Raw genomic sequence first — 288,358 nt, forward strand, 5'->3', positions numbered from 1 at the left:
ACGCTCCCTAACTATTTAAAGTAACTATGCATTTATTGGAAGGATTGCACAGTCTCCCAATGACCATGAAAATCTCTTGAATCCTTTAAATGGGCTCTGCAAACATATTTTGGATTGGAATTGAAGTTTTAATGAAATTGATCTTTTTCATAAAATTATCTTTTAATTCAGATTTTTCAAAATAAAATTGAAAAATCCATGAGATGTAGCATTGAAAAAGAAGCCATAAAATAAATAAATCATAAAAGTAGTGTTGGTTAACGGAAAATAATAGTCCCCGTTTGCAAAAAGACAGCAATAAAAAAGTGATTTTTAAATGGAAACTTAAGAATTCAATTAAGAAAAAAAATCGTTTAGTCCCGGAGTAAATTATGATCTCTAAAACCCTCCTCTATTTGGAGGCATTTTTTTATTTGAAAACTCTCGGTATAAAACAACACTTAACAACAATTCCAAATAAAAAAATGTAATAAGTCCCCTCCCTTGGGGCCTTATTTCATTTCTTCTTTTGGGGTCCTATTTCATAATGAAATAAGACCGACCGATATAGAAAAACCGACAAGGTATCTGAAAGTCCCCCCAAAACAAGAGTATAAATATAGCAATATAAATTTTGATTTGCGTTGCACGTTTAATAGTTAAAAACTATTTCACAAAATTAAGATATTAAGGATAGATATGCTGCTTAGCTGCCGATGAGCTTGGAGCAACTGGTTACGTCGTTAACGAAATTAGTGTAATAAGAGACAAGCGTGTTTGTTGCATTGGTCACACATGTGGTGGCATTAGGTCCGATCGTGGGAATTTTCTTACTCTGTCTGATAGCCCTCTTCACCTGAACGTAAAGGCGAATCACCTGTCTTAGAGTCCTCACAGTACAAAAGTTGGTGATGGAAGGCTTTTTGCCGTTTTCCGCAGTGGCGCAAACGTTGGTCTTGAGGTTGATGATGTTATTGGCAGTTTGAATGATTTTCACATTGGTATTGAGCAGAGCGGTTACTTCCTTACTGGCTTCGACGCCACAGGCAGTGATATCGTCGCTATATTGCGTAGCACTTGCCTTGATGCCCACTACCCATTTAAGAACGCAGTTGAATCCCTTGACACAGCGAAGTATCCTCTTCAAGATCCCCCAGATAAGAAACGTCTCTGGCTCCATGAAGTCGCCTTCGACATCGGCAAATTCATTTGACTCGTATTCCATGCCAACATCTGATGACATCACAAGTGGTTGCCATGTGCCAGCATTGACCTATGTAGAAAATCAACACAAATTAAACTTATCCGCTTCTTTTATCTCTATTTTCTGCTTTAGAATTTCTACTTACGCTGAGCACGCAAAATGCGGCAAGCAGAGCAAACAGTGTAAACTTCATCTTGCGATTTCCTAGAGCTTTCTCTGTAGACTGTCAAATGTCTTGGGCCTTTTATAGCGATTGCCATGAACTTCGTCTTTTTTCGATAGCCCAAAAATCCAATACAATATAGCTGATATAATCTATCTCAATCACATACCAGTATTTTTTTTATTTAAGACCCTATCTATTTGTCTATACCAATTCAGTTGAGCTTAGTAATGATTTTGGGGCCTACCTTGCTTTCGCTTATCAGTTGATGAATTGATAGAAGCACAATTGTATTAAGTTTGCCAAGATTTTAATTGCGACTTGGCCAACTTATCACTATGGTCGCTATTTAAATACAACATTTATATGATTAAGTTGCCAAAGTAGCAAGTTTATACTGAGCTATCTAATAGGTTGATCTTATCAATGTTATATCACATTTTTAGGCTGGAAGATATATTAGATGTAGCTTTACTAGCCTAAAAGTCAGACAATTTTTTTTTTTTAATTCAATATGTGAACCAAGTGAGCAAGTAAATATTTAAGATACTTATAGATTGAATGCCAAACAATCAACAAGTATTTATTACTCGTTTATATTTAGTATATTAAAATTTTGATAGTTTGTTTCCATAACTTTCTTTAAACAATAGCTTCAGGCAGAGGAATATTTATATTTTCACAGGGCTCGTCAACCTGATAATGCATATTGCAAAAATATATTTTCCTATATTAAATGTATATTTGCTTACGTGATGGGGGTATCATAACAATAAAATATAATACCCTTCATTAAGTTTATACCTGCTTTTTTATTGCGACTAAAACTGAAATCGAAAAGTATTTTGTTGGAATATGCGATTGCCATTGCAAATACAAAGTCAGATATAAGTTGAAATACCAAAAAAATGTTTATTTCTTTTACAATAGAGTGTCCGAAAATGTATTGATTAGCAACTTTGTTGATGATAGTACATATTTTTGTTTGCCAAATATTGTGTGAATTATTTTGTTTTTTTTTTTAGTTTGCTTTACATAGGAGACTAAAAGACGCTTAGGTAGAAAATTGAGTTAGCGTCTGGGCAATAAAATGGAACTTGAATTATTTGGTAGTTAAGCTTGTATATATTGAGTCTGATTAATGAATTCGTTTTGTAATTATTTTTTTGGTTTTTTTTTTGCAAGCTCTGTGTGTGAATGTGAGTGCGAATGTCAGTATGTGTGGGTGAGTGTGTGATTATAATCACATAATCAGATAATTATCTGATGAATCTGCCATTAATGCATCTTAATTTAAGCATAATACAATTCACGATAATATTTATATTGTGTGTGTGTGTGTGTGCGTGTGTGTGTGTGTGTGTATGTGTGTGTGAGTGCGTGTGTTTGTTTAGTGGGTGTGCCAGTTACTTGCTATTTGGCCTATCGATTTAGCCACATTCTGCATAACAAATTCAATTGGTATTACATACACACACACTATATAATTAGTGTGTGTGTGCGTGTTGACTCATTCAAAACTTGCCCATTTGCCATCTCAGTTGTTGTTGTCATTTTTGCTGGGGTTTTACATCGGTTTTTGGTTGTTCGAAAATTAATTTAAATTTAGTTTTTCTTTTGAAAGTTTAATTGTAATGCCATAATTTAAATTTTAAATGCTACTTCAATTTCTCTTTTCGTTTATCTTAAGTAAAATTGAATCAAATTCCTCAGTGCTTGCAGTGCATATCGTAATTAATTTTGTTTTATTTTGTTGTCTGTTTATGTTTATACCTAAGAGCTACCAAAAAATTGTAATCATATTTATATTTGCATTTATACACACACTTATATATATATTTAAATATAAATTAATATTTGTAGGTAGTACTATACAATCTCGCCATATAGCATTGTTATATATATTTAATTTTTATATAGCGCTAGTTGAAGTTTTTTAGTTATACACAATTTACAGTTAAGCAGTTTAGAACTCTTCGATAGAAATACTTTCAGACTTGCATAAGTTTCATCTTCTCTTTTTAAATATGTTTTTGTCTGTAAACAACAAAAATTTATAAATTCAGCTGTGCCTTGTTCGTTGCCGAGCTGGAAAATGCTTAAATAAAAATTTTAAAATTTATTCAAATAAGAAATGAAACAAAATGATAGTAAAATTATTTACACGCTAAAATTGAAATCATGCAGTTGTTTGGTGGAAAATAAATTATTTATTCTCTTAGTGTTTGGGTGTTGTGTGTTTTTTTTAAGCATAAATAAATAAATTACATTTAAAATAAGTTATTTACTAGATGCATAAATTATTGATGTATTCTAGTTAATTATTTTATCCACTTAAATAATTTTTATTTTATTCTCTGGTTCTTTGTTCTTCTGCTTTTTTTTGTTTTTACTACTGCATCCTTTACAATTTCAGTTGCCTTAGTTTCTAGGTTTTCATAAGACTTGCGTTTCATGTTGTTTTCCATTTTGTTCAACAATTCTCTTATATGCATAGAAAAAAATATATATGTATATATATATATATATATATATATTTATATATATATATATGTATAATATAAATATTTATTCATGTAGAGCTTTTATATAGTATATATGTATATATATGTACGATATACTATGTATGTATATATATACATATGCTTCAATGTACACACATATACATAACTATGCAGCTTTTCCTTAAAGAACATTCAACAGTTTGTATTTTATATTCTGTATCTATGTGTGAGTGTATGGGTATACATGTGTGTGTGTGAAAGTTTAAGGTGTTGTCAAGGCATTGGAAGTTGTCATAGTACAGGTAATTATGTTATATAATCTTATGTTGCATGTCATACACAAGTATGCAAGTATATTCGATCTTTCACAATTTACACAAAATACATGAAAATATATTCTTAGTTTGGCTTGGACCCGGTTGTTCTCCGAACAGGTGAATATAACCTCCATTTACAAACATTAGTTCTCTCTAGATAGTTAGCACCCGCACTTTGCAACACTGTCTTAGTACTAACACTGTCTTAGTAATGCAATACATTAATCATCAAACTTTTCCGCTCATTGCACTTGTTCACTTCAAATAATCCTCAAACTACAATTTCAAATTCAATAAAGATTTAGTTTTCAGTTATAGTGTAAGTTGATAGACAGTTAAGCGATTGCAAAGAAGGAATAGTTCTTATTTATTAATTATATTATTAAATATTATATTATTTATGCATTTCAAATTTTGCAGAGGCAATCAAAAAAAAATTTCGTTTAGTATTAGTTGTACTTTTTTTTATTTAGCAAACGTAATTTGTTCTTTGCTAAGTTCACTAGATTGTCATTTGCTAAATAAGATTTGCAGCTCCTTCTTCTTCTTGCGCTGACTCTGCTTCTTCGTCTTCTTCTGCTACTAATTTACTAAGGCGATCGCGTTGTTACAAATTGTGGCAGTTGCTTTGGGCGCACGTCTGCGGGGCATTTAGCTATGTGCCCCCAAAACTTTGCCACAAATCGTTCTCCCACCGAAATCGCCCCTTTATCTCTCGTCGTTACAATCGTTGCATACGTGAAATCCAAAACATAATTTTGTTTATACCTAACAATCTTTGAAAAACTGTCGGAAAAACTCAAATGACCATGGCTGGCCTACAAAGTGCTCGAGCCAAGAGCTCGGCCAGATAAAGTCAGTTGAGTTTTAGCAGTGTTCCTTAATTACATTAACAGTAATCGTTATCATTATTCATAGTTGTAATTTTGAGTTGTGTCTGTGTGTGGGTGTATACTAGGGATTACATAATTAATGAATTGTGCTCACTAATTAGGTAATTATGTTATGTCTTATCAATAAATAGTGAGATTTTTCGTCTATATCTAAAACCGAATATTGAAAAATTTCGAAACGTAATTGACTTTAGCGCATTTTACAATTGAACTTAGCTCTAGGGGAAAGATAAGGAAGGATGATGAACGGATCTAATGAAAAATGCAACTATATGCTACACATATACGTACAAACAAACACATACAAGTAAATAACACATATATGTATTTGTTGAAATATACGAGATTCATTAATTTATTACTTAATCAGCTAGAAGATTAATCTTTTTGATATTTTCGGTTTTTGTTCTTGCTGATAAAATATATGTATGTACTTGTAAATGTGTAGCTTGCTTTCTTAACTATAACTGTATATATGTATATCATTAGCTTTATCTATAAGTTTATCTTTAACTTTATGTGTATATATATATATATTCCTGTGGCTGTTGTTGTTGTTCTTGTTGTTGTAGTTGTTCTTGTGTTAAATAAAGTCGTTTAAAGTTCCCAATAGTCTTTATATATATGTAAGTCTACATAAAAGTACTATATATATATAGTGTTTTCTATTTATTTATTTTTTTCAGTTGTTCATGTTGTTGTTGTTTGCTTTGTTCGTAGACTAATTGGGGTGGGGGGGCTGGTAAAAGCCTGAGGGTCGGGCGGGTGAGGACGGGCGATTAAGTCTCTGTGTTAGTCTTTGATTCTATTTGAAACACATCGAGAGTCAGTGAGATATAGTGGGAGATAGTTGGTGATAGTTAGAGTTGTGGTTTTCCAGAGAACCGAAGAATTGGAAACACGGAACTGCTTCTGGGTTGTGCATAGCTTAGTTAAGAGTGTGCGCATGGGACTGTGTATGTGTGTGTGTGTGTGTGCTTGTGTACGACAATACATATACTATTTAATAAGTATATGCCATATTTTCTTTTACTTTTTTTGCTGCTGCTGCTGCGCTGCTTTTCTTTTGGCTTGTATTGCAATTTACAACAGATTTACATAAATCTCTTAATTCGATAAATTGAAATTTGCACAAAAAAAAAAAACAATATTTATTTATACGTATGTTTATGCATATGTATGTGCTACTATATAATTTATAAGTGTGTGAATATATATACTTGCTGTTATCGTTATTATTTATCAATATTTTTTTTCATATATACAGCAAACGTATTGGCTAATATCAATATCAATCATACGCCGCGTGGGCCAGTTTGCTCAAGTCCAATAAATTGATAAGTTTTCTGTTTTTTGATTTCCATTATTATGCATTATTATTTAGCTTTTGTTTTAGATTTTAGTACAATTAAATTTAGATATCACAATATAATCATCTTTTAATTTTGTTTGCCAAAGAATTCAAAACAATATTTCACACACACTTCTTACTGCTTTGTGTTTAGGTGAGTGATAAAAATTGCATTTTCTTTCATCTGTTTGTTCTTGTTGCTTAGATCTGTTATTGTTTTTATTTTTGCTTTTGAGTTGAGTAAATAAACTGTCACTTAGTTGCTAAAGACCAACGCCTAAATGTTGCGAATTCGTTGCTTAAGAATATAATTAATTTAAAGTTATTTTATTAATTTTCATTTTTATAATGCAACTCTGCATTTTCTCTTTAATTGCTACTGACACTAACAAAACAAAAAAAATTAAAACTAGATGAATTTATTAATTTGAAAAAAATATGTATATAAATATTCAAAAGCGAAATGGGACACGCCTTAAATTAGGTAAAGCTTTTTTTTAGATTTTTGTTTTTTTGCTTCGTTTAATTACATTTAAATTCTGGTTTGCACCTCCAAATGCATGAAACGCTCTTGACCTTGGGTAAGCAGCATTTGTTTCATTTGTTGCACATTTGTCGTTTGCATTGGAATGTTGATAATCGCATTGTTTTTTTATTTATTTGTTTTTTATCAGCATTTCAGTTGAGACAATTTCCATTTGGTTTGGCGAGGGAAAAAAGAAGGAAATTCGCTGATTAGTTGATGTAACCACATGGACTCTGGTCTGAAGCTTAGATGATTTTAATTCGGGCGCTGGTTATACTACGAGTACTTTGATGGATGTGCACAGCAAGCGAGTTCTCTACTTGGGATCAATTTAATTGGTTTCTTTAGGCTTTCTTTTTTGGGTTTTACATGGAGGTGGCCGACGGCGATGTGGAATTCGAGTTAGAATTGGAATTTGTGGTAATGACATTGGTCCAACCGACGCCCTCTAGATGATGTTGTTGTTGTTGTTGTTGTTCAACCAGCTTACTTTCCAAATATGTGGCAATCTCATTGGCATTCTTGTTAAATGCCACCATCATAGCCGTATTACCGCCTGCATCGCGAGCCTGCAAATTGGCGCCAGCTGCCACCAGCATTACGCAAATGTCACGGCGATTTTGTTCCGCGGCAATATGCAGGGCCGTCTGACCGCTAAAGCGAGAGAGATAAAGAGAGACATAGAAAGAGAGAGAGTATGAAACAAAGAGTGCGAGACTTATATGTGAGTGTGTGATTTCATTAGCAAAAATGCGACGATGATTGATTGTAAAAATACTAGACAATCCATGCCTTCTCTTTTATATCGATACAAATTTACTACAAAATATCGATAAGCCGTAGTAACGGTAGGACTATGGAAGCCTATCAGGTGCATTGCTAAAGTAATATTTAAATATAAGTTCTCTAATTTTAGCGATACTAATACTAATGATAATAGTCAAGACTGATATACATTTTGACAGCGTTTAGTTAAATTGCAAACCTGTTTTTTGAGTAAAATCATTATTAAGTTTTTGTGAAAAATTGAACCAAGGTTGAACCCAAATGCTTAAGTTCAGGGGCGAGTCAAGCCGTAAACTTTCTCTAAGACTTAAACAATTTAAACGAACATCTGCAACATTTTGGAATTTTGCAGCATTAATTCTATTATTTACTCTAAATAATATAATTAAATTTATAAATTTACTGGAGAAAATAATGAAAATAAGGTGTAAAGCAATAGATTCATTGCAATAGATCTTTTGCTTTTTAAAATGAAATAATATTTTCAGGTCACTTTGCGACAGAGAATTCAAGCAAAAGCTGCTGATGCAAAAAAAAAAACTTAAGCAGAATAACATACCCCTAAAAATACCAAATATGTCAAATATCGAATAAAATATATGCTATTCAATTTTACACTTTGTGTAACTTTACAGTACTTTTCCATAGACAGGGATTGGCATCCTAATTGGTAATCAATGCCCCCAGTGTTAACAAATGAGCTTTACATGAAATTCCCAAGGACTTTAAAGCATGTTACAGTTTAAAAAAAATATATGTATATATTTACCGCTCCTTGTCCGCCATATTGATGACGCGTCGCGTTGCACATGAAATGATGTATTTGACAATGTCCTTATGGTTGTATTTGCAAGCAAAGTGAAGCGCCGTTTGCCCGTTCTTGTTCACTGATTGTAATGAGTATCCTTGTTCATGTAGTGCACGTAACTGTAAAAGAGTTCACCGACATAGCGAAAGAGAGAGAAAGCAAAAAAAGAGTGTGTGAGTCGAAGACGCAACGAAATAGAGACAAGAGAGAAAACTAATTCTTATATCAATTATAAAACGCGTTGGATCAAAACAAAAAATGTACAAGACAAACAAGGAGTAAAAAAAATAAGTTAAAGCTACCATATTCAGATCGCCGCTCTGGGCTGCTAGTAGTACGGCATCGGAAGTTTGCTCCAGTATAGGGCTGTTATATGTAATTATATATATATATATATATATATATATATATTTATATGTATATATGTCGAATTTGTGTTTGTGTGTGTATTTGTGAGTGTGTCGAATGTGTGCGTGTGTGGTGTGCATAGAAAAATAGAGAAATAAAAAGAAAAAGTCAAGCATCAGTTTCGATTCGATAAGTTTCACATGATTTATAATATGATACGAATACGATCTGTATTAAGACACAGAGTAAGTGAGTGAGAAAGAGAGAGAATAGATAGATAAACAGATTGAGATGGAATGAAGATATATATATATTTTTGTTAATCGCTATAATACAGAGTACCTGAATCCACAACCAAAAACATCTTCGTTAAAACTGAATAAACGATCTTTGTTGCTGCATGCATTGAACAACAAAATAAAAATTAAATACGTTTCAAATGAAAAAGCCAAGTGAGAGAATAAGAAAGAAATACAGTGAGAGCGAGAGAAAGAGTGAGTGAATGAGTAAGATAGTGTGATGTTAGCAAATGGTCATGACAAAGCGCCAATCGTTAGAGAGGAATAACCAATTCATTTGAAAGCCAAATGAGCTTTTTTTAAAGCTTTCAATTAGTGATGTAAATAAGAAGCGATATATCGAAAAGTATCGTTATTACTTCCAATAGCTATCGCTTTTTTATTATGTAATTAATGTAATTGTTGATAAATTTTTTATATCCATTCTTTTATATTGTTTTTTTTTTTTTTGAATTCCAAGCACGAGGTTGTTCTTATTTCGTATAGAAAAAATTACAAATCTTTGCCCAAAGTTAACTAAAAATATAAAATATCGAATCGATATTGTTACCGATATACTGATCAGATTTTAAAATCAACATCGATGTGCTTTTGCAACATTATCGACACCGATTTAAATCAATACTTTAAATAAACAGAAAAAAGGGAGGAATACAGCGAGAGCGAGTGCTGCCAGACGGTTTTATATCCGTCTTGCTCATTTGGCTTAAATTAAGTCCGAGTTTCAGACTGAAAAATGACTGCAAATAATTTATTTCTTTTATTTCCGATTTTTTTTTTCTTTTGTAATGCGCGTGAAATATGAAGTTGTGATTTTTGTGGATTAAGTTGACGTATTGCAATTTTACCTCTTCCACTTCATCACTTTAATGGGCTTGGAGCCAATTTGCAAGTCCTCATCTTTGTATAAAATACGCGCGTGTTTAAGTGTGTATAGGTCAGGTGTGTGTGTGTGCGTGTGTTTTTGTGAGTGTACGTAAATATCAAATTAAAAAATAGATTTACAAATTGTTAGTACGCCATTTGCAATGATTATATACAATATGCAATAACGTAAAGAAAAAGGATTAAAAAAAAATAAAATTATAAACGATAAATTGGGTTAATCGATTAATCAGATAAGCTAACTGAGACAACCTACCCGTCGCATTCGATTGCGATTTAACTCTATTGTGGTTAGTGTGTTCTTGTAGTTTTTTTGTTTTGAGTTTTGGTTGATTGTTCGGTTAGTTGGTTGATCGATTGGTTGACTGATTGATTGAATAATTGATTGGTTGTTTGGTAAGTTGGTTTCTTGATTGGTGGGGGATTTGGACGAGAACGGAATACGGTTTAGTCCTTGTCACTGTTAACGTAAGCGGCGATTATAAACCATATACAAAATACTCATATTTATTAAGGCGTTACTTACATGTGGGCGTGGCAAGGACTAAGCTGTATTCGCTCCCACCACATCGTGAGCATTGTGTGGGTACGTGTGTGGGTGTTGTGTGTGTGTGTGTGTGTGTGTGTGTGTGTATGGGTTTTTGTGTTAGTGCCTAAACATGCAAAAAATAACGCAACGCAAAACGGAAACAAACAACGTAGATAACGAGTAGAATTAAGGACAGGCATAGAGAACTCTTGGGCAAGAGGATCGTGAAAAGAATTAAGAAGGGGATAGGGGTGGGGTTAGGGTACTTGGTTGTGGGTGGCGCCTAAGCACACACACACATACACACAGAAAAGTTCGCTCAAAGCTCGTAGCGCTTCTTGCGATAAAGCAGGTGACAAAACATGCGCCTATCTACATAGGGCAGCTGCTCGGCCACCTGCTGCTGGTAGAGTTGCAACCGCTGCTGCAGCGGCAACTCATTGCTGCGTTGCGCCGATCGGTGCCAACAGTCAGCTAACAGAAGCCTACCCGTACTGCCATTTCCGCGTCCCTGCGCCTGATCCATTTGCCGTCTTTCGTTCTGCGCCTGACGCTGTGAGAATGCCGCAAATGAACGCTCCTGATCCGGTGTTTGTGGCATTGTGGCTGCCTCATGGTCAAGAATATACAGTTCATCGATGGCAATGTCGCAGATATAATGCAAATGTTCTTGGGCACGATCGATCCGGAAATAATGCTCAGCGGTGCATGCTGCAAAATTTATATTTCAATTAAAATCTGTAAAAAAACAACATTATTTTCGGCACACCGAAAATTGTATACCCTTGTAGAGCCATATGTTTAATTTTTAACTGACGGTTTCCTTAGATTGTATACGACAATACCAAGTACACAAATTGCTAGATTATTTGAGATATCACAAAAAAACAGTATTGTTTTTCATACTTAAATTTGAACTTCGTCTGATTATTTCTATGACACCTATTTAATTTTATTTTACTTTTAGTTTTACTAAAACTTGGACCATCGACCCAGTTGATTGTTCGGATCAGGAATATATATTTTGTATAGGTGTGATACACCATTCGTGACAATATAATAATATCTTGACCCCAAATTTGACCCACTTGCGGGTCGAACTTTCCAAAAAGCCGTCTTAGTGCACGAAACTATGTGGACACTTAGTCCACAATGATCAGTTTTGAACAAACAGTTATATATATAAAAGATATGCAAGGGTATAAAACATACTATTACTAGGCATGACAGAAACAACTTACAATCAATGAAACACCAATCCTGAGAGACCTTTGGATAGGATATGGACTCCTCAAACTTGGCATTCAACAAATTGCGCACGTGCTCCAGATCGCATTGAGATTCAATTTCGATTTGGCCCAACTTGTTGGCCAATTTGCGTAGCATCTCTTTGTCATAGTGATACTGCTCATACTGCTGCATAGTTACTCTCAATATTCCCAGTTGCATCTTCTCCAATGGATTCACCCTGTACGAAACGAAAAAAGAAACAATTTTAGTTAAGTATGAGCAGAATAGTTGTAGTGACAATGAACGACTACGGGCTTAACACGGAGGAATGAAAGCGATACCAAGGCTTAATTTTTGTTTTAAGTTTGTTTGAAAGTAATCCCAACAATAGAATAGACTTGACAGAGAAAAAAAAATGATAGCCAATAAAAAATGAATTTTTAACTATACCTATAAACCTATACTAGTCAGGAAACCTTCCTATGCTAAGCAAAATTCTTTCAGTAGTGTTCTAAACTCTCAGATTGATATCATCACGTAATATTCTAAACAATTAAATTTGGCAATTTTCTTGAATTGGATTTCCATTAGGTAAACTAGTACTATTATTTAAATGTTTCTTTGTACGTCAAATGGTACAATTTAAAGTTAATTTCCTACTGACAGTATTTGCTAGTGAATAAAATTAAAATAGAATCAAAATCCCAAATAAAAATATAGTGGACACAAAAATCACAATTAATAATGTGCTGTTAAGAAAAATCTCAAACACATTTTTAATGGTAAGAAAAATCTCAAGTAAAATTGTACTGGTAGGGAAATAAATAAATAAATATAAAGTGGAAAATTTCAACTAAAATTTCAATTGATCCAAAAAGTAGTCTAAAAAGATTCAAAGCATATTTTAAGTAATTAACTGTAGACTCTAATACTCAACTAACTATATCAAATAATTATTTTTTGCTGGAAGATTCAACTAAGTACAAAAATTTAATCAAACTAAATTTAAATCAGTATTTCCAACCCTGTCGAGAACAGTTTTAAATATGCATACCATTAATTCCGAAATAACAAATTGATAGTTAAGAGGGAGCAAAGTGGGGCATACTCACTGGACATCACCGCGTCCATGCTTGCGCTTGGACAACATCAGGGCCTGATTGAGCAGCTCGATCTCAATGATTGAGGGCTTGACGCGACAGGCCTCACCATCGACCTGCATGGGAATGGTGCGTTTGGTGATGATGCGCGCCTTGCGGCACTGGCAGATGCAGGTGCCGTGCATGCCCGCTTGCAACATGGGTAGCTGATAGGTGGTAAGGCCAACCACCTCCATGAGGCCATCATCGATGGCTGGCTTTGTCTGGCCAAATGAGTCGTTCCAGGGATGCGTACCACCGCTATAGCTGCAAGTCAAACAGGAGATTAATTGAGACTCTTCCAGCTTCAGAATAAACACTTACCTGGGTATGTTGAGGAATAGGACGGCATGGCAGCCGGCGTCACGTAGTTTGCTAGTATAGTCTTGGCCATCGCACTCGAGTGTCATCCACTGTGTGAGATTGCGATATTGACGAAGGATCAGATCCTTGCCGCCCATCTGGCCGTAGTACATCTTGTTGCGAAGACGCGAATTGAAGCGCTCCGGATGCGCTTCACGTGCCTCATGAAACTCGAGTGCAATATGTGCATCGACGCCAAAGCTAAAATAATTGTTAATCACATTCAAGGGGACATTCGGCTTGCTTCGATCCACATGATCGTCGGTGACATCATCATTGGGCGTAACTCGTACACGCCAACGATCCATCAGCACGCACTGTGACATGCCAATCTCTCGAAGAATCTTCCCAATGGGTTCATCCGTATAGCCCTAATAAAAGTAAGAAATTCATATCAATTAGGCTGCATCGGAATACACGATTTTCTTCATATATTTAACTTGTACGATTATATTTGTAGCCTGTATAAATTTTGTTTAATATCAAACTCCCAAAATATTCTGGATCAATAAAAAAACAATTGAAATAAAACTGAGCACAATATTAAAATAAAACAATAGCAAATAACCATATTTGGTTAGGTTGTAACATATAAATAATACAAATACACATTCTGTGAAATTAAAAAAAATTACCAAAGCTTTTCAGATAACAGATTAATTTTCGTTCGATTATTTCTATAGCTTGATTTTAGCAAAAACTCCAATATGTTTTTAAAATCTTGCTGCAAGTCGGTACATATATCAGAACCGACCGCCTTATAGCTGTCAAATGAATCAGCCATTAGTAAGATGTTGATGTTTTTGGGATCACTCAACCCTGCTTACAAAATGTGTATTTATATCTTCAAAAAAAAAAAAACCTCTTCACAGTCTAGTGACGAAAGTCTAGATACCCCAAAATTTCTGATATCCAATTTTGTGACGAACAATAAAAAATAAAATATATAAATTATATAAATATTACAATTACATTTATAAATAAAAATAGTTTGGCATTCGGCACTGCGCAGAAAAGCTATTTTCGTCTAAAAGTAAAGTCGACTTTTTTGCGCAATGTGCCGAATGCCAAACTAGCTTTCTAACTATATATAGGACATATCTGTAGCTTATACGGTTTGTCGTAGAACAAACATTTCTAGTTTTTCGAAGAGGAATAAATCCCCATCATCAAATCTAAGTTTTTTTTTTTTTTTTTTTTTTAGCGATTTTATCCAATAAACAAACACACAAGCAAATTGACTTTTCATTTAATTTGAGAAGTGAACTAAAAATTTCAAATTTAATTATATTTTGAACCACTTATCGGATTCGGGTGATCTAGGTATCAATCGACGCGTATTTTTGATATTATTAATAAAAATTTAAAAAAAATAAAAGTCCAAAGGCCCCATTAGCTGTAATCATTTAAATTTCGCCCCTCCCACTTACACCCCCTTATCTCAAGAACCACGTGAGTTAGAAAATGTTTAAGTCTGTTTTAGTATGTAAGCTAGGACTGAACCATTCTATCGGTAGATTACTCGATCAGTCGTAGCAAATTTTCCATATTAACTGTATATATTGCTAGTCGACTTTCGCACCCTTCGTGCTGCTTTCGTCACTAGCGCGAGCTGCCATCTGCAGTGTCATCCTGCCCAAATCAGCGATCAGCTGATTTATTTTGTAAAAATGCAATTTGACATAAGGACTAAAATTAAATACGCTGTTATACACATCATGGCGAAAAGACACAACAAAAATAGACGAATATATTTGTAGAAAAAGGGATAAATTAGTATTTTACTTACACCGCCCCAGCCCAGAGATCTGGCGAGATCATTTCCAGTTCCCAGGGGAAGAACTCCCACAGCTGGTACCGGCTGAAGTGGCGGATGAATCTGGTCCAGCACAGATAGCACCCAACCAACGGTGCCATCGCCGCCACAGGCCAGCACCCGTAAATTGGGCGCCTTGCGGAACATTTCCAATCTGGCAGGGATAGTGAAAGAGATAGTGATAGAGAGGGGGAGATAATGCAAGCAAAAAAAGAAGGATTTTGCATTATATTCACTGTACTTCCTTATATTATTCCTTAGAAATGTTACTAATGCAATTACCTTACGATTTAATTATTTTTTCTGTTAATTAGCTTGATTCATAGCTTAAAGTAGCTCAACAGCTGCTTTTTTATTGTAATAACAATTCCTAGTCGTAATCAACACTATTCTAATAATTTTAAATTGTATTGCTGCAAATATATGTTTAAGTTATAAACTCATCAATAATACCTACAATTTACTACAATACTAGTTTGAAAGATATTAAAAAATTTAAAAAGATTAAGACAACTATAAACTCTAAAATCTGGATATGACGATTACTATATATTCGCGGTTAGGCCTTGGTAGAAAGTCGTTTAATGATCAAACACTAGAAAATTACTAAAGATAACTATGAACTATTTCATCTGTTTGTAGAAAGAGTTTTAATATTGTTTTAATGTGGGTTTCCTTAGCAAACGAGACATGAGTGATGTATTAGGGAGAATAATTTTGGGCTAGTTTAATAGTTTTTATTTTAAAGATTATTCAATCAGATTAAAATAATCATTGATCTATTTTGTGATTGTTGTGAATAATCTCTTTCTTTACTCGAAACACCTAAAGCATAACATATGTAAGAAATCTAGTTCATCTACTTTCAATTTAGTTTACAATGCACTTTGTGTAACTAGCTGGATACTTACCCCATTTTAGGACCACCTTGTGTCAGATCGAACACCTGACGGGGATTAAGCAAATGCTGGAACTTTCCTAACAGCTTGACGCCCTGATTTCCGCCGGATTTTGGATTAATAAAGACAATGACCGGTATTACCTCCGGCGATGGAATGGGCTTCACAATGAACGCGCGCGGTTCTTTTTTCTCCTCTTTGCCCTTTTGGCGTTTTTGAGCCTGCTTTTTGCTTTTGCCGCCACCGCCGCCACCAACACCACCGCCGAGAGCACCGACACCACCACCAGCACCGCCTGCAGCGCTATTCTTGTTGCTCACACGTATAGAGGATTTAAAGTTGCCTTTGTTGGGCAGCTTCACAATCCACGATGGTGGCACAATGATTGGTGCGTAGTTTCCTGTAAGCAAAAAGAGAGCGATAGAGACAAGCACAGAGTCAAAGAGGGAGAGAGAAATGTAGAGAGAGAGAGAGAGAAGCTGGTGACCAACTCGTTGTCTGTTTAGCTAACTGAGAGTGCGTAGGGTAACTGGAAATTGCCATCAAGCAGCAAAATTTCATTATTCCACCTTTAACCCGAATCGTCCTGGGCAACTTTCTGGTTGAAAAACTCCAGTCCTCATTGTTTTGTTTTCAAATGAATAACGGCCATTTTTAGCTTGTCAGGCGTAAAATGGTTGAACAATTCCATATTTTCAGTCCCCCGAGCTAAAAGCTAGCAGTGTTGTAAAATGAGAATTTCTTGATTCTGTGTAATCCGTTCCCCAAACACACCAGCTAAAACGCTTTCTAAATTTATCTTACTAATTTAGCAACAGTTTTTTTTATATGACATATAGGGCACAGCTTTTATTCGATGTCCATACCCAGCTTTAGTATGGAAAACTTTTTTGTTTTCTGAGATATATCAACCAAACTCATTTTATATGGATTTAAGTTGGTTTTATACATCCTGACCAAATTTGGTTTAAATCATATAGCTGCCATATGAACAAAACAATACCGAAATGCGAATAAATCGTATGAAAAATACCTGTACCCTGTACTTCCTAGCGTTACCCTATGGCAACAAGAAAAAGAAAAGCTTAAATTTACCGAGAAAAATGGTTTTTTATTCCGATTTTTTTTTCATAATTAAAAAGGGCACTCTTTTACCTTTCTAATGATGTGTGCATTGCATATAGTTCAGTACCAAAATTAGTTAAACGATTTAAATTTACTTGCGACGAATTGCCAAATGCGGTTTTTTGCACTGCAGAATATAGTGAGCAACTTCATGCGCATTTTTCGATAAGTTTACTTCAAGTGATTTTTTCAATCAACAGTTGATCGGTTAAAGACAACAAATTTCTCTTAAAATATCATATTAAAATAAATCTTATGTTAATATGTTGTCTAAAAATGAATTTTTAGTAAATGCCTATTGCTTGTTACCATAAGGTAACGCTGGAAATATTCGGGTTAAGATACAGTCAACGTCAGCAACGATACCAACAATAACAAACACCATGGCGGGGACAAGGACAAGTTAATATTCTAGAAAATATGCGAAAAGTCAGTTACGAGACCGCGGCAAACAAAAGAAATTGAGATGATACGGCATGCTACCACGCACAAAGTCGACATACCAAAACCATACGAGCCAGTGCCAAAGCGCAATTATGAATTTCACTAGAAGGGCCAGGAATAACTAAGAGAGAGGCAGCAACAAGGACAGACGACCGACAACAGGATGGCAGGCAGACAAGAGAGAGACAGAGAGAGAGAGAGAGAGGACACCGGCAAAACAAAAGCCATAAGCCAAGCTGGAAAAGTTTAGCGACGCATTTCAGTGGAGTACATTGAGTGTTGTCATTTTAGCTATTTTATAGCTTGACTTAGCTAATTTGTGACTGCAAAAGTTAAGTGGCACGTGGGTGGCGAAAGCATTGCATGTATTTTGTTTTTCTGAGCTCGGTGGCTGTACCCTCGAGCGCTTATGCGTCTCTCTGGCGCCACTTATTGTACAAAACCCATTAGGGAAAAGCTCTGTACTTTTTTGTACAAAATGGTTAAGAGTGTGGCCAGATTGTATGGGTAAAAAACCGATTAAATTTTTGAGTGTAAGCCGATGCGATTTATATGAATGACAAATTCACCGACAGTTACAAAAATTTCGAAAATATAGTGGTGTCTTATCTGAGGTTCTGAAATTTTAGCTTAATTATTAAATGTCTAGTTAAAGGGTTTTCTCAGAGGCGCTGCTGGCCATTTCGGGGCCCGGGGCAAAAAAATATTGGGGGCCCTTTTTTCTTAATTTGTTTATTCCTTTTCTTAAAATTATAACAAAATCTCAAAATAATGGACTTCTGACCTTTACGGCACTGAATTCTTTAAATATCTCCTCGTACCTAATTGTGCTGGCTTTCTCGTAATCTATAGAGATAGTCATTTAATTAAAGTTTAGCCTTTCTTCGCTCATCGTAGTGCTTTCCTTTAACGCTCAAATTAAGCTGGGCTTTAAAATATATTTCCGACATTAAAATATATGACAAAATTCAAAAATTAAGGAATTTTGGTGAGTTTTGTGCCTTATAATAATCGAGGCCCCGCTAAATAATAGTTGTAGGCATGAGTCCAAAAATCAATCGAATTGTAGTACTAGAATTTGAGCAAATTATTATTTAATGCTTTTTAAGTTAAAAAAATCCAAAATCAGACACCAACATTTTTTCTCCACAGCGCCCAGCGCAAATTAGACCTTTTTCCTCCCTTGCTGCGCGCCTGGGCTTTGTAATTTACAAACTATTAAAGGAGTTTTTTTGATCAATAAGAAAATATAATAAAATTTTAGCCATAAGGCTGTATATAAACACTACAATTTAACCGACATATAAATTGCATAGAATAAGATAAAAGACAACACATTATAAGGCTGTATATAAACACTACAATTTAACCGACATATAAATTGCATAGAATAAGATAAAAGACAACACATTATATACACGGCATATTAACTGCATTTTCCTATTATAAGCATACATTTATAATAATAAAAAATCTAATTTAAGCGTGTTGGATAATTTCTTAGCTATTTTAACCCAAAAAATTCTGTCAGCACTAAATAGAGGTGCCAGCAATCGGGGTAACCGGGGAGACAGAGAGCGGTGTCACTGAGTGGAAAGGGGGAGTAGAAGTGGAAGGGAAGGGAAGGGAAGGGAGATTGGTTCTAGGCCTTACGGATGCCCGCCTGTAATTGTGTTTTGCGCTTTATTTCATTGTCTTGTGGTTCTCATCATTGTCTCTCAGCCATTGTCTGCTGGTGCTTTGAGTGTGTAAGCATCTGTGTGTGTGCGTGTCGGTGTGTATGTGGGTAATGCGATGCTCTAGAGTGTGTTAACAAGACGCTCATTGAGACACTTTAGAAAAAGGACATAGAAGCACCATTTACCTAACATCAAGACAACAGGGAATAGGGTGACCATCGAGCAAAAGGGAAAGACACTGAGACACTTCATTCCACAATATTTTTGCTAATGTTATGAGAGTTAAAAGTTAAGGAAGAGCATAAATTTAATTTTTTTTTTTAAATATTTTCAGCAAACAAAGAAATAAATAACACGGAATAATATTATAAATAGTATTTAATAATTTTTTTTTTATAATTTTCACTTTGCTCCTGACAAGTTAAAGCCTAAAGCCCTCCAATTAAAATATGTCTATTTAAAAGAAGATATCAACAATTTTCGCGCTTCATCCTGAATGCAAATCAATTAGAATAAGCCTGCAACTTGATTTGACAATTGAATCTGTCTATTCATATTCAAATAAAATTTGGTAATATTTAGCACGATTGAGTCGGCATTAGGTCTCATTTGTAGCGCAATTTCTAACACAAACTTTTGTTTATAATTAAGTATTGTATTCCTAGTTTGGTGGATCAATAACAATCGTGTTTTTATTAATGCAATTCGATTTTTAATTTACAAATTTGGGACTGTATTTTTGGAATTTTATATTTGCTTAATTGTGCTATACAAGTTTATAATATGATACAAAAAAAAAACATCATTTGAGTTCATTTTATAGTATTGTTTTGCATGAATTATTTTGAAATTGAATTTTTTTTAAAGATTTTTTAATTGTGTAGCTGTATGCCTGTGTTAAAAATTTCTGTAATTATGAGAGTTATTTTTATATTTGGGATATACATGTTGCTGAACAGGTTAAGGAAATCTCACAACTGTATACAGCTTGCCTGGTAATCAAGCAGACTTTTGGTTGCACAATTACAGGGTGTCCCATCTAGCGGTTGCTATTTGAACTACCTATTTCGACTTAGACAACTCATATGACATTATATTTAGTAAAAGGTTTGCGGTTTACGATGGCATACGAATATGAATGAAGTGGTCTTCCACAAATAAAACGCAATGTTGGGGCTATTCAATAAAAAAAAATATTTGAAAAATATCCATCCGTTTTTTTTATAGCCATTTTGAAACGCAACTTTTTCGTGGGTCACCCTATAAATCAATTTTAAAGAGTACAAATTCCATCTACATTTGTGAATTGAGGGAAGTCACCTTCTTTAGACTATGACTGGACGTGTCAAACAGTCTCCGATTATTTTTGGCAAGCTTTTTGCATTGACTTGTAGGTGTATGTGTGTGGGTTGTACTGCATTTGAATTGTAAAAAGCCAAAATCAACAGACGGCAGCCAGTTGCTTAATTTCGTTCAATTGTGATGTCACAGAAAAGTTGTTAAAAAGTTCTTAAGCATTCAACAGACACGTATTACGCTCATCTATTGACTTAGTGCCGGGGCCAAAAAGTTGACAAATTGTCAATTCCGCGAAAATAAATTCTAACGAGAAAAAAATTGTTTAAACAAAAAAAGGGAAACAAAGGCCCTTAAAATGAGCAGCAAATCTGACTAAGTGTTTGTGAACAGTTGAGATACTCTTATATTAGAAGTAGTTGTGATTTAAGAAATCATTGCTTAAGATTATTCGAAGCAGTAGTATACGTCTGTATGTATGTAGGTGCAGAATTAGGTAAGAAACTAACGAAATTTTTTGTAAAGCAACTTGATTCAATTCTTGTTATTTTGAGTACAAAAGAAAGTTTCAAACTTAAAAACTTTTTCGTCAAGAAAAGGAAAATGTTATTGTAGTAAAATTTCTTGTGAAAGGTACTAGTAGTGAATTCAGGAATTTTACTATAGTAATCGAGCCGACTGACATGGTATCTGTTGTCGTATGGAAAGGGTATTCCAAAAATTCGCATAATATAAAAAATAAAGCAAATGAGCGAACGGCTGTGCAAATTAAGACAAGGAGACAATACGACTGTCAAAAAGAGGAAGAGATAGAATAGCAAAGGTAATAAGATAGGGTACAAAAGGTCGAGAGGTGTGTCACAATTTACCTGGCGAATAAATGGGATTCGGTCCGGGGTCAGACCGTATGCGAAAAGGGTTAAGCGGCTAAGGGGCAAGTGGGGCTTTGTTTTAATGCACAAATTTTAATTAAGTTAACGGGCCGCAATTTATTTGCATGCACGTCACGTAATTAATCAGAGGACAATGGTGAGTGGAGAATGGAGAATGGACAATGGGATGAAGTTGCTGTTGCTTTTGGAAATGTGATGAGTGTTGGCCATCGATAACGACAATGGCTGAAAATTGAGAACAGAGAACAGAGAGCTGAGAACTTACCCAGACGACACTCTTCACCAATCTTGGCCTGATTGAAGCACGACTCCTTGTTGTGGTAAATCTCGTGGCACCAGGCACAGGACAAGGCGACAATCTCCTTCGAGCCAAAAAGCTTACTCTGCACGGCCTATAAACGTGAACATTTCAGCGTTGATAAGTTAATAAGATGGATTATAATAGAGTGGAAATGAAAGGGACTTACCTTGCCGCATTGCTTGCACTTCCCCTTCTCCATCTTGCGATGCACCCAATGATGATGGGTGGTTGTCTGCTCTCGGTACTGCCTGATCCCGACATCCCGATAAGTTGGCTTACACGCTAGTTGAGTCTTTTCATTCACAATTGGAATGCAATTCTGATGTGCAATCAGCTGACACGCTGAGCACTTCATACGCTGCCCGCTCTTCTGCAAATTACAACGAAACAAAATAATATTCAGACATTACAATCGCAGACAGGCTGTTTGTCTCTTTCAATTGACCATTTGTATGCTCGGTGTCTTGGGCTACTGATTCATTGGTAAGTCAACTCATGTATTCTGTATATTATTTATTTAACCGCATTAATTATATTTCTGTTCGCTCAACAGATTATTCTGTCACTTGTAGAATTTCATCAATTTATTGTAGTCTGACTTCAAGCTTCAAGGAATTTTGAATTTTGTGAATTTTCCTAAAGCTCATTAAGTCTTAGCGTCATCAGTGTTATATTTAAAAATAATACATAATTGCAGTTAAGTTTGCTTTGCATATATGTTTTTATTTGCGTATTTAAAAAAAAACAGCTTTAAAGTTAATATAAAATTTACCTAATTGGGTACAATCATGTGCTGGAAAAATTTTATTGGTTTCAATGGAATGGTATTTTCGCATAATTTTTTTTTTTTTGACATAAATTAAGTTTTGATTCGGTATATTTTAATTTAATTATAAAATAAAAAGTTTAAATTTGTGGCAATAATCATCTTGAGGATGCAATACATCTTTAAATTCATATAAAACAAGTATTATGTGAACTTTACTGTTAAAGCAAGTTAAAAACTATATGAAAGCACTTTATCCCACAAAAAAAAAAAAACTCTACACGAGGTAAAAGTCTAGTGAGGAAAGCAATTTTTAGCCCCAATATTTCTGATATACAATTTTGTGACGAACAAAATTCAGTTTAATATCAAAATGCTAAATAAAAATATAAATTAACTAGGGGGCTCCGCCCCCAGCTCGTATCGCTCGCCAACCCCCGGCTTGCTTCGCTCGCGAAATTTAAGCGTGATAAAGAGGAGCACTTCTTATATTTTTCTTTAATAAACTTCTTTTACGCAAATATAAATTTCTGTTCTACTTCAATAATTGGGACACTTGTTAATTAGGACAACCTGGTACTTTGAACTTTAAATTTTTAGACCCCGTACTTAAAAAAAAGTACAGTTGACTCTATAAAGTATATATATATTATTGATCAGCATCAATAGCCGAGTCGATATAGCAATTTCCGTCTGTCTGTCCGTCTGTCTGTTCGTCTGTATGAGCGCCTAAATCTCAGAGCTAGAGACACCAAACTTGGTATGTAGGTTCCTCTATATTGCAAGCAGATCAAGTTTATTTCAAAGTTCGGCCACGCCCCTTTTATCGCCCAAAAATCGAAAAAAAACTTTCATATTCAAATTATAAGAACAATTTTAAAGCTAGTGACACCAAATTTGTTATGTAGATTCCTCTATATTGCAGGCAGATCAAGTGTGTTTCTTTTTTGAATCGGAACACTATCTCATATAGCGCCCATGGGAACAATCGGTCGAAAATCAAGTTTTAGTATGAACAACTGTTTTGTTTTATGAGATATCGTAACCAAACTAATACAATAAGCATATAACTTGGTTTTATATATCCTGTCCAAAGTTGGTTCAAATCAGACCACTATATCATTTAGCTGTCATAGGACCGATCGGGCGAAAATCAAGTCTTAGTATGAAAATCTTTTATGTTTTATGAGGCATCGTAACCAATCTGATAGAATATACATTTAAGTTAACTAAATAAAAAGTTTTTCATACTAAAGCTTAATTAGATCCCGATTGTTACTATGACAGCTATGTGATATAGTAACCCGATTTTGACCAAATTGTTAAATATCGTAAAATTTATAAAAATGTTAATAAAATTAAATTAAAAAATAAAAATAGAATCTTTCTCGGTCTGGGTTCGGTCTGAGTCTTCGACACCATCCTCTGCACTACCTAAATACTAAGCCCGCTGCAAACAACAACAAAAATGCGGAATGTAGCTAAATATTAGTTTTTATTTAAAAAAATACGAATAACAATAAATTAAAAAAAAATAAGTTATATTTGCATGGGCTGAACCGCCAGGTTTTGAACACGTGAAGACTTCCGCGTGAGTCTAACAGACCATCCTCTGCACTCAATGCCACTGAATGCTGCGCTTGACCAAACTCTACTACGTGTAAACTTCTAATACATGTAAACTTTGACCTCCGTTTGACGCACTTGAAGGTCGATTATGGTAAAACGGCGCCTTATCTCCCGATGAAATATCAGAAATTTTGGGGCTAGAAATCTCATAAAACCAATAAGTTTTTCGTACTAAAACTTTATTTTCGACCAATAGAAAAATGTGTATATTCAGTAAACAGGTAATATCTTCCAAGCCTTTCAGCCAAAATTTATGTGTCATATACCAAAGAACGCAAAATTGTACGTACTACAAGATAATTTAATTTAATAAAAACGTTCGAGCCGTTTTGTCAGAAATCGCCAAAATGTAAGCTAAAAACCTTATTATTTGGAAACTGTTGAGGTTTCAATTTTAGTTGTCGAATTTGGAAGATCAAGGTATCCATCTACGCGTATTTTTGAATTTTTAAAAATAAAAAATTTTACCAAAAGGCTCCAACGGCCCAATTAGCTGCGATCGCTTAAATTTTGACCCTCTCACTTACACCCCCTTATCTCATGAACCAGGTGAGTTAGAAGAAGTTTTAGTATGCCATTTTAAGTGAGTAAGGAAGTAAGTAAGGACTAAAGCTTTCGATCGGTATATAACTCGATCTGATCAGCCAGTCACAGCAAATTTTCCATATTAGCTGTATATATTGCTAGTCGCCTTTCGCACCCTTCGTGCTGCTTTCGTCACTAGCGCGAATTGCCGTCCTTAGCGATAATTAAAGTCCTGTTAGTATGAAAGCTCTTATAAGTGATCGCTCTTGTTTTAACCCACACCAAATCACTTGTCGCTTTTAATAACTGTCTTGGTACCTTAGAGTGACAATGGAATTTGAGTCTGTGACAGAGTTTAGCCTCTAGCTTAACAATGTAAACTGAAAGGACCTTAGATGTTGCTCATCACACGGCGATAGAACCAGGGCACTTGTTGAGCTTGGGGGCAGAGAAGCATAAGCTTTGTTTACTTTTACATATGTACATACATACAAATATAAAATGCGATATAACTTATAAAAACATTGTAGTGCCGTTAGCGTGACAGCTTGCCACACATGCAGATAAGCTACGTTCTCATTTAACGTGCAACAAACGTCACCTACGTCTCGCCCAATAACAAAAGTACTTTCAACTTTTGGACATAAACGTCGGAGCCAAAACTTTTAGTTTCTGGACACAACAACAAAAACAGAAAGAAAAAAAAAATACAAAAAAAAATAGAACAAAACAAAACACGTTCCTTCAACGTTCATGTCCACAGTGCGTGCGTGTTTGTACTCGCACACTACCCGTACCTATACTATACGAACATGTCAGACAAGCACGCAATAAATAAATTACACGATTACATGAAGTTTCATTTTCTTAGGGGCTTGTTGCTCATTCTTCTCGACGGCGGTAATTGAATTACATGTAACCCCAAAGCCCTGTCAAATGCCAAAAATGAAAAAAAGAAACGAAGAAAGAACCCCCACTCAACTAGCACATATCTGTTTATAGTTATACTTACAATGCACTCCTCGTTGAGGCAACAGAGATCGCCAGAGGCCGAGGTGGGCTTCCAGTAATGCTCACCCTGCACCGCATTCTCTGTCCAGTCCGGCACAATCCTTATCGGCCTACGTGCATTGCTCGACGAGGCCGTGCGTCTATATAATACAATTAAAATCAGAGGATAAACAAAACATTGTTAAGTTTTATTAACAGATACAAACAAAAATAATTCAGCAAAATTTTGTGTCAGCGAAATTAATTTAACTGTCTGTCATATTACTTAGAATATTATAGCATTATTCTGTAAAATAAAAGTCCAACTGTTCAAGTAAAGTGAAAAGTTCAAGATTTTCATTAACTTTTATTTATATTTTTTGAAAATACAATTTATAGTAATTTTTATTGCAAATGATAAAAATTGATATCAGAGTTGAACTATACACCAACGATGTATACCAGCGGTGGGCAAGCCCTTGCTCCTGCTGCTCCCAGTGCTCTGACTACAACAACAACTTTTGACGCCGCGCGCAACTCATTTATGACCCCCCAAAAAAACTTAACAACAAACACACAGCAAATGCTCGAGTTTCGGCTGCGACGCGTACGGTCATAAAAGTGTTCATTTTGCTATGATTTATGACTTCAGCAGCGTCTTGTACACTGTGTGAAAAAGAATAGTTGGTTTTGATGCGTTTTGATGCGTTTTGATGCGTTTTGATTTTTACCACATAATAAGCGTTCGACATGCAAATAAAATTAATTAGAACTTCTTTGAGTGTATAATTGTTTTGGTTTGTCAAAACCAACAACAACCACACAGATTTTCGTCGCGACGCAGAGAGTCATAAAAGTGTTCATTTTGCTTTGATTTATGACTTCAGAAGTTGTGTTTGTTGTGGATGTTGTTGTAGTGCTCCCGATTGCAAATTTCGTGCCCACCGCTGATGTATACAATCAATTAATAAAGTCGACAGTTAAACTGATTTCATCAAATATTGTTTTTTTTTTTCGTCAAAATGATTAACAATTGCTTAAGCTAACCTCGCCTATAGGACGAGTATTTTCAGAAATGACTTTTATTGTAGTATTCGATATTCAAGTTGCACTCGATAAGTACCCTAAAATGTTTGTCAACTGGAATGACTGATTTGTTTCTCAGGCGTTTGCTGGAGGGGTGTTAGTGCACTGTCGCCCCTCGCCACAACAAAACTAACATGACTTACCTCTTGCGACGCCACGCCCCCAGCGAGTCGAGTTTCCTTTGACGAAACGCGGATTTGCGTTGCATGCCAATCGATGAGCGTCGAAAGCGACGCACTGTACCCGTACCCGTACCCATCCCTGTGCCTGTGCCTGTGCCCGCATTTGTTGCAGGCACTGTGGCAATGAATTCGCTCTGCTGACTCGACGCTGACGTCAACGCCGAGCTACTACTGCTGCTGCTGCTGCTGCTGCTACTTCGACTGCGGTTGCGTCTGATGCTGGCTTTGGCGTTGGCTTTGCCGTTTGCTTCCTCTTCGTATTCATCTTCCGTTTGGAATTCCTCGCGCACCGCATGCAGCAGACGTTCCATGCTTAGCAGCGGCGATGACGTCGGCGTCGATGTCGGCGTCGCCACGCTAGCAGCGCTGCTGCTATTGCTACTACTGCTGATACTATTGTAGCTGTTGTTGTTGTTGTTATTGTTGTTAGTGTTGTTATTGCTGGTGCTGTTTTCGCTGTCACAGTTCAAATAAGATATGAACATAGCAACAACTCAACGACTCACAACTTTTGGTCCCGCGCGATATTGTAACTCACACCGTCAACGATTTCATTCCACTTCGTTTCACTTGACTTCATTACACATTTGATAATAATTAATTTACTTTTGATTTTGATTTTAAGTTTTTCTTTAGCTTTTGTCTTCTTGCCTCGCATTTTAGTATCACAACTAAAGATACATATATGTATCTATACATATGTATCTAGCCCGCCTCGACAGCAACTGCCACTGCGGTTCCAAAGTCTCTGCCTCTATTTATCATTATGGCGCCTAAAGATACAACCCAAAAGATACAGTTGCAGCTGGCTATATACATATATCTATTCAGATACACACGTATTGTCCTAGTTTTCGCTGTATATCAACTGTGGCAAGTAGCATGTAAATTAGCAACTGGGGAGGATCAAGAAACCTCAAGGAATTTCACAAAACAAAATCAATTCAGATTTTTGAAAATTATTTAACCGTCAAGCCTGAGTTCTAACCAAATCATATGTTTAAATTTGGAGATTAGTAGCATTGTAGTCAATTAAATTAATGAAATTCTGTTAAATGTTTTTAGCTTTTGTTTTTTGTTCTTCCGAATCCCGTCGTACTTATTTTTAAAATTACTCAGTTGAAAATATCATTTAATTATGTGTGTAGTCAATTAAATTAATGAAATTCTGTTAATTTTTTTTAGCTTTTGTTTTTTGTTCTTCCGAATCCCATCGTACTTATTTTTATAATTACTCAGTTGAAAATATCATTTAATTATGTGAAGAACGATGACATTGGATTAAGAAAATTCCAGCATTTCAGCAAGTGTTCTAAAATTCTGATTTTGCTAGATTATTCGAAAGGTTAACATAATTCTAGTTTGTTTCATTTAAACATATTCCAAACGAAAAAATACAATTTGAATGTACATATATATTAATGTTAAGAAATGTATTTTCAATTATTTGCAAAACAGAGCTGGTAAAGTAACTTGCAAACAAGACTCGAAAGATTTACTTTTAACAAATTGATGAGATTAATTTCCATTTTTTGTAAGCGTATTTGAAGATCGGTATGGCATTTGCTTTATATAACCCCACCACCTTTCACTTCCACTACCCCATACGTGTATGCTGAGTATTCAGATGCCGAGTGCTCAGGCGACTCTGTGCGTATTCAGTTCGGTGTCTGTTCCCCTCATGAGTGTGTACGAATGTGTGTGTCTGTGTGTGCGTGCTTAATACATATGTATACAGTTTGTACACTGTGTGCATTGTAATTAAATTCTTATCAGATTCAGATGAAAAACAAAACAACAATTGAAGCAGAAGCGAGAAAATAAAATATTAAATAAAAAAGTGACTCTCTCAAGGCAAGGCAGCTTAGTAAGTGACGCCGTAAGGTACACGGCGAGTGTTGTTGTTGCGTTTGATGTTGGCCAGGCAAATTGCAGGTTCTTGCTCGGATTTGCATGTCAATTGTCAACGTTTAGTCGCCATCTTCACGCCCTCGACAATGTTTCCCGTCCATTGAAATTTTTGTGGTCAGTTTACAGTCGTCCAGTGTGTGTGTGTGTGTGTGTGTGTTCGCGTTTGAGAGTTAGTCTGATGCGGTTAGTCAGACTTTAATTTAAATGTAAAACGCTACATTCTAAGAACACACTTAGTACATACTAAATTCTAATTATGTAAAAATATATTTTCAAAGTCGATTTTTTTAGATATCGATTTAAACTTGATTCACAGTTTGGATCTACATCACTACCAAATATTATACATGGCCGACAATATTCTTCTTTTTTTTTTTTTTTTTGAAATTACGGCCATGTTTGATTTTGCGTGCATCCTTCACGTCTTCAAGTGTATCTGCAGGAGTGTGTTTGCGTGAGCATATCTGCAATTGACGTCGTTTTTGCCCATGACCTGCCGCACCAGTCGCCTATCTATCAGCCACTTCACCGCCGAACCACTGCACCCCCAGAGCAAACAATTTTTAGATAAGCAGGCCAGCGCATTGAATTTGATTTTTTACATAGTTCTTTTTTATGGCAATTATTGTGTCGAGTTTCTGTTTTTAGCATATACACAATAATATCAAAAGTAAGCACACATACACACACACACACAGAGAGGCATACAGCTACACATACTTATAGTAACCGCCGACAATTAGTCAATCTGTGAGCCTCTAACTGTCAATTAAAATGAATAAAACGGGCACAAAAGGCGGAATAGAATCATTGTGCATAATTAGGAGTGGGTAAAGGAATATGGGTGAAAAAGCGGAAAGGGTGAATATGTGATTGGTAGGGGGTAGCTTAAGTTAGTTGCGGCAATTAAAAAAAAGTATGTTATGCATTTTTCAGAGGCAGAAAATATTAAAAATTTTGTTGATAATTCAACCGGTAGAGAAAAAAAGGAATACGCCATTTATAATAGTTTTTTTTCTTTTGCATAGCATTATAAAATTTCGTTTATAATTCAATAACAGTTAAAGTGTTAATCAACATATCGACTGTTATTTATAACAATTGAAAGTCAACATTTTGTTAAGCTAATCAGATAAAATAAAAATAAATAGAAAAAAAATTAACAATTGACAAATAATGGCCGACCAAATTAAGAATTTGAGCCGAAATCATTAGCCATTGGCCCCACAAATGGTCGGGCCGCAAAACTTGAAACGCAATTTCAATTCAAATGCGATTAATTTTAATGTCTGCCTTTGAAGCTGCCACAACGGACACAGAACCAAAATGCAAAATTGGAGACTGAGAATCCGAATCAGAATTACTCAATAGAAATAGCGAATAGGAAGTGGAGGGCCAACTGGGCAAAAGGAGGAGGAACATGGGGCATTGGGCAGGTGATTAGGTGGCGAGATGAGCCGCTAATGAATGGCAGAGTGCGAATCGCATTCAATGCCGCCGCTGCCAACGCTGTCAAATATTGGACACCTCCCAAAATCTCGAAATCAATAAAGACCCTGAAATATTTCTACAATTTCAGTAATGACACTTTGCAAATTACAAACTGTTTCGGTTTGGTTCGCTCGCAAATTTTCTCCACTGCGATTCAAACGCAATCGTAAAAATACAAGTTTTAAAAATGTCATATATAAGAACAACAAAAAATATAAATATATAAAAGAAATAAGAAAAAAAGGATTTGCGCTTGGGTTGTTCAGATTGCAGCCTACCACACGAATCATCATATCAGGAATAAGATAAAACACATTTTTGAACGCAGTTTGAAATGGTTTGCATTTGCTTTCTAACATTTTGCAAATAAACAAGTTACCCAAAAATAGAAATGGATATCAACAATTAAAATAATTAAAAATTTATCTAATAGAAAAAGCAACAAAAAAAATATATCTTTTTATTTGTATTGATGCCAGACAATGATTATTTTAAATAGACATCACTCGAATATCAAAATTCGGAGTAAAAATGTTATTTCATATGAATCGATTGAATAAATACTTTAAATACTTTCTCATTCTGTATTTATCATTAATAACGTAAAGTATACGCCGCGTTGCACAGTCGGCAGCATCAAATGAATTTTATAATTTCGAAAGTATTCATTTGCTTTAAGATACTTGCCACATTTTGGGTATTAAAATGATAACAGTGACTGCTATTAATAACTAACCAAAACTGAAGCCAATTTATATGCACATATAGTACTTATACATATACATATGTTTTTATATGGTTGTATACAACTTTCAATGGAGCATCCATTCAAACTGAGCAACATGAAAAATTATCTGCACGTCGTCTTGTTTGTGATTGCGATTAATGGTGCCTGGTATTCAATCGGCAGCATGGATACAGAGAGAGGGGGGTCACAGTTAGATGGCAACTTGAGCTCCAAGCTTTCTGGCAAATGGCAACAACTCGAGAAAGGATTTTGAGCTAATGAATATTAAAAATGGGAGCCCAACCTGGCCTTGCGTTGCATTTGCAATCCTAGAGAAATAAGCAAGCAAAGCAAAACATACAACAAGACGAAGATGAAGATGGAAATGCAGATGGAGAAGGTGAAAGTGAAGGGATGCCTCAGTGAGATTGGGGTATCCAACAATAAACGAGCATTGCTGCCAACGACATTAATATTCTTAATTGGCATTAAGCATTTTGGCTACCAGAGCGTTTGAAAATGAAACGTTGAGTGGCCAGTAGGACGCATCAAGGGCGGTGGTGCAAAGGCGGTGGGGAAGATGTGGAGGCAGGACGAACCCAAAGACAAGGAGGCAGCGTACGCAAAACGATTGCAAACATTTCAATAAGAAATACGGAAATTTGCGTTGGCGACTCGACTCTTTGCTGGAAATCAACTGGGGGCTGAAATGTGGGAGTAGAGTGTGGGTAGACGGTGGGAAGGAGGACAGAAGGGGGGTAGTGGTAGAGCTGGCAAGCGAATGCGCAGATACCATCAAAAAGTTTGCAGACAACGCAAAGAAGCAGAAGCAGCAAAGCAAATGATGAAGAACAGCTGTCGGTGGTGACGGTGACAGAACTGTTACTGAGAACTAAGAACTGCGATCTGACAGCCGAGAGCCGAGAGCTGAGAGCTAAGAGTTGAGAATTGGGGGAACTGTGGACCAAGTTCTGCTCAAGTCGAGGACGACGTTTTGATTTTGCATTCAGATGCTGGTGTACTCACTGGCTTTGTTGTTGTGCCAAAAACTTAAACAATAATTAGTCAAAAACAAGCAAAATTTGACAATGTCCAAGAATGCATGAGGGGATGAATACGAGTTACAAAGGGAGCGAGAGGTTCTAGCTGAGGTGACAGCTGGAAAGCGACAGTGAGTAGAAAAGTCTAAGGCAAACACATTGACAGAAAGTGAGGATAAAAAAGAATTAAATTTGTGTCTATCTTATTTCTCTTTAATGAAAGTGCACAGAGAGAAAAAACTATACCAAAATTGAGTTCGATGCATGGATTTATTCAAAATCCTTACTTGATTTAAGTGAGAGCTGTTAAAATTAAACATAAAAGTAAGATCTTAAATTTAGATCTTAAAATTATATATTATTTTAAAAATGATTTTGCATAAGCACGAAAATGTGGAACTGCGGCAGTTTTCCAGTATTACAAACGAAATCGATGGAAAGAACATGTTATAAAAAAGCTGCTTTAAAAAAGTCCTTTGCTTTTCTACTTTTCAGGATTTGATTTATTGATATCTTATTTAAATATTTTCCACACACACATCTCACTGCGATGATGATAAAAACTATCGTTGACTATTATGCTTAGTTTTATTTGCTTTAAAATGTGTTTGATAACATCAGACAATAATTATCACAACTAGCTTAAAAAAAGCGTTGTAATTTTTGTTGTTGCTGCTAATAATTATTGTTGTTTGTTTGTTTCAACGACTGTGTGTGTGTGTGTGTGTGTAGCAACAGTTTTCTAATCTATTGCACAATGAATTTTTATCGCTGACTGGGAAATTTATGAATGAATTTAAAGCACCAAGCAAACAAATCAGAGAACAACAACAACAGCAGTTTGTCTTGCGACTTGCGGCATAAAAAACAGGGAGATTGCGAGAGAGGGGAAAGAGAGAGAGAGAGATGGAAGGAAGCATGCTGAGATGCAAAGCTTGATTTTAACAATAAACTTCAAAAATATATATTAAACCAAAACCCTTCTTCGAATATAATGAGAGCGGTTTTTTTTTTCTTTCAATTTTTGCATTGACAACCACAACAACAAGAAACAACAAATATCATCTAAGTAAATTCCGTTGAACTTATATATGCACATATGTATATATATATTAAGTCTGCATATTTATATATATTTCTCATTTCTCTCTTTCCATGTTTTATTGCGCGTTTTGCTAATTTAGCTAGCAGAATAATGAAAAAAAAAATAATTTTTTTGTTGTATTTTAATTTACGTTTTTCGTATTTTAATTGAAATACTTTATGTGCCTTATTTGTTGTTGCAGTCATTGTCGACGTTGTGCCGCTGCCGCTTCTGCCACTGTTGTTGTTAATTTCTTTGCTAAAAATACTTAAGTTAATTATAAGAAACAGCAACAACAACAACAAGTTGAACATCTCAAATTTAAAACATATGTGTGACTTGATATTTATTTTTATCACATTTTTTTTTTGCTATTTTTTTTGTTTGTTTCAGCTTTTTAAAATAATTTTCTGGTAGTGTTTGTGGTTGTGATGGTGGTGTGGCAGGTGGGGCCTTGCCTTGTGCCTTAGACTGGGTTTTGATTAATATTAAAATTTGATGCAGTCAAAAATTGCCACTGGATCTAAGTTGGCCATAAATTGCACAATTACAATATTTGGCTCACTGGGCGTATGCGCGATGTGCGCCAGCAGGAGTCTTAGCGTGCCTCGTGCCTTGTGTGTAAAATTCGGGGGGCGTGTTCGACTTGGACGAATGCCCTGTGATGTTTTCTTGGCGCAGCTGCCATCATCGATATAAACAACAACAACAAAAAGCAAAAAGAACAACAAATCTGACGCTGGCAACAATCAGAGCCAAAAACACACAAAACCAAAAAAAAATTGTTCAATAAATCAAAGAAAATAGACGAAACGCGACGTTGTTGTGGTGGTTGTTGTTGCTTCTGCTGCTCTTGTTGTTGCTGCTGCTGTGCTCGTTTAAATGAGTGCGAAATTCTTTAAATGTCATGGCTGGCAGTTAGCCTTTTGGTTCACATGCCACGAAAAACTATTGCGACGCATGCAATATTTTGAAATAATTGTGTGCAACATGCTGCAGTGACAATGTTGCAATGCAGGGGCAACATCACAAGAGACAGACACAATTTACTCTCATCCAGTTTATTGAAATATTTTTAATTTGTTGTTTCAGCATGTAGTTCGATGATTTGTTAATGAATTGGACTAAATATGTTCGTAGAAGGAAGCAGCAGAATCAGAACGCTCTTTCCATTTATAAATACATTACTCAAACCATTTGAGAATTAATATAAGCGCTGTGTGAAAATTATACTAACTCTTCCCTCAAATGTTGTACTATAAGGAACCAATTCTCTATATCCTATATAATCATCATAGCAACGTCTAGAAGTGCTAGATATAAGTATATATAAACTTTGAGGCGACAATAGGATTTGAGATGTTCAAGCTAAGACATATGTTACTCAATACAATTTTTACGTATAAACACGTATGATAAATAACGATATTAATTTCATAAAAATGTTTTTAAATAAAGAGTATAAATAAATTATAAAAAAATATATATAATCAAAGATTATTGTTGTGCTATTGATGCCATGTAATTTTTTTTTTGGTTGTCAAACGTGTATTTAAATGATTAACTTTAAAATTAAATTTTTTGATTAGAGCTCGATTGATTCGCTTACTTTTCAACACTGTTACAGATCGTTACTAACAATTCTATCGATTGTGTGAACATTAATTGTATTCTATTATTATTCAGTTGTAGGTTATTCATTGATTGATTCAATTAGAACTTGATCGAATCAATTATAAATCGATTGAGTTGCTTATAACAGTGCCCCTAATTGCACTATTCAACACTGTTATCGGTGTTCACAGTACTGTCGATTGCTTGGCATCAATTTAGTTCTATTATTCAATTCCAGTTAATCATCGATTTTTGCAAATATTAATTAATTCATTCGATTAAATTCGAATCCATATTCTAGCACAACTTGCATCCATTTCCAAAACTGTGCGATCATCGTTTGTTTGTTTACCACTTACAATATTTTGTTGTGCTTGGGTGTGGGTGTGTGTGTAGTGTGTGCGGGTGTCTGGGAATCTTTTGTTTTCAAGTTCATTGATCAATTCAATTAAACATTGTCGATTAAATGAGCGAATGAATGAAGGAAAGTTCTGTGGTATATCAAATTCGAAATATGCCAATTAACCCACCCGCACCACTATTCGTAACCACATGGGGCGGCATCTTTGACATATTGTAGATGTTGCTTTGATTTGACATTTTCGCATTACGTATTGCACATTGTCTGACAACAACAACAACAACAACAGCAATAACAATAACAACCTCAATTGCATGCAATATTGTATTGCTGTTGTGTGTGTGTGTATATCTTTGATTTTCTTTTGCTTTTGTTTTGTCATCATCTCCTGTCTCCACTGCTTGCCACATTCACAGCCACAAATCACAGAACAGAAACACAGAAAAAAACAAATAGAAAATGAAATTAACATTTTTTCCAACAATATGCCCAAAAAACACATTTTTTACATTTCACACTCGTTGTATTTTCAATGCATTCTCCTCTATTTTTTTACTTTTTATATTATTTGTTTTGTTTTGGTTTTGTTGGGCGCTCAAAGTACTTTCATGGGGTCGAATGGCGACCGTAGGGGGGGACTTGTTATTTGTTTGATCGTACGCTGCGACTCTTTACGGTTCACGTTCACGTTCTTTTTGCTGGCTGGCGCGTTCAAACATACACGGCAACTGAAGCAGCGATTCGCTTCGGCCGAGCCACAGCAGCAGCAGCAGCACCAGCAGCATCAACCGAAGCAGCAGCAGCCGTATTAACGTCGCTGTCGCCGTCGCCGTCGGCGTCAGCCTAGACGTTAGCGTTGGCAGCAGCAGATCGCCAACTTGGCGCTTTGTCACCTCCGTTTTGTGGTGAGTTTTGTGTGACGTTGTGACGCTGCTCTTCTCGTTCATTCTTGCTGCTGCTGCTGCTGTTGTTGTTCTTGTTGTTGTTGTTGTTATTGCTGGTTGTGTGGGTGTGAGTGTGGGGGGTACGATCTCTTGCGCCCGCCTTTCATATTTCCATGGTGACATTTTTAGCCCACTGCCCGCTGTGACGTCGACAGCGCAGCAGCTTCATACGCAGCCTTTTTTTTTTGCTGCTTTGTCTCGCTTTGATTGCTCGCTGGCATTTTTCGCTTTGTGCCTTCAATTTGCATTTCAATTTTTCGTTGCCGCTGTTATTCTTTTCTTGTTGTTATTATTATTGTTGTTATTATCGTTGTCTTGATTGCTCTCTCTTCCCCGCTGATCTTTTGGACGAGTCGTTCACATATGACTGACAGAACGACGATTGACGATATACGATGACGTAGTTGTAAAGTGTAGTCTAACAATGAACTTGCACAGAGTACTCGACAAATGTGATACCCTGTAAATCAGTTTAAGATCGCTAAAATTAATGGCGATCAATCATATGGAGATGTGACTGAGTTATATTAAAAAGTGGAGACTGAATGTTTTTAATGTTTTTTTTATAACTTGTAAACTGGTATAAGGTAATGAAAATCTATTTAGAAATGACAATTAAAGATGTTACAGTTCCACCAACAATGACAAACTAACGACAAATTGTAAAAAAGTCTATTAAGATAAAACCCATTGGGGTTATACCCAGCAAATAAGTATAAAGTAGCGAAACATAATGCGGACTGACAATTTCAGATGTTACAGTTAAACCAACAAGCGGAGACTGACCATGACGAACTCAAATATACTCGAGATACCCTGTAAAATGTTATACTAATAAATTGTAGCAGCAAGCTATCACTGCGCTAGTGACGAAAGCAGCACGAAGGGTGCGAAAGGCGACTAGCAATATATACAGGAAGAATGAAAAATTTTGCTGCGACGATCAGATCAAGTTATAAACCAATCGAAATATATAGTTTTAACTAAAAAATTGCAAAGATTTTAAATTTTAAATTCTTATCAAAAAAACGCGTCAAATGACACCTCGTTCACCCCACTCGGACAACTGGCTCAAAAGATAAATAAATTTTTAATTCTTTTTTAAATTTTCCAAAATGAGTTGAAAAGTCAGTTTGTCTGTTTGCATTAAAGCGTTGGAAAGCTTCGATTTGATGATGAGGAAATATTCCTTATCGGAAATCTAAACATGTTTGTTCTTAGACTCTTTAAAAAACCGCTAGCTTAGCGGAAAAACGCTAAATCCCGCTAAAATTGACACCTCCACAGTTTACAAACCACATAAGCTATAGACATGCTCTATATATTGTTGGAAAGGTAATTTTAAGCGATTAGGTGTATCTTTAAACTGTTTTTTTTAAAGTACTCATAGGTGAAATAAGTTTTATTCGCTTACATTTGTGCGATTTAATAGAAAACTTAATATATACATTTTATGGTATTTTGTTTTGTTCTATAAAAGATACTCTTTATGTATTTTAATGAATACAGGGTATAATTGAAAGGAAAAAAAAACTGATTATTTCGTGGAGCCGCTTGTTGTTTTATCTGCCTCTTGTTGCGATACTTGAATGCTGCGTGCGTCAGCAAAGCGGAACTGGAACTCCTCAAGCAGCTGCCCCAAACGGACATGACAACAGAGACAGAAAATGAATGAAAGCTAAAGAGAGACATATACCCATTTATAGATATATATAGATAAAGATAACATTTAGATAGACGTTTTAATAATAGTGCGGCACAAAAATTGAGTGGCCATCATAAGTCAATCATAGTGCATCTCTGCACATTGGGATTTCTAGATCAGCAGTTGCACCATCACATCTATTTATAATGCAGATTTCATTTCATAGTGCAGATATACATAGATTTCATCTAATTTATGAGATTGAATTCAACTAATGGTTGATCGTTTAAAAAGGTTCTGTGAGCAAACTTTATGTTGATTATAGTCAGGAGGTCATGAATAGTGTGTTTGACAGAATAAGTCAGATGATTTTAATTGGAAAATGTTATTTGTATAAGTAGCCAAACTCATTACGAATTTTTTTTTGTGCAACAAAAAATGAGGGCAATGAAATATAGTCGTATAAAATTGGTTTATATTGAATCACATGATAGCAATCAAAACATTTGACGACTCATTAACTACTCCATAATATATAATGCAGAATATACAGAGACTTATTCAACTGAAACCAATTAAAATATAATTATTGTGGCATATATGACTTAAATAGGGTTGGTATTATAAGTGTCTAATAATATAACATTGAAACATTGATTGAATTTGAATAGTTTCATGATATTTAATTGACATGTCTTTAAACAAACTAATGCAAATAATCTGTTTCTTAAATTATCTACAGATTTGTACAATGCACATATGTACGAGTATTTATATTCAGTTTTTAGCTTATATTTTTCGATTATAATGATAAAAAATAATTTATATTAAAATTCATCTTATGTAATAACAAGTTCTCTTAACTAGCGCATTCTTATCAAGTTCTTCGAAGCCTTATCAGATTTCCTTTATTTTGGAGAAGAAGTTTTGTGTCACGCGGCGTATGATTAATGTGCATGTGACGCTGTTTAAGAAGGTTTTTTCCTTGGCTATATCAGCCAGGTTAGCATTAGCTGTCACAACCCCTAGTACTCCCACCCTCTTTAGTATTTATGGTAATTTAGAAGCGTTCAATTATTTTGCTTCTCTTGGGAGCACTTTCATAAAATTATTTTCGTCATTGTCATAAAAGTAGAGTTAACCTTGTGTTTGTTGTTATTACCGATTTCCAACAGTTATTGTTGTTCTTGTTGTTGTTACTCAAGGGAGTCAAGCAAAAACCGCAATAATGGCCGTACAAATCGCATGAATAAGTCGAATACCAAAGCGATGCAAAGGAAGTTGAATGGATGGTCGACTGGTTGGTTGAATGGCTGAATTGGCGGCATGCGACGCATGATTGAATGATTTTATAATATTTTCCATTTTATTGAGCAAAAGGTCAAAAAATTAAACATATCATTGGACGGTTTATGGTTTGGGGCATTAAAACCACCGATAGCACTGATAGAGCACTGCGGTATATACATATGTGTGGTGCTTGGCTGCCCCTTGGGTTGTACTGGGTTAATGCCGGGCTGGTCGATAGACAATAACATGTCACGCTTTAGCATCGTAAATCAAAAATCAACTTTATGATGGCCATTGCCATCCGCTTCGGGGCGCAAGCGAAATGCGAAGCCACTTGCTAATAGACCCAACAAAGGGAATCCTGATTTCCGAGAATCAAGTTGAATGAGAAAGAAAGGGGAATAAAATGCGATCATAAATGAACATCCAATTCCCCTCTATGGCTCCCCCGTTGTGAGCAAATGAATCGGAAATTAAAACGGAAATCTCTCGTGTGTTAATACAATTCCAAGTTGAGGTTTCTCTGTTGACCCTGGCTTAAAGCTATCAAACATATTTATTTGGTACTTATCTGTGCAAGTTGACTGAATTTAATGGGTTTAATAATATAGTTGACCAGTGTGTACATACCTGTGAAATAAAAAAGATAATAAATTTAGTAATTTTCGCAAATACTGAGAGAAAATTTTATAATCAATTAAAATAGAAATAATTCAAAATATAAAATAATTGAAAAATAAAGCTGTAAGCAAATATTTAGAAAGCGAGAAGCATTGGTTGCATTCACCAGGCAGGTTTGCTCCCTGATAATTTTTGTGATACACATGATACTTCTTGATCAGGGAGCATGTTTTCTAGTGAGTGCGACCATTGTCTCAAATGCCTTTACGGAGATTTATAATTATTTTAAGCTATAAAGTTTTTGACGTGATAAATTAGCTAATGATTTATATTATAACTTAAGCATTAATTCAATTCTGAAATTAAAGTACACGTAAAGCATTAGATCATAAAGATATAATTAAAATTAACATATTGTATAATTTAAAAATTCAAACAAACAAAAAGACACCACCTGAATAAAAGCATTTAAGTTGATAAGCTTTATCGTACTATATAAGGTCCACTATTGCAAAATTATTATTTCACTATTTAAATAAAATAACTTAGAAAAAAAGCTTTTAGTCAGGTGTGTTAGAAATCTCTAGTTTTTGAAAATAATTGCTTTTGAAAACAACCGCTCGAAATGTCGGTGTTCCTCAAATTTAGTTTTTTCAAACATATTTTCGAAGTCAAAAAAATTGTCTTTCTTCCAATTTCAACAACATTTTTAGGTTGAGAAATAATTTATATAATTTACAAAATTATAATAAATGTATTTTATGCATTTTTATTCAATTTAAAAATTAATTTAGTTTAATTCAATAATTATTTCATTTTGTGAAATCTCTTAACAGTTTTTAAGACATTGGAAGGCAATGCTTGCTTGTTTTCAGGAACCCCAACAATTGCTTTGGGTTGCTTTGGCGCTATTAGAGATTTGTAGAGCACACTCGAAAGCGCTTTTTAAAGCGAAAAGTTTTAAGGAAAGTATTAAATTTTAATGAAACTAAATTATTAGACACTAACAAGTCTAATTAATTTAATTTAACATTAACAACTACCCCCCTAACTATTTATAAAAAACAAAAATGAGATTTGAATATAAAATAGAGAATAAGTCAGACAAAAACACTAACAGAAATTGATACGAAACACAAATAAAAAGGCAAATATAAAAGTAAGCGCTTAACTTTGCTATCCATCAGGAAAGTTGTATCTTTTTCAGGCTGATTAACTTGCATGGCTGTCACAAAACTCATATTCATCCATCTATCTAAAGGAAGTTTGGACAACGGCTTAACCATATTTGGCCAAAAACAGTGTCAGTAACAGCCTCAAACAAATTGGGCACAGAGGCGACACTCAAGAGTGGAAGCCCGTGCACTGTCCATCTGGCCAAGAGTCTGACTGTCCAACTGTCTACCCCTGTTCGCATAGCTGTCATTTTGGGCAACAGGACACTTTGTTTGAATGTTATTTATGAGCTACTTTTGTTGTAATTCAAGGAAATCGTTTGGCTGAGCCTCTTTTTCAACAACGGGAGGCCATAATTTATGCATGTGCCTGCCAAACAGCCTCTCTGTATACTCTGAATACTGAATTGCCTAGATGGTCTGGATGGATGTCCACGTTCAGATTTGAAATTGCAGGATATTCTGACTAAATAACTGACATTGAATTGTCTCTTTCTTCAGTTCCAAGTCTGAAGCGTCTGAATTATAAAAATGTTACTTGTACTTTGTTATTCTATATCTATAGCTATTTCTACAACTGTATTTATTGCCGAACTTGTAATTGTTGTTGGCCGACTTTTTTTCTAACGCAAATAAAATTTATTTCAGGTGTTGAAATTAAATTCAACTCTTTTCGATCAAAGAAAAGAAAAACAAATTATGAATTCATAATTAAATTTCAACTTTTATTTGTAAATCATAATATAGCTCTTAATTTAAATTTATATTAAAAAAGTCAAAAATAAAAGTTATTTTTCAACGTTAAAATAAAAATGAAAAATAAATATTATGTTCATATATTTTTAATAAAATTAAAAATAATTTCAAAAATAAAAATTAAATGTATAAATATATCTTTTAAAGCAAGTGGTGTATTTCCAAAATTAAAAAACATTGTGATGTGTGGCACAATTCTTTCTTGTGATACATCCCATGTCCTTAAAAGTCACATATAAACATAATACAAATTAAATTTTTTTTTAAATTATAATTTTGAATATTAAATTTTCTATAATGAAAATTGGAAAATAAACTAATAAGTTTAAAAAAATCAAGAAAAAAGCAACAGCCTTGTCAATAAGCTTAAGTTGCACAATTTAATAAATATTTATTGCATTTCTTTCCTTCAACGATTTTTTAATGACTTTATATCCTTGCTGCCTATCGTTAACTTTAAATATTGACTGCCAGAAAATCCCTTTACTTGTTTTAATTCGTTAAACTTATCGATACGTTATCGATTAATCTGTTTCATATATTGAAATTAGTTAGTCGTTTAATTACTTAAGGTAAAATAGTTAATACACGAGTATAATCAGAGAAATGGATAGTTAATAAGTAAACAATTTAAAAGCCAATTAAATCTCATGTTAAGCTGCATTATTTGCCAAACGTTTCGGGCAACCCTCGTGCAGACTGAAGCAAAACAGAAGAAAATACAACATAAGACAAGGCAACAAAACAACAAAACACATTGTAAACGGAAATGAATAATAAGAGTAAGAAAGTGAGAGAGAGAGAGAGAGAGAAAGAAAAAAAAGAAAGAGAGAGTGAGAGAACATACCCATCGGCATAGAGGCCAGCGGTTGCACCACTACCACCACCACCACCACCGCTTCCGGTCATGGCGAGAGCCTTATAGCGAGCCTGCTCATCGGTGGGTAGAACAATGTCGACGGATCGGGAGCGTGTGGCATTGACGTTGGGTACGGTGAGAAAGCATCCATCGCCAGATGATTGCAACTCCTCGGTCTTATTACCAGATGAGAGTTTCGAAAAGCACGAATCCACCGAGGCGGCGCGATCACGCTTCAGATCCGGCACGGTCAAATAGATGTCGCGTACCACAAATGCAGCATGATGTGCCGCCGCGGTGGCAGCTGCCGCAGCATGAGCCGCCTGGGCGGCCGTCGGTGAGCCACAGGTCGCCATGGTGGATGCCTCGTCAAGGGAGTCGGCAGTGTCAACCGATGATTTGGTGTCCACCTCCTCGTGCGACACATTCTCCAGCGAATTGCCCGTGGGCTCCACAAAGATCGCCTCCTGTCGCGATATCGAGCGGCGTCTGGGACGCATCGGAATGCCCATAGCTGCCCCATCATCCGCATCGGCTGCGGCACATGTGGTGGCATTGATGTTGGCACCACCACCAACGCCGGTTGCAATCGCCGGTAGGGTCAATGCAGCAGCTGCTGCGGCTGCTGTGGCGCCCAATTGCTGATGTCCTGTTGCCGATGGCGGCAGCTCCAATACGGGACTGGCCCGGATGATGGACGTGGATGACGTGGGCGTGATCGGTGGCGAGGTGGGATCAATGGGGAAGCCATAGCTGGGCAATGGTGGATAATCGCCATTGGTTGGCGACAGCGTGAAGGTAATGCCACACGGCGTTGTCGGTTGTGGTGGCAACAAGGTGTTGCCAAAGTGCGGCGAGCCATGATCCGATCCCTCCAATCCCTCATCCTCGGATGTGGTCACCGAACTACCAATCGTGTGCCGACGCATCTGACGTGGCAAACGAGTCCGCGACTCCTCAATGCTGCTGCCCATGCTGATGCCCATGCTCAGATTGGACATTCGGATGTCCATCTCAACGGCAGCATCATCGTCCAACTCCGTGCCAGCGCTCGCATCCGCATCTACATCCGCATCTGCATCAGCGCAAGCATCCGCATCAGCATCGGCATCCGCATCATGATCAACATCATGATCCGCATCAGTTGGCACATCCGCCTCATCATCCTCGTCATCATCATCGTCCAATGCTTCCGTAATGTCCTCATCATCACTAACCTCCGAGCTTGTATTACTATAACTGAGCGTCGTCAATTCCCGATGATCGATAAAGTAACGCTGTTCGGCACTCATCTGCTTCTCGTACTGCTCCAAATAATAGCAATGGATACATGGCGGCGGTGTCTTTGTCGACGAACTGCGTCTAGCCTTCAGCCGACGAGGCACCTCCAAAAACGCCCCCGAATCGTCGCTTCCCACCGACGCAGCCGCCGAATCGAAGCTATGCGATCTTTGGGCATGCGCCGCCTGCGGCACTTGCAGATATCCTCCCTCCGAGGATCGCTCATCCGCTGACGAGGACGATTGTTGCTTCAGGAGGTGTGCCGACACGCGTTGCGCCTCCAATTGCATCTCATCGAACGAGGCGGAGCGCACCTGAGAACGACAGATAGACAGAGAGAGAAAGAGTTGGAGAAGTAGAGCGGATAACACACTATTCTTGTCACATACACAATAAACAAAGAGAGCAAACAAGAAACAGTGAGAGACGGAGAGAGGCATAAAGTGGCATGCAAGAGCAACACAAAGAATAGGGGTAGTAACAACAAAAAAAAAAAACAAAGGAAATAGATTAACTATCGAATAATATCGATAAATGCGTGATGTATCGAAAAATAATCATATTTATCGATAATATAACATTGAAAATATCGATAAGATATCAACACACATATCGATAAAGAATGCACTCATGGCTCATTGAAAAGCTCAGGTAGAGCGAAACTGAGACAGCGACTGAGGAGCAAAGAGAGGAAAAGGTCATGCAAGATAAATTCAAGAGAGAGAGAGAGAGAGAGAGATATCATAAGAAAAGCAAAACTTGTAGTATCGATAAGATATTGAGCCGAACTGATAAATGGGAAAGTAATAAACAATTTTGAACTAGTGCGAAACTTGATACTAAGAATCGATAAATGTAGTAGAATATATAGACAAAACAAAATATAACTAACAATATACAAAAATTATCGTTTGCTATCGATGCATGTGTAGTTTTTAAAGAAACAATTTGCAGCCAGAGCAAATATTATCTAACAATTTGCTATAAAAAGTATACATAAATGTTTTGGCAATATTGGAACACATACAAAACGAATAACGATAACACAACATAAAAAATATTAACATGCATATCGATGTTATAGAACACAACAATCCGACAATTAAATTATTGAAGTAATCGTTTAACTTAATTGATCAATAACAATCACGATTTTAAAAGTCGCAACATAAATTGTAAATTTTGTAGAAATGTGGGCAAACATGCACAACAAACAACACATATATGATATCGACAAAGTAATAACAAGCATATCGATAAATAGACTTAGTGAATAAAAAAAAATCAAAAACTTAAAAGGTTTCTGTGTGATCAGTTAAGTTGATTGATCGATAAAATGTAGATGGCTTATCGATATGAGTATAATAACTCGATAGTGTCGCTATACCTGTTTGGGCACCTCAAGACTATTCTGCATTTTCATTTCAGCACCTGTGGGAGTGCGCGAACGCGTGAATGTTGTACGTAGACGTTGCATGGTTGTTGCTACTTGATTATCAGTTGTTGGTTGTTGATAGTTAGTTGTTTTTGCTGCTACTGATATTAGTTTGTCACTATTGAAAACTGTTTGTTGTCTGGTTGTTGCTGGGTTGTTGCTGGGTTGTTGCTTAGTTGTTGCTTAGTTGTTGCTGTTGGTAATACTGCAGTTGTTGTTGTTGCTGCTGCTGTTGAATGGACTTGCAGCTGCTTTATGGACGGTTGCTCTAGCGTTGCAAGTTGCAATTGTTGCTTCACTTGCTGCAGTTGTTCTTGCTGTCAATATTGTTCTTGTTGACACTTTGTCGATTTGGTTAGTATTAATTGCTGTTGTTGCTACTGTTGGGGCTGTTATCGTTATCGTTGTGCTATTGTTGTTGTTGCTGTTGCTAGTTGTTTGTTGCTGTTTGTCGTTGTTTTTGGTGGAGCTGCTGTTGAACTGCTTTTTATAACAATTTGTTGCAGATTTGTAGTAGCTGTTGCTGTTGTTGTTGTTGTTGTTGTAGCTGGCTAAATGCTTGAATATTGCGATGCTCAATTCCATTTCGATGATTTGCTGCAAATGTTGTTATATTTTTTGTTTAGCTTTAGCTTTTTTTTAATTGTTTTGTTTTGCTTTCGAAATGATCTTGCCGAACAAAGCAAAAAGCACAAAAAAAGTTTACAAAGTTTTTCGCGCACTTTTTTCCAGCCAGCAGCTAAAGTCCCATTGTCGTTGTTGCTGTTGTTGCTATTGTTGCTGTGGTTGTTGTTGTTGTGGCCTTAAGCGTTGGCCGTGCGCTGCCAACGCTCGACGATAACTGGTTGCCTCTGCAATGGAGCCTGTTGTATTGTTGTTCTTATTGTGGCTCTCGTATTGTTTTTCCCTTTACTTTTAATTAATCAAAGTTTTTGCTAAACATTGTAATTTACCAAAGCGCACAAGAAACAAACAGGAGCGAGAGAAAAAAAAAACAGAGAGAGAGAGAGAGAGAGAAAGAGAGAGAGCAAGAAATAATTACGTTAGTTTTAAACACAATATAAAGCATATACTTTTTTTCATTTACGCAAACATCCCACAATTCCCCCATTTTTTCATCATCTATGCTATCAGTCCCTCCCTCCCACTCAAATTTGCTGAGCAATGCCCTACACACACACACTCACACACAGCATAAGGATATCATTTGTTAAAATTGGTCATTAAAAAGAGCAGTTCAATGTAAATAATAATTACATGAAAATACATTAACTTCAGTGAGTTTTCTTCAATTTCCTTAAAGTGCCTTAAGAATCAACAAATTGAGTAAACATTTACATGGAACTAACTAATTGGATCTATTTACTAGTTCTCTACAAATCCATTCAAAATGGCATCCAATCATTGTCTGGCCAACAGCTTACACCCTGTACACGACAATTGCAATAGGGTTGCTTCAAGTCATCGCAATTTATCATAACTACATTTTATATATACACTTTCTTTTTGTTTTGCTAGTATCAATAGTCTGACGTATTGGAAAATTATTCATGGTTTTATAGGGTTGCAAGAAATATAACGATAAAGTTAATAGTAGCTATAGCTACACAATTGTGTTATTTTTATGTTGTTTTAATCTTTCCTTTAATACTACTTTTGGACTTAAAATCTATATTCTTTTTAATATAACGCTCTTTATGAATCCGAGTTATCAGTTAAAGTTTAAACTTTCTACCATTATTGTGAAAATCATCGATGGACCCAAATTATTTCTTACAGGGCTTAACAATTTTGTCAAGCCCTCTTTAAAAACGTAGTGGCTTCGATAGCATTTTTTTTTCTATTAAAAAAAAAAGGAACAGGAAGAAAAAAGAAATGCGAACGGGGACAACGCAGAGACCGTTACGGTTTCATTTTACAGACAATAGGTGCAGAAATCTATTATGGTATACCTATGGCATGTTCGCGAGGTCAACTAGACACACACACAAACACACATACACATACATGCATATACCATATATGTACATGGAAGGGTAAAAAGGAAATGAGTGAACGCGTCAAAAAAGGATGCGGTGCTAGGACAATCCGTCTTCCCCTCACTCCCTGTATCCCTTTCTCTGTCTATAAGCTCGTCACGTTAGTGTTTAGTTGCGTGGGTTGTCGTCTTTGGGTTGGCAAATTGAATGCTTGAAATTAAATGAAAATGATATAGCTTTGAAATTGAATTCCACAAAAATGCCGAAAGTTCAGGCAACGCACACAGTACGTCGCACAAAAGTGGTTTGCACAAAGCGAGAGAGCGATATAGAGAGAGAGAGAAAGAGCAAAAGAGAGACGGATAGCGACGCGTAATTATCGCGTCGAACTGATTGAAGCAGACAATTGGATTGGATTCAGTTTCGTCAAGTTTGGACAACTAAAAAAAAGACATTTTACATGAGCTGTATTATTAAAAAGCATTGCATACTTTTAGGCTGACTTAAATTTCATGAGAAGCCTTTGTTAAAAGTACCCAGCAGTTCCAGACCTCGAGGAAAAGTTGTGGAATCCATGTGGATTTGTTCCTAATCGATAGGGAAACCTTGTGGACATTGTATAAAAAACGATGTGGACTTAAACATTGTGAGTTCCTAGGAACGAGGACAGAGGAAACCTCCCTAGGTATTCCTCACATAAAACATCAGGGACTCCTCGTGAAACTCTGACGAGAAATTCCTAAGCATTAAAGTAAAAAAAAATATTTAAAACTTTTTGCTTTCTTTTTTATATTGTTTTTTTCGGTTTTTTAATTTTTTATTTTAGAACTTAAAACTCTACATGTATGATACTTTGAGACGGGCGTATATTTATTTAATTTGTTTTTATTCAGACTGTTCAGAGCGGGACTCGAACCCGGAAACCCAAACTGAATAGGTCTGCTTGTGGCGAGTCGGCGACTCTAACCATTACGCCACTCGGCCTAAAATTTCTCGCCTAACAATAATGTACCAATTGACTCAAATTTTAAAGTGCGAACGAGCAGCGGACAGTTGACGCTGGCAGAAATATTACAAAACTAACAACAAAGCGTTAAGAAATTACAACAACATTATGGACAACGTTAGGGACAATCAAGCAAAGAGACATTTAGTTCTGCAGGGTATTGCATACTATCAATTTAACATCAGCATCTACAATTAAATTTAACTAGCATTAAATGACAATCTTTTACTCAAAATAGCATTTTAAAATTAGTGAATTAATTAAATTTCTGGTTGGTAAAATTAAATCAAAATTAAAGGCAGCACGTGCTCGACTCGACGCCTTTAATTTGAATTACGTTTTTTCCTTTTTGACTTAAAAAACAAAGTCTTATAGATACCTAAACATCAAGCCTTGCATTATATTTCAAATTTGGTTTATTTTATTTCTAGCAGGTTTGGCTTCCAGTGATTTTTACACTAATTTAATCATAGGCGGTTCTTTGACCTTCACTCCTTGATCTCAATCACAGACCATGTTTTGTTGTTGCTGTTGTTATATTTTATGCTCTGCTGCCTTAGTTCTTTCCCCTCGTTCAGCATCGCTTAAAAGCCAAATCAAATACTTAGCCTGCTGAACTCGCTTATTACAAACACATAATTTATTTGCAGTTACCACGACCTTTGACTTGTCCCCCATATTCCTCCCCCTTGTAGGCCCATTACCACGCTAACTGGCGCCACATTAGGCAACAGCCGCATTGGGCATTGAGCAGCCATGCAAATCGTTTCCCTCTTGCCCCTGCTAGGCCCTGAAGCTGTCCATACTCTTGCCAGTGAGCCTCACTGGCCTCGTAATTGTTCAGTGCCGCGCGCACTAAGTAAAAAGTTTTGTATAATTCTTCATAAAGGGCAGTAAAAACAAAAACAACAGAAGAAAAAAAAAAAAAACAAACGCAAGGCAAACAATAACACAAACTAAATAGCAACTACAAAGGCAACAGAGAGCTCCCTGCTTAAAGAACAACAAATGGAACAACTGGGGAGTCGGTGGCGTATAAGCAATGCCCCAAACCATATTATGTGCCTAGAGTCCTGCGTCCTGAGACCATTCCATCTCTTCTGCCTTTGTGCCTCCATCGATGTCGTACATCTGGCCAGTGAATTTCCAGGGAATTGAACGAAGCGAATCTTTGTTCAGTTTCAGATTCAGATTGAAGCGCGAACTCAATAGAATAAACGCCAGCACAGGCACAGATGACGAAAAAGGCATGTTAAAAGGAGAAAATAATCAAACGCTTCATTCAATGGAAAAATCACCATGACACTAGCTCAAAGTGATTGCATCCCACTCAGCAGGTATATAAACAAAAAAAAGTTAAAAATATTCTGCGAACTTTATCGAAGATCAAGCGTGTAATACGTTTTAGCAAACAGCATAAGCTTCACATATTTAAATTGGCATGGATTTTTATAACAACTAAAAAATGTTCAGTCAGTTGGTATTATGTGCTTAGTGTTGAGCCAAAACACAAAACTTTTTGAACAATAACAACTTGTAATAACACTTTTCCACAAGCTTACAAAAGAATGGTAGTTAAAAATTGAAAATTACTCGTGGCCAAAATATGCAGATTATTTTAGTTGGTGGAAATTAACTGAAACAAAATTAAATCATTTTTTTTTTTTTATGTTAAGAGAGTGATGAGAATGCTTGTTAAACCGATAAATTGAATTGATAACATTAAGCAACAGTTTTGAACTTTTTGGCTATTAAACGAACGAAACCCACTTTTTTGGATAGATTTGGGGCCCCATTTTTATTTTTTACTTTTTTAGAACTTGCTTTTATTTAATTTTTTTAGAGGTGCGCCCACATTTGTCATAGTTACTTGTGAATGCCAAAACCGATTTTCAAAAGCTTTCCTTTTTCTAAAAGCTTATGAATATACCCATAATTCTTTTATAAACTGTCTTACATTTTAACCTGTAGTTTTGGAGCCGTCAATTTTTGAATTAAGAATTATGATTTTTTGGTTAGCTTTTTTTTAGAGGTTAGTTTAACAAACTCGAGGTCTTGATTATTGTGTTAATTCAAAATATAAATAATATAAAACGACTGGTTTAAATCTTAGACTGTGTATAAACGAGTTATAGATATATTCATTAGCTTTCAGAAAAATTAAAACTTAAAAAAAATTGGTTTTGGCACTCTCGAGTAATTATGACAAATGTGGGCGCACCTCCAAAAAATAAGTAAGAAAAAAAAGCTAGATTTAAAAAAAAAATCTAAAAAATTTGCCATAGAAAGTGAGTTTGGTTCGTTTAATTTTTGGGCGGTTGCCTAGTGTAATTGATACATTTAAATTGATTACAAATTAATTGCCATTAAGAGCTGCGTTCAATATTGAAAGCGCACATATGAAGCTATCGATTGAAAAAGTAGCTTGACTGATAGGCGTGGCTGTTGCCACGCCCATTAAAACTTTTACCCTCAAGGGTTTGGTATGGCTGGTGACTTTGGGCTGGGGTTGTGGAAAGGGTTGGAAAGGAAGGGTGGGACAGGGAGAGGGAGCAGAATGACTGGCTTGGGTTGTGTGAAAAGTATGCCCAAAACTTGGGCAAAAAATGAAAACTTTTCGCTGTTGAGAATTTTCGGCATGGAAATCAACTTGACAGCCCGAGTTATGAGGCGCAAGCGACGGCATAGAAGGTTGGGAAGTAAGTGGACCGAAAAGGTTGGGTTAATATAAGTTGGGAAGCAGTTGAATCGACGCACAGTGGGGCCATTTCTCATTTTGCGTTGCAAAAATCATATCTTTTAAGCCAGTAAAGATATTATCAACATTTTAAAAACATTTGATAGCAAACTTCTTAAGTTTTAAAATGACAGCTTACATAGGGTGAGTGACCCAATGGGTAACTCAGGCATGACTGTCAAAGTTGAAAAAAATTGCTGTGCATATTTTGCATGAAAAATTAAAACAAAATATCAATTTTTTTTGTCCGAAATATACATTTAAATCTCTTTTTATATTTTAAACAGCATGGTTTAATATTTAAACATAACGAAAACATATGCAATTGCACTACGTTCTTCCTCTTTTATAACCAATTTATTGATAGGTTGCATCAGTTGTATTGACCTGATTGCCGCAAATTTAGATGAATGCAGACAAATCTATAAAGGTTTGATAGAGAATTGATAACCAAAACATCCTTTAGTAGTGGCATAATGGCGTGTTTAATTTTATAACTTTTTTGCTGATAAAAAAGTGAAGAAACTTATTTCTTCAGCATTTTATTAAAATTGAATATACTTTTCAGATGAAATCCAAAAAATAAAGATCGGTGGCATAACTTGTCTTCAATTCAGTTTTAAATTTTATATTTGTTGTTTGCCGACTTTGAGACTTTCATGTCACGCCCACAATTTCAATCTAATTTCAAAATCCATTGGGATTCGTAATTTTTTGAAGATTTCTCTGTTAAATGCATATATAACTTTTTACAATCGCTTTCATCGAAAAAAATGATTTTTGCCACGCTTTTTGGCCTTCGGCCCCAGTGTGCGAAGGCAGCTCGGCGGGTTGGATAGGGAAGGGGATGCCTGATAACTTGCCTTAAATAAAAGAAAAATATGTTAATTTCAATTAATTGTTGGCGGGGTGAATATCTAAAAAAAGAAATTGCCCCAAAGTTTTATTTGTTGGGGTTCACGGTTTATGGGCCGAGAGCAGAATAGAAAAGCTGAAAAGAGAGCTGGAACTTCATAATTTGCTGCCATTTGTCGCTGCCAAAAACGGTTTTGTTGCAGTTAATAGCTGTTGGGAAATTATTTAACACGAAACGTTTTGAGAGCATGGAATGAAATTAACAAAGAATATGAGAAGGAAAAACAACTGAAAATTTTGACAGCTCATTTGTGGACACTGAGAAACAGAGAGGGGGAGAGAGAGTAAAAAGTAAGTGGGTTTGGTTTAGCAAAAGCAAACTGACTGCTAATTCTATTGAAATTGGCAAAATATTTAAATGCAAAACATTGCGCCAGATATTTGGGTAAAGCTGAACTGAAACTCGGGTGAGGGACAAAGAGGTCCTAGTTCCAGAAAGTACGTTAAAGGCAAAACTTCAAGTGAAAATAAACTTGAAAATCAAAAATTTCGGCGAGCGGGCCCAAAAGCAGAAGGGAAAACTTTTCCTTTTTCGTCTTTTTCACATTTTTTTCTTTTTCCTGTTTCATGTTTTCTTATTTTTTTTTCTATTTCTTAAAGCACGTGGGCACGTGTCGCAGCCGCAGTCGCAGTCGGACGTGCAAAAGACAACAACAATAACAATTTGCTTTTATTTTTATAAATAAACACACAACAAGAACGTCTCACAAAAAGTGAAGAAGAAAAAGGAAAAGGAGCTCCAAGAAATGTCAACAAAACAAAAAATTACCTAAACATTTTTATTGTCTGCATTGTTGAAGCATATTGGAAAATTTAATGGTTACATACACGTATTCAAGTAGTTACAAGTCCATAAAAGGTGACAGTGTTGTTAACTGCCGAAAAGTATTTCACTTTTTCTTTTTTAAATTTCAATTACAGACAAACCCTTGAGGTCTCTGAGGTGAAAGTTTTCCATGGAAAAAATGCCATTTCTCTCCCAATTTATGTATAAGTTTGTGGGCCCATAGGGAATACGTGTGGAACAGAAGATACACTTTGAATTTTGGGTTAAGTTAAAATGACCATGGAGAAAAACTTTAAAGTTTTATTATTTTATATGCAGAAGCAACAGGATGTAATTCAAGGATTTCGAAAGTTTGCTAAGCAAAAATAAGGTCAGTAATAAAAGCGTATTTTAAATTGAAGCTCATTAAGGTAACCATAGGAAATTAGCTCACATATTTAGCCACAAAAAAATGAGAGCCAAACAACTTTTGAACTCAACAAAATTGTGACACATTTGGGATTAAACACACTAAAGTGACCATGGAGGAGAATAAAGTGAAAGTCCTTTCGCAAATTCAACAACAATTTATCGGAAATTCAGTGAGTTCAGTTTACTTAACAATGTAATGGGACCTGTTCTGGAACTTTTAACCGAAACTAAGCGTTACATGTTCATTATCGGAACCGGAAACATAACCGAAATACATTTTTTTTAAGACCCGAAACCCGAAATGCTTGTATCGCTAGGTTTTGGTTCATTTTTCCAAACAAAAAATTTTATATTCTGCTTTATATAAAAAAATAACAAAAGTGTTAACTTGCAAAGTCAATTAACCAATTTTAAAAATTTTTAAAATTGATGTGTTGTAACGAAACGTACTGATACTAGCACCGGAATCGAATGGAAAAAACCGAAATATAACTTTTTACCGAAATAGTTGTTTCGAGACATATTGTAACTGAGCCCGGATCCGATATTTGTTTCGTTTTGATTCCCTTATTTTAACACATTAATGTGAGCATTGAGGACAGCATACATGTCCATACATAAATGCATGTATGTATGTGTAGTTAGGGCTTTACAATCTGTTGACATCCGTACTTGACCAGATTTTTTTGTGGACTTAGCCCAATGCTCTTGTCCTTCTTGTGGCTGGTCAAAGGACACTGGACAAAGACAATATGCAATACTCAATGAATGTGAATCATGCCCAACCAGATTGAGGTTGCATCCACAAACAAAAGGAAACGAGCACCTAAGAGCTGACACTTCCGCAGGGGCATCCACACTTGAAGAAGAATCGCCCAAATGCTACAATCGAGAGAGAATCGATGCCAAGTTGTGGTTGTGGTTCTTGTGATTGTAGTTGTTGTTATTAGTGTTAGTGTTGCTGTTGGTGTTGCCTGCCTGACAAGCTACCTTGCTAGTGGAGCAGGTTAAGTGTGAAATTTTTGTGTCGCCATCGATTTGTGTATGCCACAAAAGTGCACCCAAGCGAAACGTTGCGTTTCATTTGCGTTTTACAATTATTGAAACTGACTGGTAAAATACACAGATACACACACACACACATACATACAGAGAGTGAGAATTAAAAGAGTTGAAATGCTGGTCGAAATGTTTTCATTATTTTTAAGCAAATTTTTTAATAAGCACTGCAATAAGTATTGAAAATAAATCTGACAGTTGATTTGACACATTTGACACTTCATTAATGACTATTTTAATTTGTATCATTGAGCGAGAAATTATTTCTGATTTATTAAAGGAGTAAAAATGAGTTAAGAGCAAGGCTGCAAAACTCCAAAATGTTGTTAAAGGTTCGGTTCGGCGGTTCGAACCATAGAGCAAGACATCGGTTCGTTTCGCTAATTGGTTTATACACCACCTGAACTCAAAGTTTCGAAACTTGGTTTAATCTCATAAAAAAAAATGTTTGTAATGTTATACATTTTTCTCTACATTTTGAACTATTTAAATTTTTCCTTTAAGAAATCAAATTTTGATGATAATTTAATTTTATTTGAAGATTTAAATATGACTTATTTTAATCCGAAGTCTCAAATAATGGCGTTATATTAGAAAACCATAAGATTTATGTAATTATTTTTTTTTTTGAGCCGAACCTTTTATTTTAGAAAGCGGTTCGGTTGATGTTCGGTTTCGCAAAGTAAATAATTTCAAGGATTCGGTTCATGATCCGGCTCAGGCTGCTTAAAAACCCGAACCGAACCGGTTCTACGATGTTCGGTTCAGAACCGGCTTGCAGCCTTGATCTAAATATATCAATTCATACCCTACAATGGAGAAATCTAATTGATTAAAGTAAGCTTAGACAGATGTGATTAAATATTCTGTACGAATATTGGCTATCATAAAGTTTTCAAATTTGTTGCCATATTATTATATACTAAAAGTGCTATATATTTAATTGCATATTTACAAATGAAGGTTAGGTTTTTATTATGCAATTGTCATCATGATAGAATAAAAAAAAATAGCATAACTATCAATCTATTTTTAAGTTGTATAGGGAATCTTCAAGCCAAACAATTTTCCACTTTATTTCATTCCATTAAATTCTCTATTTTGTTTTTCTTTCATTTCCTTATATTGCTATTTTTGTACATTTTACAGCTGTGCTTGGCCTGACAGCCTGAAAGTATGCAACTGGCATTGTCGTGGTGTCCCAGAGTTAACCCCAAGTAATATTCGCATCCTGAGTCAGGTCAGCAGCTGCTGACCGACATTTCATTTTGTTTGCCTTATGAATTTCGTGTTTGTTATTTCCTAAGCATCGACAAACACGCAGCACACAGAGCCCCGAACGGGGAATGGCAGGAACCTCGCTTAAGGGGAAAATTGTGGCAAGTAGGAATAGGGAGGGGAGGTGGTTTGGTTACAATGTACCTTTTAAATATTTAACAAGATTTTTATTGAAATAACATGAAACCTTTTTTCGTTCTATTTTTATGCTTGACTCTATTTTAATGCAGCTCAGACATCGTTTGACCCATGACATGATCGATTTTCCCAATCGACAGCATAATGAAAAAACGTAGGTCGCGGTATTTACCAATTATAGACAATTACCAATCCAAGTACCGCATTTTCCATGCTTCCCCAACTTTGCACTTTAAAGAGCACGAACTCCATTTTATAAGCGGATAAAATGTTGCCATATAAATATATATGTGTAAAAGCAGCTCACATATATATTTATATACTTTATGAGAGGGAGTGTGTGTGTACTCTGCTTAAAAAAAGAGACCGTTTTCTAAATTTGCAAATATTTATTCTTTAAAAAACACAACCATAATTGAAGATGTACATAAATTCATGGTCTTACCAATCGGTATTAACGCAATTTTTAGACGAAAAATCTATAATAATAATAACTTGGGAACTTATTTTTCTCAGTGTATGAGTGTACTTTTACTTATATTGTTGTTTATGTAGGATTGTACGTGTGTGTTTGTATTTGACATCCTTGTTGATTTACTCACATCAGGCACATCAACAGACAACTGTCTCCCTCGGTCTCTCTTTCTCTCTCCTTAACACTCTCGTCTTCGTTCTCTTTCTGGTACTATTAGTCTGCGTGTGGCAGCCTCTCAAGTGCCAAGGCATTAGGCATTAGCTATTGCATCAAATTGAACCTCATCTCTAGAGATAAACAAAGCAAGCACTTGCAATTATGACAGGCACAAGGCACGAAATGAATTTCATGGGCGTGAGTGGGCGTGGTAACAAGAGTGTAGCACATGGCATATAGTGTAGCATAAACGAGTTGGCAGTTGGCGACGAGGTGCTAAAGCATCTGCTGCTTTTACAGGGCTAAGAAGCTAGACAAAAAATTAGGCCATTTAACATGGGGCTGACAAAAAATACATCGAAACAACAACAACTAAAAGAGATTGTTAAGAAACTTGTCTAAAATATGTTAACTAGCTGCGGCAACAACTGGAAGCCGAAACATTCAAACGGCAACAGTGCGAGCCAAAAAGCATCAATTGAAATTCCTTAAGTAGTCTACAGATCTAATTCGCTATCTTTCCCACTCACTCTTCCTATCTCTCCCTGTTTCTGTTTTGAGCTGAGCTACCTGTTGCACAGGTGCTAAGTGCTTACACACATAACAACAGTAACAATAACAAATGGAAAACGTATCGTCAGTTAGACGCCGTTCGGTAATTTGAAACTTGTTATAAGCAAAGCGTTAATCAATTTTTAAGCAGCAGAAACAATAACAAAATCTCCAGGCACTTGTTGTTTATGTAAAATATAAAGAAAAATACAACAGCAAATGCAGCAACAACATACATGTTATAAAGAAAGAAACCAATTCACGAGGAAAAAAAGAAAAAGAAGAAGAAGCTAAACCAACAGAGTCTGAACTGAAATTTCCATTGATTCGACTGCAACTCGGTTCAGTTGTGCGGCAATTTTCAACTCGAGCGGTTCGAGGCAACACTACAATACACACAAACCCATATATATGTATATTTATATACCCAATCAACCTTTTTTAATTTTTTTAAGTGCATTTCCAAGTGTTGTTCAAAGTGGAAGAAAATCAAAAGTCCTTTTCAAAACAAATAATGTATTTGGCAAGATGTCGGAATAGCTGAGAGCACAAAATCATAAATTCCAGAATTTCTATTTTGTGTATTTTTTATGAGTATAGCGGCTATGCCTCATCTAGTCAATTGCATTAGTTTGACAATTACAACGCATCAATATAAATTGAAAAGAAATATAATGAACAGTTGTCTGTTCAAAGTGCTCAATGGTATTACTTTTTACGTTAAAAAACAAAAGAAAAATATCTTTAATTTACAATTTTAGAGTTGGGATTGATGTATTAAAATCATTAACAGTCACTAAGAAAAACGGAAATACAGTTGTGTGTTTCTTGTTAAAAGATAATAACTTCTATTTTTTAAAATTGCTGTTTATTATATTCATAACATTTGAAAAAGTTTTAAAAAGTCTCCTCTACTTAAATATCTTTTATCGTATTTATGGTCGGGGTTTCTATGTCTCCTTAAAATTCATCAAATAGATATCTTAAAATTTGACATTAATTTCTACACATATAACGTCAAAATATCTCTGATATAGTTATCAAGCCAGTTAAATAGATTTTGAAAAACAGGCCCTTAGAATATTAGAATTATATTTTTTTTTAAGTATTAAGCTTTTCTTTAAAAATAAATTTTTAGTATTAAGATAGAATTTACAAATAATATACAAAACCTAAAATTCCTGCGTATAAATCTTGCGTTTTTAAAGCATAAAATCACTACAAATTCAATAGAGGGCCGGTATTTCAATGTCTCCTTAAATTTTATGAAATAGATAAATTCAAATTTGACATTGATTTCTATACATTTTACGTCAAAATATCTGTTGTATAGTTATCAAAACCCTTGAATACACATTGAAAAACCGGCCCTTAATCTTGCAAAGTTTAATTTATTGATTTGTTTAAGTTTCAAAATAATATATTTTAAACTTCATAAATTAAGCTACAGAATAAGGACTTTTGCCGTCAAACTGTCGGCCGTCAGCTTAGTTACTTCATAAATATTTTCAATGCAATTCCTTTGTCGATTCTATCAAAGTATGCGCATATTCCGTTAGTTGGGTCTTTTAGCGAATTCAATATAATTTTACCAAACAAATTTTAGGCGGTTCTCTTTACTTAATTGTGTTGCAAGTTTTTCAGGTTGTTGAGCATGTTGCAGATGATGAAAAGCTCTTGGGAGGGATGCTGGAGGAGAACGAGATGTATTCAGAGAAGCAACGTTCAACTCGTTATCTACGGACCAAAAGCAACAATGAGCAGTAGTTTATTGTAGTATCTATTGGCCAAAGAGTCCAAGTTGTAATGCAATCAGCAACAGGCAGTGAAAAGCGGCAAAAACAGGCAGGCAACTTTTTCCATTAACACACAATAGAACCAAAGTCAACAATACAACACATATAACTCAAACACACACACACAAACACACACAGACTCCCACGCACCGAACTTACTAACCACTCATACACACATAAGTTAAACGTATATGTATGTATATGCTCATATGCTTGTGGGTAGAGTGAATTAATGAGCTCTCGACTTGAAGCTAAGTAATTTTGCATTTAATCTCATACTTTTGACTTTCCTTTACATATGCGCATTTCCACAGAAACGTCATCGTGTCCAAAAAGTGTAACTGGATAACAAGTGAAATTGTTTTCTAAAAGATATTCGATTTACTTAATTAAACAATATTCAAATGAATTGATTTATTAAGATGAGCATACGGACAGTAAATTTTGCACAAATTCGAAGAATTTTGCGATTTTGAGTTCAGGTCAAACCAACATTTATTTTTGGAACATATCGTCAACGTTTATTTAAGTCCATATTATCTAATCATAAAGGTTGATTGGCCTTGGGTTTGAGAAAGGCTTTAAAGCAAAGAAAGATAAAGTTTTTGATAAATGAATTCGAGGATAATTTAAGAGAATTTTTTTAAAAATAATTTCCTTTATGTCAAAGAATAGCGTCTCAGTTTTAAAAAGACGAAATCAAAGTTAAAATTTCAAAATGCTAAAAAATTGAAATACAAGAAAAAATAATTTTAAAATAAAAAAAATAGTACACATTATATAATTCATATTTAATAACTACAGTGTATTGGCTGACTGAAAGTTGATTTATTATTGTCAATATGTTAACAAGCAACAACACGAACAAAAATGGTAAAGAACAAAGGTTTGAAATTTATTATTAATATTAATTATTTTTTTTTTAGTTCATTAAATAGCATATATTTCCACTTGCTCTGTATGAAGTAGTTACATTTCGAAAGCTACTGCAAATATAGGCTTTTCCGCAGACACTCCGGACGTCTTTATGCCCTTACACAGCAGCAAGAGTACCGGCAGTCGCAATGCGAAAAAAGCAACGAAAATAAACAAATAAACAAAAACAAAAGTAGGCGGGTAAAGGCAACAAAGTCAAATCCAATAATTAAGCGCATAAAATGAGGATAATACGGCCGAAGGGGCAAGATAGTGTGTGTGCACTGTGTGACATGGAAGGACGAACGTGCAAATTCTATAATCATAAACAACACTTTGAGCGCATAACCAAGTGGAAGAATGTTCTGTGGCAGAACAGGCGGACCATAATTTAATTGCAAATTATGCGGCACAGTTTTGGCCAACTACAACCCAACGAGCCGTCAACGTCGCGACGGCTGTCAACACTAGTCGGCCACTTTGACGTCGCGGCTTATAAAAGTTTTTGCCTTGGTTTCTATTTCCATTTCATTCGCTGTTTTATTTTATTTACATTTCTTTTTTGGTTTGCATTGCAATAAAGTTTTTCGAGATTTATGCACATTTGAAATGGATCCATGCAGAACGAAGCAGGAGGAAAATGGGGTGGTTAGACAAGACAGCATTTTTGGGCGAAATATGCACTGAAGTAACACACTTCAATAAATTGGTACGAAAAAAACGATAGCGCCAAGTGGCAAAACTTTCAATTATAAATATAACTAAATTGTTTGCCACTTGTATCCGTTTCAGTTGCAATGCTCTGCTCTACAGTTGTTTTTACATCTTCTTTATTTTTATTTAGCGTAAAATTTGCGTTTTATTTCTATTTACCTTGCGATTTACAATCGCCGCTTAAAACTATGAACTGTTTTTCCACAGCTGCTGTCGGGCTTATTTAAGCTAATGAGAGTTTTTGAACTAAGTAATGGTCAAACCTGAGTGCTCACTAAATGCTAGTGAATGCATTTAAAACTGAAGAACATTTAGTTAACTGATAATACATACATTAATTTTTTTATATTTATATTTTGTACATTTTGCAACTAATTGCTCTTTGCCTTGCTATTAACAAGTGGCACTCAAAGTGCATGCTAGTCAAGCATAAAAATACCTCTATAAATTCAATCTGATCTGAAAGCAACTGTTATGAATAAAATGTATTTGTTTCTTTAATTTCGAGTACATTATGCTTCTAATTTAAGATTATCTTGTGATTTAGGTAATGAGCAGGTTTCATAACTGGTATAAAAACCAAGTTAAAATAAATCAGCTCAAATAGTTTTTTTTACTACTTTTATTGCATCCATCGTGTTTAAGAATTATTTGAGCTTTTTCAAAAATAAAAAAGCATTACAAAAAGTAATTCATATTAATATTGCTATAAAAATATGAATATCATTGATAATATTCATGATATACATTTTAATATTGCAACACCTATTAATAAGTATAAAAATAAAGTTATCATAATAAATATAACATGTCACTATCATGAGCATAAAATATTTAAATATTATTTGCAAACTAAGACTAACTGTTTAAGACAACTGGCTATCAAATGTAACGCCAATAAATACTTATGCACATTAAAATACTCTCACTCATATTTAAAAGGCTATTTATTAAATATTTGGAAATATAAATCTATCGAAAAGTGTGTTGTACTTTTAATTTATTAACATGCGCCTTCTAAAATGCATAACATCACTTTTTTGGGACACACACACTCGCACAGACACACAAGCATGTCATTAATGTACAACGCACAAAAGTATGCAATATTAATTTTTTTGCATTAAACGCTTGTTCCGCAGACTAACGTTACATTGAGTTTTGGAAGAGCATGCGAGTTATATGTGTGTGTGTGTGTGTCCGTGTGCGCAATAATTATAATGAATAAATAAACACACTCATTTCGCACACACTCGCACTACTAACTGAATTGTGGATGCACTCAAATCAGGGACTGGGGCTTCGACTTTGACACATTGATGCACTCCATGGCGTGACCTTCGCTTTGGAGCCTTATTTGCCACATGGCAATGTCGCAATGTGCAATGTGTTGTCAGCTGCATTTCGTGCATTTTAATTATTCATTCAGATTGAAACAAATCTCACATGAGTGATCATCATTATGATGATTACAGCTGGTGGTAAGCCGCAGCTCACAAAGCTAATAACGTTGTAAACATTTTGAACCGCCTGAACCGGTTCGCGAGTGTCAGAGCTGTCAAGTGGTCAGCGGTACGAAAGCGCTACAAACTCGAATTACTAATAACATGGCTTTCAATTAACAGAAGCGATAAATTGGTTATTGTTTCACAATTACAAATGATTTGCGTTGAGTTCAGTTAGGTTCGGTTCGCATTGAGGTATCAGATAATAATGAATTGTAAAATTCCTGTAACTAAAACTTAAATATACAAATTACATTTTGCAATCTAAAACATGATAACTAGTTGGTAAACTTATATTTGGTATTTGCTTGAATATCAGACAAGAGCAAAGTTTATAATTCCCGAAATCCAATCTGTTATCTTCGAATTTATCATACCATCTTTTCTGCAACTCACGAGGTAATAAAAAACACATTAACAAAAATTCATTAATTGTTTTTTTGAGACCTCAACCAAATCTGACAGATAATGCATTTAAGTTGGTCTAACACATCCTGACCAAAATTGGTTCAAATCGGTCCACTATAATAAATAGCTGCCATAAGAACGGTCGGTTAAAAATCACATTTTAGACAGAAAAAAATTTTATTTTGAGATATCTCAACCAATCTGACAGATAGTGCATTTAAATTGTTCTTTAACATCCTGACAAAATTTGGTTCAAATCTTATTAAAATATCATACAGTTGCCATAGGAACGATAGCTTAAAAATCACGTTTTAGTTTGAAAAACTATTTGGTTTTTTTTTAGATATCGCAATCACTCTTAACGATAATGCATTTGAGTCAGTTGTATACATCATGAGCAAGCTTTGGTCAAAACGGTTCACAATATCTTATAGCTGACATGGTAACGATCGGTCGAAAATCAAGTTTTAGAACGAAAAAATCTTTTCTTTGTAGATATCTCAATATGACAGAATGTGAATTAAAGTTGGTCTTATGCATTTCGACCAAACATTATGCAAATCGGTTGACTATATCATATAGCTGTCATTGGAACAACCACTCAAATCCGTCAATGCCTCAAATCGTCGGCGTGCCCACCGGCTTTTAACTGCCTGAGCACAGGGTAACCTGCTTTGATGTAATTGTGAATTAATTTTTAAATTTGGAGTATGCTTATTAATAACCTTCTTTCAAAGTATCAATATCTGAAGCATATGAAATTCAAAAATTTCTGATATCTTCCAAAAAAAAAAATCTCTTTACGAGGTAAAAGTCTAGTGACGAAAGTCTTTCCATTCCCCAAAATTTCTGATATCCAATTTTGTTACGAACAACATGCAATTTAATATATAAATTAAAAAAAATATATATAACTTGAAAATAAAAATTACATTCGGGACTGCGTAAAAAATAATTTTTATATAATTAAATTCGTAAAGTCGCCGAACCGTAAAATAAACACAAAGCGAAATAAAAAGAGGAAACTATAAAATTGAAAATTGAATACTACAAAACACATACAGTTCGGCTTATGACGGATTTTAGAGGGTTTCAGGGCATTGGACTTGTTGACGTTTGTGGCTAATTAAAGTTTGCTGGCTGCAGTCCCATTTTGCAATGACTGTTGTAATTAATCTCAACATAAATTTGCACTCGCACTCGCACCAGCAACAGGCAACAGTTAGCTGGAGCAAGGAAGTAAACCGGGTCCACGACCGACCATCCATAAACAGAATTGACCTTGCCCGGACGCCGTCTCTCGCTCTCCCTTTCAATTGTGCTGTGGCTTTCTCTTCATATCTGATAGGGCAGAGGCTCAACTGTTGCAATGTTGCCAATGCTGACCCAATTTTTCACCTGGCTCATGGGCAACGCCAATAAATTGTGCGTCTCTTATGGACAAGGGCCAAGCCATTTAATGGCCATGTCCGACAGTTTGGACTTTAATATTTGTACGTAGTACATCAAAGTCGGAAGGTTCGAGTGATTAAATGAAATTTACGAGTGCCCGCCCCATTCGTTGTCCCCCATTGGGATCTGCGAGGCGCCATACACAGACAGTTTTGCATAGGCGCTGTCAGAGATTGATGGGCCATGTTTTGTCTTGACGGCGGCGCGGGAATTTAACAGGAGAAACACCAACAACGGGAACAACAGTGACAGCAGTGACAAAAACAACTACAGAGAAACAGCAGCCATAACAATAACAAGCTGATGTAATGAAGTAGCGTACGTGGCGAATGCGTAACATTTATATACTTGTATATGAACCCCCGACAATGAGCGCTACGAGATGGGATAATAACTGGCCATCCAGGACATTCTGTGGATCATATAGGTGCTGTCCCAGACTTGGGACATGTTTTATGAGAACATGAGCAATTATATGCGTTGCATATATATGCAATTAAATGGTTAGATGAGGAAATCGCGACGAAAAACGACGACGATGACGATGACAATAACTATCTAGCTTATAATTATACAGGCAATTGCATAATGTTCCATCAAACATTTTCAACTTAAACCGAAATTAAACACTAATCGCATAAAAGTACTTTGATTTAACAGCCAACAAACGAGACTGATTACGAAACCCAAATTAAATTAAAATGCAAAGGAAGAAATTTCTTTAAAACAAAGCCGAACAAGTTTTATACAAAAGATTGTTTTGTTACATTGTAAGAAGTCAGAGCAGCATGCATTTTTGAAAAGAAAAAATTTGAAAATTTAATGAAATACAAAAGTGAATACAAAGTAACCATGCAAATTTTAGAAATAATGTTTAGAGTAGCAGAAATGGGGGAAAAATCAGAACAACAAAACTATAAAACGTGTAATTAAGATATATAAACAAAAATATAAAACAAAAACTAAACTTATGGAAGAAAATGGGTAAGCACAAATAAGGAAAGTCCGAAATTAAAAATATTTTATTAAAATCTTCTCATTTTGGCCATTGTTTGTTATTGCAGTTCAATAGTTTGGTTCAGTTTAAAAACTGTAACAACAACCAGCAAAATGATAAAAAAAATGTGTACTGTTCAATCAGAGTCCAGTATTGAAAGAACCTTTTTTCCCTAATACTGATAAGATAAATTTTTAGAATTTTTGTAAACTAAATGATTTTTTTAATTGAATTGGATAGTTTTTATTTGCCTTGTATCCTTATTTTTTTTTTTTTCTTTGAATTATATTCGTAGTTTTTCTTTGTCATTGTTATACTTACAAGGTAACAAAGTAAACTGTTTTATTTAGAAATTAAGTTTACTAAGTCAAGTTAATGTCTTTATCAACTTCAATAGTTTTTCTTTCTCAACTTTATAGTCATGCAACGGAACTGAATGCGAGAACGCAGCCAATAGACTGTAACAATTATGCAGGCAATAACAGAGCACACATTGGTATGACTCGGAAATAAATATAACGCGATGATGGTCCAAACAGCACATGACAGGTCTACCCAGAGAGCACATCATGGCAGCGTTGACAAACCGAGTGGATCTGCCACCGTGATGTGGCAGTTGAGTTGGATCTGGGCACCAAGGGGATGGTATAGACGACCCTCATGTTTATGAGCTGCATTGGCGACGCGATGACAGCTGACAGTGGCATCGCACACTCTCGCATCACTGCCCCCCGAGACTCGCTCAACTGGGCATTGCTTCTTCTTATACTCTAACCGAATGACAGGGTTTTATACAATTCTCAATATATGCTGTAAATATTAATGGAAATGCCTCTCTATCATTGAAATTGATAAGGGTAAAGAGTTTACAAATTATCACACTGTAAGTTATGTTGATCTATCGCAATCAGGGAATAGTACCGGAACCGATACTGCAACCGTTAACCCAAATAAATTCAATTTCAAGAACCGAAAACCAAAACGTTTGTCCCAGTACGGTTTCGGTAAAATTTTTCAAAAATAATTTGTTATTTTCTATACGTATGTAAATCCTTGCCACAAGGTCTGTCTCCAGTAGGCCCGGATATAAAAATTCCCGTCAAACTTCAAATACAAAAAAACAAAAAAATTCCTGCAGCTGTTTTTTTTCGAACCTTTATACTAAAAAATAGCTTATAAATTTTGTTAGGTTTTTCTAGATTTTACTGCAATGGGATCAGATCTACTTTTGATTTTATTGAAGTAAAAATATTAGGGCAACTGCAACTGCTTCTGAGCCTTATAGAAAAAAAAAATGGCAATCATATAAAAGGGTATTCATAATTCGCACAATTTTGGATACGTATAATTTTTTGTTATTCTTTTTTATATGATGCATATACAACATATCTTATAAGACTGTATGAAGATGCAATAACCGTTTTCGCTTTAATTCAAGGATATTCGTTGGTGTATTGGTGTGGTATTATGTATGTGTGTATTTGTAGGTTAGTTTTTATGAGCCAACAGACATTTTATTGCATGTGCCGGGCAGCGCACTGTCTGAGGTTATTAAAGTTTCAACATTGGTGTCAAGTCTCATTGCCTGCGGCTGCTGCTGATGATGCCAACGAGATGTGAGTGTGTGGATGTGGATGGGGATGTGAATGTGCATGTGTGGATGTGTGTAGTGTGAGTGTGTGGGTGTAAGTGTATGCTTTATTTTATTGCTGAAAAGTGCAATCATAAAACGTTCAAGGCCCCCCATGCAGTGCAGCGATAAGAAATGGCAACAACGATGGTTGCCCGGCAATCGGCGCAATCGGCCAAACGGCCATCAACTGTGGCGGCAACAGGGAGAGAGGAGTGTGCATTAGAGTTGGCACTTATGTGGCATACTTTTAGGCGCTTGACACTCAAATGGAAAAACTGAATATTGGCATTTTTGTCGATGTTCTCTGTATTCCTCCTGTGGGACAAGGAAGAATAAGGCAAATCAACAATAAATAAAAACAGCAACAAGAAAAACGACTGTTAAATCGTCTCGCAGGCAGGCAAAACAATTTGAGCCATCAATCGACCAACTAAAAGCCCATAAAAGCTTATTGAAACAAATCACGAACAACAACAATGACAACAAGCACTCAAAATGTGAAATAAAAGCAATCCAAATAGATCAATTTTACACTGGAAAATGAATGAAGGCGTTTCGGGCAGCAGAGACACTTGTAGACCATCAAATACGAGTAATAGACAAAAACATTATAACGAAGGCGGTGAAAACAAGGACTCAGCCTCAAGGAACAAAAAAAAAAAGCGACTTCCAACAATCCACGCAGACAGTAAATGCTAAATATAGTATGGGCCAAAGGTCACAGCTGAAATACTCTTGAACCCCAAAAACAAAGCGAATAAATGCAATTGCTTTTCGTGAGAGACTCGCAAATTTCGGCAAATATTTGGTACAATTTCGTATATTAATCGAACAAATGTATGAATTTTTAGAGCAAATAAAGCTGAAGCTCATCGTTTATTTAGTTTGATAAATTTGTAAGCATTTGGAATTAAGTAACTTTTGGATAATAAACATTAATTTTATTTGCGGGGACAATAAATACCTACTTGACTACTCTGTTTTTTCTTTTTTTTAATACAAAAAATCACTTTTTATAGATACTCTAAAGGAGCGTGAAATATATGTTAATGTTTATTTTTTAACCAAATATATCATGACTTTGTAAGGAAAAATAACACTCAACGAATTTTCATTATTTTCATACAATATTTTATATTTAAGTAACTCTAAGCCAAAAAAAAACATTGTTTTTAATTTACTCATTTAAACATTAAAACATATGCAAATTATTTTACAACTGAGTAGATCAACTAAAAAAAACAATTGTCTACCAATTGTCCACAAATTAGCATAGTTAAAATTTAAATAATAACGTTTCAGATTACATGAATATTTAGATGATCTTAAACTTTCATGGACTGATTGCAGATTGAGTTGAAGCTTGGTATGTGGCCCTAACAAGTCGTAGAACCCTTTTCCCTTAATTTGGTACACAAAACCAGCAAAGTAAATGGATAAAGTAGCAGAATCAAAAAACCAAAAAATCTTCCAAAAATACGAAGCAAAGAAATAAAACAGTCGCAACAGCCACAACAATCACAAAAGCAAGAGCAGATACAAAAACAGAAACAGAAGCTCCGTCCAATCAGACAGACGGAGAGACAACTTGACGGCCATTTGCATTGCTTCTTATTGCTCTGGGGTTATAACTGTACATGTGTGAATGTCGGTGTGTGTGTATGTGTGTGTGTATTTGTGTGTTAAATTGAATTGAAAATTGAGTGAAGCAGTTTTATGATGTTGCTTTGTATTATAAATCAACAGAGAAAGACACGCGTAATTTGTGTAGTTATTGTTGTTGGTTTTGGGCGTCTGATAAAGACATAATAATAATAACAACAACAAGATAAATCAACCGCCTAGTATGCTATGCTGCAAATTGAAGGGGAAAATGTGAAATGAATGCGAAAAGCCAAGTCAATGTCATAGAGACTGTTGCTGCTGCTGATGTTGGTAAGCCAATGCAAATATTTGCTGGAAAATAACTCGTAAGTAAATATGAAAATTGAAGCGACAACAGCAACAACAACAGACTGAATGGCCAAATGTCTGTGTGTGTGTGTGTGTGAGTGTGTGTGTTCATGTAAGAGACAGGGAATGTGTGTATGTCAACAAAGGACATTTCATAGAAGATGGCAGCTGGTGACAAAAGTGGTCATTGTTGCTACTTGTGTATTTGCTGTTGTTGTTGTTGATTTGGTGTCACAGCAGCCGCCACTTTGCATGTTGAATGCGAACGCAATATGAAGACGGCAACACAAACAGAACCGGAAACCGGATAAGGGATAACGGAAATGTATCCTAGATGTAACTGTAACGGAAATCTGTTATAGATGTGTCCAAAGCCTGACTAAGCGAATTCTAATTAGCTATATAAACAAATAAAAGTTTAACAATTACCAAACTACAAATACAGATATCACTCTCTCTCTCTCTCTTTTCCTCTCCCTTTATTTTGTTTTTATTTTTTTTTTTTGTCTGTTATTGGCAACTCATGATGACGACGTCGATAATTTTGATGATAATGCTTACTGAAGAGTTGGGTAAAGTGAAGCTGAGTTTTGTAACTTATTGTTGTTGTTTTGTTAACTGTAGCCTAAGTAAATAAGCCCCACCCAGCTTCTCTCTCGTCCCGATTTCCTAAATCCACACTGTGTTTATTTAACTTTTTTGTTTCGTCTTTGTGTTTAAAAAGCTGACGATTTTGGTTTTCGGGATTTGTGTGAGAGGTCAAGCGTTGTGATTACAATTTACAGTGTTTTATTGATGCTCTAATATGCTGTACTCAAACAAATGTGAATTACAGACTTGTGTTTATATCTGTAACAATTATTTTTAAATTATTTGCATTGCTAATCAAAACAAATTTTATATATCTTTCAAATATAAAGACTTTATAATTTAAAAGAATATGTATAAGGGTAGCATGTTGATATTTTGACTATTTTGGATTATTTCATTGCTCCACAACAAGTCAGTCTACGGGGTATCTATTAGTCGCGTTTAATGATATGGCTGTCATATTTGTTCGCCGCTGTATTTGAATGTGGCAATTAAGTAATGACAGCGCCAATGACAGCTCCAATAACTAAGACATTTAAATCCATATTATATTTTAACAAAATTAATGGCATTAAAAATCACTTAAATAATCATTAGAGCCCAATGGCATGGCTCTAATTGAATACTGAATCAATAATTAACTAACAATTTCTCATTTGCTAATACATTATGAAAGAAAAAAGACGTGTGCTTCAAGCGCTGATGTTTCTCGCAATTCTACAGCTTGGCAAGCAGGTGAGTTCTTATGACAATTGGTGATTATTTAAAGAATTTAAAGTACAAGCTTACGAATTAATAGTGTTGCTTGGTATGAACTCTTTTCAAAAGTCCAAAATACAATTAAAATCGGTTCCATGATATTTATGATTTCCTTGAAACACAAGAAATTCTCAATAAACTCAGAGGATGAATTGAAAAATCGGGGTGACGACTGCAATTCTATTTACTTGCATGCCATTAATTCTCATATCCTCAATGCTTTTACAGTACTGTTATTTAATGAAGCCATTGAACTTTTCGCTCTGGGATACGCCCAACTATGGGCTAGTGATGAAAATGCACGTGAGAAACAATTCGCTGTCGTCGGTGACAACGGTGCGTAAGGAAGTTGCGATACCGATGTGGCATTTAGTTCTCTTGCAACATTCAACTAGACGTCGCAGTAATACACGTGTGGAACAACCTCGTACACTCTACAATTCGTCAGTAAGAACTTGCGAGTTCTGGAAGTATATTAAACGTGTTAATGCTTGGAATAATGCAGCCAAATTGATGCTCTCGGGTGCTGGAAGCAACATGAGTCTCGCCTGTCCACTCAAGCCAGGCATCTATACGATGAATGTGATTCAAATACCACCCGATACGGCCATATTGAAGTTTATGTATCAACCAAATACCATTTACACTGTCCTAGGGACCGTTTACTCCGTCAATCCCAAAGATGGCGTCACACGACATCCCATCTGTCATTACGAGGTGAATACAACCATTCACAAGACGTGTTGATGTGTTGTCACAATGCAACAGGCAATCGGATGGAAGATTTCAAATATTCTAAAGCTATCCTAAAGCAGTAGAGATTCTGTCTGTTTCCTTAACTTTTCACGTATTTAAGGACAATCCATATTTTTTTCTCATCTTAATTCATTGCGTTATATTATACTTTATTCTATAAACATTATAGTTTCTTTTGGAATTTTATTCCAGGGTATTTAACCTCTTCTCGGCGACCCCGAAGATAATTGCACATTTTCTATTTTTTTTTTCTTGATTTTTTTTTTCTATTTTCTAAAGCTGCAATTAAAACGGACAGCGTACAAATAAAATGCAATGTCTAATTGTCAGTGTGATAAAGTGGGGGATACATTGGGGTGCTTAATTGTTGGGATGAGGGAGGGGGAAGAGCAGACAGCAGGTGCGGCCGCATGTGCGTGTCACACGTCAGCAAAAGATTTTTTAATTAAGTGCGAAAGAAAGCGCAAAAACTGCGACTGAAACAAAAACGGACAGAAATAAAATTAAAAATCTCAAGTGGGCAGCGATTTGGAAAAAACGTGTTTTATTCTAAAACGTTAAGCCCCATGGAAGACACTGTAAACATATAATTTGAAGTTCTTTACAAAAACTATTTGTATTTAATGTTCTGGTTTTTATGGAATTCAAAGCTGATATATCTAAATATATGCATATGTATATACCAAATATAAATGTTGATAATTTTTTTTTAAATGATAACGATTATTAAAAAAAAAAAACAGTTTTTCGTTTTCTTGTGAAACTATTTTCTAGAAATAATTGTTTTAAAGTTATCTCTTCAGTATCCATATTACTATTAACATAAGAATTAATATATCCCCCATTTTCCGCCCACTGCAGTAAAATAATAATGATCAGTTTTGTTAGTGTCATAAATATTATTTATAAAAAATATATTTAAAAATTGTAGATGATGTTAATTTCAAATATTTTTCGAACGAGGAAGTCTACCGAACATGTAAATTTGTATGTTCTACTCTGAAAATACGACTGGCTTTCACATGTTGTGAAAATTTGTTCAATGTTAATAAAAAACAATAAAGAACAAATATTCAAAGCTGAGTTTTCAACTGATCGAACGAAATACGAAAATGTTAGTTTAGTTCAGTGTCCAAATAAGGCTAAAATATACTTTTTCTATCACATGTCCTACGAAACAATATTTTGAAAGCCTACTTTATCCTACTTTTGGACATTACTGGCTTAGTTTCTTCAAGTTAAACAGGAGTCTGTCAAGCAATGAATTTATGAAAAATCTAAAACGATTACTCAAATTTTAATGATATGGTAGTTGGCCTCGCTGCTGCCAAAGCGCAACTGTTGGGACTTACAACATCGTCATCGTCATCGTCAGTGTGGCAATCTGAGTGCCTGGACACGCCTAATTGCAGCAATCATATTTAATGCAGCATTTGCATATGCATTTTTATTTACATTTGCATTTGCATTTGCTGTTGCCGTTGCAGTTGCAAGTCGCATGAGGCACGCACAGAAGACTGACGCACGATTTGCGTGATCTATTTACCTGGAAGGCACACTCTATACAAATTTATACAAAATTTAAATTTTTCAAAAAAAGAAATGAAAACTAAAAGTTATGTACTGGACATGGGGCAGTTGCAACAAGGCGAGGCAATAAAACTCAATTAGCTGCAGCTGACACAAATAATTCAATGCATATTTCGAAGTGGTGGGTGAGTTAAGTAAAAGGAGAGTCTAGTAAAAATGAGCGTGACTGATTTAGCAGATAAATGTACAGTGGCAGAGAACGCTGAGTTAAAGTTAAAATAAAAATAAAGCAGCTTTGCAACATGGCGCACGCACAGACAAACGGTGAAAGGCCCAAAGCTAACGTCAAATCCAAATCGAGAGACAAAGACAAAGTGAATTCCCTAAGGCTATCCGAAAGGTTGCCACGCTGGCCGAAGGGTGTGCGGGGATGCAGGAGTGCAGGGGTGCGGGGGTGTGTTAGTTGGACTTTAAAGGATGTGGCAGGGTTTGGCATGAAGCGTGGCACAGGCAATTGGCATAAAATATGCGCCGCTTGCATGCCACAGACTTGTTATTAAAACATAAAATTTGCATGCAGGGCGCAAAGCTAAACGACTCAACCAGTCCCCACGACCACGCCCATTTGAGGCACGTCAAGGCATAAATACGTGCCCACAATACATGCATGTACATAACATATGTACATAAGTATCTATCCAAGTATATAGACTAAATACATATTTAGTCAGGTGTATCAATGTAAGTATATTTTTTTAATGTGACAGCAACAATTTTTGACTGCTGAATTATGCAAGCCACAACAACAACAGAAGTGGTAACATCGAAAAAAATAAATAAAGAAAAACAAAGGAATAATCTTAAATTTCGTGCGTTATTTACGGATAGCAGTTAAGATTTTTGCCACCAGATATGGCAAGCATCGTTTTCTAAGTTGTTGTTAACTTACGGATGCTAAGCTGTGTCTTACAGTTATTATAGTATATACTGTACTTTTGGCCAATTTTCAGTGCTGGTTAGCACAGTGAGAAATTCAAATTTCCAAGAGAGAAATGAAAATATAGAACGCGAAATTTCTGAGACCAAAATACTATAGCTAATTTGATATCAAGATTTTTGTCTAAAGACTTAGAATTTACGTCAAGAATCATAAATTCTTCAAATAATGAAAACATTTTGATTGCATTAGAAGTATTTTTTGTGTGTTTTATCTTTAAGTTGTCCTATTTAAAAAATGAAATATTTAAGACAAATTCTCTTGATTTTACAAATCAATTTTTAAAAATTGTCAGTCTTCTTGCTATTATTGTTTGTTAAAAATTCTATAGTTTTTGCAATTACAACTAAGTTAATGTAAGTTATGAATTAGATAAAATTGCATCATTGCGACAGAGAAGTGTTCTGTTGCCTAATGGTCGTTGTTCACCTTTTGGCCAGCAGCGGACACGTTAACCAACATTTTACAGTTTCTATCGACTGCCATGGCAACAAACTTTGGCCTGCAGATCGAATAGCCGCAACCAGCAAAGTGCAACCACTAACTGACAACTGGCAACTGTTCAATGCAGATGCAAGGACAAAGGGTAAGGTCAACAGTGTCCTCCATGCTGCAGGATACTTGACTAGGACTAGAGTGTAGCAGCTGCTGCAACATGTCTCCCGTTTGAGGCATGTACATACAGATTGCAACAGTGTAATTTAAATTTTTCAATTTTTGAAATTCGGGTAATCTCAACTCAATCTCAATCGTATTAGCTTCTTAAGATCGTTTAAACCAGCTTATCAGAGTGTTTTTTAATGCAAATACTTTAATATTGATCTAAATTTCTGCTTTATTTGTTTTATTTGCTTTAATTTAAGCTTTCTACAAATTTCACTAATGAGCTATAATTGCCAATTATTTCGCAGCTACCTTAAGAATCGAATGAAATTATCATAATAGTCAATTAGCATTCATCTGTACATTCACTCAGTTAAGCTGCATCATTTTAATTGACTAAAAATATCACCTAAGAAGCTTAATCCAATTAGTTGCTTTAAGAAGCTACCAATTAGTTTCTTTAAGAGCTACAACTACTCAATGCTTGCTATGGCAATTGCGTACATATAAGCAACTCAAAAGTATTAGCAAAAATAATTTAAAAATGCACAATAATGAACTTTAAATTGTTTAATTGACTGCATGTGTTTCCAAGCCTGCCCTCATTCAATGTTTATTCCATATCATGTAGTTTTTAAGGATATTTGCTAAAAATAGTCACTTAATGAGCTTTGCAGCATTCAAACGATTTCACAAATACTATTAGGGTGTTCACTTCACAGTAAGCATCTCTTTACATTTCAGTCCTGCCCAGGAATTTGTATTTCAGTTTTATAATTTGGTTTGAAAATGTTTGAGCTTCCAGGTACTCTAGATGCTAGAGTTGACGATCTACGTACAAAAGTTGCCGGTTCAAATTTGGAATCTCTTTCAATGTTTTTTATTTAGTTTTATCCGATGCGCGCTTTATGAACAATTTATATACATATGTATAAAATATGAAAACACCGTTAATTTTTTGTTGTTTCGACTTGCAAAATAATTTGTGGGTTGCATTGTAAAATTTTCATACAATATAACAAATGCTTTTGTGTCGTAACGTCACTAAACAACTGTTGTCAAAACTTTCACACTAAAATATGCCAAAAATACTAACTTTCGATTAAAAGTATCGACTTTTTTTTATCATCTTTAGATGGGCAGTTGTTGTTGTGACGTCTGTGCACATGTGCTCACTGCCATGCTGCCACTGTCAAGTGAAAAAACTATATATATTTTAATGTGGGACTTGCTTAAGGAATTATTATATGATGCATTGAAGACAGTCCAACTGATTCCACTGAATTTTTCAAATCAACTGTGAGAACCCGAGCGCTGGCCACGTGTGCAGTTTGTAGTCTTACCAAGAAATTCATCAGCGTCACTCACACAAGCTGCCGTTGCCCTGTTGCATTTCCCTTGCAGAGGATATTATGATATTGTCAGAAAGCTTGTAGCCCTTTAAAAGAGGACTGAATAAAAATATTTATAGATGTAGATTAAACTGAATCTATATACATGTATATTAGTTTTCTCTTTACCCACTTTTTTAGGGGCTCACTGCAAACATTTTTTTAAATAACTTTTAAAGACACGATCAATTAAATATCAAAGTTTAGTATGAAAAACTTTCATGTTTTTTGAAGTATCTCAACTATTCTCACTAATTGTGTATTTGTGTAATTACTATAGTAACGAAACGTCGAAAACATTAACATTAATTAATTAACATTAACAACATTAAGTATAATAAACTGTGTTGTTTCTTGAAGTAACTCAACTTATCTTACGGCTTGTTTATTTGATATTGTCTTAGTCATTCTGAACGATTTTGAACTGTTATAGCATAAAGGAATGATCACTAAAAAACTAAGTACTAGGCTCTGTAAGCGTACAAAATGTTCGGCGTGCCAAAGATGCCTTTTTTCCTTGTTGTTTTTATTGTTTCTTTATTTTTGCTGAGGGAAGTCAGCGCTTTAATCCGCTTGAGCTGATTAAATTGGCTGGCAATCGCTAGCAAGCGCTGACTCTGCATGCTGCACAATTTAACGATGATGCAAATGCGAAAAGTGCATGGCAAAGACTGTTTAGCATACGCCTTTGCATCCGCCTTCGCCTAAAAGTATGCAGCATATTTTTTACACTCCCATGCGCTTATTTTTAATTATCCTGGCGCATTCCATGAACAGGAATTCAAACCGCAGTAAAAACCGAGGATAAAAACGAAAAATATGATATGAAATGAAAGAAAAACAAAATAAAAATATCAAAAAATAAAATGAAACAAAATAATATTCATAAAAATAAACCGCAGCTCGAGTAAAATGCAATCTAGAAGGAATAACAAAAACGGCTGACCTGCAAAATAAACACATAAATCAGGACAATTTGACCCGTGGCAACACCCACACACACACGCACGCACACACATGAGTAGAGACAAAGAATGGATGGGGTAAAGGACACAACAAGTCGCATTAATGACCCTCGTTGTCCAGGACACTGCGCAATTCAAAGCCAGCGACTTAGGAGAAGCTTGTTCTTCGTATGACGCAGTTGATACCCTTAAAAAGGAATAATTATGATTGCAATATTGCACAATAATTCGCAGAAATAATAAATATTAAACGTAATTAGAAGACAATGGATAATGCTTGTAAATCACATAGTAAACATTGTGCGATGAATTGATTTTCGCTGGAAAAATGCAAAGGTTGCAAATAAACATAATCAGTGCATTATTATTACTGTTGAAATTGTTTCAGTTCTTGGCATTATTTTTTGTTTTTATTACATTTAACATATTTAAATTAAAAAATGAACATGACGGTGCATGTCGTTAAATGTGACACTTGAATATTGGTTTATAATGCGGAATTTGATAACAAAATAAAGTTACAGCTAAAGTTCACTATCTACAGTCTCGAATACAGTTACAGTTAAATATGACAGCAAGTAAAAGACGTTAACAATTCGTAATTGCATTCAACCTTAAGTGGGCCTAATTGAAGCAAACATATTTTATAGGCATAACATAGTAGTGGAAATAGATTTCAGATTACAATTGTTTCCGTTTTATGCCAATTGGATGGCAATTTGTAATTTCCTAACCATGGCATCCCATTATCATGAACCGACGTAAAATGAAAATGAATAGTTTAATTTCTTGCCATTTATTAATGTTTATTTTTTAATTTAAATGTGAACATGACAGTGCTTGTCATTGAATGTGACATTCGAATATTGGCTTATCCATGCGGAACCAAATGAAAATTAGAGCTGAGAGCAGTTGAAGCATGTGCGTCACACATGCTCATAAAAATAAGTATATAAAAATCTCTACACTTCCAGACAGAGCTTAAGATGAGCCTAGTCAAAAGTTGAAGGTGATTTCAAGCAAATTTTTTGCGATATAAATAGTATAAAGAACGTTCAGTTTAAAAGGGCCATAGATAAAAGCTTAAGCTGCTTACAAAACATTTCGAAGCAAAAGTATTGCGGCTTATGGTGAGTCTAGTTATACTATTGCTTTTCTTAATTCAATGTTTAAGAAAATTAAAGAAAGTATTTACTGTCAATTTCTGCATAGCAACTTTAAAAGTTTTCAAATGCTTAAGAGTTATACTATTTAGTTTTGAAGACTATCTTAATCTCGATTAAAGCGTGTCACTAACAACTCCATAAAATCAAAATGCTCAAAAATTGTACTCTATGCTTTTATGATGGGTCTTTATGATGGGTTTCAAGCCAACTTGGCCAACTGGCTGGCATATGAAAAATGTGCAACAACTGTCATTAAAAGGTAACAAACGGCACTAATATCTAACGTCTGTAATTTGCTATACACTCATACATGAAGAGAGGGAGAAAGAGGGACGGAAAGGCGACGCCCATGACAAATACGCCCAAAGGCAGCCATTACATTTAATTTCCCTATGGCATATTTTATACCAGACATTCGCTGCTTAACCCTTTGGCAACCGCTTTCATTTCGTCGCTGTCCAGAACAGTTACACTAACACACGGTCACAAACACACACACACACACTCACACACACACACACACACATTGGCAAACACGCGCATACACTCTTGCTCATACATGCAATTTGAATGTCATTTAGAGCTGGTGGATATTAAATGTATATTCAACATTTACTAGTATTATAATGCAGCTGACGTTGTGACTGTATGTATGAATAGCTAAATGATATCCTGCCAACGATCTGGCCAAGATTTTTATTCAGCTCCCCAAAGACTCTGCAGCCCAACATTAGTCCAAATTATAATGACAACGAAATGTGGGCAGATAATTGAACGAACGTTCCATTTCGTCTTCAGCTTTTACTTATCTCGGCTCACACTTTTGGCCCACTTTACATAATGACGACCCCACGTGCTTAGTTTTCTCAAATCCTCTCCAGGTGTGTGTGTGTGTGTGAGCTATGGTATGCTTCCTTGTTTTATTTTGTTGGATTTTTTTTTATTTATTTACTTTATTTTGTTGTTGTGCTTTTTGTGTTTCTCTTTTTGGTAGCCTGTTTTCCTGGTAATTAGAGTTTCATGTTTCGCAGCCAAACAACAAACGGAAGTCGCTCGCAGGCGTTAGCAACAACAATAACAACAATAACGGGAACAGCAAGTAGGCAGGAAGAGGAATGTGCTGCTTAATTACAGGCCATTACCAAATATCACACATACGCCATGTGGCCAGCGGCAGCAACGCTAACGAAATCCCAGCAAAGCTAAATCACAATAAAGCACACACAAACACACACACACACAAAGAATAAAAGGTGGACAAACCGCAGCTTATACACACTTTGCCACATTCCAAAATTAAAGAAATGTTCAAGAGTATATAAACTAAGCCAAAATGTTTTCGATACAGTCTTACTGAGAAATAATCAGAAGAATCTACGGACATCCACTAAATTTATTTAAATATAAGCCCAACAATAAACTACGAAAGAAAAGAATATTAAATTTAAAAAGAATGCAATAGTTTTTTCTTATAGAAATTTTATTAAATGTCCATTTCCAATACAATTTTTTAATTTATTTATTTTAAGTTTTTAATACATTTTTTGTGCCCGAATTCGTTCTAAAAACATTTGAAAGATGTTGATGGAGTAAAACATGATTAAATATACAGTTAATCAAATATTTGCTTTGACAATAAAAGGTACATTTTTATCTAAAAATTTCGTATCTTTTTGTTTTGAAATTTTGTAAGAGCCATAAGCAACTTTAATAAACTAACAAAACAAGATATGTGGGAATCCATTACTTGACTGTATTTTCTCTCAAATATTCAGCAAATGCCCACGAGCATCACGAATAAAATGAGGAATTAAGTCTTTATTTGTTCTGCTTACTAAATTCATCTCAGTTTGTTTTCGATGAACAAACTTATACGTTTGTAGCTAGTTCACCTAGCATTTTTAGAGGCTTGACTTTATGGGCTTGGGATCAATGGCACAGGCAATAGAAATGGTAATAATAATACCTGCTTCTAGCACAAAACATACAAATTCAATATAGAGTTTAATATATATATTCAATATATATACATTTTTCTGACAGTTTTAGCTGTGTAAAATCGCCTGAGTTTAGTCGAGTCGCGTTGTGTCGTGTCGTGTCGATAACCCAAATAAGATCCTCAGGCAAATGCAATTTAATAGCGAGTAGCGGCCACTGCAACGAGTCACGGCAATATTCAGATTACACAACACTGGCTCAGCGCACACACTCACACACACACGTGTAGGAGTGTTAGCTGTGGCAGTCAACTCCCTTGAGACTCGTTTTAATGGCATGCCAGAAACCGGCACGAAATAATTGTTTTCCGTTGAGCAATAATTTTCTATAGCTTTTCACTCCGACAGCAACTCCCTTGGTATTTCATACCCCTCTCCTTTCAGCCGACTGTAAAGGTGCCAACTGAACGAAGCAAAGCTGCTGAAGCTACAGTTAACTAACGTAGAGTCTTCAATCCAATGGACAGTGGGCAGTGTTGTGTGTGGTACCGGCAAATTGAGTTAAGTGTAAAAAGTGCCAAGCCCAGGTTAACGATTGCCTCACTCTCTCTCTATCTCTCTCTCTCTCTCTCTCTCTGGATTAAGCACCTTAGTGCCTCAGAGGCGTATGTGTAATATTTTACGTTCCCCACTAATAGCTGATTAGCTTTTTAGCTGGCTGTGATATACGCTTTAACTGAGCCGAAGCACTGATTGCCAATCAGTTAGTTGGCTAACCACCTTCTAGCCACAAATTCATTAGCTCAGGCAATGTTGTTGTGGTTCTGCCTGCATCTTCTTGTTGATGGAATTGTTGTTGTGGCCCTTTTCGAGTTTTGCAATTGGTTTTGTTTCAATTCAATTGCGCATAAGTCTCGGGCAACCTAATGATATAATTTATAAACAAAAAATATTGATACTGTTGCGTTTAAATTAGCTTCACAAAATGATGATGATGATGATGATGATGATGATAATAATAATAATAATAATAATAATAATAATAATAATAATAATAATAATAATAATAATAATAATAATAATAATAATAATAATAATAATAATAATAATAATAATAATAATAATAATAATAATAATAATAATAATAATAATAATAATAATAATAATAATAATAATAATAATAATAATAATAATAATAATAATAATAATAATAATAATAATAATAATAATAATAATAATAATAATAATAATATTAATAATAATTTGCAAAATGTATATCACAACTGTTGTTGTCCTCTATAATAATTGGAAATGGCACAATTTATTTGCTAAATGATGATTTTGAGAACAACAATAAAAACCGTAACACAGCAAACAAAATTAACAAAGGCAGAGTAAATATACATTTACTATATGTGATGCTCATGCAGTGAAAGCGATATCCCGTTATTGTTGGCTTACATTTTGCTTCATTACAGTGGTCAGTACATTTGTTGCAAGGCAGAGAGAAAGAGAGAGAGAGAGAAAGATGATGAAGGGAAGGTGGCTTTAACCGTTTACATTGTTGCGTTGGTTGACTCATTTGTGATAATTTTATAGATCCTGTAAACTAAAGCACCAAATGATGGCCCGTTTTGTATGAGTAACAAATGGCAAGGAGCCAGAAAAAAACAACAACAACAATGAAAAGGAAAAGTGCAGAGTCCCGGCCAACATTCACATCATGCCGCTTTCCAACTTCCCACTGCCAAAGCCATTATTCTCATCAATCCCTCAAGCTGCCACAATGTATTGTAAGTACACAGAAAGAGGTATAGTGGGGGAAAAAGCAAAAAAGGAAAATCAGGGAAAAGTGGAAGGAAGAAAGAAAGTTGCTTTTTTTAAATTTGTTACCGCTTTTATGTGCGGCTCCCTTTCTGAATGTTGTTGTTGCTATTTACCTGCTTTATAACTGGTTTTCCTTACGCTGTTGCTCGCTTTAAATACTTTCTGCTACACAACCCCCCCACCCCCTTTCCACACACTTACAACACCGTTCACACCACGCCCTCTGCACTAAACCCTGCCCTTTGCATCTACCTTATTTGTCATTTGTGTATGCTACCCATTTCGACGATGAGCGCTTAAAAACTGCAAGTGCAAACTTTGTAAGCTCTAACTATCTGGAAAGGCGAAATCAGAATGGGTACATAAATCAGATTGTCCTGAGGAAACCACCAATGCAACTCATATACAAGTACTATGTATGTCTATGCAAAGTGACTTAAAATTCACAAAGAGAGTCCTTTCACTCATTTGAGTAGATCTGCAAAATTTCATAGATATATATAAGATATAGTCATTAGTTTGAATTAAATTTAATTTAATAATTCAAAAATATATCTCTGAGATCGGATATTGTACAAAAATATTATTAAATAAAATTCGACACAACATACCAATTAGGTAATTATTTTGATTTTAAATTGATCTGTCAAAATGTTTTGTAAGCCCTAAGTTTTTCCCAGATCCTTAATTCACTACCAAATCTAATAAGAAACCTTATTCTTATACTTTTTGTGAAATTTGAAATTTAATTAATTTTAAAAACATTTTTATATATATCGAAAATATACTAAAATTATTAACTTTTACCCCATTCAATAATATTAATATTATCTTTTAAAGTCATTCTGCAAAGTTGCACCAGAAAATGATAAATAAACTAACTCAACTAAGCAGGAAAATAGTAGTTGCACTTTCGTTTATTTACATTAAGCTCATTCATTACTTATGCCTCTTTATCTGTATTTACTTGCACTTCAAGCCAAGTCCAAGTCCAAGTCCGAGACTTTCATTCCGAAGCAATTGTCTGATGCGCTGGCAGGGATCTTAGTGTCATCACAGGATAATGCAAACACACTGTCCTGATACTTGCTGAGACATTCTGTCTTCCTTCTCTCTCTCTCTCTCTCTTTTTCTACTGCGCCTTCTTTCACTTTCGTCATGATTGTGTTGAATGGAATAAGCGTTAAGGCCATGTCATAGTCTCCCGCATTACGCTTTCAGTGGCAAAATTTAATGCGAAATGCCGAAACGCGAAAAGACTTTGATGCCAGCCAATGAGCGAAGCTAAGCGACAACAAATTGTTGTTAATGACATTTTGAGCAGTCAAATGAGTCGACTATGAGGCAGGAATGCAGCACAGTCAGGATGTGGCAGGAGTAGCAGGAGGAACTGGAACTGGTACAGGATGAGCAGCTGCTCTAACTGTCAACATATTGAAAACTAAGCACAAAATGTAGCAAATATTTAAGATTCAAACGATTTGAGAGAAAAAGTCTTAAACAGATACAGAAACCGAGAGAGTGAAAGCAAGGGACAGAGGGCGAGAATGTGAGCAAACAGACAAATGATTTTAATTGTGCTTTGCTGCTGTTGATGTTGCTTTTGCCTATTGATAAAAAGCTGTAAGCCGTCACACACAAACAATGACTACCCTGCAGAACTAAAATTCCCTTTGCTTGATTGTCCCAAACTTTGTCCCTGATGTTGTTGTCATTTCTTGACGTTTTGTTGTTCAAAATTTGAGCGATTGGTACATTATTACTAAGCTAAAAATGTTAAGCCCAGTGCAAAATGGTCGATTTCATAGGCCAAAAAAAAGGTCTGAAAATTGCCGCTGTATATTTTAAAACTATTTCTTAAAAGAATAATAAAAAAAACGGTAAATTCATTTTTGCTCTATCCCATTTGTACGCGCGACAAATAGCGAAAGAAGAGAGACAATAAAAACAAGTTGACTGTGAAGTAAACGAAGTAATAAATTTATCTCTAAAAAAAATTAAATTTCTATATTAAATCGTGTTTCATCGCCGTAAATTATAATGACTGTTGAAAAACAAGGTAAAGACTATATAAAAATGCAATTTTTATGTAAAAAAATGTAGACCAATTGTTTTAAAATTATTGTTTTACCAGTGACCTGTTGAGTGGTATTTTTCTTAATATTTGTATTTTAATTATAGAAAAGTTAGTGATCCCCGTCTAGCCCTCAAATGAAACATGTTTGTTAATATAAGTTAATGTTTTTTTATCATATATCTTTAATATTTTTCTAGATTTTTGGTGAAAGTTTCATAGCGATAGCATATCTAGAAGTATTTACCACTGTGAAGTAGCTTAATGGTAGGAGTCGCCGTCTTGCCACAAACAGAACTTTTCAGTTCGGGTTCCCGGGTTCAAAATCCTCTCTGAACAGTCATGATTCAAAAAATATAAATAAAAAAAAAAAAAAAACCAATAAAAAATAAAATATATCAAATATATTTTTTTTACTTTAATGAAAAGGGTTCTTTTTGGCAGAGTTCCACGAGGAGTCCCTAACGTTTTATGTGAGTTTTTCATACAATGTCCTCAAGGTTTCCATATCGATTAGGGACAATTCCACAACTTTCCTTGAGGTCTGGAACTGTTAGATGGCTATATCCTTATCTGTATTTGTTAATGCGGGTCTTTCATGCCACGATTGTTTTCAAAACAGTTTTAGCTTAAAATTCAACAAAGTGTGGCCACCTGTCTCTAATTTATTTATGTAGATTATTTAGCTGCGCTAAATGATAAACTATTGGCAGACGCAACAAATTATATAATTGTTCAATAATAAAACATATTCTTTTAACCTCAAATTCCAATAAATAAATTCTAGTAAATTCTTATAAATTCTTCTACTTTGTAATATAATTTCAATCCATTAATTTCTTAATAGACTAAATAAATTATTCAAACTTTCCCCAAAAATATAATAACAATTCGAATTCTTAAGTGTTTATTGTCATATCTGTCTGTCAATATGTTTGTTAAATGACGCTAAAAACCATAATTTTTAGGTACCATCAATACATTATGTTTTTAAAATTATATACTTTTGTATATTTAAGTATTAAAAACATATTCAGCCGTTGTTAAAGTTTAATTTCTTAAAATATTTGAGCCTTTTTAATTCTTTTAAACTCTTTTATTGCCCTCCATTTCTCTGCTTTCTCATTCATTCATTTGTTTTTTTTTTTTTGCTCAATTGTCCTGTCAAAATATTAGTTCTATTTTCAGCTATCATGTTCCATTAGACCAACCCGTATGTTTGAGAGGCATATAAATAAATTAAAACCAAATAAAATAATGTTAAGTAACATTGAATAAAATAAAAGCTCTATATATATATATGTTTATTTTTTTGTAATCACAGCTAGAGGCGGATATAGTTCAAGTTAAATTTCGGAGAAGCGCAGAGTATAAGAAATGTACAGCAGGGGCAGCATACTTAAGTATATGTCTATTGACACGTTTAGCAGAACAAAGGAGAAACCGTTAAAGACAAAGTCAAAAAAAAAATAAAATAAGAAGAAAAAAAACAACAGAGAAACAATGTTGCCAATGACCCAAGGCATAGATGGCATGTAGCAGGTACTAAGGATTATATATACACGTACATATATAGTAGAGTCTGCAGTCAATCCCCTCTTTATAGAAGTAGAAGTGGAAAAGCGGGAATATGGTTTGCGATGCGCTATTAGGTTGAATAGCTAGAAAATCTATACAAATTGACATACTATACATCAATATGCGATGCTATAGAAATTGCCGTCAAATTATTGATGACAGAAGCTTAGCGGAACGCATTTTGGTGTCCCTGCTATCAAGAGTACTGCAGGAGAGGCTCGACTAAAAGCAGAACAACAATTCATTCATATATGTATGTATACACTGATAAAAAAAGTTCTAAACTCAAGATTTTGGTCTCAGAACTAAGATTTTTGGTCTAAAAAATGCGTCGAGAACTAAAAATTCTTAAATTAAGAGAACACATCTTGATTTTAAAAACATTTAAAATCAGACCAAGTTCGTAAAATTAAAATTAAAAAATAAAAGTAATTTTTTATATATATTTAATTATATTATTATATGTTATATAATTTTTTTTTTTTAATTTTGATTTATTTACATTTTATTCTATTTTAGAAATTTAATAAATGTTATTTTATTTTGTTGCGAGTGGGATTCGAACCGCCGCCTCTTAATATAAGATTTTTATTCTTATATTAAGATTTCAAGATTTTTTAGATTAATAATCTTAGTTTTAGTAATTTGATCTTAAAATAATCATATTTTAAAAACAAAATATTTAAAATAAATGTTCTTGATTTTAGAAGTTGGTCTTTTTTTTTCCGTGTATCTATGCTTAGAAGTTGAGGCATGTGTTAATCAGATTGCCAACTTGATGAAGCGAAAGCGTAACAATTTGTGTATCGACATTGAATTTGAAATTGTTGTTGTTACTGTATTTGTTTGTTGTTGTTGTTGCTTTAACAATCTGGCCACATATATATGCGTTTTTTTAAGTGTCGCCACGGCATCGTTTTGCACTTGTAATTGCATGATAAAGTGCTGCAAAGTGACGGTCGTGATTTGATGAACATGCCCACAAACACACACTTGCAACATGCTGCAACACTTACAACAACTGAAGAACAACAACAACAAAAACAGAAAAAAAGAAGAAGAGTAGGAGCATTGCTCGTTAAAACTCGTGTGAAGCTGCACCCATTTCTGTCTTAAGCCACCCCCTACACAAGTTCCTCTCTCTCTCTCACTCCCTCTCCCTCTCTTCTACCTCTCAGCCTTACACTCATCGAGCTTTTATTGTTTCCCATTTAAGCATCTCTTGAATGTTACGAGCGTTCCATAAAAAAAATGAGCGAAAAAATGAGGAAAAAAAGGAAAAACGACAACAACAACAGCGACGAGGATGACGGTGATAAAGCAGAAAGAGCCAAGCAGATCCTTTTTCAGCTTATGCATTGGTATAGGTGTTGGCATGTGTGTGTGTGTGTGTAGTTGTACTTTAGCAAAGCACGAGGCACCGTTTAACTGGCACTGCATGTTGGCTTTTTTTTATTGGGCCATATAAGTATGCCCGCATATAGAATCATGTAACATCTGAAACCTCGTATATGCATATGTATTTACTGCACACATATATACATGCATGAATGTATGTGTGTGGCTGTTGGTTATATCGCTTCCAGGCTTATTAACCCATTTGCCAAGCGGCTAATTTGAAAGTAGACCTTAAAACCACAGCTAAACTGCGGCCACAACTTTTTAAAGCGAACTACGAACTTTTATTTCATACATTTCAAAGTATTTTTCATTCACTCTAAGAATTTTATTACATTTAAAGCAAGTTCCATTTATTTGATATACTTTTTTGTTCGACTATTTATCTTTTCAGCAAATTTTTCTATAATAAGGCACATACTAAAATTAAGAATTTTAGCTATCAGGGTTTGAGAGATCAAATCCAGCTATATACTTTTCTATCTGTAAATTTCAGGGATTTTAACTGTTATAAGCTTAACAAAAAAATTTCAACTTAACAATTATTTCCAAACTTTTATTTAAAAGTTACGATATAACACTTACTTTTGATTTTTATTAAAAAAGTAAAAATAAAAATTAAATAAAAATTTGTATTTTTAGAGTTGAAAAATAACACTTATTCTTATTAAATTTTTATTCTTATTCTTATATTTTTAGAATATATTTACATTTTTTTAACACACCAATTGGTTCAAAAGACATTCAACTGAACTCATTTTATTTATTTTTACTTAATTTACTTAATTTAATCATTATTTTTTACTTGAAGTGTTATTTTTCAACTTTTAAATAAAAATTGTTATTTAATTATTATTTTTTACTTTCTTAACATAAATCAAAAGTAAGAATTAAAAATGATTTTTATCATTTTTTATCGGAAAATGATTTTTATCATTTTTTATCGGAAAATGATTTTTATCATTTTTTATCGGAAATAAAAGTTTTTAGCTTAGATCGCTAATTAAGACAAAAATAAGAAATTTTGGTGTATGGCATTCTATCATAATAATTTATTTAGTTAAAATAAGCTAACATAACACTTATTTACGGTCCCTGGTAAATTTGGGTGTAGCCCACATATCAAATGTGAAGCCTCTAGCTATTATACAGGGTGGGTCATTTAAAGCTGATCCATGTGAAAACGCCATAACTTTTGACTGCGCTGACCGATCGACAAATGTTATACCGCGTTGAGAGCGTTGTTCGAAGGCAATTTATGGCATGGAACATTTCACTCAAAAAGAACGCGCCGATATTATTCAGCTGTATATTCAAAAAAACCGCTTAACTTTGTTTTCTAGTGCTCTAGTTAAGAGCACAATCAAGGGTTTATACGCAAAAGTTGTGAGCACCGGTAGTCTTAGTAATGCCAGTCATGCATCTGGACAACGATCAAGACGCTCCGACAAAATCATTGCAACCGGAGGAGCCAGTATTGAGGAGACTCCAACGACATCCAGTTATCGCCACTCTCAGCAATTAGGCATAGCTCGCACCCCTCTCCGACGCAAAGGTCATAGCTATAATGACATGGATAACTTCTTGGATCAAGAGTACATGCCATTCAGCTAACGAAACAATAATTTTATTGAAACCATTGTTCCCGGGCGGTTGATATCAAAAAGTGGTGATTTTGACTGGCATTTCCAGATTTGACGTTCCCACACTTTTATTTGTGGGAATTTTTGAGATCCAAGGTATATGCTAGTAATCCAAAGACCTCTGCTTAACTGAAAGTCAACGTTCGATTTGAAATAGCCGCCATATCGTCTGAAATTTTGGCCAATGTCATTGAAAATACTGAAAAAGGGTGAATTTTGCTGTCAAAGCTAAGGGTGTTCATTTACGCGACATCCATCTTAAATATTACCTAGAACAAATCTCCTTGAACCATACTAAATAAATTTTCAAATGGAGAAAAACAAATTTTTTTTAACTGTTTTTTTTTTTTCAAAATCACATGGGTCAGCTTTAAATGGCCTACCCTGTAGTTCCCAAGTTGAGATAGTCTAGCACTTGACATAAGTACAATCAAAATTCATTTTAAAAAATTTCCACTCCATTTACTGTAAACATAAACCTAAGCGCAGAGGTCACATATAATATATATTCACTCTCTACCATGGTTCCTGAGTTCACATAGTCTTGAGATTAACATAAGAACAATCTATCGTTGCTTGAAAAATTTTCACATAATCAGCTCTAAGCACAAGCATTTCGATCAGTAACTAAGCGCAAAAGTTGTGATTAAAGTTTACACATTGTTTATTTGCCAATGGTTTATCACTAGACAGACAAAAGGGGCAACAGATCAGCAAGGGAAAAACAAACAAACCCTCGAGCCGGATCGGCACAGTGAACCTGCGGGAGCAGCTGTTGTGGTGGTCTGTTCAAAAGCAAAGAGCATTCAACTAGCGACACGTCATGACATACCGTCAACGATTTTGCTTGGAGTAGAGATTATATTTGATAGAGTAGAGCATTGCATCGTGTTTTCTCTCGTGACACGCGTGGTAAGATCATATTAAGATAATACAACTGTAAGGCCTGTTTTACATTCGAGTTGTGTTTTAACTGAGAGATATCTTTGAATAGTAAACGTTAAAAATATAGCCATTAAAAAAATCTAAGAATGTTTTATAAAAATATAAAACGTTTTCTTAAAATTTATTAAAATAACACTTATTGTTCTTGTACATTTTTATTACTTTATATCTTATAAAAAATATCAAAAGAATTCTTATTTTGCTAAAAAATTGCTCTACATTTTTCAGCAATTTTCAAAAGCTTACAAGAAAGAAACATGTGTTGGCATTGGATTTAAAATATCGTTAAACAGTAAACACTGAAGGCTCCCAAGAAATGTGAGCATGACTATTTATGATAACTCGAGGTTCATCAAGGACTTTTTTATTAGATTTTTAGTGATGAAATTGGATTATATTGGAAAATCGTATACCTTAAGTACTTATCAACCCACATATCGTGCGCGTTCATATTCACAACGCAATCATCTCTCATAAAATCAGCTATAAAGAGAGCTATAAAGAGATTGGGCGCAAGCTAGAGTGCTATAAACGACAGATAAGCATTTTCTATATAAACAGCTAGATAGAGTAGGCAGCTGACAGTTATTGTTTCTCTGTGGATTGTGAGGCGTGTGAATCATGGAACGTTGGCAAAATCGTGTGGCAGTTGTAACAGGTGCCAGTTCGGGCATTGGAGCTGCTTGTGCCAAGTTATTGGTGGCAGCAGGTCTACAAGTTGTTGGCCTGGCCCGTCGCACAGATCGCCTGGAGCAATTGCGTCAATCGCTGCCCGTCGATCAGCGAGAACGTTTCCATCAGCATGCCTGCGATGTTTCAGCAGAGTCGCAGGTGAACACCGCTTTTGAGTGGATCGAACAAAAGTTGGGCGGCATTGATGTGCTCATCAACAATGCGGGCATTGTCCGTGAGGGTCAATTGCTCGACATGCCCCTGAAAGATATCAATGATATTCTGCAAACCAATCTAATGGGCAGCATCTATTGCACCAAATTGGCCGCCAAAAGCATGAAGCGTCGCCAAGTGGCCGGACATTTGTTCTTCATCAACAGCACTGCTGGCCTGGCCGGTTACAATCCTGGCCATGTCGATCCCAGTCTTAATGCGTATACGCCCAGCAAGTTTGCTTTGACTGCAGTGAGTGAGATTTGCAGACAGGAGCTGATCACAGAGAAATCGAAGATCAAGACAACGGTGAGTAAACATCAGATCATAATCAAGGAATTTGTAAATTTAAAAACAAAGTAAACAAAAAAGATTAATGTTCCATTCACTATCAAAACTATTAATGATTACTTTAAAATGAAAACTTCCACTAATCACCTTTCGTAGATTAAATCTTATCATAGTTTTCGTATCAAAAACTTGAAGTAATGATAAGAAAATTTCTGAAAACTAAATAGTACAAGTAATAATCATGTAACTATCTGTAGTGAGAATAAATATTTATTATCTGCAAAAAAGGATAAATTAACAAGAGATCGAATGGTTAGATAAGTTATGAGAGGGACGTACCGGTAAAGACATATAAAATCTTAAAAAGATCAGTTTAGTGGATAAGCTTATGAGCTTGAGATGTTCTAGTTATAAGATAAGTCACGATAACGATCCAAAACAGATTTTAAAATAGGTGAATAAATATCTTTGTGAGACCGTTCAGAAACGTACAAGTAAAGTTTGTCAAGTAAAAAATAAAACGATGCAAATAATTCACACATTTTTAAAAATCTCATAAATTCTTTTTAATTAGCTTGTCCTAATAAAATATAATATAAAAACCCAATAAGAATTGAAATAAGATAATTATTTATTTAACAAAAACAATTGGAATTGTAAGGCTTCCCAAATTTAAAATTAATTATTCTTAATTCCCTTTTTCGTTTTCAATAGAGCATTAACCCCGGCTGGGTAGCCACAGAGATTGTGTCGGATGATATTAAAGCGCAGCTGGGCGATGTGATCCTACAAGCAGATGATGTGGCCCAAGCGGTGCTCTACGCTCTCTCCTCATCCCCCAATGCCCAGGTGCAGGAGATAACGCTACGAGCAGTGGGTGAATGGTACTGATAAGGACTGTGTGAAAATAAGCACGTGTTTGACGTTGTTTTTTTCATCTCGTTTTGTTGTTATTGTTGAAATGAAGCAATCAACACCAAATAACAATCAAATGAAGGCAACGACTCTCTCTCTCTCTCTCTCTGTCTTTCGCACACACACTCACACACACACAAATATCAAATGTATGTATTTGCTTGTGGCTTTTTGTGGGCCTCAATTCGTTTTTATTGTAACGGTTATGATTATTGTTGTTGTTATTGTTGCCAGTTACAGTTTAACAACAACTCTAAATAAATAATTCAGTTTTATAAATTAATAACTGACTGTGAAACAGTTATTGGGCACCGAGCCAACTGGGGAATGGGCTGCGCTACAATATTTGCTCAGGGTCAACAACTTATCGACAGGTCATCTATAATGCAGGTTAAATCGATTTTTCAATTCGCCTTGAACCGTCCAAAACTACAATGTCCTGAATATAATAATAATAATTAAGTCATAGCATACTTAAAAGCAGGGAATAACACCGGAACTGTTTACCGAACCTAACCGTTGTGTTTTACTACAGGAACCGTACCCAAAATAAATTCTTTTTTAAGAACCGAAAGCCCGAACCGGTACGGCTTCGGTACTTTTAAAAAAACAACATTTTTTCTTTTCTGCACATACGTATAATTTTTTTTTTTAAATACAAAATACAACATTTTTGACTTGTATAGTTGCTAGCTCAAAAGTCGGACTTATTTCATACGTTCGTAACTCTGTCAAAACTAAAAATATTTGCAAACGGAATACTATTTTGATCATTAAACTCATTCTGCATTCAAATTTAATTGATTTCGTTAAAAAAAAATTCCCTTCTAGATCTGAGTTTCGACTTTAATGCCAAAGACCCTTTGGAACTTTGAAAATTTTAAATCTCAAGTTGTCACTTCTAATCAACTCCTTATATCGTAACTAGTAAAAGACAACAATTTAAATTTGATTTTAAGACGAATAATTTCTTTGCAATTTTAATGTCAAATTGGACAAAAATTTGGAGTTTTAAGGTTGATAAGTCAAAGGCTTGAACAATTTCAAACATTAATAGCCTTGTCAAGCTTGACCGATTTTAAAGCGGTATATCGTTTTGATCATGGTTTGGCATATTAAATTATTCTTCTTTTAAATTTATACAGAGGGATCCCACTTGGGAATACGTAAGTCAAACTTTAAAATCCTGTCTCATTTGTTTTGTGGAGCTTTTGACCAAAGTATCAACATCAAAATATGTAAGGAGTTTTTTTTTAGCCACTTTGGCTTTTAAATCAGGTCTAAAACGCACAGAAAACTGCAAAAAGAAAACCAAAGTATCTCAGGCTCAGTCTCAACACGATTTGCTACTTAGGCCGCCATTGGGCCAGGTAATTGCACTCACTTTACGAGCGAGCACAATGCTTAATTAACAAATTTTCAACATTAGCTACATAAAGTTGGGAGAGAGCTTAATCCGAAATCCGAGCTTTACAATCAGTTTTCCTACCCTTTCTATCATATGCAATACACAAACATACATACAAACATACAAAAATGTGATTTTTTTTTCTTTTCTTCTTAATTTTGCGTTTTTGTTTCGTGTAAAACGCCGCCAGCGACAAGCTAGAAAATGCAGGGAAAAAAATCACCAGTTATTTATTTATTTTTTGCTCACCCGCTTTTATATTCCTCGGTTTCAGCGGAATACTAAACTTTTTCCGAATCCATTTAATGTCAGAGCTGAAGCTCTACATACGCTTTCCTTCAGTTTCCGTGCACCCATATCATACTATGAGGTAACCCTTTGAAAAGTTTTGTGATATGTGCAAGTCTGTCTACAACTTGGCTGCTGCTACGTTGTTTTAAAGCACATAAGGCATCTGCCTATCTGGGTGTTCCTATGTCCCATTCTGTTCCCCTCGGTTTGTCAGTCTGTGCTTGTCTGCTTGTCTGTCTGTCAACCTTCCAGCCAGTTAAACAAGTTTTGTCAGCCCCAACTCAGCATTTCACTCGTTTCCGGCATTTTGTTTTAATTAAATTTAAAACAAATGTCATATATACACACATACACATACATACTCATATGCCGCACACATACATGCACCTATGCATCTTTGATATTGGATAAACTTTTCTGCACGCACTCAACAAAAAAAAGAGTTACAACAACAAAGCCAAATTTGCATCCAACACTCAAACGGAGTGCAATGCCTATACAATTTTGAAGATGCTGAAAAATACACGTAGGGAACGCTTTTTCAAGGTCTAAAGGGTTCCGCATTGTTCCACAAGTATTTTGAGAATACGTACTTATAATTTGTTTGCAGACTATATACTTTGGGGCGCATTAACTAATAATGAACCATTTTCTAATCCGCAACTTTGACTTAGATCCTGACTCAATTTCGCCTAGCTGACGGAAAGGAACCTGTGTAAAATGGTTAATTATTAAAATTGGTGACTTTCTTTAGTAATAAATTCCCACTTATTATCGACTTAAGGGTACCCCGTAAATTGGCAATCTATATATTTAATAAGTAGTCCTACACTCGTCCCTTTTTTCATAAATAAAAACTAACTATTGCCAGCTGCTAGCCAAACACTCAGTTATCTATACAGTTATTGTTTCATCACATCTGCCTTTAAACAACTTCATTATACCCTTTAAAATTTTTATTCTGCCTACAGGCTATGACAATTTAAAGTTTCTTTTAAGATTAATTACAAACAAGATCTTTTGTAAATGATATTAATTAAAACTTTTCAAACAATTCTGCAAAGTCGTTAAAAAAAAAAACTTGCGGTTGAACATAAGTTGAACTCAAGAAACTTGTGTTCTGAGCTTTTAACACTTTCCTGAATCACACTGTTTATGGCATCATTTAGAGCTCGACTTGAATGTATTTCAAATCAGCACTTTTGGATTTGAGCCAAGGCAAAAAATCAATTTTTACCGTTTGTCAGTTTGTAAGGCGTTTTATAATATCTTTCTTCGGCCAATGGGTTTTTGCGATGACCTCAAAAAAAGTATGCTACAGTTGTGTTTGGCCCGTAAACATGTGGTCAAACGTTGTAAGCCAGTTGTGGCCCGGAGCAACGCACACATAAACAGAATGCATGTGTGTGTGTCTCTTAACAATTTGGCAGGCAGAACAGGCAATGCCTGGTCAGCACAGCTGAGTGCAATGAAGCATTTCAGTTACGTTCCATGACCATAATAGTTTCTCTTGTAGCTCCAATGGCAGTAGCTGTTATCGACATATAAGTACCGTATAACAACATTGCTTACACACACACACACATGCACACACACATATGCACACACATATGCACACACATATGCACACACTTATACATACACAGAAATAGCTGCAGGTTATGGCAGATACAGGGAACAGCGACCAACAACGACGCTGCTTGGCCATTTGCTACGGTTTAAGCAACAAAAAAATAAAATAAATAAATATATAAGAGAAAATCAAATTTCCTTGCCACTTGTGTATGCACTCAACAAACAGCCGAAAATTAAAGTTACCTACTAAAGAGTTTTTGAATGAAGGCTGAAACCTTTTATGATTCCCAACAGAAAACTAGTTGTGAAGCCTTTTAGCAACTTTCTTAATTGTTATAGTAAATGTTACTAATTATAGAAATTAGATTAGGTCCAGAAATAAAGTTGAGTAAATATATTGTTGAGTTTGGCGCTCAGTTTTCTAATTTTAAATATGATTATAATTTTTATAGAATTATAGTTCGGCACAAAATTGGATATCAGAAATTTTGGGGCATTTAGCTTTTCGTCACTAGACTTTTACCTCGTGAAGAGGTTTTATTGGAAGATATCAGACATTTTTTTTGTTTTAAATTTTACTGCTTGTTATTTCACTAACAGTAAAAAAACAGTTGTTGAAAGACCCCAACAGTTTAATTCTTTTAACTAATAACTGCCTGCAATGATACAAAAAAAAAAAATTTCTGGCAACACTGGTTATTATTGCAACTCAAAAGCTTTGCTATAAAAAAAGCAGTCTGCTACATAGGTTTGCAGCTATCTCAAGTTATTGCTGCTGTCATATTTCAACTCTACGTAATATGTATATATACACTTATTTGTTAATATCTTGAGAAAGCGAATTTTCACAGTCAAGTGTGATATGTCAAAAAACGACTATAACATATTAAAATTTGATAAAAATGTTGAATGTCATTTTTTCTAAAATCCCCAAAATGTAAGCCAAAAAACAATTTTTCACCTGTAAAATTTTACCTGAACACATTATAAAAATAGGTTAAAGGTACGCCTAAAAGCCCTCAAACACACCTTTTTAACGGGATTTAGAGTTTTCCCGCTAAACTGGCGGTTTTTTCAAAAAGTCGTTGAACAAACATTTCTAGATTTTCAAAATGGAATAGATCCCTATCATTACATCTAAGCTTCTTTAGCGCTTTTATACAAACAGACAAACTAACAAACTGACTTTTCATTTCATTTCGAGAAGTCCAATAAGAATTTCAAATTTAATTATCTTTTGAACCAGTTATCGAGTTTGGATGATCAAGGTATCAATCGACGCATTTTTTGATAGGAGCTTTAAAAAATATAAATATTAGTATACCCCAACGGCCCCATTAGCTGCAATCTTTTAAATTTTTTCCCTCCCACTTACACTCCCTTATCTCATGACCCAGATGAGTTAGAAAAAGTTAGTTTGCCGTTTTGTAAGTTAGGACAAAACCATTCGATCGGTATATAACTCGATCTGATCGGACAGTCATAGCAAATTTTTCATATTAGCTGTATATATTGCTAGTCGCCTTTCGTCACTAGCGCGAACTGCCGTCCGCAGTGATTGAAACCATCCAATAAATTTTATCAATATTGACTTATAAATAAATGTGATGTGCAGCTAAGACAAATCTGAATAGGGATTATCAAATTATATTATCATAACAAGTTTTATAGATACTATAGAACGGTTAATAAGAATTTTTTAAAAGTAAAAAAAGTTGTGCAGAAAAAAAATCTTTATATTATTATTAAAATCATATGCGTAGGGACGGGGTATCATATTGTTTTTCTAACTACTACTTCCTACATGTCTCCATTCGCCATTGGACTCTTTTAGGGGTTTAGCCAAATTACTTGAATACGTTTTAGGTTTGTCGATGGGCAATCAAATATTCCTTGTTTTTCAGTTTGCTTGCTTGTGTTTTGAGTCATTTTGCTGAAATTCTTTTGACCAGACAGACAGAAACAAATCCCATTACAGTTGCTGTCCCTGGTTGTTATAGATTTTCATGGCAATTTCATGGTCGTTAATGGTCGAAATACATTTCCCGGAATTCAAAATAAAATGTAGTCATTAAAAAAAAGTTTGTGCATACACTTTTACACGTTCTTTTAAATTGGACAAGGGAAGAGATTTACAATCAATAATTGATATGCTCTTTGACCTTTAATGATATCTTGATGGTCAGAGTTTATAAATACAAATGTCAATTTAGCGCAATCTCGAACTTGAAACATCAATTAACCAAATGTTCAGCTGACAAACAGTTTCATTTGGCGATCTATGGACTTAGTATGGAAAAATTTAATCATCTGCCTGCATCGATGTTTTCGTTGAGCTAAGAAATGCCAACAAAATGACCAAAAAATGGGCATATATATTTTAGTGAAAGAAAAATCTATAAGCTGCCAAGGTCATGTCATTGTCATTGTCATTGTCATTGCATCAGCAAAAAAACCGAGTGCATTAAATCATAATGAAGTTTTCTGCACATATTGCATATACATACACACATTCTTGGCACACACAGCCATACAAATATTATAAAAGACAATCAAATTGTATAAATATGCATACTACGTTTATGCATATATGTATGTTTGTCGTTGCCTTTAGGGAGTTCAGTTATATTAAAAACTCTTGAAAAAACATTGACAATTGCTAAATTGGCTGAAAAGTTTGCCTCACATTTGCATAATGAAGCAAACTAGATGTATCTGTGTGTGTATGTGTGTGCTTTTGATTGTCAAATTGTTTGACCTGATTTGTTAGCCAATAGATAATATTTAAGTACTCTAAGGGCATTTAATAATTGAGATAGTTCATTTTTGCACAATAAGCAAGTTATCTGCAGGAAATGAACTACTGTGCATGTTGCAGGAAGGGAAAACTTTGACAATCTAATGCAAATTAATAATTTAACATTAATAACGGTAAATTTTCCATCTATTTTATAAAGTTTTATTAATTATCTTATCTAACATTGTTAAAAAAATTTGTTGCTTTCCGTTTGAAAATTTATTAAGTATGATTCAAGGAGATTTGTTCTAGGTAATATTTAAGATGGATGTCGCGTAAATGAACACCCTTAGCTTTGATAGTAAAATTCACTCTTTTTCAGTATTTTCCATGACATTGGCCAAAATTTCAGACGATATGGCGGCTATTTCAAATCGAACGTTGACTTTCAGTTAAGCAGAGGTCTTTGGATTACTAGCATATACCTTGGATCTCAAATAATCGCACAAATAAAAGTGTGGTAACGTCAAATCTGGTAATGCCAGTCAAAATCACCACTTTTCGATATCAACCGCCCGGGAACAATGGTTTCAATAAAATTATTCATTCTTTAGCTGAATGGCATGTACTCTTGATCCAAGAAGTTATCCTTGTCATTTTAGCTATGACCTTTGCGTCGGAGAGGGGTGCGAGCTATGCCTTATTGCTGAGAGTGGCGATAACTGGATGTCGTTGGAGTCTTCTCGTCCGGTTGCAATGATTTTATCGGAGCGTCTTGATCGTTGTCCAGATGCATGACTGGCATTACTAAGACTACCGGTGCTCGCAACTTTTGCGTATAAACCCTTAATTGTGCTCTTAACTAGAGCACTTTTCACTTTATTTCTTTTTTTTAGCGAAACGCATGTTGAGAAAACAAAATTAAGCGGTTTTTTTGAATATACAGCTGAATAATTTCGGCGCGTTCTTTTTGAGTGAAATGTTCCATGCCATGAATTGCCTTCGAACAACGCTTTCAACGCTGTATAACATTTGTCGGTCGGTCAACGCAGTCAAAAGTTATGGCGTTTTCACATGGAGCTTTAAATGACCCACCCTGTATAAAATTTCTAATTTCTTGAATTAACTTTTAAAGCAGATAGACAATTGTTAAGAAAAATCAATGCATTTATTTTAATAAACTTGCGAGAATGGAAAGCTAAGAAGAACATTACACAATGGAGATAAGACTATTATTGTCACAAACTCAAATAACTTGTGTAATTTGTGTTTAATGTGTTCAAGCAAATCAAATTGAACAATGTGAAAACTAATTATTATAAAAGCCAAATACGTTAACTAACAAGAAACAAGTCGATAAGCTTATGCTGAGATATTCATATATTGAATAACATTTTCAAAAACAAGATGGAGGCGGGAAGATAAAACCACATATTTTGCTAAACAGGATGGGAGGAGGCATCTTAATGTATTAATTTTATTATTAATTTTAGAGTGAAACAGTTTCAAATTTCATTTTAATACTTCCATTGTATTCTAGTTGTATCTAAGCAATCTATTAAACTGTGTTGTAGTTGAAATGTAAACAAATATCCGATTCTGAAACCACACAAATAAACGCCCACATCCTTTAAATTCAACATTCTATATCCATACAGCCCATACCCACAGAGAACACCAAAGTTTTTTACCGCCAGCTCCTTATTAAGTTGGAAGTACTTGTACGTTCGTATGCTGAAGTATGAAAGTTTTTGCCGGAATAAGGAAAAGTTTTTCTTCTTTTATTTGGGCATGCTTTTTGGTGTTAGTCAAGCAGGGGCTTAAGGCACTTTATTCTCTTTGTTCCATACAATTATTCTCATAAGTGCACAACTTTTTGACCAACATTAATAAGTAAGCGGACATTTACATGAATTCTTATGTATGTATGTATGTATGTATATATGAATAAAGAGTTGAAAACAAAGCGAAACCCAGCTGCAATTATATTGAAACCCAATCAGGTTTTCCAGTGTATTAAATGGCCTACAAGTAGCAATAAGAGATAGATATGGTTAAAGTGGAAAAATGGAATTGAAAGAAACAAATGAAACATGGGAAATGGAACAATTAAAAGAAACAATAAAAATGGATTACTGAATATGGAAATCAAACAACTGAAAAGTAACGATGAAAAAGAAATATTTTATAAAATGTAAGTTGGTCGTTGTGATCCAAATGATTCAAGAGGAAACTTAAATTTAAACAAATAAAGTGGAAAATCTATCATTGGCATTAAAGCCCGGAAATTTAAATGATTAAAGTTAAGTACTTCTAATAGGAACCATTATCAATAAATTAAGATTTTTAAAATAAAGCAAACAAGACAAAAATAAACTGACACTGAAAATTTAAGAAAATAAATGGAGTACTGAAACTAGAAAAGGTGAGCAAAAAGTGAGAGTACTATTAACTGCCAATAAAGTAAAATAAATGGAGTACGCAAAATCGAAAACTGTTAAGCTTCATTTATTAAAATCCAAAACAAAGAGAACAATTAAACTGTGATGATAATTAATTCATAAGGAAGAGTTTAAAAGGAAGATTAATATTATTAAATCGTATAAAATGAAAATAAAATCAGCAACAGTCAAAAATTCAACCGCATAAATTCGAATGCTACAATCCACAACTCAAAATAAAACTTGCAACATTATTCGAAAACCTTATGTCTATCCTATAAACAGAAACCCCATATCAATGTGTATGCATCAGTAGCATTATCATATCAGCACTTCAATCAGATGCTTGCACTCACATACACAAGTGCAAATGTTCATATAATATGCCTGGGGTTGTCAGGGCTAAGCAGCTTACAAAGGTCACAAGATGCAACTTCCACAGACACCCATATACCAGGTGTTACCACAAAAGAAGGTATCTGGTAAATCGCAAAAGAAATGCAACAGAAATCGCTGTTAAAGGACTAAGCTTCCGCTTTCGCAAACCGTATGTGGTGCCTCAAGCCAGCAGCCTGGCCATGACAATGGCATCATCTTTTAAATATAATAAACTTGCAACACTATTAGTAAAGTGTCGTCTGTTGCCGTAAATGTTGCCGTTGCTGCTTCCCGTTTTCTTGTCATACTTTCTTCTTTATGTTTCCTCTGTGTGCAAACTCGCTTAGCAGCGTTGCAAACGTCAGACTCTTAAAAGTTTATCGGAGCTTGCAACGATTTTTATGTGGTGAATCTTCTATATTGAAGTTAATTTTACTTATTCAATTTTTAGAAATATTAAACAGTTACAATCACTAAAAAAATCCAATGCACACTTAACCGACTGAAAGCGAAATTTTCAAAAATAAGTCTTACAGAGAATTTGCTGCTCGTTTGCCAGATGAGGCGAATATATACGGATGATATATTGAAGATAAGTTGTGTTGAATGTGAAAGGCGACATTCGATTTGTGTGCTTCGCTTGCTTTCGTCTTTGGCATTTGTTGCACATACATAGTAATTAAAATTGCGCATACGCCGCGTTGTGCTCAAAATGTAATCAACATTACGCATACGCCCTGTGCACACATCCATACATTCAGAGACTTTGAAGCAGCTCGTTAAATCGAAAAACGCATTGCATGCCAAACTATTCAGGTGCAATGAAGCTGTCAAAGCCAGGCAACAGTTGCTTACAAAATAAAAATTAAAGTAAAATAAAAAAATAGAGAGAAAAAGAAGCAGCAAAAAACATAGCCAGAAAATAAAACGGAGTAAAGCAACCGATGGAAAATCGTTGCCACTAAAGTGTCGCACTGTATGTGTCTGTTGCACTGTCTGCGTGCCTTTGCCACAAGGCAACGCACTCTCAAGATTTGTCAAGTGGCTTTCAATGCCACGCCCATGCAACACGCGCCCTAGCACTGCTTTTCATTCAATTTATTGAGCTAGTAAGCCAAAAAGAGAGTGAGGCAAGTGGCATGTGGGGTGTGTGTTGTGGACTATGTCATTGATGGCCTGTTTTGAGTGCATGTCATTTTTGAGGCTTAAAAGGTTGTGCCGCTTTGCACTGGTTACGGCTCTTTGCCACAGCCCTATTCCCTTATTCCACTGACCCCTTACTCCTGCCACAATTCGAGCAAACGTGTCGCATATTTTCCAATTTTCATTTGCCCTTTTCGCTATTTTTTTTCTCCTCTCTTTTCTTGCTTGTTTGGCCTACACCTCGTTTAAATGCCTGGCAAATGGTTTTGCAATCTATGCTGCAGGCTTTTTAGTTCGAGGCTTTCAAATTGCAGCAACTTTCAAATGGTCCAAAAAGACAGCAAGAGGGAGATTTGCATGTATTTGTCAACGCTTCTTGCAGCCAATGAAAAAGGTATTAATAGCACATGTTTGCAAACGGATTACAGTTTCCTTCTTCCAGCTTTGCAAACTATTAAGGAAGCCAAATATACAACTTGATCAACTACTGATACATTGATGCTTTTAATCATATCATTTCGAGCCAAACTCGAAATCAAGAACTCATACGAAACTAAATTATCTTCATTTCAAGTTGTTTTTCGCTGAAATTTTGTAATGAACAAAAAGTTGACAAAGTATAAGGAAGGGAATAATATATTTTATATATAAAGTTACTCAAGATGCCTATCATTTACATAGTCGAACGGCAAGAGACAGATGAGGAGATAGGGAGAAAAGTGGAAAGGGGCTATAAATGCAGTGTCCGAACTTGTTAAAAAGTTGTTAATTTATAATAATGAGACGCACTGCTTAGCTCGTCGATAAAATTGTCAAAGTTGAAAAGTTCTCGACTCTTATTCGCAAAAGTGTGAGTGACTTCTCATGCTAGATGAGAGTGAGTCATTATAAGAGGACTCAGTGTGTGAGTGCTCTAAATGATATTTGAACTTGTATTAATAATTAATGTGGCAATTCTCACAGTTGACTCATTAAATGCCATTTTATGTGCAGCACAACTGGAAACACTTCAAATGCTCTAATTGGCAGTATTCGACGTTGAAATACCCTATAGTTGAATCAATAAATAAACACTTGTGTTTGTGTTGATTCCTATCCCAAATATGACCAAGCAATATTCAATAAATAGCGTTTTTTCCCTTTTACGTCCTTGAAAATTATACGGGGAAAGAAAATTTCAAAAAAATTTACTAAATATCACTAGATATATATATTTTACTCATGGCAAATGAATCTCTGAATTAAACTAACACTCGAGCTAAAAGCAAAACAGTAAACAATTATGTTTTTAGATAAGGTATGCTTCATATATACCAACTTTGATAACATAATTATTTACCAGATAAGTAAATTGATCAGTGATTAGCTAAATCTGATAAGCCCTTAAACATTGATTATGATAGCTAAATTAATTTATCGCAGGCTGATAAAGTGAAAAAATAGGACGAGTTAGGAAACGAGAGAACAGCTCAAGTATTTCGAGTCAAATTTTGTAAACTAGATTCTAGTTAGAAAGCTCTTTTTTTCAAACAAAACAAGGGAAAAATAAGAAACTAAACCATTTAAAAGGCGTAGACCGTCATTATACATTTCATGGCAACAAAGTGACCATGGAGGACATCTTCAAACATAACCAAATTTCACTTCAATTGCAAATCTAAACAGAACCAGTTAGCTACTCAACAGATTCAATTGGCTAAACGAAGCAGACAAAGAGATATTCTTCAGAGTATATTCGCATTGACAGTCGAAACAAATTGAATATGAATTCAATGAAAATTGATTATATTTCGAGATATATAAAGTGAATATAAGTTGGCATGTACCATACGAACAATTCCAAATATTGTCCAGTCAGCGTTTGTGGTATCTGAGAATCTGGCGGGTGGTTTGGCCAGCTGGAAAACCACTTATGACCCACTAGACAGAAATTAGTTTAAGTACCACATAACAAATATGCTCATAAATGCATGTGTGCATCTGTGTGTGTGTATTCTTATAAATGATTATATTTATAGTGACGCCAGAATGATTTCCATCGCCTGTGGCGTTATAAGAATTCAAGTATGAGCAACTAGTGGTTTTAAGCTGATCAATACCGTTCTTTTGCTTATTTATTTATTTATTTCAAATTTCATTTCATTTGACGTCACTGATATGTGTATGAGGGGCATTAAGTATACGACACGTTGTTTCGGTATCTTTCTCTTTTATTGATTACGCACATTTGAATATCAACCAACAACTGTTTCGTGTCGGGGAACATTGACTGAAGTTTTGTTTATTTGTTCATTTTCCAATTTCTGTTTTTTGGCAAAGAGCAAACACTTTGTGCCTAATGTTCCAACATCAAGTGCCAAATTGCCAGAGCTTTTTTTCATGAATTCGCATAATAAGGAACTACCATACACCTAATGGCATTTCCACTTGCCCATGCAAATGAAATAAAGAATAGTCTATGCCAGAAATACCCTTAAAGAGCCAATTTTTAAATAATGAGCCAAAATATAAACTAAGAGCGGAGAACTTCACTATATTTAATTTAAAATATAATTTAATTAATATATTATTATTTTTTTATCCAAAGATATCCAAATATAAACTCAAGATATCGCTGTGGAACACTCGGTAAAACTATATAAATTGAAAAACGCACAGAATACAATAAGACAACATTTTAAAAATTTTAGAAAGTTAAAAAACAAGTTTCACTGTCACAAATCACTAAAAAAAAAAAAGAAGAAAAAACAAAAACCTTTTACTCAGAGGTACTAACAAGTCGTACACACCCGCGCAACTCTGGCAACAGCCACACTTAAAGTAGTAAAAATGTGTGTTACATAAAAATAAAATAAAAAGGCAAAGAACCATGTCAACAATTGCGTTTAACTTCAATTTACTTGCACTCAAAAGGTTGACAGCTGTCTTTGAAGTACCTTTAAGCATAGACAGAGTGCAATGAAGAGAGTGAAAGTGTGTGGAAGAAAAGCATGCAGAGTGTAACTGAAACTTCTCTTAACCGCTCTTAATCTCAATTTCGTCCTAGTAGCTGCCATCCTGACACATCCTTTCCACACACACACAACAACTAACTGCAGGCAATTTTTCTATTTTCCACATCATTAGTTTTCAATGAATATTGTTCGTGTGGTTATGTGTGTTGTTGCTCTTCTTCTTGTTGCTACGGGGTTAAATGTCCAGGGTATAAGAACATTTCAGTATGTGTGTGCGTTGTATGTTGTGTATGGACCCGCATAAGCAAATAAACTTACAAATTGGCCAATGTCAAAACAAAAACCATACAAAGCAAAAGAACAGCAGCAGCAAGTTCAATGGCAGCCATAAATCAAAAACAGGGCCAATTTAATAGGCGGGGCCCTTTGAGACATTTTTGTTGTTTTCTCTTCTTTTTATTTATTTTATTTTTTTTTTTTTGGTTTTTTCTTTTGCTTGTTTGCCACCTGCAGCCGCCGTTGGGCAATAGAATTAGTTTTCTTATTTGACTTTAGTCGCAGGACAACGACGACAACGCAATGTCCCCAAATGGTGAGAGGGGAATGGTAGGGGACAGGGGGAGGATGGTGTTTGGGGGGCGTCTGGCATTCATGCACGAGCGACGCAATGGCATTTGAAGAGCCTTGTTTCTTCCTCCCGCACATGTACATATGCCCGGGGAGCTGTCATCATCATCAGGCAGCAGCCCAGAGCATTACACACAAAAATAGCGAGAGAGAAGGAGAGAAAGGTAGAGAGCGCAAAACACAAACAGGAACAATTACGTGCAAACAAAAATACAAGAAGATGTACATAAAACAAAAAAAAAACCAACAAGTACAACTAAAAACCAAATAAAATTATTTCGTTTTTCATATATATTTATATTAGGGTGCATCAATTTGTATTGGCCCAAAAAAAAATGCAAAATGGTAACCCAATCTAAGATTTTCTCCGTCATAATTTTCGTTTATGCAAGCACTAAAAACACAAAAATTTTCAACTCAAAAATCAGTTACTGGAAATTGATTTTAGAACTGAAGTTTTTTGACTGTAGATTACGAATTTGGGTTACAATTTTTTTGTGAAAAAAATCGATGCACCCTAATGTATATATATATATATTTTTTTTATTTTTTTTGTTTTGTATTTTCTTTTTGGGCAGCCAAGAAGGCAAATCAAGCAAATCAAAATCAAAGCGAATAGAAAACATCAGCGCCGCAGGCTCATGTCGCATATTTATGGACATCCTTACATCCTGCAAGACCTAACCCTCAACCAACAACTGCTCCCTCCTCCTACTACCCCGGATCCTCCTTCTATGCTCTGTTTGACTGGGGGCGTGGCAAGTGGCAACCTAAGTTGTTTGCAAGAGCAGAAGTATAGCAAATTTTCAATCGCTCGATTCAGCCAATCGAATGCACATTTTACAATTCAAATGGCTGGCAAGCATTCACATTTACATTCACATTCGCACTCACAATCACAATCTCTGAGTGTAGTCGATGCGATTCAATAATTCATCTTGGGCATCAGGCAATCGCCTATTCGTCCTCTTTTTCACTCCGCGCTGATTGCATAATTGCCAGAGCGAGATAGATTTTGAATGATGAGTGAGAGCGCGAGTGAGAGGAAGTATGAAGCTATAAAAATCACTTCAACAGCTCATCAACTGGCCAGTTTTGATAACTGACAACGCTACGCTCTCTTCTTGTCTCTTCAATTTTGTCAACTTTTCTCTTATCGCAACGCATAAGTAACTCGGCTAATGGCATTTCCTTTTCACCCGGTCGAAAGGTAGGCACAGCAATTGAGCCGTTTTTATTGCAAGTCATTTGACATGACAGAACTTAAAGATGATTTTATTCCAGGTATTGAGTAAAAAGTAGCTAGCAACTCAAGTTGAATAAAATATTATAATATATTCGTTTTGAGTATCTTCTATCCCTGTTTTTAAATCAAGTTTTGGAATGCCTTTCAGCCAAGTATTTGCATTTGAAATAAGCTTTTTCTTTACATTAAGTAATCGGTAGTAAATTTAAATGTCTATTTCATTTAAGATTTCTACTTTATTTATACGAAATTTAAGCTAGGGTTTATTGAAATAAATATACAACATAGTTATTCCATTTGTAGATTATAATAAAAAAGATACAAAATAAGAATGAAATTAAGCTGATAAGTAATACGACATGTGGTTTTCGCATCTCCCTTTGTCAAAAATATAATACATAATATTTTACTGAATTCGTATTTGCCAAGATTCAGTCGTTTTCCACCAACTGTTAAATCGTTTAAGTTTGGATTCTACACTAAGTACATACATATGTAGTACCATACTATATTTGTTAAAGTGCACAAGACTTTTTCCTGCTCTTCTGTTACCGCTGAACATTAGAAAATCGAATAAATTTCTGCTTTTTTTTTGTGCATGTTTGCACTAACTATCTGGTATAACAATTGATTGATCAACGAGAATGCAAAATGCATTTATTTTCTGTGTATTTTTCCTTGTTATGCAAACATTTGAATGTCATTTGTGTTTTTCTTTTGCTACATGTATTTACCATTGTCGTCTTTGTCGTTTTTGTTGTTGTTTTAACAGCACTTTAACTAATTGGCAAAAGTTGCAATCAAATGAATTCAAAGTTGCAGCCACAATTCATCAAGTGGTAAAAATAATTTTGATGGCTTGTAATTAACTAATTTACATTAGCAAACAGATAAACCAAAAGCCAATCACAAACAGGAAAATCCACAAATTGACATGTACCCATACTCGTACACACACACACACACACACACACACACACACACAGACACGCCCGCAGTCGCACACAGACCTATAGAGAAGTCGTCAGGCGGCCACACGAATGACCGCAAAAAGGCATTTGTTTTTTATAGCATACTTTTGTGGGTCTTTGAACTGTTCGGCCGCAAGCCACAGCAGTAACAGTAACGGTTACTGTAACAGTAAATATAACTGTAACTGTAACTGTAACTGTAACTGTAATTGTAGTTGTAAATGTAACTGTGTGAAAGCTAAACCCAATACGAATGCTGATGTCCAAGTGTGGTATTAGTTGTTGATTTATTTGGATAAAAAATTGGCATGCAAATGCAAGAAGAGCGTTGCCAGATAATTCAACTTTCATATCGGAAATTGAAAATTGTGGCCAAGTTAAATTGTAAACTGTTGTTCAACTTAAGAACAAGGTGCCGGATCCTTTTTACACATTAATGCGATTCGCTATCGTTAACTCTCGACAGCTTTAAGGAGGTTTTATTTTGCTTCCCAACTCCTCCTACTTTTCTCCATTTTGCTTACACAATCCAAATGATAAGTTGCTTTCTTATACTCGATCCATTAAACAAATGGAATTCTGAATTGCTCGTTAAAACTAAAATAAATATAAGTAAACGGAAGAAGTGCTTCTGCAATACGATTTCATTTTTCTATTTCTTTTGAAAAACTCCAAAGAATTTTAAAATATAGAAATGATGACTTTTAATTTCCATACAATATATATGAATATTAACATTATTTTCTTACGGTTATTATTTTAATTATTGGTTAAGTAACGTGTCTTATGGACTTAAAATGCCAATTTTTTTGGAAAATTTTTTCTTTAGATCTGCTCAAATCGATAACGTTATTCATTTAATTTTCGTTAAGTGTATTCTTCAACTTATAAAGCAAATGCTAATGGCCTACAACAAGAATGACTTCCACATCGCTGAGGATGAGCTGGTGCTTTAAATGTGGTCAGAGACCCAGTGAGACCCTTTATTTTCCTATGCCACCCCGCCCCCCTCACCACACACCATCATACTCTTGTCCCACCTTTTTTGCCCGCAACTCATTTTCCTTTGCCCACTGTCAGTTGTTTCAATATATTATTTATATTTCATTAAATATTAATGCGTTTGTTTCGGAGTTGAGTAGAATTCGCTGTATACCCTATATTACAGCGTCGAGAGGGTATATTTATTGTACAACTAAGCCTAACTTAATTTTGTTTCTCAACTATTTTGGCACTTTTATGATAAATTTTTTAATTTACATGCATATTTTAAATTATTTTTCTTATAAGGTTATTAGAGGGTACCTATTTATATAAACGTTTCTTGAGTAAAAAGATTCTTTGGCTCTGTTGCTTTTGAACTTTTTGTTTGGCTTTCAAGCCTTAAATCCCCTCAACCTGTTTCGCACCACCAACACCGCCAGCACCACCGAATGCCGTGTGACTGCGAACTTTTCAGTTCTCGTACAAAGATGCGATTCTATGAGCCTGCCAAATGGGTTGGCATAGATTGTTAATGTGCCAGAACAGCCCTAGCTCTGCTCTTAGCCTTGTTCGGCTCTGCTCGGCTCGGCTCGGCTTTGGTTTGGTATGGTGTGGTGGTGCGGGTATGATGTGGTCTGGTCTGGTTTGGTTAAACAAAAGACGAAGGACTAACAAAGAGAAGGCAGTGAAATGAGCAGTCGCTGGTAGCAACAACAATACATCTACACACACACATACACACACACAGCGAGAGACACAACGGCAATTATAAAATAACAAAAATGTGGCCTAGTCCCTGGAAGGTTACAGAAGGAAGAAATTCTCTCGTTACTGGGTTTTCTGCCAAGTTAATTTGAGAATAAGCCCTGTATATAAAACAAAACAATTTTGTCTCTTTTTAACATTCATACTGACATATCCCTCCCCAGCAACATACTTTACCAGCAATTACGAAAATTGTTATGATTATGATTGAAACACGCATTGCAATTCAAATTGATTTTTTTGCAAAGTGGTCAATCAGCGATTTTAATAAACAATATTGACTAGTGAGTTGAGCGATTAAAATTGCAATTATTACAAATACATTTACAAAAACTCACACACACTCACACATACAATCGGAAGAGAAAAAAAAACCAATGAGTCGGCCTAAGTTATTCACCCGGAAGTTCTTGGCGCCATCGCAAAAGTTCAGTGACACGCAACCGAGGGAAGGCAAAGCGACCGGATAGAGGGAGAGGCCCCAAGTATATACAAGTATTACCAATTGAATATTTCAACGAGTTTTGCTTTACTTATTTTTGCCCCCTTCCCATTTTCGACATAGCTGCGGTTAGCAGGCCACTTTTTCTACTCGATTGCGTGTCAGTTATAAAGTCATAGCCCAATAGTCAAGCACATATATCCTCCCCTCAATACTTCAACAGCCACCATTACTAATTCCAATGACTATAACTTGAGTGCCATTGACACTCGTGTTGATAAGTTGAGCAATTGTACAAGCTCTTTATGACGGGGGTTTGGAACAAGGAGAGACCTTGAAATATTCAAGTTCAGGTGCAATGAAATTTTAAGATAATTTACACAACGTTGTTCTTTGTCATTCATTGATTAAAAGTTAGTCAACAGAGCTCAATTGAAAATCATTATTAATAAAGGCTTGTCAAAAATTCAAGAAAAAACTTAAACTAAGCCAACCATTTTTGAGAATAAGGACAATGGAGGTCAATTTATTTCTGTCAGAGATTGATGGTAATAAGCTTAAAGCTTATCGAAAAAAAAACGAAAAAATAAAACAGTTTTTAGCTTTTTTTTTTGTGGTATAACTTTTCGAAATTCCTGTTTTTTGTTAAAAAACAAAATTGTTATTTAATGCACTCCAAGAAATACTCTTATCCTAAATCAAAAAGCACATCGATTTACAATATATACACCTGAATGGACAAACACCATATTTCAATACCCCTAGTTTCATGCTAATCAAAACCTTTATTAAATATTAAACGGTTTAGTTTCTCATAATACGATTTTCCTCTGCATTCATTATCTTTCCCATTAGAGAGCTTTTCATTATATTGCGCATACGCCATGTTATTCCGCAAAGCAAACAAATGGAATATGAGAGAACGAGAATGAAAATAAAAATGTAATTTGGTCAAATCATAACGCTGCGCAGCTTTGTCATTAATTATTAGCACACGTCAACGTATTAATTATTACAAGGCGTTGAAATTAATTACACATCCCAGCACTCGCCCCACAGTGACAAACCAATGGAACTCCCTCCTGGTCTTAACCAAATGCGATTTGGGTAACCAAAGTAGTATGTCTATCATAGGACGATCGCTTGTTATATTTTGATGTTTACATTTCCGATACCGACGTCGTTTCCTTACCAAGGAATTATTTGACTTGCCTTAAGTTGCCGATTTGCATTTCAGAGTCGTTGTAGGCTCTTTTGATTAATTTATTGCCCCAGTGTTGTCAATCGACAAATCATCAAATAATTCTTTATGCAATTAAGACGTTTATATTTCATGAAACGCGACTTTGACCAAAGTAAACATTGGTGAAGTGTGCTGTGTGTTTTGTGTTAAATGTTTCTTTTGGCATTGTCATTGGCCGATCCTAATTAGTCAAGGAGTGAGTTTGTTTTATGATCAAGTTTCACGTAGCATTGAAATATTCTAAATATAGCAAATAACTAGTTAATTGTGCATCGAAGCAAGAGTGTCATTAGCTTCAGGCAAGGCCTCAACTTTGAGGTTCGCGGCAATAGAGTTCTGTTTAATTAATTATCTAAACAGTGGAATTACGCGATGCAATGCCACACCCACACACACGAGAATGCAATTCCTAATGAGTTGCTAACCAATGTGTACATAAATAGTTTCTCTCTTTACGATAATTAAAAGCCAATTCCTCGATGAGCTTTAATTTTGACAAACACAATTCAGTAATTGCAAATTTATGTCCCACAGAAATTGCAGGTATTTTTTTTTTTTTAATTTTTTTGTCTCATTATGTAATGAGTGAACGTTGCGTTAGTCAATGCAATAAGCCAATTACATTTATTTAATTGAACTACGCCGGAAGGAAGTTATGAAAAGCAAACTCTAACTAATAAATGAATTACTTTTTAGTATTGTCAGCTTTTATAATTCGCATTCATTAAATATCATAAATTTCTCAGAAGGTCGAGAAATAGGTTCTTTTGAACTAAAGCATTTGCATTAACTACACTTTAGTCAATGCACACGTTCTTAGTTGACTTAATCGAATGATTATAAATGGGCTTTGCCATTTGATAGACTCGATCTAAGGTATGAGATAGGCCTCCGAATAAATTCCAATATATCAAAAAGAAGGTAAAAAGAACCCCAAACAAGTTAATAACTAACTAAGAAAGGGAATCAAAACCCAATAAATTTATGTTGACATTTTCCAAAATTGGGTGTAATAAACGCACGTGTTGCCCATTTGTATGCAATGACGGTTGGATAAAATTGGGTGTATATCTCTGTACATTCCTTCCAAACACACACAAACTTTCGGTCTCTTCATTCCCTTACTACTTTCTCTATCGATGTCTCTGTCTTTTGATATAAGTGGGTCCACGTGAAGTGCAAGTGTTGGGCAATTAAAACAAAGTGTTTGCCTTTGCAATATTTAAAAGCAACGCAGCATGGTAAATTAAATTGCCGGCCAAGCCAATGAAGAGCGTAACCACTACAAAGTGAATATGTCTTCCATTTATGATACGGGTTGCCAATACCAGTAGGAGTACGAATTTGACTATTACGCCCAGCACTTGATGCGCCCTCGTATACTCTTTGGTTGTTTTTTTGGTATTTCAGGTTTTTTTAAACCTTGCAGAGGGTATCTTAGTTTTGTCACGAAATGTGTAACAAATTAATGAAGGCGTGACGAGCCAAAAATAGTATATAGTACTCTGCAAGGGTATAAAATCTTCGACGTGCCACAGATAACTTTTCTTTCTTGTTTTTTTTTTAAGGTTTGCTTTTGTATTAATTTTCAGCATACTGATACTTAAATACCCTGTAGCTATTAATATTGGATCAAAGCAACGTAATTCTATCATGTTTTTTTCCACCAAAATGACTTACCAAATTATACCAAATTTTATGAATCATCATATGTAATTAACAATATTACAGGGGATAGTCTAGTTAAGCTTTTTTGAAAATAACATATTAACTGAATTTTTTGTTATGCCGACATTTAATTTATTTAAATGCGCACAAAGTAAAGTTCCTTGTGTTGTTGGTTGATGCGGTTTTATGCGTTATAAAATCATATCATTAAAATAAACGAAAAGAGTCGGAAAGGAGACAGAGTGAGAAAAAGGTAGAAATTGAGAGTTTAAAGTATGTATTATAAATACGTCTCTTATAAATATATTTAAGTTTGTCGGTGTTGTATAATCTACTTATTGGACTATTTTTGGTTTGATTAACTAAATAAACAAATTTTTTTTTTTTTTTTGTGAAAATAAATGCCAAATTAAGAAATTTACACATAGAATGCATTTAAATAATAGTTAAATGTGAAACAATAATTTTAAATAAAAACTGGTCTTTTTTATTAGTTTTTTAAAAGCAACTTACTTCTTTAAAAAAAAAATTAATATATACGTTTATTAAATGTCCTTAACTTCAAGTTGAAAACATTGTAAATGGGCACAAAATTAAAAGCTATAATTCATACATTTTCAGTTTTATCGACGATTTGCAATTCGCTGATAAGCAATAATTATAGGGAAAAAGAAGAAGAGAAAAGAGTATCAACCGTATTTATGACACCCCTAAGGGCATATACACAAATATAGCTGCGACACTTGTGCACACAAACACAAACACAAACACAGGCTCAGGCAGACAAAATCATAATTTGATTTGAGTTTCATGGCACTCATGGATGCCATCAAAAATGTTCGATCTATGCATGTGTCATCATCACACTAAGAGGAAAAGAGAGGGGCGATGAAGAGAGTAAAAGAGTGCTTGAAAATAATCAACTTTTGCGTTTGTTTGCCACACGGCGCAAGGACAGAGAACACAATTTTCTGAAGCGTAACAGTTTTTGCATAATTTATCAATTATCTGGACGCGCACAAAATTTCATAGCATACTTTTCAGCTTATGCGCTTTTAATATGTATGCCCAACACGAACGCGTTACACGTTCGCTGTTATTGTTGTTGCTGTTCACGGAAACGACAACACGGCAAGTACAGTAAATTTCTTCATTACCGAAACATCAACGATGGCAGATACACCCGACAAAATTTGACACTGCAAAATCAAGCTAAAAGTTAAACCGACCGCAACAGGTGTTTGCGACCACGCCCATCACGTTGCCAACAATAAAAGCAAATACAACATCAACGATGACGATGACAACGACAACGACAACGAGAGCCATAATGACCAAATTAGTGGTCTTTTTGGGCCGCTAGCCAAATGTTAAAGACTTGCTCTCTTTATTATCTCTCTCTCTCTCTCTCTCTCTCTTTCTTTCTTTCTGTCGCCCTCTGTTTGCGTTGTGTAGGCGCGAGAACAGAAGGAAAAAAAATGGCTTCACTGGCTGACAAGCGCACAATGGGGAATTTTCCCGATTTTATTAAATAAATTCAATTTTTTAAAGTTATTAAAATGCTGTTATTAAAGCAATCGATCAGGAAATGTTCAAACTGTAATGTTACATACCAAAAACTTTAATAGAGCGCGCCACAGTTAAGTTATAACAGTGTGAATACAGGTTATGCAATTGAAAAGCACGTTGTGTCAAAATTGTTGCATTTTTCATCAAACTTTAAATTGAGAAAACTTATAAATTTTGTTAATAAATTAAAAATCTTTGATATGCAATCTGTTTATAGAGGTTTGTACTTTGTGTTTAAAAGCTTGTATTGTAGAATTTGCTCGTATTGTCCTCGTAATTGTATAAAAAAGAGAGCCATCCAGCTCGTTGAAAATTGAAATGAAATCTCAACTTTAAATGGAAATATAAAAAAAAGTCCACCTATGTCCACTTTAATTTTTATGACGTATTTTTGATAAATAAGTTCGTTTTTTGTGAATGTCATTACATTTTGCGATATTAAATCAAAATCAACTTTTTAACATGTGACCTAAAACTTCAAAATGCAGAATTTATTTTTTCATGAAACATAACGTAAGTGAAAAGCAAAAATGAGGATGAATTTTTAAGCGATTTAAACGCGATAGCTGTCAGCATTTATTTTAAGAGTATTACACAAATTTCATGAGGTAAAAATTGAAGGTTTTCTGTAGTTGTTACATTTAAGAATTAAATAGAGAAAAAAATAATTGCTTTTTACACTAAAATTTGGAGTTTAACAGCCTATTTTTCTATATGATATGGCAGTCCAAAGTTGACTAAAATGCCAGAAACTTACAATCACTTAAAACTGACGAGCATGGCATGCAAATATTGAAAAATAATTAGGTTTTCACAAAAAAGTGGTCTTCAACCGATAAATTCTATTAATTCTATATGATATGGTTGTCCGATTTAGATCAAAATTTACCAAAAAGTTAATAGTATAATAACACACCAAACCTGCAAATTTTCTAGATTATTTGCGGATTGATATTATATGCCCAATGCAAAAAACTAAACCAAAAAGCTTCAATCGTTCTCGAGTGACTAATTAATTCCAAAAAAAATGTCAAATTTCCCCATAGTGGCAAGCCAACTACCCTAAAGATAAATGAAAGAGGGGCTGTAACATGGCCAGGTGAACCCCAGGCCAAAAGTAAACATTGGTTAAAATCAACTGTGCTTCTTGTTGTTGACGTGGTTATTTATGTTACTGCTGTTGTTGTTGTTGTTAATGTTGTTGTTGTTGTTTTGTTTTGTTGTTGTTCTTGTTATGCAAACAGACATTTTTTCGACTTTGTTGCACGTGTGACAAAAGTCACTCAAACCGTTAACTTTCTGATACTCTCTCGCACTCTTTTTCTAAATCCGCTAAAGGGCTTTTGCCCAAAGTTAGTTACAGTTACAGCCAGGCTTAATGCAAATTTAATTAACCATGTATGTGCTCTAAATAAGATTGACGCGCATCGCAAGTTATAATCGTTAATAGTTTTTTGTCTCTATTTGTCAATGGCACTTTTGAAAAGTGTATTAAAAATTCGTATAGCACTGGCATTGCAATTATATTCTGTTATTTTTTGTTTTGTCTGCTGTTGGTCGCATTTATTTACTGTTCACTTTATGTTGTTGCCACATTTTACTTACATATTTGTAATTTAAAAAACTTTGCCGCTTGTTGCGTTGACATCTTGTTGTTGTTACCTTAAAAGCCAACCTGCCCCGCTGTGTGGCATGAAGCTAAAGTTGCCACGCAAAGTTTAGTTTGGTCTAACTCAAGAGCCAACATATTTTAAGCATCCCAAGTAAATTTCTCCCATTCAGCCTTCTCCTTTAACATTTGGTGTGCTATTAAAAAAAAAAATAAAAACTCATCGAGCTATACGACAGTCAGAAGTTATTAAAAAGTCTGACAGAAGTCCAAAGGTGCTTCCAAATGCAACATGACAGACCCGTGAAATATCATCAAGAGAGAGTGCGCACAGTGAAGAAGGTGAAGCAAAAAGAGGGGTAGTCATAAAGGGGAAAACAGGATGGAAGTGAATAAGCCTAGAGATATTGACAGTAAACCGGAAATACGAATGTGTATGAAGTATTTCTGTTTTTGTGTTATTTTGGTGCGTCATATTAAAACAGTAGTTTGACTTCCAATGAAACAGCAACGAATGAAAAGCGCTACCAACTTGTTCAAACAGTCAAATTACAGAGCCTTAGGGCCGACAATTTAATAAACACTAGTATTGCAGAATTGGTGGTTTTCAAAAGCAAATACAGGTATTTAAATAACTTACCACTTACAATATACAATCAATTAAGCACTTAGAGTTGACAACAAATTTTATAAAGCCAACCTCTTAATAAATAAAAAGCCAAGTAGACAAAGCAGCTCTGCCAACATATTTAAAAATATGGCAGGACTGCAATTTAATAATGCAATAATGTAATTGAAACTGTAGTTTTAAATAAGTTATAAACTGTAGCAAACTACCAATTTGCTATAAATAATAACTTAATGTTACTTGTAAAGTGCAACTAGCTTCGTTAAAAACTTTACAAATAAGGCGTCAAAAGAACTTCAAGGCAACCAAAAGAGTTGTCAAATAATATTTAGCAATCATAAGAGTAACAGCAATTAAATGATTGCAGTCCGGCTAGTCGTCAAAATAATGCTTCTCATGAACAAAACAGGGTCTGTTAACGTCATGAAAAGTGACTTTGTAAAATCTTGTTAAATCAAAACTGAGCAGTGAATAAAGCTGAAAGCTTTTAGTGTTCAACACACAATCACTCGAGACTAAAATTGATAGAATTTTCCATTTCTTTGTGAACAATTTGATATTAAAAGTTATTTGCCGCTTTTGCCTATCGTGGTCATTGTCGTCCTTATGATTGTGTAGTCGTCTATTTTTTGCTCAATTGTTTAAGCTTCATTTTTATAGCATTTTGATATGCAGGCAGACAAATAAGCGTCAACCAAATTGACGGTACGACACAGTGGAACAATGGGTGGGCGATGCCATTTCCATGAACGCTGCTTGGGGCATTTGCTTGAAATGAGAAAGAGAGTGCAAAACATACACATAAATATACACATAGACACACACACGCGTACACAACAACACAAAAGCTTGAATACAGCTTCTGCTGTCGGAGTTATCTGTGAATTTTGTTGGCTAAAAACCTGCTGCATTTTCAACTCAAAGCAGCAATACAAAAATTCTGTGAAAAATTCAATAGCACAATTGATGTGAATGCGTAAAGCTTCAGTTAAGGCGTTACGGCATTTCAGGCAAATTCAAAACTCAATTGAGTAAATAATGTTTGACCAAAATTTAAGTGAAACTGTAGAACTTTGTTAAAAGTGGTTTAATGACAACTTGAGATCAACTAGCTAAAAGAAATATATGTGAATATCTTAAAAAATTTGAATAAAGCTTTCTCCTGTCAACCTTTCAATTACATATGGGCATTTCCAGAGAAGGGTCAACTGGGACTAAAAACAAAGAATGGATCAAAAAGATATTATAATTGTAACCTTTTAATGCGTATTGTATAAAACATATAAATATCATATTCAGCTTTATTTTAATTTAATACAGTTACTTTCGCTAAATTTTAATATTAAATGCAGCTAAGTGGTTCAATATTCAAAGTAATTGTTACTAATGTATATTGATTTTACTTGCAGATTTTAAGACATGTTTGCTTGATTTTCACGCTAACCCAAGTGTACTAGTTAACAAGAGCTTTTCGAATTAATTTTATGAAATTTCTCTTACAAAGCAAAAGCTTAACTTTAAGGCCATAAGTACTAATGCTATTTTACTTTAGCTTATTTTAATTAAATTAATTTGCAAACATTTTTTTTGTACACTCAAACATTTTTCCAATCCAAGTTCATTAAGTAAGTTAAGCTGAAATAGTTAAGATGAGATTACCATTAAGGTACTTCACTACTCAAATATTTAAAAGTTAGCCTTTCCTTTCTAACTAACTGGCTACAGCGAAATACACATAAATAAACCCCCGATCTCTTAACCGTAATTGCAGGTCAACTGAAAACAGTTAAAGGAACGGATTCGATGATACAAGGAGTGTCTATTGAGCTAGCTGTAGGCAACCGGATAAGGATTTTAGTTATAGCGCAAGTGGGCCAATAGTACTTGGGTATTTACATTAAAATGCGCGGCGTTGCCCAATTTACAGGCAGTTAACGAGCTTTGTTTATGGCGCAACACTTGACGATGTCATGACGATCATAAGACATTAACCCAGCAGCCAAGTGTCAGGAGCAAAAGTTGTATTGCGAGCTAATGAAACAAGGACGATGAGGAGCGTTTGGCATTAGCAAAGAAATTAAAGTACAAATCCCTTTGGGTGACACTAACCGCAACTGTGACGATGCCAGACAATACAGAGACTGTGGAAAGAGAGGGGCAAGGAGGTAAGAGAGATGAAACGAGGTAAGAAGAGAGAAAGAGAGAGAGAGAGAAAAAGAAAGCAATAAAAGGAGAGCGAAAAGTACAACGACTCGGCTTGGCGTAAATAACAAAAATTAAAATACAATAAAATAGACAACAAGCTGCACACATACACACACACACACACACAGTGGCAGCTTCTGTGGCTGTGTGTGTGTGTGTGTTCCTTGTTCTGGCATTGAGTGCTATTGTTGCTGTTTTGTCTAGTTGAATTGAGAGTTCGTTGCTCATTTGGCGCAGAGGCCAAAGTGAATGACTCCTAAATTGCAAAACAAGACAAAGTGGCAACATTTTTATATCACACACAAATACACACACTCAGACAGTGTTAGTTTATGCGCCAGTTGGTGCTGCTGCCGCTTCTGTTTGCATGCCATTAGCAAAAGGGTTTAGCCCCAGGGCTTACATTCAACTTGCAGCATAAACAATTCAACAACACTAACAAAATGCCCGATTTAATGGCAAACAGCAGACAATGCATACAGCTAAAGCTACAGATACACATACATAAATAGCTATAAATACAAATACATAAAGACACCTGCAAATAGCAACAAAAATTTATGCGTTTTTTTTTTTTTTTTTGCTTTCGAACATTTTATTTGTATGTACGTGATTTTGCCTCCGAAAACTGGAAACTATTAAATATTGTAAGCCAGTTTTCGTGCCACTGTCATTTGTCTATGTCTCATGTCTCGTGTTTGAACGTAAATGGATGCAGACAGCGCTTTAAACACACATGCAAAGGCATAATAAAACTAGTGGGCGGTTACAGTCGAGCACGCTAGACAGTAGGATACCCTGTGCCCAGGTACTCGGTACTGAGAGTTGATTCTCGACCGACTGTTCCTATGGCAGCTATAATATATATATGGAACTGAATTAAACCAAATTTGGTTAGAATGTACAAAGCCGACTTAAAAAAGTATTCTAACAGTTTGGTTAAGATATCTCAAAAAACAAAAAACTCTTTCATATTTTTAACCGATCGGTCCTATGAAAGCTATATGATACAAGTCAATCAATTTGAACGAACTTCGGCCAGGATGGACATAACCAAGTTAAATGCATATTCTATTAGTTTGATTAAGATATCTCAAAAAACAAAAAAAATTTTCATACTAAGACTTAATATTCGATTGAGCGTCTCTTTTGCAGCTTTATGATCTAGTGGGCTGATTTTAACCAAATTATTTCAGGATGTATAATACCAGCCCAGATGCATATTCTATCAGTTTGGTTCTGATATCTCAAAAAACTTTTTCATAATAAAAATTCATTTTCCATGTATCGTTCCTATGGCAGCTATATGATATAGTGGTCCGAACCAAAAATAAAAACAAACTTGATCTGCCTATGGTATCCAGGAACCTATATACCAAGGTTCTCTTGCTCTTATGGTTTCTGAGATCGACGCGTTCAAACATACGGATAGACAGACGGATAGACAGACGAACAGACGGACGGACAGACAGACGAACAGGCAGACGGACATGGCTCAATCGACTCGTCTTTTGATCCTGATCAAGAATGTATATACTTTGGGTGGTCTGCCTTCTTCTGCCTGTTACATACATTCTGCCAATCACATTATACCCTGTTTTGCCCATTTTCAATTCGCTCAGGGTATAAAAAATGCAGAAAAACTAAAAAAAATAAGCAGACAACTGGGCGGAAAAGTCTGCACAACAATTGCTCAAGTTGCAAAGCCTCTTAAGCTCTTGCAAGTGTATTTATTTGTTTTGTTTTTTGCATATTTTCTACGTCGTAGTTTACTAATTCAATATAAAACTTAGCTAAAAGTTTATTCACTTGTCTAATGATTCAAGTGCCATCAAAGGGATTAAGATAATGTACGTGCATAGCGAATGTGGTAGAAGCTAGATAGATAATGGGGAACAAATGATAGCTTTAGCGTGTTAGCTGAGATTAGACCTCATTGCCGTGACAGGAATTTCAATATACAGTCGAACTTCCCTAACTCGAACTTCTACAACTCCAATTTTCCAATTTTGAGTGTCAATAGCGTTTACTGAGCAAATTACAAACAACTTTGCTTCCTTAACTCGAACTTCCATAAGTCGAATTTCTACATAACTCGAACAATAATATTGGCACGTGCTTCTGTAAGTCGAATTTTTCGGGAAAATCACCAATAAATTGCATTTAATTTTGTTTTTAAGAATAATAGAAAATGTAAAAGTTATAGTGAAGTAAGAGTGAAAGCAATTTGAAGTGTATGAATTTTAGTAACTAATTTCTGATTTTTGAAGATTTGCTTAACTTAGTTTCTGATATTTTTTTATGTTAATTTGTAAGCCCTACAAGATAAAAAAAAAATTAAAAAGATCACAACTTAACATAAATGAATTTGTAGTTTCTGTTTTTAAAGTCTTGCTGTAAAAACTAGAAATAAAATATTTCGAAACGCACTTAAAAGGCAACCATTATCATGTCATATACACAATGAACATGTTATTTCTTAAGGCTGCAGTCGAAGACTACGTGACTTTCTGCACTTGTGTTGTTGCGAGCCGCAAGAAGAAAGCATCGTATCTGCTTGATTTATGATGTGATTTTCACATTTGCAAAGAATATGTTGGTGTCTTGGTTGGTCCTTGAAAAATTGAGATAGAGTAACTTTCTCAACTACTTCCCAGCCGACTCAAGTGTCGAACTACACTTAAATAAGTGATGCACGCAGTGGGAATGCAAAACTAGAAAACTGAGTAGTAGATTTGTGAAAGAAGCTAGAAGTTATACTCGTATTCACAGAAAAATTTGGGTCAATTTAGACGCCTAGCGAGCGTCATTTGCACTAAAAAAGTATGCAACACAATTGGCACGGCTAAGAACTTTTCTCAATTGGCAGCAGCAGCTGAATGCAGTTAAAGACGCTGCTAATTGCAGTCGGCCAAAAACACATTTACTTGCAAATAATTGCGAGTATTTAAGGGAAGTGAAGCACAATTTTCAAGTTGACTGCAGCAGTAGCTGTTACCAAGGGTTAAGTCCCAAGCCTGCTGTAAGTTGGCTTTTATCGGGTGAATGCGCTTTTTGACCTACTCATGCTCCGACTTGGTACTTGGCACGTAGCAGTCGTTGCTGTTGTTGTTCTTGGCAGGTCCCAGGTACGGGTAAAACAAGTTGAAGTGCGCTTCGACGTATGCACAATAATCCAAACGTACGCCACATTTCCGGCTGCTAAAATCCATTTCAATCATTGATGATTAAACAGCCATCAGCTGCGCTAAGCGTTGCTTCCGTACCCCAATCTCAATCTTCTCCTCCTTCTCAACGCTGCTCTTCTGCTCTTCTTGATGCTGATGATGATGAGTTTTCGACATTCTTCTGTCAGTAGGCAGTAAATTTATTTTGGTTGCTACATTAAAAATTAAACAGTGCGGCAATTTTGCGAGCGTACTCGTATCCTGCCTCCCTTTTGTATTTACTTTAATATCAAATCAAAGCTCTCTCTCTCTCTCTCTCTCTCTCTCTGTTTCTCTCTCTGTTTAGCACACATTTTTGGGCTGGATTTTTAATAATTTTCATTAAGCGCACAGCCGACAGCAGACACACACTTCATATACATACAAGATATATATATATATATATATATTTATATATTATAAGAAAGTCTCTGGCTTCTGGCTGTTTGCTGTCTGTCGCCCTTTACACATTTTGTACACTTCGTTTGTAGCTTATTGCATAGTTTAAGGCGTCATCTGCCCCCACACATACACACATACAAACACACAAACACACAAACGCACAGAAATAAAAACAGACAAGAAATGTATGCAAAGGCAAATGAAATGCACAACAAGAAAAGACAACAGAAAATAAAGCAACAAAAAAACCCCACTGAAACCTGTATATGCTTTCTTTGATTTGCTTTAATAAACCAGTGAATAAACGCAAATAAAATTTAGTCTTATCTTTCTGATCCACAAGAGCAATACAATTTGTTATATTTATAGCTGATAAACGTAATTTTAAATTTAAAAAATTGAAAAATAAGTTTCAATACTTCAGGTAATACATATTACAAAAGAGCACGTGCAATTTTAAAGGAAAACTGAAAACCCCAAGAAATATTAAAATGCTTACACAAAATTCATTCAAGCGTTAAGTGCCTGGCAGTCAAAAAGAGAGAAGCATAGAGCAATAACGTATAAACATATGAAAAATTATATATGCACATTACAACGCAGATTTGCCACTTGACACAGCAGGCAACATTTTGTTGTAGCACAGTGAAGTGAATTGAAGTGAAGTGAAGTGAAGGCAGTTTTGCCAGAAATGCTCTATAAATAATTTACGCTGTTGAGCCAAAAGTGACGGGCGAAAAGTGAGAAATTGAAGAATATTCACTATAGTTTTTGCACTCATGACAGAGCAGCTCAAAACCAAAAGGTAAAGCTGCCTAGCATGATGTTGATGATGTTGATGCTGATGCTGATGTTGTTGTTGATGTCTTGGCAAAAGGCGCCTAATCCCCATATGAGTTGTTAACAACGTATTAAGAAGATTTCACTTAAGTAGCGCACAAAAGACTAAAGACGCTAAAGACTCAGCTAAGGCCAAATGTTAATAATGCGCTGCTAAACACACACACACACACACACACACAGTGTATGTGTGAGCACAATGGACTGGGCAAATATATGCCAAAAAAAAGTAGGCAACACTTTTTGTGTTCCTTGTTTTGTTTTGCCGCGTAATAAAATGAGTTTCAAATTGGCCATAAAAGCGAAAGGCAGCAGCAGGCGGACAGCATGTGTACTACAATAATAGCAGCAACAACTTTCTACAACTGCAAAGCACAAAAACAACAACTTTCGAAGTCAAAGTCACTATACGAGCTACCAAATTCAATGCGAAACTTTAATACTCTTGCAATACACCTAACTAAAAACGCAGTACACATGGTAAATTAAAACACAAACATAAAAAATCAATATTGCCTATAAAGTACTCATTCATAGTATTTTATTGGCCAAATATCTAGAGAATTAAAGTGCTTTAAATGCTTTAAAATATCTTAATCAAATGCTTAATCAAACTTTCAGGAATAATCCATCAACTTAAATTGAAATTTCCACCGACTTAAGAATAGAAATCAGTTCAAATTTGAAATCCTTAATACATTTTTTGAAATGAATTTCTTATCTTAAATTTCTTTCTTATGCCGACTTCGCTAACAGAATTACACAGTGAATTTCATTATTGTAGTTTGGGACTTATTTTATAAGACTACAATTTGGTTAGTGTATTGTAACATAAATGTTTTTGATTATACCCTTTGTCTTATTTCTCACTTCCGTGAAACACAACAAAAAATTATATAAATAAAGAAAGTGAAAAAAAAAAAAAAAAATATTGTGCATACATGACATGACATGAGACAGCATATTCATAAATGAGTTTCTGCTGCTGTATGTGGGTAAGTGTGTGTGTGTGTGAGTGTATGTGAGGTAGTGTGCGAGTGAGTGTGAATGCGTGTTTATTTACGCATAAAGTGAGTGCTACTTGGGCGTGGTTCAAATGCTGCCTCGTGAATCAGAGTCTGTCAGACATTTAGGCAGTCGAGCAACGAGCCATTTATATGAGTACTTGTTTTCATATGAATGAGTACTCATACGCAGCCCGTTCCACAATATTTGTGTGCGACTGTATGTGTTTCTTTTTTTTTTTTTAAATTGAACGCCCAAAATGCTGAGTGGGCAAATTTTCGGCATGATTTAACACTTAATTAGCTAAATTTTGACTTGAGTGCCGCTCACATCATTGTCTACATCATGCGATCGAACCCAGCGCTGTAACACGCGTCGTATGCGTAATGTACATAAACATTATAATCAACGCAAAGACCATATACTACAAGCCAAGTATAAAAATGGCAATATCCGTCGCAGCTGCATATGAATTATTTAACGCGCAACATTTCAACCAAAAGATTTGCCTTTGCCAAAAGCCACAGCTTTTAAGGATATTCCATGTGTCGCATGAAGCTTTTGGAGACGCTGAATGACTTCACACACCAAGATACATTAAATTGCTCATACACATGTGTGTATGAAAGTTTTAACTGTGTGTGACCAGCAGATGTTCTTTGATTAACACGTAAATTCTTGACTTCTTTCTTGTCACGCCTTTAATTGGTCTTAAACGCCGTTTGTATAAGTTTTCCCACAATCTTCAAACAAATTTTAAATTGAAATTTCAGCCATAATTAAATAATGTTGTGATAGATAAAAGATATATACATGACATAATTGGTAAGCACTCAACTTTTGTCAATGTCTTTGATATCATATATGCTTTCTTTCGTCGAAAGATAGAGTAACCTACATTGAAATGAAAGTATTTCGCAGATTTTTTTCTTTTTATTCTAAAGTTTAAGGCGTCACAAACAAAATGGTTTTATTAAATACCAAAGTTATTTAAGAAAACATTCGTTTAAAGATCGCTATTTAAATATATTAAAGTCGAGCACTCTCAATACTCTGTATTTCAAGTTATTTTTTTTACATTTTCCATATTGTTTTTCCATTGTAATCGAATGCAAATCGTCGTTTTCCATTTTCCCTTAGTGAGTGCTCGCTAATTGTTAATGCATTTTGGTTTTATCAGCTACATGTGCTACAGGAGGGCAGCTTAAAGGCTTTCTTGGTCATCTCACGGTAGTTTCTCTTTTACCATGCGAATCTACATCGGTGTGTGCCTCTGTGTGTGTGTACAATAATTAAATGCAAAAAAATTTGTGCAATACTGATGTGCAACGGAAATGAAAAACATAAAACGGATATGCCAAACAGCCATCATAAAATGTAATGCAGCAAGTGTGCATTAAAACCTGCCATCACACAATCTCCTCCCTCCTATAATCCCGTATTTCCACTCCGTTGCCAACTCGACACTTTCTATATCGTTCAGGTTCTTCAGAATCTTTAAATTCCTTTCGCTCACATTTCATGTTGTTGTCTTTAGGGGAAAATGTACTTATGATTAGCAACTGCTTTGAGTCATGCACTTGACCTAAGAGGCTCGTGTTCAGCGCTCACTCTAATTAGCCTAGCATTTGAAATTTGCATTTAACTTTGCCGACGTCTTTAGGGGGAAGCCAAATGTGAGGGGTGGCTTGTCTGCATATCTAAACGAATGCCAGAATATTGCTTATTTATAATATGCTCTGCACATATTTTGTCATACTTTCTACCATACGCATACCAACAAACATACAATACACAAAAAGTATACACAAATACAAACGTACATACGTACACAAAATAAATAATTTCATTTGACTTGCAAATGTGGGCAAGAGTGAGGCACGAGCTGAGCTGAGCTGAGTTAAGTTAAACTGAATAGCTCGCAATATCGCAACTGAGGCAGCTACAATAACAAAAACAACAATAACAGTAGCGTTGTCATAACGCCAACAACCAGCGGCAACCGAGAGCTAGAACAACAACAACTATGAGTAAAGCAAACAACGCCAACAATGAAGCTAACAAAATGGCAACAACGGCGATAGCAGTAAAACGTCGGCGGGAAAATGTAAGAGTAAAACGCAACAAGAACAACATAAACAATATATTTACAATGAAATATATGTCGAATAAATATTATGTTCTGCGATATAAATAGAATTCATTTATAAAATTTTTTATTTATTTTTAAACCTATCATTTATAAATACAAGATATTTTATTAGATCGGGTAACTTGCATTAAACTTAACACATACGTACGTTGGGCGCCGAAATATGCAAGCCCCTTTATATGTTCAACACATTGGCAAAATAATATCATAACAATCAATAGTGTCCAAGAGTTACTTATTATTATTCAAAAGCCGGAAATAAAACCAGAACCGGAACCGAACCTAGCCGTTTCACTTTTAGTACCGGAACCGTAACCGAAATAAATTCTTTTTCAAGAACCGAAAGCCTAAACATTTCTACCGATCCGGCTCGGTAAATTGTCTTTATAATTCTTTATTTTCCATATAGGTATATGTATAATACATTTATAATTTTGCTTTTTCAAAACTGGACAGATTTTCAATCGAAATTTCAGTTTGATATTTTTTGAAATTATTCTATATTCAAATTTATGCACGAGGTCCGCTCTTGTGTTTTTAAAAAAAAACAAGATTTTAAATCTCAAGTGTCAACTTTTTATTAACTTCTTATAACTAATTCTTATTAAATTTTTTTAATTAGTTGAAAAAAACACTTAAAGAATTTACAATTTCAAAAAAAAATTGATTTGTTGTACCGGCACGTACTGGTACGTTAAGGATAAAACCGAAATATAACCTTTTACCGATATGGTTGTTTTGGGATGTACAGGAATCGAAACTGGGACCAATATTTGTTGCGGCTTGATTCCCTGGATATCCATTTGCTCAATATAAAAAAAAAAAATTAATGAAACTTAAACACACAATCGATTTCTTCTTATAAATATAGCCTGTTACTTGAGCTGACGTTAGGTCTTAGCAACCACATTTTTTGCATAGTTTTTATTCAGCTTTTTTGTCAGAACACACCATAGGGATTTTAGCAGTCATTCAAGCATTCCAGCAAACCAACGTCTAATGGCATTTCTTTATACTTTCACTTTTTATCTCCCTCTCTCTTTGTGTCGGCAACACGCTTCAAGCGTAGTGTTAAATCTTGCCATTTCTAGTTGACACGGCCTAAAAATAGTCGGCAAGAAAAACGTAGGCTTGCATTGACCTTATAAATATTAAATGCGTTCAACCTCTATCTGCACTAACCGAGCATACCTCTTTGTTATACTCTCGTACAGAATATAAAATCATGATTAACTATGCTTACGTACAAAAACCAACCGACCAAGCAATATCATCATTACATAAAAAAAATATTCGACTGCCCCAGTAACGCCAGCGGACTATGGCCCCAAAAGCCGCAAGCATTTAATGCATTTTCAATATATATTCATTAAAAATTAATTATCGTTCGAATCGAGCACTGTTTTAATGTCCTTTTAATTTGATATTCAGATCCGCGGGGCAATGCAAGTGCCTCCTGTGTGGGAGGGGCAATTGGCAGTTTACGACACACGTCCTGTTTACGTTTAATATACTTTTAATGTAATTAACGCAACACACAAAAACAAAAAAAAAAAAAAACAAAAAATACAAAATACAAAATGAACCTTTCAAGGCATCTCTGACCTTGGCGACAAAGATCTGCAACTTGTGTGCAGTGTAATGGAAAGAGGAAAAAAGCGCGCGTTTCATTTCATGCTTAGCACTCGCAGAGCTTTTAATTAGTTGCCACGCTGCGTGCGAACAGCAACTTTTAATGATGTGCAACAATGTAAATCTAACCACGCCTCAATTCTCATTCCCTTCTACTACCTATCGAATTGCCTACATTTCGCTGACCAAGAAGGTGGCCTAACTGCAGAAAGAATACCGCCTGAAAGCAATTGCATCCTTAAGCAAATAAGTCGCTCAAGTTGACAGATGCAAGCAAGCAAAGGACATGCAACGGATGACGCCAGCTAAAGGCAACAGCGGCAGCAGCAGAAGCTGAGGCAGCAATGCGATGAGGCGACTGACAGCCCAGCGACAAACAGACATGGAGACAGACTAGGCAGACAGCAACATGACAAAGAGACAACAAAGACAGCAAACATGGACAACAAAACAGTTGCAAGTGGGCGGCGTGCTTCTGTGTTTCTGAGCAACATCTCAAAAATTTAATAATCTGCACATTTATTATTTTTTTTTTTATAACGCAAATATCTTAAATTCGCGACTATAAATAACTTGAAATTTAATTTGATTTGAGTCCCACAATGTCTAAGTTGCTTACAAAATTGTACATAATAACCTAAAATTTAATTTCAATCAGCATCCAAATTTGAAAACTAATTTGACGTAAGACAAAACATTAACAAAGTGCAACTGTTACAAATGTTGAGCGCCACAAAGTTACCGAGTAGCTTACAAATTGTTATTATAGTCTGTATTCTGAATAAATTTTGGTGTAAATGGAATATAAATGTTAAGTAGGCCATGTTGCATGTGTTAGTTAAAGTGCAACACAGATGTTGCTGCTGTGGGAGCTGCCGGCAAGGTTCAGGTTGTCATCGTTGCTCAACATTCGTCAGCGTCAACTTTACGGCGACATTCGTCATCGTCGTCGTTGTAGTCGTCCTTCCAGTCCAGAGCTGTTCATCGTTCTGATTCCGTCGTTCTGTCGTTTGTTGCCTATCGTTCGTTGTCTGTTGTCCCTTGTCTTCAGACCGTCGTTCATCTCTCTGCTAAGCGTCATATTTGCGGCTCAAGTGCAGCACTTTGTTATTTTTAGCATTGTCCTTGTTATTGTCCTGGTTAACGTTTAAGCCACACTCTCGCAATGTATTTATTGCTGCCGTCCGCCCAAACTGATGATGCAAATATATTTATAACAATCGCAATATGTGTGACCATTTACCATTTACCATTACCTCTCTTCCCTCATTCACATTGCAGAAACTAAGTACTTAATATGTTAGGTATTGCATTTGAATCTGTTTATCTTCTGATGTCAGCGATTAACAGTAAGCCTGAGGCTTAACTGCAATCGTCTGGCACTCGGAGACATCAACAACAACTTGAACAACAACACCCAATAGCAATAGCAATTATGTTGTAGAGTGTACAATTGCTTGCACGCCTGCTGCGCATTTGCAAAGTCGCTGCACAGGCAAGGACAAAAACAATCAAACCCAAAGGGTTAAGGATAACACTTTTCGTATTTACATTAAATGCTATTAACTCAATTTAATTTTAAACTTATGTTTAAATAGATTGATGAAGAAATTGCAATGGTAATTAAATAACCAAAGGCAGCTCAAGTTGCAATCATGTAGCTTGAAAGTAAATTTACTAAACACAACAAAACAACAAGTTCTTTGATTAAAACCCAAGAAGTGAACTACTGAAATAAAATACCTAATTAAGAATGTATTAGAAATAAAGTATGTATGCTAACCTAAAATTCGTAGATTTGATACAAAATTTATAAGTAAATGTTTAATGTTATTTGCAAATACAACATTAACCATAAGATTGCGCACATTTGTAGTCTCTCTCATCATGCCAATCGCAATTCTAATACCAATTCTCAAACAGCCCATTCCAATTGCCATTTACATATATTCGAAACCTATTCCCATTTTCATTTTCATTCTCATCAATATCAACATCGTCATACACATTAGATTCGTTGCCACAGACAGCACGAACAGTCCCCATTACTTGCCCCATGCCACACAGCATCAAATACAAATTCATCATCCATCATCCTAGCCACAATTCATGCGATCTGTCTGCATTGTTTCGACTAAAAATAAAAAGCGCCCCATGCGATCTATAAGAGCAGAGGAAATAATCGAATCCCATCCGACCCAGACGATGGCATGTTTCGCATTTTCTATCTTATGTTATGTTTATCTACACTGAAAAAAAAACGACCAACATTTAAAATCTTAAAATAAGATTCTTTTAAGACCAAATTAATAAAACTAAGATAAATAATCTAAAAAATTTTAAAATCTTAGTATAAAAATAAAAATCTTATATTGTTAGGAGAGTATAAATATATATTATATATCATATTGTATAAAACAAATGGTGGCCCCGTGCGCTCTGGTTAGAGAAACCGCTTCAGTTGTGAAGCAGTAGGCGGCGGCTCGAATCCCACTCGTAACAAATTAATATAACATTTTTAAAATTACTTATAATAAAACAGAATAAAATGTATATAAATCAAAGTTAAAAAAAAAAAACAATTATAAATATAAGAAATAATTTTTATTTTTTATTTTAATTTTAAGAACATTTATTCCTAAAATAAGAACATGTTCTTATTTAAAGTGTTCTTAAAATAAAGATGTGTTCTCTTAATTTAAGAATTTTATGTTCTCTACGCATTTTTTAGAACAAAAATCTTAGTTCTGAGACCAAAATCTTGATTTTAGAAAATTTTTTTTATCAGTGTAGCTGCCCTCCACTCTCACCATTCCAACTGATGCTTCACATGTTTCGCCTAACATCCAATCACGTCACGATTAAGACACCTGGCGGCATTTTGGCGACCGTATTCACAATTCTCTTGCTATGGATTCAAGTTCAACACCAAACACACACTTTCACATGAGTTATTTCTTTTGTTTTTGTGATGTTACGTTGTTGTTGTTGTTGTAATGTTATGTTGATCTTCTTATATTTTTTGTCAGTTGTCTTGTTTTGGACTTATTAATATCGCAAGTTTGCAGGCAATTTTTTTCTGAAAACCATTTTTTCGTCATCCGCATTTTTGTGGCTATTTTTAGTGTATTGAAATATAATTGAAATATTTTTTAGGTTGAACAAAAGCAAAGCAAAATATTCCTAACATATATAAATATATAAATCAATCGAATATTGGAAATTTGGAGCAAGCAATTTCTTTTGAGCACACACATTTTATTGATATTTGTCACTGAAGCGTTTGTCGAGCCTTAATCGATGCAAAGTGAAAGAGAGAGAGAGAGCGAAAAGAAAAGAAAGAGACACACAGAGATAGATATAGAAAGAAGAAACATTTCATAAGCAGATTTATTGGATGTGTGAAGACTTAAGTCACACAATGCACCTTGGCTACAAATTAAAAAAAAACTTCTAGCTATTTCCAGCGAAACGTAGCATTGTTAAACTTAAGAACTAAGTATATGAACAGAATTCATATTATTTAAGTAATTTACATATGTGTTCATGACATTAAATGAAACTCTTTAATTAATTTAAATTTCTTCGGTTTTGAGCTTTCACTTGACGAAGTAAAATTAAAAGAAATACGAAAAAAGAATAGTATTACAATTATGTGACAAAAAACGCACATAAAATTTAAGAAATATATATAAACTATATACACAATACATTCAATAAATTCTACAACCAAAATCAAAACGTTAATACCTGCTAGTTTCTGACACAACATATTTACATATTAAATGTACTTTAATTCATTTAATGAATTACGATGGCAAAACTGTAAGCATATAAATTTCTTTTAGGTGCAAAAGGTTGCACTGATTCTGACAGTGAATAAACGAGAAGCATGTGTAACTAAGGATTTCGCCAGAAATCTTATGTGATTTTAGTGCAAACTAATATTTTGATTTATTTGAGCAATAATACTAGTTGAGATACTGAGATACGATTATGTAAATACAAATACAAAAATAAAACCTCAGTCAATGCTCGTGCACGTTTAATTGCAGAACTTTTAGTTTCGATGTCTTTGAGGCAAATCGACAAAGGAAATCTCGGGTTTCTTTTGGTGAATTGCTGGGGCGGATGCGGGCGTAATGGGGCGGGGCTGTCTGTTCATAAAATGTAATAAGCCTTGATAAATGGAATATTCTTGGATAAACACACATAAAATCCACAAATTAAATCTCAAATACATTCAAATTTATCTAAAAGCTCTTGCTTCCTGCGAAAGATGGGAGCTTAAATGTGTATCTACATATATGTGTGGGTATGACTTTTATGAATTCCCATTAAATATTGCAAATCAGAAAACAACTTTTTTGGCTCATATATTTATTCATTTGCATAGCTTTTCGATAGCTGCAGCATGTCGTATGAGTAATTTATAAGCCAAACAAATTTTCTCTTTGGATTTTTTTTTTTTTTGCAGTCCCTTTGGCTGCGCGGTCATTGCACGCTAAAGATGATAATAATGTTTTCAAAGATGACGAGCAGAATGATAATTATGATGATGATGGTTATGATAATGATAATGGCGCCGCCAAATGTTACACGCATTTAAATAAAAAAGACATTTATCATTATGCGTAGCGATTGCTGTCGCCTGTCGGGTTGATGTTGCTGTTGCTGTTGCTGTGGCTGTTGATGCTGACATTGACCATCAATGGCCTGGACATATTTGTGACGCCAGCTAAAAGTTGGCACTTTTGGCCCACCCGCTGATCCTCCCAACTATTTACCCAAGAATAATAACAACTGCGACAACACCATCAACAACAACAAAAGATGGCATCAGTTTTGGTTTTTTTTTGTTGAACCCGTTTCGGTCGACGGCCGGCAATATGAAATCAGCTCACATCATTGTGAACTATTCCCTCTACTTATTTAGCAAATACACTAATAGGTATATACGACTAGACTAACTATTTGTCTTTAAACTAAGATTGTGAAGATCGCGAAATAAACAATTAAATTTAAGAGCAAAGGGAAAGCTAAAGGGGAAAAATCAAATGGATATGAGTCCATTTTAATTAAATGCAGTAATACGCTTAGCTGAATTCAATATAAATTATTGATTGAAAATATCACAAAAAAACCTCAAGTGACTTGAAAAACCTCCAAATATAATAATCAGGCCTGTTCCGGTTTTCACTTTCGGCAAGATTTGTCGGAAGTGAAAATCTTTAGCCTGTTCTTATATCAATCTGGAAACATTTTGCGTATTGAACTCATTTTGAGCTGGTGAATTTAAGTCCAATAAAGTGATAAAATATAATTTTAAAATTTTAAGCCCAAATGAAACGTGAAAAATTACATTTTTTGAAATCCGATAAAATAGGAAGTAAAAGCCGAAACAAGCCTGAATATAAATATATATAAGAATATATATAAGAAAAATAAATTTCAATAATTATACTGCCTATTAAGAGATATTATCTAGTTCATCAGCTTTTTAAGCTTGACTAGCTCGATGCCTTTGCACTTTCGTATTTTTTTTTATTTATTCACCTTGTATCAACTTTGATAAATTGCATTTGAGTTTAGTTTTTATTCAGGCGATGGCAAAGAGTGCGCCATCTCATTATCGGCTATCCTGCTCGCACAGTTCAATGTCTCGTAAATCTTTTCGAGTTTACGACTATATAAGATGCCAGCAAGCCATCAAATAGTGTCAGATACGAGTAAAACAAATACATCAACGCACACAGAAGCACACACAGACAGCTAAGCATAGACAGGTTCTAAATGTTGGCCATCAAGTATGCATAGAATAAGACAACTGAGATGGTGATAATAAACAAACAAAAAAGGAATTTGCTGCAATTTTGGGCATACTGCATAGCAAATACCCTAAAATATTCAGTTCAATAAATCAAGCATGTATTTTTTTTACTTATTGTGTTTGTTTTCTAAAAATGTTTACCACTCAGACGTATTATAGTGAGTAGTTAGATATATATATATATATATATATATATATATATGTATGTATACTTTTTTTTAATACTTTCACTAATATTGTCACCTTAGTTAACATTTCATAGCAAAAATCATGTATACTGTGTAAGGGAATACAAAATCGCCTGTCTGTGATTTAAGTTTGCCATCATCATCAACTTTAAATTGCTTAACCTTAAAAAAAGACGTGGGGAAACGGCAAATTTATCTAAACTTGTGATTATTTGAGAAAATAACAGAAAAACTTGATTTTATTAAATGATTTTAAAGTTTAAGCAAACAATTTAGCCAGAAAAATTAAGTGATGCTTCAATCTTAGTTGCAAAATTCTGATTAAACCACTTAGTAATAATTAAGCTTAAAAAGTTTAGCTGATGCGTCTGATAACTGTGTAAGCTTAAATCTTGACTAGTATTGAGTTGAGCTCAAAATTCTGACTAAACCTTTTACTAGTAGCCACTTAAGCACTGCACCACTTTAGCAGCGGTCCATTTTGGCCGACCATAAGTGCAACAAAAGAACCAACGATAAAAGGAAAAACGATACAAAAATTGAATTCTGCAGCCTTTTATCGGACACTCAGACAAACTGCAGTAAAACATCAACTGCTCAAAATGCCAGAGATTTACAAACCAATAAAAAAAAAGGAAAAAAAAACACAAAACAACTAAACGGATGTTCAAGTGAATCACAAGAGACACAGTTACAAAGAAACGTACTGACCCTCAATTTTGTCAATTTTGTTGAAGTTGTTAAGAGTCTGAATGTGTAGTAATGTGTGGACAGCACAAAGCTCAACGAAAGCATACAGTAATTAAGTAGACTTTAAAAATATAAAAAAATTCAAGCAAAAAAAGATTTGCAAAACACGCAATAATATCCGTTACAATATTTACTATGCATAAATAATAAACTAAAATTTATGCATATTATAAATCATATTTTTGTAATATAGAATTCTATAAAACTCTTAAAATATTTTTAGTTTCCTAGACCTTATTGATGCTTTTCTGTTTTCTATCAATAAAATTGCACTTGATTTTTAGATTTACAGTCAAAAACTCTGATGGTTTAACACACAAATACCAATAAACTAATTGATGGTACTAAAGCTGCCGTTTTAAGCCTATTACTTAAGATTGTACTACTCTGCTATACGAATGTATGAGTGTGCGTTTGTGTGTGTGTAAGTATGTGTAAGTGTTAGACTACAAGTAATGAAGTTTTCTGTTTGTCTAAGTCCAATGAAATGGCAAAAGTGAATGATGGATTGTTTATATGCATGCGTGAGTATGTGTGCGTGTGTGTGTGATGATGTGTGCCAAAATTCTGTCTAGCGCCTAGTAGCAGCCGGTTAACAACTTGCGTTGACCATGTCGATTTTTGCATATCTTCATCAAGGCAATTTATATGCACATGTCTCTGTCTCTTTCTCTATCTTTATCCCCTGTTCAATTTCTTTCTGTCTCTGTCTCTTTCTCTTTCTATCGCTGTCGCCGTCTGCGTGCAGTGCTCCTTAATTGCATAGTCTCACATAAGCATACACACATATCCATTTGTCTGTACGCACACACACTTGACCTTTTGCTACCGCCTGCCACGCCCCCTTACCGACCAGCTGCATGAATAATTGAAGTAAAAGTGTTGAACACGTAATGCCTACAAAGAGTCCTAGGCCACTTCTTTGGCTTTCAGAGTCTTCAGTCTTTTCTGACTCTCAGTATATCTCTCTCTGAGGATGTGTGTCCGGCACACTCGTAAAAACTTGGCTTAAGCATGAGACAAGTCATTGCAATGTTGGCAGCTCATCAAATTTGCATATAGACTGCTTAAAAACGACAAAAACAAAAAATAAATAACTAAAAGTGTATCAGTAATCGACTCGAAGATACTCTATAAACCACATTAGCTGACAGGTTTAATTATTTTAAGTTATAACCCCTTTCAAAGAGCAAATCAAATAGAATAGCACATTGAACACTCCTTCTACTTAAAGTATACAAAGAGTCAGATCGAGAAACTTTTCACTATAAGTAATTTGGGTATATTTTCATTTATATTTACACAAATGTGTATACCCGTGCATCGTTCATAGGTACAGGGTATTAGAGTAAATACAAATAAGTAACAAGAAGATCTTATATAAACGCATATGTTTACAATCGTATAGCATTCAGAGAACAATCAGCTAGACGTGACCTTAACTGAACAGTTTTTCTAGTTAACAAACAAGCAACTTAACTTTCAGCTAATTAAACTTTTACAAACTCGAAAAATAAATATAGAAATGCATAGATGCATTAATTTCATGTAAAAATCACTTAAAATTTGCCTTGAAAAACTATAGACAATGTAAGAGAACAAATTGTAAATTTATAAACAGTCGTAATTTTCAGATAGTTGCAATAATATTAATAAGCCACAAAGCTTTCTTATCAAAAAAGTATTCTTAGAGATGGGATTCTAGCTATAACATAATGGGATCACACAATTCAGTACTAAAATTATATTTTGAACTTTATAACTGATTCAAAAGCAACCATTTTCAATTAAAAAGTAAATGAAAAATGGATTTCAACACAATTTAAACTTCGTTTTGCAGAAGCACAATTTCTTCAGGAATATATAAATACATTTATAATGTATGTGCATATATTTGCACTATTATTTATGAAACACAGTCGAAGTTTATTCCTTTCTTGACAGTTTGCAGTTGCTTTGCAAAGTTTTTGGCCGTTGAAATTTACATTTACAAACTTTGACTCGACTTTAAGACAGACAGAAAATTTTTAGAAAAGAAAAAAGACAAGTCATCTTGTCGATTACTTGTCTTAGGTCAAGTTCAGACAGACGACGCTAAAATAACAAAAGCCATGCATGTCAATGGACTTTATAAATAAAACTCAGCAATAATGATAACAGCAGCAGGTCGAGAGGAGGGACAGCTGCACTATGTCAAACAAAAAATACAAAAAATACAAAAAAAAATAATATCAATAATAATAGTAAAGAAGAAAAGATAAATTCGATATGCGTCTGTCGTCAGTCGCCTGGCGTTGATCACAGCTAAATAACAATGAAAAGGCCACGCGACAAATTCCCAAATGTCTTTATATTTTGTTTCGTTTTGTTTTGTTCTGTTTTGTTTGTTATTATTGTTGTCAAACACACTAACAAAGAAAACTAGAACATTTGTCTGCACGTTTGTTATCGTTCACTTGACGCCACTTTTTGTATTTGTTAGTCGTAATCAGCTTTTGCTTTATGTTTATTAAATAAATGCGTTTTGTCTATTTGACAAAGCCAAATAAAATGTAAGCAAAGTGTGAGCCAGAAGTCATTCGATTAACGATTAGCGACTACAATTTCATATCCATTGTTCACTTAGTCGCCCAATCGGTCTTTCAGTCTGTCTGTCTGTCTTGTTGTATGTGTCTGCCTGTCAGTCAATCAGGCAATTTATTGGCCAGGTTGACCAATATAAGACCACAACAGCTCACAACAGTTCTCAACTCCTTAGACTCGAAATTGAGGATTCGATTTTGCCATGCGTGGCGTATGCGTAATATTTCGATATGCTGTCTGCCTATTTGCATTTATCATTGGGCCGGCAGCAAGTAACAGCAACTGTTACAGACACTCTGCACTCCTGCATGCAAATGGAACTAGACGCCAATCCCACCACCAGCATAACCCCTTTAACACCCCCTTGGCCCATGTCTGTTTACCCCTGAACCATGGCGACAGCTGCAGCTAAGCACATGTGGCACATCCAGCCTGTCTGATGTGCTCCTTGTGATATCTCCTGACATTTTGCTTTCATGCACAGTGATACAATTTTAATATGCATAGTGCTGTCTCAATGATAAAAGAGTTGTCATCAGATTTAACCCGATGCTATCGCATTAAATCGCAACTATTAATTTTTAAAATTTTGATTTAAATAGAATTACAACAGAGTTGTCAATACATTTAATTTTATGAAGTAACCAAATGAGAAGTGTTTGATAATTTTCAGTTTAAGTTAAATGAAATAATACCCAGTCAACCTGTCAGCCCTGTTACCGGCGCAGATTTTTGATCATAGAAAGCTACGCAATTGTTCTACTGTCTACTGTGATTTCAAAATTTTCATCGATGTGTATTAAAGGATTGGCCCACTGTCAGTTTTGTGGCAAACAGGGTTGAGTGAGTGTATGTGGTGCAGTCGATGTACTCTGCATGTATGGGTGTGTGTGCGTGTGTGTGTATCTGTGTGTAGTGGTGTGTATCTGTGTGAGTCTGTAGTGGGGTTGGGTGGTATTGAAGCAGTCACATAAAGCGCACAAGTGCCAAATTGCTTAGGCAAACTACGTTAGTTATTACGGTTAGCGGTTGCTAGGTGAGGGGCGAACTTTGTTACTTCGTTTGGTTGCTATGGCCTGTTAAAGACTCATAACTAGGTATTCTGTTCTTCTTGCTGCTGTTGTTGTAGGTTTAATGTTGAGCATATAAAGCATACGCCATGTGTGGTACCAACAGTAGAGGCATAAATAGCCCATGAAAATGGGTGAAACAGTTTGTGCTTGTCTCGCTACCAGCAGCGGTACGTTGCCCTAAATTGTCAGTGCTGATAGGACAACAAAAACAACATCAACATTTGGAGGACAAAGCAACAAAACATTAAAATTAAGTCTTTTCAGAGCGCACCAAAGCAACTGCAAAAACTAAAAAACCACTAACAAACAGCGAACAATGACAACGGCAATACCCAAAGTCAAACAACGCCAACTGAATGACAACTAGCCCCCAAAACAGCAATCACTTAACTTTATCCTGCCAACTCGGCTCAAAATCAAACAACAAATAAAAAAATACCATCAACAAAAAATGCAACAATTCGACTGTATTCGGCAAGTGCTAAAAATATGGGTTCAAATCCAGAACGAAAAGAGAGAACAGAGAAACGAATCAAAAACACCAACAAAAAATAAATATATATTTTTGGTGTAAATTATTTTATTTTTCTATTTAATTAACTTTAGAGTTATACGTACACATTTGAAAACCGATCGTTATTAAATATGCAGCTTAAACATATCACATAACAAATATTAAGGTGTTAATTTTAATAACCAATATATCAAAATTGTTTAAGCTTGCTCTAAAGCGGATTGAAATCTAGAAGTACATTTTTTTTATTACAGATTTATTTTTTTTTTTTTTTTTTTAAAAATCTGGCTTTTTTCTTACCTTTATTTTTAGAGGTACGCCCGCTTTTGTCTAAAAACTAATGAATATATCTTTATTTAATTCATACACAGTCTTAGATTTAAAAGAAATTTAAGAAATTTAAGAAAATTTTGATTTATTGCTTAGCTTTTTTCAGCTTTTTTACTTTAAAATTCAAGGAAAACTCGAAAAATGCATTAAATTTTCGTTTCTATTTTATTTACATAGCTGTATTAATTACGCGTTGTTTAAGATATGATTTATAAAAATCTATGGCAAAACGGCGATATAAATTTATATGATATAGTAGACCGATTAGAACCAAATAAAGTTAAACCATGTAAAATAACACCAAATTAATATTGTGTGACACTGGTTAAGATATCTCAGAAAACACAAAACATTTTCATACTAAAGGTCATGCTGCTCCATCAGGAAGTCATAAAAATCAAAAAAAAACATCGATACAGATAAAAAATAATAAATAATAACCAAAAAGTTCAAATTTGTTGCCTAGTGTTATCCATCCACTTTCCATAACTGCAGTGATCTTGAAAACTACATAGACAGATGTCACAACCAAAGTATCCTTCACAAATGTAGTGCGCAATTTTATTACTACAACCTCTAATTTTTGAACGAAAATATTATTTCTATCAAATTATAATAATTGTGTAGCATAATTAGAGTAACATAGAATGCTGATTTTTATTTATTATTTTTTTTAGTGGCATTTGTTGAACTGAAATTCTAATAGCAATAATAACTGTTCAACTGACAAACTTGGAAAACAATACGCAATTAGAAAAATAAAACTTTTAGTGGAAATGGCGGCACAAATAATTTGAATACTCGCGTGAATATGAATTTGAATAATATAAACAGTTGGAGCACATAGTTAGAGCCAATTGTTAAATAAAGTTGCTGGCTTACTTTGATTGATTTGCATTCGTGATGAACAGCGAAGGATGGCAAACGGAAAACAATATCAATGAGCCGCTGCTATTGCGTTATCATAAACAACATTATTTTCCACTTAAGCTGTCAGAAATCGCTGACCGATCTGATAGGCTATATATGAATATGTATACACTTGAGTATTTTTAGAGATAGATAGATGTATATTCTATTTATCTAGATGAGAGCTTAAAACCGTTTATCGTTGCTTCACATTTTGATTGATGCACACAGGCTATAAAAACAATAATAGAATTAATGTGCGACAGCGTGACTAGCAATTACCCTGTACAAAGATCTAAAGTAACATAGAAAATTTGAGCATCTACTCTTTTATGCCTATCATTCAATTTTAAACATTCTTAATGGGAAAAGTAATATAAAATAGAACAAAGGAATACGAATGTACATATTTAAGTTAAAACTTAAGTATTTTACTAATTCATAAAAATTTTAAACTTAACTAACAACTTATCAAATGAAAAAAAAATAAGTTACCGACAACAGTTATTCATAAATTTATGTGTTTAACCATTTTAAGAAATTTGCATAGGGTATAACAATAAATGTAACCACAACAACCAATATTCTGGGTATTATCTATGGAAATTGCGTGTTGAACTTTCAGGTTAATTTTAAATCTGTATTAATTGGTTTTTTTCCTCCCTCTCTGTCTATCCAACTCAGTTTGTGCACTAAAAGAAAAATTTTAGTTGTTCTGCAACGTAAACTTTTTGGCACCGGTGCATGTTGCAAAAGCAACCATATACATGCACACGCAAAAACACACACAGACACCCATATACAAGTATTTTATTTTCTACGAAACACAATCTGCAATCAAATGCGCTGCATGTGTTTTTACGCCTCGCCACGCACCTCAACATATTCCCAACATCACACCTTTCCCACCTCCCTCGCCCCAATCCACTTCCGCACTCTCCCGTCCTACTTCCGACGTCTTTCCTTCCATCCTGCCTCCGCACTCCCCAGTCGTGATCGTCGAAGCAGCAACCCCATGAGGGAGCCCACAGGACGCAACAAGCGAACATTTCTGTTTTGTTTTGAATATTCTTTCATTTGCTATGTGTGTGCATGTGTTGTGTCAGTGTGAGTATTTGAGTGTGTCTGTGTTTATTTTTATTGGAGTATTTTTTGTTTCTTTTTATTATTTTTTAGAGCGAACGTAAAAAATGGAAATTGAATATTTTATGTGCATTTTTCGCAAACTCAACTCATCTCAAAAATAAGAAACCAAAAAAAAACAATCATTTATTTAGTACATGTATTTAGACATTTAGACACTTATATAAATATAGAAATATCAAATGTTGTAAAAATGTTAAGCTTGAGTTGCAGCTAAGAGTTCAAGTTGAAGCAAGTGGCTCCAAAAATAACTTATCGGGTATGCACGACTGTTGCTTCAGTGAAAACTTCAAACTATCATAGATTTTAATCCACTATTCGTTTCAATTATTACTACAATGATAGCTTTTATACTTATGATTTATTTAGACATTTAAAGACCCAATGACAGATATTCCCTAAGAGTATTTTATTATTTACTAAGATTTACCTTCTGAACAATTCATTCTCATCTATAATTTAAGGGACAAATCAACTCGTTAGGGCTTTAATATGAGATAGCTGTAATATTAAAACCACAAATATGGAAATGAGGTTTTGTCATTTTGTCCTGACAAAAGTTTTAAGCAATTATCAAGAGTTTTCTCGGAATATTGAATGATGACTTAACTGAGGTCTTTAGACTGAACACTTAATTTAGAATGATTCCACAGAAAAAATCATTTACTAAAATTCCAGCTTAACATTTCTGATTTGAGTATAAAGAAAAAAATGTAGACTTAGTATATGCGAATAAAATGGTAAAGACTCAGCAGTAAACTTCAAGCAGAATATCTTTGTAAAATCACTAATGATTGAAATGAAAAATCATTATTAAGGATTTAAAATATATTTCACCTATGCAAATAAATTCTCTCGTCGAACAAAATTCAAGTTAACTACATCATAAATTATTCAAATAGTTGATAAGTGCTTCTATTGAACTGTGAGAATCGTGTTGTCGGATCAGAAATGCAATCGTAATTGGTGGATTATGGGTGCATGACTTGAGTAGACGTTGATTGAATGACTGTTAATAGCAGGTAGAAGGTGGGACACACTGGCGCACACACACACACACATGAAAGGGTCAAGCTGTGCAGACGATGGACATTCTCTTGGTTGTTTACCATTTAAGGACATACACACGCATCGCTCTCAATGGCCACTGAATGAATTGATGGAGTGTACCATATACGTATATTTATATATATAAATATATGAGTATATTGTGGGATAAGGGGATTGCATCTACAGATGTTGCCATGTCAAACTGTGATTCATCTCAAAAGGTCTGTATAGAATTCGGACCAGCTGTTAGTTTGGCATTTTGGGCCACGCGTTACTGACATTAAACACACATGTTCATAATATTGATAATTTGTTAGAATGTGTGGCCCAACTCAGAGGTCATTTGTAAGGTTCTTGACAGCTGCCTCGCTTCACATGAATGCCAGTAAATATTTTAACAACGAGATAAGCTCAAGCAATGACTTAAGAATTTAAATTAAAAATAAATTCAAATAACTACACTGAAAAAAGACCAACTTCTAAAATCAAGAACATACATCTTAAGCATTTTGTTCTTAAAATAATACCATTTTTAGACCAAATTACTAATATTAGGAATATTAATCTAAAAAAACGACGTTTTTAATATAAGAATAAGAATCTTTAATTGTTTCGAAAACATAAAAGCGTCGTGTTTAATTTAAATTTAACAGTGGTCAGTTGTGAAACCAAAAGTTATTAATTCAAAAATCTTCCTTATTATGTTTTATTTGTTGACTTAATTTTTAAGAACATTTATTTTTATTTTTTATTTAAACCAAGATGTGTTTTCCAACTTTAAAAATTTTATATTCTCGACGCATCTTTTAAAACAAAATTCTTTGAATTTTAAAACATTCTTTTTATCAGTGTAAGCGGAACGTTGTTATGTTCATTTGTTACGTAGTTCTCTGCCGTGTTTAACTTATATTAGTATTAAGCTCATGTTATATTCAATAAATAAAATGGCCTTGTTCTGCGCGTTGTGTGTGCTTTGCACGTGTTAAGTTTTCGTATTTAAACGTAAAAGAAAACTTGAATGGAAACCGCAAGCAAACGCAAGCCAGCAAAAAAATAAATTAAAAAATGAAAAAGAAAAGAGCAAAAGCTGCATTAAGTGTAACAAAAGAAATGGCGTTACAAATTACGGCAGTTAACCAACCAAAAAGTTTGGTATCAAAAGGGTGGCGAATGTAACCAATATCACGTATACGCCACATAAATACTTCCGCCCATTTAGATGCCAAATCAAAGATCGCTTTCTCCTTGTCCATATTAACCTCTCTCTCTCTCTCTGTTTGTCACTCTTTTACGTTTCCTCTTTTTTCTCCCTGCTCCCTTTTTTCACAAATTTGTTCACTACTGCGAGTATTTTCTTAAATCACGCGCCAATAGCGATGCTGCACTTTTCCTGTTCAGCACTTTGGACGCAACGATTAGCGAAAGAACACGTACGTGCATAGCGCACGCACATACAACATAATACAAGCCACACACACACATCTACACCTGAAAACACCTGGACATACACACACGCGAACTTCGGTTTACGAGACAAACCAACGGCAAACCTGAGAGGCTGCTAACAAAGCCTGCACCGAAGCGATCTAACAGAGGGCTGCTCAAAAATATTCATTAAATGTGACGAAAAAAATTAATTTAGTTTTGGAGTAGATACATACATCTCTAGTTAGATCATTTTATGAGCTACAGTAGTGTCTCTTCAATTAGATTCAACTAGTTTTTCGTATTATTCTAATTGCCGAGATATTTATCAAAATTTTAAATTATTTCATACAAATTGTAATTATAGCATTTGCTAATGAATTATATAATATTCTAAAAAAAATTTAATTTATATCATTTTTTAATTAATTAACTATTATATTTACGATTTTCCCTCTTTTGCAATTGCTAACAATTCTGTACAAGTTTTATAAAATTAGACATTTTATAGAAGTTACATCTTATAAAAATTATAATTCTTAGAATTAATCCTAATATTAGAACCAAAAGTTTCTAACTGTTTGGTTATAATTTTTGAACAGTTGGGACTTGTGAAATTTGTTTACGGGATATATAATTATATTGAATTTGATTTTATAGAACTTTATTCAGTTATAAATGCTAAAAATATCAGAAAGAAGATCGATTCAGCAAGTATTTCAAGACTATAATTTCTTAAGCGGCCCTCGCCTGTCGCGTGAGTTTGAATGTGCGTTAATGTTGCTACTGCATTTGTTGTTCCTACTGCTGTTACTGTTGCCATTTTCTTGAAATTTTCAGTCAGTTTGCTAATTTGCAGCACCGCTTGTACAATTCCGTTTAATAGACGCATGCGGCGTATACGTGATACCAGGCTAGGGAAATGGCAGAATCAAATTCCACGAAGCTTTCTAGATTGGACCCTAGCGGGTCTTCCCGCAAATGAAATATACATATATTAATTAATGCCTTTCCAAAATTTAAATAATAAAACAATCAAATTGGGCATTTGATGTAACAAATATTATATGGTTATGTGAAATTTAAGCACAAATTCACAAAGGTTTTTGTTTCAAACTTAACATTTTCTAAGAACTCGAGAATTTTGTGGATAAACAGATGAATTTTAAATGACTTAATAATATATTGAGAAGTCTTGAAGTCAACAAATCTATTAGCAATTGCTTGAATTAAAATAAAGAGATAATATATCAATACGTGAAATATTTACAAGCTCAAACAATAATTCTCAGTTATTTATACAAATATTTCAATTGACATTCCTAGAGCTAACGACGTAATTTGATCAATTGCATTGTTCTGAGAAATCTCTTAAAAACTTTCACATGTAATCAACAATTTAACAAATCCGAATTTTCACTTCTCTAAAACTTTTCATATATTGCAAAACTTGTTGTTGAACTTTAGCATTCCCATATGATATAAGGAATATGTCGCATTAAGAAAGAAATCAAAGCCAAAGAACAAAACTCATTTCCACTTTCCAAAACAAAAAAACAATACACAGATTCAATCAACAATTTAACTGACTAACAATTTCACAAACTCGAATTTTACAAATTTTCACAATTTTATCAAAACTGTGTAGCCAAACTTACAGTCCCAAATGACTCAGGGAATATGATATGTCATAAATTTAAAAAACCTTTGGCGTATACTGTTAAAAAAGAGTTATTTATAACACACACACACTCACAAAAATTCAATCAACAATTCAACCAATTATTCAACTAACTCGAAACTTTATCGAATATTTCAACTCTGTCCCAAAGTTTTTTATACCCATCGGACAAGCTTGTATATATTTACATTCAAATGATATATTATAGAAATATCTATTGCGGGAACTTACCGTTATAAAAAAATGTCCTGAGAACGACGCACTTTTCAGTCGTTCGAATCCAATGAGAATTTTGTGCACATTTTGTGCGGTAAACAATCAAAAAATTCTTACACCGAAAAAAAAGACTGACAAGCACAAATCAAATTTGTGCAGACTTAAGAAAAGGTGATAAACTTTGAGTTATTTGGTTGTTTAGTTGTCTAGTTTGACTTGAAAATGTTTTTTTTTACAATATTTGTTTAAATTGTTTTTATTCGTTTTCGATGGGTAATTCAAATTTTTTGTTTAAATATTGTGTGTTGATGTTGTAGAAGTTGATTGTTAAATCTTCAGCACTGCACTTGCACTTTAGTGTTAAACAAACAAACAATAAAAAAATGTATTGATAGCAAGTTTCTGATAACTTTGATTGTTATTATTATTATTATTATTATTACTATTTATGATGATGTTGTTGATTTTGATGCGCAACATGAGCACTGAGATTGAGATGATTGAAGAAGATTTTGAGTTGAGTATGTTTTGAATGTTGAGCGTTATGCTTCTCAATGTGTTCTGTTGCTGCTGTTTACTGCTGTTACTGTTTCTGACTCTATCTCAGCTCCTCTGCTGTTGTTGCTGCTGCACAACTCGCCCTGTCGAGCGTTCAAATGAAACTGATGCGATGGCGCCTCAGCCGCAGGAATATAAAGCACCAGGCTACACACTGAGAGCGCTATAAAATCAACACAAGACAAAGAGCGCAGGAAAAGAGCGAGCAAACGAGCAAACGAGCAAATGAACAAAACGTACGAACGCAGAGGCGAGCGTGTGAGTGAGCGAGCGAGCGAGCGAGTGTGTGAGTGTTGCACGAGTTGCACAAGACATGCACATAAAGAACACCCACACACACACACACACTCACACACACGGACGAAGCAAGACAAACACCTGTAAGCATAACAATCGTCAGCGACGCTGTTGTCGGCATTTGGCATTCGGCATTCGGCAATTCACCGATGCCGGCACAGTCAAATGTTGTTGTTCGGCGTGTGAGAGAGAAAGCGCGTGAGGGTGTGGCACTGGGTGATTGAGAGTAAATGAGTGAGTGTGAGAGTAACAGAGCGCTTTCGCTCGCGGAAGCGGAAGGAAACTCAACAGTTGGCACATTATGGCCAGCTACTTGTTGTTGCTGCTTGCTTGATTATTTCATTTTGCTTGCTATAAAATTTATAGCATGCTCATTTATTGCACCCACCATAAATGCACCCACACAGAAGAACTTAATTTAAATCCGAATTATTCTTATAACTATGTAAGGCCGCATCGTTGATCGCATCATCCAAGCGCCTCAACTGATCATTGTCCTTGGACAATGCATTGACAATGCATTGACAACGGTTACGGCCACCTTCTTCTGCTCGAGTCATCGTGGGTCAGCACCTTGTCACCCCACCACGGATCTTAAATTAGATTTCTCAGTTGGTTGATATGGTTGAACTGCTCGAATTGCTCGAGCTGCCGGGGTTGCCGGAGTTGCCTGAGTTGCCGGAGTTGCCGGAGTTGCCGGGGTTGCCGGGGTTGCCGGAGTTGCCGGAGTTGCCGAAGTTGCCGGGTTTGCCAGCATGATGCAGCAGCAGCAGCTGAGGACGATTAGAAATAACTGACAACGCATAGTTTTAAAGGTTTGCTTTTTACTGACTGTTTACTAGTTACAGACACTGCTATTTATACGCCAAGCCGACAACCGGAGCTGGCCGAGTCTGGCACTGATTTAAGTGCGACATTTTTAATTAATTTTTTAATTATATGTATAGTATGTGTGTGTGTGTATATGACTGTGTTATAAGCCCTTCTCTAGAGTAACCCGCATAGCGCTCAATAATTCCGGCAATAACGCCACATACTTATCGACACAGTCCAATGAGCAGCGATCAGATTGACGGCCAGAATCTTCATTGGCCAGCACTTCACACTGGCGCATGCAATGATCCAGCTGCGACTCGAATTCGGCTAACTCTTGTTGCACATAGCAACGTGCACGCGTCAGCGGCAACTGGCAACGATCCACGCAACGTTGCACGGCATCTGCACTGGCGTCTATGTCGGCACAACAGCGTTTGGCACAACCGTGCATCTTTAGCTGCAATTTGCGCAGATGCTCTCGATCCATGTCATCGATGGCATTAATTAGTGCATTATCAATGCGTTCACGCTGCTCACCAAGATTGGTATTATCGTTCATTTTGCTTGAGACTTTATGCGTATTTGTGTATTACAATTTTCAGATAAATTTTTTTAATATTTCAGAATATACAGCAGGCAACTTTATGGAGAAACAAAGTTCATATATGAGTTCAATGTTTATTTATATAATGTGTCGTATTGTTATTTATTTATTTACATGAATAAATGTACTCTGACCTTGTATGTTCTCAGTTCTATTCTCCGATCAGCTTTCACTGCCCTAAGTGCCGAAAAGTACAAAGTCACATAGATTTAAATCTAAATATACACCTGGGACCAAAAACGCATCAATACAAAATAACTTAATTGAAATCCCAATTATTATAATAACTATGAGTGTAGTCTCACACAGTTGATCGTATTATCTAGAGACTAGACGCTTCTATTGCATTGTGAACAGTTTCGGCTAACTTCTTGGTCTCAAATCCTTCATTGGTCAGCACCATCTTCACCTCAGTAGCTAAGTTGCTGGAGTTGGCGTAATATGTCATATTCTAATTCATTTATTTACATGAATAAATGTTCTCTGACTCCGTCTATTCGCAGCTCTATTCTCCCATCAGTACTCACTGCCCTGCGTGACTGAAAGTACAAAGTCACATTAAATTAAATTTTAAATATACACCTGTGAACAAAAACGCATCAACACAAATTTAATTAACTTAATTTAAATCCCAATTATTATAATAACTATGAGTGTAGTCTCGCACAGCTGATCGCATTATCTAGAGTCTAGACGCTTCTGCTGCATTTAAAACGGTTTCGGCTAACTTTTTGGTCTCGAATTCATCCTTGGTCAACCATCTTTACCTCAGCAGCTGAGTTGCAGGAGTTGGCGTAATGTGTCGAATTCTAATTAATTTATTTACATGAATAAATTTACTCTGACTCCGTCCGTTCTCGGTTCTATTCTCCGATACCAGGTGTATTAATCTAAGGTGACGTATTCCAAAAAAAACTGTTGTCAGTCTGGTCTCATATTTTGACATAACAGAAGCAAATGTCGTAGAGTGAGTTTCCATGCAATATTATCATTTGTGCCTGATAAAAACTTAAAGCAAAGTCATTCTTGTGCCAAGAGACGAAAGGAAAGAACAGCTATGGGAAGAACACACGATTTCAATAGAAGAATTTGTGGGAAGTATTTGAAAGAAGCGGACATCCCAAAATTCCTAAAAATACAGGCGATTGATGCAAATAATGGATGGTGGTGTTGGTGGAGTTGGTGAAGTTGGTGGATTTGGCTGAGTGGACGGCGTTGGCGGATCTCGGTGAGTTCGATGAGTTGGCTGAGCTAACGGGTAGGCCAACAAGATGCAGCAGCAGCTGAAGACGATTAAAAATAACTGGCAACGCATGGTTTCAATGGTTTGCTATTTACTGACTGTTTACTAGTAACAGACTGTACTATTTAAACGCCAAGCCGACAGCTTCAGCCTTGGCAACTCTGGCACTGATAAGCTTTTATTTTAATCAGGGAGCGTAATCAATATAAGCTACATTATAAAATTACGTAATAATGATTGAATGATGATTTTTAAAAATTTTCATCAATGATAATGATTAATTTTGATGGTTTTACAAAAGTCCGACTATAATAATTATATTTGACCGAAAAAAAAAATAAAAATCACATGTTATTATTGGCCACGTTCACTAAAACAAATCAATAGCCAATTATCTATCAACTATTGCAGAAATTGTGATTGACTTGTGGTAGGCAAAATGTTGTGATGTTATTCCATTGGGTTCTTTTTATAAAATCCTACCAGCAAGTAATAAATTTAAAGTGAGTTTTGTTTTCAGTAAAAAAAATCCAAATTACATAATCACTTTTATATTATTCGCTCAAATATAATATAATGAGTATAGTCATATTTTTATATAATAACTTAAGTCTAATCAATATCATTGATGACAATTCTTAAAAAAAAAAACAATAATTTTATATTCATGGCGAAAATGCAAAGATTTTTGAAAGGATCGTTATGATTTTATTCTTTTTCTTGTAAGTGTAAGAAATATATTGACTATTTGATTTTAAAAAATTTAAAAATCAAGACATTGAGAAATAAGACAGATTTTATGATAATTATCACTGCGGACGGCAGCTCGCGCTAGTGACGAAAGCAGCACGAAGGGTGCGAAAGGCGACTTGCAATATATACAGCTAACATGGAAAATTTGCTACGATTGTCCGATCAGATCGAGCGCAAAGGTTTAGCCCTGACTTATAAAATGGCATACTAAAACCTTTTCTAACTCACCTGGGTCATGAGATAAGGGGGTGTAAGTAGGAGGGGCAAAATTTAAATGATTGCTGCAAATGGGGCTGTTGGAGCCTTTTAAAATTGTTATCAAAAATACGCGTCGATTGATACCTCGATCACCCAAATCCGATAACTGGCTCAAAAGAAAAATAAATTTGAAATTTTTGTTTGGTTTGCTTGTCAGTTTGCATCAAAGCGCTAAAAAACTTTAGATTTATTGATGGGGGATTCATTCATTTTTCGAAAATCTAGAAATGTTTGTTCTACGACTTTTTGAAAAAACCGCAAAAATTTAAATCCAAACAGTTTCCAAACTATAGAAGCTACAAATATGTCCTATATATCGTAGGAAAGGTATTCGGCGTTGCGTAAAAAGTAATTTTTATATACAAAGAAGCTCACCCTTTTTGCGCACAGTGCAGAATTCCAATTTTCGTGTTTTTTCTTTTTTTTTATTCATTTATATTTTTATTTAAAATTTTTATATTAAACTTAATTCTGTTCGTCACAAAATTGGATATCAAATATTTTGGAACTAAAATATGCTTTCGTCACTAGACTTTTACCATCCATGTACAATTTTTCTTCACTGCAACACATCAAGTATCGAATTGTGATTTAGTTTGCGATAAGCGACGCTTATCGATTTCGGCTTGACAAGTTAATTGCCCAAGTGCCCGCAAACAAGTACAATAATTAGTAGCTATTCGACGACTCCTTTGAACTTTGTCTACACAACGTGTCTTGACTTATATCTCACGAAAAGGATAAATAATTGGATTTATATACTAGGTGTACATATTTGTGTGTGCATACAGAAAAGTTTATCGATCACATACATACATGTTTAGCTAATCGATTACGCGCCACAAACATGATTTCAATAAAGTGATTATTTGTTTTGGTTTAACAGCCGCGCAACAGTTTCAAACCAGTTTAGACCCGCCCCCTTTTCCGGTCAACGGCACAAATTATTCATATATGCTTCCAATTGATAAACGACAATACAATCTCCCATATACTAAATATATATATTCACTGAAAACGTGGAATGCTTCTAGGGGCAGCGAATAAAAGTCGAAAATACAGACTAGAAAATACACTAAGCCCCAGGAAAAATTACTTATTAATGCAAATTAGAAGGCTTATTATTATAATATAGTAAACTTTTTAACTCATAGTAAAAACTCTCTCTCATAAATTTAATAGAAATTTTTATTGCATATATTTAGGAGCAGTTAAAAAGAGAATTGTGAAGGAAATTTAAAGTAGAAATGCCTACGAAAATTGAATTTGGAACAGCTGGTATTTAAAACACGTCATACGAACCGAACTTTAATTTATACAAATGTTTCTTTTAAACATTCTATTTTAATTAATGCTTAAAATATATTTTGAAATAAACAATTTACATAAATATTAACATAAATTTATTTAATATAATCAAAATCCCATTAAAATATTTTGAATTACATTCAAGTATAATCCTTTCGTTAGGTTGACCAATTTTCGGTCATAGGCCCCAAAAAAATGCTGTTAGTTACAAAGCTATTGGGCTAATGGCACAATGACCAAGTCATGGTATCCGTCTATCTAGCCGTCACTCTGTCTGTCTGTCTTTCTGTTTGCCTGACGGTCTCCTATCAATGGGCAATCAATGCAGAGTGTGAGGCAAAAAAGCAACGGATAGAGCGACTAAGAGAGATATATACAAAGTGAGAGAGAAAGAATGAGAGAGAGAAATATAAAGAGAGAGATAAAAAGAGTGAGAGAGCGTGTCAGTTAAGCAGTTTTAAAAAAATATATGGCAAGAGGCGGCTCCTAAGTTGCCTAACAAAATGTTTTCACATTATTCAAATGAAATGCTTTTTATTGTCTACCCACAACATACAACAACTACAGCAGCAATAATAATAGTAATACTATCAACAAGTAAGAGTGCTCGACAAGATAGATACTCGTCAAATCTAACCAGCATTCAAATTAAATATTTTCTTTGTTTTCAATTTGATAGTTATGATATTTGAAGAAAATACAGATTATGTAGTATCCAAAGATTAAGTGTTTATCCTTTATATAACAGCTTGAAAAATAATGATATATTACGTAATAGAAAACAGGGAATAATGCCGAAACATTTTTAAAAAATTCTTTATTATTTTATTTTCTGTATGCAAATCATTTTTTTTTTTTATAAAATATAACTTAACATTTCAGTTTTAAATCTCGGGCTGCCGTCGGTAGTGAGCTGCTAATATATGCGAAAACCATGTCAAATTGGTCACAAATTTTGACTTGTTAAGTTAATAAAATTCGTCAAGAACAATTTTAGCCCTCTGCATCTTGGTTTCCATTTTAATGCAATGATTCCTTTGTAGCTTTATATCGTAAAAAGTACGTTCATCATGCCAAATTGGTCAACAATTTTGAGTTGTTAAGTCGCTAGGTCAAACTTAAACATTTTTAAATTTTATGGAACTGATTTGTTGTACCGGTACGTACCGGTACTGATACTTGAATCGAAAGGACAAAACCGAAATAGCAACTTTTACCGAAATAGATGTTTCGGGACTTACGGGAACCGTTATTCGTTTCGGTTTGATTTCCTGATAGAAATGAAACCACCATGCTAATGTCCAAATATATAATAATTTATAATATTTATCTCCAAAACTGATGGCTAATGCAATTCGATTAATAAGAAGAACTGAGCAAAATTATGATATAGGGTTGATTATGCCTATTAGTGCTCGTGACATATACTTTCACAACCCAATTATATCCTATTTTTATACAAGTTTAATAGGTACAGGGTATGTGAAAAAAGGAAGCAAACAACATGAAACAAAAACAGGTAAACAAGAAGAAGACGCGTTCACAAGCAATCCGACAAAGCTTTCGGAGTGGGAAAGAGTGGGAAATAACAAGAAAGAGGACAAGAGAGATAGATATACACATAGAGAGGGAGCAAAAGATAGAACAGAAATATTACCTGCATTCATAGAACACAATGAATCATTTTGCTCTTTGTTTCAAATGTGTGGGCAGAGAGCGCAAGAGGAGAGAGACTTACATGTGCCGAAAGAAGCGTGGAAAGAGGGGGATGAGCTCAAATAAAAGACAACAAAATAGAGTGGGAGGCGGATATAGAAGTTGCACTATTGTTCAAATGTTTGGGCTATCAACGATAAATGCAATTTCAATTTTCATTAATCTGCTTGGTTAAAAGGTATGCACACTAATAACCACACACATTTATACAAAAAAAAAAATAATGTAAAAAAGCACACATGCACACAGACACACATATTTTCACATGCAATCCAACAGCTATGCTATGTGTCATGGGGAACAAGTCGATGGAGAGTGCAAGAAAAGGGGAATGAGTTGGGCAAGAGTTGGGAACAATAGAACGTCAAGGAATTGTAGACATTGTGTGAGTTGAAAGTTGTGTGCTTATCGGCGACTGTCAAAATGTTATGTGTGCGAGAATCACACAGAGAAAGAGTGAGGGTAAGAAAAAATGAGAGAGACGGAGTATCAGCAATGCGTTGCCATGTTTAAGATATGCAGACACTTTCCAAGATCTGATAGAAAAGCTCACGCCGTTTGTGAAATATTTGTTCATTTTGCTGTCATTGAACTTGCGGTTTGGTTTATGAACCGCTTTTTATACCCGTTACTTAAAAAATAAGTAAAAGGGAATATTGTGTTCGTTGGAATGTATGTAACAGGGTGAAGGAGGCATCTTCGACCCCATAAAGTATATATAATCTTGATCAGCATCAACAGCCGAGTCGGTATAGCCACGCGTGTCTGTCCGTCCATCCGTCTGTATGAGCGCCTAGATCTCAGAGACTATAAGAGATAGAGATACCAAATTTTCAACCACATACTCCAAATGCGTTGGAGCAGGTCAAGTTTGTTTTAAATTTTTCACACGCCCTTTCGCCCCCGCAAATCGTGAAAAACCGTCTGTTTGTCTGGCACACAGATTTCTATCGACCCCACGCAGATCAAGTTTTTTTCAAATTTAAGCCACGCCCCTTTCCGCCCCCACAAAACCACCACACCCTCAGTTTTTAAGATAATACAGTTTTTATGGTAACTAACGTTATCTATTAATATTATTTATAATCTCACTTAACCGCAGCATGATCGGACAAGTAGAACGGAAGTATTAGCTAACCAAAGTTATTTATAAAGTTATTATTTTAACCTTAAAAAAATCAGCTAAAAGTATGCAGTACTTTTTTTTAGGTAGTAATTTCTTTAAAGTACTTTTGTTTATATTGAAATAAGTAATGGGTATCCTATGGTCGGGATCTCGACTATAGCCTTTCCCACTAATGGGATCCAGGAACTTACTCTTTTTGCCCATTTTTAACTGGCACAGGGTATAAATTCAATTATATAGTAATAAAATATTTAAAGAAAGAAACACTTTTTGGAAAGGCATCGGTCGAGCGAAAAGAAATTTGTAAATAGGATAAGAAGATTGAACAAGAACCCATCTTTTCTCGTCTTTTCAGAATGTAGCCTCTCAAGACATTTCTTAGACGACTTTTCTTAAAATAAATAAATATTTTTCACAAACCTAAGAATTGTCGTCTAAAAAATGCCTCACGAAGATGAAATTTTCATAAAAAGCTCGAAATATAATATCGGGCCTGTTCCTGTTTTCACTTTCGGCTAGATTTTAAGAAAATGAATTTGCTTTACCTGTTCTGGTTTTCATTTTCGACCAGATAATACGCATTGAATTCACTTGACATTGAATTCATATTCGGTAGAGAAAAATGGATGAATTTGGCATGCTTAGGATAAAATTAAAGTGAAACCAAAATATTTGTAAAAAACTTTAATGTTTTAGGAGTAATGTTTCATCACAGATGAATTTTAAATTATTTATTTGCGTTTTAATTTATTTTTAAGTAATCATACCTCAATTATAACCTAAAAGATTTGTCGGATTTGCTCAACCTGTTTTAATTTCCGAAAGTATTTGTGAAAAAAATGAGTAATTTAGTAGCGCTGCCCTTCTATGTGCAGAAACGAGTAAATTTTTTGGTACATATTTAGAAAAACATTTTGAGTGCTTTCACTATAGCGAAATACAATATGAAACAATTATACACTTTTTAAAAGGCTAATTTGGACAAAATTGGGTTTAATTGAATGGAAACAAAACATATTAGTTTTGTAATCAGACATTGTATCGGAGCTGACAACTCCGTAAAAAAAAAATTTCTCAACCCTAAAATTAGGCAACATTTTTTTTTGCCATATGAAGCTTGAAAATTAATGCTAATTCTTCAAAAACAGTTTTAAATTTTTCTTATACTGGAAAAGACGGTTTTTAAATTAAAACCACTATAAATTCTATCTGCAGCACTAAACCGGAGAAGGGAAATACGACAGGAAAATATAGAAAATATCAGGGAAATTTATGGGAAATTCGGGTCTAATTATCGGATTGACATTCGTAAAATATAATGAAAAAAGGAACAGGACTGTATAAGTTCGAAAACTGAGGGTAAACGCTATTGTAAATTTGGAGGGGAATAATTCTAAACTAAACAGAAGGATAAGGCAATACCGACTCGACTAATCAGGAATATACATGTACTTATATACTTTATGGGATGTGTCTGATTTTAATACACATTTCTCTTTCTACAAACCTCTCAGAGACGCTTATTATATTAAAAGTGGTGTGTTACAGCTTTAATGGCAAGTTTTTCGTTTTTCGAAGCCCTCAGATTCATAATGAATTCCTTGGCATTAAATATCGGCAAGCAGCAAGAATGTGATATGAGCCATGACGTCTCTGAGCACTTAAAATGAGAGAGGGAAGTAGATGTCTAGGTGTAATGTTGGCCCAGTTAATGGGCCAGACGTGAAAAGGGAAGTTGCCTAGGCCTATATATTTATATACATATATATATGTACAGACCTTGGCTTCGCCTCAAAGTGACAAGTCAAGCAGAGCCAAGAGTTGAACGGGCCAGGCAAGGACATGCTACTAGGATTGGCCCCAACGATGATTGCGACGACGAGTGCGGCTTGTGTGATATGTTAATTTGGCCTAAACTACACAACGCTGCGCTGCACGGAGGCCAACGGAAGCAACCTTCGCCTGTAAATCCCCAAAGTAACAACAGCAGCCCATAACAGCAACAACAACAACAACCACAACATCATCGAGAGTAAGAGGAAACCGTGTCACACATTCGCCAGTTAGCGCAGGATTTGAATGTGCGACGCTTCACATTTTATTATTATATATGTTTTTTTTTTTCATAATGAAATTTGTGACCCAGTCCCATTGACACGTGCGAGCTGCCGTGTCAGGCCCCCTTTGGCGTCAGTTATTTTTTTCTTCTCATCTGCTTATTTTTTTGTTGAATTTAATGCGGTTTGCTATTTATTAGATTTGCACAAATGGCATTTTGGCGATAGCTGAGACCCAAGACTTGACTTTGCCAGTCGCCTGTGTTCGCCTATCTTCTGTCTCTTGTCCCTCCAAGAATGCTTGTCGCCTATCTGTCAGCCAGACGCTAAGTGCTTAAGCCAACTCTATCGCCTGCTGTGCCCCAACAACAACAACAAAAACAACAAGAGCAGTAGTAACAACGAGAACAACAACAGCAAAGAAAACCAGAAAAATATATATGAAATAACGACGAGAAAAATTATTGAAAATTCATTTAAATGTCAGCAGCGGCACCGCACCAAACTGACGCAACATGTCGTATGCGTAATATTAAATATTTAAGGCGCTTACATTTTTAATGCCACCGTTGGCTGGAGTTGGCTTAAGATGAAACACCAACCACCCTGATCCATCCACTTGATCCCCCACAGACACAGACGTTGGCAGATGAATACGTGATAGCAAATTGTGAAGCACGACACACACGTGAGACAAGCAAACAGCGCTCACGAATTCGATATAGGAATCCTAATTATGATTTTTGAAAGTGGAGAATATAAACTCTTAGCGTTAAGATATTTATTTTCAGATTTTTGCAAAGTGAACTTACTCAATCTTCGACTTAAAATCGTAAATGCATTAGCAGAAGTAGTTCTACTTAGCTAACTTGGCGCTCAACGTGCGTTGCAGATACTTCAAGTAAACGGTTTGCAGAAAAAATCGCAAACTAAATCCGTGTAATACTAAGCTATTTCCAGTCTATTTTTACTTTTTCTTGGTAATTCCTAGTTATCATAAATGGCAGATTATCGTAGAAAAATAAAAATGTTGCTTTTAGCTGAACAACTATAATCCTATTACAATATTTAATCTAACGCCCAGTTTTTGCTTCAACTGTTAGAGCTACTTATAGCAAAGTTTAAATCTTATTCTGAGCAACAATAATCCTGAATTCATAGCTTAACTAAATTGTAGTATGACCAAATCTAATATTCGTAAAACCCAACCAATGTAGGGGTATTATAAACCAAACATACAATAATACACATAGTAACATTCTGTTGCTATAACATACAGTTAAATTAAGCACATTCGAATTATGATCGTCCACTTATGATTGCCTTAAGCATATGCATATATGTAAACGATCATTACATTTACGACTAGTAAATTAGCTTGATAAAAATTTAAATTAAGACTACTGCTCTCATATCCTAATATGGCAACCAATGTAAATAAACTATTGTTTTCGAAGAACTTTAACGCACCATGTTTCACACATAAGAACTGTGTGCTATCAAACAAGCTCGAAATTCCGTAGAGACATGCCAGCAATACAAAAAAAAAAAAAAAATAGAATAAATGGATGTAAAACTAACAACTAATCAAATGTTGGGAAAACAGCGAAATATTGTCAACATAGCGCAACAGTAATAATCAGTGTCCGACAGCAAATACATAATGTATATATTTTGATTGCCTTTCGCTATTTTACTGGCTATTGCTGGTTATGCAATTTAGATCCAATGGAACAAGAACAACAGCAATAATAAACAACTCACGGACAATGTCAACAGAAAATACGAGCCACGAAAAAATAACCAAGTTGCGAAACGTAACTTTTCAAATTTCAACATATACGGATCGCTCTATTCTCTTTCATTTGGTCAGAAGCTCGTGCAACTCCCTCAACACCTCAGTTTTAGCATAAAATCTGCATATTCCCGTAGTATTCGCATATACAAACGGCGCACGTCTCACACTTTTGGGATTTCAGTTTCGGTTTACATTTGATTTGAGTCTTCTCGGTTTAAATTCTGTTTCGTATCATGTTTGTTGCTCATAAAATAAACGCTCACGGTTAGATGTTCTTGTTTCTGTTTCTGTTTATCTTTTATTATACCCGTTACTTAAAAAATAAGTAAAAGGGTTTATTGTGTTCGTTGGAATGTCTGTAACAGGGAGAAGGAGGAATCTCCGACCCCATAAAGTATATATATTCTTGATCAGCATCAACAGCCGAGTCGTTATAGCCATGTCCGTCCTTCTATTATCTATTATCCCACTGAATCGTATCAAGAACGGACAAGTAGAACGGCAGTTGTAACGATTTAATGTTTTCAAAGTACTACAAGTAATTTTTTTAAAGTTCTTTTCTGTATATGTTGAAATGAGTAACGGGTATCCTATGGTCGGGATCTCGACTACAGCTTTTACCACTTGTTTTTTTTTTTACTTTGATTTTCTATAGCAGCAACAATATGTAGGTCACACAAAATGACAACAACGATTATGCTATAATATCAATTTCATAACTTCACGTCCTCACGTCCTTTGCTACCACAAGATATTGACATTGCCAACCTATGTCCCAAAACAAAGTCACTGTAACACATTTAACTCGCTTTGAGTCGAATTTCAACACCCGTTTGTCCTGTACCAAGTCAAAAAAAAAAAAAAATCCTTTACACAAAACAAACGGCAAAAGCAATGTGCCGTATGCGTAATCTAACAGCCAAAGAAATTGACATCGGAAAGTGGAAAACTTTGTGTACGCTAGATGTTAGTAGATTGAACTAGAATGCCGAAAGACTTCGACATACGTTTACTTTATTAAACAAGTTATTTTATCTATCCAATCTTTAATACGTCATAAATTATTATAATTGTTATAAATATCTTTTCAATATATCTACTCTGTATTTGACAAATAATTTTAACAGCAATAAGAGGTAAAGATCTGATAGTTCTGTACATTACACCATTTATGATTTCATTCAAAGACCTCTGGCTAATTCATTTGTTAGCTTAAAAAAAAGGACTTGAATTTGTACTAATCTCACAGTAACTAAAATTACTTTAACATTTATTTTCCTAAGCCAAGAAATATGCAACACTTACTGTTAATTTAGTAGCATAGGAAAATGTTATTCAGCACTCTTAAAGCTCAAATTTATGGCAACATTACAACACCTATCAGCTGGTGCTTTAAAAGACTTTTATAAGTAAATAAATATGGCACCTAAGACTAGAATATCTTATAAACAACATCACGTACAAAGTATGTCCATTGAAGTGTGAAGAAAGCCAAGAAAAAAAAAAGAGGAATAAAGAAAAATTTAAGCGATTTTCCGTTGAATTTCTATAGAGTTTTGTGGGTCGCTTTGTAGCGTAAAACGTACTGTTCCCAGTCCCCTATCGGCCAGAAACCTACCGCATTCGGACCCCATAATCCAACATCTTTCCGCTCACAATCCCAGCTGCTTTTTTCACTTTGTATTATACGATGTTATTGCTGTTTTGTAAAAAGGGAAATATGATTACAATGGTTGACACAACGCCGTGCCAGGTGGAAATTGACACAAATGCTGTCCTTGTCCACCCGTATTAGGGGGTGTGTGTGCTGTGGTGATTCAACACACATACACGCATGACTGCATAATATATATAAATATATATATGTATAGAAATATATATAAATTCTTGTACACATATGAACAATAATGACTGCTTAATGTTTTACAATTTTCAGCAGAGCAACAAAAAATGAACCTATAAATTTAAATTCCCTAACAAATTTACTGACGAAGTAGAATCAAAGATAACATTATGTTTTAAAATTATTTAATTCTATTTTAGCTGTTTTTTTCCTTGTATACTTCTTGCATATTTATTGAAAAACTTTTCATATACAACTTTGAAAATACGTAGAAATTTGATCAAACATAAATTAAACTTTCAAATATAACATACTAGTAGTAAAACTTTAGATTGACCATTTTCCCACCTTGCGTTTAATTTTACTGAAATACCTTAAATAACTTAATTTATTTAAATTTAAAGAATTTTCAAGTTAAAGTTTTCTAAGATTCAATTTAATATTTAAATTGTAGTTGTACATAATGGCAATAAAGATATATTTTGAACAAACTTTCCAAAGGTCAATACTATTCAATAAATTATAAAAGGTATTGCTTAATCTAAATTTTTTTAGTCTTAAGACTAAATGTATATTTAACTGGCAGGGTATTACATTTTCGGCTCTATGAATACGCATTTGTATATTATCCTTGTTCTGTTCATTTTAAATTTGATTTTTTTTTTGTAATTATATCAGATTATATGGTTGAACTTTCATTAAATTTGCACAATGCTTAATTAATTACAATTGCATTTATTAACCTTGCTTAAATTGTCATGACATTTCGGAAAATTACTCTGGACTTTTGAGTTAATCCATTAAATTTGTGATATAACCGTATAAAAAAAAACATAAAAAAAAATAAAAAAAATTGTAAAAATAAAAATAAATTGCAAGAGGCGTTGCGGGCATTAAAATATATCTCAATTGTCATGGTAAATACCTGGTATTACGTTATTATATTTGACTTTCACTTTTGTTGCTTAATGTTATGTTGATAAAGAAATCGTTGGTCTACTCACGTATCGCTGAAACGAAACAATGAAAGAATAATTTATTAATCACATTTAAGAAAGTAATTTAGAAATAGTTCAAAATTGTTTGAGAACTTGGCGATAATAAAAGCGTTTTCTGTTTCCACTTTACATACGTCTCTCATTGTAAACACTTACGGGAAAAAGAAGAAGTCGAAACCTACCGAAAATCTTCCAAAAACAGAGCTCGTAAGAATTGCTCCCTCCCGAGCTTGTTGTCAGAAAAAAACCACCTTTTTTGAGGACTCGTTGCTTGCATTGCACACTTAGTGATTCTCAATATCTGAGCGACGAACGATTCTGTTCGAAGCGAGAGGTCAGTTAGAGACCGAATCGTTTGTTACGCTCAAATCGAAACCTTAGAGCAGTAACCCGAACGAGTCGAAAAAAAGGTTGCTGTTCAGACCCTGAACGATTTTGTCTCGATTTTTCGGTCTTTTGAGTGGGCAGGCGGGGTTGAGCATATTTTGCGAGCTATGTCCAAAAATGTATGAACCGAAATCTCCCAAAAATGTATGAAGTTTTGGGAGATTATCGGTTGGTTTCGTTTTCACCAGAACACATCAATCGTCTATCATCTATCACGTATCAAACTAGTGGGCTCCGCCCCCTGCTCGCTTCGCTCGCGGTGCTACAGTCGTGCATACTCGACGGTTGGAGACCCCTTACTTACTATAGAAAAAGCTATAACTGAAAAAAAAAACTAAAAAATATTTAGTATACTCGACTGTATAAGACCAAATTAAATGCATATACTTTCAGTTTTAGTTACGATATCTCTTAAAACAAAAAGTTTTTCATACCAAAAAGCTTGATTTTCGACCGATTGTTCCTATGGGCGCTATATGATATAGTGGTCCGATTCAAAAAAGAAACAAACCTGATCTGCCTGCATTATAGAGGAACCTACATACCAAGTTTGGTGTTTCTAGCTTTTAAATTGTTCTTATAATTTGGATATGAAATTTTCTATGTCGATTTTTGGGCGGTAAAGCGGGCGTGCCCGAATTCTGAAACAAACTTAATCTGCTTGCAATATAGAGAAACCTACATACTAAGTTTGGTATCTCTAGCTATAATAGTCTCTGAGATATAGGTGTTCATACAGACGGACGGACGGATGGACATTGCTATATCGACTCGGCTAGTGATGCTGATCAAGAATATATATACTTTGTAGGGTCTGCCACGCCTCCTTCTGCCTGTTACGCACATTTTTTTTAAAACAAACTTAATAGACCCCTGTACTTTTTTTAAAAAACATGACAACATAATCAGAAAACAAGTGTTATATCATCTGGACTTTACAAATTACTAAGAAACCAAATCTTAAAAGGGGTGCTTAAAATCTGCAGGGTATTTGGAAAATAGAAAACTTAAAACCTTAGCAAGTTGATGACACAGGCAAATTCGTTTGGTCGTTATGCTGTCAAATATTTTTGCAGCCCAGTGAAATGTGTGAGGTACGAGTGTGTGCAATGTCCAGACTAGTAAATACACAAAATACGAACACACACATGCATGGACACATTCACACACATGCTCGTGCAGAATGAAGCAAAGTCAAAGGAAAGATGCGATGCTAAAGTATTTGACGTTCATGGCTTTGTTTAGCAACAATTTCTAAGCGCATATTTACTTGAAATTTTTGGCCATACTATTGTTGTTGTGGCATTTGGTTTTGCAATGTTGCAAAAGCTTTCCTGTTTTAGCAGCTGACATTTTGTTCTTGGTATTTTGTTCTGGCTTTTTTTTATAGACAACAGATGCATTTTTGCATATTAAAGGGTATTGCTGCCACTTTATGCCGTAGTTAAACCCATTCTTTTGGGGTTGAAGCTTCTTAAGTCTGTGGCAGCTAAGAGGTTTTAAGCACGAAATGCTGAATTCAACATTTAGCACACACAGCAGACAGTCCTCATAACACGGAATAGGGGAGTAAAAGCATTTGGCATCAAAGTGACAGTGCAACAAGAAAAGAGAATGAAGTAAGCTTTTTTGACAAATGACATGAGCTGAAAGCGGAACTCAAGTCATAGACTAAGAAGTTTATTAATTTAGAGCTGCAGGGTAAGGTAGAGAGCAAAACAAATACCTGAGTTTTAAGCTTGAATCGATAGAAAGTAAAGATCAAAAAGCAAATCCTTAAAAGCTTTTTTAAAACATTAGATTTTAGTTATAAGAGAAAAAAAAAGAATTTACATGAATATTGAAACAATTAACACAGCTTTAAGTCAAAATTAACTAAGCATCAAGAAGAGAAGAAGAAAATCAAGAAGAGAAACAATTGAGTTTTGCATGCAGCTAATAGAGATTAAAGCTCTCCGTTTTGTACTCATTATTTAAAAATATGCGAATTTATTAAACAGTAGCTCAAAATCTAAGAGCCGTTTTCTTGTCTTGCTTTTTTCGTTTCTACAATTTGGTCGTGACATAACATTTAAAATTTTTGATAATGTTGCATCCCTGTATCCCATATGTCGCCTTTAAGTATGCACTAATTGTTACACCATTCGGCGTTGTAATATGGTCCGGCTGACGATTTTTTTGAAATTAATTAATAACTCGAGAACGAATCAAGTTATATGGTTTCGTTTTTTGCAGAAAACATTAATACGCAAACCGTTAGAAAAGTGAGCGGGTTGCCGCCGTTAATCTAGATTCTGCGATTATCAAAAAGAAAAATTTTTGATCCAAATCGGACCATTTTTTCAAAAATTACTTTTTCTATGAAAACCATTTTATTTTGCAAGTTATCTGACCAAAATAAACGTATATATGTTCTATTTTCAAGATCGAAATACAATATAATATAATATTATATTGTTCACATAATAAAAATCGGCCGTGAACTGACAAGAAAATTATATTTTTTGTTAATTGTAAAGATTTAATATTTATTAAATACGTAAAAGAAGCTATTGTAATTTTCGTCAATGCGCACATTAAAACAAGCCAAGCCTCATAATTTTCGTCCGCTTGTCTCATGTGTTTTTGCCACACTTCAAACAACTCTGCATTTCTCAAAAAAGCTTCTGGATAAGTGTTGTAAAACAATTAAATTTATCCTAAAAAAATGGAATAACAGTATCATTTGCTCTCCGCTCTGAGCATATCTGTTTCAGAGCTGTTAACAAAACAATGTTGGTCAATGTTAATATTTTGACTATGCAACATTTAAGATGGATGTATTTTGAATGCATGGCCATAAAAAAATCATTTATTTAAACAACTTTAAATAAGAAATTTATTCGTCAACCGCACCATAGTGCATTGTCCTTAACAACACTGAAATAATCGGAGTAGGCGAACGTTAAGCACTTACAGTGTGGATAATCTGCCCTGTAAATTGTAGCCTGGTTGCAACTAAATTTTAGACATGAAAATTAAACTGCCTCTATCATTTTGTCTAGTCTGTAAGGTTGACAGCAAGATGATAAAACGGCCCTAAATCCTAGATAGGAAAATAGCACACTACAGCGACTTTTTGACAACACTGATTAAATGATCTAAATGATTCTACTCAAATTCAAAAATGTAATTGCTTTTGAAAGCTTTTATGTTGGATATGTATGAATTTCGAGAGAAAGAAAGGACTGACTAACACACATGAGTGTGTGCATATGGATTGGGTTTCTGTGGATCGATATCAGTCAAGAGGAGTGGCATTGAAAATCGAGAGCAAACTTATATGCCTCAATTTCACCTGGCTGCCAGGGAAAACTGACAAACTTAAGGTCAAGTTGCAGTGCTGGGCAAAAGAAAAAGTGGGAAAAGCAAAACAATTTGGAAATGATGATTAATTACTCAAAGGGCAATTGAGTGAATAAATGCAAATGGAATATCTGCAGGCAGTTCAACAACCAATTAGTCAGTCAGTCATATATAGTAGCGATGATAATTCTGAATAAATGATTAAGTATTCTAAATAAATACGATTGCTTAAAACTTATTTACATTTTATTAATAAAATTAATTTTAATTGAAATTAAAAATGATTTTTTTAGTTATGATTTTAATAGCTGCTGTTTTTGTAATTCTTCATTATGATTGGCTTCATTATGACTGAAAAAAAAGTCCTATATTGCTCAAATGGCAGTCACAGCATACTCACACACATAAAGAGAACGACCTATGCGACGGATGCCGCTCAATTAACAGACTTAAAATAAAGTCAGACACAAATATTTACAGAGGCATTGGGAGGCAACAACGCCACCATCTAAAGAATGCTGGAGACGGTTGAAGTTCTGGTTGAAATCCAGCGTTGAGTGGATTCTGGTGGGTAGGGGGGCGGTAGATGGCTTTATGCTCTTGGCCTGCCAAAAGGATAAAAAGCCGACGTACTTCATTAATTTTAATTACGCGCCCACAGCATGACAAAATGCGTACCCCCACAATGGTAGCGAGAAGGTAGTCCATAAAATCCACCTTATGTACAAGTTACGACTGGTAACGTCGCAAAATGTTTAATATCCATCTCTAGGCTAGAGATGAGTCTGTAAACAATTTAACTCGGAACGTCCAAAATGTAATACCCTTGCATAGGCCTGCATAACATTTTGACAGCTCCTATGACAGTAATATGATATAAAACTTAATCTGCGTAGGATATATAGAAATATGTGTGTCAAATTTGGTTACTCTACCTCTTATAGTCTCTGAGATCTAGGCGCTCACACTGACAGACAAACGGACCGTCACACATGGCTATATCGACTTGGCGGTTGATGCTGATCAAGCATATATATACTTTATAGAATCGGAGATGCCTCCTTCTCCCTGTTACATACATTCCAACGAACACAATATACCCTTTTACTTATTTTTACTTATTTTTTAAGTAACGGGTATAAATATAGTATAGGAAAATATAAAGGGTTATATCTGTAGTCCATAATGATTTTTTAATTATTCACTCCATATTTATTTATGATGTGATTCCTATTAATGGCGTTTCTGGTACAATTTTTGTTCAGAAATCATTCATATTTTAGCTTGGTTTTTACCTAATTCGAATGTTTTGTTCAATTTTTGCTCTGTCAACGCACTATGGGGAATTTTCCCAATCTTTTGAAACAGTGCAAACACAGGTTATGAAATTGAAAAGCACGTGCTGTCAAATTTAGTGCATTTTTCATCAAACTTTAATTACAGAAAACTAATAGATATTGTTAACAAATTGAAAAGTTTTGATATGCAATCTGTTTAGAGGTTTAGGTTTGTACTTTGTGTTTAAAAATTAAAATGAAATCTTAACTTTAAATGGAAATATAAAACCATCATAATATTTATGACGTATTGTAGATAAATAAGTTCTTTTTATGTTCATAAAAATACATTTTGCGATATTTTATAAAAATTAACTTTTAACATGTAACTTCAAATTTGAAAATGCATGGTTTGCTTTTCACATGAAACTTTACGAAGGTTAAAAGAGCAAATGAGGTTGCTTTTTTGAGCTACTTTAACGCGATAGCTTTTAGCATTTATTTAAGACTATTAAAAGAATTTTATCATATAAAAGTTGGAGATTTTCTTTAGTTTTTACATATTAGAATTAAATAGAGAAAAACATATTTGTTCATTACACTGAAAATTGGCGTTTTTCGGCCGATTTTTCTATATTTCTATAATCACTAGTGAGTTTGGCCGAAAATATTAAAAAATAACAAGGTTTTCACAAAAAGTCGTTTTCCTTACCGATAATTCATATTATTTTCATATGATATAGTTGGCCGATTTGGATGAAATTTTACCAACAGGAGCATAGTAGCACGCCTAACCTGCAATGTTGGTGCGGATAGCTTGAAAAACAAAAAAATTGCATACCGCAGAGTCCAGAATAAAGGTGGCACCCCGCCCACTTTTTTTATGACATTTGCGTATTGATATTATAAGACTAAACCAAAAAAAAACTTTATTGGTTCTGGAGTTATTAATTAATTCTAAAAAAAAAATGTCAAATGTCAATTCTGATGAAAACACGAGCTCATCTCTAAGCGCGCCTTTAAGTAGACACACATTTTTGCCACCAAAAGTGACAAATTAGTCGACAGCTTTTTGCATTTTAGCATTCGCCATACAGCTGCTACTTTTTGGCTAACCTTGAGATTTTACCAAGGAATAATAAATTAAGTTTCTTGCCTTTACTTATTCTATCTCTCTCTCTCTCTCTCTCTTTCTCTTCCTATCTTTTTGCCGGCCCTTTCGCTGGCTTCTCAATTAAAGAACACAGACAAATTTTTAGTTTCCGTCGTTGCCTTATAAATATACATGTTAAGGCAAACATAAACAGAAAAATAAGTCAGAATGTAATAATATATACATCTATGTATTTCTCATGTCATTCCTTTAACTTTTTGACGCAACGCAACCGCAGAACTTGAAACATTCCAAATTGGCACCAAAATGATTAAATTTATTATAGGGCTCGTTGGCACTTTGCATACCCTGTTACCATTAAATATCTTAATAGTCATATCCTTAAATTGTACAATTTCTATCTCGAAACATATATCTATTTTTTAAATATATAATAATCTTTGTGTATTTTTTAGTGTTTGTGGAATCAAATTAAGCCTACGTAACAGAAGTATAATTTTGCATGTTATCTCTACAAAGTGCAAAACGGTTGTATCAATAATTAAAAAATTATTCAAGCTGCTAGTTTTTAAATAATTTAAGTTTGAGGTAAATATTCGCCAATAGTATAAGATATGATGATATTTCCAGCACATCCACATTAATAAACAGAGTATTTTATAGTCGAGATGAGCAAACCTAACGTGAGAATTTGGTAGGGTTAACTTCGGTTTTGCCAGAGGTTGAGCGAAGAGATCAAAACGGAAAATGACTGCGTTAAGCAGAAAGCGTATAATGTGGCTACAGAGTCGGCGGTGTAGTGCTTAAGTGGTCGTCTGTTAAGTTTATGACCAAAGGGGGAATATACACATGGAAATATACACACTCAAAAAATAGTCATAAATAAATTGATGTAAGTAATTACAAAAAAAATAATAGAAATTATAAAAAAAAAAGTGGATTTTGCATTTGAGGCAAAAAAAAAACATGAAGGATAGATTGGAAATAAGTGTAACAGGTTGCTTACAACAAATTATTTTTATTTTTTATTTATTTATTTAGTGTCAACTAACAACAGTTGATTAAAGTTAAAATAAAATTAAGGAAAATGTCTTCAAAGTAAAAATTAAAATTTCAAAATAACACTAAAATGATAAAAAAAAAACCAAATTTTTAATTAAAAAATTAATTAACAAGTCAATAAAAAAATGTTTTCTTAGACGGAAAACTTAAAACAAACTAAAATTGAAATTGAAAGCCAAGCAAAAGATAAGCCAATTAATCTTTGTGAGCGTTGAAACTTAATACCTTTAACAGAATAACAAAAAAGAACAAATATAAAAACAAAACATTAAACAACTAACCTTTGCGCTTTTGGAATTAAGAAAATCCATTTAAGAAAATTTTTTAATTGAAAAGCGCGCGCTATGCAGGAAAAAACCATGAAAATGCCGCGCAGAAGGCCAAATGGAAATGGTGTGAGACGGTGGAGAAAAACTAGCGGGCAAGTAAAATGGAGCTGCATTTAAGAAAGAAGAAGAGGCTTGAGAAGCAGGACAAAATGAAGGAATGGCAATAACAAAAACAATAATCATAAAAACGGTGCCACAGAAAGTCAAAATGGCAAATAGAATTGTGGGTCACACACACACACGCACACACACAGAGACTAATTAAATTAGAAATGTTTTAAAAACATGCGTCAGGCATGACACTCACTAATCCAACATTTCAATGTCATCCTCATCGCCGCTTCCATTGTCATCATCATCATCACTATTCCGACGCTCATCATCGTCATAGAATTTGGCCTCCTGGACGGCATTACCGCTGCCAAAGCGTTCCCTTTCACGGCTTCGCTGCCGATGAGTTGGCCCATTGGTGGTGTTAACGTTGCCGCTGCTGCCACGCCCATGACGCCTGGCATTATCCTCCGGCGAATTGGCGCCGCCACGCTTACGCACCGGTTGTACGGGCAGTCCGACGCCCTGTTCCAGCTCATCATCCTCTTCATCGCTTTCGATCTCAATTTCATCGACATCACGTTGACTTATGCTGCGCTCCGGCATTGTAGTAACTCCGCTTCTGTCTCTTTCTAACTATCTGTATGTATTTCTTTCTCGCTCTAGCTCTGGCTCTTTCGTTCTCGCTCTCGCTCTCGCTGTCGCTTAGTCGCTAACTAGCTTTGCTAGCTGTCTCTTTCACACACTGGGTCCACTTGATCAATCACAAGAACAAGAAAAAAAAGAGTATTGCCTAAAATTTCACAATTTCACGTATTGCAAACTTAACAATCACAATCAAACACGACACTCGCCACTGTCACAGCTGCCACTTGAGACTTGCACCGAACGCATCCAAAACTGCAATTAACGCTTAGATACCGACGCCAGTTGGCAGCAAGCGCCCAAAGCCCCAAGCAGCCAATAGACTTGGTGGGGCTTCGAAAAGGCCGCCAGGTGATTTTCTATGCTAATTCAATTAGCATGCCACATCGGGGACCACACACATACCACACACATACACACACACACGCACACACACACACACACACACACATATATACCCAATACACATAGTTATATTTGCAAATTTAAATGGGGTCAGCGAATTTTGGGGGCGACATTGCTTGAGGGCCATTGGTATACATATACATATCTATGCATATGTACTAGCTGGCTAGGAAGCCCCTCTGGTTTAATACACACAAATGTGGCTAAGAACCACATTCAGAGATTTCGTATCTGAAAGATACAATCTTCATATTTAGTGATAATTATGCTTTCTGAAACTCCCATAAATTCCCTAAGTAAATCAACTTTTTCACAGAGATTAGCTTGATTTATATAGAGTATCCCAATTTTGGTTTATCATAGGATAATGGAAATGATTCTAATCACCCCGAATCTCAAGAAAAAAAGGAGAAAGAAAAAATTGGCTTTCTAAAATCAAAAATACTGTCCTAAATCTGCGGTTGAGGACCAAAGTTATTCTCAGAGCTGTCGGGAAAGCTAAATTGTTCTCAGTGCAGTGCGATAAGAAACTCTGACTATTAAAATGACATCTTAGAAAAGAATTTAACTATTTATTTTCAATATTTTCTTTGAGTGATATTCAAGAAAACAATAATACTCGAATTTTCAAAAAACCCACATTAATAGGCAGCCACAAAACATTATTTTATAGTATGTATATCCAAGGCTGCAAACCGGTTCTGAACCGAACCTCGTAGAACCGGTTCGGTTCGGGTTTTTAAACAGCCTGAACCGGATCATGAGCCGAACTCTTGAAATTATTTACTTTGCGAACCAGAACCTAAACCGAACCACTTTCTAAAATAAAAGGTTCGGTTCGAAAAAAAAAATAATTACATAAATTTTATTTTTTTTTTTATTTTTTATGTTTTGTTTATGTTATTTGAGACCTCGGATTACAAAAGGTCATATTTAAATCTTCAAATAAATTAAATTTGAATCAAAATTTGATTTCTTTAAAAAAAAAAAATTTAATTGGTTCAAAATGTAGATAAATATGTATAACAATAAAAAATATTTTTATTGTATAGAATTGAACCAAGGTTCGAACCCAAACCCTGGGTTCAGGGGGTATATAAACCTATTCGCGAGCCGAACCGATGTCTCGCTTCATGGTTCGAACCGCCGAACCGAACCTTTAACTAAATTTTTAATCAAATCATGCCACAGCTCGCCTAAAAATTAACAATTTTCTCAAAAAACTACAAATTTTCGTCAAAAAATTTATAATATTTATCTTAAGCATTTTATTTTAAGAATACTTACATAAAATATATAAAATTTTGATCTTACAATTAATTATATCCATTTTTAAGAATATTTTAATCCACGAAAATTGATGTTTATCAGTGCAGTAATAATACGAATAAAGGTACATGCTAAATAAAGAATATACTGCCTTGGAAATTGGTGTAGAGAAATGTATCTGTGGTATCCTACTATCATTTTACGAAGTCAGTAATAAAGTTGTTTAAATTAACTCTGAATTTTTTTAGAATATTTAAGAATATATTAAGACAAGGTGCAAAACTTAATATTGTTTAATATACGTATTGATCTATAGACCCAAATACAGGGTATCTACACATGTGTTCACTACAAACGACATTTAATTGTTTTGATTGCTGTTATTGATTTTCGAAGCTGGTTCTGGCGTTCCCTTATTAGCCATCCATTTGCAAGCTTTGTGGCAGCGATAACAACAACAACAAAATATTATTAACAATCATTGGCCAGTCGGCTGTTTGACTGTATGACTGCTTGACTGCTTGACTAGTTGGCCCGCTGGCTGCTTTGGCCGCTTTGGCAACGCTTCCGGTTGTTGCCGGCAAGCCAAAAGAACCATAAAATTGAAATTGAAAATGAGCTGAGCCGAGACACAAAAGCAAAAACGCGCACATTTAACGAGCCATTTCAATGCCAAGGCATAAAGTGTGCAGTCAGTACGAGTATACGAGTAGTTGTATTTTTTAAGCTCATTCAACAAAAATTGAAAGTACTTAATAAAAAATTCACTAATATATTTATTATGTAAAAAATATTATTACTATGCATACATACATAACTTAAATAAATATATAGTATAAGCATATGTATTAATTGCTAGTAGTACTTATTAATATTTTTTTTAATATAAATATGTTAAGTTACTCTAATTATTATCATGATAATGTTTAATGTTCGTTACAATAATGCATATTTAAAAATTATAAATCTTTCCGAAAGTGAAAAGCCGGAGCAAGCATGATTGCTTCCGTTTTAAAAACAATATTATAGATGCATAAATTTCCGTCTTTGTCATGTGCTATCAAACAGTCAACACTAGAACTGTTTGTAGATTTTAAACAAACTTTAATTTATATATTGAACTTATATTTGTACGAATATACATTGCTTATGATTATTGTATCTCGTAACTACTACTATCAATCAGTTGAAGTTAGAACTGCTTGTGAATTATAATCAAAGCTTCCCTTAAACGCAGTCTCTTTGCTCTTCTGGTAATCCACGCACACGTGCTTCCTTTATTTGATTTGATTTATTTTTAGACATTTGCATGGGGTGTTTTTCGGCTGTTGTCACAAATTCTGCATAGAGTCCAAGAGAAAGAGATGAGTTGTTATAGCCTCCTTCGTCAGACATCAGTTAGTCTAATTGAATACAAAGTCTGTATTAAAGGCTTTAACGAGTCTTTCAGATTGCAGCTATCATCTTAATACATTAACTCTTTTATTTATCATATAAATTTTAGATTAACTGTTTGAGTAATGATTAATTTAACTGAAGATATTATTTTATTTGTATTATATTTTATTTTATTTTATTTTGTTGAACAACTATGATCAGTCGACACATATGATTAATAACTATATAACATTAATTCCTGACCAACGTCCAATTAGGGAGTTAACTTTTTAACGATATGACTCCGACTCACATAAGGTGGACGGAGGCAGGGATTTACAATTAAATTCATAATTAGGAAAAAATAGGTGAAAGATTTTATTATAGTTTTTGCAAATTGCTCGGAAGGCTTCATGTTCGAAGTAATTTGCTGAGCAAACGGAGAGTTGAAGGGGAAAAAATATCTGAAACATTAAGATTGACTAGGCTAACAAGATAGTTGGAGTCGATAGCACCTGATAAGAGTTTGTGAAGGAACAGCACCCCGTGGCAAACTCTGCGCTTTTTTAAGGAAGGCAAGTCAATCATATATACGTGTATATGATATATTTATCATAAGTAAAACTTTCTCTTTTAGTTACAATACTTACATAAGTCAATCGAAATCAATTAAGTATATCTTATAGCTACCATTTGAAGAATAGGTAGAAATTGTGTAATGGTAACATGATGTTGATAACATCTAACAATTATATTGTTCAAACAGATTTTTAGTTAGTTAGTTAAAAGTAAATATGTGTTTTTGTTTATATTTTAATCCAAAAAAATGTATGGAGATTTTCGTTGGTTTCGCTTTCTGTGGCACTTCTGAATGAAACCCGGTTAAATAAAAGTTGATGTACTTATGCCTTAAATGTTGCTAAATTTTCAACAGTATTGAATAGCTACATATAGTATATATTATGTTAAGAAATTAAGCGCTTGAACTGTTGCTTACAAGTTTTAGAATCAGCATTCTGATTATTAGTAATATCTTATCTTGTTGCATATCCAATGACGTCACAACCGAAATTCGATTCAATAAAAAAAAGCTTGACATCTTTGCTACTGTCAGAAATTAAATCAATTTGTGGAACGTGTGTTAGTAATTAACTAGTCGGTGGCAAGTGCCGTTATCTGAGAAATAATTTCGAAATTCAAATTGGAAATTTCTAGAGCGTAGGCAAGTTAATTAGGCAAATTGTCTTGACATTCGCCAAGTTGCAATATGATATTTTTAACAAAGGTCGTCTTTCTGTCTCTATAATTCTGTGTGCACCTTAAAGGAAGGGGGATGTGGATATAGTCTGTCTAGCTCAGCAAAGTCAATGTGGCAAGTTGGTGTTGCAATTAAATGCATGACAATTATAGATGCAACCGATGTCTCGAATGACAAACGACTTATTTTAACGCACATTAATCAGCCATGTTGCGATTGCAACAACAGCAATTTGAATTTGAAACATACAGAGGCAATGAGTAGTCAACGCCAGTCAATGCCAAGGCTAATAACTTGAATCAGTCACTGTGCCGGCAACACACTGCAAAACATTGACCGCTAACACAAGAATAAAGTCGCAGACGTAAACGTAGACATAGGCGAAGCAGAAGACAAAGACGGATCTTAAGAAAAAACCCATAGAAGATAAAAAAAAAAAAACAAAAAAAGGTGTCAACTAACACAACCTTCGGACGCAGCCCAAAACGCGGAAGACCTAAAATCCATTTGGCAAATCATAAAAACTCTAAGAGTAATTTTATTAAAGCGAGCGTCAGACGAGCATTTTATCACCGACACTTTTTGCTTAAAAACCGTTGGTGTCGTGTGAACACACAATCGATAGAGAAGTCTTCAATGCATTCAAACCCAAAAGGTTTTTGAAATCAGGTAAAAATTGTGGGAGTGACAGACTCTCAAAGCTGACCAAATTTTCAGTGCGCGCACAAATGTGCAAATTTTACAAAAAATTCAAGCTTTAAAACTGATTTGTTGGCAAGTTTTAGGACCGATCTTTATCTTTTTGGTTTTATATAAAAAGAAGGTTCATTTATGAAATAATGAAATATCGGACAAATTAGTTTTTTCACTTTACTTTTTATACTAGCAATGTTATGAAAAATCACTAAAATTAGGCTATTTTTCAACATTGGTGGAATGTAACTAAAATTTGACTCATTTGGACTCCATCCCACTACTACAGGAGTCTTTGCTTATCAATTCTCTAACAAAATTACCCCGGTCTTTCATGCATCTGGGGTGCGCCTAAACCTTCCAAAAACTGAAGCAACCTCGCAAAAAAATTGTGATAGAAGAGGAAGAGCGCAGTGCAATTACATACGTTTTCTCTATGACAGGCCAGATTTAAAAAAAAAAAAAGATAAAAAAAAAAGAGTTTTATTTTTTTAATTTTACATGTAAAATATGCTCTGAAAATATTTTTCAACTTTGACCGAAAGCCTAGTCTATCAAGCACTCATTTTGAAGCTTAAAAAGTTTATCAAATGCTTTTTAAATTTTTGAAATATCTTTATTGGCTTAAAAGAAATGATTTTTGTACAGCAAAACCAGAGATTGTCCCACTGTGCGTCGGTTAAAAACGCGACGCTCACCGATGGAAACAGAATGCGTCTAATTTTATCGGTTTTTTGCGTCGGTCAACTCAAGCCACTAAAATGCATACCGAAAAGATAGAGTGCTGCCAGATTTTATGAGAAATTAACCGATGGCATCTCTATGTGAAAACCGATGCGAATAATGTGAATGTCAAAGTTTACCGTCGGTGAAAAAGTGTTGGTTAAAAAGTCCCCGTTGACGCCCGCTTTAATACCCTCCATAGGCTTAATTTAAATAATTCATTCGGATCTTATAAATCCGACAAAACAAATTGTTACAATTTTACTTTTTTCTTTTTTTTTATTATAGTACTAAAATGCTACCGTTCAAAACCAATTTTAAAATCTACTATCAAACGAACTTAATTTATATGAAATTAAGTAAATAATACTTATAATTAAAAAACTTGATTAAATGTAGTAAGATTCAGTTTTCTATTTGAGGGTTGCTTAAAGTACTTGTGAGTTCTGCTCATAATTACAGGGTAAACCAGAGAAATAAACAAACACTCATAAATGCAAAAAGGCAAAAAACACGAAATAATGAAAATAAATATAAACGCATAACAGTTTGATAAGCAACCCACGTTGCAAAATCTGAGTAATACTTCAGACCTATACCCACATACTCGTGCACAAAAGCACCCGCATGCCATAAATGAAACAAATGTAGATATTTATATATTTACATATATAAAGTTCCTAACTCGCCTCCAGCTGTGTGTAGTATCCACAAAAATAATGAAAAGAACGGCGAAAACAAAAGCACGTTGTAGATAAATTATAAATAATTGTAATAATTATGATGACGCCGAATCAGTGAAAATAATTATGTTTATGATGAGAATGTAGATGTGAAAGATGATGATGATGATAATAATTCCTCTAACGATGTACGCCACCTTATCAGCCTGACAAATTTCTTATCGCGAACAGCAGACAACGCTTAAACGGTCGTAAAACATAACCAATTAGTACCAGGTGACAAGGTTAGAGTTTCCGCGATCTATTGTGAGTTTTTTTTTTTTTAAACCGAACCGGTTTTGGGAAACTTGCAAATCAAAAAAGAAAACTGTTACTATTTTAAAAATAGTTCTAAAATCATTTGTAGATCAAATCTGGGCAAGAATTTGAAGTAAATTCGAAATGATGAATTGTAGAATAAATATGCTAAATTAAAATCGTTTTACTTAATTATGAAATAAAGTGAACCCGTAACCGAAATAAAATCTTTTCAAGAACCAAAAATTGAAACGCTGGTACCGGTACGGTTAGGTACATTTTTCCATAAAATTTTTTTCTGTATAAATAATTATAAATTTTGTACAAAAAATCATGCCAAATTGGATAAAAATTTTGTCTTGTAAAGTTGCTGGGTCAAAGGTTTGACTTTAACCATGGTGTTACTTTTCAAATCATTTTGCATTCAAATTTAAGTGTTTCCACTAAAAATACAAATTTTAATGTAAGCACTACCCTCTTTCAAATTTTTTAAATTTTAAATTTTAAATCTAAATCTTTAAGTCTTTAATCAACTTCTTATGTCAAAACTAGAAAAAAACACTTTGACATTAAAATTGTTTTCAAAATTGATTTGCTGTACTGGTACTTATACCAGAACCAAAAGGACAAACCCGAAAAAGAATCATTTATCGAAATAGTTGTTTTCGAACGGACCGGAACCGAAACCGATTTATTTTTCGGTTAATTCCCTGATTTAAATTCATTATACATGGGTATTTTGTGTAGTCAAATATGGGTTTTATTTGTAATAGTGTACATTTAGTATAGCTATTTAAATTTTGTTCCCCATCAAGTATTTTGTATAGAAGTCCTACTGTAGTTATATTTTATTTCTCATCAAATCAGTCACCTCTCATTTACATACTTTTTCGCAATAAACAATCTTGTCGGTAAACAAAATAATAATAAAGTCGAATATTGCTTAAAAATCTCTAAACGTGTTGAGCTATAGTAATTTATCTAACTCTCTTTCAAGCACAGTGGGCTACAAAAACCGGCCCAATTAAAAAATGAGAGCACATAAACAATTCAATAGGAATGACAAAAAAAAATTAAAATAATAATAATATTTAACGCGTGGGAAGATGAGAGAGAAAGAGAGAGAGAGAGAGAGAGATGTGTAAAAAGTGGAAAAGAGTGCGACAATACGTGTGTGCATGTATTAAAACAAGTTCAAGGGCAAGTGCACTCACCTGCTATCGGCAGCTACAGCTGACTTCAGCCGCGACGTAAAAATCGTTGGCGGCGGCTGCGACGTCGGCGTTGGCATTGCTGTCAACGTTGTCTCTGGCAGCACGGGTCTGTAGATGAGCGGCTTTACATTGCATTCGATGTCGTCAAGGAAGACGACATCGTGCACTGGAATTAGCCGATGATCGGATACATTAAAGTGTAGATCCCGAAAGGGTCCATTTAGGAGGCAGCGCAGCGTCGACGAGGCGGCCGCATCCGTGTCGTGAGGCGGCAACTGCAACAACACCGACAATGATTCTAATTGAAATTTATATTCAAGTTGGAATTTGTTAAGATGCTACACCTTAATTTTCCCATTGGCAGCGGAGAACATTGATTAGAGCAATGAGCAAAATTAACAGCAATAAAAAAAAAACAATAATAATAATAAAAGACAATATTAACACTTGGCTATGACAACATATAACACACACACTTCCAGAAAAGCAAGAAAAAAATACAAAACTTTCAACACGCGTGCGTACGTCGCGTTGGGCAGCGCTCAGTTGCAGAGACGTCGGCGACGGCGACGCGAGCAAAGAAAACAAAATACAAATAAATGTGAATGTGATTTAAAACATAACACAATTAACAGTGCTTGCGATTTATATTTTTCTCAATTAAAATGTTTGTGCCACATGCACACACAACTCATTTAGGCTGCGGCTGCGCCTTCACTTTGCGGCAGCAACTGCAGCAGCAGAAGCAAAAGCTAAAACAAACAACAACAAAAGCACAACAGACAAATCACACACAAGAGCAATTTAATTTTCATATATATATATGTAGATATAACGCTCGCTGCGCAGCCCCCGCGTACGATAAGGCAACTGCCGCCGCTCTCCAATTGGTCCATTTGTCGATCAGTTGAAATCAGCTGTTCAAACTGACTGTTGAAATGCTAGGTGGCAACACCCAAGCGCTGCCAGACACCAAAGCCAACGACATTTGGCAACACTAGGTTTACGACACTTGACAACACTAAGCGCATAGAAGCGCAACTACCAAGCTGTGAAAAATGTGTTTATAATATTTGAAATAAAGATAGTACCGAAAATATTAGATTACATAGCTAAACAGGTAAGTTGTGTCATTATTACTGCATTTATTATTTTTGTGCGAGTGCAAGCAAACGCAATGCGCGCAGCGTAAACGTTTTGCATGTGTATATACGCTGCCCGCTTGTGTATGCGTGAGCAGAAGTCTGTGAGTGTGTGTATGTGTGCAGGCAGCTGGCGGCAAAAACAATGGCAGCAAATTGAAGAAGAAAAAAGATGCAGTGAAAAATGTGCAGCGTTTGCAAAAACAAAACGAAAATAAACTAATATAACAACTTTTATAAGCTAAACTTGTATATTTATGTATATTGCAGCGTTTTTGTCGAGCCGAAGCAGCGAACTTGGAACATTTCGCACAGTCTCGGAGTCAACAACAACAAAGTCAACATAGTTTGGTGAGTGCGGTCAGCAATAACAACAACAACAATGGCGTTAACTTAATGCAACTTCCTCTCTTTTTTAGATACCGCAATTGACAGTGTGAGCGAAAGAGAGAGTGAGAGTGAGAGAGATGTCTCATACAATATTGTTAGTGCAGCCGGGAGCACGTCCAGAGACGCGAACATATTGCGATTATGAGAGCGTCAATGAGTGCATGGAGGGCGTCTGTAAAATCTATGAGGAGCATCTGAAGAGGCGTAATCCAAACACACCCACCATTACCTATGACATCAGTCAGCTGTTTGACTTCATCGATACACTTATTGATATTAGCTGTCTGGTCTATCAGAAGAGCACCAACACCTATGCGCCCTACAACAAGGATTGGATCAAGGAGAAGATCTATGTGCTGCTGCGTCAGGCGGCATTCAGTCCGAATGCCTAAGCCACACCAATCTAACCAAATAAACAACTACAACAATAACAACCACAACAACAACAACATGAGCAACAAATCATGGCAATAGAACATTAACAATCCTAATCGAGTTTTCATGTTCAGCATTGAATTATTGGACAAAACACAAATTAATTAAGTTCTTTCGATCTTTTTCTTCATTCTATATCCAATCTGTCAGTTTTGTTGCTTTGAAAGGAAGACACATGGATCCGTGTCCCAAACTGGCCGAAATAACTCGAAGAATTACTTTAATGTTTTTTTTTTGGTTTATTTCTTCTCTATATTAGCGTAAAGTGCGACTGTGTCCATTTGTAGAATTGTGCACTACAAACTGGCGAATAAGAACCTTAATTTTTTTGTATTTAAATATAATATAATGTATGTATATATATACAAATAACAACAATGTGTCTGTTATCAATTTTATGCTTTTAATTGTTGACATTATTGTCAATTTATAAGACGATTGAATTTTGGGTAAAAATCTATCGCTTTTCTCTTTTGTATTTTAAATTTAATTATTCTCCATATAATTTTTTTTAATTAGACTTGCATTTTGTTAAATTGTCATAAAATCTTGTTCTGTTCAGATTGTCAAGTGAATGCCCTGCTTACAAATTGTGTGGATAAGATTTAGAGCTCTTTAACTTTTGACATCAGTTAAGGTTTTTCAGATACAATGGATTTTGAATTCAATTTGAGTAGAAGCTTCCACAAAATTTTAATGAGTCCCGGAGCACGGATAACAGAACAGCTAGATCAAAATAAATTGCAGCCTTAACTCAGATTTAAATTCTTCCCATTTTAATATCGAACAACTTAAACCCTTCGATAACTTTATAAGCTTTTATTTTCTTCTAATTTTTTGATTTAAGTTTATGTCTGTCTTAATGAGTTAAACTTTAATTCATAAATTCTCCTATTCGTGTATTTTTGTTCTACTTCCGTCTGCTTATTCCGAAACTTTTTCCCCCAGAAATTTTTTTTTTTTTAATATTTTTACACTAACAAAAGAAATGATATTTGGTACATTTTTTGGCAGTTGTTTTCATCAGATTGCTAAATAATATTTAAATTCTAGATTCTAGAAATATAATTTAAATATACATAAATTATATTAACTTTTTCACTTAGCTAATTTTAAATGATCAATGTTAAATAAACCCCCTTCCTAATCATCAATATTTTAACTGCAATTTATAGGCAAAACACTTTGGATTTTTGTAAATTTTCTTTTTTAATTTAAATCTAAAGCTAACTTAGTCATAAAAACTTCTCGAAATTCTGTTAAAAACGAAAAGTGAAAGCAGCTAGGTCAAGTTCAATTTCAAGTCTTAACTTTTTCATATCTAAAATCTACATAATGTTTGCCATTTATTAATTTAGCACTTTTTAATTTCAGCGTGAAGTAGTTATTATATTTTTGCCAGGGACCGTAATTATTATAAGTTATATTATAAAAATTACTTGGTAATGTTTATATTTAAATTTTTTATGTTTTTCATCAAAAATACTCATTAGTTTTGAGTAATTTAATAAAACTTACACCAAAATCATTATTTTTGATCAAAAAACAAATAAAAATAAAAAATAATCATTATTTTTGATAAAAAAAAAAAAATAAAATAAAAAATAATCATTATTATTAATCAAAAAAAAGAAAATAATCATAAATGATGATCAAAAATTACTTTTTTTTCGCTCAAAATAAAACTCAAACATAGTACTAGTGGTTAGCTTTGCAATTCCTTTATAAGGATATGCAATAATATTTGTGAAAAGTCACCAAAAAATAATGATTATGGTGTAAGTTTTATTAAACTACTCAAAGCTAATGATTATCATTGAAAAAAACCTAAAAAAATCAGAAAAACAAAATCATGGAAGTACAGAGATTGTAAAATAATAAAGATTTTGGTGTAAATCATTATTTTCTAGGACAATTATTAGTTGGTGTTTTTTTTTGCTAAAAAAAAATAATAATCATTTTTTACGGTCCGTGATTTTTGCACATTCAGCTGGTACGATAATAGAGATATTATATTGCAGTTTGACCCAACGAAACACTCCAAAGGGGGGCCATAAAAATCTGTTAATTGGCAATTGTTGTCGCCAAACTCTGTTTGTGTGCGTGTGTGTGTGTGTGAGTGAGTACAGTATATCAAAGTAACTGATTTGACAAACAAAATATTTTTTTATTTTTTTTAAAATAGTTGAGCCCAATGAATCTTATTAAATTTATCTTTTCTTAACGTGTTTTAATAACCATCAGGACTATAAAAATAATGTCCAGGTGTTAAAGCCGTAAACTTTAACCGGTATTGAACAATTGAAATTGGTAACCGCTACTGAAATCCTAAGCGAAACAAAACTTTTTATTCAGGGGTCCACAGAAACCGAAACCAACTGAAAATCTCCCAAAAATGTATGGAGATTTGGGAGATTTTTGGTTGGTTTCGTTTTCTGTGGCACCCCTGATTATACCGAAATGGAAATAAACGCTTTGTAAAACATTACTGATTAAATTAAATTTTAATATTGATCGTATTAAATATATCTTTATTATTATTAACCGTTGCCAAACCAATGTACAAAGAAATCCAAAATACAAACAAAACCATTACATAAACCGATATATGTACATACGTTTCGGTTCAATACTCTGAAAAATACAATAAAAAATAAGGGTTTTTTTTGCAAAATAGAATTTTTCAATTTGTCAAAACAGTTACTCGACCAACCGTATGTGTGTAGTGGGTGTATGTATGTAGTATGCATGTGTTTATTGAGATAAACAAAACCTTTGGTCAAATGGGCGATAATAACGGCAGTAGCCCGTAACGAGAACAAAAACAATGTTAAAGCTGGCTCAGCAGCGACCTTGCCAAACAAACGTCAGCGTCGACGTCGACGTCGGCATCGCCGTCAACGTCAAAGTTGTTGCCGCAGCTGCATTGAACTTGATGTGCGTTTTTACAGTGGCTCTCAGCTTATTTGACCCACTACATTCTGGCCATGTTATGTTTTAGTTGCTTATAGCAGATATAATTTATATTAAAAAAAAAACAGCTTAAATTTAAATAGTAATTCTGATTTCCATTATATCTCCTCTTTATTTAATGATAAATTCATTTAAAACCCGTGTAATATGTAAGACTAGTGGGTCAATTAAGCTGGTAACCACTGTACATGTGTATACATTATTTATTTAATTAGCTGCCAACTTTATGTAATAAAATCACAACAAGCAATTTGATTTAGTTGTGAATTGTTAGAACTGGTTTGTCAGCTGTTTAATTTGTTACTCCGCCAACAACAACAACAACATCACGATTCAATGTCAAGTTCATATTTGGCTGCATACACACACACACACACACACACGCGCGCGCGCATAAGAACAGCACACAAGAGCTATTGCTATCTCTGTCTATTCAAAGTGTGGTTGCCATTTCAGCTTTTGAAATTTTTCACAAATTTTTCTTTGTGTTTTCAGTGCATATAAAGTTATCATTTTTTTTAGCATTGTTTTTATATTTAAGAGGGTATAAGCCGAAACGGTTTCGCTTACTTTTGAATTTTAATAACGGTATGTTTTCGGCTCAAAAAAAAGTCTACAAATGTTAAAATTATTGATTTTCAAAAAACATCTGCCTTATAATTCCAAATAAAAATTATTAATTAATATTTGAGTTTAATGCTTGAATAAACCGATATTAAGCGTTATACATGAATCGGTTATTATCAGGGGTGCCACAAAAAATCCCAAATCTCCATACATTTTTGGGAGATTTTCAGTTGGTTTCGGTTTCTGTGGCACCCCTGTAATACAAAAGATTTGTTTTAATCACGATTTCCAAGTTCCATCGGTCAATACCGGTTAACGTTAACGGTTCTGTCTACAATTTAAATCTCTGATTTCTACCCATCTTCTTTTTATTAATTTGTTTAAATCTGACTTTTGTTTAACGTTTTATTCTGGCAGCCATGATTCAAAGTAAATTTTTAGATTGATTTTGTAAGTTCTTATTACTTTCCAGTATTATATGTATATTTAATTAGTTCTATACAGTAATATGTAAAATATATGTAATTATTAGCGTGCTCTCTTTCTGTCGCTTTCGCTCTGTCTCTTTCTACCTCGCTAATAACGCATTTTCCGTGCTGGAGCAGCCTCATTTTCATATTCCATTTCATATTCCAATTGCAGTTTTGGTTTGGTGCGTCGACGTGAAGCTCCTGTTGTTGTTGTTGTTGTCTTCTTCTTCTTGCTGTCGACGCTGGACTTCTTCGATGCTTTCGTTGGAAGCTTTGTATCCTGAAATTATTATTAACGTTATGCAACACTCGTTTTATTTTCGTTAATCGTATTTCTTTTTTTTCGGCAATTTGTCACTCAAAACGCGTCTCTGCTTTTTGACTTTAAGATGCGCGCGCGCGCGTTCGCTGACTGAAGCTCCAATACAAATCTCAGAACCAAAAGCAAACACAGTCTCGTCGTTGACGTTGACGTCGCTGTCGTCGCTGCAGCAGAAGCTGCTGTAGCGGCTACTGCTGCAGTAGCGCAGCGTCAGCCAACGTCAACTTCAACGTCGCGTCGCTGCTACTGATGCTGCTATTTCTGCCGGCCGGCGTATGAGATTTATGCCAAGTTTACACGTACATATAAGGCAGCTAAACCTGATTTAATCAAACATTTATTTTCTGCTTCAAATACTTTTTATGCACTGGCAGGTGATACTGTTGTATATATTATAATTAAAATGATTTTTGATCGGTATATTTACTTTATGACTGTCACATCTCAAGAATACGATTTTGCAGAAAACGGGTTTAAGGTTTTCAACTCAATTCAATTCGACTTTTTTTACACAATGCATAAAGAATTTAAAGGATTTTGCTACATCATCAACTAAAAAATCATGTTTTTTGATTTATCCTTCGCTTCTTAAGCAATTTTCTCATATATCCTAAGCAAATTTGGCTAAAATCGGTTCAAAATTGAGTAGAGTGCTTTGCAAGTGTATTAAATCTTTGATTTACCGATTTTAGCTATTTCAATGTTTCTATGTGCTATAAGACAGTTTATGATTTAAAGCGATTCAATTGAATATGAGTTAATCTGTCGCATAAACTTGGTATTAGAGCTTCAGTCGAGCCGACAGCTACTTGAACTTGTCTCATCTTGTTTTCATTGCAAATTATGGTAATTGCTTAAAAATAAGCCTTATGCAATGACGTTGCATTAAATAAACTAGTAGGAAAGTCTAAAGTCGAGCAAATCCGGCTGTGATAGACCCTGTACTTAGATTGTGCATTGAATGTCTTTTGGTTTAATTATTCGATGATTAGGAAATTAACTATATAATTAACCTGTGTGTCAAAAAAAACTTGTTTAGGATATAGGATAAAAATAGTGCTGAGACTTGATTCGGTTCAAATTCTACTGAATAGATTTCACTTAACATTGAGATAAACAAAAAATCTAAGTTTTTGTAAGCTCGATTTTATAATAATAGTTAATATTTTGTAATTCTCTAATCTGAGATTTTGAAATCTAAGCATTTCTTTCAAGTTTGAACAGTATTAGTTAAAACTTGAATGGAAACTAGTTAGCCAAACTTTTATAAAATCAAATAAATGTTCAACTTGAAGTCTTCTCGATTAAATAATTTAGATCTTCTCTAGGCAGACGGGCAGAAGAATATGGCTAGATCGACTCGACTGGTAATGATGATCGAGAATATACATTAGAGTGCATCGATTTGTATGGGTCCAAAAAAAATTAATAATGGTATCCCAAACTCGTAATCTATTGTCAATTCTAAGATGTTTTCACCAAGAAACCAAAGTTCTAATATCAATTTCTAGTGCCCGCTTTTTGGGTTAAAAAATGAAAATTTTTTGTTTCAATTCATAGCATGCATTATAAGCATATCTTTAGTGTTTATAGTCCGATAGGTATAAAAACTCTTGTTACGACCAGGATTTTCAAAATCAAACAACCAATTGTCCTTATAACGCAATTTGCGTCCATGCAAGGACTAAAAACACACAATTGTTCTGCTATAAAAGCGGGGACTAGAAATTGATTTCAGAACTATGGTTGTTTAGTGAAAACAACTTAGAATAGTCCGTAGATTACGAATTTGGTTTATCATTATCACTCTATAGGTATCTGCTGCTTTTCCTCTTAACAAAATGAATAGACTCGTTACACAGTTCAAGTACAGGGTCGAAATTTGTAAGGCAGAGAGTAACGAAAAGTCGAGACAAGTCGCGTTGTCTGCTGTGTACAAATTGCCAATTGTTTCAGTTCGTACCTCAATGTCATCAGCATCCTCATCATTATCGTCATCATCATCGGACTGCGCAAAGTCGCTGTCCACTTCAATCTCTTCACGTTGACCCGAATCGCTGTCAGCAGCATCATCATCATCATCCTCCTCATCATCCTCTTTATCTTCTTCATCATCGGTGTCTGCCTCAACAAACTCCTCGGTGTCGTTAAGAGCACGACGTAGTTCGGCCGCTTCGCGTGCATTTTCGGGCGCATCTTCCATTTCCATTTCACGCTCCAGTTCATCCTCATCCTCCTCCTGTTCGTCCTCTTCGTCCACATGCTCTGCCTCGAGCGCCTTGTTAAAGGCCGTCTGCGAAAAGTTGTATATATCCTTATAAGTGCCCATCTTGAGACGGGTTAAAAGCTCTTTCTCAATATGATTATCAATTTTGGCGGCAATCAGCGCCTTCTGTTCGCGACGCGTCTCCCGTCGCTCGATCTTCGTGGACAGCGGCACAATGAGCTTCTGGCGTCGCAGCTTCAGCTTACGCATGCGCATCAGATACTGTGTAATCTTGAGGAAACGCTGCTTGTTCTTGGCTATCATGTATTTTGGCCAAAACACCAGATTCTCATTAATCTGTTCAATGGCCTTCTCAAAGTTGCGCGACAATTTAATACGCTCCCACAATTTGCTGGGCATATGCGAACGTTCCGCCGTCTTAATGAACAAATATATGATACCCTTCTCCTCCCGCACCGTGGCGTACTGTGAATTGGCCAGGGGGCAAGTGCGGCGGGTGCAGAGACCCGTCAGGTTGTACTCATGGCGGCAAAAGGTGCGTGTATCGGTTCTGTAAACATCAATTTATCATTTCACACACATTTCTATTGTTTATTGCCACTTACTTGACTTTGTGTGAGCAAAAGGATTTGTTGATGATGCTCCAAACAACCTGTGATAATATTTCGTTATTAATTTTCAAGCGATTATCATTCTTCCACTTTGATACTTACATCGTCGTGCTGCATTGTGTGGCCGCCTTAAGTATCACTGTTTACGATTTGCTCAACTCGTTATATATTAATAAGTAAATTCAAAATTCTTAATAAACACGTGCAACGTGCAAGCGGCTTCAAAATACAACAACAAAAACACACACTAGAGCTGGCGGACTATCGATGGCATTATCGATATATCGATATCCGACCTGGTTTTTCCACCATCGATATATCGATGACAAAAACTTCCACTGTCGATAATAAATAAAAAAGAAATTTTAACGAGTTTCCACACCAATGTTGCCATTTTATTAGAGGCAAAAATCGCTGCTTTCGGTTAAAAAGGAAAAATTTGTTTATGTAGCTTTAGAAAAAATATCAATAGCATAACATAGCCGAAAATATATTTAAAATAGCCAGATTTCCGGCCTATAGCAATTTTCAAATATTTCTTGCAAACGAAATTTGAAAATAGCCAGAACTAGCGATAAAACAGCTAAGCTGGCAGCAGTGAATCTTCACCAAAAAAACGAAGAAGAAGAGAGTAAAGTTAGCCGCTGACACTGCCCGGTTTTTTTTATGGATATATTGTATATATGTATGAATAACGCGTGTTTTAACCGTTTGCATAGTTTGTAGCTAAATTTAGAATTAGTTAAATTACAAATTTAGTTAACAAATTGTACGGCGAAGGCGAGAAGCATGCAGCACCTGTTATTGATGTTGGCCGCAACCGCGCTGCCAATTTTGGCGCTAATTTATGTTACCGCATTGTTCGCCCACAAGTTATATATAAATGTGCGGTAAGTGAATTGTTTGGTTAATGAATCAATTGAATTGAATTTAAATGTTGTGAAATGTTTGATGCAGCTCTCGCTATGATATCAAAGTGAATTGTTGGTTCTGCAATGACAACACGCGCGTCTCATATGCTGAACGCAACAGCTGGACGTGTCCACATTGCGAGCAATACAATGGCTTCAACAAGGACGGCGATTACAACCGTGATCTGAACTCATCCCGTGCCAGCCACAACAACAACAGCAGCGGCAGCAGCGCCACAGTTTGCGCCAATGCATATTACACAAATGAATTAAATGCTCAGCCGCCGGCGATCAGCAACGGACTCTGTGATCAGTGTAATGAGGCGCAACGTTTGAAGGTCGAGAAGTTGGCACAGTTTGAGCCAAAGCACGAGTCACGTTTCGAGCACGAGCTAAAGATCTATCAGTCAGTATACCCAACCAAAAAAAACTAAATATTATACACATGCAGAGCCGTACACTCAATATTCGGCGAATTCCTATGGCAGCTATACGATATAGTGGTCAGATTTAAACAAAATTTGGTCAAAATGTTAAATTCAATATTAAATGCATTTGCTGTGATTTTAGGTCAGATATCTCAAGAAACAAACAAGTTTTATATAGTAAAGATTAATTTTTAAGTGATCGTTTCTATGGCAGCTATACGATATAGTGGTCAGATTTAAACAATATTTGGTCAAAATGTTAAATTCAATATTAAATGCATTTGCTGTGATTTTAGGTCAGATATCTCAAGAAACAAACAAGTTTTATATAGTAAAGTTTAATTTTTAAGTGATCGTTTCTATGGCAGCTATACGATATAGTGGTCAGATTTGAAAAAAATTTGGTCAGAATGTAAAATACAATATCAAATACATATACTGTGAGTTTAGTTCAGATATCTAAAGAAACAAACAAGTTTTATATAGTAAAGTTTAATTTTTAAGTGATCGTTTCTATGGCAGCTATACGGAATAGTGGTCAGATTTGAACAAAATTAAGTCAGAATGTAAAATACAATATCAAATACATATACTGTGAGTTTAGTTCAGATATCTCAATAAATTCATAGTAAAGGTTAATTTTCAAGTGATCGTTTCGATAAGCTATATGATATAGTGATCACAAAACAGAGGGACAGACAGACAAACAGAATTTCATCAACTAATTCTATATACTTTATGGGTTCGGTTAGGCCATCTTTAAAGCATTATCAAACTTCGTAATAAATTTATAACACCCTCTCTGCAAGGGTATTCAAAAGTAAATCAATTACACAGAGCACTTAATCTTAAACTTGGCTTTTTGCAGAAAACAATTGGAGCAACAGTTTCGTCTTTGCGGCAGCTGCGAGCGTCATGTCAACAAGGTGCTCCACGAGAAGAAGAAAATGGTGCTGGGCTCCAAGTTTCTCAATTTTATCATAAAAGGCGCCGCTTTGCTTAAGCAACCGCATTTCAATCGCTTGGCACGCGTACAACAACAACGACGCCTGCAACGTTATCAGCTGCTGATGACGCTCCTCACAGTCCTCAATGTGTTGTGCCTGCTCTGCAGTTTGCCGGCTGCAACGCGTACACAATTCAGCAATCTTCTAGGCGAGACTTTGGGACATGCCTTGTTCTTTGTGTATTCGCATGCGTTGACATTGATTCGTGTTCTGGCTGATTATGGTGGCAATTTGTTGGCCGAGCAGCCGTTGGCAGCCAGATTGATGCTCTTTGGAGGCACCTTCTCCAAGTTGTTGTTATACTCGCTGGGATTGACACAGATGCAGGCACAGCAGGCAACATTGAGCAGCTGTTATACGAGTCTTTATCCCTATGCCATGTTGGGATTAAGTTTTCTCCACAACATCAGCGATGGATTAAAGTTTACCAGATTCACATTGCTCCTTGTGCTGTGGAGCATCTATGCCAAAGGTTCCTTGCTGCTCTTCGAGGCCATCGATGGCGTCACCTTTCTAGTGAGTAAAAGGATACCTCATATAAATTCTGCATATTTATTTATTTATATTATTGTAGCTTAGAAGTAATCCTAAATATAAATATGATTAACAGCGAGAGCAATTACTAATTCTAACAACTTTAAAGTATTTAAAATAATGATAAACAAAAGGAAAGCATAAATTTGTCCAAGAGAAATCTGAATTTTGGTAAACATTTAAAGCACATAAATAATTCAAAATTAGTTTCATTAAAAATACAAAAGATATATAATATTTTCGGAGTGAACACATCATGATTCTAAATAATTTTTAACAAATAGTATCAAAAAAATCGATGTTTATTTAAATATTTTCCAAATAACACTAGTTAGAAAAAAATGCAAAAGCCGAAATCAAAAATATTTTAGAAGGTTGAAATCGCCTTATTTTAATAAATATTTTTGCAATGTTTAGCTGGTTCATTTTAAAGAGTATTTAAAAAAAGTTAACCGAAATATCAAACAATGGCTGAAAAAAATTAAAAGCTTAAATCAATAAAATTGTGTTAGTCATTAATAGTGGCTTGAATTTTTTAAACAATATTTCAGTGGTGTTTATGCTTTTTTTAAGTTTTACCTATTCATTTTTCAATAACATTCCTATATTTTCTAACTTTTATATTAATATTAGCTGTTTGATATTCTTATGATTTTGGTGTTTGAAGAATTATTTGTTGAAATTCTTACTTACTTAATTTGCTTTGATTGTCTAATTAATTCGCTTTCATTTATTTTTCAGCTGCTGGGCAGTGTGCTTACGCTGATTCTCTTGACCACAAATCGTGGGAATTCGTTGCTGATGCTGGCGCATAATGAATCCGTGGGCGACAGTTTCCATCGCCTGTATGCGGATGAATGCATCTCGGATGACGAGACAATCAGCATGCTCAGCCAGCAGTTGAGTTGCAATGGCAGCAGCAACCACAACAGCATGTCCAGCATGAATGGATCTCAGCAGTTGCGTCAACGTAGCCAGACACATCACATAGCACCCTCGGTGCTCTCACTGGACTCATTGCGTCTGTCCTCTCAGCGATCGACAGTGCCAGTGCCACCACAGTTGAACTCACCCACGCCCAGTTACCGGACGGCGGTGCCGGCGCCGGCGCCCAGCTATGCAGCAAGTTGCATGGACTCGCAACATCCGTGGCGTGGCATGAACTCCATGGCTCCATCTGGCTATGGCTGGCAACGAGGAGCAGCTAGTGGCATTGGTGGAGGCGCCTATTCGCCAACTATTGAACGTCGTCCGGCTCCATCCACATTGTACGGGGGTCGACCACAGACGCGTTCCACAAACAACTTGTTGTTCCCGGCACGCTTGCAACAACAGCACAATGGCGACATATCCGCCTGGGTGAATGCCACCAGCGATTGCCAACGGCAACTGAACATTTTCGATGAGCCAAACACGGCCAATTTGCTCGGTTGCTGCTCGTCGGCAGACAAGCAACAGTTGTCACGTACATCATCTCAATCCTCTGGATTTGAGTCGCAATTGGGGCATCAAAATCCAGTCCGAAATGAGCAACAACTCTTTGCCTCTCATGTCCAACAACAGCAGCAGCAGCAGCAACAACAACAACAACAACTGCGGGTTTCCAATGGAGCATTTCTTGATTTTTATTGTGCTCCAGACGCGACGTCACAGCGTAAATTACGTATTCCCGCTCCATTGCCATCACCGTATTCAACGCAAAGTGAAATTCACTTTGATCGTCCATTGTCCAATGCTCAGCCCAATCCGGATATACGACCCGGAGACCTGCTTCGCAAGTGGCTGGATCACAATATGGGCGCTAAGCAAAAGTCAAACGGATAATTCTCAGCATTTAACATTACGTTCAGACGTACGATTTAAAATACAGAACTCACAAAACTCAACCAAACTGCCGGCGCAACTATTTTTTGGGTAGGATACGCGAGGGGAAAGTATCCACCTTATGGACATCCTACAGTACGGGTAGCATTGACTTAAACTTAGGAATAATCAATTGGGATTATAAATGGATTTCAAACTATTATAATATACAACATTCAAACAAATCTTAACTTTGCTGTTGTTTCTTGGAAATGGGAATACAAAGATTTTAGAAAATAAACTTGTTTAAAAAATTATCTTATCTATTTTCCTGCAATTTTATAAAAATTGAAAAAAAAAAAAAAACGTTTTAGGTTATAAGCCGATATTTCAAGAGCCAGGAACTCAGCATAATGTTACCACTCCCCACAAATGCACATTTTTAATATGGAAGAAAATTGTGTAAGAACGCAACATAAAAAAAAAAAAAACAAATCAAAGATTTGTACAACTGAAATAATTTCTAAATTTAAGTTCAATTATAAAAACAGCTTAGATTTCCAAATAATTCTAATTTGCGACTTATCAATTGACAAGATTGTTATTTAAAAATTATGTTTTCGAAAACTTTAAACTGTCATAACTTTGTCTAATTTTACCCGATTTTCTTGCGATATGACAATTTTATCATTATTTGGTCTCTATTGTGATTATGCATCAATATTGGAATATGCTAATTTTCTCCATCATTGTCCATATTTTCTATACTTTCCCCTAGAAACTTTTTCAGAAACTTTAAACTGTCATAACTTTGGCAATTCTTAACCGATTTCCGTGCGGAGTGTCAATTTTATCATTATTCTGCATCTGATTCTGCCAGGGACCGTAAATACTTCAAACAGTCAAACCTTTGGCAAATCTTAACCGATTTCCGTGCGGAATGTTTATTTTATCATTATTCTGCATCTTATTCTGCCAGGGACCTTAAAACTTATTGAATAACTCTTATTTGTGACATCTAAAATAAATATCAAAAATAACACTTATTTTAAATTTTTATTGAAAAATCAAGAATAAGTGTTAAATATCAAGTTAAAAAAAAAATACTATATAATTATTAATTTTTACTTTTTTAATAAAAATCAAATATAAGTGCTATATGGTAACTTTTAAATAAAAGTTTGGAAATAATTGTTAAGTTGCAGGTTTTATTTTTAAAACTTATAACAGTTACGGTCCCTGTATTCTGCATCAGAGTTGGAAAGTTTAATTTTTTTTCCATCACTGTCAATTTTTTCTTCTTCAAATCTTAGTCGATTTCCTTGCGAAATACCAATTTGAACAGAAACAGAAATTGCAACAAAATAAAAGTTTTTTATCAGAAACTACATGTTTTTGTTTTAACAATTACTGCTGCTTGTTTAGTTTCATTAGTTTCATTTGCATAGAATTTGCCAAAGAAAAAACTAAACATGAGCACACTGTGCTGCACAGCGTTGCCAGCTGCAACGCTTAACAGGTGGCAGCGCCGGGTCAGACCGGCAAAAACAGCTGATGGGGGGACAGAAAAAGAAATTGCAACAAAATAAAAGTTTTGGCAGACAGTATATGTTTTTTAATATTTTTTTATTTTAAATTTTGTTTTAACATTCAAATTAATTTCATTAACGATATTACTTTGTACACGTCTTACACAGAATTGCCAAGCAAAACATTAAACCTAAGCCCACTGTGCTGCACAGCGTTGCCAGCTGAAAGGCTTAACTGGTGGCAACGCCGGGTCAGACCGGCAAAAACAGCTGATGGGACAGAAAAAGAAATTGCAACAAAATAAAAGTTTTGGCAGACAGTAAACGTTGCAGGTGCCAGGAAAAAGCATTTGCACTCTAGTCAAATTGTAGATCGATCAATTTACTGATAGTAAAGAGAGCGTGTGAGAGAGAGAGAGAGGGCAGCGGGCAAGGAGAGGAAATTGTATTTTGGCAAGAAAATGAGCAATCGACAGCGCACGGTGATTATATTCAAATCGGAATCGGAAAGTACTGATGTGTATGCGGAGACCTTGCTGGGTCACAACTTTCAGCCGCTGTTCGTGCCGACGCTGAGTTTCGGCTTCAAGAATCTCGAGCAGCTGCGTGCCAAGCTGATGACGCCGGACAAATATGCCGGAATCATATTTACGAGTCCGCGTTGCGTGGAAGCCGTTGCGGAGTCACTGCAGCTGTCGGAGCTGCCAGGTGGTTGGAAGCTATTGCATAACTATGCCGTTGGCGAGGTTACGCACAATCTGGCAATGAATACGCTGCAACAGCTCTTCACCCACGGCAAACAGACGGGGAATGCCCGGAATCTGGGTGAATTCATTGTGGACACATTTGATGGATCACGGAATTTACCATTGCTGCTGCCCTGCGGCAATCTAGCAACGGATACGCTCCTCTCCAAGCTGCTGGAGAATGGATTCTGTGTGGACGCCTGTGAGGTGTATGAGACCAAGTGTAATCCTCAGCTGGCCGAGTGCATGGAGCGTGCCCTCAAAGCGGATAATATTGAATTCCTGGCATTCTTCTCACCATCCGGCGTCAATTGTGCCAACGAATACTTCAAGGCCCACAATATCTCGCCGGATCAATGGAAACTAGTGGCCATTGGACCAAGTACGCGGCGTGCTCTCGAATCTCTTGGCCTCAAAGTCTTTTGCACTGCTGAGCGTCCGACGGTGGAACACCTGGTCAAAGTGCTGCTCAATCCGCAGGAGAGCCGGGAGCGTTTGGTGCGCGAGCGGGAACGAGAGAGGGAGCGGGAACTGACAGCAGCTATGGATTTAGCATAAATTAATTAACATACTTTTACTTTTTACATACTGTCTGTCTAACCAATATTTATTAGTTGTTTCGACTGTTCTATCTCTATCTCTCTTTGCTATGTGACCTCCATGAGTACAAAATTAGTGAGCCCAGCATAAAATGTTGTGTGCATTGTAAGTTTATTTTTGATGCCATTTACTCACCTCGATTGAAGCTAAATAAATTCGTTTTTTTTTCGTATCTAAATTTACATTTGGCCGACATATTTTTCAAATGCCAGCAGCCCGGCGCCAAATTGGCAACGTCTGCAATTATCGATTAACGATTAAATACAAAAAATACTATAAGGATCGTTGAAAACGGCGCGCGATTTAATTTCAAAAATTTAAGCAACAATTGCTTTATTTTAAATTCAAATTTGGATAAAATTACGTTAACTTTTATGAAGTGAAGTGGGTGAAGTTGTATAATTATTTCTACATAAGAAAAAAAAATAATTTAACAAAATCCTAAAAAATATTCTAAAAACATTTCTAAAATTCAATATTAAGAAAAATGTTACTAAATATGAACATCGACTTCTATTGAATAGAAAAGACGAGTTCCCTTTTAAAATATACGGGATTGGTGCTAATTTTTTATGATCCGCCATTATTCTTCAAACAAATCCCGTTAGAATTGCGGCGCGGCGTCCTAAAACCGAGGGATTCCGATTTTTTATTTTCTAGAATTTTTTAAATTTTTGCATAGTTTTTTTTGAATTTTCTTGATTTTTCGATATAATTTTTTTTTCAAGAATTAAATTAGATAACTTCTCTTCCCGACGGCTGACGAACTTCAAACCTTTTTTAAAATATTAAGCTTCATCAAATTTATAAATTTTTTATTAAGTTTTTTGCATTTTAAAATTTGCATTTTTTGTCAGTGATGGGCAGGCTGGCCGTCAGTGTTGTGACGGCTGCCACCGTGGTTGTTGGCCCGAGGTGGTGGTGCAATTAATAGAAAGGTTGCCTGACGATTTAACGTTGCCACACCGTTTTTTGGAATCAGGGCTGCCATTTTGTATTTTTGCTATTTTTTAGATGCTTCCCAACCAGAAACAGCTAGAATTGGGATTTCTAGTTTAATTTGTTGAAACAGCGCGGTTGCCACAATTGGTGTTTTTGCAACAAAACGGTTTTTTATTTCCTGATAGAATAGCACTTTATTTATTGGAAATGGATCTTTTTTACTTCAACAAGAGTTTCTTGAAAACTATTAAAAATGTTATTTAGATCTAAATATTTTCGGTATCAATAATAAAAATGAATTATACTAAAATTCCCAACACAAGTACACTTTTAATATCGCAGAAAAGAGTACATAAACTTTGGACTAAATCAAAGGTATTATGTTAATTTCTCAAAAATATTCGCAATCAAAATTTTTTTATTTAATAGAGTTTTTCACATCAAAGTTTTTACAAAATTTCGTTTTCCAAAAAAATTAGATTTATTTATAAAAATTGCCTGGTTTTCATAAAATTGGCTCATTTTTTAGTCAAATTGGCTCTATTAAAACATTTTTTTGGCTAATTTTAAATTTATTAAGTGGCAGCCGTGTGAATAAGTTCACTAGGTAATTCTCCCATTTTATTATTCAGTTGGTATGTTGTCATAAACTAATTGGTTATTATTCAGTTGTCATGAACGATGAATAGGAATAGGTTATTCTGATCAGTTGGTCAGTTGGTTGGTCATGAACCATGTGAATAAGTTTCAACGGATTCTTGATAGTTAAACAGTAAAATGTGATATGCATTTCAAGTTTATTAAGTTAATTAGAATAGAAGACAATTGCTTATTAGTTTCAGAGTTAAGTTTTAATTTTTGTGTGCTGCTTTATTTATAACCTAGGTATATGGGGTTAGTAAAACCACTCGAATTGTATTTAATATGTAAATAATGAAAAAAAATTGATCCCATCATGGAACTTAATGTATTTTAATCTATTTGTAAATGTATAAAAGTTTTATTGTCATCAAGAAAATTTTATTTAAGCTGACCGACCTACTTGAAAAATTACCGATATAGTTTATTAATGACTGAATAAGTTCACTCGTTCATTTCAATGACCCGTTCATTTAAACTTTTTAGAACAAAACGACCCAGCTCTAGAAACAGCTATTTTGGCAAAAGTTGGCAACGCTGACAACGACAACGACAGCGAAGTAATTTTTGTGCTTTTGTGTGCCCGCCGCGCCACTGAAGCAGTTTTTATTATATTATTTTTTTTTCGTTCAACTTTTGTGTGATTTTCTGCGCATTTATAGCCAATAAACAAAACAGCGACAGTATTTTGGTGATTGTGTGTGTATGTTGCGTTGTACATAATATAAAGTAAAAAAACTCCACGCAAACACTTTGTTGCCGGTGTCAGTCGAAATTGCAGGTGAGTTCAGTTGAGTTCAGTTAAAATTAATTGGTTTTTCATTTCTTATACCTAGTTCTTCAATATATATATATATATATATACATATCCATGTACATTATATGCAATTGTATGTATAGACACTATATACATATTCTATATGATCATGCAGCAATAAATATGAAGTGGGATGGCAAGAAAAGCAAGCAAGAATCGAGCAAACGGAATGAGTGTGTAACGCAATGTTGAAATACCGGTGTGCGCGGCGTCAGTGTCTCTTTATGTATGTATGTATGTGTATATGCATGCCAGTACTTGTGTGCGTATGAGAGAGCGAGAGAGAGAGAGAGCGCGACTTGAGTTGAGTAGCGTTGGTTTGAGTGAGTCATTAACCGGCCTGCGCGCCGCTGTGTCAACGTTTTCTGTTTTAGCCATTGCAAATTTGCTAGTGGCACTTTTGTTGTTGTGCCTTAATGCTAATTTTACTTGCTAAAACATGCAACTAACACAATTTTACTGTCTTGCAATAATAACAGCAACAACAACAGCAAAAGCCATCGACAATCAAAAGAGTGTGTCAATCAGACAGAGAGAGCGAATGAGAGTGAGTTGTGAGTTTGGGCTCTCTTCGCCGCTGTCTTTAAATCAAATTCGCCAAAAAGTCGGTTAAATTTTTGAAAATCCAGTTCAAAGCTTGACTTCGCCTTTAAAGTTGAGAGCGCGCGCGCGCCCTGTGCGTTAGAGCGAGACAAGGCAATATAATATGTGAGAATTAAAATTGTATTTCTTTATTATTATTTTTCTTGAGTATGCATCTGTGTATTTGTGCCTCTGTGTGTGTGTGTAAGTGTGTGCAATTGCCAGCTGCCATAAATCACGACTGCGTCACTGTCGCTGCCCGCCGGCTACCTTTTTATTTATTTATTTTTTTTTTGCGTTTTTGTTTTTTGTTGCTTATTGTTGTAGTTGTTGTTGAGTTAGGCAAAGCGTGTGAAAATTGCAGTCAACCACCGTTTTTCCAGCGTCGCATCGTCGAAAGTTTTTCCACACACACACAGACACATGCACACACACAGATACAACAAGATGTCTTATATTGTTGTTACTGTATTTGATTTTCTTTGTGTCTGCAGGTCGCTCACTTCCGTCTTTATCATGTGTCGCCTCACACACACACACACACACCTATTACTTGTGTGTGTCTGTGTATATACAATTTCACCTCTCTCATTAGCATAAAGGCGCATTTTCAAGCTAGAAGTAGCATTGTTAACTTCTCTATCAGTTTTACCATACATATGTATGTATGTACAATAGGGTGTCTCCTATTTTTCAATTTCAAAATGTCTAACGTCCCATCCCCAAAAAAGTTTTCATTCGATATTAAAAAAAAATTTAAAGCCTGAACAATCTTGAAAATTTGCATCCGATTATTCCTATGACAGCTATTTGATATAGTAATCTGATTTGGTCAGTGAGTAACATGTGCTAAAAAAAACACAATCTGTGATTTTTTTTGAGATAGCTTTAAAACTAACAAAGTTTCTCATATTAAGCAATTTTATTAATGTGTGAACTTTGACACCGAATTTGAACCCCTTGCAATTAGAATTTCGCAAAACGCCGTCTCATTGCTCGATAATATTGTCTCAGCTATATTGTGTACAAATTTCAGCATCCTAGGTCTTATGGTTTGCGCTGTGCAATGATCAGTGAGTGAGTCAGTGATTCAGGAAGGAGAGTTTTATATATTTATATATAGTTCAGATATAATACATACAAAAAAATTTACATTAAAATGTGATTAGGTTAAGTTAAAAAATTAATTTAAAAATTTGCGTTTAAAACTGAAAGATAAATTTATTTCAAATGTGTACAACTTGTGGGTCAAATAATCTGGGAGCCACTGTACACACATACATTTATATGCATGTATATGTATACTTACACACACTGATAGATTTTAGCATTTTATTGAACCGGGACATTTTTTTTTTGTTATTCTGATTCTTTGTGATTTGTCTAGCATCATCTCGAATGCTTCACATTCCCAAGCCATTTGTAACGGTTTGTTTTGTGGTAACAAGAAAGTCCCCATAAAGTAAAAAAAAAAAATCCGATCTAAAAGAAGAGAAGAAAAAAAAGCCGCAAAAGCCCATGAGCACCCAAGTTCTAAGCTTCGTCTCATCATCGCGCTGCGCGCTTGGCCCATTTTCAGCACAGAGAGCGAGAGAGAGAGAGCCGGATGCTGCGTCGCTGTTGTTTACACTCGCTCAACTATTGGCAACGCCTGCATGTGGTTGTGTGTGTGTATGTATGTTTACTGTCTTTGTGTTTGTTCATTCATTATTTGATTTATCGGCCGAAAGTAGAACGATTCGTAATTAGCCTTTTGAAACATGCCCAAAATGGGAAGCGACATTACAATCTCTCTATGACTCCTCCATCTCTCTCCCTGTCTCTCTCTCGTGTCAATTAGCACCTTATTTTCTATGATTTATGTACCATTTGTGTACATTTACAACTTCTGGTGCTCATCCAAGAAAACTAAGACAAAAACCAGTTTAAGTGCCAGCGTTGCCATTTTGTGCGAAATTTGCGTAGCTACAAAAACAATGCAGCAGAAGCGGTGGCAGCGACAGCAGCAGCAGCAGCTACAGGTAAGCAGCACCCAACGTTGACGTCGCTGCCGCTGTTTTTATGTGAGATGAGAGTTCAGCGCGTGAAAACACGTGAGCGTGAAAAATTTATTAGTATACATCATATATCGAATGGTAAATGTTTTAAAAGTAATTTGACCATAAGACATATACAGTAGTATCAAGTAAAATGTCTATATTCTTTAAAATTTTAATATATGTATTTTAATTGTTTACAACTACAAATACATAGGTGGCAATTCACGCGCCCATCACTAATCTTCGCATTTGTCCTCTGTTGCTCTGTTTGCGCCTGTTTTGTTTCTGTTGTGTGTGTCTTTTGGCATTGAATTCACAGAATTATTATTTTTGTTTTTATTTTTGCACAAAATCGAAAAGCAACAACACTCAAAGCAGAAGCAGCTACAAGACACGCTGACGTCATCGGCGTATGGCCGGCCGCCTGTTGAATTTATTTTTAAGGCGAATATTTTTAGGCAAACGAAAATTAAAACAGAATTCACAATTTGCATTTTGGCGCAGACTGCGATGCGACAGCGTCGTCGACGATGTCGACGTCACACGAGATTTCGAACTTGGCTTTTTTTTTTTCGAACTTGAAATATTCTTCTCTCTCACTCTCTATCTTTCTATTGACTCTCTCACGTGTGCTTGGCCATGAAGCGCAACAGCGCGCTGTAGCGTCGTGTCGTGTCGGCTGCGCAGTCGTGTCGCTGTCTCGGCACTCTCACTCGTTTGTTTGCTCATGCGTCGACAGCGCTGCGTTGCTGGCTTTTCATTTTTATATTTATAGATATAGCGAAGGAGTGAAAGAGGGGGGGGACTGTGCAACAAGTGTGCAGCAGTGGCTTATTATTGTTGTTGTACCGTATTTTATGTTAATTAACCAAAACTAGTTGTCGTTATGCTTGACTAGTTAAGCGGGCGCAGAGGCAGCGACGCGTAGAGGTAGCCGCCTCAGCATCGGTTGCGTTACGTAACAAAACAAACTTAAAACGGAATGAAAAACGTTAAAAGTTTAGAGCTGGGCGCTTTGCTTTCAAAATTAAATTTCGCCAGAGTTGCCACCTGGCAACAGACACTTGTTATGCTCACCGATCTCTCTCACTGGGAGAGTATGATTGAAATATATATAAAGAGAGACACAGAGGGAGAGAGAGAGAGGCTCCAAGCCAGCCGCGTGACTTGCTTTTTGGGCTGCTGCTGGCCGGCCATTAAAAATTCGTGTGGAGCATCTCGCGAGAACCGAAAGGCAGTCCCCTCACCCCCTCCTCTCTCATCCACCGTTCAGTGCATATAGATAAAAACGTTGTGCGCTCGCATTCGCCGCGCTGCGCTGCGACGCGTCGTAGACTCATTTCGCATTTGACTTTCGGTACGTGCAGTCAGCGGACGGCGCAGCAAGGAAACTGTCAAAAAAAAAATTTGAAGCAACTGTTATTGTTGTTGCTTTCATTGTGAGTGCTGTTTTTTTTTTGCACGTGTGCAAGTGAGAGAGTGCAATAGCGTGAGCGCAGAGAGCTCTTAAAAGCTTTTTCATATCAAAACTTATCGCGCGCTTTTAACATTTAATTGTTGGTATTATTTGCATGTAAGTAAAGATGTATGAATACATTTGCATGTGCCTGTGTGTGTGTGTGTGTATCGGTAAATTTCAGGCTGCAGTTTGGCAACGCCTTAAAACTGCTGCGTTATCACCAACAGCAGCAGCGTTTGTCCAATCAGAATCGCCCTTCACCCACTTAATGAACGCAGTGTGAGAAATTAATCAACGGCAAAATAAATGGAAAAATAAGAGAAAATGAAAATAAACGAAAACCCTTTGCTCCGACTCAAGCGTCGCGTCGCTTGTTTAGTGGGTCAAACGCCGGACGACCTCCGGCACCGCCCCAAAAGCGATCCACAACTTACATTTGTATTCCCCTCTCATTCCTCCACCCACCAACAGCACTTTGTGCTATCTTATCTGCTATATTGGACAAAAGTCTTTAAGTATTGCGTGCAGCACAGCACGACGTCGGCGTCGGCGTCGCGTCACTCTGACGACTGTGATCTCTTTCGCTTGCACAAATCACCATAAAAATTGCGTGGGAGAGCTTTTACTTTTGCTTGAAATGCTTTTGAAAGTGAACGATGAAATCGCAGTGACTGCGACGCCAACAGACAAGTCAAGCAGCTGACCCTCTCACAAAATGAGAGCGCATGATGCGTACGACAAGGGTTGCCAGATGATGCTAAATGGAGTTGAAGCTGAAAATGAAAATAAAGATGGGAAGTGGGGAGTGGGGGAATATGCAAAGTATAATAATTCAAGACAACACTACAACAACAAAATATCATGTTTATATCTTCTTTTTGAGTTGTTGAACTTTTTCTGATTCTGATTCCGAATTGGAATTCATTGTATAAAGACAGTTACTATAGAAATGCAGATCATTTTCACTGCAAGCCGTATCAACTTTGTGGATTTATAATATTACTGCATAGATCATTAACAATTTCCACGTATTGATCATGTTTTAATTCGCATATCCAACGTTATTTGTTTATCGATAAACGATACCAGGAGATCGATGCACTTGCATTTCTCCCGCTCCTCTGTTTTATAATGATGATTTGGCCAAAGGAAAACAAATATATATACTATACCTGTTGATTGCGTATTTCTGTTGCGGTATTTTTTTTTATCAACACAGCAAATGACAGAAACAAAATTGATAAACTATATATTTTTGTAAAGCTATGTACGTAATGTTCTAAATTGGGTTGTGATCGCGACGCAACGCGGTTATCGGTATGTCGCTAAAATATTTCTGTGCGTACGTGTGTGTGTGTCGACTTTGGTTTATTGCTCGAGTCGCAACCTTGCACCTGCAGCTGCAGCTTCAACTTGAAGTGAACTTTCAATTGATTGCCAACTAAATGAATGAGTCAGCCAACCTAACCTCTATAGTACATCCAATGACCCCTCCTCTCCCCCCCCCCCATGCAACACCCTGTTCATTCACTGTTATTGATATGCTTTGGCGCTCATATCACACAAACACACACACAGGCACTCGCATAGATGAGAGTTATTATTTGCTGTGATATCTTGAAATAGCAACAATGTTGCTGCTTTAACTGTCTTTGCTTGCTCTCTTCCCGCTCTCTCTCTCTCTCTCTCTGTCTTTCTTGTATTCTCTTTCCATCATTTTTCTTTTCTATCACTTTCTGGGCATAACTTGTGCTATTATAAAATTTGCCATTTAGTCAGCAGCAAACTTGCTAACGCGTCTGTACAAAGCAACGCACGCAGCAAGCTGAAGCAGAAGCAACAGCAAGCCGAAGCCGAACCCGAAGTCGTTGTCGTAGCCGTAGCCGAAGCTTAATTCCTCCCGCACTCACTCAATTATTTACTTGTGTGCTCACACTCTCGCTCTCCGTGACGAGAGAGTTAACGAATCGCAGCAGCAGCAGTAGCAGCACCAGCAGCAGCAGCAGCGGTTACCGGCAGCGGCAGTGTAAGCTTCAGTTAGACAGTCGCGACGGCGCGCTCGATTCAATCAGACGCAAAAACAAAAAACAAACACAAAAGAACAATTTTTGTATGACGTTCGTTTCGAATTCACTTGATTTTTGAGTGCAAATTGCAGTGTTGAATAAATGTTGTTTTTTTTTTAGTGTGCTGTGTTTAAAAAAAAAGTGCATCTGTGCGAGCAATAACAATAACTACAATAATAACGTACGTTTATAACAACAACAACAACAACACAACACAACAACAACTTGTGGGTTGGTATACAAAATTGAACTTAATACATTGTGAATGAGAGAAAAAATAAAAATAAAAGGCAATGTGCCACACTGTGTGTGGCTCTTGTGTTGTCCAGTCAACGGCTTTTCTAAATTGACATACTTTCTAAAAGCGCTGCTAGAGAAGCAGCAGCAACAAGCAAATCTGTCCAGCAACAACAAACAAGTAATGGCAATGGCTAAGTGCCACAGCAAATGCCGCTGCAGCAGGGGCAGGTTTACAACAAACGGAGACGGAGACAGAGACAGTGCCTCATAAACAAGTTGATAGACAGTCGAGCAACAGCAAAAACAGCAAAACCAACAAGAAAAACAACAATAGCACCACCAACAACAACAACAACAGCAGCAGCAAAGTCAACGACTGCGACGCACTTCATATGCCTTTCTGACCATTGGTCTTTAAAGCTTTTACTCAGGTGTCTGCTGCGACTCGTTTGTCCAGTAGTGACTAAAACTAACTGTAAAATATGCAATCCATGCCTATTTGAGCCGTTCCATTCCATATCAAAACTCTTGGCCAACAAAAAAAATCTGCCAAATTCGATACATCTTTAATGTGTTGAAAACTAATTGGATTGCTTGTAAAGAAAGCTTGAAAAGTAAATTGTAATTTTTATCCGAACTGATATTAAGTTCCTTAAAAAATGGCTTTTCGCTATAATTATCTATTTTCAAGATAGAAACTTGATAAAAAAAATAAGTGTTTTTTAGAGAGAATTTAATCCTTGAAGTAAAATATGCAATCGATGCCTATAAAATCGATTCATATCAAAACTCTTAGTCAAAACTCTCTGTCAAATTTGATACATCTTTGTGGTGTTGAAATATAATTGGATTACTTTCAAGCTGCTTGTAAAATAAGCTTGAAAAGTTTCTTTAAACTTTTGTCCGAACTTAACATCAGATAATCCTTAAAAAGACGATATTCGCTATAATTGTTCGTTTTCAAGATAGAGATTAAAAATGCCATCGAAAGATATGAAAAATAAAAAATTTCTCGATCTTTTCAAATATATTGGTAGTTGAAGAGAAGATAAAAATCTTCAAGTCTTCTCGCTAGAATTGATAAAAAATTTTATTGCATAATTTCTTTTTTTTTTTCTAGGTTTTTCGACCTTTTAAAATTAATGGTAAACATGAAGTACGCTGCATAAAATAATTTTTAATTAAAAGATGTTTAAATAACATAAGAAGAAAGGGAATTAGTTAATCGATAAAGTAGTGTATCTACTCTTCACCAACAACTCTAAAATTTTCAAAAAAGCGTAGAAGTCCTAAAAATCCCAAAGACTCAAAATGTGTTAATGAGAATTGAGCTCTCTTTTGAAAATATTATTCCATTGGCATTATAAACTAGACAAAGCATGAAGAAAGCAATATAAAGAAATGGGTAGCGATGGAATGCGAAGATTTCTTCACTATACCAAAATTATAATAAATTTGTTTAATGAAATAATCATTATAACAATTGAAGATATTTTAACTCGAGATCACATAATTTGGCAATCGCATGATGGATGGTATTTCCCCTAGACGAGGCTATACTTAAGTTGATGCTGCATGCGATGTGCGCGTGTTTTAATGCATTTAAATTCGCTTTGTAATTTATGATATTGTTATTAGTTTAAACATTTAAAAAACTTAACCAAATAGCAGAGCGTTTTCAACGTTTGTTTTTAATGCTGGCCATGCTTTTTATTATTATCAAGTGCAGTTGATGAAATGATGGAAAAGATGGTTGATCACACACGCACACACACACTCTCTCTCTCTCTCTTTATCTCCCTATCTTTCGCTCACTCTCCATGTCTTTAGAGTTGTAGACTTGTCTAGCTGATGGGGCCTTGATAGTTTCAGTGCTGTGGAGGCCATTGGCCAATGTTGGCCGCATTGCTAAAATTCCGCAGCTTTCTTTTGTCTTGCAGCTTTCTTCAGCGTCTCTATGTAAATTTTTGTTAAAACTATCAAAAAATAAAAATAAAATGGAATGCTGTTAACGTTTTACAAGAGAGACGCGCCCAAAAAACAATAAACAATTAAATGATAAAAATCTCTTGTGAAGGTCACGAACAGTTAAATTCTAAAAACATTTCGATGAGTTAATCTCTCGACAGTATTTTTTTTTTTGTATTTTTTGCGTTGACGCTTCATTGATTTACAGTAAAAAAAACCAAAAACTCATTTACATAGATGTTTTAACTCCCTTTTCTTGGTCCCCTACCCCTCTTTCATGCCACCCTTTCAAAGCTCGTTGATTCATTATTGCTGTCATTAGCATGAAATCAAAGCGAAAATGTCAAAAAGCAAATACCTGGAAAAAAATAACATTTTTCTGTTGAGTGTGGTGGGAAGGGGGTAACAGGTTCTTTTGATTTTTGTTGTTGTTGTTGTTGTTGTTGTTACGTTGAATGCGATAGCCGAAAAAGATGTACAGAGTGTTGTTGCTACAGGTGTAACTTTTAACTGCATACAAATGCTCATTGATACAACACACACAGACACACACAAGCGCGCATAGTTACTGAGAAATGAACACGATTGCACGTAAAGCAAGCATAGATCGTACTCGCTCTCCCTCTCTCCCCCACCCTCCCTCTGTCCCTCTGTCTCCCGTGTTGTCTATGACGAGCTTTGCACTGCGCTTTAGTGTTGCGTCAAAGTTCAAGGTGTAAAAAATACGATAAATCTTTAACATGCTTGTTAATATAACAATGTGTGTGTGTGTGAATTTGTTGCTCTCTTACTCACTCACTCAGTCACTCTGCCTCCGTTTCTAATGCTCTCTCTTGTATTGCTCAAAACTGAGCTCATCACCAGTTGCGGTGGATGAGAAGCCAGGAGGAGGTGGAGTTGCAGGTGGAGGTGAAGGTGGCAACAACAGGTAGACAGTAGGCAGTAGGCAGCAGCGCACACGTTTAAAAATAGTTAATTATTAATTGATGAAATGACTAATTGTGCAATTGTTGTGTTCCATTGCTGTGTTGTCTCGTTTGCCATAAGTGTAAATGTGTGTGATTTTTTTCTATTATTTTTATTAATTTTTTTTCTTCTTACCTATTTGTTTTTGCATGCGTCAAGGTAGAAACAATTTAATTTAACGGCGCTTGGCGATGATGATGAATCAGTTATAGCTCAATGACAGCAATGTTTGTATGTTTGACTCAGATTGACATTGTGATAAAAGCACACACACACACACACACACACACACACGCAAATTGACATGCACTTGTTGCCAAAAAGGTTTTTTCTTTACAGCCCAAATATGGACTGAGATTGTTAAAAGCTTATGATTTAAAAGGCAAAAGCTTCTTATTTTCAGAAAGGCATCAACAATTGCGTTGCCAAATTAGCGTTTTTCAAACAGATCTGTCCTTTATTTCAAATTAATTGGCTGAAACTTTTCTTAAACATCCTTAATTAGGAAACATTGCGATACTTAAATCATATTCATTTAAAATATTTTTATTATGCTTAAAAACAAAGTGACCATTAACTTGTAATCGATACCAATTATTTCTAACATGCGATTGTCTGAATACCACATAATTTCATCAAGCTTAAAAAAATTACAATTTTAAGACCATTATAAAACTTTGGTTAAACATTGCCGAATTTTAAAACTGGATGATTCGTTATGTTAACGACTTAAGACATAAATAATAATAATTAATTTATTTTTGAGAGTGCTGTATTTTATACAATTCTTGATATAAGGATTATAAAAAACCGTTATTTTACATAAATATTTTAAATAACTTTGTATTTAACAAATAGTCCTGTTGTGTTATTTCTTTGTTGCATATTTTGTTTTTGGGTCTATCTGTCCTGTTTTATCTTATCAATAGCTGGCAGCACTGATTCTGAAGAAGACATTGAGTTGACAACGCTCTCTTAATCATAAAACTTGTTTTCTTAAGTTGGAAACTTTAAATAAGAGTATCCTAAAAGTAGATGAACAAACTGAAAACTGAAAGAACAAATTTCTTGAATTTTGATTAAAATTATAGGAAAGCACAGTGCATCAAGTAGATGCTATGTTTTGAGACTCTTACAACTCTGTCTTGTATTCACTGTCGTATAAACGATCGAATATATATATAGTATATGTATGTATGTGTGTGTTTGCATTGCCATTTGTTTTCCCTTTTTATTTTTTTTTTTATCGAATTGTAATCATTTGAAAATGTTTTTGCTCTCTTTCTAAGTGTGAGTTTAATTTGTTGCCGTTGTTTATTTTAAATTTAATGTTGTTTTAATGACAGCTGTGACGCCAACGATGTCAAAGTCGACGTCGGTGCTAGCTTTTTTCTTTCTTTTTTTATATTATTTTTTTTATTTTGATGCACATTTTCATTAAAGCTGCGTCAAGCTGTTGTTGTTGTTTTTTTTTTTTATCGCTTTTGCTTTTGGTAAGCGCTGCATAAATCCATCAAACAAGAAGACATTAATCCTTAGCATGATTAGTGACTAGCTGGGATTACCCAATTTAGTCAATTAATTACCAGTCGATAGGCACTAGAATTTAGAAAATTCGATTCTTTAGCAAATCGATTTAGCCAACCCGAAAATTATAATGAAGTTTTGTAAAAATATTTGGTAATTTTCGGTAACTTGGAATTTTGATTCTTTTTGATTATTCTAGGGATTCAAACTGAATCTCTATTCAAATCGATTTAGTCGATTAAAAATCGAATCAAGTGCCAGCACTAATAAGAACGCAAATTCTTTTCAGTTGTGCACACGCGAACACACACACACACATGTGAATGACAATTTCAACGGAAACTTGAGGCAACTGAACAATTGAAGTGTCTGCGGCTTCAACTGCGGCTGCATATCGTATGCATAACCTCAAAACTCAATGTCACGCATATTATTTACTCATTTTTATTAGAGTGTTTATCTGTATGTGTGTGTGTGTGTGTGTGTCTATTGTCTATGGGTTTTTGTTGCTGTTGTCTTGACGATTAATATTTGCGAGGTAAAATGAAATTAGCTAACGAGTTGCGACTGCGGCTGCGACTGCGGCTGTCATAAAAAATAAGTTGCAAATAATAAAAATAATAGCAAATGGCAGAGATGAGGCCGACCGACCGTTGTTATTGTTGCTTTTATATCAACCAGTATCTCTATAACTATCTCTGTTACTCCAATGCTCATTGTTGCATCATATAAATAGCTTGTCGCACAGTTTTGCATGCACAAATTGTCTGTCGTTTCATAACCGCGCAAAAAAGCTTTGCATACATTTAATAAATTACACACAAAACGATAACTAAAACAGAAAACAACAACACGCATCGAATTGCTCAAAGCGCTCTTCCGTCTTGTTGTCTCTCTTGAATGTAAGCACTGCTTGCGCTCAAATTAAGGACGCAAAGCAGCGCAGACGAATCGCTCTTTCGCGCTTAGTCCTCTCTCTTAAATTAAGGACGCAAAGCAGCGCTGCTCTAAATAAGTAAGCAGCGCAGCGTTTGCTTTCCAGTAGGTCTGTCTTCGTCTTCAGCTTTGATTGCGCACAGTGCGTGCTTATGTGGGAGAGAGATCAAAAACAGAAAGCTAATTGCGTGAGCTGGTGAGTGCGTGAGTGTGTAAACTGCTTTGTTTATCGATAACGCATCGTGAAGGGAGGGGAGAGAGAGAGACATGCGACCCAATTGACAGTCACCGTGGTGCTGTAGTTATTTGTCTATTTGCCAATTTGTAATTGTTTTTTTTTTCTTCTACCCTTTTTTTTTTTGGAGCTCTTCATTTCGCTTTTCGGGTGGGCCACATAAAAATACTGATATGAATTATATTTATAACACAAACATGCTTGAGTCTGTATGTGTGCGTTGTGTTTGTATGTTAGATAAGATATGCACATGATTTCATTGTGCAAATACAGAAGAATAGTTGCTAACGGAAGTGACGTTGACAACAATCGAAAACTACAAAAAAAAACTAGCAATAAACACGCCCGCACTGTAATAGTAATTTTATTTAAAAATTTTTTTTTGACAAAGTTTTTTTTAGTGTGTTAAACAAAACACAAAAAAAAAAAACATTCTCTGCTGTTAGTACAAACGTAATTTGATTGAACGCAAAAAAAAGAAAACAATAAAAAACGCACTGGTTTAGTGATCGAGACTAATAGATACCCTATTCAAGTCTGAGATACTTAGCACTTATGTGTAACTTTATTAAACTTTTATATTTGCTTGTCATGGCAATTGGAAATAAAAGCATTTGAGGCATGACGGCAAATAAATAGCATTTTGATAAAAGTGTTGCTGCAGAAATAAACAAATAAAAAATCTCATCGTCAGAGTTCATTTGTTTTCTTTTTTAATTTTAGTTAAACCTTCAGAATTGTCGTTTGTTTATCAGAGTTTTAATTAAATATTTATTCAATATTATGTGTTTTAGTTATGTTCCACACACACAAGAAATAAATAGCAAATTCCTTTCAGAATTTTTTAACACATAGTTTCTCTCGCTTCTGTAGGGTATTAATATTGTATGATATGTTAACAATTTCATTTCGAAATGCACGTCGGGCGACTTAACGTGGCCAGCACTGATAAGCGACACGTCTCTGTTATGTAATTTGACCCAATTGAGATTATCATTGACTCAACAGCACGATATACACACACTCTACAACCGCAACAACAATCATAAAAGCAACAACAGCAACATAACAATCACGTAGTAACTATTGGCTCAAATTAGCCGAACTCTGTTTGGTAGTACAAAAAAAAAATAATAATAATAAAACTTTCCATTGATTGAGCTGTGAAACAACCGAAAAAATTGTCAAAAAACCGTCAGTTGCCCTTCAAAAGCAGCAACAACTACAACAATAACGACAACAATTCATTCGCACACAATGTATTTGCTTTGTATGTTTGTGTGCTTGCCTTTTGCATGCAAAACATTTGTTAAATTGACCAAAGCAATTAACAAAATAAAAAAATAAATAAATGAGCAGCACGCGAAATACAAGAAGACAAAGTGTGAAGGAAGTAGGAAAGTTGCTTTTCGATGAAAGGAATGGATGAGCTTTTGATATCTTAAATAAAACAACATATGAAAATAATATAATAAAGAAATTTGAACACATCAATTGAAATAAATGCAATAAATTATATAAAATAAAAATTATAATAAATGGAATATATGAAAAATTACAAAAATAATTGAATAAGCTCTTTATATCTCAATTGTGGATAGGACACATAATAAAATAATAGCAAAATAATATAGAAATAGATATACATTTAAAATGGAATATAAATAAGAATTACTAATTATATATAAATAATGGCAAAATAAATTAAAACTAAAAAGTTTAATAAATAAATAAAAATTATAAACAAATAGAAAGTCGAGGTCTGCGTAATTTTATTTACATAACTATTTCAAGAATTTGGTAATTTTGTGCAAGTTGGAATTTTGATTCTTTTTGCGTACAGTTCTCCATTTTCGCAGAATTAAGTGCTATTACTGATTAAATTCTTTGCCGAATAATGTTAATTGCTTAATCTTATCCCCCACTCTGTTCTCTCCCTATCTTCCATTTACTAAGTGCATGACAGTGTTGTTTAATGCCGTTTGGCCAGTGTTGTTTGGACTTTGCATGAAATACACATATAAATAAAAAGCATAAAAACTAATTGTTGCAATGAGTTGGCAATTTAAAAAAAAAAACAAAAAAAAAGAAGAGAAAGAGACGCAAATGTCATAAAATGAAAAGAAACATAAAACGCTTTTTAAATGTATTTGCGTGTGGTGTTAATTATGACCGCGGTGATGTTTTTATTTTCTCCCATACCGAGCACCTCATTTCCTCTTCCCACACCTCCCTGCCCCTGGCCACCTCTCTCTCCCTCAGCTCCTACGCATAACGTGCTGTTTGTTGTCTCCTCTCGCTTTTCGCTCTTCGCTTTTCACATGTCGTTTAGATGGATGGATATAAACAAAGTCTCTGACATTTGACAGTTGCTTTGTTGTTGTTGCTGCCTCTAATGTTGTTGTTCTTTTCTTTACTTGCTTGCCATTTGTTTGCTATCAAGAACATTTAAGCCTAATTTGCTTCATTAAATTGTCACATTTGTATTTTTAATTGCTCTGTGTGTGTGTGCACAGACACTTCCATAGACTTTATAGAAATTAAATACAAAAAAAAAAAAAACTATTTCGGGCGGCATCTAAGCTTTTTTCTTGTGTTGATTTTGTTTTTTTTTAATTAACAGCTGCACTGAAAATATTTTTAAAAGCGTAATTAACATTTGTTACTAAGCCGCTTTTCTGCCCTTTTAGTTCGCCTCCCTCCTTCTCCCCCTTGCCTTTTGTTTTACCTGTTCTCATTCAACATTCAACCAAATGAAAAACAACACAGGTCTGTGTTAAAGTCTTGAACTATGAGATGCCCTATAAAAATCACTTGAGCAAGAGCTAAAAATAAAATCAGCTCAAAGATTTTGCAATCGTCTTAAATTCGTAATCTGTTTCAAAGTTTCAGCATTCAATTTAAGTAATTGTCTAATAAAGAATCTGTTACAATGTAGAAAAGAGTATTAATATTGTATATAGAGTATAGAGAACTTGACTTGATATTATTTTCAAGGTTCCTTCAACAAATTTAAATATATATCAACGAACAAAACAGATTTCCACAATGCAATAAACTTTACTAAAAGATTACACGAATAATTAATAAAAAAAAACATGTTTAAACTATAAATAAATTTTCGACAAATCTATAAAAATGTAATTTTTTACCATTTGCCTTTTATATACCTTTGCAAAAGTGTGGTATACCCTCTTCGATTGATTCGAATTTGTACAGGGTATGAAAACAGTTTACTTGGTCAAAGATTCGCTCGCTTGATTGCCCCATTTTAATTATTGGCCACAGCCAGTGCACAACAGAAAGAGTCCAAAATAAAGACAATAGATAGATAAACAGAAGGGGGGAATGGACAGAAGAAAGGAATCCACATGCCATGAAAAAAAAAGACAAATAATTGATGAAATTAAAAGTTTTGGCGCAGAAAATGTTTTGGCTATTTATTTAATGTTTATTATTATTATTATGTTTTTTGATGCTTGTTTTATGACTTGAAATGAAAATGAAAAGTAAAAGCGAATGGGGCAAAGAGATAGGAGAGACATATCTTCTCTTTCTTCTCTCTCTCTCCCTCTTCATCTGCCTCATCTTTTTCTTGTTGTTGTCTTTTCGCTTTTATGTGTACTTTGTAGTTATTTGGCTTCCATTGCGTTGCGCATACGCAATGTGAGAGACGTCGCTCTCTCTGTCTTTCTCTTTCACTCTCCTTCACTGCTTGCTTCTGCGCTCAAAAAAGTTCATTAGTAGTTGCGTTTGGCTTTGTGCTCTCTGTGGTTCCGGTGGTCAAGCAGTAAACGTGATTTGTTGTTGTTGCCCCCCTCCGTTGGCCTCACGTTGACTACTGCTTGCTTAAAATTTGAACTCATTAAATGCAGTTAATGGATATTAAATATAAACAAAACAATGAGCCAATGTTGCGCGTGGGTTAACTTAACCCACAGCGGGTAGTGATTATGTAAACTGTGCTATGTATAACAGTTGGACAAGCAGTTACGATAGTAGCTAGCTGTTATCGATTATAGCAGAATTGGAACAATGCCAAAGATAATATCGATAGCATGTATTTTCCGTTAATTTTTTTAAAGATGACCAAACTTTAAAACATAACTATGCCAAGTTTAAGCAGTTGTTCTATCGATAACAGCAGCAAATTAGAGACGTAAACGATTAGAGATTAACCAACTCTTATTGATAACAGCGGAACTATGAAGGGTCAGTTTGAGGTGATTTCGATAACGAACATAAGGTAGTATTTTTAGTTGGTATTTTGAGATTAACTATTTCCCAAAGATTAAAGCAGAGCGTGCTAGATAAATTTGAAATGATGTCGATATTTTTAGTCAAAACTCTTGTCGATAACAACAGTGCTAAGTAAACTTTGAAAGAAGAGCTTAAATTTATCGATAAACACTTGACTGTTTTCAGCCATTTTTTGCGTCATGCTGCCAACACAACTTACGCATTTTGCCAAATCATTTTCATTTCCGCTTCTGTCGGTTAACTTCAAAAAGTAGTCAGCTAAGTCACTCCCCTACATATTTCTTCTTTCTCCCTTCCTTCCTTCCTTAATTCCACACACACACAGCAAATGAGCCAAGTCAAAGATTAAATGTCAAATAAAATCAAATGTTTTGTAATCAACTGTAGTTAGGAAATGACGCATATCTTGTTGAATGCATATTGAGAACGACTCCAAAACTCTGTGTGTGTCTGTGTGTGTATTTATATATCTTTTAATGATTCATCTGCTAATATTGTTCGCATTACTCGCACTTTTGACTCAAAAGTTTGATTCAAGCTAAAGGAATTTGTCACCGCTGCCACTGCTGATACGCAGCTTATTTACACCTGTCTAAAAAAAAATGAGCTCATTTCAAGCTCTACTGTATATGGCCCACTCAACTACAGGGGCAAGTAAATAACTTTTTACAAAAAAATACAACTAAAAAATTTAGTAAAACAACAAAAGTAAACTCACTTCGAGTGCCGACAAAACATTTTGGAAATACTCTTACAAAGTTCTCGAAAAATATTGTGAATTAAAGTTAGCGAAACTATTTGTTTCATATAAAAGGAATTTGTAATTATTGTTGATCATTAAGGTAACTACGAATATATTTAGAAATCGCAATATTATTGCAATTTTGATGAAAAACTGAAATTTCCATTTTAACATTTTGTTTTTATTGCAAATTCCCTTTACATTGTGATCATTTATCGAATATCTATACGGAGAAATTCTATAAAACGCAATTCCCATAAATTCTTAAAACATTAACATTTTTCGTAAGATTGTAATTACAACGTTTATATATTATGACAAAGTACATATGGGATTTTATGTCGAATGAAATAATACCAAGTGACATGTGCATCAGTTTGTCGGAAATTCTTGTAATACAAATACAGCTTGAGATATATACATATATATATATAAATATATATGTTTTATTTTTTGTTGCAGAAAATCTGATAAGCTTAATAATGTACATAAAGTATTCTGCAACTTTTCTAGGGCATATCTTGACTTAACTTTGTTGTATATTTGTATACGTAGTGTGTGTACACTTGAAGTTCACGCAGAAGCGATAATAAAGTCGGCATGATGTCATAACTTGTGCAAACAACAACAACAACACTGAAAACCAAAACTTTGGAATTTCTTTTTCGTTTTACAGCTAATGATTATTAATTTGCATTTCGACGGAAACTGTTTTTTTTTTTTTTGCTCAGGCTCGTTTCAAAATCATATTGTATTCGTATCTGTGTGTGTACACCCTATATCATATTTACCAGTCAGTTATAGGTAGTATTTGTTAGATAAACAGTTGTTGCGCTTGTTGTTTTTCTCCGTGTGACGTCACAACTGAGTCGCGTTTCTCGAATGTCATGTGTCAAAATGTCAATTGAATTTTCATTAAACGATGACAATTTACCTTAAAATTGGCATAAGAGTATGCGCGACTATCAGATACGTTATTTACAAAGTATGTATTGACTAAACCTATTCTTTAGATTTGATCAATTTTACTTTGAATTTTATAGCCCATTGCTCCGAAATATTCACGTTTTTAAGCTTAATAATAATTTTGTTTTTTTTTTTTAAATAATTTTCAACAATGTTTTAATCACTGAACTATAATCGACCTTTCAAGTCATGGCGATAGCTCAGCCTTTACAGTCACCAGGGTATTAAAAAGCATTTAAATGTTATGTTTGATCTTAAGTGAAGTTAAAAGAGGAAGCAATGTTTGAACAAAGTTGAAGAGTTTGTTAAATGGGTCCAAATTGCTGGGCAAACTTGTCATCGTTGTCGTTGCCGGGTCCGAGGTTCCATTATTTCATTATGAGTTGAGCTCATTACATTTCTTAATATGTGTGTACTTACAATTTTCGTTTGCTCGGATTGTTTTATGAGGAATTTTAAACGATAAGTTCATTCTCATGCTCTTCAAAAGCTTTAACACAGTCGTAATCTATTTGTTATTTCTGTTTTTTTTTTTACTTTTGTGTTTTATTTATTTATTTTTTTTTTGCATTTCCGTTGAGTAAACAAAAGGAAACAGTTTTATCAACTAATTTTTGGTCAGCGCGATTAGCAACAGCAAAAACCTCCAAAATTTTTAGTTAATTTCTAAGCACACGATCTCTTAATTATGAACGAAAAAGTTGTTTTTGCTTGTTGATGGTTTGGTTTGTCAAAGTGCCAGGTAAAATCGGAAATAAACCTAAACCAACCAGACATAGCGTGATATTTAGTTCTGTATTTCTATATATAGGAATTATGATCGTGAGCATTCGATTTGCAGTCGCATTTGCGCGTGCAGAAACAAATGTTAATTTGGTCCAACTATAAATTCGTCACAAGTTTGTTTAAAATGTGTACGAAATTTAAAAAAAAAATTGCATTTAATCTTTTTTTTAATATTTATTAATTTTAAAATTTTGTCTTAACTTTTACAGTTTGCTCATGTTTACTTCCTTGACTTATTTGAAAATTCTCCTTATTTTTCTTATTTTAGTCTGAACCAGTACAGTAAAAGCAACAAAGAGGAGAGCAAGAAAATTTTGTGCCACACAACAACCGTTAAAATTCCACTAACAACAACTCGGCGAATTAGATAAGCAGCAAAATGTCGCCAAAATCGGTAAGTGAAACATAATTAAAATAAAATATCATTTAAACTATTTTTAGCTTTGGTTAATCAGTTTTAACTTTTGTGAAATTTGACTAGTTTGCGTTGCAGTGAAAATTGGCAACACTTGTTGCATGCTTGCGAAGTTTGGCAACGTTGCGGGGAAATTTGTCAACATTTGTTGAGCATCTTTGTGCACTTTAATTTGTTGTTAAATAACTTTTCGATTTAACAATTTATGAAAATAGTGTATATAGTTTTATGAATACAGTTTATGCAGCGTTGGCAGACAGAGTTTGATAAGTCTGGCTACTTTTATATCGAACAGCGCTGCCATATTTAACGAAATGCAATTTAAGTTAACGTTTTGAAGTGACGTAGCGACGTCACGTACAAATTGACAAAATTGAGAATGATTTGATATCAAATTGAATTTCTATCGTTGTGCAATCAATCACAACAACAATTAAATTAATGAAAAACTCATATCGTGCTTGAAACTGATAAATAGTGCAATAATTAACGAAATAACATAAAGAATAGAGTGGCAAGAAGCTTGTAAATCAGAATTGATTATCAATTAATTGCAAACAGGAGAAGGAGAGAGACATAAAGGGAGAGAAAAAGAGAATGAGAGAACTTGCTTATCAATAGTGATTGACAATAGCTGTTAACTAAAAACTACCGTTAAATTTGAAAACGTCATTGACGACGTCATTACTTGACAACTGACGTCCGTAGTTTTTTTTTTCAATATAATTTTTATTTCTTATCTCATCTGATTTCTTTTTTTTTTTTTTTGGCGACATTTGGATTTGACAAGAAGAAAATCATATAACGTACTAACGTCGCCGCGTTCTTCTTGATAAGCCCCGTGCACTTGACCCTGTCAATGCTGCCGTTGCCCATTTCACGACTCTTGGCCAACTTGTGATGTGGCTGCTTGTCTATCGATGACAGCTTGAACATCGTGCAGAGCTGAATTAGTTTTGATTTGATTGACAGCAAACCAGGGCAACAAAACCTTTGAGTAGACGGAGGGACCAATAAATCTGTCGAATGACTTCAGTGTCATTGTCATATAACTTGTCGCTAACATGACAACTTGGCCTTAATCATAACCATAAACTAGCAAAAATGTTGACCCAAACACTAATTGTCACGATTAGATTTGAAAAGTTTCACAATTTTCTATGATATATTTATTATAAGCAGGTGAGAAGATAAACATATATCTGGGTTTTATGGTTAAGTAAAGAGGAATACTAGACAAAGAAGGGGTGAAGAGTGTTAATGACAACTAAAATATGATCTAGACTCTGGTTAAAAAAAACCACGAAGAAAAAATCATATTTGTATATTTTAGTTATAAAAACATGGCAATATCTGAAATTTTTTATTTTGATTAAAAGTATAATTGTGACAAAAAAATAGCAAGTTTTAAAGGAATTGAACACTTTAATTACAACAAATACAACAGGAATATCAATCAAGGGAAAGTGAGAGCTAAGCTTAATTCCATTGTATTTGTAAGAGATTGATGTTAAATAATAAGCAACTATCAATTTTTATTAGATTTATCGATTGTGATTGAAATCACATTCGTAATCATTTTAATACTACACGTATACCAAAAATATAAATTCTTTTTGATTTCTGGATTTTGATTACAACGATTTGTGAGCTTATCAAAAAGCGTTCTTAAAATAAAATCAGATTTTGTCCCCCTCCATTTCAGCTTATTTACTTTTCTGTGGGCTTGCCTAATTGCAGCTCTAACAGAACTGACAGGTCAACGCGGCGTATGATTGACGCTGATTTGTTTGCTCAGGGCGAGCCTCCCTCCCAGCAGGAACTAACCATATATAACTATAAAAATATATATTATTGTAAACATACCATAAATATATTGTTGAATATTAGTGTCTAATTCGGAGCTGACCTTTTCGGACAGCAAGTCAGTCAGTCAGTCAGTCAGTCAGTTTGTCAGCTTAGTTCTATTTATATCTGGCATAATTAACATGCAATTAGTGATTGCAACTGGACAGGAAAATTAGAATAAATTAAAGAAAGAAAAAAACTAGGTACAAATGCGGAGAAATAAAATAAGGAAAAATATATCCACTACACGGGGCTGTCACCCCACCACCCTCCCTTCTCTGCACACCTCAGCACGAATCAACTTAAAAAGCTATTGCGACTTTTCCATTTTCCTCAGTTGCCGCTGGACTTCAGAACACCGTGCATTGTCATTGTGTCTATTGTGGAAACGCGAGAAAATCTCTTTTTGAATATTCAACATTTTTTTTTTCTTTTTCTCGCTCGCGACTGTGTGTGCGTGTGTGTGTGTGTGTATTCGTGTGCTGGCGCAAAGCGCCAACTTTAAATTGTAATTATTCAAAAGCTACTGAAAAACGCCTGGCTGTCCAAAATGGTTGTCGTGTCCGAGAAGCGCACGCGTTTCACGCGCTACGGCGGCAGCGTCAAGTCTAAAACGGTATAGTTCACCCGTCCTCCGTGGTGATTTTTTCTATACTCGAAAGAAGCATTTATGAACTTTTAGCCATCAATTATAACATTATAATATAAACTTGGTCTGTCTACAATTACATTAAACTAAACTTAGCTAGGACTCGAAACTGAACAGTTTCAAGAAAACTTTGAATTTTCTCGAGTTTTTTTTTAATCAGAACTCAGTAATTTCTTTAAATCGTATTGCTTTCATAAAAAGATTTTTAAGTCTGTTTCTAACTAAACAAATATCTTGATTTGATTTAAGATACATTTTGCTAGATTCTAATTTTCTGTACATCTTTTATTTTTAGAGATTAGTTTACAATTTTATTACTTGTTAATTTCGTTATAAGGTCTGTCTGTTTCTCAAGAAACTTATTCAAATTTAAAGATATTTAAATCGTTTTAAATGGAAGATCTGCAACGATTTCAGATTCTTATCGATATTCTGTCAGAGAAATCTTTTAAGAAGCAAGCTTTATCAGGTTTTCGTGTCACTTGTAATTTTGAACTAGGTTTCATTAAGCAACTTGAGAAACCAACTATCGATAAATTTCGAAACCATAACATCAATCAGTCAATTGTAAATTGAATTTAGTGTCATTTATTCCCCTCTATTTATCGACATAAAAAAACGCGTTTCTGTAGAAAATTAAATGCAGCGATTTGTCTTTTAACTTTAGTCGATCTGAACAATTGCATAAGAGATTTTTGACTTGTTTGTTGGCATAATCTGCATTCAAAATCCGCATCAATTGGAATAATTTACAGGCGTATTTCACTTAAGTGTATAAAAAATGCGACTAGCAATTAGTTTTTGGCTTTTTTTATTTTCCTTTTTTTTATGAAGTTGAATTTAGTTTTGTGATGCATTTTTATGGTTTCCGTCTTGACCAAATAAACTACACGTTGTAGGCCAATATTTTGGCAAAGCTGAGAGCAATTTGTCGTGCAGCAACAAAATGCGACAAATCGCTGTCGAATGCTGGTTGATGTGGTTGGTTGGGGAAGGGGTAACTAGAGTCGTCAACTGGTTGGTTATGCGGCGGCTTCCGTTGCACAGTTGGGCCATTCATTCAGTACTGAGTTATGCTTGTATGCACGTAAATAAATACACATACATAATTACACATACATAAACACACACGAATATCGTACACATGACAACAACATGCATTAACCCAAAAACGTTAATTGGATTGAAATGAACGTTTTCAATTTCCTTGCATTGTGTCACGTTTGATTTGCATTGCAAAAAAACTGTACAAAAATAAAAGATACAGAGTGGAAAAAAAAACAGAGAGAAAGAGTACAAATATAGCAGTAAACGTGGCAAAACAAATGCCAAGTTAATAAACAAAACAAGAATCGGAACTTAATCAATGCTAAACAATTTTAAAATTTCTCATAAAAAGAACGTCGCTAAGATACGTTTAAATAATTTATGAGTATAAGTCAATTGCGTTATATTTTGACTGAAAACTAGTGATGTAAAAATATATCGATATATCGACAACTCGTTTTTCGCGGAAGCGATTAGCGAGTACTTCAACTCGATGATTTTCTTTTAAACGATCTATCGAGTTGACTAACTCGATTTCCATGAAAAACTTTGAATTAGGCATGAAAACGATGCAAGAAAAATAAGATTTCTAATAAAAGTGCGCATGTATTTTGTGATTATAATTTCGCTTTAAATTAAATAATTTTTTTTTTTCTTAAACTTGATATTTGCAACTTGATCTACTATTTTGCGATATATCGACAACTCGATACTTATTTTTGGCGATTTTCTCTTCGCTATAAAACTCGATCTAAAGTTTGGATTTACATTACTACTGAAAACATTTTAGCTCTTAGTTAAAAACAAGTGTTATCTGTTATTTTGAAATTATGCTATAAAAAAATTAAAAAAAAAAAAATGATAATCTAATCAAAATCTAATAATATTTGTTACATGGATTAATATTTTGTTCTGTTCTTAATTTAAAAAAAAAAAAACGGGAAAATGGAAATAGAGAAAAACTGAACATTTTTATTTGTGTTTTTCTTTAAATTAAATTTTTTTATACATTTGAATATGGGAAACTTTTGGATATTAAGGCAGACTAAAAATTGTTTACAAACTTAAATTGTATTTTTTAGATAAAGTGTTCGAGAACAAGGATTATTATTTGTTTTATTGAACATAAGAGGGAACTTTTGGTAAAAGAAATTACAAGTGAAAATCGCAATTTGAAGATGCACGTGTCGGCTAATTACATACTCTCAAACACACACACATAGGGGAGAAAATCACTTTAGGAAAAAGGCAAATGCAATCAACCGTGACATCAACAACAGACACAAACAGACTGACACACAGATAGCCAGCGAATGGATTGACTGACTGGTTGAGCTTAATGTTAGGTGCGGGGAAACTGTTATACAAGCAGAGGCACTCGCTGTGTCACATGTTCGATATGTAGGTGCATAGGTGTGTGTATGTGTGGATGTGTGTGACTGTGTTTGTATGTCACTTGACCAATTTGGAAAGCGCGTGGATGAAAAGGGGCTGACAAATGATGTGGAACAGCAGAGATACAGAAAATGGAAAATGAATGCACGTGATCAAGTCACGTGAGAAGCTTGCTTAAAAATTTCTAAATTATTCTACATTTATTAAAAATAATAAATAGTATAGAAAAGGTTAACTATCGTGTAACAATACTATCGATATCTTTATTCCATTAGAATTTAGATTTTATAATTACAAAATTCCAAATATCTCAAGTTTTACTTTGAGATATTGACTATAGATACAATCCTTGATCGATATCACGGATAGTGTAACGTTCGTGTATAGATACTATTAATATTTCAACAATAGTAAAAGTTCTAGTAAAAGTAATAGTTCTCTAATATAATTATTTTTCCTATCTTTCTAGCTAAATGTGCGCGTCACGACAATGGACGCGGAACTGGAGTTCGCCATTCAGTCAACAACGACGGGCAAACAACTGTTCGATCAGGTGGTCAAGACGATTGGCCTGCGTGAGGTTTGGTTCTTTGGTCTGCAGTACACGGACTCAAAGGGTGATTCCACATGGATCAAACTATACAAAAAGGTAGGCGTAACACAATTATCAGAAACAGCTATACACAAAAAGTAGAGAGTGCTTGAAAACACACAAAGATACTCATTCAGAACTATTCATAAAACTTTTCTTAAAGATAGATTTTAGTATAGACTAATTAAGGTTACGATCATATATATATATACATATAGCCAGAATCGCCGGCCATAAAGACCATCAAATATTTAAAACGCGTTAAGAAATATGTGGACAAAAAGACAGCGGACAGCAATGGACACAATCAAACAGATGAGAGCGAAGAGGATGATGATGCCGATGATATGGTGGGCTACAATAAATTAATGAAACAAAACAGTCCTCTTGAAAACCTCGCTAAGAAATCATCTCGCTTGATTGTATCATCCACTTTTTCCTCCACTTTAAACGTAGTATCAATTGATAGTTGTGAAAATTATCAACGTTGCAGTGAAAACTGACAACGAGATAGCGAATATTAAAATAATTTGCATGCCCCTTAGACCGTAGAGTTGTTGAACGAACCGTATTACAAAATGTGTGTCAGAACTTAATATAACTGATCTTTGATCTCTGATCTTTGATTGATTTTTCATTCAACATGCTGCGCACTTTACACCGCTTGCACATAAAATAAAAACGCACAGACTGGATCAATGCCGTTTTCCACATGGGTAACCAAAGTGCACAAATATCATAATTATGAAACTTAAAAAAAAATATAATTTGGCAATTAAAAAATGAAGTATTCTCGAAAAACATAAATTTTTAAAGCTACTCAAATTTATGCAGAAAACAAAATTTTTGTTTAAATCAATAGAAATTTAAAATAATATAAAGTCTTTTTTGTTTAATATTTGTTTTTTAATTTATTTTGTTAAAGAAACTAAAAGCTAACAGCGAAATAAAGTAATAAATATCTAAAACAAAATATATAAGTTTTTATAAAAATATAATAAATATAAAAAATATAAGAGTATAAAATATAATAAAAAAAAAAAATATAAGAGTATAAAATATAAAAATAAAAAATATAATAAAAGTATAAAATATAAAAATAAAAATAAAAAAAATATAAAAATAAATATATAAAAATAACAAAGAAATTAATATAAAATAAATAAATATTAAATAAATAAATATTAAAAAAATAAATATTAAAAAAATAAATATTAAAAAAAAATAAATATTAAAAAAATAAATATTAAAAAAATAAATATTAAAAAAATAAATATTAAAATACAAAAAAATAAAAAATTAAGGAATTAAGGAATAAAACATCAAAAAAAATATTTATTTATAAAGAAACCTGAAATAGGTGAATATTAATTGAATTTCTTGTGTGCCCCACCAGGTGATGAATCAGGATGTGAAAAAGGAGAATCCCTTGCAGTTCAGATTCCGTGCCAAATTCTATCCGGAGGATGTGGCCGAGGAGCTGATACAGGACATCACACTGCGCCTGTTCTATCTGCAAGTGAAGAATGCCATATTGACCGACGAGATCTATTGCCCGCCGGAAACGTCGGTGCTGCTGGCCTCCTATGCGGTGCAGGCGCGCCACGGTGATCACAATAAAACCACCCATACAGCCGGTTTTCTGGCAAACGATCGATTGTTGCCACAGCGTGTTATCGATCAGCACAAGATGTCCAAGGATGAATGGGAGCAATCGATAATGACCTGGTGGCAGGAGCATCGCAGCATGCTACGCGAAGATGCCATGATGGAGTATCTGAAAATTGCCCAGGATCTGGAAATGTATGGCGTTAACTATTTTGAGATACGCAACAAGAAGGGAACCGATCTGTGGTTGGGCGTCGATGCGCTCGGCCTAAACATTTACGAGCAGGACGATCGATTAACACCGAAAATTGGTTTCCCCTGGTCTGAGATACGTAACATTTCATTTTCTGAGAAGAAGTTCATTATCAAGCCAATTGATAAGAAAGCGCCGGACTTTATGTTCTTTGCGCCACGTGTTCGCATCAATAAGCGTATCCTGGCCCTCTGCATGGGCAACCATGAGCTCTACATGCGTCGTCGCAAGCCCGACACGATCGATGTGCAGCAGATGAAGGCGCAGGCGCGCGAAGAGAAGAATGCCAAACAGCAGGAGCGGTAAGTGAACCAGTGCTGCCAGAATATTGTGGGCTAAGATTGCTAAATTGAAAAATAAAAATGCTAAAAATAGCTTAAAAAAAAAAAAAAATAAGCTGAAATCCCGTAAATAACGTAAATTAATCAAAAAAAAAGTTTTTTAACTTATTTTATTTCAACTGCAATGATATTTTGACAATGGATTTTCTCATAGCATTTCATTCAATTTTCCAGCTTTTGTAATTATACAAATTCCAAATCTAGCAATAAAAAGCAAAAATTGTAGTAGCTAAATCATTTTCTAAAATTGCTGAATTTATAGCTAATAACAACTCATTTCTAGCTTTTGCAATTAAAGAAGTGCTAAAAAAATTGCTAAAATTGCTGAAATGGCAACACTGAAGTGAACTTAATTGATTATCCATAACGTACATTTATTTACTTAATATGATCTTTGTTTTTTTTTTTTTTGCTTTTAGCGAGAAGCTGCAGCTGGCGCTGGCAGCCCGCGAGCGTGCCGAGAAGAAGCAACAGGAGTACGAGGATCGACTCAAGCAAATGCAAGAGGAGATGGAGCGTTCGCAGCGTGATCTGTTAGAGGCCCAGGAGATGATTCGTCGTTTGGAGGAGCAGCTTAAACAGCTGCAGGCCGCCAAGGATGAGCTTGAGCTGCGCCAGAAGGAGCTGCAATCCATGCTGCAACGTCTCGAGGAGGCCAAGAACATGGAGGCCGTCGAGAAGGCCAAACTTGAGGAGGAGATCATGGCCAAGCAACAGGAGGTGCAACGCATTCAGGACGAGGTCAATGCCAAGGACGAAGAGACCAAACGCCTTCAAGACGAGGTCGAGGAAGCACGCCGCAAACAGGTTACATTCAATTACAAACAATATAAACATTATTCAATGCTTTTTCATTAATCATTTTGGTGTATCTTGTATTATAGGCTGAGGCAGCTGCCGCGCTTCTGGCTGCATCCACAACGCCGCAACATCATCATGTGGCCGAGGATGAGAATGAGAACGAGGAGGAGCTGACAAATGGCGATGCCGGCGGCGATGTTTCTCGCGACCTGGACACAGACGAGCATATCAAGGATCCCATCGAGGATAGACGCACGCTGGCCGAGCGAAATGAGCGCTTGCACGATCAGCTCAAGGTGCGTGACAAAACTAAGCACTTTAGTATAAATATTATAATTAATAGCCACATAATTAGTTAATTCCTTTTTTTAAATTCAGCACTTGAAATTATATTATTATGTTAAGTTTTAGTACGGATCATATAATATTATTAACTTAAAGTTAATTTAATCTAAGATTGTGGAAATGTTTTTAAAACAAACTGAAATTCTGTTTTCCCAGCATAATTTTTGGATTCCTTGATTCTCTTGCTTCTTTCAAATTCTTTTATAAAGTACAATACGATTATATTGGCCATAACCAAAATCCAATCCCAAGACAAAGTCAAAGTCAAAGCTCCAGTTATCAAATTAAATATTCTAAATAATTTTATTAATTTTCTATATAATTATATTACTTTCTTTTACCATTTTAGGTATTGGCTTTATCTTGATCAATTCAGACCAGTCAATTTAAAAATCAGATGAATACAAAATTCAAATGAATTTCATATGCCTTTCATTCGATTATAGTCGAATAATTATTAGTCACTTTTTGAAAGTTTACCTCGAATTCGTTTTTGCTAGACCAATTTTTGATTATTATTTTTTTTAAATTAGCTGAAACTTTGTTAAATTTTGTTAAACGAAATTTAAGAGAGATTATAATTCGATAGGTAATCGAAGTAAGAAACAGGTTCAGTTTATCTTGTGTATCTGACTTATTTTTTTGTTTTTTCATTTTAACAATGGACTAAAGATTGAGTAATGATAGATAGATTTAAGATTGTTTAAATAACTTGTGCTTTTACATGAAAGTCAATTCAACATGTACTTATATCTTTCTCTTTCTGTCTGTGTTCTCACTCTTATCGATTTTGCAGGCCCTGAAGCAAGATCTGGCGCAGTCACGCGACGAAACGAAAGAGACGGCAAACGACAAGATTCATCGGGAGAATGTACGCCAGGGACGCGACAAGTACAAGACGCTGCGTGAGATTCGCAAGGGCAACACAAAGCGTCGTGTGGATCAGTTTGAGAACATGTAAAGCGGCCACGCCCATATCCAACCAACTACTACTGACTGCGCTTCCTCTCCCAAAAATCGCCACCTGCCCCGCCCACAATCACGTCAATGCAGCAGCGAGACCCTGAAATACCAACTATACACTCCACTATAACATCAGTTTATATGAAGCTTAAACAATTTATCGCATATTAATTATATTTCTGACCCGTGACGTGTATGTATAGAAGTTGAATGAGAAGATGAAAATTAGAAGAGGACGATGAAAGTAAGAGAAGCGCAGCTTTATATACAAAATATTGAAAAAAAATAAATAGCAGACACATCCGCCAACGGTTTTGACAGTCTAGTGTTAAACGACAATCAATCAGTTTTCCTCCTTACCCCGATCCGCTCAGTATACTAATTTGTAAAATGGTCGCAAATATTTTGTTTATTACACACACACACACAAAACCACTCCCAGGTCCCACCCACTTTACATATTTTCTTCATCGAAATGAGAAGAAACAAAACGCAGTAACAACAACAACAACAGCAAACAACAACAACAAGAACAGCTTTTTGCATTTTCCCCCGTTATAAATATTATTTTTATTATTATATAATTACTATTTTTTTTAAATTTGTATAATTAAATAAGAACTTGATTAATTGTTTCTTAAATTAACTTGCGAAAGAAAACAAAACAAACAAAAAAGAAAAACAATATTTTTAATTAATATTATTACAAAAAAAAAAAACGAGAAAACGAAAACACAAGTGAGAAAAAAGATAAAAATATATTATAAAAACTATATTTTTCTTCTTTATTTTTGTTTTGAAAAAAATTCTTAAGAAAAACTATTGTGAAAACCAAACAAAGAGTTTTTAAATTAAACAATAAAAATGTAAAACGAAACAAAAAAAACAACAAAAGCGAACATTTATTTTTTGAAGAGAGTGTAAGCATTTCCCCAAAAAGCGTCTTTCAAGCAGTGCTCTTATTCTTTACGAGCTTTCAGATTTAACAATATTGAATTTCTAGACTTCCATATTTGTATAAATAAATAATGAAGTATAAATAATGAAGCGTCAAAAAGTAAACTTTACAGGAGAGAGTTTTTATTAAGTTATCCTGTGTCGTGATTCGAATGCCGTCTGTCGCTTGCGTTATAATTGACAGGCCAATTTCTCCGTAAATATATAAAATTAAAATTTAATATTTTTGGTGCAGTTGCGGTTGGTAATTATGAACACATTTGCATAAAAAAAATAATTTCGGAAAAAAGGCGCTACATTATTTATGCAAATAGGGCTCAATATGTGCTAAATTCGGATGTTCCTACAACAATAAACATCCCGTAGCATACTTTTAGGCTGACGGAAATAAGCGATAAGCAATATATGGTTTCTGTATTTTCTAAGGCGGGCGTCAGACGGGGACTTTTTAACCGACACCGAATAGGACGTGTTCTAATTCCATCGACGAGCGTCGGTTTTTAACTTTCAAATGATGTGTGTTCACACGACACCGACCATTTTTTTTTAGCAAAAAGTGTCGGTGAAAAAATCCTTGTCTAACGTTCGCTTAAAGCATGGAATAACGTTAAATTTAAAGTTCAAGTCAGTAAAGCAAGCGTCAGACGACGATTTTTTCACGGACACTTTTTGCTAAAAAAACCGTCGGTGTCGTGTGAACACACAAAATTTTAAAGTGTCGGTTAAAAATCGACGCTCACCGATGGAAATAGAACACGTCCTATTCCATCGGTTTTTTGCGTCGGTCAACATTAGCCACTAAAATGCATACCGAAATGATAGTGTTGCCAGATTTTGTAAGAAGTTAACCGATGGCATCTCTATATGAAAACCGATGCGAATAATGTGAATGGCAAAGTTTATCGTCGGTAAAAAAGTGTCGGTTAAAAAGTCCCCGTCTGACGACCGCTTAACAAAGGTATACTTAAATTTCTTATATTTTTTTTTTGTTTTTTTTTTTAATTCTAGGAACCTTGGGTCCTCACGAATGTTTTTTATATCTTTGCTCATTAGTTTGTATCATTAGTTGCTTAAGACTGCACTAAAGCTCGTATATTTTTAGTTTCTTTTTTCGCACGAAATTTCTTATATCTTAAATTTCTTTCAACCTCACGAAATAAATTACTTTGTGTGGGCGATCAGTTGAAAAATATAAATATTGTTTAAAAATAAGAGTTTATATTGCAGATGTTAGGCATCATGGAAAATCGGAATAAAATAAAGCAAACATCTCTTATGACAGTATAATAAGTGTGATCTGCGATTTTATGTTTCTATACGTATTAATTCTAATTGGTTAAAAATACGCATAGCTTAAATTTAGAAGATCAGCAGGAACGCATGGAAAGTGATATATGACGTGGATCGATAACATATACGGAAATTGCAGTGCCATGCGAATGCTTTTACGACTTGGAAGATGGAAAAAAGTTAATTAAAGTGGCTGAACATAAATCAAACCTTATCGGTGTCAGACTTCCTATAACTGGAGCTGTCGGTTTGGCGTATAAATAGCAGCGTCTGTCAATAATAACAGTCAGTAAAACTTAAACCATTGAAACCATGCGTATCCAGTTATTTTTAATTGTCTTAAGCTGCTGCTACTGCTGCATCCTGATGGCTGCACTGGATGAAGAACAGATAAAACAAGTAAACACAACGGTGTATGCTGCGCTGAAAAATGAAGGACTCGAGTCCGATATAATAGCCGAAACCGTTGTCAACAAATTGACGGTGAACGATGCACTGTTGAGGCGCTTAGACAAGGAGATCAACCGTGCAGGACTCAATGCAGGACAATAATGATTTGGATCTAAAATAAGTCCATCTGTTTGGGTGCGGTTATGGTGGATGTAATAAATGATCTTGCTATATAGTTTATAGCAAGTAAAAGCAATCTGCAAAAGTAATTATTTGTTTCAATAAAATCATTGTGCTTATTTTAAGCAGTGTAAAGGCTTAGTTCTTAATTGCTATATAGTTTAAAACATTCCTGCCTTAAAAATGCACATCGAAAATCGTAATATGATGCAAAATACCTGTTATTTAAGTGTTTAAGAATATTATAACCGAGAATGTTGGTGTATTGTTTTGCCTAATAATAGAGTTTTTAGTCCATTTATTGTCCTAATTCTTAGGCAAAGTTTGACCGAAAAATACGTTTTTAGTCTATTAATTGTCGGAATACTTAGGAACCATTTTAACAAAAAAATTACTTTTAGTTCACTTATTGCTTAATATTTAGTTCCCTTGATTTTTCTTTAATTTATTCTAATTTTACATGTTTATTATTCGATATATAAATAGGCTCAGCGCACTAAACTGACAATCTGACTGACTTGCTGATCGAAAGGCCAGCTCTGAATTAGACACTAATATACAATTATATACAATCATCTGCATTTAGCCAAGCCCACAAAAAAAAGGTAAATAAGCTGATATCTGATTTTACTTCTAAAACGCCTTCTGATAAGCTTACAATATGTTTTAATCAATATAATGCAATTTTATAAGAATTTTTACTTTTAGTAACTCCTGTAAATAAAATCATACATACATATGTCATTCTATCTATAACTGTAAACTTTTAATCAAAATCTATAAATCTAATAAAAATTGATTTTTGCACATATAATTTAACGTATTTATATTCCAAATTATATATAAGCGTTTCTCTCACTTTATCTTCAATGATATTTTTTTTTATTTATTGGAAAATTATAAACTTCTCAAAAAAAAGTTTTTGTCAGCGCCCCCTCCACCCCCTACAATTTCTTTTTAGCAACACATTTTTTAAGCAAATAAACAAAACAAAGATAATTCTCTAAAAACATTAAATTGACAACTCCAGTGTCAAAAATGTTTACTACAATTAATTAAATGTTATTACAATAAAAACTTATAACATGATAATTAGCTTGTTACATAAAAATGGGTACTATTACATGCGTGACAGATTATGGTATACCAGTTTGAACACTTTTATCTCCGAGACTATTCGAGCTAGAGGAACCAAATTGGGTGACAATACTCTTAGGATGTTGACCTATCGGAAGTTAATTTTAAAATTTGGCCAGGCCCACGTCAGCCCATGTTTTTTTAGTTAAACCAAATATCTTAGACTTCTTTGACTTTTAAAATGCTAAGTCGTTGCCATTTTATCCGCATATTGTCTGAATTTAATAATAACATCCTGAATACATACTTTAAAAGTACATGATAAAATTAAGAATTTTAAACTTAAATTAAATAATGGTTTGTTATTTCTAAAATTGTAAAATTGACTAAAGGTCCTCCAAATTGAGGTATTAATTGTTAGCTTTTATGAAAGCAAAATCATAAATTACTTTACCCAAATTTGGAGATATTCGATTGATAGCAAACGGAGACTGCTAAGTTATCTTGTCCAATTAATGATCGTAAGTGGTGCTAATGCCGATGTGATCTGAAGGATGTGATGTTGAAGCGTTAAAAAATCGTTGTCAAATTCATTGTATGCTTTTCAAGATCACTGTCCAGTTTGGACTTAGTGTTAAAGTCCTGTTTATAAATTCAAATCATCAGAAACAATAAAAAGTGCCTCAAATCTCAATTTTAGTTGCTTAATGATGGGGTCGATTGACTTTAAAAATGGAATTCGAAATGTTGCAGTTTCTGGTATGTTTTTGCTATCATCTGCAGCCACATATTAAAATTGTTTTCGCACTTTTCGTTGTCTTAATTATTTAATTTCAGACTCAACCCCTCGAATTTTTTCTAAGTTCAAACTCTTTTTGAAATATCGGCGCCCCTAATATCTTAGCGCGCGGGGCGGTTGCGCCCCAAGAAAATGTAAATAATGAACGGAGTGATCGTGCAACAAAAAGTTAGTTTTAAGTTTATACCACAAACCACCAAACTTTTGAGTGAAAAGTCAACTGGGACATTGAGCAAAGATATCTATAAAAAAAAGAGTTGACCAACCGAAAATCTTAAGATAAATATGCAATGGTTACGAAATCTTGAAAAATGAAAAATGTTTTCATACAAATATTAATATTTTAATCTATCGTTCCGATTTGAAAAAGTTTTGGTAACTTAAACAGAAAATTACAACATCGAAAACACAATCTGTTAGTTTGGTTCAGATATCTTAAGAAACAAGAAACTTTTTCATTGAGAAAATAGATTCGTGTGGCAGCTATAAGATATATTTAAATTATGTACATACATAAGTAATTACATGATCTGGTCAGCTCCGACCATATTTATGTTAATATATATGCGCTGATTTTACTGTGTTTCAAGCAGATAGCTTTAAAAATTATGAAGAATATTCATACAGTATATTTCTGTGACATAAGTTGAATACCGTCTGAAAGAGTACAAAAATACCAATGGTAGTTTTTGTATTTATTTTCCGTTTTTTATTTTTTTTTTTACTAGCGCTTTATTAATGCAAATATCAAATTGATAACAATAGATACATGAGCTATAATATATGTAAGTTTAATCAGATATTATTGTTGATTTGTATATAAAAAAAAAGTAGATATACAGGTATATATCTTTTTATTGTGTATATATATGGTATTCAAGTATAATAATTAGATACCAAGAAACCGCGCAACTTAAAAATACGATCAAAAAAAAAAAAATGCATCTTTAAATTGTGTGTTTCGATTTGTTCGCGTTCGTCTTTAGCTACAAATATGTATTTAAATCGAAGATATACATGGAATATATGCATATATGTGTATGTATATGTATAGGCTAATCTATAGATATAGATGTAGTTATATAGATATATATATGTATATAGTATGTACGCATATAAAACATATTTAGAAGGCACATAATTACAGGCGCATACCTTGCAGGCATTTCGGCGCATGGATTGGGTTACTCTCTCTCTCTCTCTCTCTTTCGCTCACATTATCTCTATCTCTATCTCAATCTCTTTCGCTGGTGAGTAAGTAAGAGTGTGTGTGTGTGTGTAATTTACAGTTCAATTGAGTATATATTTTATATATATTTTTATTAATATTGCTGTTTAATAGGGATTGACGGCGGCAAGTCCCACACGTCCGCCAGATCGGGCAAATACAGGCTCCGCATAACTGTGTCGATATCCCTTGGGCATGCTGGACAGCGGCTTACCGGCTGCTGTGTTAGCAACGGCTGCTGTATTACCGCTATTGTTGCTGCTGGGTGTGGGCGCCGGCGATGGATAACGCTCGGCATGATGTGGCACACGAGATGAGCTCGACTTGGCCACGTTGACGGGCTCCGCGGTCTGCAGATATTCCCTGGAATGTGCACGCAGCTGATGACGTGACTGTACACGTTCCCGTTCCCGCTCCCGCTCCCTATCCCGCTCATGGCGATAGGCCTCGTGGGCATCCTCACTGCGCCGCATGGGATAATCCCGCTCACGACGTTCCCTCTCCCGCTCCCTATCCTGACCATGCCGTTGCTGCTGCTGCATCTGCTCCTGCTCCCAATGCTCACGGGAACGTGCTCTGGAACGACTCATGATCCGCTCTGGCGGCTGCATTGACTCCTCCTCATCCTCATCGCTCCAATGCTCCACATAGCTGGGCGGCTCGACGCTGCCGCGACGTCGGCGTGACGATGAGCGGTAATCGTTGATTGTGGTTGGTGCAACTGTTGCAGCAACACCATTGACGCCACCGCTGTCACGTTCATCCAGCTCATAGCGACTGCCGCCGTTGCCGTTGCGTTCCATGGCCCGGAACTTGTCCTTGGCATCGTGGAAACGCTCACGTGGCGACACTTGACTGCCAGCTGCCGTCGCACTCGCATATTCGCGACGACTGACAATTGTTGGTCCTCCGACTCCGACTGCGACTCCGCCTCCGACCACGCCTCCATCGCGACTGCTGGGCTTGCGTGGCGGCTCCTCGCCGTAGCGTATGCCCGTGGATTTCATCATCTTCTCCATGCTTTGTATGTATGGCAGGCTCTCCGCCTCGCGATATGGATTGCGATCCCTAGAATGATCGCGTTCCCGCTCACGTTCCCTCTCTCTTTCCCTCTCCCGCTCCCTTTCTCTGTCATGCCGCTCGCGTCTCTCGTTGTTGTTGCCACTGCCACTGCGCGTCTGCTCCGCTGCACCACGATGCACTGCCGCATATTTATTGTGCTGACCCACCGGCAACTGTGGCTCGAAGGGCAACTCGGCCGGATCCACATAACGATGACGACTTCCTCCATAACGTTGCGCCTCCTCTGCCGCATATGACTTCAGTTGTTGTTGCTGCTGTTGTTGCTGCTTCTTGGATGCATATTCCATGAACTTCTGCTTATCGGTTAGATTCTCCTTGCGATAGCCACCAATGGAGTGCGGTTGCTGTTGTGGCTCACTACACGGATCGGAATCATCGAAATCGTCGAGTTCATCATCGTGCAACGAACGTTGCTTCACACGCTCCCTCTCTCTGTCCCTTTCGCGTTCCCGCTCCCGTTCTCTATCGTGACCGGAGAGCTTCTTGTTGAGCAATCGATTGATCTCGTTGTATTTATCCGTATCCCGCAATTTGGCAGCTCCCTCGTGCTTTAGCGATTGCGGCTCCTGTTGCATAACCCTATTGAATTTGGCATCATAGTCCGCTGGTCGCATTATGATCGGTTTGATCTCATCCTCCCGTGACCAGGATTTGCTCGACGATGCCGGCGTCTTGGTGCGTTCCCTTTCCCTTTCTCTTTCTCTTTCTCTTTCCCTCTCGCGCTCCCGCTCCCTCTCCCGCTCCCTATCACGGTCGCTCTGGCGCGGCACATACGGCTTGGCTGGCAAATCCCGTAGATAACTGTCCTCCGGCGGTTGCATTGCACTCTTCCTCTTCAGCTGCGCATGCGGCGGCAGCGCAATTTGTGACGGTTTCAAGGCGATCACCGAATTGTCCGCCTCATTGGACCAGTGTTCGTCATCTATTTGAAAGATTTAAAAATAAAATGAGATTAGATTTTAAGATTTACATTAAGACTACAGTCGAACTTCGCTTAGACAGATGAAACAGACTTTAATGTTGGTGTGAGAATGTTGTTGGACTAATGTTGGCTTTCCATCATAATTTTATATCTATTTAAGATCTTATTAAAAAATTTATAATACAAGTTATGTTATGATTTCTAATTAAAATTGAAATTCAATTACAATTTCTGATTTTTATTATTGAGATTTAATACAATTTCTTTTTTAAATTGAATTTTATTATAAAAATTTTAATTTATCGGTTTATATTTTTTTAAATTATTTTCTTTGCGAAAATATAGAGAGAAAAAAAAAAGCTTTCTTCTATATTTTATTAGTCATTGGAATTGAAATTCGGGGACATTAAGAAACTTCTTGCCGAAATATATAGTGCAACTCGACTTAAAACAAAAATAAAAATTATTAAAAAAAAAGTTTTTAAAGAATTTAGTTCAAATATGGCTTAGAGAATAGATAGAATAGAAGGCATTCGATAAAAAAATAGAATGAGAAAATTTAAGTTTTTAATTAAAACTTTAAAAGACGATTTAAATAAAAAGTTCGTCATTAGGGACAGTTTTGAAATTGTGCTGGTCAAAATCCCAAAAAAAAACCATTACCCTTATGATTAATTTCTTAATGAGATCAGGAAAAATTAGTGAGAAATTGATAAATCAAAACTTGAAATTGAGCTCGAATTCGCTTTAAGAAAAATTTAAGTCTTTCCTAAAGTAAATCAAAATAAAACGAAGATTATTTTAGATATACCCTATCTTTAATTAACGTTAATGGAAAATAAAAAAAAAATAAGGAAAAAATGGCAAAGATAACCAAAATGTTTGTTCTCCAAGCATTTTTAGACGAAACAGTTAAAAAAGTTTTTTTTTTCAATTATTATATTTATTTTTTTCTCAATCAAATTGATTTAATGAGAATTGTTTTTTTTTGCCAGAATTGAAGTAATAAGTAGTATAGTTATTTAATGTTGCTGTTGTGTTATCGTTAAATTTTACTTAGCGAAGTCAGACTGTGCTTATTAGCCCATTAAAAAGGGTATATTGTGTTTGGCAGAATGTATAAACAGGCAGAAAGTGCGTGGCAGACCCCATAAAGTATATATAATCTTGCTCAGGATCAACAGACGAGTCGATCTAGCCCTGTCCGTCTGTCTGTCCGTCTGTTTGAACGCGTCGATCTCAGAGACTATAAGAGCTAGAAACTTCAAACTTGGTAAGTAGGTTCCTGAATACCGTACGCAGATCAAGTTTGTATTATATATATTTTTTGATCGAACCTCTATATCATATAGCTGTCATACGAATGATAGATTTGAAAAACTTCTTGGTTTTTTGAGATATCTCAACCAATCTGACACAATAAACATTTAAGCTGGTATTATACATACTGACCAAATTTTTTTCAAATCGGCATACTATATCATAAAGCTACCATAGAGACGCCCAGTCGAAAATCAAGTTTTAGTATGAAAAAGGTTTTTTGTTTTTTGAGATATCTTAACCAGGGACCGTAATCATTATGAGTTATATTATAAAAATTACTTGGTAATGATTATATTTAAATTTCTTATGTATTTTTATCAAGAATAATCATTAGTTTTGAGTAATTTAATAAAAATTACACCATAATCATTATTTTTGATCAATAAAAAATAAAGATAAAAAAAATCATTATTTTTGATGAAAAATAAAAATAATCATTATTGTTGATGAAAAAATGTTTTGACTTTTATTTTTTTGATCAATAATTATGATCATTTTTGATTTTTATGTTTTTTGATCAATAATTATGATCATTTTTGATTTTTATGTTCTTTGATCAATAATAATACTTATTTTTGATTTTTATTTTTTTTGACTGTAGCCGCCCACTTGTTTTTATGTACATATATTAACAATTTACTCACCACTAGAGCTGTTTAGCTCCTGTCGCTCCGGACTGGGCGCCAGATCGGAGCCAATGCCCGAGGATCCCCGCGAGGACACCTGTTTGCCATTGGCATTGGTCGGTGGCGGAGCTGCAGCAGCGGCTGCTGCTGCTGATGTTGGCGCACTGGCGACAGCGGCGGCGCTTTTGGGAGTGCCAGCACCGCCCACAATCAACGCATTGCGACAGCGACGCAGCTCAATGGCTGTGAGATTTCCCTTGGAGCGATGCACTGTATCATAGTCACGTGGCGGCAAAAGCAGCGGGGGACCATTCCCATTTAACTTGGCTCTCAGCTCCGCAGCCAGAGAGTCAAAGAGGTCGCTGTTCTGTTGCGGTGTCAGCGGGGGATGACCATGTGGATGATGTGAATGCTGTGAGTGCTGTGAATGCTGTGAATGTTGTGATTGAAGGTGTGGATGATGTTTGCTGCTGCTGTTGTTGTTGTTGCCATGCGGCGGTGATCTTGACACGGGTGATCCACCCAATCCTCCCATGCCCACATGCTCCTCACTGCACTCCGATTCCCTTGTACTGTTGCCCGTATCGCTTCCCAATGAGCTGCTAAATCGTTTCGGCGATGTCTCATGGCGACGCTGCTGTTGTTGTTGTTGCTGCTGCTGCTGATGATGTGGATAGCTGCCACCACTCGAGTGGTGTTGCTGAGGTGGCAGATGGTGTGACGACTTGTGCGTCGCCTCATGCCGTTTGTCTGTGCCACTGTGGCTGTTGTTGTTGCTGTTGCTGCTGTGTCCTTGTACCCCACCAGCGGGTAGAGGTGGTAAAATACCCAACCTAAGGTAAAAAACATCAAATAAATTTTTTGATTAATACTTAGCAGCAGAAAAGATTACCGTACGGATTCGGGACATTTAAAAAAAAAATAATATTATTTTCCTGTATGTAGGTATATGCATTTTGCTCAAGAATTCAGTTAGGTTTATTTAGATTTTCATGCCAACGTTCCCCATTGGGAATATTGAAAATTGAAATTTATTCTGCATTTAAATTTAAAGAAATTCTTTGAGAAAATATTTCCTCTAGATCCTCTAGATATCGAGCTAAGAATCCCTCCTTTGAAATTTTAAAATTGAAATATTTAAATCTCATGTTTTTACTTTTAATCAAATTCTTATATCGAAATTAAGTGTAAGAAAAACACTTTAAATTTGATTTTGACACTATTATTTTTCTTGCAAAATATCAAGCTAAATTGGACAACATTTTCGACTTGAAAAGTTGCTAGATCCAAAGTCTGACCAACTTCAAACTGTCATTACTTAATCAAAACTCAACCTATTTTCAAGCAGAATGTCAATTTTATCAAGGCTTGGTTTCTTAATTCATTCTGCATTTGAATTTTATTTATTTCGTTAAACAAATTTTTATCCTCTAGATATTGATCTCGATGCAATTTGACAAATATTCAATTAAAACACAATAATAACATAATTAGGTTACAACTATAAACACTTCAAAAAAATGAAATGCAAGAAAAAATTCAGTTAAATCAGGTTTATATGATCTAATAGTTGTTTCGGGATGTTCCGGAACCGAAAAAGGAATCTATATTTGTTTAGGTTTGATTCCTTGCTGGGCAGCAGTAAAATATATGAGAATTAAAATCCATCAGTAGATAATTTTTTTTTTTGGCGGTGTGAAAATACAACATATTTTTTTTAAGTTCCGATAAAATTTTTACATTTGTGTAATAATTCTTTAACCTCCAATATATTTATTTTTTTTTATTTATGTTGCAAATTTGTATGGCAAAGTTAAATCTATACTCTAACCTTATCCATATAAAAAATATTTGAAATTATATTAAAATATGTAAGAAATTAACAACTTAATTAACATGACAATTATATAGATAAATTCTTTGAACTTTTGGTCGCCAAATATAATTCTAATTCAATTAACAATAAAAGGTAAGCCTTGATTATTCATATTTTATATTTATATATTTCATTTATCATCATTTTTTTAAATTTTGAATAAAATAAATAAGAGTTATCTTTTTAATTTTTGACAAAACTAAAAATATATTATGTATTTTATAATTTATGTTTTAAATATTACAATGGCTGTGGGCCTTGCGCTCACTGGACTTTTCGATATCAAAGTATTTCTTTCTGTCGTTCCTGGGAAACTCAAAAAACTGGGAGTGTTGTCTTTAGCTCCAGCTCCAACTGCAACTGCAACTGCATCTCCATCAATAACATTGGTAGCAAATGTAACGATCTGCTGCATCTGCTATTGGCTAATGGAGTGTCTAAGTGTTCAAGTTGGTGGCATGCCACTTATGAGTGTCTACTTGCTTCCTGCTTGTTGCGGCATTCAATTAATTTCAACTTGCGGTGCGGCGAAGACCCCCCGAAAAGCGCTTATATATGTATGAGTTTTTAGAGATGAGTACATAAAATATTTTCAAACTGATTGAAAATGAGTGGAGGCATAAAAAAAACACGTTTTTTTTATATGAGTTTTATTCATTACAAATTAATGTGTTGCTAAAGATTTCAAAGAGAGATTTTGAATGCAGATTCTAAGGTACTTCAAACATTTTCCACGTATAGGAAAGTTTAAATCAGGGTATAAAACCGAATCAAATATCGGTTTCAGTTAGTGTTTCGGTTATGTTTGTTTTGTTACGGGTATGAATTCGATTCACAAAAAAAAGTTTAAGAAATGTTATAAGAAAGTTAATATATAAACAAAACTTCTCTGATTTAAAAAAAGATCTGCTTAATAATTTAAATGTTCAAATTAAAAATCCAAATAAATTGAAAAAACGATGATTACGCCTTAACAACATAATTGCATTTAGTGCTTGATTGAAACAATAGTAACCGTTATACGTGAACATGAATCGGTTACTAATCGGTTATTTCGGTTTGAATAATTTCGGTGTTTCGGCTCGGGCATTAAAAAAAAAAGTTTTGATTCGGTTGATGTTTCAGTTACGGTTACCAATTTTAATCGGTTAAAGGTTTAAATGTAACTCACCTGGTTTCTAGCTCCTCGAATCGCTTTTGATTGTCCGGTCGATTAATAAGGATTTGCAATTGTAGATGCAACGCCTCCGCCGTTGTCTCCGAGTCGCAACGATAGGCGTGCACATGTAGAGGACATTTAGTCGCCGGATTATAAAGGAGCAGGACACAGGCAACAATGTCATCGGTTTGCACGGAGCTGGTTATGGCACTGTGTGGTATTAAATGCTTCGATGCGCCCTGTTTAACAACAGATTGGAATGTTGTCAACAATTGTAGAGTACAAAGAAGGAGGAGGAAGAGAAGGAGGAGAAACAAAGAGATAGGGAAGCGCCCTCACTTACCTGCACGATTTTGATGCCTTTGTGCGAAACCTGCAGCGTCACCTTGAGCGGCTCCTGGCCTCGTGATCTGTCCACGAGATATGGAAGCACTGAGTTAATGACGCGCGCGCCTCGTAATCCCTTCGCCTCCTCGGCGCCCAGGAACCAAACATAGTATGAGGCCTTCTGGACGTCCCGACGCAAACGTAGCGCCATTTTGTCCAATCAATTTAGATAATACAGTTCAGCCCGAGATTTATCGATTGTCTCCCTCTCAGAGGTAACTAGTTCAGGGCATCTGCAAAAAGATGCGAGTATTAAAATACGAGTACAAAGCTTCACTAGACTAAACAATTTTATTGAGAATTTCAGACAGCACTTTAGAATAGATATTTATGTGAAGAATTTCCGATTTTACAGTCTTTAATATATTCTTCTGCGTCTGCCAATAGACGGGGTGTCTCGCCTTTAGTTTTTCCGACTAATTAATTTTTTTTATTTAAGACACAATACTGATGTGCTAAGATGCGTAAATACGACTGATAGAAGCTTTAATATTAGAAATAAGATTTGTTCAAGGGTAATCAGATAAGTTATAGAAAAGTTAAAACTGATGCACCGTTGCACAACAAAGTTTATGTATTCTTTCTGCATTCCTACACATTTTATCAATTAAAAAAAATACACATACTGCTAATTTTACAGGCGAAAAATGCATTTTATTTATTTTCTTTTTTTTATATTGGGAAAAAAATTGTAGCAATGCAGAAATATAACGCAGTTATGTAATTTCTGATCGGTATTATCTCAAATATCACTTAATTTCTGAGCTCGCAAATAACAGTCAACTGAACAACACCTGAAATGAAGATCAACATTTGCGACCTCTGCTAATTTTTTATGCACTTTTTAGTCTCACAAAATATACAATTTATGCTTTCAGCCAAAACAAATTTATGTGATTTTTTGTAGAAGAGAATTTCCAGTTAAATTTTCTAGAAATAATCTTTCACGAAAGCCTCTTAAAGTTAGATCAGAACCTATTAGAATCAAGCATCCAAATGCGAATCCAATGTGAAATATGCTTCTTTATTATGGGATCATCATCAATCAGTGATGCTCGTAGGGGATTGAATAAATCGGATATAACTAAGGCATTTGCGTCATCGGGAATTATCTGAGCACGGAATGCATGTGGAATGAGGAGTGATCAGGAATTCGTATTGCATCAAAGCCACCTTGGAATACTACATACTAAGTGCTTATTATTTATGTTTATGCTAGCCATGGTTACGGGCCTCTCTAACGGCATCTTTTTAGACAAATTTCAATACCAAAAACCCGCAAGACAACACAGCCGGTCCGTGTGTCATAATATGTTTTCAGTCTGCGAGAGATTTAAAAAGAAAAAATATATACACGTATACACACTGAGAGCAACAACAAGAAGAACGAGCTAACAACGGTATTAATGTTGTAGATATACTCGTATATCTTCTCAATAATATTCATAATCGATGAGCTGGTACAACTTGTTGTGCGACATCTCCATCTTGTGTAGGCCAAAAGAATCTCGTTTTATTTTTCGGTTTATTTTTCTACTTCTATTTGGTTCTTGTTTTTGTTATTGTATTTTATTTATTTTTTTTATTTGTCAGCTTCAAGATATTTATCAATGTTATATGGCAGCCATAATGTGTGCATTTTAAATTTACATATGACACAAAAGCTGCCCACAGCACGGCAATAACACAAAAGCTGCTAAACAAACGAAATTATTAACCTCAAAAGCAAAAAAAAAAAAAATAAATAAATAAAAAGAAACACAAATTCACAAATAAAATAAAAAAAAGGCACATTTCAAATTTATTTCTTAAAAAAGTACCAAGAGAATATAACAAAAAGTGGAAAAACACCTGAATTTTTAGATCTAACTTGTACCCTATATTAATGTATTTATTTACTACGCAAAATGTGATCTTTTTCATCCTTTTCAACTGGTTTCAAAGCTTAAAACTGAGAGATGTGTTTAAAGGCCAAATGTATGTGACATGTGCAAACAAATGGAATGTGCGAATCGAGGTCTTCTATATCTATAAAAACATGTGCTAAATTATCACACTATTTGATAAGTTGAAACTGAACTTTGCTTATAAGAAATTAATTTCTTATTAATTTTGCATACACCTCATATATCTATATACATATGCTAATGATCTGATGGTTGTTTTAACAAATTTCAGCCACTTTACAGCTTGAGTTAATACGTGTATACTCGTATACGAGTAGAAGTTAGAACTCGACTTGTTTTAAAATTAATGAAGCTAATACAGTTTATGAACATTCCTAAGTAAATTATTAATGTAAACAAGATAATATCTCGATAATCTTTAGATCATAAAATATAAAATTATTAACCATAAAGTCGTTAAGTCAATTGTTCTTAAATCTAAGAATAGCTCACAAGTTACTATATTTAAAAATTATTTATTAGATTTATCTATTTGTTCTTTAAAAAAATTACATACATATTTCCATAAAAGAAAACAGATTTAATTAATTAAATGAATATTTAGTTTAGTAGTTTTTTGTTAAGAAGTTTTACGTCGAAGCTAGTCTAAGTAAAATTTTAATATTCAGGTGTGTTCTAAAAATCTCTAGAGTGTTTAAAGAGAATTGCTTTTGAAATCAACCGTTCGAAACGTCGGTGTTCCTTAAATGTAAGAGATTTGGAACTTTCGAACATATTTTCGAACTTAAAAAAATCGGCTTACTTCCAGTTTTAACAAAATTTTTGGGCTTAGGAATATTTTATATAATTAACAAAATTAAAAAAAATTTATTTTATGTATTTTTATTCAATTTAAAAATTAATTTAATTAAAATTAATAAATATTTCATTTTGTCAAATCTCTCAACAAATTTTTAGACATTTGAAAGCAATGCTTGGTTGTTTTTAGGAACCCTAACGATTGCTTTTAGGTTGCTTTGGCGCCTTTGGAGATTTGTAGAGCACCTCTGATTGTCTTTACTTTTAAAAGTCAGTTGATATTTCGTTTGCAGCTCTGTAGTTAAGTTCTGAATTTATGTCATTCGAGTGTAATTATCCAAAATTAGTAAGTAATCAAAATAGATTGAGCTTTCTGATATGGTTTGTGACTGGAATAAGTAAAATTCAAATTTTTTTGTTTTTTCGATTATTTTTTTATAAGGGAGTGCTGAGTGGGTTTTATAATTTCTTTAAATAGTCTGTCAATGGTAATAGGTATTTGGCTATTAAAACTCTAAAAATAGAGCAAAAGCACTATCGTGTTGTACTGTATGATTATTTTAAATTTAAAAATATATAAAATTGAGGAGCCTGTGAGTGAATACTATTCATTTTCCCCCTTTTACTTATATCCATATTGAAGAAGGTTCGAAGACTTCTAACTGAAGTTTCCCTTAACAAATTTTAATTAAGCTGAAAGTATACTTAGAGCCTATTGTTTAAATTTTTATTTGCTTGTTATTATTCTGCTGGTTGTTATTGCTATTAATGGCGATGTTGTTGTTGTTGTTGTTATTAAAGCGCCCTCTTTTAGCTAGACTTTATAGAAGCCGCAATTGTAATTCTTTTGGCATTCTCTTCAGTTGGCTTATTGGATTTTGCTTTGCGCAGACACAAAGTGCTCACATTAAAATGGGTTAAGCGCATTTGACGAAGAAGAAGAAGAGGTAAAATGGTGACACACACACATGCGCACACACACACACACACAGACACACACACACACGCATACGCAGACATAAAAGTACGCGCGGCACTTGCACTCTTTTTGTTATTTCGTTATTTAGACTCTCTTTGCGTTTGTTTGGCTGCCATTGCCGTGTTGTTGTTGTTATTGCTATTGTTGTTGTTGCTGGCATTTGCTCCATTTCAGCTGAACTCGATCAATGAACCGTTTAATACACTCACACACACACACACTTACAACTATATACACATGCGCAAGTTGAAGCGTTTAAATTTCTACAAAACTTATTTGATTAACGGTAATTGCAAGAGAGCAAGAGCAGCTAGAAAATGCGCTCTCACTTGCTGCCTCTCATCACTTGGCAAACACACAGAGAGTAAGATAAATTAAGAGAGAGAGTGAGAGAGAAATACACACACCTTGACTTGCACAGAAACAAAAATAATAATAATAAACAAAACAAAAAAAAAGAGCGACTTTGCGAGCTTTTTGCTTAAGCTCTGCTTTGATTGTTGTTGTAAAATGTATAAGCTTCGATGTTGATTGTTGTTGTTGTTGTTGTTGCTTTTGCTTCGCTTTGCTTTTTTGTTTTGTTTCACGTTATACGTTTTAAACGCGTCGGCGCAACTGACGACGTCTCAACGCTTTGGCCGTCTGCTATCGACTGACTTTAGCTGAAAACTGGTGGCACCGCTGACGCTGCTGCCGCTGCTGCTATCGCTGCCGCCGTCGCTGCTAACTGGCTAACTGCCGGACAGGTATGAACAACACACACATACATGCACAACGATACATGCTTGCTGCTGTTGGTGTTGTTGTTGTTGTTGCTGTAGTTGTTTATAAGCCGCCGCAAAGAAAGTCAAGTCGCACGTACTGAGCTGCTGACTGCGACGCTGCTGCGCTGCTGCCGCAATGTCTTTGGCTGGAATGTTTTGAAATTAAAAGTTGTTGGGTTTTTGGGCGCAGCGTCGCAGTTGTTATTGTTGTTGTCGTTACTGTTGGCCCTGGCCAAGCCAAGCCAGGCCAGGCCAGGCCAGGCCAGTGTGTTGTTGCCACTTACAAGTATATGTATACATATATATATTTGTATTTTTTGGCTTAGACAGGTGTACGAGGCGGCTAGCGGCGGCTGCAGTTGTTGTTATTGATATAGCATTGAGCACTTTGAAAAGCCGTCGCCGTTTCTATGCATTCTACAAGTTTTCCATCTGCACACACACACACACTCACACACACTCACACACACACACACATACACACAGGCGCATTGAATTGCTACTGCAAAAATTGAAAAACTTGGCATTTAACTTGGCGTCTCTCGTTAGCCAGGCCAAGTGAAATCCGCTAAAATTATTCTATATGTCTATAATCAGACAATTTGTTGTTGTAGTTGTTGTTATTATTGTGATTATTATAGCTGCTGTTGTTGTTGTAATCGATTTGCTTTTGGGCACGGAAACGGAAATGCTCAAATTTAGTGAGTTGCCGCCAAAAGGTGTCGATATTTATACAATTTGATGTTGGCCCACATTTTCCAATTCACTTTCGAAATTTTCCCTTTAATTTTTGAGCTTGTTTCAAGATTTGCAAACTTGAAGCAAGAGTTTGACTTATTTTTGTATAGAAAAGCGATGGCAAGTTCTTGTCAAAGTTTAAAGCAAGTACAGGTTATTTTCATATTTTTTTTTTCTGGATTCTGTAAAAATAATTTTTTTAAAGTTACAAAAGAAATTGGTTAGCTTGTATTTAATTTTCGTCTTAATAGATCAAAATAACTTTTTTTTCCCACTCTTTATCATAACTTTTAGAATGTCTTTGCTTATAAAAAAGCATTTTCATCTTGTATTAAGAACACCACTTCTGAACCAGTTGCTTTAAGCCAAAATTGTCTTAAAATGTTACGGCTGCGGTTTTTCTCGGTTTTCATAACTGTCTACAGGTGTATTAATTGCTTAATTACGAGTACTTCTTGAGATGAGGTACTGCAGCAACCTTAATTGCTTCTATCTTATCTCATCTTCTGTTCTGCTAAGTGGAAAATGTCATAAAGTTTGTAAGCATTTTTTTTCGGTTCAATGATTATGGGCTTATCAAATAATGTGCCGTGATGTTATTTTTGTTGTTCTTTTTTTCTAGCCTCTTTTCTGTATATTTAGAATTAAGTACTGCGCATTTCCGCAATTAATGTTGTTAGTTTTACAGTAGTTTTGATATATTTCTACACTCTTTACACTTTAGCTGGTTAAAAGATGTACACTAATGCTTTAGAAATGCAATGTAATGATATAGCAGAGGAAATAATATGATGAGCTCAATATATTTTTGTGCTTTTTATTAAAGTTTTTTTCTTTAATTTTATCGGTATTTTTAAATGCTAATTTTAAAGTCTTAACTTCAAAATGAAAAATTTATCAAAATTTTATTTTGAATAACACTTAATGTTACGATTTGTTTAGGGCATCTTATAGTTCACCCCTCCTTTAGTTAATTTAATTGTAGATATAAAAGACATAATATACGCCTGTATCAGCTATAAGAAATAATGAAAATGAACTGCAATGTAGAAGCGTGTTTAACTTTCAATTGATATGCATACCAGTCATACCATGTGAATACACTCATAAATACACTCATGCATGGTTATTATTGTAAATGCCACAGCGTAAATTCGTGTTCGACCTTGGTCAGCGAATTTGTGATTATTTTTGGCCCCATAGACCTTATATCTAAATGTTGAAATGCATTTGCAGCACGTTTTTGCCAACAACAATCACAACAACAACAACAACAACAGCTACAACTTGCGGCAATCTTAAAAATTTCACCAGCTCTTTTGACAAATCCCTGCTAACCTGCTGACATGCTATTGGTCCAAAGGCCCCGCCTACCCGAAAATGTATAATCACACACTCAAGCACACACAAAGCTGAGGCCACCTCAATGAAATTTCACTTTTCACTTATGGAAAAACTAAAAAATAAAATACCCAAAAAAAAAAAAAAACTTTATAATAATAACAATATAAAAGTTTATACGAATAATTTGCAATTAAATTGGTCGAGCATCGTCTGGGAACTGGTTACCCACTTAAATAAATGCTATGTTTTAGGGTATATTATCGTGTAGGGTATGTCAGTATTTACTTGAAATACTATACATTTTCTATTTAAAGAGTGCATTTGTGAACGGTTCTGTAAAATGAATATATAAATATAATAATACATTTTTATAAATATTAAAACAAATTTAAAAAAGAAATATATTCTAAATATATTTAAAAACTATTCTAATTAAATATAAATCAGATATATTTATTTCAACATTATTAGTTTTGAAGATTTAAAAAATAGATAGTCAAAATAAGTATAAACAAAGTAAAATTTTTATGAAATTGTACTATTTAATAATAAAAGTTATTGCTATAGATTTTTTTTGATATTTCGGCATTCGATGCAATAAATAACTTAAATAAAAAAAAAAAAACATTATTATTTTAAATTAACTATATTTTCCAATAAAAGGCTGAGTAAGTCTCCTGCAATTTAAGCTTGCAAAATGTTGATATACATTTTTCGGATGTTTCCTTTTAGTTTTCCGTTGATTTTAGAGCATAAATGCTTCGGTGTGTCTTTCTTCTTTTTTATTTTGGTGAAATCCCCAAGTCAGAGCAAGTCAGAGCGCAAAAATCGAAATTGCTTTTATAGAGTATGCGTGCATTCCCCCTGCATCTCTGCCCCATGCACAATTCCCCTTGAGCTGTGGCCAAGGCCGTGTTGGATCGATATGAAACCGATCGGCGTCTCTGCTGTGCCATTAAATCAAAAGGAAGAAGCAACTGCCACGCCCCACGGCAAGCAAGCATGCTTGCCACATGTGGTGGCAGTTAGCCACTCAATGTCGCTGCAACTACCAATAAAAGCAGCAACAACAACGACAACAACGACAACGACAACAACAACAATGACAGTAACTCGGCCTCGGAACAAGTGGCTTTCTTTTGGGTGCGTCGACTTTGCAGACAGAGCGAGAGATCTGAGAGATCGCAGATTGAAGATCACAAGTAACTAGTCTAAATTGGAGACGGGAGGGGGGGGAGAGGAGGGTACAACTTAAAAGGGGGGCATTGTGCAGCTGTGCTAAGCGTTTTTAATTGAATTGCAATGAAATGAGTCGCTCAGTCTCGTGTCTTGAACGTGAAACGCGTTAAACCGCTTTTGATTTTTATATACTTACATTTGTTGTCCATACACCATATGAGCTTGGGTAAAAGTGGGTAATCATCATTAGCCAGGCCAAAGCCGTGTGCGGCATGGCAAAACCAATCAGCCTCAGTGCTGGACAGTTAATATCCTCACCGCACCCCACACCTCACACCTCACACCCCACACCAAACTTCCAATTCCACTTCCAATTCCACTTCCAATTCCAATTCCATTTCCAATTCCCATAGATTAGGCGGTGAGAGTGCGACATAAGCCAAAAGCCGCAATCTCAGTCAAAGAAAATAAAATTAAAACATTTTAACTGTCTGGTTTTAAGATGGCAACCCACACACACACACGGTCGCACACACTCGCACACACTCGCACACACTTGCACACATCGAGTCATACAGTTAGCTGCCACATGAACATGCCACAGAGCGGCAAGTGAAATTCCGTTAATGCGCTGCTCCCCAACCACATGAACGTAGATCGCTTCGATTTGGTACGCTTTGCTTGTCTCTCTTTCATTTTTCTCTCTGCTCTATCATCCCCCTCTGGCTGCCGACAAAGAAGAAATTTGATCTATTTCATGTGATTAGCGCATATAAATTGCCTTCCAGCGAGACGAGTCATCAACGGAGTCGACTCCAACTTGTTGCCTCTTTATGGCCCCAACGCGTCGGTTCATTTATTGACCATTCCGATTGATTAGGTGAAAACGCATGTGGGTGTGCCCTACACACACACGCACACCTGCACACAAAGACAATTACAATTCACGTGCACATCGATCGAATCGTAGTCGGAATCGGAATCGGAGTGGCATTTGGGGCGTGGCAGTTGCTGCTCCTGGCACTGAATAAAGGTGGAAAGCTGTAGTTAAGGTGCATATTAATAGTTAGGGAGAGTCAATGATGAATTGCAACTACCATGAAGGGCAGTCAGTGTTGCCCTTTAAATACCCTGTAATTTGTGTAGTCGATTTAAATAGTACGACTCGAGCTAAAGAGTAAACTGCAGCATTTGTATCTTTGCATCTGCAACTTTGTATCTGCACCTTTGTAACTACATCTTTGTATTCGTATCTAAAATATAATTTTGTAAAGCGTTTTTGTATTGGAAATATTAATTTATCTGTGCTATTATACATACATATATCTGTATCTTTGAGCTCTTAATTTGTATCTGTACATTTAGATCTGTGAATCTAAAAATTCCTTTAATTACTTCTGTATCTTTGCCTCTGCAACTTTGTATTTGTATCTATAATTTTGTAAAGCGTTTTTGTATTTGCAAATTTAAATTTAACTGCTCCTTTATACATTGTACGTTTTACTGTAACTTTGTATTTCTATCTTTGAGCTCTATATATTTTATATAATATGATATGTATGTGTACATTTGAATCTGTAAATTTTCAAATCTCTATAATTGCTGCTGTATCTTTGTTTCTGCATCTTTGTATCTATACCTTTGTGTATGTGTCAATTCTATATCATAGTCTTGCATATGCTTCTGTATCTTTATCTTTATATCTGTGTTTTTATACTTGTATCTTTGCATCTGAATTCATATATCTGTGGTTTTACATATGTTAATTTGAACCTTAAGCTTGGAATTTTAAAATATGTTTCAGTATCTTTGTATCTGTATCTTCGCCACTGTAAATTGGTATGTACAATTTAACATCTACATATATACAATATTTACAGCTGTATTTTAGTATTTCATTATAATCATAGTGTCTCTATCTGTGGGCATGTGTTTTTGAGTCTTGTATTTATTATATTAATGCATCTTAGTACGTGCGTATCATTGAATACAAGTATCTTTTGTATTATTTCCATTAGCCAAATATCCAAGTGGGGATTGTCTGGTAAACTTGATGGTTTTGTGAACACCTGAGTTTATCTGGCAACACGGGGCATGTGCTGTCAATTGTAAAGCTTCCTGGAAATTGCAAAGAGTTCAAGCTGCTTAACAAGAAAAATTTAAGAAGAAGTCATAATGTCTTTTGTACTCTGACCCTGGCAGAGAGACACGCGCCCAAAAGAAAGAAAAAATTCTTGAAGCAAAACAGGGAAAGAGCCAAACAAGATAAATAGCATGTTTATGAGGTAGACGGATAGTAGGAAATAAAAAAAGGAACCGTAATTATATCATTTAATTTTTGGTAAAGCCAAAGAGCAGTTAGGTTAAGCATATATGCTGATGTCAGATAGATTCGAGAACTACGAGTACACGTAGTTCACCAGACAGAGACAACAAGAAGTTCTTCGAGTTGGTTTTGTAATTACAAAAGTAACGAAGCGTTAACATCGCGTAAAGATTGTCCAACTCGATAGTGGTCGAAAATGACTCTAGAAACTGAAACTTTGCTTCTTTTTGTGTGTGTGTGTGTGCTTATTTTGTTTTTTTGCCTCGAAACGCAGAATTACATAAAACGCCATCTATCGGCAGCGATTGATCGCAGACGGGCTCAATTAATGGCCACTTGATTGATGTGTGTGCGTGTGCTTATCAATCAATTTATCTACGGATGCGCATGCGTGTCTGCTGGTAGGCAGGGCAGAAGGGGGCGTGGCACCATTGATGGCCTTGTCTATTGTATCGAATCGATTGTATAACTAGCGCCATCTTAATACATCTAGTAATTTGCATTCAAGTCTACCAATTTAAAAATCACTTTAAAAACGCTGAGATTTTTCATGCAGCGCTTCAATCATATGAAAGACGGGCCAATAATTAAGACTGTATGTTAGAGTTAATCACATGGCATCAGGTGTCACTCATGTATGATATTAAAATCCAAGTATGTCATAGAAAATAATCGTTATGTGCATGCATAATCATGGTCTTTTATACAGAAAGCTAGCGTACATAAAAGTGAGAAAATTTCTGGTTTAAGTTTACTTCGTGTTCGCTTTAAACTTGCATCTTTTCTATCATTCCGTTTACTTCACCCGACCTAATCATGTCTACCACTTTTCAGTTACTTCCGACATCAGCTAACTTAAATTCTTTAAAAGACAGAGAATCTAAATTTTGTCACTTTTATGAAGCTAATTTAATTTTTGGGTTAACTTCCCTCTTATGAATAAGTAAACCATATTTGAAGAGATAACTATGATCAATATTGTCTGCAAATTTTATTATAATCGTATAAAAAGTGTGTACAAAACTTAGTAGAGCGATAAGACGATTCTCTTTCTTCATTTTAATGTTATATTATTCATTCATCGAACTCTTTCTAATTATTATGTTTCCCTACGTTAACCTCTCTCTTTTTTCTCTTGGTATTATTTAGAGATATGTTCAATAATTATTTAAGCATTATCATGATTGTACTTATATTAGCTGTGGCTATTATTGATTGTGCGGGCACAACAAACGAACCGATCGTGAAATTCGCCACAGCAAATCGTAAATCCCACACAGATGCACAGCAAATAATGAGTAAATAAAAAAACACTTTTAAGTAGTATATTTGTACTTGTACATACTTAGGAGTGCTCTTCATATACATTTACTTAGTAAGCAAATAAATTTGCTCGTCTCTGTAAACAGAAATTGATTTGTCGGCATTTGTAAATGTTTTTCTGAGTATATGTGTGCGTATGACGATCGATCGATGCACTTTCACTTAATAATTTTTTATATAAATAGAAATTTTGTATGTTTATCAACATTAATTTCTATAATTTCCAACAAATATGATGAGTTAAAATGCGCGATCGTTGGATACTCACATTTTGGGTAAGCTAGGCTTACCCAACTAGGCTAGATTTATGATCTTCCTTTGCTTTATTTCTTGCTTTGTTAAAGTAAAAAAATCGTAATTGTCTTACTTCAAAAATATGTATCTCTAAACCTTAAATTTAAAACTGTGTTGGAATTATTAATAAATATATTTATAAGCTTTCAGTAAAAGTCAAGGTGTAATGATCAAAAATTCACCTCTTAAAAATGCTATTAAGAATTTACCAAATTTTTTAAATTAAAATGAAATAATATTATACTTCCATAAAAGAATGTTAAAATGAGGACTTGATATTTTTGAATTGATAAATATATATGAGCCATAGACTCTAGCTCTAAAATTATAAAAACAAATTTTTTGAAAAGAGTTATACAAATAGAATCTGAAAAATGTGTATAGTTTCAAAATATCATCTTATCAATTGTTTATCAGCTTAATGTATTTATAAACGATAGTTTTGCTTTCGATAGTCCCACATTGCAAATGAGCTACAGAATTTTGTTAATGGAGCTTTAAATTATGTATTTTAGCTTTCGAATTATATGTACGTGTCTCTCGTATATCTATCGTGTACAGTAAAAATGGCAGAGTTTGGTTGGAAGTCCATTAGTTATCTATTGATGGGCTGTTCATTGATGGGTGGGGTCACACAGTTGTTGCCGTTTTTAGCTGCCTCACTGCCTGGTATCCCATATAAACGTTACATCATGACATGCTCCATGTACGTAAGCCCATAAAAAACCATACCTAATCACATCATCGTGGGCTGAACAGCAGGAGGAGCTGCAGTCTCAGGCCCCGCCACAGGCCACATTATGGTTACTGAAACTGGAGACTGTGCTACAGACTGTAGACTGGGACTGAGACTGAGACTGGGACTGAGACTGGGACTGAGACTGTCTGCTATGGTTGTTGAGCTAAGCCGAAGCTGAGCTAAGTTGTGTTGTGGGTTAGGTTGTTGTTTTTGCTTCCTGATTGCGTTGCACGCATGACAGGTGCTGATTAGTTGGCTGACACCGAGACGATGAATGCATCCAAATGGCTGCTGCAATTTCTCGCAACTTGAAGTGCGCCATAAATGCGTTTTTTGCGTTTTTCGCTCGTCATTCTGTGCGGCGTCCCATAAATAACTGGGCGAGATTTCAAATGAACTTATGTAACTATATACTTATGTTGCCTCTGCGGCGCAGCCAAAAATATAAATATAAAAAAAAATATAAAAAAACATACAGATATTTAAAAAGTAGAAAAAACAAAAGACTTAAGACACGAACCTTATGTATTTCTTTATTTTTTTGTGGGCTCTGCTAATGCTATTGTAACTGTAACCAGCCGCAGTCTCAACCTTAGTCTCAGCTTCGGTCCCAGCTTTAGCTTCAGTCTGATTGCTGACTTTGGCTCGTTGTCTGGTGTGCCATGCGCTGTTTCTACTCATTTCCTATTAATTTATGCTAATTATTTGTAAAAGAAAGAGCCACACCAGCAAACCCGTAACCCTGGTATTCCGATACCCCGATATCCCATTTGGTTGGCTGCCTTTGCTCTCTCTGTGTGTGTGTGTGTGTGTGTGTGTGAAGGGTTGTGTCTCTGGCCCTCTTCTGAGCGCTGTACCATACCAGACGCGCACACAAGTTCACTGACTTGTTGACAATGAATTGACAAAAGCCAAAAAGCCAGACACCAACTGTGGAATAAAGGCGCAGCAAAACATATAGAAAAACGGCAAATGACAGTGCCACTGAGGATGATAGGGGGTAGGGGGTAGGGCCAGCAGCTGTGGCAGTGTTAGAGGCGGAGACGAAGCGTCAAGAAATGAAGATGATACCATGACATAGGCATAAGTACATTACAAATGTGTCGGACGAGTATAATAGAAATCAAGTGTGTATTGCCAAGCGAGGGCTACATGAAAAGTTTCTCAGTGACAACATATTAAAAACAAGTTGCAGAAAACTATCGTTATGCCATGACACTGTCAGTAATAAGTCATTAAGGATGTTGTATTATAAGTTTTTCAATTTCAATTGACTAGATTAGACTTTGTTTCATTCTTATACTTTTGCCAACATACACTTAATACATTTCACAGTATTATTTTACGTGAGCCTGCGGTTTTGATAAAATTTTACTATGTTTAAGTTGAATTTTTTGCTTAACTCTGCTGGCAGCCCTCGTTCTGCCAACATATAATTGACACCATCAGCAACCGTAAATTTGAACGTTTCATCGCTGGCAAAAATTAAGACGATTTTTGGCCAAACGAAGACGAATCCAAAGATTCTTTTCGGCTAAACAATTTGCCTCGCGGCAACCGGAAAATTAAAAACATGTCTTTAAATTTACTTTTTTTTAAGATATACGACTAAGTTAGTTGTTGTTTTGTGTTCTGTATGGTTTTTTTTGTTGTTGCTAATTTTGGAATTTGTTTTTTTTTTGTGCGCTTAGAAATTGATGGCCGATAATGATGATGATTATTGGTTTGGTTGTTTGGCTGTTGATGGGTTTCGGTTTTTTGATGTCTTTACCACGGCTGATGTCATGACAGGATTTAGAGCCGGTTTTCAGTCATTATTATTGTTTTTTTTTTCTAATTGAGTTGTTTTGTTATTTTTTGTATATCAAACGTTCAAAATTTGTCATACAAAACATTATCAATTGAATTTAAAACAATTGTAGAGAAATAACAAACAGAAATCAACCCTGTTTTATATTGTGGTCAGCATTATATATATTTTAATGTATAATAATGGATTTGAATACATTAAAATATCTAATATACATAAGCAGATATGCAATTTGGTAAGAGTATTGGAAAGATGGTTGGTTAACAGTTTTTTGCATTTTTATTTCTAGTATAGCGGCATCTACATACATGAATATGAATTATTTCTTCATTTTAAATGAATACGTTCCTTATAAGATTGTAAGCTTTACTCTTTGAAGTTATTAAGACTCTAATTGCTAGTTAATTGAAATATCTGTAGAAACAAAATACTTGTTCCTAAAACGATGACAGCTATAACGAGTGTGTACGGTAATCCCACTCAACTGAAAAAAGCTGTTATATAAATCATATTATAAAGTAATTGAAAACATTCAAAAGTTGCCGAAAAAATAAGTCTTTAAGAATTCCCCAAATAGAATTATTCTCTCACAATCTAATAATAAAAGCTAGAGAGGGAGAAAAGAATATATCCAAAACAATTCACAATTATTCAAAGTTAAAAGCTATTAGCTGGTTAAATTGGCTTCTGGTTAAGTTTCGTTTTGCAACCGGTTTTCTCGTGTTAACTTTTGGCTTATTGTGCAACAAACTGTAAAAAGCTGAATGTATCTTTGGCCGCTGGCCGACCATTTCCGCTAAGCTATGTTAACTGAAGTTCTAACAACAACACCTGACTGACTCTCTGACTGACTGACGAACAATCTGACTGGTCTGAGCTCAAGTTGCGACCGCCTCCCCCTATTCGAAATGTCTTGAGGAATGGACAATAGCTTGATACATTTTGGCACATTTGTCTTTAACACTTTTTGAGCTGGTCGATGATATTTGCCCTCAATTGAAGCGATTTTTTTCGCCTTCTTTGTACTTGAAATGACTTCATTTGCACGACTTTTGTGGCTATGGGTTTTTGTTTCACTCGGTTTTAGTTTGTTTTGCTTTGATTTTCTTTGTTTTATTCGTTTTGTCTGTCTATCGCATGGATTGCAAATCAAGGTTAACTGTCTATCCCGCTTCCTCCCATTCGTCTCATTTACTTGGCTGCGTGCGCACCTTTCCAATCAATCAGGCTCCAGTATTTCAGTATTTGTATTTATCTTTTGTCGCTGTCATGCACGCAATTTGCATGCGTTGTTAGCCCGGCCAGAAGTAACTGTAAACTCGGCTAACAACCATAAATGGAACTCACAAAATAGTCACGACACGTCGCCCACGCTTTAAATTGGTAGCTCAACTTGGTTCAGTGGTCCGCTAAGTATTTTGTTGTTCGAAAAAATATATCTTCAAATATTACTAAAAAAAAAAACACAAATATTTATTTAATTTATTACCGTTTATTATCTTTTGTGCAGTACTAGTTGAATCTATCGATCGTGAAAATAATCGAAATTATAATTAATGAATTTTAAGATCAAAAGCAGAATTACCCAACATTTGAAGTTCAAATAAGTATTTGAGACAGCAGGCAAATTTTTAATATCCATAACACGTTTAAGCATTAGAAACTATTAAAACTACACAATTGTCTGATGTATTTTAAGGTATATCAACTTATTGTGGGAATACATGTTATTCATTTCATAGCTTTACATAACCATACACTGATAAAAAAAAATGTTCTAAAATCAAGATTTTGGTCTCAGAACTAAGATTTTTGGTCTAAAAAAAGCGTCGAGAACATAAAATTCTTGAATTAAGAGAACACATCTTGATTTTAAGAACATTTTAAATAAGACCAAGTTCTTATTTTAAGAATAAATGTTCTTAAAATTAAAATCAAAAAATAAAATAAATGAAAATTATTTTTATATTTTTTTTTTTATTTTAAATTTTGATTTATTTATATTTTATTCTGTTTTAGTAATTTTATAAATGTTATTTTAATTTGTTACGAGGGGGATTCGAACCGCCGCCTACTGCTTCACAACTGAAGCGGCCTCTCTAACCAGAGCGCCACGGTGCCATCATTTGTTTGATACGAAATAGTACCTATTTATACTTTCCTACCAATTTAAGATTTTTATTCTTATATTAAGATTTTAAGATTTTTTAGATTAATAATCTTAGTTTTAGTAATTTGGTCTTAAAATAATCTTATTTTAAGAACAAAATATTTAAGATGAATGTTCTTGATTTTAGAACTTGGTCTTTTTTTTCAGTGTACTTAACATGCAAATGGAACTTACCGCGTTTACAATGTTAGTATAATGTAATGGTTTATAAAACATACAATGTTAATTGGCTCTAGTGGTAAACAGTGAGACTAACTTTACAACAGCTCTTAAACTGACTGCAAGCATAATCCCACATTATTTACTCAAAATATATGAATACAAGTTAAAAGTATTTATTAATTCTTGGAATTTCCACAGCAAACTATGTTAGCTTTTAAAGAGAATTTGTTAAGTAATTTATTATAATTAATTACATTAATAATAAGTAATAAGCTCACACTTTGATGATGCTAATAGCACCTAATTATTATGTTAATGCAATGTGAATTATATATAAGCTGATAAACTAAGTTAAAAATGTAAAATTTCTTGTTATCTTTGATATCTTCCGAACAAACATAAATCTTATTCATAGGCTGGGCATTAGGTATGCCGAATTATATAATAAAATTAAGATTGAATATTCATATAAAACGATTTTTATCAGCTGCAAAATTGATCAAATTAGCACCGAGAAACTTGAGTTTAATTAAATTCTCAGGTTTGCTGTGATTTATTGCAGTGATTTGGTTTGTCCAATTAAGAGCACGTTTTTACCAACTTTCTATGCCAGACAGTAGCCAAAAAACAACAGAAAACACAGCCAAGCCCTAAACAATTGCAGGACATTGTGCGCCGGCAAACAAAAGACTCAGGCGACAAACTTGCGGGCATTAAAAGCAAAGCACGATTTTGGAGCTGGCTGAGAGGGGAAGGAATGGGGTAACTGTCGCGCCTGTCGCAAGACAATGAAAAGTGAAATTGTCTCGATAAGTTTTCAGTTTTTAGCATTTTTTGTTGTTGTCGTTTTGGGGCACGTTTGTTTGTTTTTCCACATATTTCCAGCCAGCAAATCAATGAAAGTCGACGCCAAATGCAGTCGAGGCGAGCATGAAGCATGTGGGCTTCCAGCCAGTGAGATAGCCAACTCAGACGACAGCTAACCAGGTAGGCAATTTCGAATGCTCGCATAATCAAGCCAAAAATGGCTGCGAAAACCTATCGAAAAATTACCAAAGTGCCATGCAAAAGAGTGGCAGGAGAAAGGCAGCAACTTGCTGCTCACTTTGCGAAGAGTCCAAGCGACGAATTGAATTGAGACTCGATGAAGCTCAACACCTGACCATTTGAGCACTCAGCTGGCACATTGTGTGAAGGACGCAGCCCAAAAGGTCAATACTAAACATGTTAAAGAAGCAGATGATGTAAATGAATAAGAAGAAAAAGAGGCAGTTGGACAAGCGAAATGAGCAATTAAGCATTCAACCAGGCCTCAAAATGACAGGCTAACAACTTTCACCATACGCCTGGCATTGGCACAAAAAAAATATAAAAATAAAATCTCCTGTCATAGCTACCTCCTCTCCCGTGGGGGAATCTCTACGACAAAATCACGAGACAGACATCATCCAGTCGGCCAGCCAACGATGTCAATCAGAAATGCCAAACACAACTGCAGACAACATTGATTTGGTTTTTTCTTTCTCTTATTTGGTATTTTTATTTTGGCTCTTGATGAAATTTCATTGAGAAATGTTGAAGGTTAAAATGCAATTGAAGACATGAGTGGAAAGTTAAGTTGAGTACCTCAAAAAGTTGGTATACTCTTGTAAAGTGTGTTTCATCAGCTCGATAATTGGGCGGCCATGTAACAAAGTAGTTGTCATTTATAGAGTGTTTGTCATTTGCTTGAAAAGTTTTAAATTAATTTTTAAAATTATAAATTTTCATAAAAGGAAAAGAAAGGAAATTTGTCAGTTCAGAGATGAAAGATATAAATAAAAGTTATATTTATTTCAGTGCTGTGTAAAAATAACATTTCTATCAGTTCAAGTTCAAGTTGAAATTGTGATTTGTTAAATTATATAAAATCAAACCGAAAACCCAAAGGTGTTTACCGGTGCAACTTTGGTTAATATTTTCAAAAATCATTTTTTATTCATAGCATTTATATTTTTTTGCTTCATATTAAAAAATAACTGAAAGGTAAGTTTGAAAAGTAAAACCGGACCGATTTTTAAGCTTCTAAGTTTATTCTGCATTCAAAATTAAATAATTTTGGTTTGATCAAATATTTCTTTCTTTCTTTCTTTGAATTTTTTAATGTTGAATCGTTGGAATTTTGTGCACATATTATCCTAATTTTACAGTAATATCCTGATTACATACTTAAACTAATATGCTTAAATCAAGAATCTCAAACATTAAATTTAGAATGATTTTTTTTTGTGTAGATACAATTTTAAGGACCGTGTTTGTTATTCTGTCAAAGTTCAAGGCATTGTCGACATGCCCTCTTTTGTACGCTGCACTCTCAACAATTCTATAGTAAAAAACATAGATGTGTTGTGCAAGTGATTGTTGTTGTTGCTTCAAATTGTTATAGTAATTTTCAAGTGTCCACTTGGCGCCTCATCAAGTGGGGTCTCTCTTTCTCTGTCCCACTCCCTCTTTCTCGCCCCTTTATATACCCGTCCCTACATACGTTTGAGTCTCAACAAACTGAACTTCAATTTAAATGCGCATCAATGTCTTTGTTGTTGTTGTTGTTGCTGGTGTTACTATGCACTTTTGTCTTATTTGTGTTTTTGAATATCATTTAGCGCACATTTTCAGCTATTTGTTGCTATTGTTGTTGTGGTTGAAAAATAGTTCATTAACATTAGCTTTCTACACGTTGTGTTCGCCGCAGTTGCTGCCGTTGTTGTTGTTGTTTCGGTTGTTTCAACAAATGAAGGCCCAAATATTTTGTATGTCATTTTAATGTGCCTTTTGTGTTCAGCACAAATGTTGCATTATTGTGAATATTTGTTGTTATTGTTGCCGCATTTGTCGAATGCATTTTGGAAATCATGTGAAAATATGCGATAAACAACAACAGCGACAATAAAATGCAAACATGACAATGGCACAATTTATGCAAAATGCATTTTAATATGCATAAAACATTTTTACTTCTTTCCTCTTTTTTTTTCGTAATTTCTTGTTTGTTGCATGACATTTGAAACATTTTTTCAGTTGTCGAATGAACTGTGAGTTATTGTTGGGAATGTGAGCAGCCAAGAGATTGTTGTTATTGTTGTATTTAATTTCATGCAACACATTGTAAAAAAAAAAAATGGTAAGTTAAGAAGTCAAGCTATTTTCGCATTCTTTTATGGAAAATTTATAACATAAAATCTGAAATGAGCATTGTATAATCTATTCAGCTTGTATTTAATATTTTATTTATTTATTTAATGTCGACTTACTACAATAAATTTGAAAATTTTATATGTAAATGTAACATATATATAATGAAGAAATGCATAAAAATGTGTTAGTATTTCAATTGAATACAAACATCAAATTATTTAGCTAATCATAAACAATTAAATTAATTACTTACATGCTGCGCAATTTATTGTGTATCTTAAATATCTGAAAACAAAAATTTGAAAGATTAAATATTTGGCAAAAATATTTCTTAATTTACTGAGTGCAATCTAAAAATGACAAAATGTCAGGCAATCATTCAAATGCCACGGAAAAAACAAATATCAAATAAATACCAGAAAAAATGTCATAACAATCCCCAAAAAAAAAATAAAAATAAAAAAAATTGCAATTCCAAATGGCAAAGTGGTCTGTGTAAAGCGCAAGAGACAGGCGCAAAAACAATAACAAACAAAAAGAAACAGCAAAAAATTTTAAAAATTGTCTACAAAAATAAACAAACCGACAACAATTATATTCTGACTGCCACAGCCCAACAACAACAGCAACAACAACAATAACAACAGCTGCTGTGACCCACATAGGTAAAGAGAGGGAAGCGGCAAGATGGAGTTTTAGGGGGGTTAAGGGAGGTACATGGAACAAAGACATTTGGCAAGTCGGCTGGCGAGGAAGCTGCCAAAGCTAAAGCCAAAGAAGCAATTGGCTAAAAGTCTCAGTTTGTTGTTGCTGTTAGATAATTGCGGCATTTTAAAGCGCTTGCATTGTTTTGTTGGTTTGGTGGTGCTAGTTGGCGGTGGTGCTGTTGCTGCTGTTGTTGGATTATGCAACCGCACGAGTGGCAAACATGAAGAAACAGTTATCTGTGAAATTGCATCGACAAACGTGATGAACGTTACCCCAATAGAAAAAGACAACAACAGTATCAACAACAGCAACAAGGTAGCAAGTACCAGGAATATTTAGCACAAGCTCTCTTCCGACTTTGACTGCGCTTTTGTGCCTACCCTGCAGTAATGGAGGTGGCGATTGGCCATGCTTGAACTACCTACCCCACTACTTCCCACATGGGTACTTACTTTACTGACCCTATGGTAAGCGAACGCCGAACCACCGAGTGCATGGGTACTTACTTTACTGACCCTATGGTAAGCGAACGCCGAACCACCGAGTAAAAAATATGTGCGCTCGAAAGCGAAAACGAAACGTAACGGATTAGCATCACATTTGTTTTTGTTAATTTGCGAATAGGACATAGATGACCGAAAAAAACATAACTTCGATTATGCTTTCTGTCGCTGTTTGTTTATGAATTTACAAAAACAATTGTGATGCTAGTACCGTTTGTTTTGTTTTGCTTTCTGCTTTTGCAATTTTTGCGTTTGCCGGTTGAAAGTGAGAATTGAAGTTGTGCAGCAGAAGTGTTGGAGTGCAGCAAATACGAATAAAGTGTAAAAAAAAAAAATAAAACAAAAGTGACTTATATAAATTAACAACAAAGGTACGACAATAAAATAACACTCTAATTAAGAACACAATATGTATAGTGAACGGCATATAAGAAGACTTAAACAGCAACAGAAAAAAAAATATATAGACAAGTTAAATAGTGTCGCAGCAGAAGAAAATGCGCTTGAAAAGGAACAACAAGGCAACAATGACGGTGAAATCGAAATGGAAGTGGTCGAGGAAATAATAAATTCAAATAATATTGACAGTGAAAAAAATAACGAAAGTGACAATAATAATAACTTAAATGACGACTTAAAAAGATGGTTCTTAAAGCATAGGCCGACCCGTGACTGTGCAATCGACTTAGTTCGTATATTGAAAAAAAATAATTTAGATGTCGCCCCATTTTACACATACACTTCGCCAAAAAAAGCAGAAATAACAAAAATCGATGGAGGTCTTTATTTACACATTGGCATTCAAAATCAAATTAATAAACTTTTGACTTCAATTATTTGTAATGACAACATAATTATTGACATTAACGTTGATGGCATTCCTCTGTTTAAAAGTTCCAATTCACAACTTTGGCCCATTTTGATAAAATTGACAAATGTTCAAAATTCACCAGTTGTGCCTGTTGGAATATTTTTGGGTAAATCCAAGCCCTATATATATAATTTCTTGACTTGTAATCGAATATCACAAACCGCTCAAAACTATGAGTGATATATTTTTTTAGAATAAATTTAATTAAATAATATGTCTGGCAGTCCGGAAAGAAAAATTAAGCGACTGGAGTTGTCTAATACCCGTAAGTGCCAAAATATAGATACATTGAAATAATTTTAATTATTCTTAAAATCTTTTATATTTTAGACCAAAAGTCTACCTGCAACTGCTCAGGAACAATCGAGCGCCTTGAGCAAATTGTTGTTCAGTTGGTGGAACAAGTTCGTTCCTCACGTGGTAAGTGTGCTACGATAAATTATATAAATTAATCAAAACTAAAAAAAATATTTTTTTTTACTTTCAGCTGAAACGAAAGTTCTTGTAGACGAAATTCAATCTTTAAGAGGTATAAGTATGATTATTAATACCTTATTTAAATATGCATACATTTATATATTTACATATATTCTATATACATATATTTATATTTAGCTGATCAAAATGCGACGCAGGCTAAAATCGAGGTCCTTGTGGAAGCTGCCTCGGAGCAAACCGCCACTATCAAAGGAATGACAAAGCAGCAAGGACAAGGACAAACAGTGGCCAGAAAATTTCCGATTCAGAGTGTAAAGGATCTAAATCAGATGAGCATGGAAATTAACGACACAAACCGAGAGCTTTATGTTAGTATGGATTCAGTTAAAAGTTACAGTTTCCTGTAAGTTTAATTCTTATTTATTTTTTACAGATTGATGCAATTAAGATCCACATTATGCATGGTGGAATTATGAAAAACCTAAAAAATGTGTTGTCAAATACTGTTGTCTTGGCCTATAATGTTGATGGCGTCCAAGGCAAAGCTGCCTTGAAAAACGAAAGCAGTTTTTATGGAGTTTTGCTTGGTAGGTTTTATTAAATTCATTGTAATAGTAGTTGGGCATGTACAAATTAATTTTTTAGCATAAACTAATTTTTTAATTGATTTGTCGATTCATTAAAGACTAATGGAATTTCTTTTTATTTTTTTTCCCAGATGCAATCAATTTGGTAGAAGGGACTGGATCAGCTGAGGACAATCTACGAAAGGCCTTGCAGCTGCAAAAAAAACGCTATTTTAAGAACTCCAGTTGCAACAAAAACAAAATTGAACATGAAAACAACAACAACGTATAAATAATAACAAGAATATATATATATTAAAATAATTAGTAGTTTTATTTATTTTAGCTATTGGATATTGAAGAAAATAAATGGAATTTTAGATAATAAAAAAATTGAATTATAAATTATTTAAATTTTTACTTTTGGGGACCTATTTCAGCACCCTTGGGTACCCATGTAAGTACCCTTCTCATGGGTTTCCATATCACCACCCCTAGCATGGGTACCCTTTTCATGGGTACCCATGTAGTACCTTCAGGGGTACCCATGTAGTACCCTTTCATGGGTACCCATGTAATACCCTTTCATGGGTACCCATGTAACCCTTTCATGGGTACCCATGTAAGTACCCCTTTCATGGGTACTCATTTCACTAGTTCGTGGTAAACGATGTGGTGGCGATTGACCCTTTTTGCGGACATTTCATACAAAAAACGAAATGATGAAACGCATTGCTTAGGGTTAGCAAAGTAAGTAGAGGTGGCTCCCTAGTAAGTACTTATTTCACCAGTTTCGAACTAGTGCCCATTACTGAAGGGTAATTCTCATGTCATGGCAAATCGCAGACAATGCCAACGCGATGGGAGAAGATGCTGCACTTTTACTGCGCTTTTCCCACACACCCACCCAGAGCCCCGCACACCCCAACCCTTACCAAAAACCGACTTGACACAGTCACACACACACACAACAGACACACATACGGCATGGGATAGTCATTTACTTAGCTAGTAACTTAGTTAGTTAGTCTGTAAGTCAGCTAGTTAGATTGCTGCAAATACGAGAGCTGCTCACAAGGCAAGATAATTAGCTGAGATCTCTGTAATCTGACATCTACAAGTAATTACATACATGACTATAACTCGAATGACACTTGAACTATTTGGGAATCTTAGGATAGCACAAATTACTTATAAGGTACTTTTAATGTTTTTGAAGGGGCTTGTGAGAATAACACTGATAAGCACGTTCCTTAATAACATACTATTTAGATGACTTATATTCTTAAATAATAGATAGTACAATATATTTATAAGTGTATATGTTGTAATATAATTAAAACTATCCTAAAAGTATTGAAATGTAAAATGGTCCTGTCGATTATCCTGACAAGGACGAGCAAGAAGAATGTCTTTTTCGGATTCAGCGACCTCAAATTAATCAGTCCTGAAAGTTTTATGAAGAAACTCGAAAAGTAGTTGCTCAGGACGATTTGGGTTAAATATTGTTATGGCCGTGGTGCATATCTGCAACATACCGATTTTACGCATATATCTCCGTACTAAGAATACAAATATGCAATCTTTTGATTTAATGTGTATCTAAAACATGCATATTATTTAATTCTTGTCTCTTGGTGTTATATTTATATGTTTTTCACACTATAAAATTGTATGATGCAAACTTCATATTTATTAACGAAAAACTAATATTTTCATTAATTAATTTAAAAGCTTTGTATTTTTTATTTTTGATATTTTGTCAATATGATGCAAATTTTATAATATTAACACAAAAACTATTTTCCAATATAGTCTTATATTATAAAAAATGCCAAAAACATTTTTTCAATTTAACAACAAGTTAAAAAAACTGCAAAGAATTGTGTTTTTTAATATAAGTTTTCTAGTTAGAAAAAATTAGATCGGAGAGCATGCCGATCAAGGATTTAATTTAAAAAAATTCGGAAAAATATGCTTTGTTTTATTTATTTTTTTTTTCTAATGCACTAATGCCGCCACGAACAGGGCGTGGGATGCAAGATATGCAAGCCTTGAACTCAACGCATAACGAAAAAGTTGCACAAACTTCCTACGCAGTGTCACTCATGGTGTATGTGTGTGTGTGTGTAGGGCATCTGTGTTAACATTAAAGTTGCGAATTGTCGGGTAATTACATTGCCAACAACAACATCAACAACAACAACTGCGATTCCAAAGCACAGTTGCAGTTAATGCGCTTAATGAGCGGTTTGTTCTGTTACAACAGCAGTCGCAATTGAGTCAACAACAACAACAACAACAAAAACAACATCAACAACTGCGACAACAACAAAAAGGCGAGCAAACGTGCAACTAATTCGCTGCAACATTTTGTTCCTATTCACATTTCGCAGTTGTTGTTGTGGCTGCTGTGCCACATTTTTTGCATCACTTGTCTTGGGGGCAAGTTCGTTTCCTAAGTCTTTTGTTTTGTATGGCGTGGGTAAAAAAAAAAAACCGAAATCAAATCCAAAAACAAAACAAACACAACTTGCCTCGCGCTGGTTTCGTTAGCTTGACGGCCCCTCCCTAGCCGACATTTGCCACGCCCCCATTGCGGTGTGTCAGCTGAACAGAATTCTTACATATTTCTTACAGGGTGTGCGAGTGTCTGTCGGTATCTGCGAGGTAGCGCAAAGTTGGAGTGATGGGGGAGCTCACATAGTTGAAAACTGTTCAAAATTCATATGCTTACGACATTCGATTATGAAATTTTGTAGGCGAAACCTATTCAATTTCGAGAGACTCGTTTTATTGTTTGAGTGCATTGAAAGGCACAAGTCACGCTTTCTTTCAAATCTATAACAATAAAAGCCCTGCAACAAACACAAGAAGCAACAACAGCAACAACATTATTAACACATTTGCACTAATTAAAAGTCAAGTGTTAATTAAATCAAAAAACAATTTGCCAAGGATGACAATCATTGCCAGACCTTTATAAATACCTTCACAATGCTATTGCTTTGCCATACGTGGGGGAGTTTTCTTATTTGTTATAATAATGACAGAGCTGACATACCGAAACCAACTTGATTATTATGAATATAGTTAAACAGGTAACAAATTAATCAAACTAGTGTATTTGCTTGTCAATTAAAAAAAAAAAACAACGCATTGAATTTATTGAAATAACAAAAAAATTAGTCATAAATATGGTTTAGAATAGCATACAGAATACTGTTTATTGTGAAAATGTCCAGAATCGAATACTTTACTGATATTTAAATATAAGTTTAAAGCTAATTCATTAACAACGGTAAAGTTGCATATGACAGTTTTTAATAAATTTTTCCCTTTTTGTGGGTGGAATCTTATTTTAAAATCTTGTCTAAGTATTTTTTACCGTCTTCAATATTTTTTGCCAAGATTTAGCTAAAATGTAATTGTTTTTGTTGAACAATCTATTTATCGACAGAAGTTAATCTGATATATCGGAAACTAGCTCATCAAAGGTATTTCAATGCACCATAAACAACCTTATCTCTTATATGTATATTGCAATTACAATAAAATGGCCATGGAAATTCCAAAATTACGGGTTGAGTTTTCAGTATCATAAACTAAACAAGTTTTCAATTTGATTCCGAAAATTAAATGTTGTGAGTTTGTTTGTAGAAGTTGTTTTTAGTGGCAAGTGCATGTAGTCAACATAATAAATTTATATTTGTTGTTTTACGTTTATTATAGAAATCAAAAGTTAAAACAACTGAACTGAAACTGACAAAAAAAAAAAAAGTAAAATACACAAAGAAACGCGTCTCATCAAACGACCGACCGCATTGGGGGTAAGCAAATTAAGCAAAGTTGTTTAGTTGGTGATTACGTGGCCAGGGCCTGAAATTATTACATCATCCATTGGCGTCACATCATTATAATCGAAGAGACGCAAAAAGACAATGAACATAGCCCACCAGGGCTGACGCTCAAACTTCATCTCCATCTTCATATCTGTCTCCCATTTGCCTTACAAGCTCTCAGTTTAGGTCTCAGCACCTCGACACGTTTTTATTTCTTTCTTTCAGCTGGGTGTGTGCCAAAAAGCATACAGTGAAAAAAAAAAAACAACAACAAGAGTAAAAATTTGCAATGCTTCAATGAAGCGACTTGCGGTCATATGATAGCCCTGCCTGGAACTGGAACAGACGATTCACTACTCACTCACAGCTCGCTACTCACTACTCACTACTCACAACTCACACAACTGATGACTGTTGACTGGGTCTGAGGTTTTGCTTGACTTCATTTGCAGTTGCTGTTGTTGTTGTTGTTGTAATTAAGTTTTTTTTTTTCCATTTTGCGTACACTTTGCGTTTTGGTTTCGGTTTCGATATGTACATTTTTTTTTTCATTTTTATTTAGATGTGCACTCGACTCGAACCCCGCCTGAAAATGCAACTGGAACTGGGACTAAGCCCAAGACGGACTTATGCATGTAATCGTGGGTAAAGGCATTAGTATAAGTATATATGTACATGTTTGGGGAAGTGTTTGCTTGCTCGGTAATCGATATATCAGCTGGGTAGGTTGGTAAGCAATCTGGGCAGCTATCGTTGGAGTGGAGAAAAGGGGAATTAAGGAGCTGCACTTTTACCTAATATGCCCCTTGTAATAGCAGTAATTGTCTAGCATTAGACGTTGTATTCAACCGCAGATGATTTCATAGACGATCCCTCTAAAAAACACCCCCCAACCCACCACCACCATCTGCTCATTCACCTCTTCTGCTTCTTCGTGTGTTTATCATCATATGTGTAGTCAATTATTGTCGACGGCGAATTGCTTATGACTCGTTATTATGTCACACTTTTGCTTTTTCGTTTCCTGACTTTTCAAATACAGCGATTCGAATTTCGAACTTGTCGATAATGCATTAAAAGTAGGCAAACGAGTGCTCTTTAAGCACTTAGTTAGCTCGGTTGTCCAGAAACTAGCGGAGTCTTTTGTGAATAGTCACTGTTAAAATTAAAGTTCGTACTAACAATGACAAGCGTGTTTTTTTATTAGTTATTTAGAGATTTTCAAGCAGAATAATTAAAAAGAACAAGAAATTTTTAATATGATTATCTATAATTTCAGAAAAAATTGAAGATAGTATGTATACTTTAGATAGTATGTACTATCTATGGGCAAAAAAGGGTATAATGTGTTTGGCAGAATGTATGTAACAGGCAGAAGGAGGGGTGGCAGACCCCATAAAGTATATATATTCTTGATCAGGATCAACAGCCGAGTCGATCTAGCCCTGTCCGTCTGTCTGTCCGTCTGTTTGAACGCGTCGATCTCAGATACTATACGTGCTAGAGACTTCAAATTTGGAATGCAGGTTTGTGAATACCATACGCAGGTCAAGTTTGTTTCCAATTTTTGATGCCACGCCCCCTTCGCCCACAAATTGCAAAAAAACGATTTACAGGCGCAATTTTTGACATAGCACTCCCTAACTGAACAATCAGTTGAGAAGTATGCGTATTAAACGACCCTGAAAATTTCAAAGCGATTGACCCATAAATAGAGAAGTTATTTCGGAGTTTACATTTAGCTCAATAATTACATTTGCATGGCAAATCAAACGTGCGAGCGAGACAGCATGTTCACGTTTGTATGCAAGGCGCGCACAAACACAGTAAGAAATAGTACCCATTTTCTTTTGGGTTTCGATTTCAAGTACCATATGACCTAGAGACTTCAAATTTGTTATGTAGGTTCCTGGATACCATACGCAGGTCAAGTTTGTTTCCAATTTTAGCTGCCACGGTATGGCACCTACCGTGTTTACATTTAATTCAATAATTGCAGTTGCATGGCAAATCAACCGTGCGGGCGAGACAGCATGTATACGTTTGTATGCAAGGCGCGCACAAAGACAGTACGAATAAGTACCCATTTTTTTTTTTGGGTACCAAATAAGAATTAAGCGATAAGCAAAAATATTATCGATATCATGTAATGAAAATGCTAATGTATAATTTATGTATATACAAATACACAATTTGATTAAAATATAATTGTGTTAATATATAAATATGTATTTTTGCATGGCAAAAGTCAGCAGAAGCTGATAGCTATGCATGAAATTGCATGAGAGAAATAGCGATCATTTTGCAGCACTACTCTTGCATGTTTGCCGAGCACTGAAAGCTGCAAAATAATAATTTTAATTATTAATATTTTCGATTCCTCACACATATATATAATAAGTATCTGCTTATTATCCGGTTTAAGAATCTCATAAAATTAGACATTGCCTTTTATTGCTCGACTGTAGCCGAACCTCACCGCGAGCGAAGCGAGCAGGGGGCGGAGCCCCCTTGTTTTTCTTTGTTTTTGTAAATTCCTAAAAAAATATTAGGAATTCGGAATATGATGAACCACCGGAATAGCTGAACAAAAACCTGTACATCAACATCAGCAAATTATTTGTGTTCAGCGCCTCAACTTGAAGCAATGCATTTGCTGTGATGTTACTTTTTTTTTTGCTAGGTCGAAAATTCAAAAGATTACTTTTAGTGTTTTGTGAGATTTCTGGAATAGAACTTACGCAAGCCTCCTGACACGACTCGATCTCCTTTAAGGCTCGATACCATTGAGCACAGCCCTTGGTACACTGAAAGAAAAAAAATGTTTATCAGCACTTGAGTTAAATAGAAGAGCAACGAAAGAAAGCAAGGATAATAATGAAGGGAAGAATACACTTCTAAATTAATAAAATTTAGACCAGTGTTGTCCAAAAGCAGAATAAAGTAAATAGTAATTTATAGCCTACTTTAAAGTTGAAACAGTCATAAGTTTGTCAAAACTGAAACCTTTTCCATGGGAAATTAAAAAATAGTATATGTAATATATTGGCGTACTCTTTTTTAATGTACCTAATTATCTTGTCACCAGTCAGCTTTTAATTGACTCAAATGATTAAGATAAATTTAATCATATATAATGCGACATTTATTGCACCTTCAGAGTACTATTTTTTAATCATCCTACTTAAATAAGATGCAGTAAGAGAGCTTAAAAATATACATATTTAATTAAATTAATATTTATTATTGGCTACAGTGCAATTGTAAATAAATGCAAGTGTTAAATCGTTTTAATAATTTGATTTATTTCTTTCTCGTTAACCCGAGGTCTGCCACGCCTCCTTCTGCCTGTTACATACATTCTGACAAACACATTATACCCTTTTTTGCCCATTTTTAATGGGCACACGATATAATAAGAGAGAAATATACAGAGAATGACAATGGTTTTTATTTAAATTCTCTAAAAAAATATGCATATAATAAAGAAACTGCTTTTAAGAATTAGGAATTCACTTTCTGGGCCGAATCATCATAACGGCTGTCTTCATGGAGTATTCAGGTCCCCGAAATGAGTCCCAAGTGACGCCTTTCTCATAATCGTTGTTTCCGTATGTTCCCGTCAATTGGCTGTAAGAGTTCGAGTTAGTAATCGAGGTTTTAACAAATAATTAACAATAAATCATACCAGTATTGACAAAAACCGTCGGAACGGTACCACCAGGCGCCAGTGAATAGTTGGGCGCAGTTTGTATCCGATAGACCATCATTATCCCGATCGAATGTAGAAAATTTTCTGCCACGATGATACGAGAGTGAATCACCTGCAGTTCCACTGGCTTTGCCCAAAGTGTGTAATTCATATTGTTGAGACTCGTTTCCAATTGCGAATTCATCGTACTTCTCAAACGTTTTATTGCCCTCGAAGTCCTCGAAAAGAACAAGTAATTCTTGTCTTCTTTCTGCCGTTATTGCATGTATCTTGTCTAAACCCATGAAGAACTCGCCATTCAGATCACCAAATCCATTTTTATATTCCGTCCAGGTTCGACTAAAGTTTACACTGCCATCCATCCTTCTCAGGATAATGGTCCAACCTCCTCCTTGGGTTTCCGCATCGCCGGCAACTTTAAAAGGTTGACTACTAAATTTGGGGAGGAGTATTTCCTTAATCCCACTAGACTTGGCTTCTGTACAATTGTGTGGGAGAAGTAACTTTCTATTACGCTCCTCCTCCGTTCTAAGAAGCTGATTTTCATTTTTAAGCAATTGCATATTAGATTCCTTGTCAAGTACATTTTTCTTTTGGGTCTCCAACTCTGCTTGTAAAGTCCGAATATTCGCTTCCTTATTAATTAAATCTTTTTTTTGTAGGTCGAACTCCGTTCTCAGAGTTTGTATGTCCGTTCTAAATAGTTGTATATCTGCTTTCAGAGATCGAATTTCTGTTTCCCTATTAATTATATCTTTTTTCTGTTTTTCGGTCTCTGCTCTACATTGACTATCCGATCTATCATTTCTATCTTTTTTCAGTAGTTCAAGATCTGCTTTTATAAGCTGCATATCTGCTCGAAATTCCGATTCCTCAGCAAGTTTATTCATCATCTTTTCCTGTCCAGCTCTATTAAATTAATAAATTTATTAGTTTAGGAAAATTTCACTATTGACAGAACAGGTTCGGTTCGGATTTTTAAGCAGTGCGAACCGGATCATTAACCGAACTTGCGAATTTGAACCGGCCCGAACTTAAACCACTTTTTGAAATAAATCTTTAATTTAAATATAAATAAATTCGTCAATAAATTTCAACTTTTTGAAATAAAAGTAAATCATATTTAATTCTCCAAATAAATTTAGATTTTTATCAAAATTTTTGTTTCCATAAAAAGTTTAATTGTTTAATAAAATTAAGAATAACAAAAAACCATAAAATTTATTTTTGTATTAAATTAAACGTAAGTTCGTTCAGGAGGTAATAAACCGATTCCGAAGTCTGGTTATATGGCACTAACCACCGAACCGAACCTGTACCACAATTTTGGTAGTTTCAGCCTTGAATATTTATGAACTTACCTCAACTCAGATAACTGAGATCTTAATAAAGAAACTAAATTTGTTTCGTTGTATTCAGAAACATGAATTGCAGCAATAAACGAATTAAATGAATTAATAACAAGGATAATACAAATTATATTCTGCAACATTTTGCGACTAAACTTGACTGAATGTCTGACAGAACAGACTGAATCAAAATTTGAATAGAAGCGAAGAAGTGAATTTTAAAGCGATTATCGTAACCACATAAATAATAATACATATACTTATATGCATACTCTAATCTTTATAAATTCCCAAAAACTTAGAATTGGTTGCCTCGACTTCCTCTTTGATAAAGTGTTTAGCTCAAATCCGGTCATTGAAGCAAAACCAAAACTCGTGGTTGAACATATCAAATTTACTTAGTATATAGTAACAAATATATATGCTGATAAATTTCTCAGCAGTTTCTGTACGCGCTTACTTTTTGCTTATAATTAAAAATTGAAATTTGGGTCTTCAAACGAAGAATTTTGATCTGGAAATTCTTGAAGTTAGAAAACACAACTTGGCTTGAAGAACATTTCAAATAATGTTTCTGTCCGTTTGTCTGTCCGTCTGAATTTGATTAAATTAAATAAAATTATTTGTAATTGTTAAAAAAATAGAAATAAATTAATAACTCAATAAACTTTTTTTGGTTAATAGTAATTTTTTTATTTATTTATGCACGACTAAAAGCAGTCGGCAACAAAAAATTACCAAGTATAAAAATTAAGTTAAAGATTAAAATTACAAATACAATTAAAAATAAACTATGAACTGTAACGAAAAAAAAAATTATAGTTAGATCTGTTTTAATTAAAAATAAAAAGTAATTTTATTTATGGTGTTTATTTAGAAATTGATATAAAAATTGATTAATTAATTTTTATTGTATAGTTTTATTATTTCAAATAATGATTCTGTGCGATCTCTGATTTCGAGGATACTTTAGCTTTTTGTTACACTGTGCAAAGGGGCAAATTTGAAACCTTTTGAATGGGGGGCTGAGATCGTTCTAATATGAGATGTTACTGAAACTTTAAAGATCAATTATTACTTTTTAATTAATTAATTTAAAATGAATTCGTTTCATTTAATTAAAACAAAATGTTATTAATTGAAAAATGTACTAAAACATTTGTATAATTCCGATGAAGATTATATTAAAAGACTTTGATTTTTCGCAAATAAAAGGCAATTATATATATTTCTACGCTATTCTACATAAATAAATAACCACATAAATAATAATACATATACTTATATGCAAACTTAGAATTGGTTGCCTCGACTTCCTCTTTGATAAAATGTTGCGCTCATATATACTTAGTATATATGGTTTATACATATATAGGCTGATTAATTACACAGCAGTTTTTGTAAGGGATTATTTTCTTGCTTTTAATAAAGTACATAAGCTGATTAAACAAGTCGGAAAGGCTATAGTCGAGATCCCGACCATAGAATACCCGTTACTTATTTCAATATATATTAAAGTACTTTACATAAATTATTACCAAATAAAAACAAGGGGGCTCCGCCCCCTGCTCGCTTCGCTCGCCTACCCCCGGCTCGCTTCTCTCGCGGTGAGGTGCGGCTACAGTCGAGCACGCTCGACAGTAGGATACCCTGAGCCCATGTACTCTTTTATAAAAGTTGATTGTTGCCCATTTTCAATGGGCTCAGGGTATCAAAAGTTACACACGCGAAACTACGAACAACTTTCGGTTTTCTTAAATCACTGTGCTTATCACTGCAGACTACGTTATTAATGCCTCACTGAACTAATACATCACTCGATTACGATTATCATTTCGTTTAATTAATAAACAATTTTTAATTAGAAATTTAAATAAATCGCAATAATCTTCAGTAAGCCTCCTTGTTTTATTTATATTAAAAATCGTAAGTTGACGATTTTTAAAAAATATTTAAGACAAGAAAATAAGAAATGTAGAGGCTATTGAACCCTAACAAAAAGGTTAACCATCTTCAGTCAACTATCTAATATTATCAGATAAATCTATGTAAGTAATTTTGACCTCTCTGCCAGGTGCAATGCCCTTAAGTTGAGGGCTTCAAATTCCGTTACGGAAGTGCTCGCTTTAATTGCATATGTGGGCTGCAATTTTGCTCAATCTGTAGCTACTGTAGTTGGACTGCATGGAAGGCGTATAGTATACACTCCAAACTCTAAACAGAAGTTAAATAATTAAAGCTTGTAGTCTTCTTGTGACAGGCATGTCTGTAAGCATTACAGTCACCTATATAAAGTTTTATGACTAGTGACTAATTAAGCTTGTCTTCAATCAGTATACCCTATTAAGTATACTAAAATGAATGTAACAGTTAGAAGCAGAGCATACAAAATAATGAATTTCAAATAAATATTTTAGAGTTATTTGAAAAAAAAAATGATCGGATGTAGAACAATACATTTAATATAGAACATAAAGCATTCAAAATTATAAATATATATATCTTTTCCCCTATTATGTTATTAAGAGTTTCCCCTACTACCAATTACAGGGTATTTTATTACAAGTATATTGTCATTTGTATATTACCTGTATTCGATCTTGTTCATTTGTCTCTTTTCAAGTTGAGGCGTAATTCAGCTTCAGCAGCTTTTGTAGCCTTCGCACATTTGTTGTAGCTGTTTCATTTAATTTTTTTGATTTTTTCTTTGATATTTTGTTTTACGCAGTGCCCCCCGCTGGCACGCCCCCTTTGCACGCGTGCACCCTTCGCTGCCATTGAAAGGTTTCGCCTTGAAATCGCATTCGAAGCGGGAAATGATTTGTTGTCGTTGGTATGTATCTTTATAAGTATATTATTTTTTGTGTCTCTCTGTGGGAACTTTTCAATTACGATTTGTATCTGGTCAAGGTAACAATACGCGTAATACATAACAACAACAACAAAAACAACAACAACAACAGCATCAGCAACAACGACTGGTTCTATAAATCATCATTATAATAATTGAAAAATGTGACGCCTAAACTCTTTGAGCAGGCAAATGTTAAACTTGGCTCACATTTCCCATTATAAGTATTATCTCACTTTGTATTTTATAATTGTTTTCTATTTTTTGCATATATTAAATAAAAAAATTGTTTCAACATTTGTTATTATTGTAAATACTAACTAAAAAAAAAAAATTAGAAGTCACCAGTCGTGTGAGCTGTACACTCTGTATGTGAATCTACATGTGGCAATCTGCATTAGATACAATTGATGTTTCAAATTTTTGGAATATATGGAAGATATAATACTATATGTACATATATATCAGACATCAGGGCTTTAACTTTGAAAATTAATATAATGTATTTTTATTATTCTTAAAACAATCATACACACTTAAATCATTATAAATATAGGGTATATTGCAGTTACAAAAAAACGCTAATCACCTATATTAAATACGTGTAGGTAAAAATTCATGAATCATGCCCTGGCTTAGTCTGCTATCGCCAAATTTTCCATTATATATTTGAATTGCGGAAGCTGAAAATTATGGCATGAAAAGCGCCGCCTGCCACAAAACCAACACAACAACAATAGATATTATTAATTGTTGCTGTCAAAAAACAGACGAAAAAAAAAATAATTTATAAAGTGCGCTAAATTGGTTCACTATAATCTTTCTTTTTTTTACTTTTATTGTACGAATTCGTTTATATGGAGCAAGCAAAATGCGTACATCAAATGTGGCAAGTAAGTTTCTACACTCTGTTGACTTGGCCGATATAAGACTTAAGGTACAATGCTGGATGACTATGAGATAGTTTAAATACTTATAGAAAAGTCATGAAGATATGATACAATGACTTACTATTCTTGGGTCAAGTCACTACATACAAATTAGTGGTGTAAAAATACAGATTGAAAGCTCGATTTTCCCAGAAGCGAATTTCAAAAATGTAACTCCATTGAAGATTTTTTTATTTATATCGATTTTCACGACAAAACAACTCTTATTCGATTTTGCAAAGAATTGCAAAATTAAATCTTTTCCAGCACTGTACATTTTTTTCCATACTTTTCTTAAAACTTCTTCAAAAACTTCAAACTGTCATAACTTTGTCAAATCTTAACCGATTTCCATGCGGATTTGATTATTATCAGCCTAAGTTATTAAGATATCTAAATATTATTATACTCTTCGATTTTATATGTGAGTATACTTTCGTTCGACATACGTCAAGTATAAGTATAAGTATGAGCTTATATAAATATCATTTAATTACATTTTAAATACCCGTCAATGTGAGAAAACTAAACGTTAGCTTGTTGTCCACTTCCGTGCTCGATGCCTCCAGTTAGTGGGTCATTGAAGAAGTCAAGTAAATGTACAACAACAAGATACAACACCAACAACAACGATCGCACGACTCTGTTGATTGGCCTTTTATGTCTGAGAGATTGAATGAAAAAATCCAATTTGCTTAATGCGCCGAAAAGGTCAAAATATGATTTGATCGATTGTATTGAGTGTATGTAAGAAATAGCCTCAGTTTTAACCGGGTCGATAAGGTGGGCTTCAGCGGGGTCAACCAATTGATAAAATTATTGATTTAAGCTAAAGCCAAAGATTAAATGAGTATATTATGTCGTTGCTGGTTTCATTAAAAATCTGTCACAAAATGATAAACGAAATGAAATTCGAATAAACTTGTAAAGTCTTAATAAATACATTTTGATAACTTCACAATGTAAAGAGCTTAATATTATGATATCAATTGTTGAATAAAGTTGATAATGTGAAGCATTGGGCACTCATTTTGTTAAATTATAAGTGGAAGACACATATGAATTAAATAATATTCTAATTTAAATTTAATTTAAAAAACAATTTAAGATTTATGTAAAAGTTTAGTTATCACACTCGAAAGTCGTCAGTGAGCAGTTTAAAAATTAACGCTAAAATTTAAATTTAAATTTTAATTTAATGTATTTAAAAAGAAAAAAATGATTGATTAATAGATTGATTTTTTTAATAAGAATTTTTATAAGTGTCGGCTTTTATCAATGAAAATAAAATAGTGTGAGGTTAAAGATAAAATAGGTTTGGTGTCCAACATGTTTTAGCCTGTTCTGAGCTCTCGTTACACCTTTTGCACACTTCCCACTGCAATGCCCTTAATTGTCAAGTTAAAGATATGTTTACTTGCATATATTTTATGTTTTTTTTTTTTTTTTTTGCTGTAACTGAAAATGAAAATAGAAATGAAAAAGCATTCGTATGTGTATGTGTGTGTGTGTATAAGTATAAGTTGAAGACGTGTTTGGAGCGGGTCAACTGGCTGTCCAAGTGACCGCTGGGCGCTGGTCGACCGCCAAAAGACAATGCGAAATATAATCATAATAATAACAACAGCAGCAGCAGCAACAACAACTATGTTAATAAAAATAACAAGCTGCAAAGCAACAACGACAGCAACAACAAAGATTAATGTCGCATGACATTAATGACGGAAATCTGAAGCAGCAGTCAAAGTGGCCGCCAAATGGACACACTGTGTCTTCTGGTCGACAAAAATAAATGTATAAATAAAAGCAACAACGACTAGAAAAAAGTGAAAAAAGTCGCAAATAAAAATAAAATTGACAACACTTTCAATTGTCGCATGTTGCCTACGCTCGGCCTGAGAAACATAGAGAAGTGAGCCCTCCCCTTTCCACTCTTTCTCCCGCTCCCCCCATTTGGCTACCTGTCCGATTCAAATTGTTCAACTGCAAACGTAAAAAAATAAAAATTCACAGCAACAATAACAACAGTAATTTTTAATGGTTTTTAATGAAAACAAAAGTGAAACACAAGTTGGTCTACAAGCCTCAGTTAATGGCCAAAACTGCTGCCTGGCTGCCGGATTCGTGGGCCCTGTGAAACCAAAAGTGGTTGTATTAACATTTAATTAAGGCGCAAAGTTCACAGTTAACTAACTGGTCTGCCACAGTTCGAGACGGCAGTCAGATACGGATATGGCCATGTCCATAAGCGGCAATTCAACAACTCAATTGCAGACATTTTCGTATCTGAATCATAAGAATATGCACGTATGATATAATTATTTACTGCTTTTATTAATTTATTTATGGTATTTTTTCTATAATATTGAAATCTGAAAGCAGTTTATTTGACCTTTGGATAATCTTATGTTCAGTTATGGAAGTTGAACGTTTAAGAAGACCATAATATGAAGTTAAGAGTTCTCGACAGCTCTGTGCCCAGCTGAGAGATATCCTAGTAGTTATTCTCTATTTTATATTTCGATTCCAAAGCAATTTATTTTTTGTATTTTTAATTTTTTTCAGTTCATTAACATTTTTTTAAACATATATAATTAAGATTAGAGTGTTTTAATTAAAAAAATTAAAATGCTTAGTAAAAATTTTGCTGCTAAATTACATACAGGGAATTAAAGAAGGAATATATTGATTTTTATTATTTATTATTATGCAAGATTATTTAATAATAATTATTAATATAATTTTTAATTTTTTAATATTTACAGGGTATATCTATTGCTGTATTGCTGTATTTATAACGAACTTGTGGCGGTTTGGAAGTTTTTCTTTTCGCCTAACAAGTCAAATCCATCTGTCAGTTCCATGAAAATATTATATTAATGATAAATATAATGAAGACAAAACTCAACTTTAATTTTGAAAAAATAATAATGCAATGATTGACATAAGTATTAGGCAAATTAGTTGGTAATTGTGTTTGTTAGCAAAGTTAACTGAATGTTGTTTGGCCAATTTCACAGTGTGTCTCATCATAATGACATGAGGGGAGAAAAAACGGCATCATTTACAATCATCTTGCACTATGATTTGGCTCTCAAAATTGTCTGATTTGCTTGGACATGAAATAGAGGAGCATTAAATTGTCAGAGCCAAGACGAATCCGTTGACAATGCACATTATATGGACATGGGAGTGGCTTTCCTTTCAACATACAGTTTAAAACATTTATAAACATTTTTTGTGGAATTTTTGTTTTTATTTTATTTAGCGTTCAAAATGTTTGTTAATTTGCATTTAATTTATTTGGCCATAAAATGCAGGCAGTGCCCCTCATAAACTGTCCATTGCTACCGTTGCCATTGGCTCAACCCCGCTTCATACTCCTACATATTCCCCAAACGATTCCCCTAGCCATAGCCAAGATCTGACCATCGCCAACTTCATATTTCAAGTTGGCCTGATCCAAGTCTGGTTGCCAGGTTTCCAACCGAAGCGAATCGATTTTGGCATTTATTTTTCTCTTCTTTTTGTATTTTATTATTTCGCGTTCGTCTGGATTGTGTGTTTTTTTTTTATTTCTCAGTTCGCTCTCTCGTTAAGAGAAAGGTGCTGCTGATCAGTCAGCAAACCAGTAACAACAACTCCAACAACACACGAGCAATTCACTTTCTAATGATGCACATAAAAAGTATAAAGAAAAAAAATCTCTTTTCATTTGCAATATATAAATTTTTGTCGCCTCTGGCGCTGACCGCTAAAAAAAACCAACAAATTGAAAAATAAAAATAATAAAATAAAGTCAAAAACTTGAAAAAAATATCCTGTCATAAAATTTTTAAATTTATGTGCCAATTTAATATGCGAAACTCGAAAAAAATATTGAATTATCTGCGTTGTCTTGGGCAAATTTCCAATTAGTTATACGCAAAACAGATTTATATATCGTATATATAGATATATTTGCATGTACATTGCGGGTACTTAACGAATGCCAACATAAACATCAAATCTTTATTAAGTGTGTTAAAAATAAAAACATGTTAACAAATCTCAGCGTCTCTGCTGTGACGACACGGCAATACCCTACAACAATTTGCAAAAGCAATGCATATAATTTGTAACAACTTAGCACATATTTAAAAATAATAGTACAAACACCAATTAATAACTAGATATATTAAAAGGTCTATGTAATCTAGCTTCAGATATAAGTAGGTCGATCTGATATATGTAGAAATATTATCACCAACACATTTAGTTTCCTAATGTGAAATAGACATAACAGATTTATAGATTTAATACTTAAAAAAAAGGTAAATCAAGTTGCAATCAAGATAATGGTGATCGATATTTATTATACATGTATTTATTTGACTAGAAAGTTGCTCTACATTAAAAGAAGATCGGTAGTTCTGTTATCAAATTTGAATCGAATGCCAATTCATATAATTTATGAGGATGGGAGAATTATATCGAGTAAATTTATTAAGATCTTCTAACAAAGATTAGTAACGTATGAAATACTGAAATATTACGCAGCCAAGAATAAACCATCAGAATATATCGATTAGCGATCAATTTAACTTCCTTATGTTGTATATTGAAATTCCTCTTTAATGTATTTTTATGAAGTATATTATTCAAAATAATCAAATTCTTTTTAGAGATAGAGATAGAGAGTAAGAGAAAACGTCTCTGTCTCTGTAAGGAATTGCCACAAGCCTATGTTTGATTTTTGTAAGTATTGTCAAGACATATATCGTTGGTTTAAAAATGTTGTTATTATAATTTATTTTCTTTACATTCAATAAATAAATATATCTTAAAAAAACTCAGCTTTTTTTTATCTCGCTGACAATTAGTTAACAAAAGTAATTTGCACTTGCATATTAAAGAGTATTTTTTAGCTTGAAACGGGTTTAAGTGTTTGGCCTTTTTGGCGGGTTTTTTGTTACCATTTAGATGAGTTATAGGTGAAAATTGTCGCGAAAGTCGTGAGTTATGAATCGGTTGCTGTTAAAGCTCTCGCTGTTGCTGTTTTTTGGTGTTGTTGTTGCGCAAAGAAAACAGCGCCGTGAAGGTCAAGAAACTTTTAAGCGCTTCGTTGCCTGCTGCTCGACTTCATTTTCCATGTGCCAGCCACCACAGCGTCTTCGTCTCCCTCCTCTTGATGATGTTGTTGTTAACTTAGTTGTTTTATCTCAGCATTTAATTAATTAAAGTAAATCACTTTTGGTCCGCGAGCCCCATAAAACGCATTAATCATTCGAAAATTAGCTCACATTTCCGTTCACCTTCAATAAATTGTATTTGCATGTAATTTATAACAATAACATAAGCAAAAACAACAACAGCCACAGAGAGTCAGAGAGAAAGAAACATCACTAACGAAATATGCGTAAACAAATAACTGTGATTTGCCCATTCCCATTCCCTATGCGGGCGTAACACCTGGTAGCCCCAATGGATCAACTGCAAAATCATTTCGAAATTATAAAAAATCGAATTCATCATCTATAATAATTGATAGGGGCTACGTTAGGCGATATTACTTAGTTATCGATAGAGTTTGTAATCGAAATAACGAAATACAGTCGAGTATACACTTAAGTATCAAACAAGTTTCAGAAATAGCACCTGATTTCCCTGGAAGACATTCTTTGAGATTTTATTATGAACCTGTTAAAAAATATTTTTTATACCCTGAGTCCATTAAAAATGGGCAAAAAAGGTTATAATGTGTTTGGCAGAATGTATGTAACAGGCAGAAGGGGGCGTGGCAGACCCCGAAAAGTATATATATTCTTGATCAGGATCAACAGCCGAGTCGATTGAGCCATGTCCGTCTGTCTGTCCGTTCGTCCGTCTGTTTGAGCGCGTCGATCTCAGAAACCATAAAAGCTAGAGACTTCAAACTTGGTAAGTAGGTTCCTGGATATCATAGGCAGATCAAGTTTGTTTGTATTTTTGGATCGGACTACTATATCATATAGCTGCCATAGGAACGATACATCGAAAATGAAGTTTTAGTAAGACAAAAATTTTTTTTTTGTGGAGATATCACAACCAAACTGATAGAATATGCATTTGGGCTGGTATTATACATCCTGATCAAATTTGGTTAAAATTGGTCCACTATATCATATAGCTGCAATAGGGACGCTTAATCGAAAATTAAGTTCTAGTATGAAAAAGTTGTTTGTTTTTTAAGATATCTTAATCAATCTGATAGCATATGCATCAACTTGGTGTTGTCCATCCTGGCCGAAGTTCGTTAAAATCGGTCGACTATATAATAAAGCTGTCATAGGTCCGATTGGTAGAAAATAAAATATTAGTATGAAAAAGTTTTTTGTTTTTTTAAGACATCCTAACCAAACTGATAGAATATGCATTAATTTAGGTTTTGTACATTCTGACCAGATTTGGTTAAAATCGGTTCCATATATCATATAGCTGCCATAGGAACAATTGGTCGAAAATCAACTTTTATAAAAGAGTACATAGGCTCAGGGTATCCTACTGTCGATCGTGCTCGACTGTAATCGCACCTCTCCGCGAGCGAAGCGAGCCGGGGGTAGGCGAGCGAAGCGAGCACGGGGTGGAGCCCCCTAGTTTTTTTTATTTAATTTTTGGGACTTATCTTCCATTGCGATCCCCATATACATATATAGCTAAAGATTGTAGGCATTACATTTTTATTGTCTCTTTGTACTACAAAAAGATTGTATATTTCACAGATTTTTTTTAAAAAAATTTTTGATTCAGAAACTAACAAATAAATACAAAGATGTTTTCGATTATGTTGTTGATGATGAATAAATATAGTGGCTTTATAATATTAAAGAACATATTTTTAGAATCTTTTTCGTATTGAAAAATTACCCCGATTATAACTATTTTAATGACTTTCTATCTAGAGATATTTCTATCAAATTAAATTTTTTATCTCTTCTAAATTCTGAAATCACTGAAAGGATCCGTTCCACATAAACCTAGAGAGAAATGCACTCTCTTATGTGAATAAGGGTAAGCTTTCAGTATGACTGGTTAAGTGAATTTCTACGTTAATTAAATTATAATATTATTAATATTTATAAGAAACAGCTTCTACTGCCAAGCTTGTGTGTGAGTGTTTGTATGTGTGTGTGTATGTATGTATGAGGTGTCATTGTGTGTATTGCCTCTTTTGTGTTGTCTCGTTCACTTTGGCTTAACTGTTTAACTGACAGCGCTGTCAAATTTGTTGTTGCTATTGTTGCCGTTGCGTTTCACACGCGCGTTAATTAAATTGATGAACCTCGCGCAGTCGCCGTCGCCGTCGCCGTCGACGTTGCAGTCCCAGTCGCTGTTGTCGTCGTCGTCATCGTCATCGTCGCTCTCTTTGTCAGCTTCCCATGTTGTCTGAGCTGCGTGCAAGAGCTTTTGCTCTTTTGGGTGCGTGAGCGTAAGTTTTTTTTTTTTTTTTTGGCTTTAGCATTCTTTTCACTTTTGCTTGTGAAGAGTGTGAAATTACAATAACAACAATGGCACCTGCGGCGCGCCTACAACGGCCACGACAGCTCAAGCTGTGAGAGCAGGTGGACAAGAGAGTGAGTCAGAGATAGAGGTAGAGATGGAGATGGAGAGAGCGCGCTCAAGTAAAAGAGTCGAATGCATTGTTCGATTTAACTTTCACTGATTGCCCGTTGACAATGCGACGACGCGACGTTGACGTTGACGTCGGAGTTGACGACGGCGTTGGCGCAGACCTTTGGCTTTGTTGTTGTTGTTGTTGTTGCTGTTGCTGCGGCTGCAGCAGGTGTAGGTCGTTGTGTATGCCTGTGTGTGTGTCTGTGTATTTGTGTATATTAACAAGCAAGTACACGGCCTCTCCTCATGCATCTATGGCAATTATTTTGCGCGAAAATTTCATTTACTTTCTATATGGAAATATTTGCACACTTTTTAAAAATCTTGAAAGCTTAGAAAGTTTACACCGATAAGGTAACGCCCAGGCGTTGCCTCAGACTCACACTCACACTCAGACTCACACTTACACTCAAACTCAAACTCAGACACTCAATGAAGCACCGACTCCCAAGCAGACAATTTCAATTTTAATTTCTCGTTGTCTTTTTTTTTTGTGTGTTGTTTTTTTTTATGGCGTGCGGAAGTTGGTGTCCTCGTTTTTTCATCAACTTCTGCTGTTGCTGCTGCTTCTTCTTATGTTTATAGTTAGTGTTGTTGTGGTTGCTAATTAAATGATTGTTTGATTTGATTTTGACAGATCAACGTGAATAGATTACAAAATATACATAAATACACATTCACACACACACACACACACACTCACACACTCTTGGCCGAGTTGCCATTAAAAAACTGCGAAAGTTGTATTTAGTTTGTCATCTTTGGTTAACTGAGAGATGATGGATTGGTGAAATGTGTCAAATCCACTTAAAGCCCAAGATATGGGTGTGTGGGCCATTGGAGCATTACTAAATTTCCCCATAGCAAATTATTTTTATTTCCAAATGGTATTCCAAACTGAGTGAAATTTAAAGTATTTCGAATGATGCCAATAGGGCTGAAGATCTTCAGATACTTTAGATATTTGGCTTGTTTTTGATTATACCGGCTTAGTTTTGATCTTTAGAAAGAATAAATTTTATATTAGGGAATGAATGATATTTTAATAATGTAGAAAGCTAAGAAAAGCTTTAGACTATGTAAAATAATTAAGTTAAGGACAAATGTCAGTTTTCATAAATAATTCATTTGAATTTTAACTATCTACATGGGCGTAGCAACCAATTTTGTTAGTCCCGTAAATCAAATATAAAGTTTCTTGTTAAAAAAAAACAATATCATAAATTGACAAATTTTAGTTTTAAACTGCTTATCTCTTATCGAGTCAGTGCTAATACGCTTAATTCATCTTCCTCAAACATTTCCTGCATCTGAACAACCACGTTGCGATTTACACTCAGCAAGCATATGCCTGGTTAAAAATATAATTCACGATATAAATATATGGTCAATACTTTAATGTCGAATTTTACATTCGTACGGTTTCAAAGTAAAAAATAAACATATGTCAAATTATTTTATTTTATTTTTTGACAAAAGGCGAAACATCAGAATTATCAGAATTAGAGCGTTTTCTTTGCATTTTACTTATCTTTTTAATATTAGATGCGAGATTTCGTCGAATAATCATTATAATACATACACTCTACTTTGAAAACCAATTTCTAAATATAGAGGAAGTACTGTTTTTTTTCAAAGATTCAGTCGGTATGTTTATACTAAATATGTAAATTATTTAAGTAAGTACTTTACTGAAAATGTCTCTCGGAGAAAATTTAACAAGATGTAAGTTTTTGATCAACTTTAAGTTATTGGCTGCAGTTGACATTTCTGTGGAATTGACCACATATAAAAACCTAATAACCAAGTCTTTACAGAACATTAGGTGATGAACGATCATTCAACAGTACATGGTTGTGGCATATCAATCTTAAAAGCGGAAAAAACATTCTGCCCTCTTACCACACTTGACAAAGATGTAAATCGGTTAGGATGTTAGGTACGGATTATATATATTATAGATACATTTATAATCGTATTACAAGAAGATTCTTAGCATTTTATGTGGATATTATCACACATAAAAGCCAAAAAAAACAATTCTAAAGTTGATTAAATGGGATAATAATTGGAAATGTTTAATAAAGAAAGATAGTTTTAATCCGTATAAATATATTTGCATTCTAATCCGACAGGTTTCACACATTTCCTTAATATAGAAAGTGCGCATCAGGTCTGCAATATCTTTGCATCTATTTAGCATATAAATGCGTATCAATGATATTTTAATTGCCTACTCAACTAAAAAAAAGTAAGTTTTCTACTTAAGTATTGGAATTTATCTGACTGAGAACAGAATTCTTCACGCTGTTGCACAGAGACTTGTTTGGCTGAATCATTTGCAATGATTATGTTGCTGTCTACAACAAATTCGCCCGAAATCGACATAAGAACAGAAATAGAAATAGAAACCCGAATCGAAACTCGATCGTTAAGTTATCAAGATGCAAAAATCTGTAGATCGAATGATTTATTTGACATTTTGGGCTGAGCAATAATAATAATAATAATAATAATAACAGTAATAATAATGGCAATAATAATAATAATAATAACAATAAAATTGTTGTTGTTGTTGTGGTTGCTATGCGGCATTGAATTCCAGGCAACAACATCAACGGAGCGCAAAGAAATGATGTTGTTGTTGTTGTTGTTGGGTTTATCAGAAGAACTGAAGCTCGAAAAGAAAAACTAAAATGCATGCTGGAAAACTTGTTTGCGCCGCACTCAAGAAAAATGCTGATAAATATAAATAACGAAAAGTGCCGAGCAAAATGTGAAGACACTGTGGAAGCAACAACAACAACAACAACAAGTCCAAGTCAAGTCCAAAGAGCCACAAGTTGCTTGTGTCGAAGAATTTTCCAGGCCTTGCAACAACATCTTGATTTTGTTGCGTTGCTGCTCTCTCTCTCTCTCCCCCTCAGCACTCTTTGGCAATTGCACAGTAAATTGCTATATCCACTGGACATGCCGCATCCCGTATGCCACGCCGCACTCTCTCCTGCCCCACAATGTTGCAGCTGCTGCTAAACTTGATTTCTATGTTGTTTATGCATTTTTAGCCAATGCCGTGCAGCATCAGACATCGGTGCAGAGGCTGCAACCATACCCTACACCCTTCCTGCTGATCTACTGCCCCTTCACCTCCCCCCCCCACTCCTTTTGTTGCTGGGTGAATGGTCAAGTCATAAATAAATCTTGCAACGCACCGCGGCAACATCAGCAGCAGCAGCAGCAGCAACAGCAGCAATGCCTGTGAATTGAGCTGCAGATGTTGTCTGTTTAATTACTTACACATCACACACACACACACAGCCAGGTAAACCTTAATAGACAAAGATTTCTTGCCTTAATGCGACTGACGACACTGTTGTTGTTGATGTTGCTGCGGTTGCTGTTGCTGCTAATGCTGCTGTTGCTGTTACTGTTGTTGCCCCTTTCAGCTGCAACACTTTTGATGCCACCAACTCATTCACTGACATCGTTCAGTTCACTTGGCGCGCAAACCTGAGCCGAGAAGCGTGAAAAGCAACAAAGCAAAAGAAAACAAGAGAAGAAATGAAATAAGAAAAAATAAAAATTTAAAAGAAAAGAAATGAAAAACCTGCAAACTACGAACAACAACCCAAAAATCCAGGCCAACTGTCTCAAGTCAAAGTCATAGCAAAACTCTTGGGATTGTTGTGCGCCATTCGCCGACCGCCGACCGCCTCTCTATGCAATTCTCAATGTGTCGAGATGCTTAGCTTAGCAACTGTTTCAATTGTTGTAATTCTCTCTCTCTCGCTCTCCCGCTTTGCCGCTTTTTCCCACTCCGCGGTGTCTGGTTTTTACATCAATTTGCATAGCTTTAAGTTCCGTAGCGTTATCTTTTTTTTTTGGTCTACCCTATGCCGGTGTTGATGCCACCTCATGCACAGACCTACATACGAGTATAAATCTCCATATGGTATATGGGCAAGTGCAACTTTCTAGGCACTTTATATTCTGTAATATATCTTTCGTAGCCCCTTTGCATGTCTTTATTCAGAAAATCGCAAATCGCTGTGTTTTTGCCAAAATGGCTTATACATTTGTATAATTTCAATAACTTTAAACTATTTTTAGTACTTATTTTGTCTTACTTAATTCTTGTACACTCTTAAAGCTTTGACATTAGAAGGAGATCGAGAAACTAGCATATCACACAAAAGTTTAAACATTCTGTGAAAATTCTGCAATTTTTATAAATTTTAACTATTATAAGTACGGGAATTTTAATAAATTTTAACTATTTATAAGTACTTTAAATAGTTCAAATTCATTAAAATTCCAGAATTTTTACAAAATGTTTCAACGTTCGTGTGATATGATAGTTTCTCGATCTTCCCTCGATTCTGCAATATATAATGTAGATTTATTTTGGCCAGTGAAATTGTTATATAAACTTAACTGTAAAATCTATAAATCTAAAATTTTTAAATTGGTAAGTTCTGTTATTTTTTTTGCGCATTTGATTCTGGAATATTCGTTAAATTCTAAGCTGACTAACGAAATTTCCTTTGCTTTGATAATATTGCTACAGAGTTATTGTGTTCACTGCGCCTTTCTATGCAATTCTCATGTGGGTAGCACACTTGAAGCTTCATTCATGAGCCATCTGGTTTTCCCACCTAGAAAGTGGGCGTGGCGCGTTTGTTGTCGCCACAGAATTTTCACCCGTTGCAAGTTGTAACAGCCAGATTCACATGCTGAGCTCCACTTGACGCTTGGCATTTGTTTCAACTGTGCGGTTGTTGCTGCTGCTGTGCCACATATGTGGCACACACACACACATGCAGCGGGGCTTCATCAAATTTAGATCGTGCTCTGTCATAAACGCGAACACAACAACAACATCAACGTTGCCACACATTGCAAATTGGCTTAACAAATATTTCAGTGTCTAACGGCAGTTCTGGAAGATTTGGCTTACCTGTTCTTCAGTCCCTCCGTCACCTGCGTTCTCCGCTCGTCCAGCTGCTTCTCCTAGTCTCGCAGTCGATTCTCCAGCTGGTCTCAGCTTTGTTTTGTTTTTGCACTCGCGTTTTGATCTCTATTTCGATTTTTTCTCCTTGTTCAACACTGATAATTCCCCGTCGATAAGCAGGATATTAAAATGCAACAAACAAAACAAAAAAAAACAGTAATTCGAAATAAAAAAAGAACGATAACAACAATCACATGAATTGGTTTAGGCTCGTTGTTGGGTTTTTTTTTATATTTTTTAAATATTTTCCTGGTGTTCGTTGTTTCTTTTTTTTTTTTTTGGTGTTTTTGGTGCAACAACCAACGTCGTCGAGTAGCGCGCACAAACTAACAAAAGCAGTGAACAACAATAACAACAAGCGACACCAAAGACACCAGCAACGTTGGCAGAGAAAACAAGCAACAGAACTGTTAACTTGGCCCAAACCGACCCACAAATTACCTTTGCTTAACTCTCGAATTATTATGATAATATTATTATAGAAAGTTGACATAATATCATTGACAAGGTTAATTTTTGTTTATAATTTGATTTCCAATTGCTTATTATTATCTTATTATTTATTTTGATTACTAGAAACTACTCACTATTACAGATATAGAGGTTGAAATACTATATAAACTTTAGTCATTAAAAAATAATTTTCAATTTATCTGATACATAGTTAGTTTGTTAGTTTAATATGATTAATTTTTAATTTTTAAATTTCTATTTACACATATTCAAAAAAAAATAACTTTAAATAAATTTGTAATAATTCTATATTCAATTAAATTAATGTGTACTCTACACCTTAATATAAGGAACTTTCCTGTGTTACACGCTAACTACAAAATGTATAAGTCTCGAAATTTGTAGAGTATAAAAACCGGTTGACTTTGGTGTCGCCGTCGACTTCTTCGGGCGCAAAAGCAGCGAGCGTAAAGTTTTGCTTCAGTTTTCGGATAGCACATATAATATCGGTTAGAGTTTTCAGCTTAACGGCTTTTCGAGTTAGCGTACTTCTTGTATTAAACATGTGGGAGCTTGGACTCTGGAAAAACTTAAGCATACTACATATTCGAGTATATTAGGGCACATCGTTTTTAATGGTTTTTCAAAATGTATATCAGGGCTGCCACAGAAATAGAAACCAACCGAAAATCTCCCATATCTCCATAAACCATTGGGAGATTTTCGGTTGGTTTCGGCTTCTGTGGCACCACTGTACAATTTTTTAAAGAAATTTGTGTAATTATTTTCAAATTATAAATCGATATTAGTTTGCATTTTTCTTTCTTATTTTCTTATTATATTTTTTTTTTTTTATTATTTAAAGGTCGAATGTTGAATAACAGCGAATGATCCTGTTAATAGTACAACTTAAAATTACAATTTGCTGTTAACTTTAATCGTAAAATCGTATATCGTAAATTGCTTTGGTTCGTGTATTGACTAAGAGTTGCATACTTTTAGGTGCTGTAATTATTATGTACACAACAGATGTCGCCACTAAGCAACTGTAGTACGATTAAAGCCGTTACATTTGAATATCGAGTCTGAATTTAAACGTAGTGAAAACAAGTGGGAAAGGCTTAAGTCGAGATCCCGACCGTAGGATACCCGTTACTTATCTAAATATAAATATATATCAGTACTTTAAAGAAATTACTATCTAATAAAAACTACTGCATACTTTTATGTGATTGTACTGAAATAATAACTTTGGTTAGCTATTACTCCCGTATTACTCGTCCGTGTTACTTGCGGTTAAGTGATATTATAGATAATATTAATCTCTAGCTCACATGGACTTACAGACAGACATGCCTATATCGACTCGGCTGTTGATGCTTATCAAGAATTTATACACTTTACAGGGTCGGAGATGCCTCCATCTCCCTGTTACGTACATTCTAACGAATGTATATGTATACCCTTTTACTTATTTTTTAAGTAACGGGTATTAAAATGTGTTCTGTGTGTATCATTAAAATTTTTTCCTTTTAAAATATTCACATACTTTTAATTTTAAAATTGTTAATCATATATTCATAGTACTGTAATAAATTGATGGCAGTTTGCCTTTCAAAATGTGTTTTTATTAAATAGATGAACTACTTTTGAAAGTTAGTTTAGTTTACCGTAGGATCGTCATATATTTTAATAGATCGTCCTCAGGCATTGATCTTATATCATAATAAAATTATAATTGTACTAAGAAGCTTGAATTTTTCTAGCAAAGTAAATTCGAAAATAAACTTAATATCTATAATGTTTAGTAATGATAGAAATATCAAAATTTGAATAAAGTGCACTTAGCTTTTGCAGCTGTGTGTGTGTGTTGGTGTGTATATTTGATTTAATTGAAATTATGATTTCATTTGTAGTTTCATGTTTCAAGCAAAAATATTATCATTGAAAGAGAGAGAGAGTGGGAGAAAGGGAGAGAGAGAGAAGCCTATGGAACGGATTTAACTCTCTGTTTTCGCATCTTCTATTTTTCCATTTCCATTTTCATTCTTATTTTTGTTTTTTTTTTTTTTTAACTTTCATCATGAAAATCATAAAAGTTAAAGCCAATTTTTGCGGGTTATGTTTTCGCAGCACGCACAAAAGTTTCGACTCGGATAAAATACCCGCGGCTTAACGGGGCCAAAACATATGGAAATATATGTGTATATATGTAGGTGGCTATATATTCACGATGTGAACAATTTCTGTGCTTTTGTGCCCTTTTTGTGCGCAAAGTTCAAATTGAATGCCGGAAGTGCTTTGCGATTGCAAATGCATTTCGAGGGGGAAAGAGGGCGCTATGCGGCAGGAGGTTTTTTGTGGCATGCAATGCTATGTGTGAGGTGGAGATAGGGTGGTGGGGCAGGGATAGAAAGGGAAGGGGGGGACATGCTGATAAACGAACTTGAACATTTTTTGACAGTTGTGCGTATAAATCTTGAAATGTTTTAATTTGCTTGCGAATCGATTTAAAGCGCCCGCAAAAAAAAAGAGAAGAAAATAAGATGAAAGGAAGAAAAAACCAAAACAAAAACCGGGTAAATAAGCGAATCGTAGCCAGAGCAATGGAATCGTAGCCGTGCCAGCATCGTTGCGTATGATTTATGAATGACATTTCAGCTTTCAACTGCCCTCGAAACCTGTGATCTTCTTGACTATCTTAACTGTTTAGTAACATGAAAAGATACATATTAAAATATCAT

The 288,358-nt window shown here is 34.7% G+C and overlaps 14 protein-coding genes across 19 annotated transcripts; 7 read left to right on the top strand and 7 right to left on the bottom strand.

Annotated features, from left to right (window-relative positions):
- Positions 1–607: 607 nt before the first annotated feature.
- On the bottom strand, positions 608–1,458 carry LOC117790297. Its single transcript, XM_034629709.1, has 2 exons — positions 1,329–1,458; positions 608–1,252 (listed from the first exon to the last, which is right to left on the bottom strand). Exons 1-2 carry the CDS (start codon positions 1,374–1,376, stop codon positions 686–688), a joined length of 615 nt encoding a protein of 204 aa, XP_034485600.1. The 5' UTR covers positions 1,377–1,458; the 3' UTR covers positions 608–685.
- Positions 1,459–5,683: 4,225 nt separating this feature from the next.
- Positions 5,684–144,866, bottom strand: LOC117794035 (eye-specific diacylglycerol kinase-like). The gene is given in 16 exon segments (XM_034634494.1): positions 5,684–7,591; positions 8,493–8,650; positions 8,834–8,897; positions 10,027–10,078; positions 11,082–11,303; positions 11,834–12,060; positions 12,935–13,228; positions 13,286–13,695; positions 15,114–15,294; positions 16,052–16,439; positions 21,742–22,147; positions 25,710–25,848; positions 42,462–43,086; positions 43,156–44,068; positions 45,142–46,124; positions 144,135–144,866. Coding segments are annotated over 15 exon segments (4,458 nt in total). The 5' UTR covers positions 45,232–46,124; positions 144,135–144,866; the 3' UTR covers positions 5,684–7,302.
- LOC117793990 lies at positions 69,589–70,299 on the top strand. Its single transcript, XM_034634457.1, has one exon. It carries the CDS (start codon positions 69,598–69,600, stop codon positions 70,150–70,152), a length of 555 nt encoding a protein of 184 aa, XP_034490348.1. The 5' UTR covers positions 69,589–69,597; the 3' UTR covers positions 70,153–70,299.
- On the top strand, positions 88,802–90,413 carry LOC117793979 (farnesol dehydrogenase). The gene is made up of 2 exons (XM_034634447.1): positions 88,802–89,409; positions 90,106–90,413. The coding sequence occupies exons 1-2, from the start codon at positions 88,837–88,839 to the stop codon at positions 90,280–90,282; spliced, it is 750 nt and encodes a 249-aa protein (XP_034490338.1). The 5' UTR covers positions 88,802–88,836; the 3' UTR covers positions 90,283–90,413.
- Positions 116,943–176,474, bottom strand: LOC117794012. 2 transcript variants are annotated; one of them, XM_034634478.1, is made up of 3 exons: positions 167,316–167,893; positions 159,501–159,506; positions 116,943–117,126 (listed from the first exon to the last, which is right to left on the bottom strand). In XM_034634478.1, the coding sequence occupies exons 1-3, from the start codon at positions 167,663–167,665 to the stop codon at positions 117,090–117,092; spliced, it is 393 nt and encodes a 130-aa protein (XP_034490369.1). In that variant the 5' UTR covers positions 167,666–167,893; the 3' UTR covers positions 116,943–117,089. The 2 variants fall into 2 exon arrangements, with proteins under 2 accessions (XP_034490369.1, XP_034490375.1); XM_034634484.1 differs by lacking the exons at positions 116,943–117,126; positions 167,316–167,893 and adding exons at positions 175,624–175,898; positions 175,968–176,474 and having other exon boundaries at positions 159,383–159,506.
- LOC117794001 (protein FAM136A) lies at positions 145,781–146,470 on the bottom strand. The gene has a single exon (XM_034634467.1). It carries the CDS (start codon positions 146,347–146,349, stop codon positions 145,948–145,950), a length of 402 nt encoding a protein of 133 aa, XP_034490358.1. The 5' UTR covers positions 146,350–146,470; the 3' UTR covers positions 145,781–145,947.
- A 142-nt stretch (positions 176,475–176,616) lies between the features above and the next one.
- On the top strand, positions 176,617–177,951 carry LOC117794031 (protein enhancer of rudimentary). The gene is made up of 3 exons (XM_034634490.1): positions 176,617–176,743; positions 177,036–177,116; positions 177,185–177,951. The coding sequence occupies exon 3, from the start codon at positions 177,233–177,235 to the stop codon at positions 177,545–177,547; it is 315 nt and encodes a 104-aa protein (XP_034490381.1). The 5' UTR covers positions 176,617–176,743; positions 177,036–177,116; positions 177,185–177,232; the 3' UTR covers positions 177,548–177,951.
- Positions 177,952–181,517: 3,566 nt separating this feature from the next.
- On the bottom strand, positions 181,518–185,004 carry LOC117792222 (protein MAK16 homolog). Its single transcript, XM_034632278.1, has 4 exons — positions 184,863–185,004; positions 184,755–184,801; positions 183,886–184,699; positions 181,518–181,880 (listed from the first exon to the last, which is right to left on the bottom strand). The coding sequence occupies exons 1-4, from the start codon at positions 184,875–184,877 to the stop codon at positions 181,707–181,709; spliced, it is 1,050 nt and encodes a 349-aa protein (XP_034488169.1). The 5' UTR covers positions 184,878–185,004; the 3' UTR covers positions 181,518–181,706.
- Positions 185,005–185,399: 395 nt separating this feature from the next.
- On the top strand, positions 185,400–189,694 carry LOC117792192. Its single transcript, XM_034632228.1, has 4 exons — positions 185,400–185,650; positions 185,718–186,077; positions 186,968–187,622; positions 188,382–189,694. Exons 1-4 carry the CDS (start codon positions 185,550–185,552, stop codon positions 189,462–189,464), a joined length of 2,199 nt encoding a protein of 732 aa, XP_034488119.1. The 5' UTR covers positions 185,400–185,549; the 3' UTR covers positions 189,465–189,694.
- Positions 189,695–191,209: 1,515 nt separating this feature from the next.
- LOC117792232 (uroporphyrinogen-III synthase) lies at positions 191,210–192,499 on the top strand. Its single transcript, XM_034632290.1, has one exon. It carries the CDS (start codon positions 191,434–191,436, stop codon positions 192,274–192,276), a length of 843 nt encoding a protein of 280 aa, XP_034488181.1. The 5' UTR covers positions 191,210–191,433; the 3' UTR covers positions 192,277–192,499.
- A 1,953-nt stretch (positions 192,500–194,452) lies between these two features.
- LOC117792200 (moesin/ezrin/radixin homolog 1) lies at positions 194,453–224,031 on the top strand. Of its 4 annotated transcripts, XM_034632266.1 has the most exons (9): positions 198,675–198,910; positions 213,757–213,882; positions 219,312–219,491; positions 219,653–219,784; positions 220,124–220,150; positions 220,831–221,597; positions 222,056–222,443; positions 222,521–222,733; positions 223,579–224,031. In XM_034632266.1, the coding sequence occupies exons 2-9, from the start codon at positions 213,868–213,870 to the stop codon at positions 223,741–223,743; spliced, it is 1,887 nt and encodes a 628-aa protein (XP_034488157.1). In that variant the 5' UTR covers positions 198,675–198,910; positions 213,757–213,867; the 3' UTR covers positions 223,744–224,031. The 4 variants fall into 4 exon arrangements, with proteins under 4 accessions (XP_034488141.1, XP_034488157.1, XP_034488133.1 ...); XM_034632250.1 differs by lacking the exons at positions 198,675–198,910; positions 219,653–219,784; positions 220,124–220,150 and adding an exon at positions 194,453–194,680; XM_034632242.1 differs by lacking the exons at positions 219,653–219,784; positions 220,124–220,150 and having other exon boundaries at positions 198,678–198,910.
- Positions 224,032–229,137: 5,106 nt separating this feature from the next.
- Positions 229,138–241,391, bottom strand: LOC117791317 (fl(2)d-associated complex component). Its single transcript, XM_034631034.1, has 5 exons — positions 241,134–241,391; positions 236,999–237,275; positions 236,668–236,894; positions 233,639–234,453; positions 229,138–231,671 (listed from the first exon to the last, which is right to left on the bottom strand). The coding sequence occupies exons 2-5, from the start codon at positions 237,191–237,193 to the stop codon at positions 229,774–229,776; spliced, it is 3,135 nt and encodes a 1,044-aa protein (XP_034486925.1). The 5' UTR covers positions 237,194–237,275; positions 241,134–241,391; the 3' UTR covers positions 229,138–229,773.
- A 17,617-nt stretch (positions 241,392–259,008) lies between these two features.
- LOC117791495 lies at positions 259,009–260,132 on the top strand. The gene is made up of 6 exons (XM_034631272.1): positions 259,009–259,096; positions 259,162–259,251; positions 259,319–259,360; positions 259,447–259,637; positions 259,703–259,856; positions 259,988–260,132. Exons 1-6 carry the CDS (start codon positions 259,045–259,047, stop codon positions 260,125–260,127), a joined length of 669 nt encoding a protein of 222 aa, XP_034487163.1. The 5' UTR covers positions 259,009–259,044; the 3' UTR covers positions 260,128–260,132.
- Positions 260,133–267,113: 6,981 nt separating this feature from the next.
- On the bottom strand, positions 267,114–267,835 carry LOC117793310 (microfibril-associated glycoprotein 4-like). 2 transcript variants are annotated; one of them, XM_034633598.1, is made up of 2 exons: positions 267,376–267,835; positions 267,114–267,307 (listed from the first exon to the last, which is right to left on the bottom strand). In XM_034633598.1, exons 1-2 carry the CDS (start codon positions 267,749–267,751, stop codon positions 267,300–267,302), a joined length of 384 nt encoding a protein of 127 aa, XP_034489489.1. In that variant the 5' UTR covers positions 267,752–267,835; the 3' UTR covers positions 267,114–267,299. The 2 variants fall into 2 exon arrangements, with proteins under 2 accessions (XP_034489489.1, XP_034489488.1); XM_034633597.1 differs by having other exon boundaries at positions 267,366–267,834.
- Positions 267,836–288,358: the final 20,523 nt, after the last annotated feature.

The sequence above is a fragment of the Drosophila innubila genome, chromosome X (assembly GCF_004354385.1).
Source record: "Drosophila innubila isolate TH190305 chromosome X, UK_Dinn_1.0, whole genome shotgun sequence".
NCBI classification, from domain to species: domain Eukaryota; kingdom Metazoa; phylum Arthropoda; class Insecta; order Diptera; family Drosophilidae; genus Drosophila; species Drosophila innubila.

Excerpts from the sequence above, each read along its gene's own strand:
- LOC117790297 (XM_034629709.1), bottom strand. The coding sequence starts at position 1,376 with ATGAAGTTTACACTGTTTGCTCTGCTTGCCGCATTTTGCGTGCTCAGC. Across the intron at positions 1,253-1,328 it reads CCGCATTTTGCGTGCTCAGC|GTCAATGCTGGCACATGGCA; the intron begins GTAAGTAGAAAT and ends TTTTCTACATAG.
- LOC117793990 (XM_034634457.1), top strand. The coding sequence starts at position 69,598 with ATGCCATTAATTCTCATATCCTCAATGCTTTTACAGTACTGTTATTTA.
- LOC117793979 (XM_034634447.1), top strand. The coding sequence starts at position 88,837 with ATGGAACGTTGGCAAAATCGTGTGGCAGTTGTAACAGGTGCCAGTTCG. Across the intron at positions 89,410-90,105 it reads AATCGAAGATCAAGACAACG|AGCATTAACCCCGGCTGGGT; the intron begins GTGAGTAAACAT and ends CGTTTTCAATAG.
- LOC117794001 (XM_034634467.1), bottom strand. The coding sequence starts at position 146,349 with ATGAACGATAATACCAATCTTGGTGAGCAGCGTGAACGCATTGATAAT.
- LOC117794012 (XM_034634478.1), bottom strand. The coding sequence starts at position 167,665 with ATGCCGGAGCGCAGCATAAGTCAACGTGATGTCGATGAAATTGAGATC.
- LOC117794031 (XM_034634490.1), top strand. The coding sequence starts at position 177,233 with ATGTCTCATACAATATTGTTAGTGCAGCCGGGAGCACGTCCAGAGACG.
- LOC117792222 (XM_034632278.1), bottom strand. Across the intron at positions 184,700-184,754 it reads TTTTGCTCACACAAAGTCAA|AACCGATACACGCACCTTTT; the intron begins GTAAGTGGCAAT and ends TGATGTTTACAG. Across the intron at positions 181,881-183,885 it reads AGGATGCTGATGACATTGAG|GATACAAAGCTTCCAACGAA; the intron begins GTACGAACTGAA and ends TAATAATTTCAG.
- LOC117792192 (XM_034632228.1), top strand. The coding sequence starts at position 185,550 with ATGCAGCACCTGTTATTGATGTTGGCCGCAACCGCGCTGCCAATTTTG. Across the intron at positions 185,651-185,717 it reads AAGTTATATATAAATGTGCG|CTCTCGCTATGATATCAAAG; the intron begins GTAAGTGAATTG and ends TGTTTGATGCAG. Across the intron at positions 187,623-188,381 it reads TCGATGGCGTCACCTTTCTA|CTGCTGGGCAGTGTGCTTAC; the intron begins GTGAGTAAAAGG and ends TTTATTTTTCAG.
- LOC117792232 (XM_034632290.1), top strand. The coding sequence starts at position 191,434 with ATGAGCAATCGACAGCGCACGGTGATTATATTCAAATCGGAATCGGAA.
- LOC117792200 (XM_034632266.1), top strand. Across the intron at positions 219,785-220,123 it reads ATGATGATGCCGATGATATG|ACTGGATCAATGCCGTTTTC; the intron begins GTGGGCTACAAT and ends AAAAACGCACAG. Across the intron at positions 221,598-222,055 it reads AATGCCAAACAGCAGGAGCG|CGAGAAGCTGCAGCTGGCGC; the intron begins GTAAGTGAACCA and ends TTTTGCTTTTAG.
- LOC117791317 (XM_034631034.1), bottom strand. The coding sequence starts at position 237,193 with ATGGCGCTACGTTTGCGTCGGGACGTCCAGAAGGCCTCATACTATGTT. Across the intron at positions 236,895-236,998 it reads AAGGCATCAAAATCGTGCAG|GGCGCATCGAAGCATTTAAT; the intron begins GTAAGTGAGGGC and ends GTTGTTAAACAG. Across the intron at positions 234,454-236,667 it reads TTCGAGGAGCTAGAAACCAG|GTTGGGTATTTTACCACCTC; the intron begins GTGAGTTACATT and ends TTTTTACCTTAG.
- LOC117791495 (XM_034631272.1), top strand. The coding sequence starts at position 259,045 with ATGTCTGGCAGTCCGGAAAGAAAAATTAAGCGACTGGAGTTGTCTAAT. Across the intron at positions 259,097-259,161 it reads ACTGGAGTTGTCTAATACCC|ACCAAAAGTCTACCTGCAAC; the intron begins GTAAGTGCCAAA and ends TTTATATTTTAG. Across the intron at positions 259,361-259,446 it reads CGAAATTCAATCTTTAAGAG|CTGATCAAAATGCGACGCAG; the intron begins GTATAAGTATGA and ends ATTTATATTTAG.
- LOC117793310 (XM_034633597.1), bottom strand. The coding sequence starts at position 267,751 with ATGGATGGCAGTGTAAACTTTAGTCGAACCTGGACGGAATATAAAAAT. Across the intron at positions 267,308-267,365 it reads GACGGTTTTTGTCAATACTG|CCAATTGACGGGAACATACG; the intron begins GTATGATTTATT and ends GAACTCTTACAG.